The sequence below is a fragment of the Myxocyprinus asiaticus genome, chromosome 14, assembly GCF_019703515.2.
Source record: "Myxocyprinus asiaticus isolate MX2 ecotype Aquarium Trade chromosome 14, UBuf_Myxa_2, whole genome shotgun sequence".
NCBI lineage: Eukaryota > Metazoa > Chordata > Actinopteri > Cypriniformes > Catostomidae > Myxocyprinus > Myxocyprinus asiaticus.
Window position 1 is genome coordinate 47,695,413 of NC_059357.1, and position 249,746 is coordinate 47,945,158.

Consider the following 249,746-nt stretch of genomic DNA (forward strand, 5'->3'; position numbering starts at 1 on the left):
TTTTTTTAAACCAAGAAAATGATGTATATATAACAAAGGTGCCATCTATGTAGTTTATTGTCCATGATTTTGACCATAGTAATAATACAGGTGAAGGAAAACTATGGTAATACAAAATCATCATTTACCATGACATTTGTAGTAAAAACCATAGTAACCAAAGATTAACCATGGTTAGTCTGTAGTAAAATAAGTTTATGGATACAATACACTGCATTAAAACCATGGTTTCGACCAAAAAAATACAAACAAAAAAAACATGTATAGCCTAACAGTCATAGTACCGTCTCGGTTACATACGTAACCTCGGTTCCCTGAGACAAAGGGAACGAAACATTGCATGCTAACGCATATGAGGAGTTGTCCTTTCACACGACCTAGTTGAAACCTCTCTACAATAACACCAATATTCTAATATTGGCTATGGTGTTTGAGCCCCGCCCTTTTAGGCGCAAAGCCGTCTGCTATAAAAGCAGGTGCACAAACACCGTTCCTCAGACTGAGGGACAAGGAACGCATCGCTCGAACCTCAGAAGAACTCTGAGTCTAGTAGTGCGGTCAGCGTTCGCAGCGTCTCGTTCCTTTCGTCTCAGGGAACCGAGGTTACGTACGTAACCGAGAAGTTCCCTTACGACTCAGTACACTTGACATTGCATGCTAACTCATATGGGGAACAGAATCCCATCACACCGCACTACACGACACAACCTTCTAGAGAGGAAACATGACGCCGCAATCCTGCGGGACAGCGACCGACATGAGTATACTGCAAGTGAGTGACCCTCATGATGGGCCAGGAGGAGAGCACTCAGAATGAATATATGAACTATAGTCATATAGTATACACTACCATTCAAAAGTTTGTGGTCACTTGCCTGAAATGTTTCTCATGATCATAAAAATCTTTTGATCTGAAGGTGTATGCTTAAATGTTTGAAATTAGTTTTGTAGACAAAAATATAACTGTGCCACCATATTAATTTATTTCATTATAAAACTAAAATTTAATTTAAAAAAAAAGTTTTTGAAATGGATGACTTGGACCAAATAATAAAGAAAAGCAGCCAATAAGTGCCCAACATAGATGGGAACTCCTTCAATACTGTTTAAAAAGCATCCCAGGGTGATACCTCAAGAAGTTGGTTGAGAAAATGTCAAGAGTACATGTCTGCAAATTCTAGGCAAAGGGCAAAATCTAGGCATCTACTTTGAAGACGCTAAAATATAACATAGTTTTGATTTATTTTGGATTTTTTAGTCACAGCATAATTCCCATATTTCCATTTCTATTATTCCGTAGTTGTGATGACTTTACTATTATTCTAAAATGTGAAAAAAAACAAAAAAACAAAAAACAAAGAAAGAATGAGTAAGTGACCCTAAACTTTTGAACGGTAGTGTATATTAACTACTTCACGAACCCAGTCGGGAAAGGAGTTTATTTTTATTTATAATGAAAGTGCTTGTGACTTTATAGTAAATTACAATGCCCTGAATGCAGGCATTTGTGTAAATGATGGAGAGCTCATACTTAAGGGGAGGGGCATAAGTATATGTCTGGCAAATGAAATAGCAAGCGTTCTAAACTAGGGATGCACCGATATCACCTTTTCTCTTCCGATTCGATTCCGATACCTGAAATCTCAGTATCGGCCGATACCCATCCCAGTCCGATACCAGTGTTGTTTTTTTGCATAATCAGTTTAGAATATCTTTACTTTATTGTGTGGAACTAATTGGGAGTACGCTTTAATATGTAAAGAAACACAAACCTCTAACTACACATTATTTCAATATAAATGTATAGCTTATTAAGAAACACTTTATTATTAACTAGTATACTGGATAATGTAGCAGCAAAATTAACAGTAATTCCAGTCTTCAAGTCTTCAGTAGAAAAGAAACCAGAGTTTTATTTTTGCCCTTTTTTTTTCTTCTTCTTCTTTTTTTTTTTTTTAAATGTTTCAACTTGCATCTGGACTTCAGACAAGGATTCAGATCTCTTTTTTGTTCAATTTAGTTGTAAGACATCAGTCCACTTTTCATTCACAGTTATTTTTTGAACCCATTCAACTTAAATATTGTTATAAATTGCAAACAAATACTAATGATGACAATAATAATAATAATACATTTTGATTAATATTATTATTATTGACTTCAAATTTTAAATACAACAATAATATATTTAAATCGTGCTCTTTTAAACCCTCACGCTTATATTTTGACATTCTAAACTCTCCTGGAAGTATTGAGCATCTACAATACTTGCTGTTCTTGAGTAGCGCTCAAATATTGCACACCGCTGTGAAGGCTAAAAATAGCCGCGAGTGCATCACCAGCCTGTGCGTGAGTTTGTGTCAACAGAGCAGCACCATTCACTAACGTGCTGGCGCTGCGCATACTATATATTTACTTATTAAACACAGCCTTTTGTGATTCACAGAGCTATCGTATGCCTTCAAGTGGCTTTGAATAAAATGCACAAGTCATATGAACTGCTTTAATGATGTTTTTATGGTTCTTTTATGTCATTTTTGGAGCTTGACAGTAATGAACATGACTAACACACAGTATCGGATTTGGATCGGGCTCGTTGGACCAATACCCGATCCATCTAAAAGCTTCAGTATCGGAGCGGATCGGTGCATCCCTACTCTAAACAGAGAGGACTTGTGAAGAAAGAGACGTTACATCTAGGTTGTAAAATCTTGCGGATGTGTTTTGAGAAGACCATCCTGCTGCAAAACATACACTATATTGCCAAAAGTATTCGCTCACCCATCCAAATAATTGAATTCAGGTGTTCCAATCACTTCCATGGCCACAGGTGTATAAAATGAAGCACCTAGGCATGCAGACTGCTTCTACAAACATTTGTGAAAGAATGGGCCGCTCTCAGGAGCTCAATGAATTCCAGCGTGGTGCTGTGATAGGATGCCACCTGTGCAACAAGTCCAGTCGTGAAATTTCCTCGCTACTAAATATTCCACAATCAACTGTCAGTGGTATTATAACAAAGTGGAAGCGATTGGGAATGACAGCAACTCAGCCACGAAGTGGTAGGCCACGTAAAATGACAGAGCGGGGGGTCAGCGGATGCTGAGGTGCATAGTGCACAGAGGTCGCCAACTTTCTGCAGAGTCAATCGCTACAGACCTCCAAAGTTCATGTGGCCTTCAGATTAGCTCAAGAACAGTGCGTAGAGAGCTTCATGGAATGGGTTTCCATGGCCGAGCAGCTGCATCCAAGCCATACATCACCAAGTGCAATGCAAAGCGTCAGATGCAGTGGTGTAAAGCATGCCACCACTGGACTCTAGAGCAGTGGAGACATGTTCTCTGGAGTGACAAATCACTCTTCTCCATCTGGCAATCTGATGGACGAGTCTGGGTTTGGCGGTTGCCAGGAGAACGGTACTTGTCTGACTGCACTGTGCCAACTGTGAAGTTTGGTGGAGGGGGATTATGGTGTGGGGTTGTTTTTCAGGAGCTGGGCTTGGCCCCTTAGTTCCAGTGAAAGGAACTCTGAATGCTTCAGCATACCAAGAGATTTTGGACAATTCCATGCTCCCAACTTTGTGGGAGCAGTTTGGGGATGGCCCCTTCCTGTTCCAACATGACTGCGCACCAGTGCACAAAGCAAGGTCCATAAAGACATGGATGAGCAAGTTTGGGTGTGGAAGAACTTGACTGGCCTGCACAGAGTCCTGACCTCAACCCGATAGAGCACCTTTGGGATGAATTAGAGTGAAGACTGTGAGCCAGGCCTTCTCGTCCAACATCAGTGTCTGACCTCACAAATGCGCTTCTGGAAGAATGGTCAAAAATTCCCATAAACACACTCCTAAACCTTGTGGAAAGCCTTCCCAGAAGAGTTGAAGCTGTTACAGCTGCAAAGGGTGGGCCGACGTCATATTAAACCCTATGGATTAAGAATGGGATGTCACTTAAATTCATATGCGTCTAAAGGCAGATGAGCGAATACTTTTGGCAATATAGTGTATGTCTTGTAAAGACACACCATTCGTCCATGCCCATGAGGAGGCCATGCCTCTAGTTGAGTGTGCTTTAATACCAATTGATTAGATTTTACCCTGCGACTCATAAGCCAGGGCAATCGCATCAACGATCCAGTGAGGAAATCTTTTCTTGGAGACGGACATTGCTTTTGTGGATCCTCCATAGCACACAAAGAGCTGATCAGACAGTCTGAACTGGCGGGTGCACTCAAAGTATGCGTATAGCGTCCGCACAGGGCATAACAAATGCAAGGATTGTTCCTCATCTGAATTAAATGGAGGGAAGAAAGCTTGAAGGTGAACCACCTGCGCTCTGAAGGGCGTGGTTAGAACCTTAGGCACATAGCATTTTTTGGATTTGACAGTGGCTTTTGAAAGACCGGGGCCAAACTCCAGACATGAATTGTCAATTGATAGTGCATGCAAGTCACCGATCTGTTTTACTGAGGCCAGAGCCTTGGTAATGCGGACTTAATGGAGAGCATGATCAAATCAACTCGAGTCCAAAGACTCGAAGGGGGCCCTTGCGAGCGCTTTTAGGACCAAAGTTAGGTCGGACACGTAGCCGGCCGTGGTGAATTTAATCGTCTTGCTCCTCTAAGGAACTTTATGATTAAATCATGCTCGCCTATAATGGTGCCGGCTTCAGGTGTGTGATATGCAGGTATAGTTGCCACATAAACTTTGAGTGTTGACGGAGTGAGTCCTGCATCCAATCGCTCTTGAAGAAATACGAGAATTTCATGTATGGGGCCGTTTACTGGGTCTTTGCCAAGTGAAAGACACCAATCAATGAACACATGCCATTTTAGCGCATAGAGCCGTCTCGTGGACGGCGCTCTGGCCTGTAAAATGGTATTCATGACTGAATGCATCAGTTCTGGCGCGTTTAACGTGCTCCGTTCAGGGGCCACAAATGCAGGTTCCACAGCTTGGGCTGGGGATGCCAGATTGTGCCTTGCGCCTGAGAGAGGAGATCCCTCCTCAGCGGTATTTCCCATGGCGGTCTGTATAACATCTCTATCATTTCCGGAAACCATGGCTGATTGGGCCATTTCGGCGCAACCAATAGAATCGTTTACTTGTGAATTAGGCACACCGGGGGATACGCATATTTGCATTTTGCTGGCCATTTGTGGGCCATTGCGTCCGCTCCCAGTGGTGCTTGGGACATTGAGGACCAGAGGGGACTGTGGCCGTTCTCCACTGAGGCAAATAGATCGATCTCTGCTTTGCCGAATATTTCCCAAATCCTCAGGACAGTTTGAGGATGAAGTCTCCATTTACCCGGTATCACCCCTTGGCGTGACAATAGGTCCGAACCGTAATTCAGATGGCCTGGGACATATGTTGCTCTCAGGGAAAGGAGATGACGCTCACTCCACAGGAGGAGGTGGCGCATCAGTCTCATCAATGGCAGTGAATTAATTCCACCTTGGCAGTTTATATACGCCACCACTGTCATGTTTTCTGTGCAAATCAGAACATGATAGTTCCTTATTTGTGACTGAAAAGCCTTCAAGGCTAGGAATACAGCCGATAGCTCTAGGCGGTTGATGTGCCATGCCCTCCTCGCACCTGTCCTGGTGCCAGAAGCCGGGTGTCCATCGAACACCGCTCGCCAACCTGTGTTGGAAGTATCCGTAGTCACCAAGATCTAATCGACGCAAACCAATCGTGTGGGTGGACGTGCGATAAGATCCTTTTTCTGAGTAATCATTTTGAATGGGCGCTTTGCAAGTGCGTGATTCAAATGTCTCAGATCTAGGATTGACCGAAGCCTGCCGTCTTTTTTTGGGACAAGAAAATAGCAGCTGTAAAACCCTTTTTGGGTTTGACAATTTGGAACAACCTCTATCACGTTTTTTGTGAGGAGATTGTGTATTTCTGCTTGTAACAATGGCACGTCGACTGGACGAAACCGTGGAAGATGGAACGAGTTTGAAACGGGGTTGCCGGCTTGCAAATTGGATCATAGACCCATATTCAATCATTTTTAGCACCCAATCTGAAATACCCATAAGGGTTCGCCACGCGTCCATGTAACGGGACGGGGGCAATTTGGTTTGTTCATTTTATGATATAATATAATGGGTTTTGAAGAGGAAAAGAGCTCTTTATTGAGAATGTGTGAGCATCTCACGCGAGCGCTGTATTCTTTTTTGCATTTATTGCATTTTTTATTGCATTTATACAAATTTGAGACACTGAAACAACATTTTGAACAATACTGTGAACAGCTATATTCCTTTCCCGACAACCAACAGTGGGGAACAGTGTGTGTCTCTAATTGAGGCTTCTTCGGAGCAGACCTGGAGGGAAGAGCGAGCTCTACATTCTGCTTCAAGGGGTTTTCCCGTCAGGAGCGGTTTTGCTGTACAGGGGGATTTGTTCCACCGGCGCGATGCAGGCCCTGATATGGCTGCTTCTGTTCTCTCCGGTGGCTCGGCGGTGGCAGGTGGCGGTGCTGAGGCAGCGGGCATGGGGCTTTTGGCCAGGCGCTGATTCGAAACAGAGCGGGAGCGAGCCGGCTGTGAAACGTTACTCCGTTTCGGCATAAAATGTCTCAGCCTGTGATTGTTGCTGAGGCACAACGTAACGCTCAGCAAACTGATCCACAGAGCTGCCGAAGAGGCTGGCTGGAGACACTGGAGCATCCAACAGAGCGGCTTTTTCCTTGTCACGCATATCTGTGAGGGTCAGCCAGATGTGACGACCCAGAACTACCAGGTTGCCCATTGACTCGTCAATGGCCTGTGCAGTGAAATTCGTGGCACGCAGTGCTAAATCCGTAGTGTTGCGGAGCTCTTTGAATGTCCCTGGATCGTAGCCTTTCTCGTCCTTTTGCTTGAGGAACTTGGCTTGAAAGACCTGGAGCACCACCATCGCATGGTGTGCTGAACTAGCTTTGCCAGCCAGTGCGGACGTTAGTCGACAGAGCTTGGAAAGATGAATGGGCCATGATTTCCACACCCTGCTACTCGCTGGGCAGGGGTGTGCCGCTACCGCCTCCTCCACAGGGGGTAGATGGGCATAACCGTTTTCTTCCCTGTGATCTACATTAGAGAGGATGTAATCGCTGCGCGGGCGAGCTGAATAGGGATTTTAAGCCAGGATTATGATAGTTCGTTATGAACTTCAGGGAAGATCGGGGCAGATATACAAGACGCGGTCGCTTGATAGTGTCCGGCTGCAGGAACCATTCATCAAGGCGAGATTGTGTAGGTTCCTCTGGAGGAGACCACACAATATCGAGCTCTTCGACCGCCCTTGAAAGGACGCGAAGCATCTCCTTATCAGTGACACGTACATGCTCCTCGCCCTCGCTGGGGGAGGGGCGGTAGCATCATCCACTGACCACTCGCCTGATGCAGCGAGAGATATGACATCGTCATCATCCCCAGTGCTCGTCAACCACCGAACAAGACGACGCCGTGGTTGTTTATATAATAATTATTATATTAGTAGATAGCGTGTACCCCCTTTGTTTTTCCTTGATATTTTTAAAGCATTAGAAAGTGAATCTGGACTTTATATGCGTCAAACAATCATGTCTTGTGCATGCACCCTTTATTTGTACAGCAGTGGATTTAACAAATAAAACAATATTTGTCCAATCATTTATAGATTTTTTTCTTTGTGCATGAATGTAGCAAGCAATGTCGAAGATGTTATCTGCAACCACTAATCTAGAATAATTTTGTATAGGTTTCACTTCTCGTTAAGGTGTGGATTTGGCTTTGGGAAACTGACCAGCAGATATGTGCCACTTTATCCCGAAGCAGAAATCGAAAGCAACAGGCGGTCGATTAAGTGAGATAATTCTGCTATGAAATTATCTATGAGAGAGCGGAAATTTTTATTAATTAAATGCTCAATTGTACAATAAATGCATGAAAGCAGAATGCTGCGCCTGCAAATTAGGACACACTGATCTGCAAGATCATACATGTTTATTGATTTTGATGCAGGGATTTTTTGTTTGTGTTCGCCAGGATTGAAGGAAAAATGCTTTACCAATATACAGTATTATTAATCTTACATATTCAAGTGAGGGTGCTCTAACGTTCGCAACCCTGCAGAACTGGGCTCGCATCTAGCTGGCAGCTGCACTGACATAAGATACATTACTTATCTATTAATTTATTATCGAACAGTAGTGTAGCCTACTAGCTCACCTTTTGCAGCACTTACCATCGCGTAGCACATTCTCGTGCTTTCTGGCAATGTGGCGCGTACGATTCCAAAAGGAATATTTGCTAATTCTCACGGTCTGTCCACACTCCCTTTTGATTTCCTCGTTCTTAGCTTTGATTTATACTTTGCATTTATTTAGGTTATAAGGTTTGCAACTTCACTAAAACAATGTTAGAGCTCCATAACCTCAGGCCTATTGCTTATTTCACAGATTCCCATACCAGCATATCACGAAGCACATTCTGGGTTGAGCGAGCGACACTGAGCGGCCTGAGAGAGCGGAGCGGAATCTTCAAAAAGGTGCTCTCCGCTCAGGTGGAATTATCACTGCTCCGCTCACATGCTCTGGTCTTTCGCACAAGGAACACTTACAGAATGTATTTATTTTATATCTATTTTTATTTTCTTCGATTCTTAGACAGTTTTTCAAGATTACTTTGAAGATAATAATTTTATCTCAGGTGAGGCACTGTCAAAAAACGGTCATCTCGACTCTTATCGGCACTTTAAAGCCACATGTTTTAGAAAATGTTTACAAATGTAATGCTTTAAATATCACATTACCGGCTAAGAATGTACGCCGATGAAGGTGAATCACTGGAGACTGGAAATTGAAAACAGGCGAATCGTGGAATACTTCCGTGTTCAGGAAAAGCTCACTTCAACAAAAGTCCTGTTTCCGGTGTAACAATATATTCAGTTCCTGAGATATTTGGTTCCAGTGGGCGGAGCATACATGAATATTCATGAATTATCCTGACATGGGTGTTGAACCTTTTTTTTTTGGCATGCGTATTGAAGTGGAACTGAAAATGTTAGCGCACCACCATCATACCTTAAGTTCAACTTGTCTCAAGGATTATTTTGAAAAGGTATTTAAGTTTCAGCGTTGAACGATGTAATAACTACAATATTCAGATTTTCGTAACAGTTTGCCATTTATAAGTGCAATATGTGTTTTGATTAGTTTTATGTTCCTGAATACAGCATTTACTTAAGTAGGTATTAGGCAAAACTTTAGCAAATACAAATACAGTAGTCTACATTTATCATGCGTTTTTTTTTTTTCATTAATTTAATATTTCTGTTAGTTGTTATCATTAACAACAATGACTAAAATAAACCTGCAGAAGTATCTGTGATTTAATACAATTTCCGTAACCTACCTTAGTGTGATTATTCTGTCACTCTTTATTTCTTGCTCATTTTGTAAACAGGCTATGACTATAGGACTAATAGATTAGTACCACATGCGAACATGAAGTAGACCCTATTGTCTGTTCTTTGACCATGTATTGCACTGTGGACAATACACACAACCTCTTTCAGTCATTTCATTTAAAAAGGTCTTCATCAGTGTATATATATACTGTTGTGTAATGTAATGTTTTGGAATGTTGTTTGATGATAGCTTCCAACTTTGATGATCCATGGTGATGAGGTACTTTACCCTGTTCTGAATTGTGTTTAACATAGTGATTCTGTCCTCACTTTGCAGTCCTTTTCCTCAGTTAGATAAATAGGTATACTCCTTCACACATAGGCTTGTGGGTGAATGTTCCTTTTATTGAACATCACAATGAATATGTTGAAAGAGAGTGAAACTGTAGTAAAAGGATGAAAATATAATACATCTACTTGAATCTCTAACAACACCATTCCAATATGAGTTTTTGTTTTGTTCTTTAGACGGTTTTAATATTTCATTACAAATAGCTATATAAACAATAAATACAGCAATTATCTGAAACACTTCTAGACAATGCTTTCTACAAGTGATCACAGAAAGAATGGCTTCAGTAGTCTAGCTGTGATAGTAATTTAAGCACTGCACTTTACTGAATAAAACTGTATCAGAATGTTTGCTGGCAACCATTTAAAAGACTGCATGACTAGGTAAAGAACTGATAGCGACTAGAAAGCAATAAAGCATTAAATAAATGATTAAATACATGAACCAGAACAATACTCAAGCCTCATTCACATGTGTTCTTCTTATTTCTTATTTTCAAGTTTAGCCTACTCTATGTACAATGACAAAATCATCTGCTGCACACACTAAAGGCATATTGCACCAATTCCAGCCTTCTGTATTATAAGTTATGTAAATATTAGTCACATCAATCAATGTTACCAAAGCCTAATAATTTGAGAAAGCTGTCACAATGAGTGTGGCTCTTCTTGGTAAGATAATGAAAACTTCAGAAACATTATATGAAATCAAACACAAGATTAGTGAGTGCCCCAGAAAATAATTTGTCCTTGGCACACTGGACAAATGAAACAACCTCCATATTTGCTTGGATAACATAATGCCAGTGGTACCAACCACTGCAGCTCTCACATTCAATCTGAAAGAGACAACGACACTGACATCACATGAGTATGAATGTATTCTTACAAGATCATGTCAGGTTAATACACATTTGAATTTTGTAAAGCAAACTGTAATTCCAAATTAGTTTTCATATTAACACTAAAATGTCAACTTACAGTATCTTCTGTGAAATTATAATTGTACCAAAATACTAAACACATATCTGTTATAGAAACAAGTGCGTCACAAATGCAAAACTAAAACTTAACGTTCATAACACATTTATGATTTCCTTTCATCCCAATTAAAAATATATATTCTTGTGGCAGCTGCTGGCCTGGTTCTCATTCCCATGAGAACTGGTGCCTCTGCACACTACAATAATTATAATAATAATAATAATAATAATAAACGTGCCACAAGAACAAAACATAAATCAACATTTTATGTTGCAACATTATATTATGGCATATATTGATAAGTGACCTAGATGAACTGCCATCAGGATGTTAACTGTGATAAAGGCAGAAACATATATATTTTTTTCCAGTAGAAATATGTAAACATCCTTTGTAAAGCAAATTTGTCATAAAGTGTTAAGACTCATTGAAAGTATATCTTGTTTTATTTGTATTTCTTGTTTTCTGACAGCCAATTACAGTAGCATTGAAATTGTAATTGTTAATAAAACACCTCTGTGGAAAAATATTACACAACCTATGAATTGTTGCAAAAAAACATATTTCATAATATACAACAGAAGAACACAAATAAGAATTGAAAAAGCTATAGGGTGGTTTAGTGCCTTAAGCTTTAAGTAGCTGAAGAATGCAAAGCGCACAGACTAATCAAAAGCACTTTTGACAAATTATAAAATGTTACAGAAATGTGAACTGTTGTAGTTTAGTCTAACTTTGGCAACGCTTAATTACTTTTTCAAAATAATCCTTCAGCCAAGTTGCGCTCGGTGGTGCGCTAACATTTTCAGTTCCACTTGAACACGCATGTCAGGATAATTCATGAATATTCATGTTTGCTCCGCCCACTGGAACCAAATATCTCAGGAACTGAATATATTGGCTGTGTCTCGTTTGGAAGGCAGGCCTCCTCATCCAGAGGTCGCATTTCTCGGCCGCATACGTCATCAAGGCTGTCTCGTTTCGGAAAAGCGAGTTGGACACTTCGAATGCGACCTTCTTTCGCGGGAATTCGGAGGATGCATGAGGTGTATCGTTCGTGGGCACTCACAACCCACAATTCTTTGCTTCAACAGAAATGTCTAAAAAAAATCCAGTAAATATGATGTTCAAACACAAGGAATATTCATTCCCAAACTGACGTACCTCAGTAGATGGTGCAGAGTATATAATATGTGTAATTATATTAATATATAATTAAAAAAGTATTAGACTAAAAATACACCTGTAAAATCTATTTTCTTTTTCTCTTTACATCTTTATAACTCTCCTAAAATGTACCTCATACATTCCCTTCTAAACAGGCTTTTGTTCCCTTCTCAGTCAAAGCGCTCACACTTGTTAAAGAGTGGTGTGCTGTCATAGCAGCCATGTTACATTCTGTTTCCGTTTGTCCTACGAAGGCCGTCTCGTTTAAACGAGGCTTGTTAAAAGGAGGACGCTCAGTATATTGCAGCCTTCAAAGGACGCGTCCTACCTAGCATGCAGCCTTCGAAACGAGACACAAACACCGGTCCAAGCGTGACGCCGTTTCACAGCTCCGCCTCCAGTGTGTTGTGCGCATGTGCAGGAGCAGTAAGAGGAAGAGCGCTGATAAACGCTTTGAGCCCGAATGATGATCGGCAGCAGCACAATGAGACAGTAAACTACCGCTAAAGCACCCACATCTGACGCATATTCTCCTGGATCATATCGTGTGTATATATATGTGTGTGTGAATGATGGCGTGGGGCGTGTGCAGCAGAGCTCTGGTGTGGATTATAACGGCGTTTTTATGCTGGAGTCACAGCATGATGGTGAGTGAAAACTGATCAGTGATCGATTACCCTCCTCCTGATCTCACATTACTAGAACATATGTGTTTATTAGTCTGCTTCATTTATACTGTGATATACTAGAGTAACAACAGCCAATCTCTGGTCAATCATATTGATTACACTCCTGATGTCTGATCGCTTTGACTTGTGGCCCTATAGCATGTTTACGTTTGAAGTCTATAGTTACTGTGTCATTGAACTGATGTCTGATGTGATTGGAATCTAAGAACAGTAAAGACATCAGATTATCAAAGATTGAAACATGCGGTGCTGTGTTGCACATGATAGCTAAAGCTCTCATCTGATCAGAAAAGCACATCAAATGCCCTTAAATGAGATGGCACGTTAAAAACTTGACGAATGACAAAAAGTGTTTGTTATAGTGTACTATACTGTCATATCCCATACCGTAATATCCTATCACATCCTGTACCTGACCTGTATTATTTATATCCTGTCCTATATTATTCAATATCCTATCCTGTATATTTCTCATCTCTGTTAATGAGCACCTCTCTGTCTATTGTGTCAGAATCAGGTTAAGTCAGGACTAGATCTAGTTTATTCCTTTCAATCTATCTCAAAGTGTCATGGTACTCAATCTTCTAGCATGCACTAAGATAATGAAAGGTTGTAGGTTCAAAGCCCTCAGATGTTGATTCATGAACCATCACCATTGTGGCCTTGATCAAGACACCGAACCTTGGGTTACTCCAGGAGGACTGAATCTGTAATAAGGGAACTATAAAACACTTTGGATAAAAGCATTACGTAAATATCTAGTTAGTTTGTAGGGCTGGGTAATTGATACAGATTTCCCGATTTGATTCCAGTTTCTAAGAACTTCTCTGACAGCTAATGCTGTTAGTTATACAGGGGACCTTTTAACTTGGTACATTGTGAAAATCTAAATTTTACCCCAAAAAAATCATTCATTTTTCAGCATTTTGGTTACATTTTAGCTTTTAAAAAATTTACAGAGTTTATGTATTCCATGAATAAATACACTGCCTGGCCAAAAAAAAAAAAAAAGTTGTATACTCTAATATTTTGTTGGGTCGCCTTTAGCTTTGATAACAGTGCACATTCATCGTGGCATTGTTTCGACAACCTTATGCAACGTCACAACATTTATTTCCGTCCAGAGTTAAATTAATTTTTGGCCGAGATCTTGTATTGACAATGGGAAAGTCGAACCACTTCGTAAAGTCTTCTCCAGCACATCCCAAAGACTTTCAATGAGGTTAAGTTTAGGACTCTGTGGTGGCCAATTCATGTGTGAAAATTATTCTTCATGCTCCATGAACCACTCTTTCACAATTTGAGCCTAATGAATTTTAGCATTGTCATCCTGGAATATGCCCGTGCAGTCAGGGAATAAAAATCCATTGATGGGATAACCTGGTCATTCAGAACATTCAGCTGACTTCATTTTATTCCCACATAATGTTGCTGAGCATAGACCTGACCAATAGATGCAACCCCAGATCATAACACTGCCTCCAGAGGCTTGTACAGTGGGCACTATGCATGATGGGTGCATCACTTCATGCTCTTCCCTTCTTACCCTGATGCGCCCATCGCTTTGGAATATGGTAAATCTGGACTCATCAGACCACATTACCTTTTTCCATTGCTCCACAGTCCAATCTTTAAACTCCCTAGCAAATTTAAATGTTTTTTTCCGATTTGCCTCACAAACAAGTGGCTTTCTTGTGGCCACACAGCTGTTTTGTCCCAATCCTCTAAGTTCTCGTCGCATTGTGCATGTGGAAATGCTCTTACTGTCACTATTAAACATAGCCGTGAGTTCTACTGTCGATTTTTTTACGATGTGACTTCAAGCGTTTTAGTGAAGTCAGATCACAATCATTCAAGATTTTTTTCTGACCACATTTCTTCCTCGAAGCTGATGGTTCACCACTATCCTTCCAGGTTTTAATAATGCATTGGACAGTTCTTAACCAAATTCCAGTGATTTCAGCAATCTCCTTAGTTGTTTTCTGTGCTTGATGCAGGCCAATAATTTACCACTTCTGAAACTCCGTAACATCTTTTCAATGACCATGAGATACGTCTTCAGACATGGTTGTTTAAGAATTTAGAAAGTTTAAGAAGCTACACACTGCAGTAGTTAGGGTTAAAAGAATTGTTGCCAGCTGAAACATATTAATCACTGCAGTAATGATCCAATCATAGACTCTAAAGTATCTGCTTATTTAAATCCAAATGGCTACTTTTTTTTGGCCAGGTGGTGTATGATGTCTTGAAATTGCGTAGGCCTATAGTATATTGAATTTATATATTTTTACATGTTTTGTTTACTTGCGTAATTGTTACTATTTACAAGTATTTCAATTAAAATGTAGAAAAAGTACAATAACATACTGTCTCTAAGAATAGCAACAGTTCAGCGAGCGTCTTACAGAAGTGTTTTGGTTGAGCACATATTAACAAGTGGACTCACACAACTTCTTTACCTCATCTGTGCTATGTGTGATTAGAATTAAAATCTTCTGTTTTTTTTATTTTTATTTTTGATCAACAACTGACTGTAAAGAAAAAGAAAAGATATTATGACAAATGGATTGTGTGGATTTCATCTTTGGTCTTTTCATCTTCGGATCTTACTCTCAACATGCAGTTAAAGGATCTTGCTACTGAACTTTTTCCCCCTTATATAATTCAAACACTGTCAAGTAAAATATGAAAATTTACCAGCCAGTGGTTAATCAGACATTTTTAGTTGCATAATGTTAAGTTTGGTCGCATATGTGAGTGACTCACTTGCAGTATAGAGGGTTACTCATAGAGTAAAAGATCGATCTTTCGACTGAAAAAATTGACATTGGATTGGTCAAATGGCGATTGATCAGTCTATGTTTTTACCCAACCCTATTAGTTTAATTAGTATATTTCCTTGTTATTTGACATTTTGTTTTTACTGTATGTTGTGTTAGGACAATTATTTGTCATATTTATTTACATAACCTATGATAAATGAAAAATTTTAAAATTTCGTAACATGTTTTATTTCATATTGATCCATTCATACTGCACATTACTCCATTCATATGTGTCTGGACTTGTGGCACAGAGGAAGTGAGTGAGCACATGGCAGCTGACAGTAAATGGAGTGTGTGTGTGTGTGTGTGTGTGTGTGTGTGTGTGTGTTTGTGTTGAGGTCCATGTTCATCTCTTATCTCAGGTGTGTGTGTCAGCGACGTGTGCGGTGAGAGTAGTGTTGACACGTGAGGGGTAGTAGGCCAGAGCCGGAGGGTACCTTGCTCTGGGTTATTGACTTGACACTGGGCACAAATTCATAACGTGTGTTTGACTTTCTTTTATTCTTTGAAATCTAGAATGAAAAGCCAGTGTCTATGTAAAGCTTGTGATAATCAGTTTTTCTGTTGATTATTTCCTTGATGAAGAAAGAAAAACACATTTTTATTTCCAGCATTTTACTGAAAAGCAATATGACTTTATGGCACAGACCTTAAAAAACCAACAATGGGTAAGGTAATGTAAATGCCAAATTCAGAGGCTGAGGTATTTGATGAAACTGTGGGGGATATGGGATCACAACATTGACTGAATGTCTGTGGTTGTGCACATCTGCGTTAGAGTGCCACCTGCATTTCAGAGCCATATATTGTAATGGAAAGGGACAGAGAGAAATATTTTCTAGTAATCGAAAATCTGCCATCTATGGAATGAACACTTATAGGGACAGAGAGCAAACAGAGCCTGAATCACAGGCTTTCAAAGACATAAGTTAAATATGTTCATCGTAAGACTATAAATGTATACAATATTATGCATGAATTATTGGAATTTATATATATATATATTTGGGTGGTTTCTGAAAAATAAGACCAATATTAGTCCATTGTGTGTTAGGTGACCTTTTAAATTTGTGTGTAAAATGCTTTCAAGAGTTAAACGGTTTTCCTTAACTGGGGTAAGGTCATAAACAGCTTAAGAATAAACTGATTGGCACATGTGGACTTGTGCATGTAAATACATTTACCTCTCATGCACATTGCACGTGGCGCAAATTTCATCGTAAAATTAATGTTTTAATCATTAATGTTACATGCTGACTTTACGTGTGCAGCGTAGTTTTTCTAGTCAAGTGCACAGTCCACATCTTTGCTCGTCATCTGCTTATACGGCTGATGTTGGCTATGGTTAAAGAGTATCACAAGGTATAGTCTACGCATACACACTACGCGTGTGCGTCGAACACGTCCATATAATTAAGCGCTCAACTGTGCGTAAGACGGAACGTCAAGTGTGTGTTGTGTTTACGTTTTGATGTCAAAAGGAGAGATTAACTCAAATTCCAAATCTCATGAAAGCACGGTTTTCTTGTGTTGTCTGATGTTTTTGAATAGTGTTTATTGGTAGTTATCAGCGTATTGGTATTTTCAATTAAAAAATGTATTGATGAATTGTTGCAGTCCTACTGTATTTAAATATGCTGTGTCTGGTATGTTACCAAAAGGTTTGAATGTGCATGTTTATTATGGAGATTTGTTTTGCCATTTCCAGTTGGTTTATGTTGAGATTCTGGTCTTCTGAGCTCAGAAAGTATTGTGTTAAGCTCAAACGCAAGTTAACACGGTAGAGATATGGGCATTATTACTGCCACTTTGGCTTTGTAATGTGGGTTAATTTTGTTTTGGTTTTTATGGCTGTGCATTTTACAACCAGTCCTGGTTGAAGTATTGTTGTTTCTTTAGCAGAACGAGAGCAGTTTACATTTCATTAATTTATTTGAAATCGTGAAGTAACATCTGCGGAGAGCCATATCTTTTGCCTACTTAATTTGTCATTGAGTAAATTATTATGAGAATAGCAGGATGTCAGTAATAAGGGGGTGGGGAGAAGTAGGTGCTAACCATAATAGAGGTGCTAGTAGGTGCTAGTTCACCACTTGTGAACTGCAGACAAGTTACCAACATCTGCCTTTCAGCAAACAAGTTAGGTCTACTTGATAAACGCCACGTCATGTAATTACTATTCATGAGCAAAGCTGATACGTTCTGTAAACGGTTGTTTAACAGCCATTAGGCACAGGCTTCTACTTGGTCTTAAAGTTGTCCAATTTACAACTTTGCACAAGGGCAAAACAAAACTGTTCAAATAGAATGATTTCTCACAAAAACAATGGGCAGATATACAGATATAAATGTCCCCCCTCAGTTATAATCTTTGCAACAGCCCTGCTCATGTCACATTTGTTTTAAAATAGTTTTTTGTATTTCCCTTTTCTGCCCTGCATCAGAAGAATGAGGATGTGGAAGTCTATGGTAGATTGGGTGGGTCTGATAATCACATGTTTGATAAAGCCTGCAGTGTAGTTTACACACAGTACATCTGTGAATGCATGGCATGAGTAGAGATGAGCTTAATGTAGTAAAAGATGCCAGATTGCTGCCAAAAATATTTTGTAAAAAAAATACTATCTGAACTGTCTGGAGGTCAGGTTTTATGTCAAAATTTGAAATTCGAAAATTAGCAAATTTAAGATAAAATGCACATTCGAATGCTAAATTTGTGCATTTGAATTTTGTGTGCGAAGCACTGACGATGACTGTCCGATTTCATTTTTTGCGCTTAAAAAGACTAGATGGAGCACAACAAATACAGTTTAACAGAACACGGGTGACTCGAGATGCATTTTAAAAGGTTCTTTTTTTAACTTGACATGGCATTTAAAAAAACAGCTCTTGCACGAGACGCTGAATAAACAACAAAATGCGGTAAAACGATCAAAGATGTTTGTCTAGCCTAGCGCATGTTTACATAGGAAAAACAAATGGTAAACTGCATGGTTGCAAAAGCCCCTTAGGTGGAGGTGCTTGGCAATTGCGTCTTGTTCTCTTATCAGCATTTCTCAGATTAAGCAATGGGTTTTAAAATGCTTTGTCAGGGACGGATTTAAATTGGGAAATGTTTGTCTTGAGATCCTCGTGTTCTGTTTGAACAGCCCCGGCCTGGGCTCATAGTCACTAGCCAAATTCAAACAACTCTATTTTGGCAGGGGGTGTCACATTTACTGACTGTTTTGCAGAGATTTCGCACTCTTCAGTCAGAGATGTGACGCACACGCCGATTCAGAATGATGGAGAGTTGACAGACATAACGACTTTCTCTCTGATTCCCTGTCACGTGGAGCTCGCCAAAATAACAATAGGAGTACCGCGTGAACGTGAACAAATCACTCAATTTTAACAGAGTGATTTTCAAAGCGATTTCTTGGAGTTACTTTACACTTTGGGTATTTATGATTACAAATTTATTGCCGTAGAAGGTGTATGTCCAAATGCAGCTTTCAGTGGGTAAAGGATTTATGTTCAACAAAACAGACTGTTCTTCCTCTGCTTTCTGATTTTATTAGATACTGTAGTGTAGAAGAACCTCAGAAATACACTTGGTGACAGAATCACTAAAGGATTACAATCACTTTCCTTGATGATATGCAGCCAAGTGTGGTTGCTGATGAAAGCTTCAGATCAGAGCATGATGTCTTGTCTGTTCTTTAAAGAAGCTCATTGGTCACTTGACGAGACTTCAAAAGTCCGCCCCGGAAACTAAATGATATTTTCTATCATGTTTGATCTGTAAAATGTTAATAGCGGTGAGAAATTTCAGTGAAAATTCACATTTAGTGTGCAAAGGGTTTAGCATGCTAAAGCACCATGAGAGAAATAAAAGGAGGAGCTGAGAGAGAGAGAGAGAGAGAGAGACGCGCACACAGCAGTGTTTTGTGTGTGCGCTTTTGTTATGTTTCAGTTCAGTGTTTAAAGTCTTTTTGATTGTTAATCCGGTTCCTGCTTCCTCCTTTTCCTGATGAACGAGAGGCAGACCACATCAGTAAATACTGATCCATGGCATTTCATATTTTGGCTTTCATCATCATTTATGTTTATTTTCTTACTTCAGAAAAAGTATTAACCTAGGGACATTTCTAAAATTTAGTTGATTTGACATGGAATAACCCTATTATCCATTGACAAAGACGTCTTTAGATTTTGGAACTGATACAAGGAGGGACTATGTACACATATGTGAAGCAACCAAGCTGGTACAGTTGCCAAAATTGATTAAATTGCCCATGCCAACTTCTGGCATAAAGTCTGCTCCTCATGATGCATTATTTTGCCCAAGAACTGCCCAATTTTGTGTGGTTTTGGAATGTGGAAATAACTCAACTTCAAATAATAGTGCAGCAGTCTATGTGAATGATTTTACAAGCAATACTAAATCAATTTTGTGGATAGAATTTCCTATTTCTGTCGATTCACAGAATACAGTTTTGCTGGCAGGTATCTCGTTTACTTGCTATTAAGTGTCTTAAATTGAAGTAAACTCAAGTTCTGTTGTAAAGCTGTGTTGTGTGTGTTTGCAGGGTTTCTGCAGCAGCAGTACGATGTCTGTATCAGAGAGTCTGCTCTTTGTGTCCACACTAGATGGAAACCTGCATGCCGTCAGCAAGAGATCTGGAACCATCAAATGGACCCTGAAAGAAGGTACACAAGATGTTTTTCTACAAGACTGCTCCAAGGTGTATCATCAGTTCAGATTACACATTGCACAGTGGTAAACTGCAGTGACGCCTAGTGCACTTGTGAAAGTCAACACCAGTTCACTATTGTCTGCAGGAGTCTAGTATTATTATCTAATATACTATAGTAGACTTCAGTCCCCTACACTTAGGCAACATTTCATTTTGACATTGTTTTTTCTGAGTGTAATAAAAATGAGAGAAAAGTAATGAGAGTTTATTAAATTTAAGTATAAGAATGTATTAAAGCAATATGTCATAAGAGGTTGTACTTTACAGTGAATTTACCAGAGTAAAGGGTGTTTTTATACACAACACACAAAGATTGAACTGTGGTAACGCACAGCAACTTGAATATGGGTAGTTGAAAAGAAATATTTTTGGGTATTCCATCTAAAAATATTTTAAACTGCATTTTGCTCATTCTTGTATAATTGTTATTAAATATGCAGGGCTCAATGCTAAGAATTTTTTCTACTGGCCCGGTTGGGCCACTGCTTCAGATTTTTACTGGCCCCAACACAAAAATGACAAATAGCTGTTTTTACCATCATGGCTTTAAAAAATATGTCCGAAGATAAATATTTTTTACATATATTATGTTTTTAATACAATGTCCCCCAGGGGCCTGGGTAGCTCAGCGAGTAAAGACGCTGACTACCACCCCTGGAGTCATGAGTTAGAATCCAGGGTGTGCTGAGTGACTCCAGCCAGGTCTCCTAAGCAACCAAATTGGCCCGGTTGCTAGGGAGGGGAGAGTCGCATGGGGTAACCTCCTTGTGGTCGCTATAATGTGGTTCTTGCTCTCGGTGGGGCGTGTGGTGAGTTGTGTGTGGATGCCATGGAGAATAGCGTGGGTCTCCGCAGTAACGCGCTCAACAAGCCAAATGATAAGATGTGGTCTAAAATTGATGGTCTCAGACGCGGAGGCAACTGAGATTCGTCCTCCGCCAACCAGATTGAGGCAAGTCACTAAACCACCACGAGGACTTAGAGCACATTGGGAATTGGGCATTCCAAATTGGGGAGAAAAAAAATAAATCATACAATGTCCCCCAAAATTGAATCACATTTATAATTTGCAAGATATGATTTATGCCTTTTGTAATCCCATATATGTGCTTTACAGATATAAATTCATAAATGCATCATATTAACCTCAGCCGTCCTGTCATTTACACATGTGCTTTTAAGCCAAGAGTTCTGTGGAGGAGATGATGGGTTTTCGGTCACCCGTTTAGTCATGCTGTCATGCAACTTTTGCCCATGTGTAGTGTTTTCACAAGAAGGATCAAAGATTATTCACCGAGTTAAAGATCTGATTATTGGCTGAGAGAACAGACTTGCTACTAAATCGGTTGTGATGCCTAATATACAGTAGGTAGATATTAGGACTAATCTGTGAATTAACAATGTGTATATAACATGAAATCAGACAAACCAAACAAGACCAACACTGACTGATACACAAAGAATAAAAATACCTGTATGGTCCAGAAATGAGACATGTAACAGGTGTTTTATGAGGATGATATGAAGTAGACCATTTCAAATATTCATCTTCACCCTGCAGCTGAACAGCTCTGATAATAATACTCTAATAGCCATAGTGATCTGGCTTTTTTTCATATCAAACAGCATTGTCATGTCAAATTAATGTTTAAGTTTTGAAAAATTACCTAATTAAATCTAAAATGTACATTTTGGATACTGAGCAGCTCGTGATTTCCAGACAGGTATTTAACAAAGTTTATTACGTCTCATTCGGTGCTTCATCTCTAAAGGCGAATTAATGAGAGAAAATGTGTTTGTTTTTTTTTACAGTGGGAATAAAACTAGCGCTCTTTCCCTTTACGAGAGCACATGCATGTTAAACAGACTACGCTGCACACAGAGAGAGATGATGATGAGACATGTGCACGGAGAGACAAGGATTTTCAGTCCTGTAGAAAGAAACTGTTGATTTCTTGTGTTCCAATGTGTGGATTACTAATTTTCACCAACATGTAAAAAAAAAAAAAAACAAATGTGGGGATTTCGCGCACTGTGAACATGGAATGTACGGGGATACTTAAAATGTTGCACAAGACGTTAAATCCCGCTACGAAATTCATTAAGTGTTTTTTTTTTTTCTGCTGTTTTCTACACATTGGTAATAGCTGCTGCTAAGTCACTTTTAAAAGAGCGAGGACAGTGCTAGGAGGGTGCGCTCGGTGTCTGCACGATCTTGTGCGTGCACGTGACTGTGCCTTGGCACATCCAGTATATTATGCATTTGCGCGTCTTTGCGAGATAAATATACTCGCGCTCACTCCTCGGATGGAAAACTTTGTTCGCTCCGTGTAATTTTTGTGCTCCCGCTTGTTGTTTGCTTGCACTAATGTTATAAATGCAGCACGGGCCCGATCAGGCAACTGACCGTTCTAGCAACTGGCCTGAATCTTTCCCACACTGGCCCCTGGTCATCGGGCAGGCCTTATTGTCGAGCCCTGATATGGAGAAAAACTTGTATTAATCAATGGTGAAATGGTGACCAGTTACAGCGCCAAAATACACACTTTCCCTTTCTTATACACTCGTAAAAAGATTGACCAAAATCTTGATGTTGATTTAAAAAAAAAACAAAAAAAAAAGCCAAAGGACATATGCATCAACTATTCATTTATAAATGTTGGCAACATGATAAAAGTGTCAATGAGCGGTATAATGGTCAATGACATGACGCAACTCTGCTACAACGAACATTTTTTTTAATTTCTTAGATTAAATACATTTTGACACATACATCTGAAGCTTAATGTAAAAAATATCTAAGTGGTGTACTGTCCGAATGCAGAAAAATTAAAGTCTTGAAAAAATAAAGGCTGGCATAAGTAGTTTGGAACAAAAATTGTTTGTTTAAAATAAATAAATATATACACATGCATGCACGCACGCATGTACTGTATATATAAACTGACATTTATTCAAGTTGCAAGGAAAGTACTTTAATGCCTTTTACTTGATGGTTACACCACTTGAAATGTTTAAAGTCTAGATTTTTTTAATTGATTTTTTTTTTGAAAATGTTATAGATTTTTTTAAATATATATATAAAACTAACATGGACACAGATTACATTTCTACGGACCCGAAGCATGCATTTTAAACTAGATTTTTAAAAGACTTCTCATCTCTGACAAACTTATTTGTCAACAACCCATAAACGACTGATTTATTCAGATGCGTTAATATAAAATTCAACTGATGCATGTTCACAGGTGTTTATACATCAGAATTTAGAGCTAGAATCGGTTTTATAAAAATTAGGGATGTCCTGATACCTATAGTTGTTTCAGAATCGGTGAACGTACTCGTGCATGTAAAAAATGCTCCAATACCAAAAACCAATACCATCTGATTTACAGCACACAAATTAAAATAACATTGTGTCATAGCGTGATTATTAAACTGCAAAGGCTGCGATTTAATGAGATAAATATATAGTTTGCATGTGCTGCATGCTTAAAAGTAAATCAGTGTTGTTTTTAAGAATGTATGAATGTAAATGTGAAGCCGGCTGGTCAAACCAAGGAGCTTTAAAACACCATCATGAGCACTGCCTGCTCTATTTGTAGCAGATGACGGTGAGCAGAGCGCTATGCAGCACATACAGACTACATATTTATTCAATTAAATGGCAGCCTTTTGCAGTTTAATAATCATATTAGGTCACGTAGCGACCGGCTTTTCAGGAGGTTAGAAGCTAACGTCAAAAACACACAGAAGCAGAAAGGGCTTCACTCTAAAACAAAAGCTTCAGCCAATATATAAGCTCCATTTAAATGGAAAAAAGGACGACAGAAATATATCACTAATTATAGGGATGTAATATTCACTGTAGTACTACTACTACAAATAATAATACAAATAAGTCAATAATTATCTTATGTTTAAGCAATATCTAACACCTGTGATGCTCTGTTATGCAGCACATTATTTGACAAAACTAACTCCAATGTTGTATTTTGGATTGTGCTGTGAGGATCTGTGTAAAAGTTCTTCACTTGATAAAAATAATAAAATATGACATTATTTGAATACAGTTTTAATGACTAATTTATGAAGAAACCAATTTGATGATAATATTGAAATAAACTGTTGAATTCAGAAAAATATCAAACTAAAATAAACAGGTACTGTATCAGCGAGTACAGAAAAGGAAGTACTTGTTCTCCAAAAAATGTTATCGGGACATCCCTAATAAAAATGGGTGTGGGCTTATTAACCTGCTATAACAGTTTTCTCTTTGGTACATTATTTGACATACCATCTGTCACACCTGCTGTGGAAGAATCATGGTTGAAAATATTAACTCATTTGTGCTGCATTTATGGCATGAGGTGACAGTGTTTTTCCCAGCATGCAGCTGCACCATACGTGTAAGCGCAGTCTTTTCTTTACACATTGTCTCAGTAATCATTAACCCAGCAACAGCAATGCACATCAGTTTACCTCATTTCTACTTGAGCTTTATCTCAAAACAAGAAACAAATGAAGTAAGATTCAATGAATATGAATGCACTCTTGCACTTCTGTAGTTAACAACATGCATTGAATGGAATCTGCCATCATTGGCACATTAGCCACTCTGTTCTCAATATTAACACGGCTGCAGCGGCTTGCATTTCATCCACCAACTGTGTTTCTCAGAAACCTGATGCACAGGTTGAGCGAGTCTCAAAGCTTGGAGCTACAGTTACTGCCCTTTTCACTACCAAACAGATAGTTCTGAATCTAAAATGTGATTGGATGAGTTACATTTGAAGTGTTTGTGAAACAGCAGATAGACACACACCTGTGACCACACATCAGTTGAATTTAGATATTATGTACAAGTCACAAGATATATAAATGGAATTAGAAGGAATTAGGGCCCATCATGCTATATTGTGCTGTTAGAAAAGACACACAGGATCAAATTCATTAAACAGTTGCAGCACTTTTGCATCTGGTATTTCAGTGCAAAAACATGCCTCTTATTTTACTAACCACTGAAGTAGTCTCCAATTTAAATTAAGTCATTGTCATTCCTTTCCACACACAAATGCCTCCTTTCTATGTAAATTACGCTCATTATAGATTGTGCCTTTTTTCACAAATCTCTGTGCTTTTTGCCCGGTGCAATTGTACAACCCCAATTCGAAAAAGTTGGGACAGTATGAAAATTTGCTAATAAAAACAAAAAGGATTGATTTGTAAATTATATTCACCTTTTGCTATATTAAAATAACCACAACCACACATAATGATGTTTTACCTTGTGAATTTTATTTTGTATTTTTTTTTTTTAAATGTACAGTATTTTCAAACCAGATGATTGCAACACGCTCCAAAAAAAGTTGGGACAGTCAAGTGTTTACCACTGTGAAACATCACCATTTCTTCTAATAAAACCTATTAAGCATTTGGGCACTGAAGACACAAGTTTGTTAAGTTTAAAAAGTGGAATTTTCCACCAATCATCCATTATCTAGGTCTTTAGCTGCACAATTGTACGGGGTCTTCGTTTCTGGATGGTGTGCTTAATAATTAGTGCCCGACCGATGTATCGGTCGGCCGATATTATATTTTACTGATATGCGCAGATATGAAAAGTTTTTTTCAGAACATATAATGCAGAAAACAATGCTTTAGAATTGGTGACATTACGTAGTTTGTCCAGCAGAGTGCGCTCTGATTCCATTGTTTACAGAGCTGACTCTGAACTGACGGTGGGTCTGCAGACAGGGCGAGTTCAGCGGTGCGGAGTTGAGTGGTGTCTTCGCGGTAAGTTGCTAACTAGTTTGTGAAATACATATTGGAAAGTTAATAAAAAATGACCCCATCATTTTCCCTTTTCAATATAACTAATATAACATTAACCCTGTCCCTGACAACCATGTCACTCATGTCTGTTTGCTGTTAGCCAGCTATAGTTTCAGTGTAGTAAGTAATGTAGCAGATTGAAAGGTAAACATCAGAGCATCTTTTTGCAGCTCATCAGACAACAGTGCGGTGGTGGATTGTGTCTGTTGAGTATTGATTTCACGCTACGCTGTTACCTAGTTGGTGAGATGCAATGCTGGTCCATCTTTTACTTTACGTGACAACGAGCTTATAGCTAACTAGCTAACCACGTTGCTACTTTTATTGCTTGTCAGCAGAGTGGAAGCTAATGTGTAAACATGTATTCACCAAACTGTTTTGTTCAGGATTCACAGTTTGGTACCCCCTTCAACCGAACAATTCCAGTCATTGCATTTATAAAATGTAATATTTAGAAGTCTGGTTTTCCACCGTTGAAAGTTTCCCCTGAACTTGTATAGCAGAATACGGTGTAACACCGCTGCCGCTGTTCTATCTCTTGTCTCGCCATGTGTAAATGCTTCTTGTTTTTCAACCTGCCAATAATTGACTTGCGGTATTAAAATAGTCAGCATATGACTGATACTAAACAGTAATACTGATGTTTATTTGGCTATTTATTTTATTTTTATTTATTCTTTATTTTAATGGTCAGCATTTGACTGATACTAAACAGTACTGATGTTTATTTAGCTATTTATTTTTATTTATTCTTTATTTAAATGGTCAGCAGCTGACTGATACTGAACATACATTACTGATGTTTTTTAAGCTATTTATTGTATTTTTATTTATTCTTTATTTTCTCAGTGTTCATTTCTAGAATTTGTTGACAATGTATAATAATAATGTCAAATGTTCTTTGATAAAAATATTTGTTTAAGAAAGCAGCCTTCTGAGAACCTTTTGCATAGTCATATCGGTGAACAATCCACATAGAAAAGGTCTGTTTTCATTCCAGCTCAAAAATTAACTGTATCGGCCACCATATCGGTGAGACCAAGCCCAGAGAACTCGGCAGCGCTTCTGAACAGTGTTGATGTAGGGCTTCAGCTTTGCATAGTAAAGTCTGTGGATGCAGCGGCAAGTGGTGTTGACTAACAAAGGTTTACTAAAGTTATCCCAAGCCCATGTTCATGATATCCATTACAGATCAATGATATTTTTTAAGACAGTGACATCAGTGCGTGATCAGAGATCACGCACATTCAGAAATGGTTTTTCGTCTTGCCCTTTACGCTCTGAGATTTGACCAGATTGCTTAAATCTTAACTATATTGTGCACTGTAGAGGGTGAAATGCCCAAAATCCTTCCAATTTGTCTTTGGGGAACATTGTTCTCAAAGTGCTGGATTATTTGCTGAAGCATCTGTTGGCAAATTGACAAGTCTTGAATGATCCTTGCTCTTGAAGACTAGACTGTTTTTGTAGGCTCCTTATATACTATGACACAATTGCCTCACCTGTTTAACATCTCCTGTTTCACATCGCCTTGTTATTTCAACTCATCAAATTGTTATTAGTCTTAAATTGCCCCTGTCTCAATTTTTCTGGAGCATGTTGCAATCATCTGATTTGAAATTACTGTACATTTAAAACAAAAAACAATACAATTCACAAGGTAAAACATCATATTATGTGTAGTTGTGGTGCTTTCTATAAAGCAAAGGGTGAATATAATTTACAAATCACTCCTTTTTGTTTTTATTAGCGTTTTTCATACTGTTCCAACTTTTTCGGAATTGGGGTTGTACATCACCCTATTACCGCTAATGGAAAGCAGGTGGTAAACAGAATTTTAATTAAGAAAAATGTTTGTGTACATTTTCTATCGATCATGGCTGCAGTAATTCATCAAATAATGATCAAATAATGTTAAAGAGTGTTATAACCTGACATATACTGATCAGCCAAAACATTATGACCACCTCCTCTGCATGACGCCAAAACAGCTCCGACCCACCGAGGCATCGACTCAACAAGACCTCTGAAGGTGTCCTGTGGTATCTGGTAGTGTTGGGTTCGAGTCCACCTTAGTCAAGTCTGAGTCAAGTCCGAGTCTTTAAACAATCGAGTCAGAGTCCAAAAGGGGCCGAGTCGGACTCAAGACCAAGTCCATAACAGGTCGAGTCCGAATGAATCTGTCCATGAATCTGAATTCAAATTGTAACTGTAAACTCAACATCAAAATTAAACTTATTTGAACTTTCACAACTAAGAAAAAACAAATGACAATATAAATGTAACAAACTCCTGTTTTATGATTAGTTTCCAGCTGAACAGACTTCAAATTGGTTTCAGAATGAAAGCATATGCTTTAAGTGCATGAAGACAAAACTGTCCTTCAACACAATTCTTACTGCGTTCTGTTGACATTTCAGTTATTTGTTGCTTTTAAAGTGAAAGCTGCATTAGTCAATAAAACCAGAGTTGTTATTGTTTCGAATTTTAATTTTGTTTTTTATTTCTACTTCATTTTTAATTTGTCCTTTCAATTTAGTTTAGTTTTATCTAAAATGATCCCTAGCTAAAGAAATAATTTATACTGAGATTTCTTTTTTGTCTATATCTGCCGACTGGTTTGGGAAAATGATGATTCAACACAGTAGTAATTAGCACTCGCTGAGAAGTTACATCTCACGACTTGACTGCAAATGCTACATCCAAAAACACTGGTAAAGCCCACTGATAATATTAGGGCCATTTAACACGGACATGATTTTTTTTTTTTTTTTTTTTTTTTTTTTTGGGGGGATTGTTTTTTCTGATTTAACAGTTTTTATTGATTTACACAATTGACAAAGAAAAGCAAAACATATATTCACAGAAACAACATTTAACCCCCATTATTCCCTTTCCCCCTCCCAATCCCCAACCCCACCCTGACCATCAACAAATATCCCTGTGGTCACACTTAAATATACACACAAAAAAGAGAGAAAAATCTATATAATAAATAAAAATAATCACACACATTTAAAACTACACTTCTCTCTGCACTGCCCCTCCCCGAGTGCCCTCCAAGAAGGCCAGGTAGCTGCCACATTTTTTTATTAAATGGATCTAAATTGCCTAGTCTTCTACATGACATTTCCTCAAATGCCGCCACCCTCCCCATCTCTGTGCAGTAATCCACTCCCAGAGTATCTGCTGCTTTAGGGGGGTGTATGCTACTCCCAAAAACAGTACAGAGCAGGTGGCGCAGCTGTAAATACCTAAAGAACTGAGACCTGGGAATCCTAAAATATTGAACCATATTTTCAAAGGATCTCAACACTCCACTCTCATATAGGTCACCGAGCATATTAACCTCCCTCACAATCCACTCTGACCAGCAGAAAGGGGACTTATTAATACGTAATTTTGGGATCAGCCATGTGCTCGAGGCAACATTTAAATAAATGTCAGAATTAAACACTCTGGACACTTTTGTCCATACCGATTGCAAATGTGAGACAATGGGGTGTAACTTAACTTCTCCAGTTAGTTTGATAGAAAGTCTTTGCAATGGCAAAATAAGGGCAAGAACTTCCTGTTCAATACAAAACCAGGGAGGGGCTCTCTCAGGTGGAAGAGACCAATGAGCCAAATGTCTGAGACTGAATGCATAATAATAAAACAAAATCTTGGGTAGGCCTAGTCCACCTTTGTCAATCGGCCTATGTAACTTACTGAAATGTAATCTGGGATGTTTACCATTCCAAATGAAGGACTTCGCTATGCTATCAAATTGTTTGAAATAAGAGAGGTGGGCATCTACAGGGAGAGATTGTATCAGGTAGTTGAATTTTGGAATACAATTCATTTTAATATCATTAACCTTCCCAATCATCGATAAATGTAATGAAGCCCACTTGCCCACATTGCTCAAACCTTTTTATTAAGGGGTCAAATTGAACTCAAAATAACACAAATTTGCTGGGAAGAAAATACACAAATACTTAATGCCCTGTTTGGGCCACTGGAAGGCACCCTGGCTGAAAAGCAGTTACTGGGCAGTATGCTGTCAGATCCAGAGCTTTGGATTTAGACCAATTAAATCTGCATCCTGAGACTTAAGAATGAGAATTAATAATTCTGTGGAGGCAAGGCATAGATCTATTGGGGTCGGAGATGAATAATAAAATATAATCTGCGTAAAGCAAAAGCATATGCGCTACACCTCCCACCACCACCCCTGGAAAATTATCCTCCTTTCTTATCGCGGCTGCTAATGGTTCCAGGGCAAGACAGAACAATAATGGGGAAAGAGGGCAACCCTGCCGGGTGCCCCTATCCAGAGTAAAATAATCTGAAATTAATCCATTCATTTGTACCGCCACTACCGGGTGTCTATAAAGTAACTTAATCCATCCATTAAAAATATTCCCGTACATTTCCAAAATCTTAAAGATAATCCCATGGGGGGCCTGCGTAGCTCAGCGAGTAAAGACTCTGACTACCACCCCTGAAGTTGCAAGTTCGAATCCAATAAAATAACATATTTTAAGCAGCTCGTCAATGCTTTTAAAATAGAAAAACAATAAATAGGTGCTGTTTATTTGTTTTTCAGAGTTGCAGTCTGCTTTAGCAAAAGGGCCAGTTTAAGCTGACAACACTGCGTGGACCACAAGAGACTACAGATGCCTACATTTATAGATACATTATGCCTAAAAAGCCTTTTTAGCCCAATATTAACACAATTTTACTGAATTTTTATTTTGATATGTAGTTTTTAGTAAACTGTAAGAGACATGATGGGGGTGACTTGACTTAATGAAGTTTTTAACCACGATGCGAGCACCGTCTTGCCTGCACAAACACCACATGCGATTTTACCAGTTGTCAGGTCCCGTGCCATCAAAACTGCCTTGAAGTTTCTAGTACATTGGCTACATGCCTGTCTATGTGTTCGTCATGCCAGCCACCTCGGTATCGATGTTATACAGCAGTCTCCGTAGTAACATTTAAGCATATTGGTTGACTGAGTGTGCTGCTCTGCAGGTGTGCTGTTCCACAGCCTTCATCCTGTGGGTCCTCTTTCTATATTTTTTTTAATCATTTTGGGTAACACTCCTCATGTTTTCTGTCACAACCATTATATGTCAACTCTAAATTATAATTTTTTTCCGATAATTTCCCTGCATTTTAAGTAGGTCCTACTAGGAACACCAGAAAAACAAATAACTAGTGCAATGTAGAGAAAAAGAGAAAATCTCTTACTGCTCTTATTTCATTGTTATTCATTTTATTAATGACTGTTTCTACAATAAGGCTACAGCACATTGTTTTATATATTGATATTAATATTGATGTTTTAAATAATGATATTAATGATTTAATGTATTTCTGTTGTTGTTGGGATAAGAGATTAAAGATTTTGTTGACGAATCATTTTTATATTGGCAAAACTATGGTGTTCCTGAATGCTGGGATTTAATAATAATGACATGACACTCATTTTGGACTCATTAGATATTTTGTATGTGTACACTGGTGGCCAAAAGTTTGGAATAATGTACAGATTTTGGTGTTTCGGAAGGAAATTGGTACTTGAATTCACCAAAGTGGCATTCAACTGATCACAAAGTATAGTCAGGACATTACTGATGTAAAAAACAGCACCATCACTATTTGAAAAAAGTCATTTTTGATCAAATCTACACAGGCCCCATTTCCAGCAGCCATCACTCCAACACCTTATCCTTGAGTAATCATGCATAAATTGCTAATTTGGTACTAGAAAATCACTTGCCATTATATCAAACACAGCTGAAAGCTATTTGGTTCATTTAATGAAGCTTAACATTGTGTTTGTGTTTGTTTTTGAGTTGCCACAGAGGATTTTTTGATGAGAACTCTTTGAAGTAGTTTAAGCAGTTCTGAACATTTTTTTCAAATTGTAATAGTAATTTTTCACGTTATTATAATGTCCTGACTATACATTGTGATCAGTTGAATGCCACTTTGGTGAAAAAAAGTACCAATTTCTTTCCATAAGAGCAAAATCTACATTATTTCAAACTTTTGGCTGCCAGTGTATATACATTTTTTTTTTTTATTATTATTTGTTGAAAAATAAGCAGTGAATTTTTTTTTTATATTAATACCAAATCAGAGTCATGTGGTGTAACCAACATATAGGTAGCCATTTTGCTGTCATGTGACAAAAAAAAACAAAACAGAGAGGACCCCTTTTGACTCAAGTTGTTTTGTTTTTTTTTGTAAATCTTTTATCATATTATTACATATCAATATTTTGCCATTATGTAAAGGCACATTTTGTTCGGGTCATATGGAGTAATCCTGAGAAAACTTCTTGATATTCTTGACTTAAAAATTCATGAAATTTGTTAAAAATATTTTTAGGTGTAAGGTGTCCATTTTCAGTAGCAATTGGGTTAATAATAACAGTTAGAGATGGAGAGGATAAAGATACTGCAAAAAATAACAACAAATTTGAGAGATTATGGGGGGCCTGTGTTGCTCAGTGGTAAAGACGCTGGCTACCACCCCTGGAACTCGCTAGTTCAAATCCCAGGGTGTGCTGAGTGACTCCAGCCAGGTCTCCTAAGCAACCAAATTGGCCCGGTTGCTAGGGAGGATAGAGTCACACGGGGTAACCTCCTCATGATCGCTATAATGTGGTTCTCGCTCACAGTGGGGTGCGTGGTGAGTTGTGCGTGGATGGCGTGAAGCCTCCACATGCGCTATATCTCCGCGGTAACGCACTCAACAAGCCATGTGATGAGATGTGTGGAGGTTTGAGACGCGGAGGCAACTGAGATTCGTCCTCAGCCTCCCGGATTGAGTCACTACGCCACCACGAGTACCTAGAGCACATTGGGAATTGGGCATTCCAAATTGGGAGAAAAAGGGAGAAAATCCAAAAAAAAATAAAAAATACAAATTGAGAGATTATGCACATACTGTAAGTATAGCCATAAGACTTAATATGTGTGTTAACGTGATTTTAGTGTGAAAAAAAACAAAAAATGCTTAATGACCCTTTCCAATTTTTTTACTTTGTTGCCATGATGGCGTAACACTGTAAAACGTAAAACAACCATAAAAAAAACATTAAAACAACTTTACAGCTCAAATAATGCACAAGTTTTAACTGAAGACTTAATGTAAGTGCTTTTATAAAATTATAAGCTTCACATATCTGCCTTTAAACTCTCAAAAAATTGGCCTCATTCACTTCCATTGTAAGTGCCTCAGTGTAACCTAGATTTTATTTATTTATTTTATTTTTATCAACATTAAGCCATAACTGCTGTCAACTGAGTTGACTTGTATTGAACCCATAATATTGCTTATAATCCTTGTGTCCATTAGCTCCCGGTTTGATGGCCAGCTCATCTTCTTTGTCTTGTCTTTATGTTTGCTCAAGCCTTCATTTGCCTGTGATAGTGTTCTTAACTCTTAACGGAAACACTTTGTCATTCCTGACACAGATCCTGTTTTGCAAGTCCCGACACACGTGTCTGAGTGAGTATTTTACTGTTTACACGAGTGTTTGTGTACGTTTTGTACCTGTAGAAAGTCAAACAACAGGAACTGTGCAAATTGCTGAGTGAGCACGATTCTTCCTGTTCATATCACTCGCTGAATAGTTGACTCAAAAATGAAATTGTCATCATTTTATTCACATTCCATACCCATAAGACTTTCTTTCTTCTGTGCAACACTAAAGGAGATGTTTTGAAGAATATCCTGGCTGCAAAATGACCAAAAAGAGCACTATAAAAGTAGTCCATACAACTAGTGTGCTATATTTCAAGTGTTCTCAAGTAACACAATAGCTTTGCGTAAGGAACATACCAAAATTTAATTTGTTATTCATTGATTATCGCCTGCACTTTGTATATTATGCTTACACAATGCTTATATGACTTCAGAAGACTTGGAATATAGCGCACAGCTCATTTAGACTATCATACTTTATGGTGCTTTTTTTTCTTTTTGGACCCTGATCAATGTGGTTGCTATGAACGTGTTTCTTTTTGTTTTTTTTGGAAAAGAGTTGCGTAAAGATTCTTCAAAATTTCTCCTTTTGTGTTCCACGATGACATCAAATAAGATTGGAAGGACATGAGGGGAGTAAATGACAATTGTTGTTTTTTTTGGGGGTGAACACTTCATTAATAAAGCTAAAAACTGTATTAATGTCTGGCTTTTATTTTGACAGGCCAGCGTTTCTCCCGGACCCTCATGACGGAAGTCTGTACACTCTTGGAGGGAAAAACAATGAGGGGCTGACGGTGAGATCAAGAGCATGGTCGTTTTTAATTCTCATGATCTGCTTCCTCTTTCTCTGCAAGCTAGCAGTGATATTTTTAGTAACAATGGTGTTAGATATCAGGTTGTAGTGAAACATTGACCTCATGTGAGGTCATTGGAAGTACATGTCCACATTTTACTGTGGTCTAAATTAGAATGGCAAGCAGTAGCAGAGAAAACACTGGATGATTTGGCTGTTTTCACTAAAAGAAAACATTTTGATGATGTAGTAACATGATTTGGGGTTTTTACAGAAACTGCCGTTCACTATACCTGAGCTGGTGCAAGCTTCACCTTGTCGCAGTTCTGATGGCATCTTATACATGGGTAAGAGACTCAATTTAGAGACCTGTTTTTTTTGTTTTTGTTTTTTTATCAATTGTTATTTAACAGCCCAAAAGAAATGTGAAGCTTGTACACACAATTGAAATAAATAAAATCCCATTTAACCCCAAGACTCTTTAAATTTAAAGTGTCTACTCATTAACCTCATCATAATTTTTTTTTTTTCTGTCTAGGAGCTTGAGCATATCAAAACATTGTTTTTTAAATCTTATCTCACAATGTTTATCATCGTACAGCTGACCCTCACACTCCTGTTCAATTCTGTTTAAAGTCAGCGTCATTCTTGAAGTACCTTTTATAACACACATGGGTTATTCCATTTCATATCAACCAAATTTCTGAAACTTCACCAAAATTATTGATGCAATATGTTTGGACATCACTGATTATGATTTTAAGAAAAGCGGTCAACATATCAAAATAGACCTTTGTCTCAGACTGTGATGATGCATTTCCACCTTATTTAGCAGCGTAAATCTCGCAATTTTTTTAAATATTTTTTTTTTAATATTGAGCGTACATTTATAACATTATGCTTATTGTTATATTACCCTGGAATTATAGTTTAAAAAAACTAATTACCACAGCTGTGAGTGTTTTTTGATTACAGCTGCTTAGAGAGTGACAGTAAATTTGGCATCTTCTCCCATCTGACTGTCTTAATCTACCGCTCTCTATTTTTTTTTTTTCTCTTCTGGAAAGTCATTCAAACGTAATAGTGGATTTTTTTTTTTGGTCTTGGAGCAAATGGGTAAGTTAAAATAATATTTGCTGTGATCTCCCATTCACTCCCATTCACCACTGTCGAAGTTTACCCTGCAATCATTTACTTCTGCGTTCCAAAACCCTGAGTGTGAAAAAGGTCTTTTGGGTATCATTTGAATCCGTATGCCCCAAGTAATCTAAAGACACCAGTATCATAATTTTAAGCCAAACTATTCAGAAAGTATAAGTAAAAATAGCAGTTTTTCATATCTCTCAACCTCTAGGTGGCGCTGTGCAAAAACTGCTCAGATACCCTCAGGACATGATGGCTATGACATATACCAAGTTTCGTGTCAATACGCTGAAGCATTACCAAGATTACCAGAGCTTTACAACCTCTATGGCGAGCGCGCCGTTGAATTCGTTAAAGCGTTATATGCGCACGGTTGGGTCTTTCCAAAACATTTTTATACATTTTTGCCTGGAGTGTCCCTAGATGATACATGCCAAATTTCGTGCAAATCGGACATACGGCCTAGGAGGAGCTTTGAAAAAGTGGGCTTTTTAGGAAAATTCAAAATGAAGGAAAATCTACTGTGTTACCGTTTGAACCGCCATGTACCGCTGTATGATTCAGAAGTTATGAGCAAAAGACATGAGTGCAAATTTGAACAGTTGGTGGCACTAGAGGGTTTGAGATAGAGGCTCTAAATTTGCCACGAGGAATGTTCAAACTCTCCCCTACTAGTGTGCCAAATTTCACAACTTTTTACCATACGGATCTATGGGCTACCATAGACACCAGGTCAGAGGAAGAAGAACACTAACAGATACAAAAGGGGCTATTGATGATCAAAGCCAAAATATTAAATACCATGAATTAATATTTACTGAATACTGAGTTTACTGAAAATGTAAATTTTCCCCTATGATTTTGGAAAATAACCATAGAAAGGTGTCAGCATTATTTTATTTTTACACCGAGATCTGTAGGTCTGCTACTAAAATTAGTAGACTTCAACACCTCTTGTTGCATTATATGCCAATGGTTTGAGTCCAAAAATTGGAAAACACTTTTTTTTGTGTTGTTGGAGTGCCCATAACTCCAGAAGTATTAAAAAATCTTAATATCCTTTTAGATTCTGGTTCAGAACAAACTTTCCTTTTTGCATATTAATTTTTAAGGCCCTATATGGTTACATCCCAGAGATATGGGGTTCTCAGTGTGGCTCAATGCAAAAATGGTTAAAGTTTTAGCCATTTTCAATGGTCGAAAACCAAATGTGGGTCACATGGTATGAAGGTAGTTTTTCTAAAGCAGTGGTTCCCAACCCTGTTCCTGGAGGCCCCCCAACACTACACATTTTGGATATCTCCCCAATTAAACACACCTGATTCATCTCATCAGCTCGTTAGTGGAGACTCCAAGACCTGAATTGGGTGTGTCAGAAAAGGGAGATATACAAAATATGCAATGTTGGGGGGCCTCCAGGAACAGGGTAGGGAGCTGCTGGTCTAAATGATACTTCTGGAGTTATAGGCACTCAAACATAAAAATAAATAAAAGTGTATAAAAGTTTTTGTATTCAACCCCCTCACACTCCCTGTCAGACACACAGTCATGATGTCTAGTCTGTGGTGACTGTACTGACACGCTCCTAACGGCAGCTGTGTGGGTGGGCATTGTGGGGTTGTTTTGTAATTTCAATGCAAACACTAAAAGAAGATGCCCATACCACTCCTAGTCTTTAACCATCAGGGGGGCATAATCACAAGGCATAGCTACATCTATAATGACACCCGCCCTGCCCAGGGAAGTAGGCTAATTAGTGATTAAATCAATCTACAGACCTGAGTTAATAATGAATTAATCCCATTACACGTTAATCCCTCTTAACGAGACTTCTCAACGGTTAAGCATTAGCATTTAAATTGTTCTTTGCACTAAATCATACTGTGTTGAATATGATGATGTAAGCCACAGGAAATGACCTGTTTGATTGAAAACCACACTCGTTTCCCAGTGTAAACATGTAGTGTGTTTGTAGTGATATGCGGGTGTCTTTTTACACACACGAGAGCACATTTTCCCATTCGACATCAGTTGTCTTTGGAATTTACGGGTATAAAGAGCAAAATGCATCGTTGGGAGTCCACATGGGTAAACAACAAGCACAAGGGTTAAAAAGACATTTCACTGATACATTGTGTTCCTGCAAAGAACATTTCATTAATTTTAAATCATTCTTTTTTTGGTGACATTACAATTGTACAAAGAATGTTTTCTACCAATTCTCACTACAATAGTTCAAAAAAGTCTCATTCTCGGGTAACACTTTACAATAAGATTCCATTTGTTAAAATTAGTTAACAACATTAGTTAACATGAACTAACAATGAACAATACTTATTAACCATTTATTAATCTTAGTTAATATTAAGTTCAACATATAGTAATACTTTTTTAAAGTGCACCTATTATCATTTTTAAACGTGCCTAATTTTGTTTTAAAGGTCTCATACTATAGATTTACATGCATCCAAGGTCAAAAAACACTTTAATTTGCTCATAATTTAAATTGCAGCATTACCTTTTTTCCCAGTGTCAAAAACGTCTCCTTCAATGATCCGTTCTAAAGGATTCATTCTAAACTCCTCCTTTCAGAGAGCCTACTCTGCTCTGATTGGTCAGATGTCCCAGTCTGTTGTGATTGGTCTACCGCTTACAGCGCGTGTTGGAAAGGAAACATGTACATTTATGCATTTGGCAGACGCTTTTATCCAAAGCGACTTACAGTGAACTTATTACAGGGACAATCCCCCTGGAGCAACCTGGAGTTAAGTGCCTTACTCAAGGACACAATGGTGGTGGCTTTGGGGATCGAACCAGCAACCTTCTAATTTCCAGTTGTGTGCTTTCGCCCACTATGCCACCACCACTCACTGCGGTGGAAACGCCCACTACCATATCCGAGTTTCAGCACCGTCTGAAAAAACAATTTTTAACGCTCAAATTTAAAAGCTCTCCACTCACACATACTATGGACTAATTTCAAAAAATGTGTCCCAAATAAAAAAATGTAATAAAAAAAAAAAACTCTAATTATTCATAAATAATATTGTATGTTTATGATTTTTTGTTTTTGTTTTTTTTGTCCTAACTTTGTAAACATGTAATTCTGGTTCTGTTCACTCTACCTCACTTTGAAAAGTCTCATTCCACTAGGTGGTGGAAAGCACTAGAAAAAAAAAAAATTCTCTCACATTCCATCATAATATACAGATCTGAAATGTAGGTGGCGCTTTAATGCATTATTCAGTCTAATTTTCAGTTCAAGCACCGCCTCAATCAGGTGTCATTATGATGATATAAAACATTTTATCATCAGTAGTCGAAAACATATTTTCTGATTATTTGATTAGCATGCTTTTCCTGCTGGATGGCATATTTTGTTCTTGACATCTAAGATATAACATTGGATTATTCAGCCAAGCAACCTTACAGACAAATTAAAAATGACTCAAGTTTTAGAGAACTTCCTAAGGTAAAAGCAGATATAATGTTTTTAGCTATTTGGGGCTTATAGCTGCAGTTATCGGAGTATAAAAGAGAAGTTTGTATTTGATAACTCATATTTCACTTTGTGATTCTTCTGAAAAACCTTTCAAAATGTGGTGTTAGGGCAACAAAATATCCATTTGGGTGCTATGTGAATGACTTTTATTTTCATATAAATATTTCTACCCCATCACCTCGAGGGTGCTAATTTTCAACGTGAATGTTTTGAGGCCTTATTTTGTTATTTTAAGTAACATAAATGCAGAACTGATTGTTGTGCTGCCTTTAAATTATGCTGATTTTTAAAAAGAAACATTATATTACTGTTTTACAGTAATGATAATCATATTAGAATCACCATTGAGAATAATGGAAATTACAAAACACGAAGCAATGTTAACTTAATTGAAAAACATTCGAAGGCAACATGGTTTTTATGACGTTTTTATTTTTTTTTGTAGCAAAATATTGAAATGCTGCTGTTTTTGATTTTAATTTCAATTGGGGTGTTTCTAGTTTTGTTAGTTATATAAACAGTGTTCAATTTAAATGCCATCAACTAGGGGTGGACGATATGACCTAAATCTTATATCATGATATGAGTTATTTTTGATAGCGTTAACGATATATATTACAATATAGGTAATATTTTGTACAAAAATCAAACTGGTTTATTTATTAAATAACAATATTATTATGCCTATTTTTGAGTAATCCAGTCAGTGAATACGAAGAAATACGTAATGAATGAAAACTACTAACTCTTAACTCATTTTTATTTTGAAATTGACAAACATCGTCAAAGAAAAAACTCAGTTTGGTTTTGAATCAACCTTACCATAACACAAAATTATGCCACATTTCAGTCTAATGTTTCTGACTAGTATTATTATTATTATTATTATAAACTTTCCTCAAGAAACTCAACATCATCTCAAACAATGCAACAAAGGAAATAATACATAAGAATAAAAATATACAATGGAAATAAACTCGTCATTAGCTTCTTAATGTTTTAAGTAATCTCTATAGAGAATATGAATATCTGAAGGCAAACATGGGCGGTTTGTTTCCTAATAGCTAACATTATTCAAACAGATTTTTTTATTAAGGGTGAAGATGTGTAGTTTAAAAAAACCACCAGACACATAATTGTTGGTGCATGGCACATTGTTCTTCCTCCATAGTGCTTTAAGTAAAAAAAAACAAAAAAAAAAACTCTTTAGAATTACAATGGGTCACGTAAGTTTTGTGGTTTGTGCCGCAATATCGAATGAAACCAGATTGAATAGCGTTAGTGATCCTGCTCTGCACTCTTGTCTCTGGAGCACAATTATCGGGAAGTCTGCTGGACTCGCCCACACCTTCATCCTCCAGAGAGAGCACGCACAACATTCATGTAAATCAAAGCTGCGCATGTCAAATGAGAAGCATATTTAGAATGTAAGATGACTTGTTTTTTCTCCACAATCTCCTCCTCATCTTTTCATTCACAGAGATTTGAGGAACCAGCAGCCGCTCCGCCTTCCTCTTCCATTTCTTCGACAGAATGTGTACCGCATATGTGTTACATGAATAGAATGCTGTGCACATTCTGTAACCGCAAAAGAGGCTATTTTCCAAAATGTATACCGGTTGTCAAATTTCTACCAATTTATCGTGTCTACCAGTATATCGCCCACCCTTACTGTCACCCTAATTGAGATCCTGTTGTTTGTGTGCTACATAAATACAGCTCTTGACTGCAAAATATATTAAAATGTCTAAGACTTTGACAGTCTGAAGTAGCTTAGTTCAGAGTAGCTTCCCCAACACTGATACCGAGTCATCATCTATGTTTGTTTGTAGGTAAGAAACAGGATGTGTGGTATGTGGTGGATCTGTTGACTGGAGAGAAGCAGCAAACATTGACCTCCTCCTACGCTGAGATGCTCTGCCCATCATCCTCTCTACTCTACTTCGGCCGCACAGGTAACACCAACACCTGTACCTAGAGTTCTGACCTTAGATCTGAAATGCCCTCTGAATTAAGAATGACAGTACTGTAACTGAAGACGCTGGGGCTCATGGAAATTAGCTTAAAGCTCTTGGATGGAAATTTATTGCAAAAAGTTTGGCACTATTACGACCAAGACATTTCCGGGGTTATTTTTTGAACCTGTGCCATTTGTGCTACAAATACAAATTATACCTCAAACCCAACACCAGCATCATGATAGCAAATTTTGCACGGGAAAGCACAACTTACATTTTATACAAAGTTTAAAAGTCTTATAAAAGTGAATATCATCAAAACTTGTGGTTGATGTCATGAAGTTTTATCAGTTGTGTATTTCATCTATTGGTCTTGATGTTTCTCAGAGTACACAATCACCATGTACGACACCAAGAGCCGAGAGCTGCGCTGGAATGCCACTTACTCTGATTACGCCTTCACCCTGCCTGACGATGACACCAAATACAGTGAGGCGTCATCCACATTTTCCATTTTCAACATGCATCTTCCATCCTTTTCAAAAGCACTTATATATAACATTATTTTGTGTGTTTGGCAGATATGGCTCATTTTGTTTCAAACAGTGATGGTCTGGTGGTGACGGTGGACAGTGAGTCTGGTGACGTGCAGTGGGTGCAGAACTACGACTCTCCTGTGGTTGCCATCTATATCTGGCAGCGCGAGGGACTGCGCAAGGTCCCGCACACTAATGTCGCCGTGGAAACATTGCGTTATCTCACCTTCATGTCAGGAGAGGTGGGCCGCATAACACAATGGAAGTATCCGTTTCCCAGAGAGAAGAAAACCAAAGATAAGCTGATGTAAGCACTACCGCACACAAGACGCCCAGTACCTAATAATGTTTATTTATTAATTTTATTTATATATTTATTTTAACTTTTTCATCCAATTTGGAAAGCCCAATTCCCAGTGCGCTTTTAAGTCCTCGTGGTCGCGTAGTGATTTGCCTAAATCTGGGTAGCGGAGGATGAATCCCAGTTGCCTCCGCGTCTGAGACCATCAACCTGCGCATCTTATCACGTGGCTTGTTGGGCGCATTGCCACAGAGACATAGCACGTGTGGAGGCTTCACACCATCCACCGCGGCATCCGCGCCCAACTCACCACGCGCCCCACCGAGAACGAACCACATTATAGCGACCACGAGGAAGTTACCCCATGTGACTCTACCCTCCCTAGCAACCGGGCCAATTTGGTCGCTTAGGAGACCTGGCTGGAGTCACTCAGCACGCCCTGGGTTTCAAACTAGCGAACTAGCGAACTCCAGGGGTGGTAGCCAACGTCTTTTACCACTGAGCTACCCTTTATTACTTTATAATAGGTGTCTCTAACTACTTATACTTGAGCATTTGATACAATGTACTTATTTGTTGCATTGTACTTACATTTAGAGTACCTGCATTTAATTACTTCTGTAGTTACACTGTTAAAATAACCCATAACCTTAACACTAACCCTAACCCTACCACTTCCCCTAAACCTACCCGTACCTAGGGTGACCAGATTCCAGCTTGTGGAAAACGGGACAGCCCCCTCCGAGCAAAAATGAAATAGACGTATCCTTACCTAGGCGCAGATCAATGCGAAGTATAGAATGCATCCATATCTGTAACTGTTGTCACCTTGTACTTTTCGCTGGCAGCACTTTTTTTCAGTGTGCACTTGTCTTTCAAGAGTTTATCGTAAAATGCAGAGCAGTCCAGTCCAAAATTAAGATGAAAAGCTTTGCCTTCATGACTGTTACACTGAGTCGAGATTTATCTGGTGTCCATGCTGCATTCATTAATGAGAACACATGCTCCACAGATGCAGATGTCACAGGCAGGCATAAAACAAACTCCACGACCTTGGCTAAGACTCCAAAGTTGATTGTCTTGCTCTCCAGCTCATGAAAACGTCTGTCCATCTATCAGACATGACCGTATTGTTCATGTTCCACTCAGTGATGCGACGAGTGACAATGTTTTTCGCCCAAGCCCACTCATCAAAGAGCATGGTTTCATCAATCAAACTGAGAGCAGGGATTCTGGAGTAGAAGTGTTCGAGGCTGCTCTGAATGTCTTTCCACTCTGGGATGTCTCTCAGAAGGGCCCACTCAAGTTTTTCTGTGTTCTCCATTGAGCGGCTCCAATTTTGGAGGTAATCCACAGATGCTAAATAAAAGTTTCTCACTACACAAAAGAAATCATCCGCTCGAGGTTATGAATGATTCCTCCAGCCTGGCCTGCAAGACTTTTCTCAGGTCATGAATGTGCAAAGCTATGGCCGTGCACAATAGAATGATAAGCAAAAAGTCCTTCACTTGCGTGCACCTTGTCAGATTTGGAACTTTGCTTCACAGAAAAAAATCGCTAACACTTGGTGTGGCATACTTACTTTAAGCAGCATCCACATGCTTTTTTTTGTATGAACGTGCTGCTCGATGTCGGTGCAGCCTCCATGGGCGATGGAAAAGTGGGCTCCACAAATCTCACACCTCACATTACTAGGCTCTGTCTGTGACTCCTTTTTTAGAAATTTTAACTCTTTTTTTTTTTTTTTTTTTTTTTGAAGATCCTCATTGAATGTACATGCACGCTTCCTTGACATTTTTCCAGCCGCAATTTCATCTGTGCTCTTTCAAACTGACTCTTCAATCAGTTCACTAACTGGATGTCTATTGATAGGGGATTGTGATTGGATAGTTTAACCAGTCATGTGCTTCAAATAACATGGTTTTATTGGTTTTACATACATGGCTACCTTTGATTATTATTAGGGATGGACCGATACCACTTTTTCTCTACCGATCCGATTTCGATACCGGAAATCTCAGTATCGGCCGATACCCATCCCAGTCCGATACCAGTGTTGTTTTTTTGCATAATCAGTTTAGAATATCTTTACTTTATTGTGTGGAACTAATTTGGAGTACGCTTTAATATGTAAAGAAACATAAACCTCTAACTACACATTATTTCAATATAAATGTATAGCTTATTAAGAAACACTTTATTATTAACTAGTATACTGGATAATGTAGCAGCAAAATTAACAGTAATTCCAGTCTTCAAGTCTTCAGTAGAAAAGAAACCAGAGTTTTATTTATTTTTTTTTTTTTTTTTTTTTTTAAATATCTTTCAACTTGCATCTGGACAATTCAGATCTCTTTTTTTGTTCAATTTAGTTGTAAGACATCAGTCCAATTTTCATTCACACAGTTATTTTTTGGATCCCATTCAACTTAAATATTGTTATAAATTGTAAACTAATACTAATGATGACAATAATAATAATTATAATAATAATAAATTGTTATTAATATTATTGAAATTTTAAATACAGCAGTAATATATTTAAATCGTGCACTTTTTAAACCCTCACGCTTTTTTGACATTCTAAACTCTCCTGGAAGTCCTGTATGTGTCTGTTTGTAGGCAAGTTCACAGTAGTTTAATTTGCTTCTTATTCAAATTCTGGTAAAATGCTAAATTTATATTATAAGTGAACGGAACTATTGAGCATCTACATCTGAGATGCTGTTCTTGAGTAGTGCTCCAATATTGCGCACCGCAGTGAAGGCTAAAAATAGCCGCGAGTGCATCACCATTGCGAGAGCATTCACTAACACGCTGGTGCTGCGCATACTATATATTTACTTACTAAACACAGCCTTTTGTGATTCACAGAGCTATCGCACATCTTCAAGTGGCTTTGAAATAAATGCACGAGTCATATGAACTGCTTTAATGGTGTTTTTATGGTTCTTTTGCTTGACAGTAACGAACATGACTAACACACAGTATCGGATTTGGATCGGGCTCGTCGGACCGATACCTGATCCGTCTAAAAGCTTCAGTGTCGGAGCCGATACCGATCCAGGTATCAGATAGGTGCATCCCTAATTAGTACACTCACGTGACTGAGAAAGCCGCATAGGTGATAGAGAAATTTTAGGAGAGGCGGAATACAGGACAAAACACGATTTTCGGGAATAAGTCGGGACACTAGAAAAAGTGCTTAAATACGGGACTGTGCTGGGAAAAACTGGACGTCTGGCCACCCTACCCGTACCTCAACCTCAGGAGCAGCTTATGTGAATCTTGTGAGAATTTTGCAGAACAACATGTAGCTACACAGTAAGTACATTGTATTGTATTTATTTTAATGTTAGTACATAGTAGTTGAAGACATCAAATATAAAGTGGAACCGAAAAAAAAATAGCAAATTATTTGCATAAAGAAATTGAACCCTTTTTTTAGGACCATTTGAAGGGTTGTCCAAATGTTTAACCCTTTAAGCTCAGATGGTCCTGTGAGAAAAAAAAATAATCATCAAAATATCAATATCTACAGTCTTGACCAACACAAAATAGGTATCGTTTCAGGCTTAGAAGGTCTACTTTCCAATGCATGTAGGCGTTATGACCAAAACTGAACAAGTTCTTTGAAATTTGCTGACAGATCAGAAGTGTTCCATTTTGATAATTTATTTTTTTAAAAATTGCACGATACATACAGTTGAAGTCAGAAGTTTACATACACCTTAGCCAAATACATTTAAACTCAGTTTTTCACAATTCCTGACATTTAATCATAGAAAACATTCCCTGTCTTAGGTGAGTTAGGATCACTACTTTATTTTAAGAATGTGAAATGTCAGAATAATAGTAGAGAGAATTATTTATTTCAGATTGTATTTCTTTCATCACATTCCTAGTGGGTCAGAAGTTTACATGCACTTTGTTAGTATTTGGTAGCATTGCCTTTAAATTATTTAACTTGGTCAAACGTTTTTGGAAGCTTTCCACAAGTTACGCGCAATAAGTTGCTGGAATTTTGGCCCATTCCTCCAGACAGAACTGGTATAACTGAGTCAGGTTTGTAGGCCTCCTTGCTCGCACACGCTTTCTATCAGATTGAGGCAGGGCTTTGTGATGGCCACTCCCATACCTTGACTTTGTTGTCCTTAAGCCATTTTGCCACAACTTTGGAGGTATGCTTGGGGTCATTTTCCATTTTGAAGACCCATTTGCGACCGAGCTTTAACTTCCTGGCTGATGTCTTATGATGTTGCCTCAATACATCCACATCATTTTCCTTCCTCGTGATGCCATCTATTTTGTGAAGTGCACCAGTCCCTCCTGCAGCAAAGAAGCTTTTCCTCGATCCTGACTAGTCTCCCAGTTCCTGCCGCTGAAAAACATCCCCACAGCATGATGCTGCCACCCCCTTGCTTCACGGTTGGGATGGTGTTCTTTGGCTTGCAAGCCTCACCCTTTTTCCTCTAAATATAACAATGGTCATTATAGCCAAACAGTTCAATTTTTGTTTCATCAGACCTGAGGGCATTTCTCCAAAAAGTAAGATCTTTGTCCCATCCCCATGTGCACTTGCAAACTGTAGTCTGGCTTTTTATGGCGGTTTTGGAGCAGTGGCTTCTTCCTTGCTGAGCAGCCTTTCGGGTTATGTTGATATAGGACTTGTTTTACTGTGGATATAGATACTTGTCTACATGTTTCCTCCAGCATATTCACAAGGTCCTTTGCTGTTGTTCTGGGATTGATTTGCACTTTTCGCACCAAACTACGTTCATCTCTAGGAGCAGAATGCATTTCCTTCCTGAGCAGTATGATGGCTGCGTGTACATGACACAAACACAATGATGCAGACTCATTGAGTCAAAAGGCACTCATTCTGTGAAATCTTATTACTAAAATCATGTCTTCATGCTGTGCAAACCTTTAGTCATTGTTTTGTTTGCATGGATAATTAGTTCTTATTTACAATTATTATGTTGTAATGCTATAACTTTGATTGCTTTGTCGAATCAACATAAAATTGTTCTCATATACAGTTAACATGACTGGGAACAAAACAACAGCAGTTTTCTGGATCCACCTTATTTACACCCAGAGATATATAATGTCAAATAAGAAAAAAAAATAATACTAATTTTTTTCAGCAATTTCTTAGGCTGACAGTCTCAGAATGTATCATTATCTATATCATTAAACAATTTTTAAGGTTCTCTTTACAATGATACCAAACACTTGACCATTCTTATTTTTTTATTTCTTTGTATTTTTTTATTTATTTATTTATTTATTTATTTTTTGTCGAGTTATAAGCCTTTCATTTTGTGTATGCCACTGAAACAGGAAGTCTTTAAAAACACCTTCAGAACTTAAAGGGTTAACTTTCAAGGTTGTTTGTGATTCCTAGTTTTTTTTCAACGGTGACTAATTAGATTCTCATTACTGTAATATAGTCATATTTTACTATATTTTATTTACTCTGTTAAAAATACTGTAATGTAATGTTTTTTTAATTGGCATAAATTTAAAGGCAGCACAACAAATACTACCATGAATAATACTAAAGAATTATATTTAAAAAAAAATCACATTACAAAGAATTGAGAGAATGAGAATTGAAATAGCTTTGTAACATGCTTTGTAAAATTGTAATAATAATGTCACAATGCAAAAAATCTTAGTTCAACAAAAATGAAAATTGTGTTGTCATTAACTTCGGGTTTAAAACACCATGACAGTGGGTAAATGAATTTAAAACAATTTGGTGACCCATACCTTGAACACATTTTTGGTTTCATTATAGTTGTACAAAGCATATTTTCTACCATTTCTCATTACTATAGTCTAAAAAAGATGGATTTTCATTACTGTAATGCTGGGGGGGAAAAAACTATATATATATATATATATAGTACAATTGTTCATTGTTAGTTCACTTTGGTTCATAGTTCATTAAATAATGTTAACATCTACAACTTTTAAATGTATCATTGTATTAACTGTAATTGTTTTGCTGCCATTAAATTGTGCTGATTAAAAAAAAAAAAAAAAAAAAAAATGATACTAGTACATTTTGAGTAAACTATTACTATATTACAGTAATGACAATCTAATTAGAATCACCATTGAGAATAATAATGGGAATTACAAAAACTGAATTGCTTTCAATGCCTAATTGTCATGAAAATAATGTCACAAAAAACAAACAAACAAAAAAATTCAGTGGACTTAAATATAGGCTTTGTTTGCTTTATGTAAAATATCATTTCTTATTCTTTTGATTTTGAGGTGAAATATGACATGGACATGTTTTCATGAAATTCACCTTTATATGCATATGATTTATCTTGACATCTGAGCACTGCATGTTTCATCTCCAGTGTGAAAGCCACATCCTGTTTGGTTTTCCTTTAAGTGTGGGGAAGAAATAATTCTACAGAGATGCATTTTCTGTTCAGATTCACTCCCTAACGCTTACCAGCTTTGAGCTGAAATTCTCTGTTGTGTCATGATGTTTAAGCCGATCACTTTATTTACTAAACTAACTGCAGTAAGATCAAACTCCACATATAACTGTAGATATCTCAACACTCGTGTCGTTATCTTCATCCAAAAGACTTTTAGAGTGCAAATCACTTTTATTATTATCTGAATATATAATGATCAGCCATCAAATGCAACATATACCTGGATCTGTTTATATGCTGGAATATTAACAATTCCTTGGCAAGCTAAAGTACGTAACTTTAAAAACAAAATGTGCGTAATGTGCTGTTTGTGGCTGTTATTCCTGCAGGTCCACTCTGTATGTTGGGAAACACTCCTCTGGCCTGTACGCTTCTCCCTCACTGGTGCATGATGGAGTTACTGTTGTGGTAAGTGATATTTCACCTTTAAAACATGATTTCTCATACTTCTCCAAGACCTCTAAAGTCATTTTAGCTTTGGAAGGTCTGAAGTCCCATTTATCAAGTCAAGTCAACCTTTACTTATAGAGCACATTTAAAAACAACAGAAGTTGACCCAAAGTGCTTTACAGATCAAACAAATAAATAAATAATGACAGTGATATAAAAACAGATTGATATAAAGTTAAATATAAAATATAATAAAATAAATAAAAACCTTTAAATTCAGCATCATGTATTTATCCATTTCAAACTATTCAAGGATCTATGAAAAAGCTACAGAATAAATGTATGTTTTCAAAGAAGATTTAAAAATGGCTAATGATGAAGCTGACCTCACATGGAAAGAGAGACAATTCCATAGATTAGGACCTATCACAGAAAAGGCACGGTCACCCTTAGATCTATAGCGGCAACGAGGAACCCTCAATAGAAGTTGATCAGAAGACCTGAGCGCTCTGGTGGGGGAGTAAGGCAGGAGAAGGTCACTGATATATTGGGGCGTGAGACCAGATAGTGCCTTGTAGACAAAAATCAGAATTTAAAATCGACCCTGAATTTCACAGGAAGTCAGGGTAGAGATGCTAAAATGGGAAATGTGATCCTGACGCTGTTAAAAGCCTAGCTGCTGCGTTTTGGGGGATACCGCAGTTTGGGGGAGACCAATGTACAATGAGTTACAGTAGTCTAACTTTGATGTAATAAGTGAGTGGATCACAATTTCCAGGTCTTTATGTGAGAGAAAATGTTTTATTTTAGCAATAGATCTCAGGTGGAAAAAACTACTCTTGACAACAGCACTGATCTGCTTATTGAAAAGTAATGAGGAGTCTAAAATTACTCCATGACTCCTTACATGACTTTGTACATTTGACGAAAGAGGACCTAACTGGGCAACCAGGCCAGGTAAGGAGGACATGGATGAACCTAAAATCAGAAATTTTATTGTAAAAAAATGTTTGCCAGCCAATGTTTAATATCTGCAATTTAGGGTGTTCTCAAATGGACAATTCTTGTCTACACTCACTGGGAAATAAAATTGTGAATCGTCAGCATAACAGTGATAAAATGTGCTGTACTTCTGAAAAATAGAGCTCAGAGGAAGCATATACAGGGAAAATAACAAGGGTCCTAAAATCGACCCTTGAGGGACACCACACTGTAATTTGAGCCGACGTAGAAGAAAAATTACCTAAATTTACAGAGAACGTCCTTTCTTTTAGATAGGAGGAAAACCACTGGAGGGCCATACCCTGGATGCCAATCATACACTCAAGACGATTGAGAAGAATATTTATGGTCTCAGGTAGACTATAGTTTCGCATAGTCATTTGACTATCAGCCTAAAGTAAAGAACTGCCCACTTAGACAGCAAGAGACTATCTGGCAGACCTATTAAGCAAACAGCCATAGATTTTTTTGTTGTTGTTGTTTGTTTTCTTTTTTGTTTTTTCATTTTTTTTTCATTTTATGTGTTGATGAGCTGTAGGTTTATTTGAAATCATATGTATAAACCTGAGGCCATGTCCACTCTTAATTCTTTTTAGTTTGAAAATGCATTAATTTTGCTACGTTTTGTCCTTCCGTCCACACTGAGAGAGCGTTTTTGTCCAGTGAAAACAGCTTTTCGAAAACACTCTCCCAAGTGCATAAATTTGAAAACTATTTCTTCGTCTTGTAGTGTGGACAGGGAAAATGGAGATATTCGAAAACGATAACTTATTAGTTGTCGCGATCATTCAACCCAAAAAAATCAAGATGGCGGCCCATGTTGTAGAGGTGTTTTTGTGTCTGATATCCACTTTGACAGCATTGTTAAAGGTAAATGTTACTTTGTACAACATTCACATTGCCTTCCTTCAAAGGTGACGGGAAGTTTATTCGATATTGCTTTCCGACAGCAGAACATGAGGACAATTGCGTTTCAGGCTATACATGGAAATGACGCAGGGCCATGGTTCTTAAATTTTTTCGCATGCGCTGTAACGGGATTTAAGCATTTTCAGATGTTTCAGTGTGGACGAGCACATTTTGGAAAACGTTTTATCTGGATGAAACTAGTTTACATGCTACTAAGTGTTTCAAACAAAACTCTTGAGCTGTGTTCCCACACTTCTGATGTTGCTCCCGCACAAACAGAAAAAAGACCTAGAGATTTATACAGTCAGTGTTTCAGTCATGATCAGATGTTTTAGCTAGAGTCCATACAAATGTATATTTATTTATTTAATTTTTAGTATGGAGCTTTAATAAATCTTGGAAACAGGTGGAAATACTCACTGGCTAATTTGTGAAAGGAAGCATTACTGTATTTCCCACGAGGTGCGTGCGCTCTTGGTAAATGCAGCTGTGCGGGTGAGCGGTCAAATGAGGTCTAAACTCCTGAAAATTAATAGTACAGTCTATCATAGCAGAGGTAGTACTGTCAACCTCCTCTGTATGCACGCATGGTCAAATTAAGTATACTTTGACTAAGCGTTTGCATCAAAACCGAAGTATACTTTGGGCTTCAATGATGCCTAATATGCCTACCGCTCTCTATTATTTCATCATATTAACCAAACATCATTAATTATTAGTGCTCTTAGTTTACACTTAGCTCTTTTATTATTATGACTGTTTTCTTAAATAATAATAAAAAATTAAAAAAACATGAAGCAATGTTAACTTAATCGAGAAACATTTGAAGGCAACATATATTTGCATGCCATTACGCAATTAAGGAATTCTAAAAATTCAGTTGTGCATGCACGCTCATGATGACTTGTATGTGTCTCAGCCTCGGGGCAGGACGTTTCCAATGCTGGAAGGGCCCAGTAACCAGGAGTGGAGTATGAAGGAGGATCAGGAGTGTGTGATCACTCCCAGCACCACAGTGAAGTTCAGTGGCGCTTTGAAGGAGAGGAACCGCATCAACATCATGAGGAATTCGCTGCTGCTCATCGGTACTGCAGCACGCCACTCTCAGTCACAAATGAGCCAATGCTGCCCCCTAGTGCAGACACATTTATAGCAGTAGTGTTACAGCATCCAACGTCTTATATAGTTTCACTCTGTCACTCTAACCAAGTTGTATTTTTCTTTACATTCTTCAAAAATGCCATTTTTACATTTATTTAAAAGTTTCATTTTCACTCAGCATCAGTGTTTCTCTTGTGTAGGTCACCATGAGACGCCGCCTGATGCTCATAAGACAATTCTGGAGAAGTTTCCAGAGAGCTTCCCCCGCCAGCCCAGCAACGTCATTCCCCCCACCACAGAGAAGACAATTGAAGAGGTGAGAGTACCGATCCTTGCTTGTTTGTCATTTCCAATGTAGTCTGATGATGACCATCTTCTCCTTTATTTATGAATCTTTAGATGGCTGTACAGTACAATCCTTGATGTACAGATTTGGATGCATGCAGGGCATATGAATGTATGGTGGTTCAGATTTAGCTTTGTGCCTAGAGTCGATAGAGCATCATGGCTTTGATGGTCACCCAAGCAAAATTTCAGGCCACCAAAGCAAATTGATTTATATTCTCACGATCAGAGCTAAAAATTGTGCTTGGTAACTATAGGCCTATTTCCAAATTGCCTTTCATTTCAAAGCTCTTCGAGAGAGTTTGAATTTTGAATTCATTTGAATTCTTTTAATATTTTACAAAGTATGTTACCCTCTTTTATTGTATTTTTTTTATTTATTTTTTTATTAGAAATTCAATTTGAAGTGATCTCTCAGCATGGCTATCATGTTTGTTCTCTCTTCAAAGTGCCCTTTGGAGGCTGATTTATTGGTACACTGGTACATTTATCAGAACCCTTCTACATAGTGGAGCCTACAAGCTTAGCATAAAATAGCAAAACAGAGACATACTCCCTGCGTCCGAAAGCTGTTTAGTTTTGCAAGAGGCAGTATAAATAGAATTCAGACATACTAACATCCGGGAACGTACGCATGGTCCCGTGTCCAGAATATATGACGTGACGGCAACAACCGTGAAAATAATCCATTAAAGTTCGGTTAAACAAGCGCCATTTAAGCACAATGAGCAATGTTCTTTCTGTATACAGCACTAACTGTTGAAAACAGCCTTCCGCTCATGGTTCTCCTCCATTTGTTTTAAATCCAACATTTGAGCTTGACGTCTCCTCAGCTCCCTGTGCATTGTGGGATAGGAAAGTGTTTAACCTAGCCACAATTCGGATTCCCGCTGGAAGTAGTGGGTCATCCGGGCATTTCTCGCTTACTGTCTTATGAATACTATGGATTTGGACATACTACTCCACTGGCATACTGTTTTTGGCATACTATATAGTAGGGAAGTATGGATATTTGGACGCAAGGTATGTCTATACACGGTCCTGTAGACATTCTATGAGTAGTACACTGGCGAGGAATCGAGGCTGTTTTTTTTAATGGATGTCTATGGAGGAGATGCTTCAGTTTGCTAAATAAACTGCTTTTGTGAGGAAACGGCTCATCACTTAATACATTTACCACCTGTCCGCTAGTCTACAGCATGTTTTACTTGAAACAATACTTTTGGAATGAACTACAATAAAATAGTTCTTTTGTAAGAGAAGTCACGGACAATTTTGCGACAGGTAAGTGACAGTTTACGGTTCTCTCTATTTGTTTGTATGGTATCTGCAAACGGTGACTTACTGTAGTAACACGCTAGTTGACCGTTACGCTCTCTCCTTTGGTAAAAGCACGGAGGTTGTTATCTCTGTATAGAAGGTTTGTGCATTTATGTTCTTGTTGCTCTTCTCTGCTTTGTGTTGTGTTCGAATTCCAGATTAAATACAAGTCACACAGTGCATGCGCGTAACACAGAGGCCAGTTGTGTTCCAATGAATATGTATTCATGCTGGATGAAGCCGAGCTACAATTGTATTAGCTAGGTCTGTTAGTTCGATTTTGCCAAAACTGGACTGGTTCGATTTCATTTGGACTAAAGCGTTTACATGACATTTTAAAAAGATTAATTATTGCTTTAGTCCGACCGAAATCGAACTTTTAAAGTGCATGTAAATGCACTCAGAGTGTGTGTGTTGTGCTGTGTTACAGAAGGTGAATGAGAGTGGAATGGAGGACAGCAGTGCACTGCCTCCACCCGTCTCCTCTCTGCAGGAGAAACCCGGCCGCCCTCCTCGTGTAGAGACTCCTGTGGACTCTATGCTGAAGGACATGGCCACTATCATCTTCTGCACCTTCCTGCTGACCGGATGGTTGGCATTCATCATCACCTACCCAAAGGTAAACTGGCTTTGACGAGATCTGAGGTCACCATCTCTACTAGAGTACGGCTGTGACTGGAACAGAATACTGTCATGTTCAAATGGTTGAGTATTGTGTTGTTATGTTTGTGTTCAGAGTGTTCATAAGCAACAGCAGCTGCAGCACCAGCGGTTTCAGCAGCAGATGGAGGAGAAACTGCAGCTCCTGCAGCAGCAGCAGCTCATCTTTCACCCACCTGCAGACCTGCCGCCTGATGCTGACTTCCTGGAGGTGGCCCACACACGGTCGGAAAGCTCCGCACACAGCAGCCCTAACGTCACCCCACGGGCGTCAAACCACTCCAACATGTCCCTGTCTGAGATGGCAAATTCAGCCAATGAGCACGAGGACACAGGTGAGACCAGCAGGAGCTTTATTCTCCTACTAATTTACTATAACTTTGGCTGTACAGTTAGTGTTTCTTCAACTATGGGCACTTTTGGCCCTGTGGATTTAAATAGACTCCCAAAAAAACACACTTTTCACACTCTCGCTAGTTTTACATTTGTATACAAAGGATGTCCAAAAGTGAATATATAGGAGAATTGCCTTTTTTTTTTACAAATGCAAATTCCACCACATCTCAAATCATCATTCATTTATTACGGCCTAAATTCTTGGTTGTTGTGGAAATTAAGTCATAACTAAAATTTGACAAATCTTTGTCGCACAATAAATATTGAAATGATTGAAAAGACAAGTGCTGGAAGTTGAAGAAACACCAAATTGCTATCAGTAAAGTCAGTCTTTCTGGACTGTCCTTCTGTTGTTCGACTGTTTTTGTACTTTGTTTCCAGAAGAAGAGTTCAACATTGTCCGAGTTGGAAACATTACATTCAACCCCAGAGATGTTCTGGGTCATGGTGCGGAGGGAACGATCGTCTACAGGCAAGAGACAAAGAGTGAAATTTGCCATCTCAGGCATTATTTGTAGTGTGATTATTTGTGCAGATCCAGTCTATAATCTTTGTTCATTTATTTTCAGGGGTCAGTTTGATAACCGTTCAGTGGCTGTGAAGAGAATTCTCCCGGAATGCTTTAGTTTTGCGGACCGAGAGGTTCAGTTGCTGCGTGAGTCGGATGAGCATCCCAACGTGATTCGTTACTTCTGTACGGAGAGAGATCGGCAGTTTCAGTACATCGCCATAGAGCTCTGCAGCGCCACGCTACAGGAGGTATGACAGACAACACAACCTGATGTTTGATAACGGTCTCATCATTTTAACCCAATATTCACAAATTAAAAATTACAATAAAAATCTATTTCAATCTTAGCACTGGATTTTTATTTAAAAAATGGAAAAAAATCTATCTTATATCCCCAAATCACCCAAAAATGAAAATTCTGTCATCATTTACTAGGGATGTGTGGCGATACAAAAAAAAAAAAAAAAAAAAGTCTGTACCGGCCCTTTTACATTGCTGCGACCGAATTGGAAGAGAGGAACAATTAAAATGGAAATGGAGGAAAAGGGATATAATGTGGAGGAGTTGTAGAGTGAGGAGAGAGAGATAGAAGTGCACATTAGCAGAAAGTGGGATACGCTGCTGGAACGCCAGATGCTGCCTCATTTGCTAGATTCACGCTGTGCTCTGACTGGTGCGATCGCCAAAGTGAGTGATGTACTGCGTGCCGCACTTTCGGCCTGCCGGCTGCAATGCGTTTCAAGTGAAAAAAGTATCGCCTGTTCCTGGTATTTGCCTCAAGTCTGCCACCCTCTATCCACAAGCTGAAGCTCTCAAAATCCTTCACCCGGTCATTAACGATCCGCGGCTCACACACATTCAGCCACATACACTCATCCATGCACGCACATGTCCCTGAGCGAACAAAACACTTTGAACCTTTTTGTTTTCAATGACATTTGAGACTTTAATGACAGTTTAAGGACCTCAGTTAACCATTTCTTTTTATTTATTTATTTATTTTATTTTTTTGTGACAACTTGAAACTCTTGAATCTGCTGATTTGAACCCATGTGCATGAACTGAACAAAGTCAGCATTCACATTTGATTTTGTTTTATTTAATTTTTTATTGTTGATTTTTAAAAGACAGTACAAACTGTGTGACTTAATGGCAGCAAACACAAACTGAAACTTATTTTATTTACTAACTGTTTTTTTATTTTCTATTAGTATTTATTTTATTTATAGCTATTTGGGGAAAATGAATTCATTTTTTGACAGGCCTAATCCTGTCTGGTGCCCGAATAAAAAAATAAAATAAAATAAATAAATTAAAAAAAACATTGTTTAAAAATTATTTTGGGGCCGCCACCGTTGCAGATGGGACGATATGGTTATCTCAGGATTCGGTTCGATATACGATATGAGGTTCACAATTCAATATAGTCGAATCAATATAATAACACTTAAATGACAATATATTACAGAAATTGTTTTATTTTCTGAAAAAATGTATGAGCAGAAATACACAATTTATCATCAAAATAAAGCTTTTTAATACGCCATATAAATGCTCAAAGTTTAAATAATAAGAGTTTCTCATATACCTTTCGGTAAAAGAAAACATCATAAACAAATAAGCTTTCAAAAATAGTGGGGTACATTCAGGCTGATCATGTGCAGAACAAGCAATGGAATTGAACAGAACCTGTATTGAAAAAAGTGAAATGTGTGAAAGTGTATATTTATATTTGAATCATTTTCCATCTTTTTTCTAATCACATTCTATTGATTAATATTATATCATGAAATGTTATATATAATAATGATATGAGCTATCACTGTTTGAAATAACGTGTACAATTTACAGGTAATAACACTGAGTTTACATTCATTTGAATAAGAAACGCTAAAAAGGTTACTGTAACTTTAAGAGTTTCAACGTGCATTTCGCAGTGTTCCAGTTCAGCAAACCTCAACGAGAATCTTTCTGTTTCTTTAGTGCATCCTATGTGAGATTAAAATTAATATTTCTTTTTACTTTTTTATCTGACTGTAAAGAACAGAAAGGATATTAAGACACATTATTCAATGAAAGTGGAGTCACCTAATCTTTGATGGACACACATTACACGGAGGAAACGATCCGCTTTAATCTCAAGCACTTTTCATCAAAACAAGGCGATTTTCCAGGTATTCCAGTACATTTCTAAAAGCTAAATTCAAGAACTTCAAGGACCTGGTGTGAACCCTGTAAACAGTGCAGAAAAAAGTGCAGTAGTGGTAAAATCAAGCGATAGAGAGATTATGATGTTTGATGGGTCATTTAATTTATGATCACATGGACAGGAAACAAAGTTCCAAATTTCGAAATATCGAGTTATGCCACAATATGGTTCATAATTTTTTTGGTTTGTGATATATCGAAATTCATTATATCGTCCCATCCGTATCATTTACTCATCCTTAAATTGTTACAAACTGGGTGTGCGATGCCGATGGTATAAAATTTTCACATCACAATAATTGCTGATGCTTTCATCACAGTATATGGTATTATCACGGTATTGATAGCTAGGCGCTAGCTACAAGTTCGCACACTGGCTACTTTCACATAGTCAGCATTTGAGCTTGACAACCACATTTACTTACAGGTGTGAGAAAATGTCCTGTTGAATACTGTCTGTATGAACGAGCAACCGAAGTCAAGCCTGTATTCTGACAGCTGTAACCAGAGTGACTAAAGTAAATATTTAAAGGTGGTCCATAACACCGGCATGTCTTATCACAATTGACAATTGGTTTGCCGAATATGCGCATGTGAGTACTGAAGATGTCAGTTCTGTTATAGAACGCAGTTGTCACTAGGGGTGTGTCGATACTAGGAATGGGCTCGAGTACTCGGATGTGGCAGTAATGATCGATCATGAAAAAGATGATCGATGGTGATCATACTTGATGTGACTTCTCACTTAATCGAAATTCAGTGACAGTTACCTGACAACTAAACACAAAAGTGTCAAAGAGGGAACTTGTTTGTAATTTTGAGATTGATTACGTTGTGACTTTGACGGGTACTTTGATTGTCAGATACGTCTAATAGAAACCAAACTGACAATGCAATGCTATCATTCCGATCATCAAACGAGAGTGTAATTAATCGTGTTTTGAACACCTGTCTCTGCAAAATGTTTGCTAAACATGTTTTATTATCATTTAATGTAAGAACTTTGACTCGTTAATTGATATTATTTAATAAAAGTGAATGTTTGTCACTGACTAAACCTCCCTGCCCTGGGTGCCGAAATGTTTGTGTGACGTAACACACACCTTCATGTCAGCAAAATGGGAGTTGAGGATTTCCACACGAATTTCCAAGTTAGAAGTCTGACATTAAGTGTCATTCCGTTGCACTTTCCCCAGTTGAAAGCTGGAAATTCCGACTCTCTGATTTGAATGGAACGCTTCATGAATCATCACAGCAACAATAATACGGAGCATCGTGGCTTTCCCCACAGGAGCAAACACTTGGGGAGACAAACACGCACCAGGCATGTGGCAGTGGACTCAATGCACTGAAGCAGTGTATACAGCAGACGAGTGTTTCAAACAGCTAGACAGAGCGCAGTTAAATGGAACAGAATGCAGCATCTTCAAAACTGAACTTCAACTTAACACGCATATTAAAAGCGCGATGGTTATGGCGTCTCCTGTTAAGCCAACCGCGATTTAAAAATAGACGGTCACTAAAAAAACTGGTGCGCACATACTAAGGTTACTACGGTAACCTGAAGGAAGAACAGACAGATGCACTTTGTGCACATTCTTTCAGAGTTGGGCAGCGAATCTTCACATAATGACAAAATATGATGCATTACATTTTCATATTGCAATCTTTTGTACATTTTGTAACAGATTATTTTATAATAGACGATAATAGTATCGTCTATTCTAATAATGCATAGACAATACACTGTAACAACAAGACGCAATGCAGCAGCCAAAGATGTTTGTCAGGTATATTATGTACATGTCATTGCCCCTCGAGTACTCAACGAGTAATTAATCAGAGTACTCGAGTAGACAAAATGACCACAATGCCCATCCCTAGTCGATACAATAAAATATTGATTCTCACGATATGGTATCGATACTTAGATCCATGTATTGTGATATCGTGATATTTTCAGTGCAGTCAGAGACGCTTCTATGAGGCACGAAAGAGAAGGATTCACGGTTTCTCTCACGGACATGCTGGACCTCTCTCACACATTTTGGACTATATAATATTGATTTTCTACTTAATCTTAATTTGTACAATCCCAATGTCGATACTTAAAATGCCAAGATTGCTCATTCTTTCTATCTGCAATCCCCAACAATTAGATGTGTGTAAATACTGTACTTCCCAATTGCTACAAAAAATGTCTGTGATTAGCCACTGGCTGTTTTTTTTTTTCAGATTTCAGTCATCTTTTCACTGCGTGCTGAGTAAACGTTTTGACACTTTCTGTGTAATGTGAGTCCAAAGACTAGATCCAAGCAAACCATTTGTTGTTGAATAATGTCTTTTAATATCCTTTCTGTTCTCTACAGTCAGTTATTTATCAAAAACAAGAAAATAAACATTTAATTCTAATCACACATAGCATGGATGCTGTTAAGAGGCCATTTGACCAAACAAACACTACTGTCAAAGCCTTAAAGAGGCAGTATCATTTTAGCACTCTACATATCAAAGTAAATACTTGTAAATAGTACAAATTTGGCATGTAAACAACAAACATGTAACATACCGTATTCAAGCAAAACGGACATTATAACTGAACTATACCAAAATTAATTGAAATTAAAAGTGAAATCTAACCGTAATATTGTGACGCTTTTCCACTGACTTGAAATCCGAACGGTGACGTCACAGATTACGTGGCTACCTCAAACATAAACAAACATACCATGTCACAGTGTTTGTGTACAGCTTTTACTTCTGTTTTTGAGGACATATTTAAACATAAAGATTAATGCAACCTAACATTATAACATTGCTCAACAACATTGCCAGAGATGACATCTACGCTCAACACGACAGGTAACGAAATTACATTATGTTGTATGAACTTTTTAATATGGCTTAACTTACTAAGTACTTTAAACTGTAACAGTGGAATCATTATTAAAATTGGTGTAGCATATGGGTATATTTTGATTTTTGCCATAGCATATAATATTATGTTTACGTCTTGATTGAGAATCCCACCGGTTTACTTAATAGATAGCTGCAGTCTTTTTTTTCCTTTGCAATCTCTCTAATTATCTCGGATCTCAGTAGAAGACGACTTTGCGAGTAGAGTGCTCATATCGTCCATGTTTCCCCAAAGCTTTTGATGTCTTGTTTTTTTATTTTTTTATTGTTGTTATAGTGTAATGAAGTACTCCTTGCTGCAAACGGTAGCTACTGTCGTTGTTTTAGAAAACTTTACTTGGTGTCAACATTATCTGCGGTGGAAACATGTGGAACGGTTCGAGAATTCGCACTGGCCCAGGAACCTGCACTCGAACCATGTCGGTGGAAAAGGGCTAAGAGTGTGCATGTGTAATTTATGCCGTGTACACACAGTGTTGTGAATCTTGATTTGATGATGGAAAAAAACTACAGTGCGATTTAAAAAAAAATTAAAAAAAAAAAAAAAAAAAAAAAGGGCCTACGATAACAATATCTTGTATGTTAATTACTGTGATATACCGTATTACCGAATACCGTTACATTACTATTCCAGACCCATTCTTTCATTGCATCTTTTTTACATATGATGACAGTGAATGGTGACTGAGGCTAACATCTCAATTCGTATTCCTGTGACAAGGAGGAGGGCGTGGCCAGGCCATGAGGGTGCACGCCTGGTGCTAAGTTGCCCCTATCAGCAGGAGAGAGAGATAAGGAGGAGCTGGGGACACCAGAGAGAGAGAGACACACGGAGCTGTGTGTCTGCGTGTCTGCGTGTCAGTGTTCTGCTGAAAAGCAAAGTTTTATGTTGTGTTTAAGTTGAACATTAAAGTCTACGTGTATTGTTCAAGTCTGTCCCAGCTTCCTTCTTATCTCTCTCTCCCGCTGATTGGGGCAACTCAGCATCAGGCGTGCACCCTCATGGCCCAGCTACGCACTCCTCCTCGTCACAGTTCCACACAGAAAGTCATACAGGTTTGGAACAACATGAGAGTGTGTAAATGATGAGAGAACTATCCATTGAACCCCTCATAATTTAGCACATATTGAGAGTTTTTCCCAACGATTCATGTTTAATTTATTAATTCTGTGTTTTCTATTTAGTATGTTGAACGAAAGGATTTTAACCGCCACGGTTTGGAGCCGGTGACACTGCTAGAACAAACCATGTCTGGATTGGCCCATTTACATTCTCTTAATATAGGTAAACATCAGTAAAGCACATTTCTTCCTTTTATTAATGTTTTGCTCTTTTTATTGCCAGAGAAAATATAAGGGGAAGGAGACAGACAATGATATGCAGCACTCGATGTGGTGGCTGAAAACAATTTTAGCATGATTTCAGTGTTGTCTGCTTTTATTAGTAATTTGAAAAATGTAATTGAAACAAAAGCTTGACAAAGTTTTGAAGATGTTGGTCTTACCCCATTCAAGTAGAAAGGAGCTGTGTTTGTTTGACTAGAAATAGCTGTCGGGGTGTTACCAAGATGGTTGCCGAGTGAACTGACTTCATGACTGAATTGATGAAGTATTATAGTTTTCTTCATCGATGTGTTTGATGTCATTGACACTCACTAGATGTATTTTTATGCACATTTGAGATATTCCGATTATGTACATAAATTAATTGTTACTTGGAAGGAATCATGATAATGGACACTCACTGTCTCGTGTGTTCCAGTATAGGTCTCTACAGAACAGTAATGGATGTTTTCAAATCTGTGGGCATTTTCAAACTGGAGTGGGTGTTTCTAAACTAACCAATGAAAGTAGGGAATCTCAATGGTTTGAAAATGCCCACTGATTGGGAAAAGCCCATTTTTGTTCTGCAGAGATATAAGTCTCCATGTGTTTGTAGTTCATAGAGATTTGAAACCACACAACATCCTGGTATCGATGCCGAACACACATGGGCGAGTTAAGGCGATGATCTCAGATTTCGGTCTGTGTAAGAAGCTGGCAGTGGGCAAACACAGCTTCAGCCGGAGGTCAGGGGTCCCCGGCACAGAGGGCTGGATCGCACCGGAGGTGCTCAGTGAAGACGCAAAGCACAACCCTGTAAGAGCTCAAATACAGACTTGTAGAGATTTTTATTTTATACCACTTTTTCTAACTTTCACAAAAAAATCAGTGGTGACAAAGATCTGTGGTATAGCAATACTCTTGTCACAACATTGAATTGATGAGGTGATGCTAAATATTTGTATTTATTTTATTTCAAGGTCTTTATTATATATAAAAACACAACAAATGTTTCTTCTAACACCTAAAACGTACTGTATGTAAGTGAATACCGGCGTTTCTAGCTACACAAGCTCAATTTTGTGCATCGTTTCATTCCAGAATGTGTTAAAAATCTATTCATAATGCAAGTATGCATCCCATTAAAGTATCTGTAAACATAAGTCAGGCATATGAGGTATCATTTGAAAGCTTAGAATCTGAACTTTACAGAGATAATCACTTCTGCATTTATGTTACGTAAAATAACAAAATAAGGCCACAGAAAATTTGCGTCGCAAATTAACACCCCTAGAGGTAATGGGGTAGAAATTTTTATATGAAAATAAAAGTCTTTCACATAGCACCTAAATGGACAAGTCACATATCAAATGAAAGCTCTCATTCTCAGGAATGTGGTTGCCCTAAGAAAGATTTCCAAAAGAATCACAAAGTGAAATATGATTTCTGTAAGTCGTCAAATACGAACGTCTCATTTATGCACCGATCACTGCTGCTGTAAGCCCTAAATAGCTAAAAAGTTTATATCTGCTTTTACCTTAGTTTTCAAAACAAATTGTCTGTAAGGTTGCTTGGCTGAATAATCCAATGTTATATCTTAGATGTCAAGAACAAAATATGCCATCCAGCAGGAAAAGCATGCTAAACAAATAATCAGAAAATATGCTTTTGACTACTGATGATAAAATGTTTTATATCATCACAAAGTGGAGGAGCTCAGCTTTCTAATGACACCTGATTGAGCTTCTAGTCCACTCAGAGGCCGAGATATTTGATGAAATAATGACAGCGGTGCTTGAACTGAAAATTAGACTGAATGTCTATGGACGAGCACATCTGTGAGGGCTAAAATACATTAGAGTGCCACCTACGTTTCAGATCTGTATATTGTGATAGTGGAATTTTTTTTTTTTTTTTTTTTTTTTTTTTGCCATCTAGTGATATGAAATAAGACTTTTCAAAGTGAGGTAGACTGAACAGAAGCAGAATTACATGTTTACAAAGTTACGACAACAACAAAAACATATATATCTTTAAAAAACAAATCTGTTTATCATAAGATTATAAACACAATATTATTTATGAATAATTGGAGTCTTTTTATTTGGGGGGTTCAAATATGAGTGTAAAATTTGATTGAAAATGTTCAGGTGGCAGCCCAAAAATGCACCAGAGTATAAGGGGTTAAAAACTCACCTTACACACATACAGTGGACTAATTGCAAAATAGTGGTCTCATTTTACAGAAAACCAAAAGATTCCAATAATTCATAAATGGTATATGTTTACAATATTATGATAAACTTTTAGTTAGTTATTATCCCTTTGAAAGCCTGTAATCCAGACTGTCTGTTCTGTACCCCTTAAAAAAGTGTTATTTCATTCCACTAGATGGACTAGATATCGCCTTCCATCACAAATTACAGATCTGAAGTGCAGGTGGCGCTGATCCAACAGGACCATGCGTCTGCAATGTGTTGACTTAAGCATTTGTATCTGGGTTTGCAAACTTGAATAGAGTGTGTTTCTGACCTACTGTTATATATACACTCACCGGCCACTTTATTAGGTACACCTGTACATCTACCTAATCATGCGATTATCTAATGAGCCAATCATGTGGCAGCAGTGTAATGTATAAAATCACGCAGATTTGGGTCAGGAGCTTCAGTAAATGTTCAAATCATTGGGGCAGTGGTGGCTCAGCGGTTAAGGCTCTGGGTTACTGATCAGAAGGTTGGGGGTTCAAGCCCCAGCACCGCCAAGATGCTACTGTTGGGCCCTTGAGCAAGGCCCTTGACCCTATCTGCTCCAGGGGCGCTGTATCATGGCTGACCCTGCACTCTGACCCCAGCTTAGCTGGGATATGTGAAAAAAAGAATTTCACTGTACATGTGCAAATGTATAATGTGTGATAAATAAATATAATTAATTAAATTAAATCAATCATCAGAATGTGATCTCAGTCATTTGGACCGTGGAATGATTGTTGGTGCCAGATGGGCTGGTTTGAGTATTTCTGTAACTGCTGATCTCCTGGGATTTTCACGCGCAACAGTCTCTAGAGTGTAAAGAACTAAAATGTGCGAAAAACTAAAAACATCCAGCTAGTAGCAGTTCTGCAGATGAAAATGCCTTGTTGATGAGATAGGTCAACGGAGAATGGCCAGACTGGTTTGAGTTGACAGAAAGGCTACGGTAACTCAGACAACCCTCTGTACAATTGTAGTGAGCAGAATAGCATCTCAGAATGCACAACATGTTGAACCTTGAGGCGGATGGGCTACAACAGCAGAAGACCACATTGGGTTCCACTTCTGTCAGCCAAGAACAGGAAACTGAGGCTGCATTGGGTCTAACATCTGTGTACCACAGCAGAAATCCAGATTTGTCAGACCAGGCAATGTTTTTCCAATCATCTACTGTCCAGTTTTGCTGAGGCTGTGCCCACTGCAGCCTCAGTTTCCTGTTCTAAGCTGACGGTAGTGGTACCCGGAGGGGTCTTCTGCTGCTGTAGCCCATCCGCTTAACTGTTCGAAGTGTTGTATGTTCAGAAATGCTTTTCTTGCATAGAACTGTTGTAACGTGTGGTTATTTGGGTTACTTTCACCTTCCTGTCAGCTTGGACCAGTCTGGCCATTCTCCTCTGACCACCATTTTCGCCCACAGAACTGGATGTTTTTTGTTTTTTTCACCATTCTCTTTACACTCTAGAGACTGTTGTGTGTGAAAATCCCAGGAGATCAGCAGTTACAGAAATACTCAAACCAGCCCATCTGGCACCAATAATTATGCCACAGTCAAAATCACTGAGATTATATTTTTTCCCCATTCTGATGGTTGATGTGAACATTAACTGAAGCTCCTGACCTGTATCTGAATTATTTTATACATTACACTGCTGCCAAACAGTTGGCTGATTAGATAATCGCATGAATAAGTAGATGTACAGGTGTACCTAATACAGTGGCCGGTGAGTGTATATTGTTTTTATATATCTTATATGCATTATATGTACATTTAATACTTGCTAAAACAGTATAACATGTTGAATACTTGCATCACTACACACAACTGTCTTATTGTTATGTTGCATGTTGGGATCCCAGATAATTCCTAATAGTCAACCCACAGTCTTGCATCATATTAACTGGAATGCTGACTTAAGAGGCCACAAAAGTACTGGGCTTTATGTAACTGAAAATAAAAAGCACAATCATGGCCTGTTTTATATACCAGATACCATTCCTGCCTCTCTCTCCCACCACTTTCCTGACTGTGTATATTGTCCTGACAATTAGAGACATGTATCCCATACATAGACATATCAAAAAGCTAATTGTGTGTAACTAGCACAGATTATTCTGTGGCAAGACGGTCACAATTGCACTTCTTTCTGATATTTCAGACCTGCATGGTAGACATCTTCTCTGCAGGCTGTGTGTTTTACTACGTGGTATCTGAAGGTCATCATCCCTTTGGAAAGTCCTTGCAGCGACAGGCAAACATCTTACTGGGCGCATACTCACTGGACCACCTACAGCCCGACAGACATGGTAAGACAGCACACGTCCACATCAGAACTCATTCTGGGACAAAGTGTTTGTGATTGCATTGTTTGATTGTATGAATGTTCATGCCGTTTCATGCAGAGGATATTGTTGCTCGAAGCCTGATTGAGCAGATGTTGAGTATGGAGCCAGAGAAGAGACCCTCAGCAGACAGAGTGCTCAAACATCCATTCTTCTGGAGCCTGGAAAAACAGCTGCAGTTCTTCCAGGTTAGTTGGTTAGATAGTAGTGCTGGGAAGTGATTCAAAAATAATCCCATCAGATAATCTAAAAGATTTTTCAAATCACATACACCTACACTGCTGTCTTATCACCTACCCTTATCTTTTGATTGCCAGACTATTTTTATGTCTGGCTTGGCAGGAACAAGTTGTTTAATGGCCAATTTGTCTTGAATTTGCTATAGAAACAACACTCTGTTACCCACACGTTCATCGGCAAATGTTCACTATACATTGTACAATAAAGACATACTGTAAGTACAATAGTAGTGCACAGATCTAATTAATTGATAATGACAGTTGTTGTTGACTATAGTCATTATGACATTTTATTGATTTTCTTGATTAGTTGTTGCAGCCCTAATTTTAAGTTTTTCAGTTTTTTCCACCAGTTCTGTTCAAACACAGGAAGCAATCAAATGTACAGTGTTGTTTTAACAACAGAACAGTCGTTCAGAGACATTCAGCTAAAATGCATCTAAGAAACATCACAACATTCAGAATGCTCAGTGGCAGCTGTGAGGTGATGTTTTTGTGTTTTTGTTGTCTCATAGGATGTGAGTGATAGAATTGAGAAGGAGCCGTTAGATGGACCAATCGTGAGGCAGCTGGAGAGAGGGGGGTGGGTCGTGGTGAAAGGTGATTGGAGGGATCATATCACAGTGCCTCTACAGACCGGTGAGCACTCTGACATTTCAGTTATTCTTCACTGACTGATTTTCTGTTGGTGTAATTCACAGTATAAAATGTTGTACATGGAAAACTGTTCCTTCATGATTGTCTGCAAACTGCAACATTTGCTCTGCAAACTATGTGATTCAAATACCAAATATTTTTCTTTCAGATCTACGCAAATTTAGATCATACAAAGGCAGATCGGTCAGGGATCTTTTACGTGCCATGAGAAATAAGGTGAGCTAACTAAATAGCAGCAGTTTTTTGACATTCACCACAAACATCTAGTGATTATAGCAACACGATCAGAATGCAGTGGCATGAAAGGCTTATTTGAGTCATTCTTTATGTGTTGCCTAATCGACCTCATGACAATAAAAGTTTTTTTTTTTTTTTTTTTTTTTTTTTATACATCATATCAGAAGGAAATGTCTTTTGTTCAGAAAACACTGGTCTGTTTGAGCTTCAGGAGCAGAGTTTTGGATTTTATCAGCTAAAATGTATAAAATGAATGTTGATGAAATGTGGCATAACAGGGTGGAAAACATCAGAAATTCTTTGAAAGTACATTATATGTAGCTATTTTGTTAGTATATGTTATCTGCTTACAAATGGATGACAGAAAAAATGCATCGTAATAGTGTATTACCCTTTGTTAAATCTACCCATCTAATTATACAGTATATGTTGTCTAACAGGATAAAACAGGGTGGGAATCTAAAGGCAAAAATAGCTGCATATCTTTGATCTATTTTGTCATACATTTTAAAATAATTTAAATGTCATCAATTTCCCAATAATTTTTGCCTTAACAGGTTTGAATTTGTATGAGAGAGACAAGTAGGATATGATGATAAAACATCAAAAATATCACACATTAAAGGTATTGAGATTTGTTAGGTTTTCCAAGTTTCATTTTTTACTTTTTTTTTTAAGTTCATTTGTTAAGGCTAGATTCAAATTTGAGTGCATACTGTACAAGCATTAGTAGCCTACATACAGTTGAAGTCAGAAGTTTACGTGCACTTAGGTTGAAGTCATTAAAACTCATTTTTTAACCACTCCACAGATTAAATATTGGCAAACTTTAGTTTTGGCAAGTTATTTAGGACATCTACTTTGTGCATGACACAAGTCATTTTTCCAACAAATGTTTACAGACAGATTGTTTCACTTTTAATTGACTATATCACAATTCCAGTGGGTCAGACGTTTACATACACTAAGTTAACTGTGCCTTTAAGCAGCTTGGAAAATTCCAGAAAATTATGTCAAGTCTTTAGGCAATTAGACAATTAGCTTCTGATAGGCTAATTGGAGTCAATTGGAGGTGTATCTGTGGATGTACAGTACTGTGCAAAAGTTTTAGGCACTTGTGAAAAATGTTGCGTAGTGAGGATGTCTTCAAAAATAATGACATAAATAGTTTTCATTTAAAGCTAAATCAGTATTCGGTGTGACCACCTTTACATTTAAAACAGCACCAATTCTCCTAGGTACACCTGGACACAGTTTTTCTTGGTTGTTGGCAGATAGGATTTTCCAAGGTTCTTGGAGAATTCGCCACAGTTCTTCTATCTATTTAGGCTGTCTCAGTTGCTTCTGTCCCTTTATGTAATCTCAGACTGACACAATGTTCAGTGGGGGGCTCTGTGGGGGTCATGATATCTGTTGCAGGGCTCCCTGTTCTTCTATTCTAATCTTTTCTATTTGCAAAAGTAATGTTTGGGATTCTAACATTTATATTTCCTACTGACACACTAAAGCTGAAGATATAAAAATAACCATCTTAAGACAAATGCTTTTGTGAAACATCTTATGTGCCTAAGACTTTTGCACAGTACTGTATTTTAAGGCCTACCTTTCACAATCAGTGCCTCTTTGCTTGACATCATGGGAAAATCAAAAGAAATCAGCCAAGACCTCAGAGAAAAAAACAATTGTGGACCTCCACAAGAGGTTTTCATCCTTGGGAGCAATTTCCAATGTACCACATTCATCTGTACAAACAATAATATGCAAGTATAAACACCATGGGACCATGCAGCCATCATACCGCTCAGGAAAGAGGCACATTCTGTCTCCTAGAGATGAACGTAGTTTGGTGCGAAAAGTGCAAATCAATCCCAGAACAACAGCAAAGGAACTTGTGAAGATGCTGAAGAAAACAGGTAGACAAGTATCTACAGTGGTGTGAAAAAGTGTTTGCCCCCTTCCTGATTTCTTATTTTTTTGCATGTTTGTCACACTTAAATGTTTCAGATCATCAAACAAGTTTAAATATTAGTCAAAGATAACACAAGTAAACACAAAATGCAGTTTTTAAATGAAGGTTGTTATTATTAAGGGAAAACAAAATCCAAACCTACATGGCCCTCTGTGAAAAAGTGATTGCCCCCTAAACCTAATAACTGGTTGGGCCACTCTTAGCAGCAACAACTGCAATCAAGCGTTTGTGATAACTTGCTATGAGTCTTTTACAGCGCTGTGGAGGAATTTTGGCCCACTCATCTTTGCAGAATTGTTGTAATTCAGCCACATTGGAGGGTTTTCGAGCATGAACTGCCTTTTTAAGGTCATGCCACAGCATCTCAATAGGATTCATATCAGGACTTTGACTAGGCCACTCCAAAGTCTTCATTTTGTTTTTCTTCAGCCATTCAGAGGTGGACTTGCGGGTGTGTTTTGGATCATTGTCCTGCTGCAGAACCCAAGTTCGCTTCAGCTTGAGGTCACGAACAGATGGCCGGACATTCTCCTTCAGGATTTTTTGGTAGACAGCAGAATTCATGGTTCCATTTATCACAGCAAGTCTTTCAGGTCCTGAAGCAGCAAAACAGCCCCAGACCATCACACTTCCACCACCATATTTTACTGTTGGTATGATGTTCTTCTTCTGAAATGCGGTGTTAGTTTTACGCCAGATGTAATGGGACACACACCTTCCAAAAAGTTCAACTTTTGTCTCGTCAGTCCACAGAGTATTTTCCCAAAAGTCTTGGGGATCATCAAGATATTTTCTGGCAAAAATGAGACGAGCCTTAATGTTCTTTTTGCTCAGCAGTGGTTTTCGTCTTGGAACTCTGCCATGCAGGCCATTTTTGCCCAGTCTCTTTCTTATGGTGGAGTCATGAACACTGACCTTAACTGAGGCAAGTGAGGCCTGCAGTTCTTTGGATGTTGTTGTGGGGTCTTTTGTGACCTCTTGGATGAGTCATCGCTGCGCTCTTGGGGTAATTTTGGTCAGCCGGCCACTCCTGGGAAGGTTCACTACTGTTCCATGTTTTCGCCATTTGTGGATAATGGCTCTCACTGTGGTTCTCTGGAGTCCCAAAGCTTTAGAAATGGCTTTATAACCTTTTCCAGACTGATAGATCTCAATTACTTTGTTTCTCATTTGTTCCTGAATTTCTTTGAATCTCGTCATGATGTCTAGCTTTTGAAGATCTTTTGGTCTACTTCACTTTGTCAGGCAGGTCCTATTTAAGTGATTCCTTGATTGAGAACAGGTGTGGCAGTAATCAGGCCTGGGTGTGGCTAGAGAAATTGAACTCAGGTGTGATAAACCACAGTTATGTTTTAACAGGTGGGGCAAACACTTTTTCACACAGGGCCATGTAGGTTTGGATTTTGTTTTCCCTTAATAATAACAACCTTCATTTAAAAACTGCATTTTGTGTTTACTTGTGTTATCTTTGACTAATATTTAAACTTGTTTGATGATCTGAAACATTTAAGTGTGACAAACATGCAAAAAAATAAGAAATCAGGAAGGGGGCAAACACTTTTTCACACCACTGTATATCCACAATAAAGCGAGTCCTATATTGTTGTAACCTGAAAGGCTGCTCAGCAAGGAAGAAGCCACTGCTCCAAAACCGCCATAAAAAAGCCAGACTACAGTTTGCAAGTGCACATGGGGACAAAGATCTGACTTTATGGAGAAATGACCTCTGGTCTGATGAAACGAAAATGTAACTGTTTGGCCATAATGACCATTGTTATGTTTGGAGGAAAAAGGTTGAGGCTTGCAAGCCGAAGAACACCATCCCAACCGTGAAGCATGGGGTTGGCAGTATCATGTTGTGGGGGTGCTTTGCTGCAGGAGGGACTGGTGCACTTCACAAAATAGATGGCATCATGAGGAAGGAAAATGATGTAGATATATTGAAGCAACATCTCAAGACATCAGCCAGGAAGTTAAAGCTCGGTCGCAAATGGGTCTTCCAAATGGACAATGACCGCAAGCATACCTCCAAAGTTGTGGCAAAATGGCTTAAGGACAACAAAGTCAATGTGTTGGAGTGGCCATCACAAAGCCCTGACTTCAATCCGATTGAAAATTTGTGGGCAGAACTGAAAAAGTGTGTGCGAGCAAGGATGCTTACAAATCTGACTCAGTTCTGTCTGTTGGAATGGGCAAAAATTCTAGCAACTTATTGAGAAGCTTGTGGAAGGCTACCCAAAATGTTTGACCCAAGTTAAACTATTTAAAGAGCCCATATTATGCTAATATACAGGTTCATGATTTTATTTTGGGGGTCTACTAGAATAGGTTTACATGCTTTTAATGTTCAAAAAACACATTATTTTTCTCATACATTTCTGCTAAACCTATTTTCATCCTCTCAAACACTCTGATTTAGGTCCTGTCTCTTTAAAGCCCCCCTCTTTCGAAAAGCCCAGTCTGCCCTGATTTCAAATGAGTTACATAGTGACGTAGATACTTTACGGAAGAAATGGCTGGACTACAATCCAGCAGCTTCTTGAAGTTCTTGAGCAGTGTTGTCTGTGGGAGGGAATAAATCCCTTTTGCGTGGACTTTGTGCTTTGTAACTTTGCAGACCTTTTACATGCACAAACAGCTATATTACTAAAGGAAAGGTAAAATCCCAAAAGGCATAATAGAGCCTCTTTAAAGGTAATGCTACCAAATACTAACTAAGCCTATGTAAACTTCTGACCCACTGGGAATGTGATGAAAGAAGTAAAAGCTGAAATAAATAATTCTCTCTACTAATATTCTGACATTTCATATTCTTAAAATAAAGTAGTGATCCTAACTGACCTAAGACAGGGAATGTTTTCTATGATTAAATGTCAGGACTTGTGAAAAACTGAGTTTAAATGAATTTGGCGTATGTAAAAAAAAAAAAAAGGTGTATGTAAACTTCTGACTTCAGCTGTACTAACAGGGTAGAAAGCAATACTGAGTACAGGCAGAAATATGTACTACTGTTGAGGAAAATCAACAATTGAAGATAAAATAGATTTTTTTTTAAACGGATTTAAATGTGATTTTGGATTACCATTTTTTGAGATTTGCTTTCTGACAAAATTTCATGAAGGTAACAATGAAGAAAACACATCTCTAATATAAAAGTGATTAAAATACCAAATATTTCAGGCATGTCCCTGGGGTCGACTTTTTTCTTTGTGTAACCTGAATGGCTCATTAAAACATTAATTTTAGATACTTTTTAAATGCCTTAGATTTTACTGTTTTATCAAGCGCTAAAACTTTGCTTGGTGCAGAACAATCTGGAATAATGTTAAACAATGTAACAGTCACCTCTTTGCAGCCTAAACTCGTTCAGAACGTTGAATCTTTATGACACCTGTGCTAAAAACATTCTAGACGCAGTGCAACTAATGAAACAGAGCGCAGGTGCCTCGACATGCATTTTTTAGTTATTTTTAATTTGACACCGTGTCTAAAAACGTGCTCGTCCTGCACGAGATGTTGAAGAAACGGTGAGACGCAATGCAACAGTCAAAGAAATTCATCCAGGGGGACCTGGGTAGTTCAGTGGTAAAGACGCTGGCTACCACCCCTGGAGTTCGCTAGTTCGAATCCCAGAGCATGCTGAGTGACTCCAGCCAGGTCTCCTAAGCAACCAAATTGGCCCGGTTGCTAGGGAGGGTAGAGTCACATGAGGTAACCTCCTCGTGGTCGCTATAATGTGGTTCATTCTCAGTGGGGCGTGTGGTGAGTTGAGCGTGGATGCCGCGGTGGATGGCGTGAAGCCTCCAGGCATGCTATGTCTCCGTGGAAACACGCTCAACGAGCCACGTGATAAGATGTGCGGGTTGACGGTCTCAGACACGGAGGCAACTGAGATTCGTCCTCTGCGACCAGGAGGACTTAAAAGCGCATTGGGAATTGGGCATTCCAAACTGGGTGAAAAAGCATGTGTTTACATAGGAAAACAATGATGAGATGATGAACGGAGCAGATACACACAAAAACACGTTTGGTGTGAACAGCCCCTAACTCATTCTTTTGCGCGTGTCTGAGTGAGAGCCCGGGCGCAAAACAAGTTTGGTAGGCCTGAACCTGAAGTCCTACTTGGACAAACTGACCCGAACCCAGCCCGAAACATGAGGGGTTCTCGGGTCCCATCGGGCCTGGGTTGGTTGCAGACCTCTACTTAGCGATAAACGATGGTTTACCGTTTATTACAAACACAATTATAAATTAAAGATTAGAAATATATGGTTTACTTACCGACATTGCTGCAGGGTGAAATAAAGTTAGCACTGCCGCATCTTTCAATGAAAGAAACATCTCACCTTAATTATTTAGCACTTGTTATACAAATGAATGTAAATTCAATGTAAATACGTGTAAATTGTGTAAATATTTTTCAATCAGTGTTCAACTCATAATAGTATTTGATAGAATGTAGATACTGGCCAAAAAAAAGATTTGCATACTCTAAATATTTCGTTGGACTGCCTTTAGCTTTGATTACGGCACTCATTCGTCATGGCACTGTTTCGAAAACCTTATGCATCGTCATAACATTTATTTCCATCCAGAGTTGCATAAATGTTTGGCCAAGATCTTGTTTTGATGACGGGAGAGCCGAACCACTCCGTAAAGTCTTCTCCAGCACATCCCAAAGACTTTCAATGAGGTTAAGTTCAGGACTCTGTGGTGGCCAATTCATGTGTGTAAATTATTCTTCATGCTCCCTAAACCACTCTTTCACAATTTGAGCTAGATGAATCTTGGCATTGTCGTCCTGGAATAAACCTGTGCCATCAGGGAAGAAAAAATCCATTGATGGGATGACCTGGTCATTCAGAACATTCAGGTAGTCAGCTGACGTTGCTGAGCCTAGACCAATTTTTCCATTGCTCCACAGTCCAATCTTTAAACTCCCTAGCAAATTGAAGTCATTTTTTCTGATTAGCCTCACAAACAAGTGGCTTTCTTGTGGCCACACAGCTGTTTAGTCCCAATCCTGTAAATTATCACATTGTGCATGTGGAAATGCTCTTACTGTCACTATTAAACATAGCCGTGAGTTCTACTGTCGATTTCACCAAGCGTTTAGTGATCTCCGATCACGATCGTGTTGGAAAGTTCTCAACCCAATTCTAGTGATTTCAGCAATCTCTTTAGTTTTCTTTGCTTGATGCAGGCCAATAATTCTGAAACACAGTAACATCTTTTCTATGACCATGAGATACGTCTTCTGACATGGTTGTTTAAGAAATGAGAAGCTACACACTGCAGCAGTTAGGGTTAAAAGAATTGTTGCCAGCTGAACATATTAATTACTGTAATCATAGAAATCTTTTAAGTATCTGCTTATTTAAATCCAAAGGTTGATTTTTTTTTTTTTTTTTTTTGGCCAGGCAATGTATGTATATATTATATACATACAATATACATATAGTGTATTACTTTTCCTGGCTGGTTACCTCTTTTATATAATTGGTAATGTTCAGTTACTTTAATTAGGAGTTTTTTAAAATACCGTCATAATGTACAAGTTGGAAACTCAAAATTATTTGAAAGTGCCAAGTTCTCTCACTTGTATGAATTCCATGAAAACTTTATTTGGTGTTGGAAAAAGTACTTGATTTTCTGAATTTTCATGACTTGATTCTCCTGTGGTACATGTACATACTGTACACTGTTGGACATTGTTAGCAGACAAATACAAAAAAAATAGTGTGAAAAACATTTCATAAGAGAGAAACACTAAGATAAACGGCAATGGATTCATTGCCAGTTAGTAATATGCATCAGCTCTTACAAACTATTTTGCAATGTTTTATTTGGAGAATGTAAACGGAATCAACTCATATTCATCTACTTCACAAATTTGCTCATTTGTATTTCTCCTGAATCTCTTGCAGAAGCATCATTACAGGGAGTTGCCTGAGGAGGTGCAGGAGACTCTGGGCTCCATTCCAGATGACTTTGTGTTCTTCTTCACTTCCCGCTTCCCTCTTCTCCTGCAACACACACACCTGGCCATGCGCTCATGTGCAGTGGAGCGCCCCTTTCTGCCTTACTACCACATCTCTGAACTGATCGTACACAGCACACCAACACAGACTCCGTCCACACGGCACACCAGCCAGTTAGTGCCCTTAGACTTATCACCGTCCAATCATATTGCAGCACCACCTCCAAATGCCTTGCCAAAAACACAGTCTGAAGCACCAGTTTCAGCTGAGCTCAGCACAGAGCCCATCTAAATTGACATGTTCCAGGGATGATCCACCTCGCTGCGTGGATGCCGTCTGGGCCTGCAGTGCCCCGGCTGTGTCACTGGAGTGGTCGACATCCCACCTGAAGTGCCTTTTATACTTATTTCAGACAGCAGCGCTTGTGTTAGCGACCTGCAGGTTCTTTGTGAAGATAATGTGGAGGACGCTGGAGACTTTGAGTGGTCTGTCTTGTGATCACTGAACGCTGATGTAGTCATTCCATTTTTTTGTTTTATGTTTTACATTTTAATAAGACTTTTGTAAAGTATGGACACTGTAATGCACACGTTTGGAAGGCCAGTAATATCTTTCTCGAACACTTGAAGTGAACACAAGAAATTCTGCTGTGCAATGTTGGTGGAAAAATGTCACAACCTCACAAAAAAAAATGTCCGGCTTATATTTCACCCTAAAATCAAAAGGAAAAAAAATTAAGCCTATTTTAGGAATATGTTTGCTGTAACATTTTCATAAAAATGCCCCAACAAATTCGTATTACCGTAATAAATTTTTTTATTTTTTTTTTTTTTTTTTACAGTAATGAGAATTCGGAGGGGAAATGTGAACTCTCATGAAAATAATGTCACAGTGCAAAAATATTAATGGTCCTAAGAATAAGCTTGTCATTTTATTTGTGTGTGAAATGTGACCTGGACATGATCTTGACAGGTTTTGTGAAAAATAACCTTGGCTTTTCACCCGAGTGTACTATTGAATATATATTTTTGTACATATTTTGATCATTGATAATTGAAGTGGCCAATGTGCCTTTAAAAATGACACTGTGCTCTGTTTCTTGGTCCTGAGGTGAGGCTCATGTTTAGTTTTGCCCTTTGCTGCTGTTAATATCAGAATCAACTGTATCCCATTACATGCTCTGGATGTACTATAATGACTAAATTAATTATCCTTTATAATGCTTATAACTTTAGTTATGCACTTTATATGTTGGCTTACTTTATTTCAACAAAACATAGCAAACGAGATGAATTCATGTCCTTGGATGCTGAATAGTGCTATTTTGTTTTAGCTTTCTGGTGATTCTCTGAAATGGTTATAAGGATACATAGAAATAATTACCTTCAGGAGGGATTCTAATGGATAATGAACTCAGAAACTATGAACTGTTGTCAGAAAATACAAGAGAGGTTTTATATCAAAGTGCCATCAAGATAAAGTCGTAGGCACAGTGCATGCTGTAAACAGCTTTGTAACAAAACAAAAAACATGCAGTTTTGAATTGAAAAATTTCAAACAGAGCTTTTTAGAATGTTACATGTTTTTATAATGTTCAGTATATATTATAAATAGCACGTTTGGAGAAAATTGATGTAAATACAATAATTACTTTTTTTTTTTTTTTTTTTTTTTACATGTAGTGTTAATAAATAAAAGCTGCTATTGTGCAATGCCAACCATATGTACATACACCCGACCCAGGCCCTAGTACACACTTATGAGCCAAAATTATGACCACCTGCCTAATATGTTGTTGGTCCTCAGCATGCCGCCAGAACAGTGCCGACCTGCCGAGGCATGGATTCTAGAAGACCCCTGAAGTTGTCCGTGGTATCTGGCACCAAATCTTTCAAGTCCTGTAAGCACCATGGATCGGACTTGTTGGTCCAGCACATCCTACAGACACTCAATTGGATTGAGATCTGGGGAATCTGGAAGCAAGGGCAACACCTTGAATTCATTCAAACTTCATTATGTTCCTCAAACCATTCCTCAACAATGTGTGCTGTGTGGCAGTGCGCATTATCCTGCTAAAAGATGCCATTGCCATGAAGGGGTGTACCAAGGTTAAGTAGGTGGCAAGTGTCAAATTGATGTCCACATGAATGGCTGGACCCAGGGTTTCCCAGCAGAACACTGACCAGAGCATCACACTTCCTCCACCGGCTTCCCACAGTGCATCATGGTGCTATCACTTCTCCAGGTAAACGGCACATATGTACAGTATGTACATGGCTGTCCATGTGATGTAAAAGAAAACGGGACTCATCGGAACAGGTGACCTTCTCCCACTGCTCCAAGTTCCAGCACTCGCGTGCCCATTGTCACTTTTGACGGTGGACAGGGGTCATCATGGGCACTCTGACCGGTCAGCGGCTACGCAGCAGAGTGTGATGCACTGTGTGTTGTGACACATTCCTCCCGTAACCATCATTAATTTTGTCACTTGTTCTTCTGTCGGTTCGGATCAGACGGGATAGCCTTCATTGCCCTCATGCGTCGATGAGGCTTGGGTGCCCAACACTCTTTCGCCGGTTTGTCCCTCCTCAGACCACTGTTGGTGCATACTCACCACAAGCCTTGCCGTTTCAGAGATGCTCTGACCCAGTCATCTGGCCATAACAATTTGGCCCTTGTCAAAGTCACTTAGGTCTTTACTCCTTCCCATTTCTCCTGCATTCAACACGTTGACTACGAGAACTTGTTCACTTGCCATCTAATCTACCCAGACCTTGACATGTGGCCTTGTTATGAGATGATCAACATTATTCACTTCATCTGCGAGCATCATTCCAGCCTGAAGTACATAAAAACAGAATAGGGTCTTTTTTTTTTGCATCTCTCTCTCCTCCGGCGGTCTGGATTGCCTTTTTATCCCTCTCCAGCTCTCATTGCAACACAACAGCTGTTAGACATAATTTTCCACAGGTGTCCATCCTTACCACTCTTCCTCTCCTGGCCTCGCTCTACAGACGTCACTTGGCCACGCCCCCATCACCACAGGGGCATTTGAAATTTTGAAGGGGGCACAGATTGGTCACTTTACCCCAAGATGTAACACTGCTGAAAATGAAGTTTTTTCCCCCCACTAATACCTTCGTTGTCATCTGAAAGGCAGCATGAGTCATGTCTTTGATGGATATGCAGATGCATAAGCTCACCGGAAACATCACCCAGCATTTGAAATAAAATCTATTAAAAAGAAAATGCTTTGACAGTTACAATTTCTTGTATGCTCATTTTCTATCATTTACCAAAATTACTGAGAGAACTAAAACATTCCATCGAAATAAACTGGATTTAGGCTTGCAAACCACATGAACCTAAACACCTCCTAAAGTAGAGAACATGATGCAGTATATGTTCACATCCTGGTAACTGTTGTGAAGCAGAGGCTGCAGCCAGAAGAAGCTTCTTTATCCCTTGCCTGTGTACATGTGTCTGAAATTGTGGCATGTCAGCATTTTAAAATATGCCAAAAATTATACAAAATAAAAAGTGAAATCTAAAATCTTTGTCTAATAAATGTCTAATCACATGATCCTCTGGAGTGCACACTCCCAAAAATTGCCTATATTTATGATTTACGCATTTCGATTTCATAACAAAATGTCATGAAATTTAACTGCGTGATCTTTAAATTAATAAAACCTCAATGTTTACATTTTATTACATTTTTATACATCTTAATTCAATTTGATTCACTTATATTCATAAAACAACAAAAAATAGTAAACCGCTGTACACACAATTAGAACAACTGAATGCAGAGTGCTGGTGTTAAACCTCTTACCTTGGAGGACCGCATCTCTCCACTTATGCTTGCACTTTTTAGTTTCATCATTTAGTTAAATCCTTACCCTAGGTAAATTCCTTTTCTTAAACCCATTTCCTTCTTTTAGCCTCTGAGCTAGGATTGAATAATATGGCAGACAACGATTTTCTTTCTTTTCGAATAGCATTTTCTTTTCAATTAATCTGTAAAATTAGGTCTGTGGTTTACATTGAAGACTTTACAAGAAGTGAACTGATGTTCTGTATGTACTGGCCACACACATGCAGGACCAACATAACATCTGAGCATCTTGCGTGAGTAGTATGTTTGTGGGCAGTAGAAATTCAGGACTATCAATTTCATATGTAAATTTAGAACAATGAATTACTGAAATACATACCGTTTGTGCGCGCTTTTGGGTACTTTATGGTTGCTGTAGCCTAAAAAATATGGGTTGTTGACATGACACTTTAATTTTGTGTTCAAAGTCAAAAATATGCATATAACTTGTCCATATGTTAAATATTTAAATTAGGCTTAATAAATGGTTCATTATTAAAGAATAATCCTTTAAAAAAAAAATTCTAAACTGATAAAGTTCAAGGAGCGATATGAAAGTTTGAGGGACTTTTTCCATTTGTAAAAAAACTAAAATCTCTTATGTAGAAAAAAATGTACATTTTGCTCATGTGTCTGCCCACCTCACATATGCCTAAATCCGCCACTGTTCAAGTAAAATGACTTACCTGCATGCTATCAGCAGTGTTCTATAAACTGAATGACTGATGAGCTTTCGTGTTGTCATGGTATTTGTTGCGACAGTCTCAACCTGAGTTCACGTGCATGCTCCCCGTTTAGAGAAGAAAATTCAGTCTAAAGAGCAAGGAGAGAGTGAAAGAGAATGGATATGAACCCCTGATCTATAATAAAGAATATAGAGAAGTGATATGAACAGATGAGGTGTCTGTCAAATATCATCGTGACGGCAACACTGGCACAAGTAATACACACTGATGGCTCATCACCACACACCAGATATGTTCAAAAATAAGATATTGCATATTATTCTCTCTAAAAGAGCTTTATGGAAGGCATTGTTAGCTATGTTTTGAAATTATAATAATAAAAAAATACATCCAACACTACACCGCTGCCTACCCCTGGTTGCTATTGCTAGGATAATTATAGCCTTGTTGTTGTTGTTGTTGTTCAGTAATGCAGTTCAATTATAAAACATAATAAAAACAGAAATATTGCCCTGCTTGCTATATAGTTTGATAGGCTAATTTTGGCCAGCTTGTTCATGAATGTTCATTAAAATAGTTTTATTACAAAACACACGCACACACTCATCTATTTAACAGCCCACCACAACTTGCTGAATATTTGACAAGTTCAGTTAGTGACAGCGAAATGATTAGTTGTTAAATACTACTTGATAAATTAGTTCAATTAAAAAAAAAAAAATTATAATAATGACGGTTCTTCAACACTACACCTTTAAGAAATTGCCGTAGCTCTTTACGCCAATTCATTTACATATGTACATTTGACGTCTTACGTAGTAAGTGACGTCATCGCGTGAGTTAGCTACTTTTAGCTTACAATTCAGCGAGCCTTTGGGGACTTCCCACAAGAAATAGATGGCAACACTGAAGCGCATACAGCACCAGTAAGACTCGAGAACTTTGATTCTCTAAAATGACTGAAATATCTTCGTTTATTAGGTACGAGAAGTGAGTTGCTCATAATCTTACAATTTACCACGTTATATTGACAATGATATTTAGACATTACTCAAATGTTGGTTGCAGTTTGGAATATTTTCAGTTTCTGTCGTAGATGTGAGGGCGGTTTCTTTAGAAAGTTCGAAACCCGAGACGGCAACGGAGTCCAGAGTGAGTAGGGTTATTTTTTTTTATTTTTTTTTAAACCGCAAAAGAATTATTGACCAAACTTTATATTTTGCCACTGCAAAATAGGGGGACTTTTTATCTTTAACGTAGCTGTTGGACACGATTGATTGGTGGGCTATTCTAAAACGCCACACCATTTCGAAGAATGTAAAGGAGTCGCACTACTGCGCGTGACTGTCCCGGGAGCGCTTCCGGTGGCGCCATTTTTAAAACTCAGACCTGTCAAAACAAAATGACAAGCACATACTTAAGTCTAACCAAAGCAGAACAATTACGATACTTACAAAAACTGAAAATAAGTCATTAAAAAGTATTACCAGACCCTTTAAGACTTTGAGGCACCAACTTTTCACAAACAACATCGTTTACCTGAAGTGACTTATTACCATTATCTTGTTGATACAGTGTGCATCTACACGAGAGAGGCGGTGAAAGTGTAACGTAGTCTTGACGCTTATAATTATTACCTTCAGGAAGGTCAGGAATGTAAGCTCGTTTAGTGAAGTTGGAGCAAGTCAAACAGTGTCAAAAACGTACTCCGCATGTTTCGTTCCTAAGAAGACGGGGAGGTTATTAGTAGACATTGCACTTGTATGGCAGGGTTAGTCGGTGTTTCACATCTATGCAAATAATAAATTACTTAGTAAACAAGTGATACAACGTGCATGTCTGTTTTTTAATGTTTGTGGTTACAAGGTTAGGTGAAGATTGTAGCCATGTTGCTGCGATCCTTGTTGCTGTGGAAGTGTGTGAGAGAATGACTGAATGCCCCGTCTGTTACATCTGAGCCCTGTGTGGTCCCAAATAAACAAAAGGTACATGCAGTTGAGTACTAACTAATGTGTCTTATTTATATTAATGGACATACCTCTGTTGCTGATTGTAGAAAAAGATATCGGTAGATTAGTAACTCTATAACCTCGCATTGTAATAGATTGCTCCAACACCAGTGGCAGACATTGACTTTTTCCAAGTCAGGCAGAATGAGAGCAGCTCAGAACAGGGAGCCCAGTCTGTCCATCACCTCGACTGTAGTCACAACAGTCTCTCAGTCTCTAGGGCCTTGAAGGTAGGAATAACATTTGTTAGGCATTTAAAAGTCCTCCCATACAGAAACCCAAAATATGACAATGTCCAAATCTCTACAAATACATATGAGAGAGAAAGAGACCACATTCTAACAGAAATTTGCACACACAAACAAAGGAAACGATTCTTGATCACAGAAAGCACGTGCTTGTGTAAAGTATGTCTAAAAAAAATGTCACACAGTGCTCTGTTTGTCACAAGGCATTTCATCTGAAATGAGTAGGTTTAAAGTGTGTTCCCAGTAATCCAAATAGCGTGAAAGGTTGTAAGTAATCTGTTAAAAGTTAATGTTGTACATTTAATCAATTGCAGGACAGCAAATGTTCTCATTAATCAGACCCAAAACAGACATAAAACATGAATTCTAGATAAATAATAAAAGAAAAAAAAAAGTGAGAAGCCTTGGTTGCAACAGAGGCTACATTGATTGTGTTTATGTACAAAAAAAAAAAAAAAGGGTTGTAACTGCTTGTCTTTCCGCAATATACATTTCTTAATGAATTGTCCAAGTTAGATAATAATGCGCAGCATACCAGTAATATTTTATCAACAGTTGCCATTGTTTCGTTGGATCTTTGCTTCAAGTTGATCATGAGTGTTTGTCATAAAATATGATAGTTTTTTTTTTACATCTACGTGACACTGACACTTCCTGTCCTGAAAGCTGTGTCTTTCCACAGGTTGAAGCTAGTATCAGTAGTCTTATTGTGCTTTACATCAGATTTCAGCTTCTTTGTCTCACAGGTAAGCATTTCCACCTGAGAGAGAGAGATCGATCCAACACACATATCAGTGACTTGACAGCTGCTACTACTTCTGCTGTTTCTTCCACTTCCATATCCTCTACTACTTCCTCTGAAGGCTGAACTAATGATGCTCTTAAAGATCCCTGATATCTGTACATTTTGCAGAGGGGGCAGATCTGCAAGGAAGATTTAAGGGAATGTAGTCTGGACTGAGATGGTCATCAGATGGCTTGCCTAAATACAGAAGTATAAAACATTATTGGGATAGGCTACAGCTCTCACAAATCACTGGCTGTTGGCCATTTCATGCTAGTATTTCAGTGGATTTGTAGTCATGCTGAAGCCATAAGCTGCTTCTACACAGAACTAACTAGCTAGAGACTAGTAGGACCACTGCATATAATTTTACAAAATGGTTCTTTGCATTAAACATTTTAAATTCCAAGGTACTATGAACTAACAAATTATATATTATATATATATATATATATATATATATATATATACACACACTATATTGCCAAAAGTATTCGCTCACCCATCCAAATAATTGAATTCAGGTGTTCCAATCACTTCCATGGCCACAGGTGTATAAAATGAAGCACCTAGGCATGCAGACTGCTTCTACAAACATTTGTGAAAGAATGGGCCGCTCTCAGGAGCTCAGTGAATTCCAGCGTGGTACTGTGATAGGATGCCACCTGTGCAACAAGTCCAGTCGTGAAATTTCCTCGCTACTAAATATTCCACAGTCAACTGTCAGTGGTATTATAACAAAGTGGAAGCGACTGGGAATGACAGCAACTCAGCCACGAAGTGGTAGGCCACGTAAAATGACAGAGCGGGGTCAGCGGATGCTGAGGCGCATAGTGCGCAGAGGTCGCCAACTTTCTGCAGAGTCAATCGCTACAGACCTCCAAAGTTCATGTGGCCTTCAGATTAGCTCAAGAACAGTGCGTAGAGAGCTTCATGGAATGGGTTTCCATGGCCGAGCAGCTGCATCCAAGCCATACATCACCAAGTGCAATGCAAAGCGTCGGATGCAGTGGTGTAAAGCACGCCACCACTGGACTCTAGAGCAGTGGAGACACGTTCTCTGGAGTGACGAATCACGCTTCTCCATCTGGCAATCTGATGGACGAGTCTGGGTTTGGCGGTTTCCAGGAGAACGGTACTTGTCTGACTGCATTGTGCCAACTGTGAAGTTTGGTGGAGGGGGGATTATGGTGTGGGGTTGTTTTTCAGGAGCTGGGCTTGGCCCCTTAGTTCCAGTGAAAGGAACTCTGAATGCTTCAGCATACCAAGAGATTTTGGACAATTCCATGCTCCCAACTTTGTGGGAACAGTTTGGGGATGGCCCCTTCCTGTTCCAACATGACTGCGCACCAGTGCACAAAGCAAGGTCCATAAAGACATGGATGAGCGAGTTTGGTGTGGAAGAACTTGACTGGCCTGCACAGAGTCCTGACCTCAACCCGATAGAGCACCTTTGGGATGAATTAGAGCGAAGACTGCAAGCCAGGCCTTCTCGTCCAACATCAGTGTCTGACCTCACAAATGCACTTCTGGAAGAATGGTCAAAAATTCCCATAAACACACTCCTAAACCTTGTGGAAAGCCTTCCCAGAAGAGTTGAAGCTGTTATAGCTGCAAAGGGTGGGCCGATGTCATATTAAACCCTATGGATTAAGAATGGGATGTCACTTAAGTTCATATGCGTCTAAAGGCAGATGAGCGAATACTTTTGGCAATATAGTGTGTATATATATATATATATATATATATATACACACACACACACACACACACATTAGATATATATTTTATAAACAGCCTATATTAATGTTGGCTAATGTCATTTTATAAATGTACTTATGTTTGTATTGAACTTTATAATGCTAACACATGCTACTTTTAATGTATTAGTGCAAGGTGGAATTAACTACATTAAATAAGCTTAGCTATCTTATTTCTTAGTTAATTCCAACATACACTAATACATTAATATTAAGTGTTAACATTATGCTTTAACTTCAAAACTGATATATAAATATTATATATCTATATATATATTAAATAACGTTAATAAATGCGGTTAAAAAAATTAATTGTTAGTTCATAATACCTTGAAGCATTTGCAGTTGTGTTGTTTATTGTTAGCGTTTGTACACTAACGCAGATAATTCCAACAAATACAACATTACTGAAAAGTGTTCCCGCATCGGTCAACTGACTAGAAAGCTTGATAACTTATGTGCGTTGATATTTTCATAATTATAGCCCACTGAACATTTAGAAAGAAAACGGAATTACAAACCTGACATCTCGACTGCATTTAATGCTTATTGTTGATGCGCAGCAAACTTATTAAAACGCGTCAGCTGGCTACATTTGAAAACGATGACGGGGCTATTTAATGCTGCCTGATATTGTGAAGCATGCAAGCATCATACTGTAAAGGAAAAACTCTGATTTAACTGGTCAGATATACAATAACTTGTTAACTTGGAGTTAGTTGGCAAATAATTGTTCACTTACTAGAGATAAAATGTGTGCTACATTTACTAGTTGGTATCCAGCCGTCTCGCTTCACTGAAGCAATCCTGAGGTCTGTACCATGAATGTTACTGAACGAACTCAGGGTTTCAGGATTGGTTTCAAGTTGACAAATTCAATCCAATCAGGCTTAATTGGTACCATGATGCAGCTCATCAACTTTATCTGTCAACTCAGGCTTCGATCCTGATTTAAAGATTAGATTACGTGCTCGTGCACATGAATGAGTGACGTTTGCAGCGCACAACCAATCGTGTGAGAGAATGCGATTCACTTGATAGACTCAGCGGGATTTACCTCTGCTGAAAGCTGATGATTATGAAATTTAGAATTTAAATTAATTTAAACTGTGCACAAGACAAATAAAAAAGCATTTACACTGCTCAAGAGTTCAGCATGAAATCATGAAGACTTAAAACACATGATTTACACAGCACAAGGGATAACTGTAAAATTATGAAGCAATTAAAGACATTTACACAACAAGAAATAACAGCGGCGGGAGCTCAAGAGGACTGCTGCAAACACATTCTTAATGTGATAAAAAAATATATATATATATAAAACAGCTGGCATATCAATGTGTGAATAAACAAAGTGAATTAATACAGGCCCACAACAAGAACACACAGGCTTATTCATTTTAAAAGCTTAAATTTATTTCAAATATAAAAGCTTTTATATTTCTTTGAATTGAAAACTTTATATATTCAAAACTATTACAAATAAATATCGGCTACTACCGATTTCAAAACAAACAGAGAGTATAAAGATGAATATTCTCCCTAAGTTTATTTTCCTTTTTCAAAATCTACCAGTTAGTATATCAAAAAAGTGTTTTAGACAATGGAATAAGCTACTTTGTAAATATATATGGGATAATAGGAAACCTTAAAAAGTCTTAAAATTCTTAAGTTGTCTAAAAGGCTTGGAGGACTAGAATTCCCAAATCTAATAAATTATTATAAAGCTGCCCAAATTCAACCTATATTGATTTGGATGAATGAAGAATTTAAAGTGAAATGGAGGAAGTTGGAAATGTATCAAATAGGGGAACCTATTAGTATATCCCTGCTCATACCCAAACAACGCAACACATTTAAATCAATAGATAATATTTGTATTAATAGTACTTTTAGAAGTTGGATAGAAAAAAGAAAAATAGTAAAATTAAGAAAGATATTGTTAATTTACAAGAAATTGTTAAAGATCCTGATTTCATGCCAAATAGATTAGATAATACATTGAAGTTTTGGGCAGATATCACCAACTGTTAACTGATAAAGGAATGGATATCTTTTCAAATGTATGAGCTTCCAAATTCACAATCTTTTAATTATTTACAGGTAAGAAGATATTTATTAACAGAAGTTAAAGTAAAAGAAATACAAAAGGAAATGCAATTAATCCATCTTACTGGCTGTTTTATAGATTGCCTAATATATTGTTTATATTTTCAAAGATATTTTTTGCTATGGCTGAAGAGGGTAAATGAAAAGCAATTACATTTGAAATAAAATACAACACTCTATCTGCTGAAAATTTACATTTAGATTCTCAAATAAATAATTTATCACGAAGAGTCGATTTTGTGGATTTCTAAGATTTTATTTGTAAAGTGTGCTTTAAGAGACACGTTTCAGAGATGTCATTTTACTGGCAGCTGATTGGTTCAGCATCTGTTAACGTTCTGTAATCCAGAACGAAACCTGCTATGGAGCAGTGTATAATTATAATAATTATATTTATTTATCACACATTATACACATATACAGTGAAATTCTTTTTTTCACATTTCCCATCTAAGCTGGGGTCAGAGTGCAGGGTCAGCCATGATACAGTGCCCCTGGAGCAGATAGGGTCAAGGGCCTTGCTCAAGGGCCCAACAGTAGAATCTTGGCAGTGCTGGGGCTTGAACCCCCAACCTTCTGATGAGTAATCCAGAGCCTTAACTGCTGAGCCACTGGAGATGGCTCAGCATAGTGTAAGTTACTAAATTACTGGAGATGAACACCGCTGAAAGCCGATCAACTTTCATGGTACCTAAAACCTGGGGTTGAGGTAAACTAATCGAAAACTACGCGGATCTCACAGTCACAAATATATGCCAGTATTGGTCATTAAAACAGTAATTGACTAAATACTAATTAGATGGCCACTCAATCTTGCCCTTTTATCTAAAAGTATTTTGTTTAGTCCCCTTAGATAGTAAACACTTAATTAGAGTAACATTATTTCTACCCAGAGGTCATGACCACTAAATTTACAAAGATAGACCAACAATACCTAAGTTAAAATAGCTTTATATAATCATGCCATAGTTTCCTATGTACACTTAGCTAGAAAATATTACAATAAACAGAGGTTTAGACTTCACCCTGTTTAGGCTTGGTCGACAAATTTATGCTGTCCTAAACGGAAATTCCATATCGAGCTTTTACACTCTAATTACACTTTAACTAATGCCAATTTGTTAGTCGGAACTCTAAAGTCTCCGTAGGTATGCCCCATGCTCCACTCAGAACTGAGCTTTAGTCCACTACTAACCTGGTCGTAGATTTGATGTAATCTACTAAAGACAATAATTTCAGAGTAAATCAGAATAAACTCAAATGTAACAATTTATTTATCAGGTAAAATAATACATTCATCAATTCCAATCAGACAATAATATGTCAAATTTAAACATTTATCAAAACATAAGGAATAAGAATTGCATACCTGGTAGAGAAACTACACACAGAAATTGTGCGGGAGATCTGACTACAGATTCCCCGAGCTCCTTTGCCATCTCTCCTTAAGTACCAAACGACTCTATTGTTATTTCAGATGTGGGTGTTTGATGTTATTCAGGATTTGATTTACAATTTAGGGGTTTGAAGGTAGACCTTTGAAACTTGTGATTGAGTAGGTTGTTTGATGTTTACAAAAAATGCACCTAATCTGCATACAGCATCTGGTCCCTGTGAAAGTCTTGGGAGGAGCATGCCCCTGATAGAATACAGTATTTTACTAAGTTCTTAAATCTTACTTGTGATTTGACTTTGCTGAAAGGGAATGAGACCGTTTTACCAGTTGCACTGAGACCTCTTGAATGATACCTAACATGTATGATCAGAAAACCTTTTACATTACAGAACAGGATAAGCCATAACTTAGTTTTTGGTGACCCAAAAGTGACCTGAGGTGAGAGAGGGGGCAGATGTGAGTGAGATTTGTGTTTTATGGTCCTTGCTCAGTAGGGTGTGTTGTCTCAGGTGGAGATGTTCTTCTGTGAGAGTTTTATGATGTTGGCTCTCACAGAGACTTTTGGGTGTAGACATCCTGGTGCCAGCCTTACAATAGTCTATTGGAGAAAAAAAAAAAAAAAAAACTAGCAGGGAGAGCCAAATTTGTCTTACATTTGCCTCGCCATAAAAAACATCTAGCATACTGCCAACACAATGACACCGTAGTCCAAAAAGGAAAGACAATCTGCTACAAGCTACGTCTTACAGTTACAGTATACATTAAAGTTACATCTTATGAACCAGAGCAACTAGCATGCAGCCATCTTGAAAATGTTGACTTTGAACTTCCAGTCTAGCGTTTTCTATATCCACCTTTATCCTGATCGTGTTCCACGATTCGCCTGTTTTCAATTTCCGGTCTCCAGTGTTTTTGCATGCATTGCCATATTTTCTTAGTGGGTAATGTGATGTTTGAAGTATTACATTTGTAAACAGTTTCAAAAACAAGTGGCTTTAAAGTGCCGATACTCAACAGAGTCGAGATGACAGTTTTTTTGACAGTGCCTCACCTGAGTACGTAAACTCAAAAAAAGAAACGTCCTCTCAATTTCAACTGCTTTTATTTTCAGCAAACTTAACATGTGTAAATATTTGTATGAACATAAAAAGATTCAACAACTAAGACAAGTTCACAGACATGTGACTAACAGAAATGGAATAATGTGTCCCTGAACAAAAGGGGGGGGGGTCAAAATCAAAAGTAACAGTCAGTATCTGGTGTGGCCACCAGCTGCATTAAGTACTGTAGTGCATGTCCTCCTCATGGACTGCACCAGATTTGCCAGATCTTGCTGTGAGATGTTACCCCACTCTTCCACCAAGGCACTTACATGTTCTTGGACATTTCTGGGGGAATGGCCCTAGCCCTCACCCTCTGATCCAACAGGTCCTAGATGTGCTCAATGGGATTGAGATCCGGGCTCTTCGCTGGCCATGGCAGAACACTGACATTCCTGTCTTGCAGGAAATCACGCACAGAACGAACCGTATGGCTGGTGGCATTGTCACGCTGGAGGGTCATGTCAGGATGAGCCTGCAGGAAGGGTACCACATGAGGGAGGAGGATGTCTTCCCTGTAACACACAGCACTGAGATTGCCTGCAATGACAACAAGCTCAGTCCGATGATGCTGTGACACACCGCCCCAGACCATGATGGACCCTCCACATCCAAATCGATCCCGCTCCAGAGTAGGGATGTGCGAGACTGGTCGACTAAACGGTTCTGATGCTGCTAGTCGACACTGGAATTACTAGTTGGTTAATATTTACCCCCATCAAACTGATCACAATTTTTACACATTTACGTTTGGCTTTATATTTTTTACAGAGGCTGCACATATATTACTGTCATATTAATGTTACATATTTTAAATAGAATTAATAATACAAGTATTATTTAAAAAAGAGGATTTCTGGAGCAGATACAGAGTTTAATTTCACCTCAGGCTGCGTGTGCTTCTCTCTCTCACTCGCGGCGCGCGCAGGAAAATGTCCTCTCGCTAGACAAGCAAACTCAGCAAAGTAATGAAATCACTTCAGTGGTGCGGGAATCGGCTTTCCAAACGTTTGAAAGTCCCTATGGATGTTTTCACATTTGAGTCTTCTTTAAAACTGCATGCTTGTACGTTATTTTTCCACTGAGCGGGCTTTTTCAAGCGTAGGACAGGCGCCTCAGGTGAGTCAAGTCCCATCTTTCACCGGACCATGTCGACGGGTTAATTTTGCTCATCCAAAAATTATGCTTTTGAGTAAGTAGCTTAGAAAATAACTGTTTTAGGCTAGATATGCCATTTTTTAATCTGCTGATTAAAAAGGCTATTTTCAACAAGGTGCCGACTGCTGAATGGGTTAAACTATCTTTTATTCTGTGTTCAAGTCATGTTAAGAATACATTAGCATTATTGTAGGCGACATTACAGGCCTATTTTTTTCTTATCCTATAGCTACTTTATTTTTTTTACATCGTAACTGTTATTGTTTAACGTTCTTTACCGAACAGCTGTCATATTAGATCAATGGTTAATGCACCACTGCACGTCGTGATTTTCAGAGCATTTTTTTCTCTCTCATAGATTTGGCTTACCTGTTAATTATTTTCAACAATGTCCTGACTGTTTTATTAAGTTAAGTAACTTTTACTTGGTGATTTCCGTTTAGAACAGGCTTTTAATGGTTGTTCCATTGGTCCTGCACTATTCATTCAATTGTTTTCAATAAATATGTTAAATATTTGCTAACGTTGATTCAGTGAATGCGTGTCATGTTCTATATTTAAAGTACAATGATCATAATTCAAAGCGAGGATGTCGCAGATAAGTACCCCTTTTCAGCATCGGATTTGGAATAGATTAAGTATTTTAAATGGGTCGCATAAACACAATTTTGTTTTTTTTATACTGTTTTTTGAAGGTTGGTTTTTAGACTACTCAACTAGTCGGTTACAAAACTTCCGTTTAAATGACAGTCAAATAAGTCGGAGCGCACATCCCTACTCCAGAGTACAGGCCTCGGTGTAACGCTTATTCCTTCAACGATAAATGCGAGTCTGACCATCACCCCTGGTGAGACAAAACTGCGACTTGTCAGTGAAGAGCACTTTTTGCCAGTCCTGTCTGGTCCAGCGAAGGTGGGTTTGTGCCCAAAGGCGACGTTGTTGCTGGTGATGTCTGGTAAGGACCTGCCTTACAACAGGCCTACAAGCCCTCAGTCCAGCCTCTCTCAGCCTATTGCGGACAGTCTGAGTACTGATGGAGGGACTGTGCGTTCCTGGTGTAACTTGGGCAGTTGTTGTTGCCATCCTGTACCTGTCCCACAGGTGTGATATTCGGATGTGCCGATCCTGTGCAGGTGTTGTTACACGTGGTCTGCAACTGCAAGGATGATCAGCTGTCCTTCCTGTCTCCCTGTAGTGCTGTCTTAGGCATTTCACAGTATGGACATTGCAATTTATTGCCCTGGCCACATCCGCAGTCCTCATGCTTCCATGCAGCATGCCTAATGCACACGCATTATGCACACGCAGATGAGCAGGGACCCTGGGCATCTTTCTTTTGGTGTTTTTCAGAGTCAGTAGAAAGGTCTTTTTAGTGTCCTAAGTTTTTATAACTGTGACCTTAATTGTCTACTGTCTGTAAGCTGTTAGTGTCGTAACGACCGTTCCACAGGTGCATGTTCATTAATTGTTTATGGTTCATTGAACAAGCATGGAAAACATTGTTTAAACCCTTTACAATAAAGATCTGTAAAGTTATTTGGATTTTTACAAAAGTATCTTTAAAATGCAGTGTCCTGAAAAAGGGACGTTTCTTTTTTTTTTTTTTTGCTAAGTTTAGATGTCATGATGATGTGATGTCGTGATGGTCCGAGGTTTGTTATGTTGATGTCATTAACTACATTGAGTTGTTATAATGACAGCCAACAACTGCACAAGTTGAGGCTGAAATTAATTTTTACTCCAAATAACACTTAAATGGTTGCTGTTTTCTGTCTGAATCGCTCGTTTCGGTAGTTTTTATATTGTGTCTCGAGACTTCGTTTTTTTGTCGTATTCACTTAAAAATTTATAAACGATACATTAATTACTTAGAGGAAGATAAACAACACTTTTAATTCTATTTTAATATGATTGTTAAAGCATTTTATCTACTACACAATACACATTAATGTTCATGAAATGGCTGATATGAGTCCAATTGAAGACACTCTATTTTTATATTACATTCTACAGCCTCAATGGACAAGTGGAACCATTGTACTACAAAAGCAGGTCTATGCACTGCAAACAATAAAAGACTGTAATATAAAAACACAAAACAAGGATTTATGATTAAATACTTTATTGAACATGAAAATAATATGTAGAAATATGCAATGTAACAATTACAATAATACATTTTTAATTGTTTATTTGGACATAAAGTAACAACAGAGATTGTTATACACTAAACAAATGAATAAACATTACTGTGCTATGAAATCGGTACATTTCACAACTTGAGATGAGCATAAATTCATGGGGAGCCACCTTTTACCTATAGTTGCTTTTTGGATCTGTTTAAAAGAAAACACATTGGCTGCGTCCGAAACCAGGAAAATGCTGCCTCTGGAGGCTGTATACATAGGTAGGAAGGGATCAGGGCACGTCCGAATCCAGTGTTCATGTCACATCCTGTCTAATGAGATACCTTCATCTAATCGATTTTTGAGGGCAGCATAGATGTATCCTTCACTGCCTATGAAATCCTACAATCCTGTGCGCACGGATCCACAGCGGTTGAGCTGAAGAAAACAAATGGTGGCCGAAGAGGCAGTTGATAGCCAATTTGTGTATAATGTACGTTTTTATTCACTTTCTCCAACTTTTAATTCCATTTCTAGCGAGAAAGTAGTATTGTAGTTATTAAATATACACTTAGTTATCGCCAAAACTCTCTTGATTTTGTTCTAGTCCATTCAGTCCAACCGAACCACAACAAAGCAGACGCGTTACATTTTAGTAGATAATCAGTTGCTGGTATCCTAGCAACAATGTAACGTTATGCTGCCTCATTAGCCTGTCCAAAACCAGTTTCTGGAGGTGCATTCGTACACGAACGCTGTCTGTTGAGTCATTGACTGATTGGGCAGCAAGGCAACAAGACAGCTACCTATGGTCTCGGACGCAGCCATTTCTCTACACACAATTTAGGAATCTCGAAACTGCAGCAGTTTTATAAAATACTCAGAAGTCATGAAATTTAATAAACATGAAAGAGTAACTTCACTGAAAAAAATGAAACTTATAAATGCATTGCAATCAGTACACGAGTAGGCCTAATGTTCGATTTATTATAGCATGACAAACAATATAAGCTTCAACAGACCTACCAGAAACATATCCAAGCAGTATAGCAGGTAAACAATTTCGCCAAACAGTAAAAAACAGTAAAATCCACACTGTAAAAAATGTCTGTAATTTTAACAGTAAAAGACTGTAAAAATGCTACAGAAATAAAACGTTAATTGATTAACGAATATTAACTGTAAAATATACAGTAAAAAGGTCCTTAGAGGACAAAAATGTCCATGTCAAAAAACTGCCATAAAAATACATTAATATTATTTTCCACTTTCACTGACTTAGATATTTTAACCAACATCAGTCCTGATCATAACTACCAAATATTCATTCATTTTAACCCTTTAAATGCCAGTTTGTTTACGTAATGCCACTGTTGTTTTTTACACACACACACACACACACGTTGGTGCAGCTATCATTATGAGGACTCTCCATAGACATAATGATTTTTATTCTGTACAAACTATAGATTCTATCCCCTAACCCTACCTCTAAACCTAACCCTCACAAAAAACGTTCTGCATTTTTACATTTTCAGTAAAACATCGTTTAGTATGTTTTTGTTTTTTTAAGCGATTTAAGTTATGGGGACACAAAAATGTCCTTATAAACCACATTTATAGCATGATACCCTTGTAATTACCAGTTTGTAAACCTAAAAAAAAAGTCCTCGTAAACCACTTAAACCTGCCCACACACACACACACACACACACTCTGACATCCATACCAACACACCCACACATTTTCGTTCTTCAAAAAGAGCTGCATCATTTATTCCATTGGCCTGCAGTGCTCTATAATACAGCAAACAGAAAATAGGAAAAAAGCATGTATTTGCTCCATAGGCTAAACATGAGAAAAATGGCGCCATCTGGTGGAAAATATAAAAAATTTAAATTTTGAAGCCAGGGCTCTGGAATGAAAGCATAATATCATACAAGTTTTAATGGGTTTCAATGGGGACATATTTGTCCTGAAGGTCCTGAGTGTAACTATTTTGTGCATACAGTGTATTATAGATATATTATAGGAACTGAGGTTGAAATATCAAAGTTCCCCCAAAAATACACACCTTTGGCAAGATTTATGCTGTTGGCATTAACACGGCCAAAATGATCGAAAAAACAAGAATGAAAAAGACAAAAATGTCCAGAAGGTCGCACAAGTGTTAAAAATGTATTAAACATATAACTATACATAGCCTACTGTCCTTGTGAAAAAAACTGAGCTCCTAAAATGAGTAGACTGAAGTATTAGCTACTTTTTAGAAGTTAGCCTACTGCACTCTGAAATCTTCATGCTTACAGTTATGTACATGTCATTGCCCCTCGAGTACTCAACAAGTACTCAAGTAATTAGTCTTGAGTACTCGAGTAGACAAAATGCCCATCCCTAGGTCGCACGAGGATACAGTAGATGGGGTATATTCTTGCTCTGAGTGCTGTAGGTTATGTATGACCACAAGGAAGTTTAACATTATCACGTTATCATGTTAATTATTTGAACAAATTAACACACTGCCTGAAAGTACGTGTTGTTTCCTTGTAGGTCTGAGCGATTTTGACCAAAATCTAAAGTCGCCTTTTCATTGTCTCCGACATTCGCATGTGACTGTCGTATTTCTCCCCCTAGTGGCAGTTGTCATGAACTGTTATTTTGCTCGCAATGGATTTTGTTCATTGAAGAAGCTACAAACATTTTACCTCAGAATGACATTACTGTGTACTACTGTGCAGATGAATGAATTCAATAAAATTCAGGATTAATATTCACTCTATTTATTTTTAACAATTATTTATCATTATTACTGTTTTTATAGTTAATATTATGATAATTAACAGCAACAACAACTCTAATTCAGAAATTAATATATTTGATTTTAAATATGTAGGTTTTGTGTGTGCAAAAAGCTTTTTGTGATATTTGCAACGTATACAATCATTTCTGACTTCTAAATTATTAAAACCTGTTGATGCTCATTGACCCCACCTATGGGCCTGACTTGACTTTGCTTAAATGAGTTCACATTTACTATATAGTGTGTTGTTCAAAATTGCTCACAATGTTGACAAATTATTCATCTTTTTTGACTAGACTCTATAGTAAATGTGAACTCATTTAAGCAAAGTGACATCAGTTCTTGGGGTGGGGGCGTCGATGCAAATCAACAGGTTTGTCAAAAAAATAAAAAAATAAAATAGTAGCAGGCGTTTAGAAAAAAAATCTCACTTCGCGCTGATAGTTTTGTATGAATACATCACTTCGATCAGGTGATCGCATATGGTGTAGTTGCATAAATTGAAATATTTTAATTCAGCCGAGGCTCAAATCGGATCTGAAAATGTTGCACCCAGTGACGGTCGGAACCTAACGCAGCCTCCATGCAACTCTACATTGGAAATGAATGACTTCCAGTCTGTCGTTTGTCTGATGCAGTGAAAAGGCAGCTTAATTGTGTTTGATTTAAAAAATATTTCCATTTGAACTGCTATATGATAAACATTAACTTCAAAGTGATTCATTTTTATCAAAAAGAATCATGTTTTGCCCATGCTCTAATAAATACTGATGAAAATACAGGTGCATCTCAATAAATTAGAATGTCGTGGAAAAGTTCATTTATTTCAGTAATTCAACTCAAATTGTGAAACTCGTGTATTAAATAAATTCAATGCACACAGACTGAAGTAGTTTAAGTCTTTGGTTCTTTTAATTGTGATGATTTTGGCTCACATTTAACAAAAACCCACCAATTCACTATCTCAAAAAATTAGAATATGGTGACATGCCAATCAGCTAATCAACTCAAAACACCTGCAAAGGTGACAGTCAAAAGTAACAGTCAGTATCTGGTGTGGCCACCAGCTGCATTAAGTACTGTAGTGCATGTCCTCCTCATGGACTGCACCAGATTTGCCAGATCTTGCTGTGAGATGTTACCCCACTCTTCCACCAAGGCACTTACATGTTCTTGGACATTTCTGGGGGAATGGCCCTAGCCCTCACCCTCTGATCCAACAGGTCCTAGATGTGCTCAATGGGATTGAGATCCGGGCTCTTCGCTGGCCATGGCAGAACACTGACATTCCTGTCTTGCAGGAAATCACGCACAGAACGAACCGTATGGCTGGTGGCATTGTCACGCTGGAGGGTCATGTCAGGATGAGCCTGCAGGAAGGGTACCACATGAGGGAGGAGGATGTCTTCCCTGTAACACACAGCACTGAGATTGCCTGCAATGACAACAAGCTCAGTCCGATGATGCTGTGACACACCGCCCCAGACCATGATGGACCCTCCACATCCAAATCGATCCCGCTCCAGAGTAGGGATGTGCGAGACTGGTCGACTAAACGGTTCTGATGCTGCTAGTCGACACTGGAATTACTAGTTGGTTAATATTTACCCCCATCAAACTGATCACAATTTTTACACATTTACGTTTGGCTTTATATTTTTTACAGAGGCTGCACATATATTACTGTCATATTAATGTTACATATTTTAAATAGAATTAATAATACAAGTATTATTTAAAAAAGAGGATTTCTGGAGCAGATACAGAGTTTAATTTCACCTCAGGCTGCGTGTGCTTCTCTCTCTCACTCGCGGCGCGCGCAGGAAAATGTCCTCTCGCTAGACAAGCAAACTCAGCAAAGTAATGAAATCACTTCAGTGGTGCGGGAATCGGCTTTCCAAACGTTTGAAAGTCCCTATGGATGTTTTCACATTTGAGTCTTCTTTAAAACTGCATGCTTGTACGTTATTTTTCCACTGAGCGGGCTTTTTCAAGCGTAGGACAGGCGCCTCAGGTGAGTCAAGTCCCATCTTTCACCGGACCATGTCGACGGGTTAATTTTGCTCATCCAAAAATTATGCTTTTGAGTAAGTAGCTTAGAAAATAACTGTTTTAGGCTAGATATGCCATTTTTTAATCTGCTGATTAAAAAGGCTATTTTCAACAAGGTGCCGACTGCTGAATGGGTTAAACTATCTTTTATTCTGTGTTCAAGTCATGTTAAGAATACATTAGCATTATTGTAGGCGACATTACAGGCCTATTTTTTTCTTATCCTATAGCTACTTTATTTTTTTTACATCGTAACTGTTATTGTTTAACGTTCTTTACCGAACAGCTGTCATATTAGATCAATGGTTAATGCACCACTGCACGTCGTGATTTTCAGAGCATTTTTTTCTCTCTCATAGATTTGGCTTACCTGTTAATTATTTTCAACAATGTCCTGACTGTTTTATTAAGTTAAGTAACTTTTACTTGGTGATTTCCGTTTAGAACAGGCTTTTAATGGTTGTTTCATTGGTCCTGCACTATTCATTCAATTGTTTTCAATAAATATGTTAAATATTTGCTAACGTTGATTCAGTGAATGCGTGTCATGTTCTATATTTAAAGTACAATGATCATAATTCAAAGCGAGGATGTCGCAGATAAGTACCCCTTTTCAGCATCGGATTTGGAATAGATTAAGTATTTTAAATGGGTCGCATAAACACAATTTTGTTTTTTTTATACTGTTTTTTGAAGGTTGGTTTTTAGACTACTCAACTAGTCGGTTACAAAACTTCCGTTTAAATGACAGTCAAATAAGTCGGAGCGCACATCCCTACTCCAGAGTACAGGCCTCGGTGTAACGCTTATTCCTTCAACGATAAATGCGAGTCTGACCATCACCCCTGGTGAGACAAAACTGCGACTTGTCAGTGAAGAGCACTTTTTGCCAGTCCTGTCTGGTCCAGCGAAGGTGGGTTTGTGCCCAAAGGCGACGTTGTTGCTGGTGATGTCTGGTAAGGACCTGCCTTACAACAGGCCTACAAGCCCTCAGTCCAGCCTCTCTCAGCCTATTGCGGACAGTCTGAGTACTGATGGAGGGACTGTGCGTTCCTGGTGTAACTTGGGCAGTTGTTGTTGCCATCCTGTACCTGTCCCACAGGTGTGATATTCGGATGTGCCGATCCTGTGCAGGTGTTGTTACACGTGGTCTGCAACTGCAAGGATGATCAGCTGTCCTTCCTGTCTCCCTGTAGTGCTGTCTTAGGCATTTCACAGTATGGACATTGCAATTTATTGCCCTGGCCACATCCGCAGTCCTCATGCTTCCATGCAGCATGCCTAATGCACACGCATTATGCACACGCAGATGAGCAGGGACCCTGGGCATCTTTCTTTTGGTGTTTTTCAGAGTCAGTAGAAAGGTCTTTTTAGTGTCCTAAGTTTTTATAACTGTGACCTTAATTGTCTACTGTCTGTAAGCTGTTAGTGTCGTAACGACCGTTCCACAGGTGCATGTTCATTAATTGTTTATGGTTCATTGAACAAGCATGGAAAACATTGTTTAAACCCTTTACAATAAAGATCTGTAAAGTTATTTGGATTTTTACAAAAGTATCTTTAAAATGCAGTGTCCTGAAAAAGGGACGTTTCTTTTTTTTTTTTTTGCTAAGTTTAGATGTCATGATGATGTGATGTCGTGATGGTCCGAGGTTTGTTATGTTGATGTCATTAACTACATTGAGTTGTTATAATGACAGCCAACAACTGCACAAGTTGAGGCTGAAATTAATTTTTACTCCAAATAACACTTAAATGGTTGCTGTTTTCTGTCTGAATCGCTCGTTTCGGTAGTTTTTATATTGTGTCTCGAGACTTCGTTTTTTTGTCGTATTCACTTAAAAATTTATAAACGATACATTAATTACTTAGAGGAAGATAAACAACACTTTTAATTCTATTTTAATATGATTGTTAAAGCATTTTATCTACTACACAATACACATTAATGTTCATGAAATGGCTGATATGAGTCCAATTGAAGACACTCTATTTTTATATTACATTCTACAGCCTCAATGGACAAGTGGAACCATTGTACTACAAAAGCAGGTCTATGCACTGCAAACAATAAAAGACTGTAATATAAAAACACAAAACAAGGATTTATGATTAAATACTTTATTGAACATGAAAATAATATGTAGAAATATGCAATGTAACAATTACAATAATACATTTTTAATTGTTTATTTGGACATAAAGTAACAACAGAGATTGTTATACACTAAACAAATGAATAAACATTACTGTGCTATGAAATCGGTACATTTCACAACTTGAGATGAGCATAAATTCATGGGGAGCCACCTTTTACCTATAGTTGCTTTTTGGATCTGTTTAAAAGAAAACACATTGGCTGCGTCCGAAACCAGGAAAATGCTGCCTCTGGAGGCTGTATACATAGGTAGGAAGGGATCAGGGCACGTCCGAATCCAGTGTTCATGTCACATCCTGTCTAATGAGATACCTTCATCTAATCGATTTTTGAGGGCAGCATAGATGTATCCTTCACTGCCTATGAAATCCTACAATCCTGTGCGCACGGATCCACAGCGGTTGAGCTGAAGAAAACAAATGGTGGCCGAAGAGGCAGTTGATAGCCAATTTGTGTATAATGTACGTTTTTATTCACTTTCTCCAACTTTTAATTCCATTTCTAGCGAGAAAGTAGTATTGTAGTTATTAAATATACACTTAGTTATCGCCAAAACTCTCTTGATTTTGTTCTAGTCCATTCAGTCCAACCGAACCACAACAAAGCAGACGCGTTACATTTTAGTAGATAATCAGTTGCTGGTATCCTAGCAACAATGTAACGTTATGCTGCCTCATTAGCCTGTCCAAAACCAGTTTCTGGAGGTGCATTCGTACACGAACGCTGTCTGTTGAGTCATTGACTGATTGGGCAGCAAGGCAACAAGACAGCTACCTATGGTCTCGGACGCAGCCATTTCTCTACACACAATTTAGGAATCTCGAAACTGCAGCAGTTTTATAAAATACTCAGAAGTCATGAAATTTAATAAACATGAAAGAGTAACTTCACTGAAAAAAATGAAACTTATAAATGCATTGCAATCAGTACACGAGTAGGCCTAATGTTCGATTTATTATAGCATGACAAACAATATAAGCTTCAACAGACCTACCAGAAACATATCCAAGCAGTATAGCAGGTAAACAATTTCGCCAAACAGTAAAAAACAGTAAAATCCACACTGTAAAAAATGTCTGTAATTTTAACAGTAAAAGACTGTAAAAATGCTACAGAAATAAAACGTTAATTGATTAACGAATATTAACTGTAAAATATACAGTAAAAAGGTCCTTAGAGGACAAAAATGTCCATGTCAAAAAACTGCCATAAAAATACATTAATATTATTTTCCACTTTCACTGACTTAGATATTTTAACCAACATCAGTCCTGATCATAACTACCAAATATTCATTCATTTTAACCCTTTAAATGCCAGTTTGTTTACGTAATGCCACTGTTGTTTTTTACACACACACACACACACACGTTGGTGCAGCTATCATTATGAGGACTCTCCATAGACATAATGATTTTTATTCTGTACAAACTATAGATTCTATCCCCTAACCCTACCTCTAAACCTAACCCTCACAAAAAACGTTCTGCATTTTTACATTTTCAGTAAAACATCGTTTAGTATGTTTTTGTTTTTTTAAGCGATTTAAGTTATGGGGACACAAAAATGTCCTTATAAACCACATTTATAGCATGATACCCTTGTAATTACCAGTTTGTAAACCTAAAAAAAAAGTCCTCGTAAACCACTTAAACCTGCCCACACACACACACACACACACACTCTGACATCCATACCAACACACCCACACATTTTCGTTCTTCAAAAAGAGCTGCATCATTTATTCCATTGGCCTGCAGTGCTCTATAATACAGCAAACAGAAAATAGGAAAAAAGCATGTATTTGCTCCATAGGCTAAACATGAGAAAAATGGCGCCATCTGGTGGAAAATATAAAAAATTTAAATTTTGAAGCCAGGGCTCTGGAATGAAAGCATAATATCATACAAGTTTTAATGGGTTTCAATGGGGACATATTTGTCCTGAAGGTCCTGAGTGTAACTATTTTGTGCATACAGTGTATTATAGATATATTATAGGAACTGAGGTTGAAATATCAAAGTTCCCCCAAAAATACACACCTTTGGCAAGATTTATGCTGTTGGCATTAACACGGCCAAAATGATCGAAAAAACAAGAATGAAAAAGACAAAAATGTCCAGAAGGTCGCACAAGTGTTAAAAATGTATTAAACATATAACTATACATAGCCTACTGTCCTTGTGAAAAAAACTGAGCTCCTAAAATGAGTAGACTGAAGTATTAGCTACTTTTTAGAAGTTAGCCTACTGCACTCTGAAATCTTCATGCTTACAGTTATGTACATGTCATTGCCCCTCGAGTACTCAACAAGTACTCAAGTAATTAGTCTTGAGTACTCGAGTAGACAAAATGCCCATCCCTAGGTCGCACGAGGATACAGTAGATGGGGTATATTCTTGCTCTGAGTGCTGTAGGTTATGTATGACCACAAGGAAGTTTAACATTATCACGTTATCATGTTAATTATTTGAACAAATTAACACACTGCCTGAAAGTACGTGTTGTTTCCTTGTAGGTCTGAGCGATTTTGACCAAAATCTAAAGTCGCCTTTTCATTGTCTCCGACATTCGCATGTGACTGTCGTATTTCTCCCCCTAGTGGCAGTTGTCATGAACTGTTATTTTGCTCGCAATGGATTTTGTTCATTGAAGAAGCTACAAACATTTTACCTCAGAATGACATTACTGTGTACTACTGTGCAGATGAATGAATTCAATAAAATTCAGGATTAATATTCACTCTATTTATTTTTAACAATTATTTATCATTATTACTGTTTTTATAGTTAATATTATGATAATTAACAGCAACAACAACTCTAATTCAGAAATTAATATATTTGATTTTAAATATGTAGGTTTTGTGTGTGCAAAAAGCTTTTTGTGATATTTGCAACGTATACAATCATTTCTGACTTCTAAATTATTAAAACCTGTTGATGCTCATTGACCCCACCTATGGGCCTGACTTGACTTTGCTTAAATGAGTTCACATTTACTATATAGTGTGTTGTTCAAAATTGCTCACAATGTTGACAAATTATTCATCTTTTTTGACTAGACTCTATAGTAAATGTGAACTCATTTAAGCAAAGTGACATCAGTTCTTGGGGTGGGGGCGTCGATGCAAATCAACAGGTTTGTCAAAAAAAATAAAAAAATAAAATAGTAGCAGGCGTTTAGAAAAAAAATCTCACTTCGCGCTGATAGTTTTGTATGAATACATCACTTCGATCAGGTGATCGCATATGGTGTAGTTGCATAAATTGAAATATTTTAATTCAGCCGAGGCTCAAATCGGATCTGAAAATGTTGCACCCAGTGACGGTCGGAACCTAACGCAGCCTCCATGCAACTCTACATTGGAAATGAATGACTTCCAGTCTGTCGTTTGTCTGATGCAGTGAAAAGGCAGCTTAATTGTGTTTGATTTAAAAAATATTTCCATTTGAACTGCTATATGATAAACATTAACTTCAAAGTGATTCATTTTTATCAAAAAGAATCATGTTTTGCCCATGCTCTAATAAATACTGATGAAAATACAGGTGCATCTCAATAAATTAGAATGTCGTGGAAAAGTTCATTTATTTCAGTAATTCAACTCAAATTGTGAAACTCGTGTATTAAATAAATTCAATGCACACAGACTGAAGTAGTTTAAGTCTTTGGTTCTTTTAATTGTGATGATTTTGGCTCACATTTAACAAAAACCCACCAATTCACTATCTCAAAAAATTAGAATATGGTGACATGCCAATCAGCTAATCAACTCAAAACACCTGCAAAGGTTTCCTGAGCCTTCAAAATGGTCTCTCAGTTTGGTTCACTAGGCTACACAATCATGGGGAAGACTGCTGATCTGACAGTTGTCCAGAAGACAATCACTGATACCCTTCACAAGGAGGGTAAGCCACAAACATTAATTGCCAAAGAAGCTGGCTGTTCACAGAGTGCTGTATCCAAGCATGTTAACAGAAAGTTGAGTGGAAGGAAAAAGTGTGGAAGAAAAAGATGCACAACCAACCGAGAGAACCGCAGCGTTATGAGGATTGTCAAGCAAAATCGATTCAAGAATTTGGGTGAACTTCACAAGGAATGGACTGAGGCTGGGGTCAAGGCATCAAGAGCCACCACACACAGACGTGTCAAGGAATTTGGCTACAGTTGTCGTATTTCTCTTGTTAAGCCACTCCTGAACCACAGACAACGTCAGAGTCGTCTTACCTGGGCTAAGGAGAAGAAGAACTGGACTGTTGCCAGGTGTTCCAAAGTCCTCTTTTCAGATGAGAGCAAGTTTTGTATTTCATTTGGAAACCAAGGTCCTAGAGTCTGGAGGAAGGGTGGAGAAGCTCATAGCCCAAGTTGCTTGAAGTCCAGTGTTAAGTTTCCACAGTCTGTGATGATTTGGGGTGCAATGTCATCTGCTGGTGTTGGTCCATTGTGTTTTTTGAAAACCAAAGTCACTGCACCCGTTTACCAAGAAATTTTGGAGCACTTCATGCTTCCTTCTGCTGACCAGCTTTTTAAAGATGCTGATTTCATTTTCCAGCAGGATTTGGCACCTGCCCACACTGCCAAAAGCACCAAAAGTTGGTTAAATGACCATGGTGTTAGTGTGCTTGACTGGCCAGCAAACTCACCAGACCTGAACCCCATAGAGAATCTATGGGGTATTGTCAAGAGGAAAATGAGAAACAAGAGACCAAAAAATGCAGATGAGCTGAAGGCCACTGTCAAAGAAACCTGGGCTTCCATACCACCTCAGCAGTGCCACAAACTGATCACCTCCATGCCACGCCGAATTGAGGCAGTAATTAAAGCAAAAGGAGCCCCTACCAAGTATTGATTACATATACATTAAATGAACATACTTTCCAGAAGACCAACAATTCACTAAAAATGTTTTTTTTTTATTGGTCTTATGATGTATTCTAATTTTTTGAGATAGTGTATTGGTGGGTTTTTGTTAAATGTGAGCCAAAATCATCACAATTAAAAGAACCAAAGACTTAAACTACTTCAGTCTGTGTGCACTGAATTTATTTAATACACGAGTTTCACAATTTGAGTTGAATTACTGAAATAAATGAACTTTTCCACGACATTCTAATTTATTGAGATGCACCTGTACTCTTCTAGAAAGTGTGTTCACACATGAGTCCTCATGAAAAGAACCAAAACTAAATAAATACATAAAACAGTGAAACACAGATGGAGAAAATATCATCTTTGCATTAACATTGCACCTGTCTGCGGTGTACCTTTTTTGTGAAAGGCCCACTTTTCATCATTGACCTTTGTAGTTTAATTGACAACAGCATTTTAATGCTGTGAAATGCTCTCATCTCCCGTTCTGTCCACAGAAATGCAGTGTCATGGGGTTATTTTAGATTAGTAACTTGCAGCTGCCCAACATTTGTTAAATGTATGCAAATGTGCAATTAAAGTGAATCTGGAGCACTTTTATTATAGGCCCCATTTCCACCTGGTATTAAGATGCGCTGCAGGTGATCCGATCACATGTTGTCAGGTGAGACACATCAGTGTTTACACCTGGTTGCTGAAATGTATCTCCGGTGACTACTTGTGTTCAGATTTGGAGGGGAAGGTCTCTTGTTTCATGACGACATACATCAGTCACTATGTCAGTGTGTTACTGCATGATATTAAAGCGCAACAAAGTCAGAAAAGAAAGCGAGAAAAAAGTGGCACTCTGTTTCTCCCAGATGCGGTTGAAATTTAATCTAAGCATAAACAACATGTCAAGCAGAATTATCTGATATTTTAGTGTATTACCTGTATTAAGGGAATACACTCGTACTTCTCATCTGTGTTGATATCAGACACACTAAAGAAGATACATGAAGCTCTTGTGATTGTGTTTATATCGACTTTTTAAAATGTTTAAAATTTCCTTTTTAAAGATGCTCGTAAACTGCAAACTTGAAAAACTTGTTTTAGCGCAGTAGTTGATTAACAGGTGAGGGGTGGCACTTCACTGCTGCCAGTACGCATACAGGATGGATTAGCATTTACATCTCAAATGTGATGTGGTCACATGCGTTTTTGACCATATGGGGTGTCTGTGATCCGATCACAAAATGTTTTAGACCCTCTTTAGACCTGTATTTAGGGATGACCACATGTGATCGGATTACCCGAAACGCATCTTAATACCAGGTGGAAACAGGGTTAAGATGTGGCCAGAATTCAGAGCACATCTGTCACTCAGAACACAAGATAGAATTGTGTGTTGAGCACAGAACCGCTCTGAAACCACTGAAAATCAGCAGAGCGAAACTTACGCACAGTGTGACTTGGTAGTCCAATTCCTGAACTAATGACTTTAATGAGCAGGTTATTTTGAATCCACTGCATACAGCACCACCATTGTAGTCCGATTCCAAAACAATTGACTATGAGCCAGTTCTTCGTTAAATAAAATAAAACAAAACAAAATATTACAACCAGTGCAGTGCGATTCCCAAAAGGATGATGAAAAGAAATGAAATGAAGAAAATGTTATCAAAAACATGTATATATCAGTCAGAGCGATTACTGAATTAATCTTAGTGACGCACAAGTTATGACTTTTGTCATGTCCAACTGGAAATGAAATTAGAACGGTTACAGTTGTCATCATGTAATTAAGGCTTGTGCGACTTCAGTCAGGCAGTGCAGTTACTGCTTGTTTATATGACCGTGTGTAGTTCAAGATACTTATGAGTTTTGTTGCATCAGTGGAATTTCATCAAATAATTTGGATTCATTAAATGTTATTGCAGTTTTGTTTGTTTAGAATGTTTATTTAATATATAGTTAGGATCAATTATTGAATTAAATTTATGCCTCTAAAATGTATTTCTGATTTGTGATATCTGCTCTGATGAAATACGAAATCAACTCATAATTTGTCAACAGGCGGCAGTAAATTTAATTAGAATTGCATTTCTTATTTCTGAAAAATTCTTCCTCAAATGTATTAAAAGAATCATGGAACTGTTAAGGAACTGGAATCGTTAAATTCCTTATGATTCCCAGCCCGATTCGCATTCATAAGCACAACTGCATTATGGCAAGACATGATCACCCTTCACATAGCATGAGCACATATACCCTGATCAGCCACAACATTAAAACCACTGACAGGTGAAGTGAATAACATTTATTATCTCATTACAATGGCACCTGTCAAGGGGTGGGATATATTAGGCAGCAAGTGAACAGTCAGTTCTTGAATTTCATGTGTTGGAAGCAGGAAAAATGGGCAAGCGTAAGGATCTGAAGGACTTTGACAAGGGCCAAATTGTGATGGCTAGACGACTGGGTCAGAGCATCTCCAAAACGGCTTGTGGGGTGTTCCTGGTATGCAGGGGTTAGTACCTACCAAAAGTAGTTGAAGGAAAGACAACCGGTGAACCGGCGACAGGGTCATGGGCGCCCAAGGCTCATTGATGTGCGTGGGGAGCAAAGGCTAGCCCATCTGGTCCGATCCCACAGAAGAGCTACTGTAGCACAAATTGCTGAAAAACTTCATGTTGGCCATGATAGAAAGGTGTCAGAACACACAGTGCATCGCAGCTTGCTGCGTATGGTGCTGCATAGCCACAGACCGGTCAGAGTGCCCATGCTGACCCATGTCCACCGCCGAAAGCGCCTACAATGGGCACGTGAGCGTCAGAACTGGACCATGGAGCAATGGAAGAAGGTGGCCTGGTCTGACGAATCACGTTTTCTTTTAGATCATGTGTACGGCCGGATGCATGTGCGGCATTTACCTGGGGAAAAGATGGCAGCATGATGCACCATGGGCAAAAATTGTTCAGGAATAATTTGAGGAACATGACAAAAAGTTCAAGGTGTTGACTTGGCCTCCAAATTCCCCAGATCTCAATCCGATTGAGCATCAGTGAGATGTGCTGGACCAACAAGTGTGGTCCACGGAGGCTCCACCTCGCCACTCACAGGACTTAAAGGATCTGCTACTAACGTCTTGGTGCCAGATACCACAGGACACCTTCAGAGGTCTAGCAGAGTCCACGCCTCGACAAGTTGGAGCTGTTTTGGTGGCACAAGTGGAACCTACAAGATATTAGGCTGGTGGTTTTAATGTTGTGGCTGATCGGTGTACATGAGCCTTTAACTGTCTGTCAGTCAATTGGGAGTACTAAATAGTCTGTTTCAGGGTTGGACAAAAGATCAGAATTTCTTAATTTGTTACCTCTCAATTCATGAGTTGGATTTTGAACTGAATTGGCTATGCCCCACAGGATGTTGAATTTGAATGATAGTGGATTTAAAAAAATAAAAACACAGTCGCACAACACAATTTCATTAGTCCAACACAACAAGACACATTTTGTGGCATAAATAATTATGTTATCATTCTTGACTAATTAAGCCTTAGTTAGCCTAAGTTTATTTCCTGATAAGTAGATTTGTTTTTACTTTTTTTATTCCTCTTAACTAAATATAACTGCCATCAAAACAGAATTAAATTTTGCAATACAACACCAGAAATGCTCCATCACATTGTTTTCAGATAACTTGAAAATAAATAGATCAAAATTTGAATCTATAAATTGCATTCTGGGAAATAAAGTGTTCTTTCACCATGGTTCATGAAATGGAAATGTATTAGTATAGTGAAATGTAATAAAAAAAAAAAAATTATAGGTTGTATTTCAAGCATGATTTATTATATTTAATATTATTTATAATTGATTATTAATACTGTACAAAGTGATGTGTAAACAGCATGCATGACATTTTTTTGTTTTTGAATTTATTTACTGAATATCAAGCCACCATGACTTAAAATCTGCCATCATTGTAAAAACCTATTTCGATTAAGAGGATTTCTTTAATTCTGTCAACTTAAAGGAATAGTTCACCCAAAAATGAAATTTTGCTGATAATTTACTCACCCTCGGGCCATCCAAGATGTATCTGAGTTTCTTTCTTCATCAAAACAGAATTTAAGACTTTTAGGATTTCATTTCAGGCCTCCTCCTCTAAACAATGCAAGTGAATGTACTCCATTTTTTGACGGTCCAAAATGCATATTTAGGGTGCATCAAAATAATCCACACGCCTCCAATCAACAAATAAAGTTCTTCTGAACGCAAACGATTGATTATTTTGAGAAACAAAACAATACTTATATAACATTTAACTAAAAATGTTCGCTGCCGTACATCTCTGTGACGGATGACGTAAGCTCGTTGGTAAGGGCACGCGTCACGTGGAGGAGGAGGCAGGAAGCGCATCATTGTTTACATTGTTTTTTTTATTTTTATTATTAATATTTGGACATTTTATTTTATTGTTTTGAAATTGTTTTGGACTGTTTTGGTTTGTGAACGGCACAAGTTTCTCTTGTAAACAATGACGTGCCTCCTCCTCCACGTGACGCGTGACCTTATCAATGAGCTTACGTCATCCCTCTCATGAGTGCACGTCACAGAGATGTACAGAAGCGAACATTTGTAGTTAAAAAGTATATAAGTATTGTTTTGTTTCTAAAAATAATCAATCGTTTGCATTCAGAAAAACTTTATTTTTCAACTGGATTCTTGTGGATTATTTTGATGCACCCAAAGTAAGCATTTTTTACCGTCAAAAAATGGAGTATATTCACTTGCATTTTTTAAAGGAGGAGGCCTGAAATGAAATCCTAAATTCTGTTTTGATGAAGAAAGAAACTCAGATACATCTTGGATGGCCTGAGGGTGAGTAAATTATCAGCAAATTTTCATTTTTGGGTGAACTATTCCTTTTTAAGTCCTGTGACAATTGCTTCCTTTACTAAAAGGGTTTTTATCTGTTTAGTATTCGAGCATCGCATGTAAAAATTTTTTTAGAAGAAATGCATGTCATGGAGAGCAGTGTGCTTGCTGTCTTTACATCACTAATTACATCACATTATTACTCACAACATAAACACCTATGAGAAAAAAACGTGTAACATTAAATACTTTAAAAAGGCACAAACAGCCCTTAAAAATTTTTTTTCTTTTCCCCTTTCCTTCCCAATTTTGCATGCCCTATTCCCAGTGCTCACTAGGTCCTCATGGTGCCACAGTTACTCATCACAATCCGTGTGGTGTAGGACAAATCTCAGTTGCCTCCGCTTTTGAGACGGTCAGCCTTATCATGAAACACGTGGCTTGCTGGGCAGGTCACCATGGAGACTTAGTGTGTGTGGAGGCTCATGATATAGAGCGCAACAGTGCCCGCCCACTTGTTTCAGCTGTCTGGTTTCTGGAAGTATTTTCCCCATTCATTTCCTCCATTTAACTTTTTATAAAATCCTTCATAAAAGAGTTGTAAGCCATGAACCAAACCAAACAGCTCCGAGGTGAATCACAACATCATGAAAATCAGACATAAAAGACAAAAGGTACAAGGCTGTGTACTTACCGTCTTTCATGAGGGCACAAACTACAATCCCATGAAGCATTGCAAATGATGTAACTGAATAAAAAATTATGGGAATACATAAAACTATTGATTTTAGGTTGTTGATTATAAGTATATAAAACAATATATTTTGCGATTATTGCTAAATATTCTGATATGTTAAAATATATAAGTACTTTAAGGGTGAAGGGAGACCGACTCAATTACGTCATTCAGAGTGCATTATGGGAGCACGCGGTCGCTCCGAGGCATATTTTTGCAGGTTTCGTTGGCCGATTGGTGGATCTTTCTCTGCTGTACCATGGGTAATGTATTTGTTTACCATGAATTAAACTCAAACACGATTTTTAAACAATGAAGTTGAAATAACGTGGACGAATGGCTTCAACTGAAGCATACACCATTGATGAACAACCTCATTGTTCACGGTAGGTGTGTCTTGAAAAATGTATAAGTTATCGTTGAAAATCAATTAGTCTATACTATGGGATAAATGAATGGGATTTTTACTTCCGGAACCAGAATGTCGCGCTCTATTCCCCACTATATTTGCGCACAACTTACCACACACCCCATCAAGAGCGAGAACCATTATATCATGACCACGAGGAGGATAACCCATGTGACTCTACCCTCCCTAACAACGGGCCAATTTGGTTGCTTAGGAGGCCTGGCTGGAGTAACAACAGACCTTAAATCTTGTTATATGAAATACAACATGGCTAACAATCAATTAATGGATACTTTTAATAGAGGAGCAAACTCATTCTGACATCACAAGACAAGAAGTTACTAGACGTGACAACAAACTCAACAACAACACTGTAAATAATACCATATTTTATTTATCTCTGACTCCCCTACCAAGGAGGAAGTGGGAACCGGTTGGACAGTTCACAGAAGACTTTTAATTACAAACAGTTCACTCGGACACAACATACAAAGTGCTATCTAGCACACACGCACTGGCAGACACACACACAGCTCCATGTGATGCTCACACTGTTGACCTTCCTGGCCCAATACAGAATGAACACATTTGCGAGCTGTGTGCAGCTCTCTCTCTCTCTCCCTCACTGGCGTATCCGGCTATTCTTTATCCCGCTCCCGGCTGATTGGGGAAACTCAGCACCAGGCGTCCATACTTACAGCCCAGCTACACCCTCCTTGTCACACCATATAAACGGTCAAACAATGTAACTATATTATTCATGCCCCTGTGCATGGTGGGAAGAGGATGAATGGGACTGAACCACATAAACATTTTGTGTAGGGATGTCAATTTTCGGGCATTTTCATAATCAGTTGTCATTTAGAATTTGTGAATTGTGTAATTACTGTTAATAAATAACTGTTAATAATAACTTGTATACATGATGCATATTCAAGTTCATTCAAACTTCACGTTGTGGATCGTGGGATATTTTGGACCTGAACTTATCTGAAATTAAGTCAAATCATAACCTGCTTCGTAGACACAGTAAACTAAATAACATACCATTTCTCTGGTGCTGGTGAGATGTCAGCTGAATGTGCCTTTGTGCTTTCCTGGCGATCACTGACAAAATTGTATGTTGGGATGAAACAAGGAGACCAGAAGATCAACAGTGCTTGCTGTCATGTTTAACACACTTACGATATATCCAGAAGACATACCCTGCGTTCGAATCCACGTACTGTCAGAGGATGTGTACTGTATTTGATGCACTTCTTGGCCGGTAAAACAGTACGTTCTTTTAGGTATGTATGCGATTAAATTTCAGACATGCTGTACTTCATCCGGGGATGTGGGTATTGACCCGTGACCCGAATATATGACGAAAGAACAACCGCATAAATAATCAGCTCTGGTTTTGTCAAACAAGCACCATTTAAGCACAATTAACAACTTTCTGGATAAATATAGCATTTACAGTTGAAAAGAGCCGTCCAATGTTTCAGCTCCCGAGAGATTATGGGCTCGTTAAGTGTCCAGTCGATCCGCACTTAAATCTCGCCAGAAATGATAGGTCATCCGGGTATTTCTCTTACTACTTTATGAATACTGAGGATTCGAACATACTACTCCATTGGCATACTGTTTTTGGCATACTATATAGTAGAGAAGTATGGATATTCGGCTGCAGCGATAATGTTAATTTATAGAGAAATGCTCCAACACTTTGTGGCTCTTCTTCTGTGATGCGCCTAAGACATGACATGCAGCGTGCAAGCAACCTCTAGCGGTGGATGACTGTATAGACAACATTATCAACGTCTACTGGCATGATTACTGAATGCATTTGTCCTGAAATTAGTAATAGATGATCGATAAGCTTAATCAATAAAATTATTAACAGCAATTAATCGATTAATCATTAACATCCCTAATTTTGTGTAGGCCAATTTCAACTCAGTGAAATGAATTAATTCAACTCCCTGCTATGCTTGTTGCTTTGATACAAAAAAAAGTATATTGTAAGCTTTGTAGAAAATCATGCTGTAACAGAAAAAGGAAGCTGTGATGTCTGTAATGTCTTTGGATTTCATTCCAGTTTTATTCTACTTTCTTAAATTCAAATTCAAATAGCAATTCTACATCATGTTTGCTACCTCAATTCAAATTCAGTAATTGCCATTCTGTATTCAATTCTAAATGGTGCACAACCATGGTCAGTACTTCATACTATTGATCATGTAGAAATACCCAGCCTGAAGTATCAACAGAACAAAGTGTTAGAAAATTATCTAATTTATTATAACTAATCAGATTAGTATAACATGATGGTGCAAATATATTACAAACTTTGATGTTCTACCTCCATGTTGTAAAATCTTATTGTTTGGTGAGTAGTATGAAATGCACTCTTCAAAAAGGATCTACTCTAACAATGTAATTTCTGTTTTTCAGGGGAAGCTGTCTACATTTGTAAAAGATTCTTAGAAGCCAGTAAATAATGGGCAAGTACAACATCGTTTTTCAGTACTAAAATAAAAAATAAAAAAAAAAGTCTTTTATTTAAGGATAGTGATCGTATGAAGCCATTTATCATCACATAGTTGTTTGGCTCTTTTTTAAATCATAATGATAACAGAAATCACCCAAATGGCCCTGATCAAAAGTTTACATACCCTTGAATGTTTGGCCTTGTTACAGACACACAAGGTGACACACACAGATTTAAATGGCAATTAAAGGTTAATTTCCCACATATCTGTGTATAAATAGTCAATGAGTTTGTTAGCTCTCATGTGGATGCACTGAGCAGGCTAGATACTGAGCCATGGGGAGCAGAAAAGAACTGTCAATGCTTAACAAGGTTATGGAACTTTATAAAGATGGAAAAGGATATAAAAAGATATCCAAAGCCTTGAAAATGCCAGTCAGTACTGTTCAATCACTTATTAAGAAGTGGAACATTCGGGGATCTCTTAATACCAAGCCAAGGTCAGGTAGACCAAGATTTCAGCCACAACTGCCAGAAGAATTGTTCGGGATACAAAGAAAAACCCACAGGTAACCTCAGGAGAAATACAGGCTGCTCTGGAAAAAGACGGTGTGGTTGTTTCAAGGAGCATAATACGACGATACTTGAACAAAAATGAGCTGCATGGTCGAGTTGCCAGAAAGAAGCCTTTACTGTGCCAATGCCACAAAAAAGCCCTGATACAATATGCCCGACAACACCTTGATACGCCTCACAGCTTCTGGCACACTGTAATTTGGAGTGACGAGACCAGAATAGAGCTTTATGGTCACAATCATAAGCGCTATGTTTGGAGAGGGGTCAACAAGGCCTATAGTGAAAAGAATACTATCCCCACTGTGAAGCATGGTGGTGTCTTACTGATGCTTTGGGGGTGTGTGAGCTCTAAAGGCACTGGGAATCTTGTGAAAATTGATGGCAAGATGAATGCAGCATGTTATCAGAAAATACTGGCAGACAATTTGCTTTCTTCTGCACGAAAGCTGCGCATGGGACGCTTTTGGACATTCCAGCACGACAGTGACCCTAAGCACAAGGCCAAGTTGATCCTCCAGTGGTTACAGCAGAAAAAGGTGAAGGTTTTGGAGTGGCCATCACAGTCTCCTGACCTTAATATCATCGAGCCACTCTGGGGAAATCTCAAACGTGCGGTTCATGCAAAATGACCAAAGACTTTGCATGACCTGGAGGCATTTTGCCAAGACGAATGGGCAGCTATACCACCTGCAAGAATTTGGGGCCTCATAGACAACTATTACAAAAGACTGCACGCTGTCATTGATGCTAAAGGGGGCAATACACAGTATTAAGAACTAAGGGTATGCAGACTTTTGAACAGGGGTCATTTCATTTTTTTCTTTGTTGCCATGTTTTGTTTTATGATTGTACCATTCTGTTATAACCTACAGTTGAATATGAATCCCATAAGGAATAAAAGAAATGTGTTTTGCCTGCTCACTCATGTTTTCTTTAAAAATGGTACATATATTACCAATTCTCTAAGGGTATGCAAACTTTTGAGCACAACTGTGTATATATATACAGGGTTGGGAGGATTACTTTTGAAATGTATTCCGCTACAGATTACAGAATACATGCTGTAAAATTTAATTTGTAACATATTCCATTAGATTACTCAAGGTCAGTAACGTATTCTAAATACTTTGGATTACTTCTTCAATTGTTTTGACTATAAAAACTCTGCCAGTACACGAAGACAAAATACACATGTTAAAAATACATTCTCTGAAAAATCTAAATATCTTATGCAGTGTTGTTTCTAAAACAAGATAATTCAAACTAATTTTTTAGATATTTTTACAGGAAAACAATAAAAAAAAAGTATTATCAAGAATATGATTTTTGCCCTAATATCAAAGGTCTTACTAGAAAAAAAGAAATTATGATCCAATGTGAATTTTCTTGATAAAAAAATATGATCGTGCCTGGTAACCTGTAAAATGGCTAGAAATAGCATTTTAGCTTAGTGTAAAGATGACAGTTTACACAAGGTTTATTTCTATTTCTTCTGCTCCAAACTTACTTCAAACTTACTTCTCTGTCTGCTCGTATGAATGTAACACATCATAAGAAAGTGTTTCACATCTGTTCAAATGCACTTTGGATCACATCATTTATATGTATAAATGTTTTCCATCTGAAAGGACTAAATATTAAATGAAACAAATGACAATAAAATGCAAAGTAATCTCTTCAGTAATCAAAATACTTTTTGAATGTAACTATTCTAAATACCAATGATTTAAATTGTAACTGTAGTGGAATACAGTTACTTATATTTTGTATTTCAAATACGTAATTCCGTTACATGTATTTCGTTATTCCCCAGCCCTGTGTGTGTGTGTGTTCTCACACACACACACAGTTGAAGTCAGAAGTTTACATACACCTTAGCCAAATACATTTAAACCCAGTTTTTCACAATTCCTGACATTTAGTCGTTGAAAACATTCCCTGTCTTAGGTCAGTTAGGATCACTATTTTAAGAATGTGAAATGTCAGAATAATAGTATAGAGAATAATTTATTTCAGTTTTTATTGCTTTCATCACATTCCCAGTGGGTCAGAAGTTTACATACACTTTGTTAGTATTTGGTAGCATTGCCTTTAAATTGTTTAACTTGGGTCAAACGTTTCGGGTAGCTTTCCACAAGCTTCTCACAATAAGTTGCTGGAATTTTGTCTCATTCCTCCAGACAGAACCGGTGTAACTGAGTCTGGTTTGTAGGACTCGTTGCTCGCACACGCTTTTTCAGTTCTGCCAACAAATTTTCTTTCGGATTGAGGTCAGGGCTTCGTGATGGCCACTCCAATACCTTGATTTTGTTGTCCTTAAGCCATTTTGCCACAACTTTGGAGGTATGCTTGGGGTCATTGTCCATTTGGAAGACCCATTTGCAACCAAGCTTTAACTTCCTGGCTGATGTCTAGAGATGTTGCTTCAATATATCCACATAATTTTCCCGCTGCCACCCCCATGCTTTACAGTTGGGATGGTGTTCTTTGGCTTGCAAGCCTCACCCTTTTTCCTCCAAACATAACAATGGTCATTATGGCCAAACAGTTAAATTTTTGTTTCATCAGACCAGAGGACATTTCTCCAACAAGTAAGATCTTTGTCCCATCCCCATGTGCACTTGCAAACTGTAGTCTGGCTTTTTTATGGCAGTTTTGGAGCAGCGGCTTCTTCCTTGCTGAGCAGCCTTTGTTTATTTTGATATAGGACTCGTTTCACTGTGGATATAGATACTTGTCTACCTGTTTCCTCCAGCATCTTCACAAGGTCCTTTGCTGTTGTTCTGGGATTGATTTGCACTTTTCGCTCCAAACTACGTTCATCTTTAGGAGACAGAATGTGTCTCCTTCCTGAGCGGTATGATGGCTGCGTGGTCTCATGGTGTTTATACTTGTGTACTATAGTTTGTACAGATGAACGTGGTACCTTAAGGCATTTGGAAATTGCTCCCAAGGATGAACCAGACTTGTGGAGGTCCACAAATTGTTTTTTTTTTTTTTCCTGAGGTCTTGGCTGATTTTTATTTTATTTTATTTTTTTCTTGATGTCAAGCAAAGAGGCACTGAGTTTGAAGGTAGGCCTTAAAATACATCCACAGGTACACCTCCAATTCAGTACACCTACTATCAGAAGCTAACTGGCTAATTGACATCATTTTCTGGAATTATCCAAGCTGCTTAAAGGCACAGTTAACTTACTGTATGTAAACTTCTGACCCAATGGAATTGTGATAGTAAATAAAAGTGAAACAATCTGTCTGTAAACAATTGTTGGGAAAAATTACTTGCATCATGCACAAAGTAGATGTCCTAAACGACTTGCCAAAACTTTAGTTTGCTAATATAAAATCTATGTAGTGGTTAATGATTTCAACATAAGTGTATGTGTACTTCTGACTTCAACTGTATATAAGTAGTTTTGATGAATATATTTAGCCTTTACCTCTTCTTGAGCTACAGTATTTTCTGGTTTACAGAAAAGCCTGAGGATTCTTCAATTGAAACATGGACTGAGTCTGTGGTGAGCAACTGGTTGAGGTCAATAGGAATTAAAGAAGCATACATTGAAAAACTTCACAAAGAGGAAGTAGATGGTAAAATCCTTCTTGAACTCTCAGAAGAATTTTTGAAAAGAGAGACTGGAATGAAATCTGGGCCTGCACTTTTGATAATCAAAAAAAGAGATGATCTAGTTCATTCACAAAAAGCTCAGAAAAACAAGAAACCTGTTCATTCACACAAACAGACTACTGAAAAAAATGACCACGGAGCAACTGCAGGTGATGATGACACAATAACTGATATCAAGGAAGATATTAAAGATTATTTGGCTGTAAGAAAAACAAAGAGAGATTCAAAACCACGACATTTCGGTAAGGAAGGTGTTGATTTTATATATGTCAAAAACGATGTACTCTTACCAGAATCAGGGGTCATTGATCTCATTAATCCATGTCATGAGTACAAGTCATTTGCCATTGCTGCAGTATTGGACCGCCAAAAACTACAGGCCAAGTTTATGAAGGAAGTGTTGAAATTTGCTACGGGGTGTATGAACATTCGTACAAATGGCACAATACATTTTGGTATCATGGACAGTAGAGAAGATAGAGATGGCACTAAATATGCACATGGTGAAATCATCGGTGTTCCAGTTGAGGAAAAGGACATGTATACTGATGCATTAGATTACATTGAAAAGAGTTTCAAATCAGATAAAGAACTTGTACGACAATGTATTCATCCACCTCAGTTCATTCAAGTAGTTTCTTCAAACAGCAACGTGGTGCACTATGTGGTGGAGGTTGACGTTGAGCCCTCAGTGAGCATAGTGAGGAATAAGGTGTTCTCTGTTCGCCTACCAAACTTCAATGTGGAGTCAAACAAAGTTCAACTTGAAAAGGAAACAATTTATCGCAGAGTGGGATCTAAAACAGAACCGGTGGATGACCTGAATGAGTTCTACCAACAGGTCAGGTTCAGGGATACTCGTAGAGAAGAGGCAGAAAGAAGTCATACTTTTACAGTGCCAAAACTGTGCCAGGACCTGGGAAAAAAGCTCATCATGCTAATGACAAGTGGAAAGAAAATAATGGACAAGGACAAATGGCACATACTTGTTACAAACAGATTTCAGGTGAAGGATCTACAGTGCATTGATTTTTTGCTGAACATGAACATTTTCTGTGTGTTTGACTTTGATCCAGATTCCATGGTGTCTGGGTTATGCCACAAATACAAAAAGCACCATGCAGTAAACCTCCACTTCCTGCAGAATTACAAAATTCCCAGTAGTATGAGTATAAGAGATTTTGAAAGTCACTTGCATTTGTTTGATCAAACCGGCTGGATATTTTGCAATGGACGAAGTGATTTCAAAGGCAATGAGCCTTCCTGTGATGAGAAGACTTGGGTTAAAACAAAAAGAACCCTCCTAAAAGATTGTGTATCAATGATCTGCAAAGATATCTTACCCAAAGGAACCTTTCAAGTGATCTTCCTTCTCACCTCCCCTGTTGACACACCTTTCCTAAACACTTTCTACGAATTTGTCACTGACATGCAAGGACATGAAGACATCATCTGCCTTGCAGAATCAGAAGCAAACTTTATGAAATGGCAGGCCTTTGCTCTACAATCCTGTGACATGGAAACAGTGAACAATTACAGTGTTGTTGGTATGACAATAAGTCATATAAATGCAACCCTTCAAAGTGTCCAGCCTGTCAGTACTCGGGCCACTAAAAGATTACCAATCTATGTTAAAGGGGAGTGCTGCCTTGACCCATGTGAGGAGGAAATGAGACGTTCACTGGAGATTTTGAGTGTCAACCACTGTGAAGAAACTAGTCCTGAATTTGCTGACTCTGAACAAGACAAGATCGAACAGCAGTTTTACCATGGAGGCAAAATAACCTGGCTAAACCTGTGGCTTGCAGACCAAAAATATGTTGGGGAGGTTATTCAGAGAGATGCCTTTCATGACGTCAGCAAATTTGTGAAAGATTCTCCCAAATGGGGTTTGGACCAGGCACCCATCAGCTGCATCAACATATACCATCATCCTGGCAGTGGTGGTAGTACAGTGGCCAGGCAGGTACTGTGGAACAACAGAAAGGACTTTAGGTCTGCAGTTGTGAATCCTTCGTACCCAGCACCTGTTATTGCGGATGATGCCATTTGGCTTCGTGAATATGAAGAAAAAGATCCCCAAAAATGCCTCCCGGTGCTCCTGCTATTTGAGGACTGTGATCAAGAGTACTTATACGATGTAAAGAATGAACTGGAAGTGGCTGTCAATACCAAGAAAATTGCACGTGGAACCCTGTGCTTCATTATGCTGTGCTGTCAACGATGCCACAATCCTGAGAAAATGTGCAAGGAAGCACCTCTACAGAATGTTGCTGTAACTCATAAACTTTCAAAGCAAGAGAAAATGAAATTTTCAGCAAAACGTCAAAAGCTTGAGAAACAATTCCAGCCAGAATTTATTCTGACATTTGTCCTGATGAGTGAGGAATTTGAGGGCAACAAAATTGCTGCATACGTGAAAAAGTTTGTCACGCATTTACTGCAAGGAATTGATCACGCATCTGTTGTTACTCAGCTTGTGCGGTACGTGGCATTACTCAACACTTACGTGCATAACTCTTTTATCTCTCGTTCACATTGCGAAGAGGTGTTGGCACTGTCCATCTATGTGGATAGGTTTCGACAACATGCCTTTGAAACATCTCTTAGTGATCAGGCTAAACTGGTACTGATACACTTGAGAGATGAAAAGACCCATATTGAGTGTATAAGAATCATTCACCCACTGGTTGCCAAGGAAATCCTTCAACAACTTTTGGATGACAAACAGCAACAAAGTGATCTTGCTTTGGAACTTCTTAACAATGAGGCACTTTTTGAGCACAGATTTGGGAAATACGATTACATGAAGTTCTTGCGAGATCTGTTCATGAGACGCTGCAAAATCATCAAAGGTGATAAGCATGACAGCTTATTCTCCCCCCTCATTGAGCATGTGGCTGACAAAGAGTGTCCAGACAAAGCTATTGAACTTCTTAAAGAGGCCTACAAAAGATTCGACAAGGATGCATTTTTTGCTCAACAACTAGCTCGTCTCAATTACAGGCATGAAAGGTTTGAGGAAGCAGAGCATTGGGCAGAAATTGCAGCAACAAAAATGCCAAAGAATTCCTACATCCTTGATACCAGAGGCCAGGTGTACAGATGGTGGTTCACAGCAAAATGCAAAGCCATGGATGGTGTTAAGAAAACTCCTGAAAACACAGTAGATGCGGTCAAAACTGCTCTAAAAGCTATTGAATGCTTCAAGGCATGTGAGGAGGCTGCAATTGCAGACAATGAGACCATGAACAACGCAGGTTTTTTTGGAGTTGTCGAAGTGGGATGCAGCTTGCTGAAGCTGATTTCCTCTCTTCATGTGTTCTCAAACAGAAACGATTCCAAATGTGTAAGATACCTGCAAACGGATTTTGTTCCTGATGAGATTGAAAAACCATGGGAACAGTTTCATATTGAGATAAAAAACCTTCGAAGCATAATGCGTAAGGCATTGGAATGGATTTCTGAAGACTTGAGCTACTTTCAGACTGACCTAGTCCCAGATGATGAGAAGACCTTTGAGAGGACCATACTGAATCCTAGGCACTGGCTGGTTAGTAAGTCTTCTGTTTATGGACAATACTTCTGCAATGCTTCTCGTTGCGATGTCCAAAGCCATGCTAGCTTGACTCCTCTCATGAAACAGATGATGATTTATCATCATGGTGGTGGAAACATTACAACCATTTTTTCCCATCTAACAGACCAGAAAGACAGCGAGCCTGTTAGTCACCGCCTGGAGCGCATTATTTCATTTTACCCAAGCAATCCTAAGAGTGCAAATATGCCACAAGGTGACATTGTCAATTACATAGCATCACACTTTGCCTTAAGTTGTGTCTCATCTCAATCTTCTAAGTTAGCTGCATTCCAGGAGTTACAGAAGCTGAGTCTCCATTTTCCTAAAGACAGACAGAGATGCTTGTCAAATGCTCTTTTCTTACATGTCTTACTTTGGTGGCCAGAAGAGCATGACACTGAAGAGGAGAAAGAACACAAGTATGAAACTGTTCTTTCTGCTGTTGAACAACTCCAGAGAAACTATGACAAAAAATTGAAGGACATCCCACCAAGGAAAAAAAGAATATACACTCATTTTTTCCTGAGCAATGGGGTTGGATTTCAAAAATTTGTCCACAAGAGCAAGGTTGAACAGATCACAAAGCACCCCTCTGTTTCAGAGAAACGTCTGAAGTGGTTAAGTGGAGAAGTGTGGAAAATGCCAGAAATGTCTAAACTGCTTAGACGTGTCACAGGCTGGACAGAGGATGAAAGGGTATATCTAGAGGGTCCCAAAACAGGGTTTCGTATCCAAGCTCTTAATACATCCTCAGTACCCCACAGCAATGAGAATGTCACCTTTTACCTGGGCTTCACTCTGAGAGGACCTGTTGCATACAACATTACAGTAAGAACATAGTCAAAGCTACGAGTACACTGTAATGAGAATGAACATAATTACAATTGTCAGGTGACCAAAAAAAAAAAAAAAAAAAAAATCATGCTTTGACTTTAATAGCCCAGTATCTTTCTTTGGGGATTAGTGCTTGTACAAATCACTTCAGATCCAAGACAAAGACAAAGACATTTAAGATTGAACTGAAGATTAAAAAGTACAGTCATGTATGGCTGAAGAGAAGTCATTATCATTATTGATATAAAATCAAATTTGTGAAATGTTTTATGTTGCTCTATGTAGTGTAATTGGTAACATGCTATATTTTGGTGTTTTTTCATTTACAGTTGTTTTTTTTTTTGTTTTTTTATCTATCACAGCTAGAGATTATTTATTAATTTTGTCAAAATAAGTAGCGAAAATAGTTGCTTTCAAATAATATGTAGACTATAAATGTGAAAATATGGGATTACAAATTTTCAAGAAATTGTTGCTTATTAGGTGCATGCATACATATCTACTAAATTGAGATTGTCTTTCTCTGTAAAATTAGAAAAGATGTTTTCTGGAAACTGATTGTGGAGAAAATACAACCTACTAAGGTGGAATGCATATCAGTTTCCATTTTTATATTGTTTAATGAGGTACCTTTTTTCCACATTTAATTTACAAGGAATCGAAGCTGGTTGCATGTTTATGCTTTGTATAAGAATAAAGGCATTTATCATTTATAATTCAAACATTTTTCGGGAAGTGATTATTTACATGCCTGCAAGAATGTGAAGAACTTTCAAAGTAGTCTGTAGGAATCTTTGAATCTTCCACAGCAGACTTGAATTAAAACTGTAACAATGATATTTGGAGAATAAATACTTAAACATTTAAGTTCAGTATTTTTTAAATTTGTGCCTTAAGATTAGATTTTAATTTTACAGATGTGTAAAAAATAATAATAATAATAATTAAAAAAAAATCTAATAAGAGATCTCCGCGCTTTTACCATAGAAGCGTCATGTGTTACGACAGTAAGTTACCGTTTGTGTTTACCATGCAAAAGAATGGGGAGAGCCGTAAACTGACATCTACCTGTCGCAAAATCGTTCTTGACTTCCCTTACAAAACAGCTATTATATCGTAGTAAACTCCACACATAATTCATTCCAAAAAGATTGTTTAGTGTAAAACATGTTAAAGATCAGTGGACATGTGGTCAATTCGTTAAGTGATGAACAAGTTTCCTCACAAAAGCAGTTTATTTGGTGTCGTGAGGCATCTCCTCCATAGGCATCCATTTAAAAAAACGGCCTCTTGTCTCCTCAATAGTGTACCGCCCATAGAATGTCTTTCGGATCGCTGCGTTTTGCTATTCCATGCTAACGGTATTTTAGAGCTCCATGATGCTAACCTTGTATGCTCACCATCTGACGGGCTCTGCTCAGGTGATGATGTGAATCCAGCAGCAAACCATCAGCGCCGATGATGGTTAATGTTAATTTAAGAGTCTTTGGGCAACAACTGCTTGATCTTGAGATATCAGTTTTTTTTTTCTTCCGAATACTATTGTACAAGCTAAATTATACTGTATATCACAATATCCTTAAAACATGTCTGAATTTAAACTAAAAGAGAAAACAAAGAAGATACTTTTGCTCCCACTTGCTTTAAAAGGAACATATTGAGATATCTCGGGAGAGCTTTGAAGTGATTTTTTTTTAGTAAACACTGCTTGTAAATCAGACTTCGTCACATCGGCGTGACACTTCACAATTCTTAGCATATACGTAGATTGAACCGACTTGCTTATTTTGCTCGAAGCTAACAATACAGTTGTGGTATTTCTGAATTTTTTAAGTAGAAACTTGCATTTTGCTAGTTACTATTTGTATAAATCTAACTGAAAACCGACCTACTGCGAAAAATTTGCAATAACACAGATTGTAGACATTTTGTCCTAAATGTCATTGTTTGGCCAGGCGTCTGAAATACGGTTGAAAACTGTAAAATGTGTTTACCATGTAACATTTTCCTGTATATTTTGCTGTTAAAACTTCTGTTATACGCATTATATTATTTTATGAACAACGGCGTCGTAGATCCTCCATGAATGAAGCCACATGATCAAACATCATATGACGTCGGCTGATTTCAAAGTCTTTTTGTCCACAGTCGGCCATCTTCGGAACGCTCCCGACAGGCTATTTCCAGTCATGATAGTGGAGCTCTAATCTACTTTAATGGGGAAACTCCGAAATGTTAAAAAAGGTTGGTCAAGATTATGGTCAAAGGACATATTTCAAATCAGCAGTAAAATCCGACAACACTGTTATCATAATTTTTTGCTTCTTTACTTCGGATTATGCTAACAAACGCAATTTTCCCCGCTTGTATAGCTAATGCGCATGGGCGTTCTCGAGTTGATTGACAGGCGATATCTGTATCTAAAAAGTGATTGGCTGTTTTATCTGTAAGGTGGAACTTCATTTCAACATTCGTTGACCGTTGGGTGCTCAGAACCTCTTGGTTGAACGTTCCACTTTCTCCCATTCATTTTAATAAAAGTGGCCCGTCTCTGCTAAATAGTCTTTGTTTCAGTACAAGAGAAAGAGCATCCGAAAAACAATAACACCTTCACACACGTTTCATTTCACTCAAACACACTTCGGATTCTCTACTCACAAATACACACACAAACAGAAGCGCATCTGTTATACTGGTGAGCGAACTGCATTTGTGTTGTTTCCTGCCTATTTGTGTGTTGTTGTGCTGAGTGTGCATGCACGCCTCCACTCACTCATTAAATGTATTATGTCACCAGAAGGAGAAGAGCTCTATATAATCACACCTGCAGATATTATGATTCATATCTATGCACAAGCTGCTATGTATAACTCATATACACGGAATATAGATTGGAATGACAGCAGCACAATGTATGGATGGGGAATCCCTGTGTGAATTACAAGCATTATATAGTGACAGCTAGGGGGATGCGCGCGCGCGCGCACGCACGCACGCACACACACACACACACAGAGAGAGAGAGAGAGAGGCAGCAGCACAAAGCTGCTGTTTCATCACAAGGGCGCTGCGCGCTTCAGGTAGGACGCCAGTGTTTGTCCATTGCAATGTGGCTTAATTAATATATTCGTATCTGACTCGAGGAAATCTATTCTTTTATTGACGAATCGTTCAATCGCTGATCAGACAGGCAAATATCGCGGTTTAATTGATCGACAGTTATTGGTTGGAGGGATAGAAGCTTTGTGATCAAGCGGGTCGCTTTGTTGCGTTTGAATCGGATCACAGATGCTGATTCATCACAACGATGCACGGTTCGTCTCCGTCTCAATGGCCGTTTACATGCCCATGATGATAATCAATGTGTTTATATAGTATGGCTTTCTAAAGCAGATGCATTTCATTGTGACTTCATTTGTATGTTGCGATTTATTAACGTGCATTTACCGCGTGTGCAAAAGACCTGTTTGAATGCTTGTGTTTTTGGAGGTCAGTGGAGCTTTTCATTGCCATTTTGAACCATAAACCCTTAGCTTAAGAATTATCTGAAGGGTTATTTTCTGTGGTTTGAATTTGCTTAAGTAGGAGCAGGTTTCTTGTATCATGTATCTGTGGACCACAACTATTAACATCGACAGCACTCTAGATTGGCATGATCTACATTGAGCTAATGGTTAAAGTGACATTGTAAAAGCTTCAAATATTGTGCCTTGTCCTGCATGTGCTAAAGAAAAGATGTATGTTTGATATTTTCAGTATATGTCTTAAATATTGGACACAACTCTAACTTGCCATTTGTACAAATGGTGTGTTTGATTTAAACAAAAATGTGTGTGTATCGTGGTAATACCATGGTATTCTTTGATGTACCTTAGATGATCATGATATCACAGTACCATGGAATTACATTTGATATCATCACTGTACAATGGAACCGTTACAGTGCTTTTTGTAAGAGTGTAATTGTTTATTAAGTAGAGGAAAGATGCACTGCTCCATATTTGTGAATAATTATGAATGATCTTAACAGTGTAGGACTTACATTCTGTGCACAGATTTAACCTAGCACTGCACGAATGGTATTACTTTAGCATTTTTGGGCATGGGATTATGGTAATGGCATGTTTTTGGACATGTATCATGGTTTTACAATGGTATTCTTTGTAATAACAGGGTATAAATTTAAGTAACAGATACAGTACCTTTTGTAAGAGTATTGTGTATTGCAGCACAGTAACATGCATTGTTACATGTTTGATTTAATATAGTATTGGGCTCACATCACACTCTGTGGCATTGCCCATATTGTCCACCAGATGTTCTGACAGGTAGATTGAAACTGTAATAATCAACAATGGCTTCAAGCAAACCTAAATCTGGCTAGCATTTATAAGGATGCCCTTTTGTGTCATAGACCCCATCTTGCTTTTTGTAATTGCACCTGCCAGAGCAGGTAACAAGAACAGATGATGTTTCATAAAGTAGATTGTGGCATTCTCTTGAATTATGTAAGCCTCTTCACATGCCCAGTACCAGAAATTAACTTTTTTATTAGGGGACAATATTTGCAACCCCAATATTGATTATACAGATTATTTAAAAACATTTTCTACCATTTGTGGGGGCGTTTTTTCCCCTAACCGTATAAAAATACATGTCTTCCATTTATGTCAAGTACTTTTAAATTGAATCAATTAGCCTAATAAATCAATTGAATAGATGAATTTGCAATCTAAACAGTTATGGCCATTACCTATAAAATCAAATCAACATCAAATACAAAAGTGTAACACATAACACATTAACACAATAAACACTTTGGAATACATTTTCAAAAAAATTGTGTTAGATTATACAGCTCTCTCCTGTACAGATATCTGACACTTAGGCCTACAGGTCTCTTCAGAGGCACTAAACCATCACTACATAAAACAACATATTATCAAATATATATAATGTTAGGTAACAGATAATATAAAAGAAATCAACACCATTTTTGTCTTTCCATTTTAACACATTTTTTTTTTGTCATTTTCCGTAGCACTTGCCCTGAGCCCTAGTTAATTTCTAATCCTGTTCCAGCCTCACTTTTGCCTATGATACCGACTATATGTGGGATTTCTGTTATGTTTGCGCTGGCACTCATTGGCTGCCTGAACAGGAGTTGATGCAACCTGAAGAAAGTGTTTAATGAGTGGAGGAGGTGCTCTTTATCATATCTTACATTACTAATGCCGTCTCTGCAGAAATTACAGTCCCTGAAAGAGTGTGCACTGTCGTTTATAAGTATTGCGTTATCTGTATGGAGGACTGCGAGTGCCAGCAGCAGCGCACGACTCCAGAAGAGATCAATACGGTTTTGGGGGTTGTTGGGAGGGGGTTGATGATGAAACTCTGTGTAAGTGAGGGTGTCCTTTTTTTTACTTAAGTTGTCTTTTGCTTGCTGTTGCTATGCATTTTTCATTCTTTCTTTCTTTATTTCTTTGAGAAGTATTGGTAAGTATGCTTGCTTACTCCGATGTTTGTGGTTTTTATAGTGTTTTTTAATTTTCAAAGTTTCATCTACTTTTAACTTGACATAGCGTTCGAAAAATGTGCCGTTTATGATGCTGAAAACCAGTAAGATACTCCAAAAATGTCAAAAAACAGACGGAACGCAAGAACATGTCCTGTGACAAATTGTATTTAGAATAAGCCTATTATGTATTATTTATAGGGATGGGCATTCATCAGTAATTTGGTATTTGAATATTTAAGCTCATAAAAAATGAATGCTTGAATATCCTATTATTTAAATGAAGGTAATTAATGAGAAAGAGTACAATTATTTTTTAGTCATAAAGGTTGCATCACCATTTAAAAAACAAGCTTCTAATTACATCCAAAACAAGCTTATATTATGTCCTTTGTGGTTTTTTTTTATTTTATTTTTTATTTTTTTTAAACATTTAAACAAGCAAACATGAAAACAAAAAAGTACAGAATGAAAGCATTTAAGCTCACGCAAAGCGAAGAAAAAGAAACCGCTAATAATGTAGACTGACTCAATTAACGAACAGGACGACTATAAACACTCGGAATATAATAGTTATGTTTATATTGTATCTCATGTCATGTTTTTGTTGAGAAAAACAAGCATATCCACATTCTCAGTAAACTATACTCATTTATACACACCAGTTTAATTGATGGAATGTCCCTCCGCTAGCAAAGTATTTCTCGGATGCCATGTTTGTTGTTTACAGAAGCGTCGCAGGGATTACATTTCTGAGAAGTTGCACATGTACGGGAGTAAAGAGTACACCGCTTATACAGTACATTTAAACAGAAGCCTGGCTTTCTCGCAGTAAGCCACATTCTCGCAATAACCTGCTTTTTGGTGTCCATCTAAATGTACTGACAGAACGGTTTGCACACCAAATGTGATCAACTAACAGCGCTACCCAGTGCATTCTGTTATAACTGTGAGTTTTAGTTTATGTGTTCAGGATTTAACATGCATCTCACTTTATATATGCCCAGCAAAGCAGAATTTTCGAAATCCGAATAGTATTTTTACTTTTCAAATACTTATTGCAAAACTAATACTCAAGTATTCAACTACTCATGCACGTCCCTAATTATTTATATTCAAATATTTTCTCAGCTAATATCGTTATATGTCATTCATTGAAATTCATTTGATTAATTAATCAGCATGTTAAAAATTTCAATCGATGACCCTACTTTCAACAGAACAAACAATTGGGTTTGAAGTTATACAGTTGTGCCCAAAAGTTTGCATACCCTGGCAGAAATTGTGAAATTTTGGCATTGATTTTGAAAATATGACTGATCATGCAAAAACACTGTCTTTTATTTAAGGATAGTGATCATATGAAACCATTTATTATCATCACATAGTTGTTTGGCTCCTTTTTAAATCATAATGATAACAGAAATCACCCAAATGGCCTTGATCAAAAGTTTACATACCCTTGAATGTTTGGCCTTGTTACAGACACACAAGGTGACACACACAGGTTTAAATGGCAATTAAAGGTTAATTTCCCACATATCTGTGTATAAATAGTCAATGAGTTTGTTAGCTCATGTGGATGCACTGAGCAGGCTAGATAGTGAGCCATTGGGAGCAGAAAAGAACTGTCAATGCGTAACAAGGTAATGGAACTTTATAAAGATGGAAAAGGATATCAAAATATATCCAAAGCCTTGAAAATGCCAGTCAGTACTGTTCAGTCACTTATTATGAAGTGGAAAATTCGGGGATCTCTTGATACCAAGCCAATGTCAGATAGACCAAGAAAGATTTCAGCCACAACTGCCAGAAGAATTGTTCAGGATACAAAGAAAAACCCACAGTTAACCTCAGGAGAAATACAGGCTGCTCTGGAAAAAGATGGTGTGGTTGTTTCAAGGAGCACAATACTTGTTGACCCCTCTCCAAACATAGCAGCTTATGGTTGTGACCATAAAGCTCTATTTTGGTCTCGTCACTCCAAATGACAGTATGCCAGAAGCTGTGAGGTGTGTCAAGGTGTTGTCGGGCATATTGTAAAAGGGCTTTTTTGTGGCATTGGCTTCTTCTGGCAACTCAATCATGCAGCTCATTTTTGTTCAGGTATCGTCGTAATGTGCTCCTTGAGCTAACAAACTCATTGACTATTTATACACAGACACTAATTGCAATTTAAAAAGCCACAGGTGTGGGACATTAATCTTTAATTGCCATTTAAACCTGTGTGTGTCATCTTGTATGTCTGTGACAAGGCCAACATTCAAGGGTATGTAAACTTTTGATCAGGGCCATTTGGGTGATTTCTGTTATTATTATTATTATTTAAAAGGAGCCAAACAACTATGTGATAATTAATGGCTTCATATGATCACTATGCTTAAATAAAAGACAGTGTTTTTTTTTGCATGATCAATCATATTTTCAAAATCAATGCCATTTCACAATTTCTGCCAGGGTGTGCAAACTTTTGAGTACAACTTTAAATACCGCTTATTGAGGTCAATAAATTTAACCGTCCAGTAGAATGATGTTTTAATACTTTTATTAAGATTAAAAAGCAACACTAGTTAAAATTAGAATATCCTATGAAATTATTATTAATCTACAGTCCATCCTTAGGACTTTTAGTTTTATTTGTTAAAGGGGTCATGAAGTGCAATTGTTTTCCCTGAAGTCCCATGATAATGTTATGAAACCAAACAGTCACAATTTAGTAATATATGATCATTTCCCACTCTGTTTTTGGCCCTCTGTCTGAAACACTCAGTTTTGGCCTAAGCTCCTTCTTAAAACTTCAAAGCCCAATGTTCTGATTGGCTAACATAATGCAGTTCCTCAAAATCAGCAAACTCAATCAGACGAACATTATAAAACAAAATTGCAGGGTGTACACAATGCACAACCAACACATTGCATCTGAATATATTAAACTGTTCATCTCAAGCACAACTGTTAACACTCAGCACCATAAAATATCAAACAGTCATGACATTTGAAATATTCCTGAATGAAATGATTTTCTTACATTTTTGAAGTGTTTTTAACTGCCCCATCCTGCAAAAACAGTTCCTTTGCAAAGTTTGAATCGTATTATGACGGTTCACAAACAATCACTGCATGAGCCGAAAAAAATGGACACATCATAGTCCAAAGAATGGTGAAATTACGCACACACATACTGAAGGTGCACTGAGGTGCACATCGCCAGAAACTCATCGAAACAGTCAAAGACGTCCATCGTCAAAGACTTCTATGTTTACATACACCAACAATTAAAAATAGCACATATGGGCAAAAGAACATGTCCATGAAGTGTTTGTGCTCAAAGCAACACAGGCTTGGGCTGAAACAATTAGTTAACATTATCCTGGTGTTACATCTTAAATGCAGCTGTATTTAATGTGTTATAGCTTTATTAAAGTTCAAATAATAAGTAAATAACCAAAAACTCCGAAACTGGCATTTCTCTGTGCGTTCAACGGCTCTTCTATGAGTTGCGTGAATGTCCCGATCTAAGGTGGAGTGATTGAAACTGCACCCGGCTGATGCACACTCTGGCGTGGGGACACTCGTCCCTCGAGCGCACGAGCTTGCTGCAGCTTGCGACTTATTGTATCATAATACAGTTTATGTGTCACTGTGCATTTCTTAACATGAATAAAATTGGTAATATAAGAGAGAGTTTTTTTTTTGTTTTTTTTTGTGAGTTAAAGATGGATTGAAGTGAACAAAAAGGTGAGAGAGGGTAGTCTTCGCCCCATTACATTCTGCAACAAAATATGTTTTTGATTGTTTTTGTTTTGGCTTGTTTTCCAATATAAATATCTAAAACTCCTTTAAAACAACATACATTTACTTTAGCAGCTATACTGCAGAAGAAAAAATTGTTATCTGAGAATGTTGAAAATAGTATAAAAAAATGCAAATATTTTTAAATATCTAAAAATCCTTTAAAAAAAGATATCTTATATGAGTGAAAATATCTTATATGTTGCTTCTCAAGTAAATTTTAGACTATTTTAAATGGAATAATAAAGATGCAAACAATGCATGATGGACACAGCAGCAGCTCAAAATTAATGTAAACTTGAACCCTAAACATACAATGTGTAATAGATATATGCCACCATTCCAGTTTGATTACAACTTCATGTAATTTAATCCGTTGCCATGACAATACTATTAAAGCTATCAAGCATCCCTTCAAAATTTTCCATCAGTAGTGTCTAAACAATTTTGAAGCGATTGCGTAAATGTAAGAGGACTATTTCAAAGTCTGTTGTAAGTGCCACACTTCCTGCTGCCAGTTGGTGGTGCTATGACCGTGACCCACAATAGCAACACCTATGTGATTTAAATCACACAATGCATGCAGAAGATATGTGACACTTCCTGTTTCCCTATTTTTGCCATTAATTTGGTGCATCACCATGGCAACACTATTCGATATTTAAAAATCTGTTTGCAATTTAGCATCTTCGATGCCTTGGCATAATGTTGTCTAAATGTGGTAACCATCTCATGAATCGCCTAGGAGGAGTATTTAAAAGTTCAGAGAATCTATCTATCTATCAATCAATTTTTAATTGTTATTTTTTATTTTTATTTTATTTTTTATTTTTTTTGCTAACTGTTTAATTTGACATTTTTGCTTTAATTTATTTATTGGGAAAAAATATATATATATATCTAAAGATTATATTGTAATGAAGTCATTTACCATTTTTATTTATCCTTAAAATGGCTTTAAATTAAATTAACAAATGTAAGTCAAAGCATTAGGTGTTAAGATTTTAATATGAGCACAGAAGTCATTTAGGCTTGTAATTTCCTTGCAGTTCTGTGGCATTAGGTTTCAATTTCTTTTATTGTTGCATTTTTTCTCTGTTCACTGTCAAAATAAATGAAGTACATTTAACTGAGTAAATAGCCTCTAAATTAATGTTGGGCAAATGAGGACATAAATTAGGTTAGAATACTGCATGTCTGCCCATAGAATACTTATTAAAAGTAATAATGACCAACTGGTTACCAGCAAACAACTATTGATCCACGACGTTGCCACAACATCGTCATGATGGAATTGCACCGTTCCAAAGTTACGTTGTGGCAACGAATGAAGGAATTTCACTTTTCCGGTTGTCACAACATAATCAGTTACATTGCCACAGCTAAAGTTTGGTCATCAAATTATGTTGCAGTTAGTAAATGGCCACATAATTTGGCTGGGATTACAAAGTGGCTGAATTTGCTGCAGCTTTTCTCAAATTTTGCAATGCAACTTGCTGCATTTTTTGGGGTTATTTTGAAGTGAAAAATCATTATATACCTCTGTAATTGTGTTAATTATATTGTAAATGCAATTACATGTAAATAGTGCATAATAACTGAATATGGAGTTAGCAACCCCCCCCCCCCCCCCACACACACACACACACACACACACACAAAAGTACCATAAATTTATGTGAAATCTGTGGGTATTGGAAGACCCTTAATTATTTTTGTATTATAATTTCTGCCTCAGCGAATGCAAGAAAACTTATCTAAGGTTAAAATAGATGTACAATAAATCTGTATTCTAAAAACACAAATGAGGATTCAATAATTAGGCCTGTTGCCATTGTTACAATGTCTGATATTTAAATCTGGTATATGGCCATATACGAACAAATACAATTAAGTTCATATATTTGAGCATTTATGTACTCATTTAAATTCCACAAATGTTTAAACAAACATGATACATATATGAAAATTGTCATTTTTGTCATATTGTCATATCTGTATATTGCATATATCTATATAATTGACATTTTTATATCAGTAAAAACATTTATGAACACTTACTTTCAGCATACAAGTGTTCAGCATATATTGCCATTTTCAGATTCATAGCCTACTGTATTAATAGCACTTCAAATTCTACTCACATTTTATTACACAACTAGTGGGGATTTTAAGTGGATGTTAGGGATTCTTTGTATAAACGTGGGTTTTTGTGTCTCATTCGCAGCACGCAGGGTGAAGATTAAACGCTAGCTGTGATGTATGTGTGCTGTCTGCGGTCCCGCGAAAGTTTAGAAGGATTTTGATAGTGAACACACAACGTGGAGGAGACGCTTACCAGGGCGGATCTAGAATTTTTTCATGGGGTGGCATGCAGACTATGAGGGGTGGCAACACCAAAGCAAGCGCCCATGTGTAGATCTTATGGATTAAGGTACCAAGCTTCATTGCAACAAGTACTAGTTCATTAATTGGAGTCACTATCAAATTATAAATGTCCATGAATTTGTGATACAACTGCATTTCCACAGGAACCACATAGTTACCATTTTGCTACTGATTTGCCAACATAAAAAAAAAAAAAAATCTCCAGAGTACCAATACATTGTCTAGTAAACACATCAACAAATCCTAAATGTTCCTTAGCTTGACATAAAACTGGCAATCTGGAATAAACTTCACATAATGCAGGACAAATTATTTTATTTTGTTAAGGGTGGGGATTGCATACCCAATGTTATTCTGCTAATAAAATCCTGTAGGCCTATCAACTTTGTAGCAGCTGGAATAAGCCATCTGAAAAGGAACATTAACACAAAGTTCGTTCTAAATATAAATAAACTCTAAGAAAACTGTTCTTTGTGTGGCAGTGCTACAAAACTCAATATTAATTATTTTATGCACAATAAGAGATTCTTTTAAATCACCTATTTTGATAAACATTCATTTCTTAATGACCAATTCAAGCACTCAAATAGATATTTCACATTATATGGTAATTTCATCTGTACATCTGCCACTATCAGTTTTGGGATTTTGTTAGTCAGTAGATGAATAAATAGATCAGCAATTTAATCAAGAACATGACTGATTGGTCTAGTGGTTACTTTTTGCATCTAGTTTTTAGAGGTTCTGGTTTCTAATTAACCCAAATATACCTTTTTATTGTAATAAACCAAGATTGAATCTGTATATCAGTGGATTGGCATTACACTGTAAAAATAAAATGCAATAAAAGATGCGGAGAGACGAGAGTAGCGGAAACACACATTTATTGACTGTTCTGTATTTGAAAAAAAACAGCAAACTCTGAAGTTCAGACAGCGACAACCACAAACTCTCCACTCCAGCAGCGGGAATCTGCACGAGAGCATTGGTGACCAAGATGGCACAGCTCATGGACACCCGTCTCCCATAGAACAACCTAGCCAAGAAACACTCTTTCTTTTATATAGGAAGGAAACACACTGCATGCTGGTGCTCCACATTAACAATCAGCTCACCTGGTTACCCCACACCTGAGAGCGATTAAGAGAGAGGGATCCCTCTTTCGTCAAATTTGTGGAAATTATAAAAAATTACAAGCTTCCGCAAATAATGCGGAGATTAGTTGAATTTGCAAGATCACAAAATAGGTCGTGTCTAGAAGGGATCTCTCTTTCATCAACTTCTCACACATGCGCAGTCTGTTATGTATGTCTAAGTATGTGTATGTATTCATCAGTTAACTGTGTTTATCGAAAGAACAACATATAAAGTTAAAGATCCGTTTAAGATGGTTAGCAAAATAACAATGAAATGCTCATGAAACAGCGTTTAAAGTCGCACAGCAACGATGAGCGCTAGCAAAATGTTATTTTAAATGGTCTGCTTTGATAAAGTAATTCTTGATGATCAATTCAATCACTAAAATAAATATATAACATAATAAATTTGATAACTTCATCTCTATGTGTGCTATTGTCGGTCATGAGATATTGTAAGTTAGTGAAGAAGTACATCAATCAGCGCTGGTAAAAGGAGTCTGACTGGGTGTCTAGTGGTCATTAATTCGCCCATTGCAAAAGAGGTTTAGGGTCCTAATCCACCCATGTGAAACTTTATATTTATTTAACAAAGATTCCATCTGCACTTCAGTGGATGTATATCTTGAGTGGGGACACATTTGTTTGCATTCATCTACAGGATTCAACTGGAAAAGTGCGCAAACTGCAGAACTCGCAGCAACGAGGAGCGTTCGCCACCCATTCTCGATTCCTCAAGTACATCACTGCATCATCTTCTTAATACTGTATAATTAACTCTTAAAATTAAAAGCAGTTCATGAGCATGCCCTTGTTATTTTGCTAGCCATCTTAAATGGATCTTTATCTTTATATGTCGTTCTTTTGATAAACACACACTGGCGGCCAAAAGTTTAGAATAATGTACAGATTTAGCTGTTTCAGAAGGAAATTGGTACTTTAATTCACCAAAGTGGCATTCAACTGATCACAAAATATAGTCAGGACATTACTGATGTAAAAAACAGCACCATCACTATTTGAAAAAAGTAATTTTTGATCAAATATAGACAGGCCCCATTTCCAGTAGCCATCACTCCAACACCTTATCCTTGAGTAATCATGCTAAATTCCTAATTTGTTACTAGAAGATCACTTGCCATTATATCAAACACAGCTGAAAGCTATTTAGTTTGTTAAATGAAGCTTAACATTGTCTTTGTGTTTGTTTTTGAGTTTCCACAGTATGCAATAGACTGGCATGTCTTAAGGTCAATATTAGGTCAAAAATGGCAAAAAAGAAACAGCTTTCTCTAGAAACTCATCAGTCAATCATTGTTTTGAGGAATGAAGGCTACACAATGCTTGAAATTGCCAAAAAACTTAAGATTTCATACAAAGATGTACACTACAGTCTTCATAGACAAAGGACAACTGACTCTAACAAGGACAGAAAGAGATGTGGAAGGCCAGATGTACAACTAAACAAGAGGATAAGTACATCAGAGTCTCTAGTTTGAGAAATAGACACCTCACATGTCCTCAGCTGACAGCTTCATTGAATTCTACCCGCTCAACACCAGTTTCATGTTCAACAGTAAAGAGAAGACTCAGGGGTGCAGGACTTATGGGAAAAATTGCAAAGAAAAAGCCACTTTTGAAACAGAAAAACAAAAAGAAAAGGTTAGAGTGGACAAAGAAACACAGTCATTGGACAACAGATAATTGGAAAAGAGTAGGGCCGGAAAGACGCGTCGACGTAATCGATGACATTGATTACGTAAATACGGCGATTTGCATGGAATGCGTCGATGCGTCGCACTGTTTACGTTCATTCCCAATGATGGCGGCTCTGGCTCCGGCTCCCGGGCATGCTAAAATGAGACTTTATCCCAAAAAGCTCAAACCCGATCGTCAAAAGTGTGGGAGTTCTTTAAACAGAGACCTAATAAAATGGTGCTCTGTATGCTTTGCAAAATACCACAGCAGCACAAGTGCTATGCACGAGCATCTCAAAAGAAAACATCCTGGGGCTCTCAGACCTCAAAACGACCATACAGCAGCGTAAGTATTTGGACTATTACAGTGAGTTTTGTCAGATTTGGTTGTTAGACAATGCCTGGGAGTCGTTGATTCCTCCTTATCTGTCATGTTTCACACAAAAACTCAACGAAGACTCCCTAGAGCAGATGCTAATGGCTAGTATGGCAACATCGCTTTCCAGTACATTTGCAAGTTGTAAGCTGTTTATGCGCATATAGACCTATGAAACAAAAATGTTGCAAATAAATAATACATATGCATTTCTGATTACAATTGGCACTAGCCATTGAAGTAAATCATACTCAACACTATTCACGGTAACTAATGACAGAATATAGTAAACAACACCTTTCCTAATTATGCCTACACTGCATAAATCTTATGTTTTGTGATGAATAGTATCATTAGATAAAAGTTCATTCATAGATTTCATGTAAAAAAATATCACAAATTTAATTTTGTGTCTCAGGAAGAGGAAAAGTTGTGTGCAAGATTTTTTCCATAAGGAAATTTTTTTTTTTTTTTTTGCACTATATGTTGGGCTGAATTTATGTTGAACTCATGGATATTTGTATTACTGATAGATGCCTTTTAATTCTTGGCACTTCATTTTTTTATGTTGGGGATTTTTATTTGTAAAGTAAGTATTTTTATGAGCAAATGTTTGAATAAAACATTGTAAGATTAATGGCAGAAGTTACAGTTATTATTTATTAGTAAGTTAACCAAAGGATTAATAAAATAATCAGAAAATAATCATTAGATTAATCAGCTTATCAAAAAAAAATAATAGATAATCGATTGAAAAAATAATTGTTAGTTGCAGCCTTAGAAAAGAGTGTTATGGATCTTAACCCCATTGAGCTTTTGTGGGATCAGCTCGACTGTAAGGTGCGTGAGAAGTGCCCGACAAGACAGCCACATCTATGGCAAGTGCTACAGGAAGTGTGGGGTGAAATATGACACAAGTGTATCTAGACAAACTGACAGCTAGAATGCCAAGGATCTGCAAAGCTGTCATTGCTGCACGTGGAGGATTTTTTGATGTGGGCTCTTTGAAGTATTTTAAGAAGTTCTGAACATTTTTTTTTTCAAATTGTTATTAATGTCCTGACTATACATTGTGATCAGTTGAATGCCACTTTGGTGAATAAAAGTACCAATTTCTTTCCATAAGAGCAAAATCTGTACATTATTCCAAACTTTTGGCCGCCAGTGTAGTTAACTGATGAACATAGTTACATATACTTAGACTATACATAACGTACAAAAGAGGGATCCCTTCTAGACATGACCCGCAAAATCCTAGAGGGACTGAGAAATGGTATTTTGGGAATCATTCAACAATGGAGCTTGGCTGCCCTCTATTGGACATTTCTTGTACTGTGTCTGACAAAGTTAATTGCCACTCAGAACTAGGTTAGACATATGGCTTTGATTTTCTTGTATTTTTACATTTCAGTTAATATATTTATTATTTTATTTATATAAAAAATAAAAAGTTTGTGCAGTACATTTTCTTTACAGTAAACTTCTATAGCTTTTTTATTTCACCTTAAATACTGCTTTCACTTGCACAATAAATTGCCATGGCAACAGTATTTAAGATATCCCTTTACAATTTTACATCAGCAGTGTCTTGACATTATTCTAAAGAATTGAAGCAATTCATGTAAACACAAGAGGGCTATTTCAAAGCCTGACAAAATTGCCTTACTTCCTGATGCCAGTTGGTGGCGGTATGACCGTGACCTATATAAATGTGATCAGCACCCATTACCAAACATACAGCTGAATTTTCATTAAAATCATACAGTGGACACAGAAGATATTAGGAAATTCCTGTTTCACATTTGTGCCCTTAATTTATTGCATCACCATGGCAACACCGTTCAGTAAATCAAAAATCCGTTCGCAATTTAGCATCTTCAGTGTCTTTGCATAATATTGACTAAGTTTGGTGCCAGTCACATGAATCCCCTAGGAGGAGTATTCAAAAGTTCAGGGCCTGCAATTTTCAAAAAATGCACATTCAATCAAAATGGCCGACTTCCTGTTGGGGGAGCTAATGACTCATTTTGAAAGTTGTCCGGCTTGATGAGAACAATATATGTAGCAAGTTTGGTGAAACTGACCCCACCACTTTTGTCAAAAGGTGGCGCTACAGAGCTCCCCAGGCATGCTCATGTGTTAACTTTTGCCCAGGCCTAATGCCGACAACTCTGATGTGTGTGCAAAATATCATGAAAATTCAAGCATGCCAAGTACCTCAAAAACATGTGAATATACATAAAAAGGAATAATGACATTGGCAACACTTTTAGATGTCAAGAATCCCTTCAGAATTTTAAATCTGCACTGTTTTGACATTATTCTAAAAAAATGGAAGCAATTCAGGTAAACATAAGAGGGATATTTTAAAATTTGTTAAACGTGCCACACTTCCTTCCGCCAGTTGGTGGCACTACGAACGTGACCCACAATAGCCACATCAATGTGATCAGCCCGCAAGGCCAAACATGCGGCTCAATTTTGATGTAAATCACACGATGCATGCAGAAGATATGAGACACTTCCTTTTTCCCATTTTTTTTACGTTACTTTATCACGTTGCCATGGCAACACCCTTCGATTTATCAAAAATTCGTTAACAATTTAGCCCCCCCCCCTGCAACTTTGCCTAGCCCTAATGGCAGAGGACTCTGATGTGTGTGTAAACTTTCAAGAGTTTTCATGCATGTTAAGTACCCCAAAAGTACCGAAAACCTTGAAAAGAAGAAGAAGAATCCTTAGAAGTACAATAGGGTCTCCGCACTTTCAGTGATTGGGCCCTAACAAGACAAAAACACTTGATAACAATAGGATTTTTTGCTGAGAATATTTTACTGAATCAAACTTAATAAAAAGTATTTTTTTTCTTTAATTCAGTGAATGTCATTAAGAAGTATTTTTAAAAGATGATTTTGTCCTCTGTATTGTAAGCAAGCACATTTAATACAACCTTTTAAGTTGGGGCACAAGCTGAATAATCAGTTAAGAGCTAATGATTAATCGTTGCAATAATAGTCAAATTCTAATAATCATTAGATTAATCGATTACCAAAATAATCGTTATTTGCAGCCCTACCACAGGCAGCAGCTGAATGAAAGAGAACTGCTTCTCCTAAGATGTGAGTTCTAAAATGTACAGTATGTTTTTATAGTACAGTTACCTCTTATATGTCTAAATATCAAGGAAAATTTTATTCTCCATTTTATGTCCCCTCAAAGCTGAAATATTTAATTCCTGCAACACTAGCCCCACCGAATGGAATTGCAAAAATAAACAATGTTTTCAAAACAGCTTTATGCATACACCCCTTGTCTGCTGTTCTTCAAACAGTCAGTCCGCCCCCAACTCTCGCCATTAGTTGAGTAACATTGTTGGGGGGGTCTAAGTGGGTCACTCAAAACAAACATTAATTTTTATAGTGCCACGCAGACACAGTGTTTACAGTTTTTGAGAAAATGAATCTTTGAATGGCTTACTTATAGTTGTCTCTATATGTTAAGCTGGGATAGGAGAAAGTATTTTAACACTAAAAAAGTTACATACTTCAGCTTTAAAGGTGCACTCAGTAATTTTTTCCTCATTAAAAAGTTTTACTCCAAAAGAAATTAATTGTAATTTTGAAACGTGTATAAAATCTAGGGCTGCCCCCAACCAAAGATTTTCCTAGTCGACTGGTAGGCATTAATTTAAGCCATTAGTCGACTAGTCGCATGTTTATGATATTAATTTAATTACTTATATATATATATTTTGGGGGGGCAACAGAAAATGGTTTGAGTTCCAGGGCTGAGAAAGAATGTTATAAGTAACATTGCTAACACTGTTCTACATTACAGATAATTACTAAACCATAATAAGGAGACATAATAACCAGCAAGGAGACTGTCTGAACATTTTGTTTATTTATAGAGAGAAATGCACATTAGTGTTGTGCTGACAGACGATGATCTCAGGGATCGACGATGGTCAGAGTGATCGCCAATAGCTAATGCCTTTGACGATGTCAAGATGATATTTGGCTCGTTTTCCCATAAATGTATTAAATTATTATTATTATTAGGCTATTATTATTATCAAATTAATATTACAAATAATTTGCCCGTAGACACACAGACACACTCTTGAAGAAACACACTTTATTATATTATTAAGAACAGATGACAGAAAAGCCGTCTATGCGCATGTATGACGCGCTGTTTGTACGGAGGCGTATGTAAAATGTTCTCACTCTTTCTTTGTTTCTGTCTTCTGAATTTTTTTTTTTTTCTTTTTTGCAAGAACAGTATCATCTATGAATGCTGCAAATGACCTCAGACATCTCAGCTCAGGAGGTGCTTTGAGTTCAGTTCACTTTATTTGCACAGAGCAGTTCATTGTGACCACAACTCTGCAACCTATACATCTGTCATTAAAACATAAAATAATACAAAAACATGTTCACCTCGAACCATGATTTATATTTCAGTGATTATCATCATTATAATTATTATTTTTACATTTATAATTGTTTTTATGTCTTCATTTGTGTAAGTAATTTTCCGCCTGCACATTTAGATGGATACTTGCCTGACGGTAAATGGAAAGGTGGTTACTTATATATACATTTTTTTTGATCACTGCATTATTTTATTTGCTTTTTTGTTTCGTTTGGAGTTAAATTTGAATTTAGAAATGTATTTGATTTAAGTTTTTAATTTAATAAATTAATTTCATTTTCAATGCAAAATCACAAAGCAAGAATATTCACCGATCCCTCAGCCCGGGGGTTGCCGATGTAATTGGATATTGTGATTATATATCACGAAGGAGGGAACAAAACAAATTTATTCACACACATGATGTATTTTCCTGGATAACAAAATACCCATCCGGTAGAGAATGCATAAAGGAAGTAGGTTCTTTGCCAGAGAGATGTTGACAACTGTTGTAAAGCCATCTTTCAAAAAGTTGAACAACACACATTTTAATTGCACTGATTTTTTTTTCCAGATTCATTTGAATTTTTAGTTAAAATAAATAAAAAATAAAGTCCAAAGTTTGAAATCAAGGTGTCTTGCTTTAATGTGTAGGCTTAACCCTAACCCTGCCTAATGAAAATTACCCCATAGTACCACCTAGCGTCCAACCAGTGGTAATACTGGTGTTCGTCGTTTTCCTGTGGAGGTTTTTTTTTTTCTGCGACCAACTGACCAATCAAAACTTGGTCGACCAAGACTCTTCTCATTGACTAACGTTTGGACTATCAGGGGGCAGCCCTAATAAAATTATGACTGTTCACACAAGATGAGGAATGTAATCATATCAGTAACCTTATAAAAGCTGTTTAAATCTACATGGAGAAGATCCCCTCATGGGGGCTGCCATGGTATGATCACATGACCAGCCGAACACTACTCGCTTAATCTCAGTAACCACCTTGTTATTGGACACTTTCACTCATGGATTAAATTAACCATGGCTGACTGTGAAAAGTGAATTTCTACAATGGGATCTGTAACTGAAAACTATTGATTTTGAATGATACTGCATTAGGTGTCAGAAAGTGAGTGCAGCTTAAAGGCAGGCATCACTATTACTAACACTAATTTTTATTAATTAATACTTCGTTTTTCAATGCTACATCTTGCGCACAGTGCAAGTGACGAAAATCTTGTCGTCAGCACAGTACGCACAAACTGTTTCTAGATATGTGGACAGTCCACACCTGCAGTTGACTGTGCTAAAAGAGTATCATAAAGCAGTCATAGCGGGCATGTGCTGGACACGTCTGTACAGGCTCGTGGTCAAAAGAGTATACTTTGAAAGGCTGAACATTCGGCTGTGCATGACACAGAATTGCAAGCGGGAAAATGAAGTATATCATAGCCTTAACTGATATCTCAAATCATGCGTGTTAATAAGAGTAATCTATTACATTTATTAAGGTACACTATAATCTAAGCAATCAGACTTTCAATTTTTAACTGGTGGACAATAAAACACTTTAAAAAAAATCCCATAGACTTTCATTGAAGGGACCGAGTCATATCTAGAGACAAGAACATAATAAGGCATTTTTCCACACAACTGTGGAACTAGTACCTGAAGAAAAAATTATTTTGTTGTGGAACTATAGCCGTTCCGATTAAAATCCAAGCGTCCTTTTTAGTGGTCGACTGGTATATTGGCACAGCCGATATTGGATAGTTTTAAATCATCGACATCAGGTGATTACTTTAACAAGCTGCTGAGCCGAGAATCACTCTTTTGCATGTGAAGGAGCCGTCTGAGGCATGTAAACGACCAATCACAGGTTTTTTATTTTATTTTATTTCTTCGTGCCATCATGTTACAACAATAACACAGTCTCATTTAAACAGTACTGCCGGCTCAGGAGATGCGAACAAGCTAGTGATGTTTTTTCCCACTGGGTGATGAGAACATCTTCATAAGGTTAAATTCTGGTTATAAAGTTAACAGGTCAGCAGAGCTTGTGATATGCTTAAATAGATCTACTGTCCTTTTACATGTTGTTGGGGTGGATGTTTAGCTTCATATGTCAGTGCTCTGCTACATCCAGGTCTATCCCCTCTCAATCTTGTGCTTCAAGCAGTTGAGTGTGTTTCAAAGGTCTATGAAACTTCCTCTTGTGTCCCTCTGCACTCTTCATTCTAACGATGCTCTAGTGCATTTAGTTTGTTTGGGCTCTAGCCATTTTATTTTGTATAGCTTTACTCAAAACCTATGTATTATACTGTATTTGACTCTGGACCAAAATGTTTGTGAGTTTATAGAAAGCTTGGTTTTCTCATTCCAGTTTTGCATTTGAAGCTTTACCCATGTGTTTTACCCACTGCAAAAAATCAATATGGCACTAGAAAGAGACTCTAATTCATTTTTACAATGTTGGAAGTTGACTCTAAATGTCAATATCAAATTTACCTTGAGTTGGGGCTTTCATTTAGCAAAAAAATTCAGTCTCTCCCCTGTAGTTAAACTCCATAGTAATCACCATTGACTGCTTATAGTTTATTCCTGAAGTGTAAGTGAGTTTAACTTAGTCTTGCATTGCCAGACCTTTGACTACAAGCTTAAAGTCCACAGCGCAGCTGCTTCTGGCTAAGAATCTCCACTTAACCAATAGGTGTAAATTGCAAGTTTTGTCACAATATGATCTTAGAGGCTATCGATTCTCTTATCCAGCGATCTGATATCTCAGAGTCTGCCATGATTCAATTTTTTTCAGGGGCCTGCGATCGATATTACGATATTATGTGCCTATTTTACACAATTTCATTTAGTATCTCACAAATGCAACCATTTGTGGGGGGGGGGTTACAGCTGTGAGTAGATGGCTCGCACAAACCCAGCACTTACAGTTGTAACAGACTCAGGAGAACCAGAAGTTAGATCCATTTGCAGCTTTACTTGTAAAATCACAGAGAATATACAACAGGCAGAGGTCAGTATTCAAAATATACAGCAACGTAGGCAAATCCAATAATCGTGGTAAAAAACAGAGGCAGCAGAGAATCAGAATAACGATAACAGGCAGAAGTTCAAACACAGGCAGACTAATATGGAAAAATGCTCAGAAATGTTAGCCGGGGCAAAAACAAGACTTCACACTGAACCCAGTGTTTGCAGTGCTTAACCCTTGTGTTGTCTTAAGGGTCAAAAATGACCCGCCACTATGTTTACCAGCAGAGAAAACCAGCTAAATGATTTTTTTTTCAACTTGAAATTTGATGACTTTTCCTAGAGTGACCCCAACATGAGAAAAAGTGAAACATTGCCTTTGTTCATATTTCCATGAAAGCTGTACACCACCAGGGTACAAAGATTGTCTTAGGGTCATTTTAGACACAGCAGATATAAAATAATTTACACACCACAAAAACCACAAAGAGACACACACACACACACACACACAATGAGAAATTGAGATTATATGTGGTACTGATTGAACTCAGACAAAACTAAAACATTCTTGTGCATGTGCAGCATCTCCCTTCCACGAACCCACACATGACTCAAGTTCACAGACAAAATAAACATTTCTTGAAAGCATTGTTTACTAATTGGGAATGCAGTCAGAGGCTATAAAGGTGCTGCAAACGACAGTACCCCCAGTTCTCTCTTTGCTGAAGCCATGAGTGCACATTTCAGTGCCCAACAGGTCGTAGATCTGATTTTTTCAGACGTCCAGGAGGAACAAGAGAACAATGATTTAGAAGAGGAGGAGGTATCTGAAGAAGAAGATGGGGAAGAATACAACCCAGAGCATGATGCATCATCTTCAGATGAAGAAGAAATCCCCCAAGCTGAAAGACATTTTTGTCAAAGAACAGCAAAATAACATGGTCCTTGTCACCATATGACAACCAGGGCAGGATGGCAGCACAAAATGAATTAAGGATGACCCCAGGGCCCACAAGACATGCAGTTGCTCATGCCCAGGATATTGCCTCAACATTCTACATGTTCATCACACCAGCCATTGAAAAAATAATCCTAGAGATGACAAATTTGGAGGGTTTCCGTAAATATGGAGACAACTGGAAAAGGATGGATGAGATTGACCTGCATGCCTACATAGGGCTGCTAATCTTAGCGGGTGTGTATAGGTCTCGAGGCGAGGCTACAAGTAGTCTCTGGGATGCAAAGAGTGGAAGGGCGATTTTCCGTGCCACGATGCCACTGAAAGTCTTTCACACTTTCTCAAGAATGCTACGATTTGATAACCGTGAGACAAGACCTGCAAGACGTGTGAGAGACAAACTGGCGGCCATAAGAGAGGTCTGGGAGAAGAGGGTGGAGCGTCTGCCATACCTCTACAACCCTGGGCCTGAAGTAACTGTGGGTGAGCAACTGGTTCCATTCAGAGGTACATTTTTATTTTCATATCTGTAATGTAAGTGATTTTCACTGTTAATTTTATTATGTATTGCTGTAATATCATTGATTTATGTGATTGTTTTCTGTGACACTGATACTAATTACTGATAGTAATCTCTTTTGTCAAAAGGTCGCTGACCTTTCCGGCAGTATATGCCCAGCAAGCCAGCAAAGTATGGCATCAAGATATGGGTGGCCTGTGATGCACAATCCAGCTACGCTTGGAAGATGCAAGTCTACACAGGGAAGCCGACCAGTGGAGGCCCGGAGAAAAACCAGGGGATGCGGGTTGTGCTTGATGTGACAGATGGACTGAGGGGGCACACTGTCACGTGTGACAATCTCTTCACCTCTTATGAACTCAGCCAGCAGCTCCTGAAGAGGAAGATCACCATGGTTGGCACAGTTAGAAAGAACAAACTCGTGACAAGGGGGAGAGAGGCCTTCTCATCAAAGTTTGCCTTCACCTCTACCACCACTCTAGTTTCTTACCTTCCATAGAGGAACAAGAATGTGGTCCTCCTGAGCACACTGCACAAAACGGCTGAGATCAGTGATCGTGAGGACAGGAAGCCAGCCAGCCATCATCCTGGACTACAACCACAACAAAGGAGGCGTGGACAACCTGGACAAGGTGATTGGAACTTACAGCTGTAGGAGGACGACTGCCTGCTGGCCCCTGGTCATCTTCCATAACATCATTGATGTGTCCTCATACAATGCCTTCATGATATGGAACAAGGTGCTACCTGGATGCCTGATAAGCGGAACAAGAGGAGGGTGTTCCTGGAGCAGCTGGGAAAGGCACTTGTAACCCCACACATTCAAAGAAGGGAGCGCCTCCCCCACACAGCAGCCTCTGCAGCGCTTGTGAAAGCTGTTCAGGGGGCTGAATCTTGTCCTGATCCACCTGAGGCTGCAGCTGGGGCAGGCAAGAGGAGGAGATGCTAATTCTGCCCCTCAAAGAAAGACTGTAAAACAAATACTATGTGCTGCACATGTGAGAAATACATCTGCAAAGTCCATGTGCACACACTTGCATACTGTCCTACATGTGCTAATTAGAGTTGATTGATTTATGTTCTTCACATTTTTGTTTTGTATCTATTATCTTATTTTATTCTTATTTATTGTTGTTGTTTATACACCTTGTGGGTGGGAGCAATGGTTCAAAAAATGGGAGAAGACTAGTATTTTGTTGTTGAATTCCTCATTGTACAGTATATAAGAATATATCACAATGTTGCCAAAAAAGTTAAAGACTGTTATTGTTTCCCTTCAATAAATTGCATTCAAAACTACTTTCTGCACATTTCTGCTACTTTCTTAGGATATACAAGTGCTATCTCTTGCTAAACAATTAATGTTTTCACCTATGCAGTACCTTCAGCAATAATAATAATAATAATAATAATAATAAACCTCTACTTTAGTAAAGAAAACAATTATGATAGGTGTGTTGTAATAAAAACGAGTGGTGTCCACTGAGTCTTTCTGCACTGTGAAGAGGTAAAACCCACATATTCACAAAGTTTGTGATGAATGACAGGTTGTTTCTTCATGCAAAATAGATTTGGGGTTTAAAATTCAATTAAGCAGCTTTATTTTAGGGGTTTGGTGAAGGTGGGTCATTTTTTACCCTTAGGACAAGGGTAGTGTACAGAATGTTAAGACTACACAAGGGTTAAATAGTCCATACAATAAGGTACAGGTGTGTAGTAATCAGTCCTGCTGAGGATGATGGAAATCGTAGTTCGTGAGAAACCGTTAATACTTGGGTGACTGCGCTCTCTGGTGGTTATCGAGGCCGGGGTCTTCCACGGGGTCTGGGGGCAGGTCTTTGCAGATGAGTCTTGTGGAATTCTGTTATGAGGTTGGGGTCAAGAATGTCCTCAGCATTGACCCAGGAACACTCCTCCGGACCATATCCCTCCCAGTCTACCAGATATTGAATACCACGACCCCGCCATCTGGAGTCCATGAGTTCTTGAACCTGGTAAGCTTCCTCGCCGTCCACGATTTTCCTGGTGTATATTGGGGACTAAGACGACAATGCTGATCGGCCTGCTCTTTCTGTCTCCTTACGGCTCGCTGTAGATGGACATACGCCTGGTTCCACACTTCCTCGCTCTGCCGGAGCCAGTCGTTGATGGCCGGTAGTTCCGTGGGCTCTCCTGACCAGGGGAACAAGGGTGGTTGAAATCCCAGCACACATTGGAATGGAGTCATGCCCATGGATGGTTTTTGTAGTGAGTTTTTGGTGTATTCTGCCCTGGCTCCAGTCGCTTTGGTTTTGATGGCAATACATCCTGAGTGATCTCTTGATTCAGACGTTCGGTCTGCCCATTGGATTGAGGGTGGTACCCAGAGGTGAGGCTGATGTTGACATTTAATTGACGGAAGAAGGCCATCCAGACCCGAGCAGTGAATTGTGGACCTCGTTCGGATATGATGTCATCAGGTAAGCCATAGAACCTAAATACTTGATGTAATAGATGTTCCGCTGTCTCGAAGGCTGTGGGGATCTTGGAAAGTGGGATTAATCGACATGCCTTGGAGAAACGATCGATTACAGTTAAGATTGTGGTGTTACCTTGAGAGACTGGAAGATCGGTGATAAAGTCAATGGTGATGTGAGACCATGGGCGCTGCGGAATGGGAAGTGGTTGAAGCAGGCCTGCCGGGAGTAGTCTGGAAGATTTGGTTACTGCACAAGTGGGGCATTGGTTGACATAAGAAATGGTGTCTGCCTGCATGGTTCTCCACCAAAATTGGTTCCGGAGCAGATGGAGTGTAGTCGTGATGCCTGGGTGCCCAGATCTGGTGGCGGTATGGACCCTCCGTAAAGCCCTCTCCTGTAATGACTGTGGTACATAGGTTTTGCCTTCAGGGCAATCGTGAGGAACCGGATCTTGAGACTGGGCCTGGTTAATCTTTGTCATTATGTCCCATTGGACTGGTGCAATGATTAGAGATGTGGGGATTATGGGTTCTGATTCTGAGCTTCAGATTGATGCAAGAGGGCATCAGCTTTAACATTCTTAGCGCCAGGGCGATATGTGATTTTGAAGTCAAAACATAGAGCAAAAAAAATAGTGCCCACCTGGCCTGCCGTGGATTCATTCTCTTTGCTGAGCGCAGATATTCAAGGTTCCAATGATCTTTCAGCACGAGAAATGGATGCTTTGCCCCCTCCAACCAATGCCGCCATTCCTCCAGGGCTGCTTTCATGGTGAGTAATTCTCGGTTCCCCACATCGTAGTTTTGTTCTGCCATGGAGAGTTTTCGGGAATAGACAGCACAGGGGTAGAGTTTTGGAGGTGACCCATGGCGTTGTGAAAGAATGGTTCTGATCCCGGTGTTCGAGGCGTCCACCTCGACTACGAATGGACAGTCTGGATTAGGATGATGCCGAATGGGAGCGGAGGTAAAGCAGGCTTTGAGATCCTTAAAGGCTTGTAATGCTGATGCAGACCAACATAGTTTGGTGCCCCCTCCTCTCTGCATGGATGTAAAGGGTGCAGCAATCGTACTGAAATTCCTGATGAACCATTGGTAGAAGTTAGCAAACCCCAGAAAACATTGTAGTTCCTTCAGACACGATGGTTGAGGCCAGTTTAAGACCGCCCGTACCTTGTTGTCATCCATGGCGACCCCCTCAGAGCTAATTATGTAGCCCAGGAACGATACAGATGTTTGGTGAAACTCACATTTCTCGGCCTTGGTGTAGAGCTGGTGTGAGATTACACGTTGGAGAACGGCTCTGACATGTCTGTGTTGCTCCAGGGTATTAGAATAAATTAGAATGTACTCGATGTACACAATCACCCATCAGTTTAACATATCTCTGAAGACATCGTTGATGAAGGACTGGAACACTAAAGGACTGTTAGCAAGGCCGAAGGGCATAACCAAGTATTCATAGTGTCCACTGCTGGTGGAGAATGCTGTCTTCCACTCGTCCCCCTCTTTGATGCAAATGAGGTTGTAAGTGCTGCGCAGATCCAGTTTGGTGAAATACTTGGTGGTTCGTAGTTGTTTCAGTGCTGCCGGGACTAATGGTAAAGGGTAACGAAATTTCACAGTGATATTATTGAGAGTACGATAATCGATGCAAGGTCAGAGACTACTGTCCTTCTTATCCACAAAGAAGAATCCAGCCGTAGCAGGGGAAGAGGATGGTCATATGAAACCCTTGGCCAGCACCCCCTCAATGTAACTTTTCATGGCCTGGGCTTCAGGCTCAGATAAAGGAAAAATCCTGCCTCGTGGTGGTGTCGTGCCCGGTAATAGCTCAATAGCACAGTCGCTGGAACGATGAGGGGGAAGTTGTGATGCTTTGGTCTTACTGAAGGCCTCCACCAGATCTGTGTATTCCTTTGGTAATTTGGGTACCTCAGTGATCTTCTCTGTGACTGATGCAGCTCCAACAGATAAAGGAACTACTGACCTCAGGCAGTTGGAAAAGCATGTAGAGCCCCATTGTGATATCTGTCTCTCACTCCAAGAGATTTGTGGGTTATGTTGCTGAAGCCAGGGTAGTCAGAGAACGACAGGATGGTGTGGTGAGCGAATGACATAGAGGCTTGTGATTTCAGTGTGTATGATGCCCACTTGAAAGGTGATGTCTGCGGTGGTGAGAAGAACATGGCCGGTCCCCAGAGGACGTCCATCTAGCGCTGCCACTGCCAAGGGAGATTCACAGGGAAGTAGTGGTATCTTAAATTCCCTGACTAACTCATCAATAAAGTTGCCAGCCACACCTGAGTCGAGTATGGCGTGAGTGGGAAATGATTTGTTTGTGAAGGAAATTGTTATCGGAACATCAATGCATGAGGTTACATGGAGAGGTAGAGAGACATTACTCACCGCCGATTGAGATGATCGTGCTGGTCGTAAGGGACAGGCTGCTCTTAAATGTCCGGGTTGACCGCAGTATAAGCATAGGTGTTGTCAGACGCGGCATTCTCTCTCCTCCGAAGTCAAATGAGCGTGCCCTATTTGCTTAGGCACCGATTCCTCAGTGGTGCATGCCGGCTGATAATTCTGCAGGGGAGGTTTAATTGGTCTCCGTGAGTGAATGAGATGGATAGCAAGATCAATGAATTGGTCCAAGGTCCTCCCTTCATCACGACATGCCAACTCTGATTGCAATTCGATGTTTAATCCTCTTCAAAACTGCACCTTGAGCATGTCATCAACCCATACAGTCTGTGCAGCGAGAGTGCGGAAGGACAGTGCATATTCGCGGCTGTGCTTCTTCCTTGTTGGAGAGAGAGTAACTGATCGCCCGTACTTCTTCCTCCCTCGGGATGTTGGTGAATGAGGTGAATCTCGAACCCTCATTAGACCACAGGGCAGTAGCCCAATCCAATGCCCTCCCAGTGAGCAGTGAACATACAAAGCAAATGCGACTCTCCTCAGTGGGATAAAGTGTAGGCTGTTGGCCCACAAACATCAAGCATTGCATCAAAAATCCCTTACATTTAGAAGGTGTACCGTCAAACTTATCTGGGAAGGCGAGTCGTGGATTGGTAGTGATGGGATTCGGTTTTGTTGGATTCTCCGTGGGAATTGGTTGAGGTGTTGGCGGAGTTGGGTTTACCATGGGCAGGTGAAGGTTCTGCAGTGTCTTCACCATCTCCTCTGTTAACGAGGTAAGCCATTGTAATTGTTGCTGATGAACTGCCAATACACCAGCCTGAGCGGAGAGCTCGTTGAAGAGCTGAAAAATAGCTGCTGGATCAGTAGGCGGTGAAGTCTTCTGTAACATAGACTCAGGTGAACTGGAAGTTAGATCCATTTGCAGCTTTACTTGTAAAGTCACAGAGAATATACAACAGGCAGAGTTCAGTATTCAAAATATACAGCAATGTAGGCAAATCCAATAATCGTGGTCAAAAAACAGGCAGAGGGTCGAGGCAGGCAGAAAACAATCACAAAGAGTATATCCAGGAACAGATCAAAGTCAAAAGGCAATTAGAATCAAGAATAACGATAATAGAGTTTGAATAGAACCCAGTGTTTGCAGTGCTTAAAAAGTCCATGAAATAAGGTACAGGTGTGTAGTAATCAGTCTCACTGATGATGATGGGAATCGTAGTTCGTGAGGAACCGTTAATACTCGGGTGACGGCGCTCTCTGGTGGTTATCGAGGGGAGTGTTTGTAACAACAGTGCAGTATTAATATTTTACAGTATATATTAATAGTATTATATTAATATATAAGTTTTATATTGTAGTATTTTAAAAATTCAAGTATGTTGCAAAAATAAAGGGCTTGTGGAGAATTTGCTTCTGTTTCACACAACAATAAAAGACTGAGCACATGCTCTAAATTATTAGAGACGTGAAAACACGTTGTGCATGAGAGCTCCCAGTTTTGTTCATTGGTTGATAATTCTTTGGGTAAATATAAAATTTTTACACAAAATGCTTTTAAATTACATTAAATATGTGTTCACAAGAGTCATATGTTAAAATTGAGTGTTTGTTGTAGATAATTTTTGAAGGATGCATATGGATTGCATGTGTGTAGTTTGACCACGTTGTGCACATGCAAGGACTTATTTAATGATTTATAGCCCAGACTGTTTTCCAGTTTAGTGAATAAGTGTAATACATGTTATATGTGAAGATATGTAATGAGACTTTTATTGTTTAAAATGTTATACATGTCCTTAAAGCCTGGTTAGAAATGCATAAAATGCTTTGAGTGATTTAAGCATGTGTTAAATGGATAAAATGCTTTGGGTGATTTAGTATGTGTTAATGCATAAAATACTGTGAGTGATGCTTTGAGTGGTTTGAGCAAGTACTTAAGTGCATAGAGTGCTGTGAATCATATATGCATGTATTAAGATGATTTTTGCTGAAGCATATGGGTAAGCTAATGCCATTTGTATTTTCTTTTGACATTAGTCTCTACCGTATTTCATTTGTTGTATTTCGTTGTACCATATTTAAATTTTTTTTTATCTCATTTTTGTATTTAATTTTTTGTAATTAATTTCCTTTTTTTATATATATTTGGCCCCATCAACTGCTTTTTTTTTTTCTTCTTCTTCTTTTTTAAAAGCAGCCATCAGAATAAAACACCAGAAGTCATTTTTGTGTCCATGGTGATTATTTACAACCCACCGGCTACACATATTTAACACAGATCTAGTAATCTGCTTAAACTAGCAAAAAGAACCAATCAAACTTTTACCTCACAAGCATAATGTAAAAAGAATAACTTAATAAAGACATAGGCTCTGACATAAACTCCTCTTAAAATGTGTGCTTAAAAGAAGGATTGTCCTTTTTTCTGCAGTGCATTTCACGTAATGCTGCCAATCAAGAACGATATGCCGATATGCACATTTGTGTGTTCCTCATCTCTACATTATTCATTTAGATCAACATCAACAAAAAAACCATGGATAATCGAGCATTGTTGAAAGCAACTTAAATTAATGGAGCCACGTTGATTAGACTGTCTGACTGACAACTTATTACGTAAGGGATGTTTAGGCTCATGAAATTCACCTGTGATTGGAAGGATGGTTGCTCAATCAGCCCAAAGTAATACTGTATACAAATCCACTGTTTGGACTCAGTATGGGTTTAGCTTAAAAAAGTATGGGTGACCAAATCACCTTTTTAAAGAGTGCGGGGGACGTGGGGGACACGCAGCTGCTACGCCCTTTTGGCAGGCTGTGGTGCTCCATCCAAACATGGTGAAATGGTCTTATCTCCTCCTCGACCCACAAAACCCTGGCTCCATGGGTTTACTTTAGATTTTTTAGACACTTGTAATGGCCAAGCATACCTGAAATTCCACAAATGTGCAATGAGGTAAATCTGGAGCGGTTTTTATTGCGGTAACAGACACAGCTGTTCTGTGTTTAATATATAATGAGAGCATGAGATTAATTCATGCCTATTGAGCACCGATAAGGTAAACACTACAGTGACAATTTGTCATCTCTACAACGGTCAAGCATGTCTTTCAATTCAAAATACTTACATACCCATGACATGTTTCTGACAGGAGAGTATGTGTTAACCGTGTTTTTTCTTGGCTACAACTTGCACAGTTGAATTGAAAAATTCTGTTACAGTTTACTGTGATAAATGTTAGTAAGGGTGTTGATGTGAAGATGTGAAAAGTCTTGTAATTGATGTTGGTGAAGTGCAGTTTTGTTCAGAATGTCGGAGCTGTCTAGCCATTTGACATGGTTGAATTGCTCCATAGTGCTTTAAAAATTCTCATTTTGAATTAAAATCTGCCATAATATCTAGGGCAGCCTGATTTAATCGTGCATGTTAGCTGCTCTGTGCTATCCTGTCACCGTAGCTCGCATTTCAAGGAGCCGAGCACAACTTCAGGCTTCAATCTCTCCGTGGACATCCTTGTCCCACATGAGATATAATATCATCATATATCACATAATATCAAGGTTGCTGCATCGCCTGACGGAAATGCGTACAGACCTGGCTGGCATTAGTGTCAAAATAAAGGTGCATCTTAAAAATATATACATTGATGTTTACATGTTGCATCGATGAAATCGCATCGTTGGTTATTTGATCGATGCATTGATCCAGATCAATGGATTGTTACACCCCATGTGACCCCCATTTGGACCATTGAAAATGGGTTAAATTTACCAATTTACGCATGGAACCACACTATGAGCCCCATATCTCTGGCAATTAAAAATATAGAGCCTTAAATATGAAGATACAAAAAGGAAAGTTTTATATTTTATTAAGATTTTTCAATACTTCTAGAGTTATGGACACTCCAACTTTGGAAACACAACACAACTATCTCTGTGTTGTGTATGTATAAAACAAATTTAGCTGGGGAAGTTTCTGAAATTTGGTTGATTTGACATGGAATTACCCTATAAGAAATACAGAATGTCACTGAAATAATTTTGAAAACAAAGCAGAATATACAGTTTTGCTCATACTGTAGATATAGAGTGTAGTATACTTGCTACAAAGCATCTAAAAAAAACTGAATATCTTCAAAAGATGAACTGGCCAAACTTTTGCGAGGTTTTTCTCACAAGTGCTCTTTGTATCAACTCATTTCAGGGCAGACTGATACAAACTAGTGCATTCTGAGCTTATGAATTTCACAAGTGCTTTCCAGTTTTGTGTGCAGTATGCATCAAATGGTCAGTGAGCAGTCTGTGGGATGTCCATGGGTGTAAGAATAGTGCTGACTTATTCTGATCTTTGACTAGTGTCAAAAGTACTTCTAGACCAGTCCAACCCATCCACCACCATGGTTTGTCCCGTCAAGAGTGTTAGCATTGGGTTATTCACTGGTGATTGCATGTCATCTCTTCTTCACAACTGCTGATAGTTTTCGAATAATTTGCTGCTCATTTTTTCACGCTCTGAATAGCAGCTAGTTTATGTTGTCTCTGCCCGCTGTGCATAAATTGACGCCGGTCTCGCAGAAACACAACCCCAGTCGTCGGTGCAGTCTGCTTTTAATTTGCAGTTAAACGGTGCTCGATACATACAGCATGCTTGATAATTGACTTGACTCTGTTGACGGGTGGGATGATTAGATCTGTATACTCGTGTTCTCTTTTCTCGTTGTGCTTGATGAGGCTGATACAGAAGGGTTAAGCGTCATTTTAATATCAGGTGCTGCTCATGCATGAAATGAACTGCAGAGTTTCAGAGACAGTCGCAGTTCGTCTGCCTTCATTAAGGGGCTTCAGAACTTCTAAGACATCTGCAGGTTGTAAAATAACTCGCCTGGTGGCTTTCACCAAAATACACAAGACTGCTTTCTCCCATAATGATCACTCACTGCTAACTGAAATACACACTAGTTTCTATATTGAAATTATATAATTAAAAAATTATATATTTCTGGATTGGAATTTTAAAGTGTAAAGTTTTACACATGTTTAATAAGGCTGTCAAATGAAAATATGAAAATAACTGTGCATTTGAAATAGATGTGTGACTTTGTTAGTTGCGTCTTGCTCTCTTATCAATGTTTCGCAGCACAACGGGGTGTTCACACAGAATCATTGTGTCTGTCTGTGCTTATTTCCCATTGTTTTTCTGTGTAAACATGCTAGATGGATCTCTTTGACCATTGCGCCTCTTCCAGCAGTGTTTTCAGCCACTTGCGCAGGAGCGCCAAGTTTTTAGATACATTGCTGCAGTGGGCACATATATAATACATGCCGTTACCGTGGTGAGGCAGAGTCTGAGTCGCAAATGCCGCTTCACAACATATTTCAAATGAATACCTCTACTACCTGGGAATATTACTACCGTACGCACAACTGTAATTAATGAAAAATACTGTGCTATCGCTGAGACTCGAGCATGAATGATGTATTTATTTTCCATTTCCCTTTTTGATTTGTAGCTAGTAGCTTCTTATCAACAAGCAAAGAAAAAAGTTTCTAGAGGAAATAGTTTTCATAAAAATTGATGTCCACATTTGTGGACAGCAGGACTAAATTGTGAAATTTTAAATAATACCAAGATATAGAAAGTCAGTTTTTTTTCATCAAACTGTTTATTATTTTTCCAGGTGTGTTGGTTATTCATGTTTTTAAGACATTACAGACGTTATATCAGAAATTAGCATAATTCTGATTCAAAGTATTGGCCAGCATCATCCAATCACTGCCAACCATGTTCAAATAAAATTATTTCTGAATCTGTATACTGATTACCATTGTCCCATGTTTGCCAAAAAAAAAACAAAGTGTTTTAAATAGTATTCAGTAGGTTGAAATTTATTTTAAATTGTGCGTTGCGTATAGTAAAGCCAAAATAAAACGTCCACGAGGTAAAGTAGTACTATGGTAGTGCCGTGGCACCTGTATAACGTCCAACACTAAGTTACCACAGAACTGTCTGTTGAAGCATTTCTTTTCTCATTTAACTTTCACTTAACATCTTTTGATTTCATAATTTTATGCACTTTAGTTTTAAATGGAATGCATTTTTTAAGTATGTTCTTTGTAACACAGTGCCTTTTGGGTTAAATTTATTCACCCTCTTGTGGACTTGAATTGTGTTCTGAGTTTTTGTTTTGTGCCATGTTACTAAGCGGTTGCGAGTGGGTGGTTATATACTTGCCAAGTCAAATGAGTCCACCCTCAAGTCTCTGTGATACTCTGATCTCTAGATATTGCACGGGTCCCTCCTTTTAACATGGCTCTTTGGGATTTTTTTTCACCCATTTTGTCACCTATTGTTTTCATTTAGCTAATAACTGAAAAGTTAATGTTAGCAAAGTAGGTGACAGCATGAACTTAGCATTTGATGATGCCCCAGACTCATGCCATTTGTCGAGCCAGAAGTTGACAGGTCGGACTGCTCAGTCAAAAGCATTAATGTTTTGAAAGCACCACAGAGCCACAATGTTTACACTCTTGAGGAAATAAACCTTTAAATGGCTTACTTAGAGTCAGGCCCACATGGAATTAGTGAGCGCAGAGAGCTGTGCAGATTTCCACAGAATCAGAAAGCTAATAATGCAAGTGCTACACATGGTGCTCACCCGGGAAACACAGGTTTAAGTTCAGCCTGCTCTTCACTATGTTTATACAACATAAAGGCAAAATCCCCAAAATAAAAAGAATATTATTATGAACAGGCTGATAAATATCTGAGAAAGTATATTTCTGATGTTTATAAGTGAGCACATAATTGACTCATCATGAAGAATAGTCTAGTTTTTAAGCCTGACCTTTGTACCAAAATCAACTCTGTCAGTGTCTGCATGCACAGAGTTAGTAGAATTATCAACTCTACACCGACTTCTCAGCAAAGATAATGAACTTTGCTTTTCAATGCCTTGATGTTTAGTAAGCAGGGAACAAGTGCAGCTGTGATTTGGAATCTAGAAGTTGATGGGTTGCTTTTGTTTGCTGTTATTGCCTTTTCATCTTATTACTGAGCTGCTCGATGGAGAATTGAAGCCCTTGTCAGCGTTTAAAAGGACAAAACTGCATTTTTGCTTTATTTAGCCTATTTATTTTTGCTGTGGCCACGTTTTTTTTTTTTCTTAACCTGTGTCTTATTGCAGCTTTGTATGTAACATGAAGTTCCTATTGAAATGTAAATAGCTTGTTAAAAATTGTCTATTTTAATAAGATTAAAACACACCTCTCCTCAAACGATTAGTCCCTGAGGCCTTGAAAAATAGAAGACGATCATCAACCTATGACACTGGGACATAAGGCCACTGCACTTTTATTGGCTCAGCATTTATCATACACTGCCGTTCAAAAGTTTGTGGTCACTTGCCTGAAATGTTTCTCATGATCTTAAAAACCTTTTGATCTGAAGGTGTATGCTTAAATGTGTGAAATTAGTTTTGTAGAGAAAAATATAATTGTGCCACCATATTAATTTATTTCATTATAAAACTAACATTTTATTTAAAAAAAAAAGTTTTTGAAATGTATGACTTGGACCGAATAATAATAAAAAAAGCAGCTAATAAGTGCCCAACATAGATGGGAACTCCTTCAATACTGTTTAAAAAGCATCCCAGGAAGTTGGTTGAGAAAATGTCAAGAGTACATGTCTGCAAATTCAAGGCAAAGGGTGACTACTTTGAAGGTGACAAAATATAACACAGTTTTGATTTATTTTGGATTTTTTTAGTCACAACACAATTCCCATATTTCCATTTCTGTTCTTCCATAGTTGTGATGACTTTACTATTAGAAAAATAATAATAATAAAGAATGACCCTAAGTGACCCTAATGTTTTGACCAGTAAAAAAAAAATCAAATCAAATCACTTTATTGTCACACAGCCATATACACAAGTGCAATGGTGTGTGAAATTCTTGGGTGCAGTTCCGATCAACATAGCAATCGTGACAGTGATGAGACATATACCAATTTACAATAAACATCAGATTTACACAACACAATTTAAACATCTGTTATACACATAATTACACTCAACAATATACAAATAATAACATACACTGTACAGTATACAGTACGCACTATATAGATACACATTATTCAATAAAAATACAAATATATAAAAAAGTATATATAGTATATATAGAATGTACAGTATTGTACTGTATTGACATTCAGGCTGTCGGTTGATAGTCAGTTGTTAAGAGAGAATATAATATAATTCATGACAGTCCGGTGTGAGATAGAGTAATAAAGTGCAGGGCTGATGTATTTTGATCGTGGGAGATCAAGAGTTCAAAAGTCTGATTGCTTGGGGGAAGAAGCTATCATGGAGTCGGCTGGTGCGGGTCCTGATGCTGCGATACCGCCTACCTGATGGTAGCAGTGAGAACAGCCCATGGCTCGGGTGGCTGGAGTCTCTGATGATTCTCCGAGCTTTTTTCACACACCGCCTTGTATATATTTCCTGGAGGGAGGGAAGCTCACCTCCGATGATGTGTCTGGCAGTTCGCACCACCCTTTGCAGTGCTTTGCGGTTGTGGGCGGTACTATTGCCATACCAGGCGGAGATGCAGCCAGTCAGGATGCTCTCTACAGTGCAGGTTTAGAACCGTGTGAAGATGTGGCGGTTCATTCCAAACTTCCTCAGCCATCTCAGGAAGAAGAGGCGCTGATGAGCCTTCTTCACAACGACTTCAGTGTGGATGGACCATGTGAGTTCCTCAGTGATGTGGACACCCAGGAACTTGAAGCTGCTGACTCTCTCCACTGGTGCTCCATTGATGGTGATAGGACTGTGTTCTCTGTCTTTCCTTCTGAAGTCCACCACAAGCTCCTTTGTCTTACTGACGTTGAGGGAGAGGTTGTGCTCCTGACACCAGTGTGTCAGAGTGTGCACCTCCTCTCTGTAGGCTGTTTCATCATTGTCAGTGATCAGACCTACCACCGTCGTATCATCAGCAAACTTAATGATGGCATTGGAGCTATGTGTTGCCACACAGTCATGTGTGTACAAGGAATACAGTAGTGGGCTGAGAACACAGCCCTGTGGGGCTCCAGTGTTGAGGGTTAGTGATGAGGAGATGTTGCTGCCTATGCTGCTTGACAGGAAGTCCAGGATCCAGCTGCACAGCGAGCTGTTTAAGCCCAGAGCCCTGAGTTTCTCATCTAGCTTGGAGGGCACTATGGTGTTGAATGCTGAACTGTAGTCTACAAACAGCATTCTCACATAAGTGTTCTTTTTTTCCAGGTGGGAGAGAGCAGTGTGTATTGTAGATGCAATAGCATCATCAGTGGAGCGGTTGTTGCGGTATGCAAACTGCAATGGGTCAAGAGAGAGAGGCAGCACAGAGCAGATGTAATCTCTGATTAGTCTCTCAAAGCATTTGCTGATGATGGGGGTCAGAGCAACAGGACGCCAGTCATTTAAGCAAGTTATTTTTGATTGCTTTGGAACAGGCACAATGGTGGATGTTTTAAAGCATGTGGGGACTACAGACAAAGAGAGGGAAAGGTTGAAAATGTCCGTAAAAACACCAGCCAGCTGGTTCGCACACGCTCTGATGACGCGGCCCGGAATGCCGCCTGGGCCCGTGGCTTTGCGGATATTCACCCGTCGGAAGGATCGGGTTACATCCGCTACAGAGACGGAGAGTGAACTAACCTCTGTAGCTTCGGCCACGAGAGCTCTCTCCATGAGGGCGGTGTTATTTCCCTCAAAACGAGCATAAAAAGTATTTAGCTTATCCGGGAGAGAGGCAGCAGTGTTCATGGTGGAGTTTTTATTCCCTTTAAAGTCCGTGATGATGTTAATTCCCTGCCACATGCTTCTAGAGTTGGTGGTGTTAAACTGTCCTTCAATCTTGCTCCTGTACTGGCTTTTTGCGGTTCTGTTTTTCGGAGGGCATAACTGGCTTGTTTATGCTCCTCCGTGTTCCCGGAATTAAAAGCGGAGGTCCGCACATTAAGTGCCACGCGAACATCGTTATTTATCCATGGTTTCTGGTTCGGATAGATCCATATTGTTCTGGTTGGAACCACGTCCTCCACGCACTTTTTGATGAAACACATTACGCTATCAGTGTAAAGCTCGATGTCGTCATCAGAGGCGGACCGGAACATCTCCCAGTCCGTGTGATCAAAACAGTCTTGTAGCGTAGAGTCTGATTGGTCCGACCAGCACTGGATCGTTCTGAGGGTGGGTGCTTCCTGTTTCAGTTTCTGCCTGTAAGCGGGCAGAAGCAGAATGGAAGAGTGGTCCGATTTGCCAAATGGTGGGCAGGGGAGGGATTTGTAGCCATCCCGGAAGGGAGAGTAGAAATGGTCCAAAACCCGGTCCCCTCGTGTGTTGAAACTAATGTGCTGGTAGTATTTTGGTGCGACTGATTTTAAACTGGCTTTATTAAAGTCCCCGGTCACAATGAATGCGGCCTCAGGGTGCGCGGTTTCCTGCTCACTTATAATCCCATACAGATCCTTGAGTGCCCGGTCTGTGTCGGCTTGTGGCGGGATGTACACGGCTGTGATAATGACCGCTGTGAATTCCCTCGGTAGCCAGGATGGTCAACACAGAAGCATGAGAAATTCCAGATCAGGAGAGCAGAAAGACTTGATAAAATGTACGTTCCTCTGATCACACCAGGATTTGTTGATCATAAAACATACTCCACCACCTCTGCTTTTACCTGAGAGGTCTTTCGCTCTGTCCGCTCGGTGCATGGAGAACCCCGCGGGTTCAATGGCTGAGTCTGGAATCTCCGCAGACATCCAAGTTTCCGTAAGGCAGATAATGCAGCAGTTCCTCGTCTCTCGTTGGAAAGAGATCCGCGCTTTTGTTATCCAGAGACTGAACATTTGCCAGTAGAATACTGGGTAGCGGGGGTCGATTTGCGCGGCGTCTTACTCTGACGAGAACACCGGCTCTGTTTCCCCTTTTCCTTTTGCGTTTCCGCGGCCGGGCAGCCCAGACAAAGGGCTCCGCTTGCATGTTTGAAAACAGCGGGTCGGCATTGAGGAATTTGAAATCCGGTTTACGGTGTGAAATTGCTGAACCAATGTCCAAAAGTGTTTGTCTGTCGTAGACAATAAGGCAGACAACATCCAAGACAAAAAACATAAGAATTGTGAACAAAACAAACAAAACACTACTATGTTGTGTCGGAGCTCGCAATGCAGCAGCCATACTCGGCGCCAGTGTATGTATATCTAATTTATTTATCATAGCATGTATCTCTAGACCTTGCAGGTCCTAAACGCCCTTTAGATTTATGAATTCTGGCAGGGTTTGAAGGTTGGAAATGATTGCCGTAGTCATTTAAGTTGAGCTTCACAACTCTCTAATTGGTGTCTTGGTAGGGGGCCTTGCTGAGATCAGGCTTTTTACACCCTTTGCTTTGCAAGCTTGCCCAAATGTGTTGAGAGTGCATTTTTTCTCAAGGCTGTTTCCTCCAGCACCCCCCACGCCCCCTCACTCTACTCGTTCGCTCTGTCTCTGTCTCTCTTACTGTTTCTTCGCTTTCTCTCTCATAGAGGCCTCACTCAGCGTTTTCTGTTCTCCTGTGAGTCTGATGTCGTTCCTCTACAGATAATCAGCTCTGATTTGTCAGAGTATTTTCAGTGGTTCAGCAGTTTGCTGCTTTAAAGCATGATCCCCATCACTTCACTGCTGCCTCTTGCAAAAACTAGGCCTATTTGTTTGTGGCAAACTTACACCAGTAATGGTTAACTTGCAGTAAACCTTTAGCAAAAATTTACAATTTGCCATCACAGCAAACAGTTCTGTGGCAAACATGTGGCAAATATCTTCCACTAATTATAACAGTTATAATAAACTTTATTTGTTTAGCACCTTTCATACATCAAGTGCCGCTCTTGTGTAGGGGCTTTATGTTTGGTCCCACTTTAAGATAAACTCATTTCTGTTGTTATTTGAGCTTTTACTTTCTATATGCTGTCAAGTAACAAAATAAATAAGTTCACCTTAAATAAAGCAGAGCCATGCCTGTAAAATAGTCCATGTGACTGCAGCAAATTGCTTCAAAAATAAAAATAAAGTTATGCTCCTAAAAAAAAATATTAATCAGGTGCATTGATTCAGAATTAATAGAGGAGGTTGCAGTCCAATTCCAAGTATTACATTGAAATTCATTGTCAACCAAGCTACTACATGTTAACTATTAATAAGCAGAAGAATTGTTTGTGTACAGTTTTTCTGAATTGCTAAAACAATAAATCCCATTCTCTGAACCAAATGCTCTGTGGCCTAAACTCATTTGTCGAATCATTCACTCTTTTGGCAAAACCTTAAACAAGTTCAGGTAATTAGACACCATTTGCAAATCTCATCCACTCTTTTTACAATACTCTAAACACATTCTCACTCACTAAAACACATTTGGCACTGTGATGCACTTGTGTTGCAAAACGGTAAACATGGGCGGCAAAAGATAAACACAACTACAACACAGTTGTCATCGTTTGACAACTAAAAATTGACTCAAAATTGTTCACACTTGCAAGGCCTGAAATTCGGCGCGGGTATTGCGCACAATTATAATCATTCCCGCAAGTCCCACGTCCATAGCACAGTGAAATTCCCGCACACTTTTATTCACTTTACAGTGCAGCTGCGAATTATTAAACCAATAGATACAGATGAACAAGTCAAATTAATAAATTTGTTTTTGTATCAAACTGTAATTCCAGAAGATGTGCAAGTAAATCCGCTCTATCTCTCCCTCTGGGACATATAGGACCCCATATATAATTTGATTTTATGCACAGAGGCGCTGCTGTTTCTCGCAGAAGAGACGCAGCCAATGTGAACGTCCAATGCCACCGCCCCGCTGACGGAGGATGTGTGAACCCGTCGTAACACTCCTGTTCATAATCAAAAGCTGGTAACATTGCAAATTGTGACGTTGGAGCGATCAATAGTTTTTATGCCTTTGATATTTTGGCACTCCATTACTAGTCATAATGAAGCACATTTGACAAGAAAGGCAGATATAGCAAAAAAGGCATTGTGTACCAGCTGCATGGTGAAGAGAGACTCTTAATCACCTCCTGTTACATCTCTCATCTCCATCCCTAGTGTTCCATCCAGGGTTGGAAATTAACGGGGGCAATTCAAAATATGATGGCAAAAAATGCACCTGCAAAGAGTTGCTGTTCCTGTTGTTTTATTAATAACATCTGATATAGGCCTAGTCCAAATACACATCGCGATGTACATTTGAATTGTCGCTAAACATTATTTGTTTTGTGCCATCTGTTGTGCAGATGTTGCAGAGTCAATGGCGGATGCTTGCGCCATAAACGCGCACAGAAGGGCACTTGCTTCTCACGCTCCACTTCAGTTCAGTGTTGTGCTCATGCACTAAATTATGTGCCTGTTCGGACCATTTATTCAAAATATACTGTCCTAGTGAGTAACACTGTTACTCCTTGTGCTACTTCCCTGCCATTGGCTCATCACACGTATCTGTCTGTTTGAAAAGCTTCCTCACCAGCTAGAAGCCAAAAGTGCGGGAGGGATGGATGCAGTGGCGTAGCCACTGACCGAGGCCCACCCAAAATATTACAGATTTTTTTTTCTTCAAATAAATACTTATAAAATAGTTAGAAAATGCATGCATACATATGCCGCCTTTCTGTTGCTAAGGAAATTTGGAGAAAAGACATTTGTGTGAACATTTGGCCCATCAATTTTTACTGAGGCCCACCCAAAAGTAATTCCCTGGCTACACCCTTGGATGGATGTTATATATTTATTAAGTTAATCAGGTCTGAGGGAACACAAAATATAATGTAACCAAATGCTACAATATAGCTTATAATAATATTAACAAAAATGATATCTGGATAAATAGCTTTGATGTGAAATAAAACATACAATAATAATTTTACATTAACCACTTTTAGTGTATGAATCAAACACTATATTGCCAAAAGTATTCGCTCATCTGCCTTTAGACACATATGAACTCAAGTGACATCCCATTCTTAATCCATAGGGTTTAATATGACGTCGGCCCACCCTTTGCAGCTATAACAGCTTCAACTCTTCTGGGAAGGCTTTCCACAAGGTTTAGGAGTGTGTTTATGGGAATTTTTGACCATTCTTCCAGAAGCGCATTTGTGAGGTCAGACACTGTTGTTGGACGAGAAGGCCTGGCTCGCAGTCTTCGCTCTAATTCATCCCAATGGTGCTCTATCGGGTTGAGGTCAGGACTCTGTGCAGGCCAGTCAAGTTCTTCCACACCAAACTCGCTCATCCATGTCTTTATGGACCTTGCTTTGTGCACTGGTGCGCAGTCATGTTGGAACAGGAAGGGGCCATCCCCAAACTGTTCCCACAAAGTTGGGAGCATGGAATTGTCCAAAATCTCTTGGTATGCTGAAGCATTCAGTGTTACTTTCACTGGAACTAAGGGGCCAAGCCCAGCTCCTGAAAAACAACCCCACACCATAATCCTCCCTCCACCAAACTTCACAGTTGGCACAATGCAGTCAGACAAGTACCGTTCTTCTGGCAACCGCCAAACCCAGACTCGTCCATCAGATTGCCAGATGGAGAAGCGTGATTCGTCACTCCAGAGAACGCGTCTCCACTGCTCTAGAGTCCAGTGGCGGTGTGCTTTACACCACTGCATCCGACGCTTTGCATTGCACTTGGTGATGTATGGCTTGGATGCAGCTGCTCGGCCATGGAAACCCATTCCATGAAGCTCTCTACGCACTGTTCTTGAGCTAATCTGAAGGCCACATGAACTTTGGAGGTCTGTAGCGATTGACTCTGCAGAAAGTTGGCGACCTCTGCGCACTATGCGCGTCAGCATCCGCTGACCCCGCTCTGTCATTTTACATGGCCTACCACTTCGTGGCTGAGTTGCTGTCATTCCCAATCGCTTCCACTTTGTTATAATACCACTGACAGTTGACTGTGGAATATTTAGTAGCGAGGAAATTTCATGACTGGACTTGTTGCACAGGTGGCATCCTATCACAGTACCACGCTGGAATTCACTGAGCTCCTGAGAGCGGTCCATTCTTTCACAAATGTTTGTAGAAGCAGTCTGCATGCCAAGGTGCTTCATTTTATACACATGTGGCCATGGAAGTGATTGGAACACCTGAATTCAATTATTTGGATGGGTGAGCGAATACTTTTGGCAGTATAGTGTATCTCTGACTAGTTTTCATTGTGAAATGTTTATTTTTGCATCGGTTTATTCAATTGGCATGGAGTTGCTACGTTTTTTTTTTTTTTTGAAAATTTACTCACCCTCCTGGCATCACAGATGACTTTCTTTCTTCTGCAGAACACAAAAGAACATGTGGGGCAGTGGTGGCTCAGCGGTTAAGGCTCTGGGTTACTGATCAAAAGGTTGGGGGTTCAAGCCCCAGCACCGCCACTGTTGGGCCCTTGAGCAAGGCCCTTGACCCTACCTGCTCCAGGGGCGCCGTATCATGGCTGACCCTGCACTCTGACCCCAGCTTAGCTGGGATATGTGAAAAAAAGAATTTCACTGTATATGTGCAAATGTATAATGTGTGATAAATAAATATAATTAAAATTAAAAAATTAAATTAAAGAAGATTTTTAGAGGAATATCTCAGCTCTGTAGGTCCTTACAATACAAGTGAATGGTGGCCAGAACTTTGTAGCTTCAAAAATCACATAAAGGAAATGTAAAAGTAATCCGTAAAACTCCAGTGTTTAAATCCATATCTTCAGAAACAATATGATAGGTGTGTGAGAAACAGAACATTATTTATGTCATTTTTTTACTTTAAATGTCAACTTTCACTTCCAGATGTGAAAGTGAAACTTAACAGGCACCACATGTGACTTTCAGATGTAAAAGTGAAATTGGAGATTTGGAGTAAAAAAAAAAAAAACCCAGCCTGATCTCACAGTGAAATCAGAAACAGTAGATCAACATTTCTTTTGTCAAAATCGGTATATGTTGACTGAAATTTCAAAACACTGCCCCCAGTGGCCAAAGCAGTAAGTGTTGTAGGGCATATGGGCACGTGTGAGCTCCATTTATGTCCAGGAGAGGTCGCCAAAAGCTAGTAGTGAAGCAAGTTGTTTTCAGCTTTACAGGACATTATACAATGAAGAGAAAAGCATATATTTATAGATTCTATCCCCCAACCCAAATCTTACCTTAACCATTAGTGGAGTAAAAAAGTAATGTTAGAAGGAAAAGTGAAACTTTCGAATCATGCTCATCATTGATTATTCAAACGTGGTTACTGCCTGGCTTTGAACCCTAGTCTCCCACACATCTGATGCAATCCGCTATCAATCGTGCTAGGTGGAAAGATAAACATTGAAACCACTGCAAACATGTCTGATAAGAATGCTGCATGTCAGCGCATCGGCATACAGTCGCCGATCCTAGGGTACTGAAACTATCGGGAACATCATGCCGACTTCACGTGTGATCATGTTGCCCCCACACCTATTATATTACTTCCGAAGATATAAATTTAAGTCATATGGATTACTTTTATGTTTCCTTTATTTGATTTTTGGAGCTACAAATGTCTGATCACTACAGAGCTGAGATATTCTTCTAAAAATCTTAATTTGTGTTCTGCAGAAGAAAGAAAGTCATACACATCAGGGATGGCATGAGGGTGAGTAAATGATGAGAGAATTGCATTTTTGAGTGAAATATTCCGTTAAGCTATTCCAAATCTGGAGAAATGCTGTCAATTCCTCCTCCATGTCGATGCATTAATTCTGTAGGCTTAGTTAATTTAATAGCTAAAATATTTTTTTCAGTAACAATGTACATATGCAATGTACAGATCATGCCATTTTTTCAAATTGAATTAATTGCTTAAATTATAACATAAAAGGATGACACAGTCATTTTATAAGGGTAGAATAGAAAAAAATTGCCCCTGTAAAGGTATAAAATGCCCCTGGAAATCAAATATTTCCCTAAAATAGAAAAGTTTATTTCTGCAGGTTCCATCTTACCTATACAGGAATTGAGAAAAGTAGCCCCCAGTGAGATTTAGGTGAGTTTGTTGCCCCTTCATATGAGCCGTGTAAGCCGTGAATTTCAGGACCTGACTTGTTTCTAATAATTTGATTAAACCAACTGTACAAAATATATGAAGCACGAAGACGTGATGCTGAGGCAGAATGAATCGATCATTGACTTTGATTTTGCAGTTGCACAACATTTCTTGAGTGTACTGTAATGTGCTTTTCATTTAGAGTGTTCTTTGTTTTTTGGGCATTTGCAGTTGGACTACTGTATTTTTACAGTATACAAGTGCTGAATATACAGATATCCAATACTGTACTACTTACAGTATACTATATATTCACTGTACTAAGTTGTGATTTCTAAAATGTGTTTACAATATATAAGAAACATTTATTTTATTTTTTTCTGTAACTACATGCCCTGGACGCTGTGTTCTTCATTTTCTGATGTAGTGTCTAATAAATGCTCTGTAGTGTTTATATGTTGACTGGTGTGTATGATCTGCCAGTATTGTATGATTTTCAGAATCAGAATCAGAATCGGCTTTATTGCCAAGTATGCTTACACATACAAGGAATTTGTCTTGGTGACAGGAGCTTCCAGTGTACAACAATACAAAAACAATACAAAAACAGCAGCAAGACATAGATAATAATAAAAAATAAAATATAAATCTAATTATACACATACGTACAGACACACACACACATACATACACACATACACATGGGTAGTCAAATCTAATACAATCTGTTATGTACAGTGCAAATGTTTTTTTTTTGTTGTTTTTTTTTTTTCAGAGGAATGAAATGGCAGAAGAGGTTGGATGTGTTGGATAAATATAAAAAAGACTAAACTGTGTATTGCATGTAGTTATTGCTCAGTGGGGTAATTTAACTGTTCATGAAATGGATAGCCTGAGGGAAAACATTGTTCCTGTGCCTGACGGTTCTGGTGCTCAGAGCTCTGAAGCGTCAGCCAGAAGGCAACAGTTCAAAAAGGTAGTGGGCAGGGTGAGTGGGGTCCAGAGTGATTTTTCCAGCCTTTTTCCTCACTCTGGAAGTGTATAGTTCTTGAAGGGGGGGCAGGGGGCAACCAATAATCCTCTCAGCAGTCCGAACTGTCCTTTGTAGTCTTCTGATGTCTGATTTCGTAACTGAACCAAACCAGACAGTTATTGAAGTACAGAGGACAGACTCAATGACTGCTGAGTAAAACTGTATCAGCAGCGCCTGTGGCAGGTTGAATTTCCTCAGCTGGCGAAGGAAGTACAACCTCTGCTGGGCCTTTTTCACAATGGAGTCAATGTGGGTCTCCCACTTCAGGTCCTGTGAGATGGTAGTGCCCAGGAACCTGAATGACTCCACTGCTGCCACAGTGCTGTTTAGAATGGTGAGGGGGGTCAGTTTTGGGGTGTTTCTCCTAAAGTCCACAATGATCTCCACCGTTTTGAGCGTGTTCAGCTCAAGGTTGTTTTGACTGCACCAGACAGCCAGCTGTTCAACCTCCCTTCTGTATGCAGACTCATCGTCATTTCAGATGAGGCCGATGACAGTGGTGTCGTCTGCAAACTTCAGGAGCTTGACAGAGGGGTCCTTGGCAATGCAGTCATTGGTGTAGAGGGAGAAGAGTAGTGGGGAGAGCACACATCCCTGGGGGGCACCAGTGCTGACTGTACAGGTGTTAGAAGTGAGTTTCCCCTGTCTCACAATCTGCTGCCTGTCCGTAAGAAAGCTGGTAATCCACTGACAGATAGACATGGGAACAGAGAGTTGGTGTAATTTATTCTGGAGTATAGCTGGGATGATGGTGTTGAAAGCTGAACTGAAGTCCACAAAAAGGATCCTTGCATATGTCCCTGGTCTGTCCAGATGTTGCAAGATATGATGCAATCCTATGTTGACTGCATCATCCACAGACCTGTTTGCTCGATAAGCAAACTGAAGGGGATCTAGAAAGTGTCCAGTGATGTTCTTCAGGTGGGCCAACACCAGTCTCATTTCATGACCACAGACGTCAGAGCGACAGGTCTGTGTCATTAAGTCCTGTGATTTTTGGTTTCTTTGGGACAGGAATAATGATTGAGCATTTGAAGCAGCATGGGACTTCACACTGCTCCAGTGATCTATTGAAGATCTGTGTGAAGATGGGGGCCAGCTGGTTAGCACAGGATCGAAGACACGCTGGTGAGACGCCATCTGGGCCTGAAGCCTTCCTCGTCTTTTGTTTCCGAAAGACACGGCTCACATCATCTTCACAGATCTTAAGTGTAGGTTGAGTAGCAGGAGGTGTTTGTGTGAAGTGAAGGTCAGTGTGGGTATGGGGTGTGAGATTGGGCCTTTCAAATCTGCAGTAGAACACATTCAGGTTGTCAGCCAGTTCTTGGTTCCCTAAAGGGTTGGGGGTAGGAGTCCTGTAATTTGTGAGTTGTTTCATGCCACTCCACATTGATGCAGGGTCGTTAGCTGCAAAAACTTGTTTTTCAGCTTCTCAGAGTATCTCCTTTTAGCCACTCTGATTTCCCTGTTCAGTGTGTTCTTGGCCTGATTGTACAATACTTTATCCCCACCCCTGTAAGCATCCTCTTTAGCCTGACGAAGCTGCCTGAGCTCTGCTGTAAACCACGGTTTGTTGTTGTTGAACTTTAAATAAGTCCTAGTAGGAATGCACATATCCTCACAGAAACTGATATATGATGTAACAGTATCTGTGTGCTCGTCCAGGTCTGTGGCTGCAGCCTCAAAAACACTCCAATCCGTGCAATCGAAGCAGGCTTGTAGTTCCCGCTCTGCTTCATTGGTCCATCTCTTTGCAGTCCTTACTACTGGCTTGGTTGATTTTAATTTCTGCCTGTAGGTTGGAAGAAGATGAATCAGACAGTGATCAGAGAGTCCCAAAGCTGCTCTAGGGACAGAGCAATATGCATCCTTTATTGTTGTGTAACAATGATCCAGTATGTTCCTGTCTCTGGTGGGGCATGTAATGTGCTGTTTGTATTTGGGCAGTTCACGTGTGAGATTTGCTTTGTTAAAATCCCCAAGAATAATAATAACTGAGTCCGGGTATTGTTGTTCCATGTCTGTGATTTGATCAGCCAGCTGTTGCAGTGCTGTGTTCAAACACACGTTTGGCGCGATATACACACTCACCAGAATAAACTAGGAAAGCTCCCACGGCGAGTAGAAAGGCTTACAGTTAATAAAGAGCGCTTCCAAATTAGGACAGCACATCCTCTTTAACGTTGTTACATCTGTACACCAACTTTCATTGATATAAAAGCATGTTCCACCACCTCTTGTTTTCCCTGTTAACTCTGTGATGCAATCCGCTCTGAACAGCTGGAAGCCCGGCAGATGTAACGCGCTGTCCAGAATGGCTTCACTTAGCCAGGTTTCTGTGAAGCACAAGGCAGCAGAGGTTGAAAAGTCCTTGTTTGTGGGGGTGAGGAGATGTAGTTCGTCCGTTTTGTTAGGAAGAGAGCGGAGATTCGCTAAGTGAATACTCGGCAGCGCTGTTCGAAATCTGCACCGACGGAGTTTGACCAGCGCACCGGTTCGTCTCCCTCGCCTGTGTCTCTTGAACAACAAAGCCGCGCCTCCAACTAAAATGTCTAGCAAAACGTCTGAATATTCAAAAACCGGGAAAAGATTGTCTGGTACATGCTGTCGAATGTTCAGGAGTTCGTCTCTGTTAAAACTGACTGGAAAAAGATTACTAAACACAGGGCAAACAAACAAAAACAACAAAAGAACTGAGGAGCTCCACACTGAGGCAGCCATCAGCGGCGCCATCATGATGATGATTTTGAGCACAGATGAAATGGTTTTGAGGCAGTTTTGATTTTACCAGAAGAGTCAGGGGTTTTGTGAATGTAGTTTGAAGATTTGGTTTTGTGTTTAAAGTTGTGAGAAAATGGGTGAAGTTTTCAAGAAATGTCTTAGCAATTGTGAAAAACTGTATTATTAATAACAAATCTGCTTATTTAATGATCATTGGAGAATTTTATCATATAACTGTTACTGTAGCCAATACTTTGTGCCATCCCAAAGAACATCCTATACAATATAACTCTCTCTGTCCTTCATTTTAATACAGTAGTAAATGTATCTGGTTTTGAACCAGTAGGCATCAATAGAGGATTGTGAAGAGACACCCACAGGCAGGTGATTTCAACAGTGTGTGTCGGTGTGATTGGCAGCTGGTGTGGTGGCAGCAAAGTATGTGAGTGGAGTGGAACGGCAACAATTTTACCTCCGCACTGAAAGCATTCTATAATCACTCCACTCCAGCTCCACTCCAGGTTGTCCAATAACCTCTCACTGATAAGAGAAACCCAGCTCTGTGTTCGCTCCATGGAAAAATTTGTGCTTAACTCCACTGTAAAGTTATTTCAGTATGCTTTTAAATGTAATAAACCTCTGTGCAGAAGATGAATTAAATGAAAAATAACCCAAGCCATGCATTAGGTGTGTAATTATTGCTTTATCTACCTATTTTATCATTCTTGTGTGACCACATATAATGTTGGGAAATGTAGTTTTGTTGCAAATGCTTATCGCTGTATAAACCAGCTAAATGAGTCTTACTTTCTGTTTTACTTTAGTTTTATCGCTTACTTTAGTTTAACTTTAGTTTTATCGCTATTCTTCATTAAAGCTACACTATGTGGCAGAAGACTGCTCATCTGCGTGGACGAATCTAATGGTTTGAGGAGTAAGCATGGTTACAGGTGATCATCTTATCAGAGCGAATGTCACTACTGACAACAAAACTCGCCCCCTCCCCTCAAAAAATAAATAAATATCAAAAGGAAGAGAAAGACGGATATCTGAATATGTCTTATGAGCATGTAAGTTGTCATGTGTATTTTGTTGATTTATGTCTTTTTTTTTAAATGTTTAGTTCCTGTTCCCTGGTCATGTGATTTCATGTTTTCCCTCCATGTTCATGTGTCATGTTTTCATTGGTTTATTGTTTAATTATCTTGTTAGAGTTCTGTTTTTCATTGGTTAACTTGTTCTCCCATGTCTTGTATTTAAGCCCTCATGTTTGCGTGCATAGTAACATTGTTTATAGTCAATTCATGTTTATAGTCAAGTCATGTTATAGTCAAGTTCATGTTTATGTTTTATGTTTCACGTTTGTAGTTAGGGTTACTGGTTATCACGTTTGTAAATAAACTGCACTTGGGTTCTCTCTACTTCATCGTCTTCTTCATCATCATTACCAACAGCAGTGTTACAGAATACTTGACCGAATAATGAACCCAGCAGTTCGGCTTCTGCGCCTATGTCAGGGGAATTGTCCTCTGGAGGACTATGTGGAGGAATTTTGCGATCTGGCCAGCCAGGTGGACTTTAATGAGGTTGCACTCAAAGACTGTTTCTGGTTTGGACTAAGTGAGCCAATCTTCATACTGATGCCAGGCGGTAAGAGTACTCTTACCCTTGCTCAGTATATCGACCTCGCCCTGCAGATTATTGGTTCCACGTTCACTGTGGGGGAGGCGGATGCCGAGCCAGAGGTCCACGACATGGCCGCCACCGAGCCAGAGGTCCACGACATGGCCGCCACCGAGCCAGAGTTTCACGTCATGTCCGCTGAGCTAGCGACATCTTTTTCCCCAAATCATCAGCCTGCTCCATGCCATGTTACAGCAGCGCCTCAGCCTGCTCCATGCCACGTCACAGCAACGCCTCAGCCTGCTCCATGCCACGTCACAGCAACGCCTCAGCCTGCTCCATGCCACATCACAACAATGCCTCAGCCTGCTCCATGCCACGTCACAGCCACACCTGAGCAGTTGGAGCTGGAGATGGTTCCCACCCTTATACCCACCCTTAGTTCTCCTGAGCAGGCAAGGGGAACTTTCGGCCCTCCGGCCTCGCCTGGACCCTCCGAGCCCTGGATTCGCCTTGGCCTGTCGGTCCCTCAGACATTGCCTCATTCCGTCGGCTCCAATGCTGTCCTTCAACCTGTCGGCTTTGCCGGGGTCCCTCGTCCCTCCGGCTCCTCCTTGGTCTGTCGGTCACCTGGCTCCACTTTGGCCCTCCGATCCTCTGGATACGCCTCGTCCCTCCGATCTGTCAGCTCCACCGGGGACCTCCTTTCCTACGGCTCCACCTTGGTCCCTCAGTCCCACCGGCTCCACCTCAGTCTTCCGATCCTCCAGCTCTGCCTTGCTCCTCCGAGCCTCCAGCACCACCTTGGTCCTCCCTGCCATCGGCTCCACCCTGGCCCTTCGAGTCTTCGGCTACTCTCCGGGCACCAAGTTCCATGGCTCCGCCCCTCAAGCCTCTCACGGCTTCGCCTTCCATGGCTCCGCCTCCTGAGCCTCTCATGGACACTGCCCCGGTCCCATACCCCTCGCCCTTTCTTGCCATGCCATGCCCCACGCCTCAAGACTCCCCCCCCCAGCTCCCTACAAAACTTTGGAACTTTGTAATGTTTTTTTTTGTGTTTGTTCTTGTGTTGGGGCGTCGGGAGCCGCCCCTTAGTGGGGGGGATATGTCTTGTGTATTTTGTTGATTCATGTCTTTTATTTTGAAATGTTTAGTTCCTGTTCCCTGGTCATGTGATTTCATGTTTTCCCTCCATGTTCATGTGTCATGTTTTCATTGGTTTATTGTTTAATTATCTTGTTAGAGTTCTGTTTTTCATTGGTTAACTTGTTTGTCTTGTTCTCCCATGTCTTGTATTTAAGCCCTCGTGTTTGCCATTGTCAAGTATTGAATGTGTATGTGCATAGTAACGTTATTTATAGTCAAGTCATGTTTATAGTCAAGTTCATGTTTATGTTTTATGTTTCACGTTTGTAGTTAGGGTTACTGGTTATCACGTTTGTAAATAAACTGTACTTAGGTTCTCTCTACTTCGTTGTCTTCATCATCATTACCAACAGCAGCGTTACATAAGTAACAAATCTTCCGCTGTTGTTTTGACTTATTGAAACAGTTGTTTTAAAAATAAATAGCTTTACAAATGTTAGGCAATGCTGATATTAGACATAACAATTGTTAGTCATATCAGATAAAGTCAAATGGTGGAAACTATTATAACTTAGACCAAGTCAAAGGCAAATAGACCAAGGTAGTAACTGGTTTAGAGATTGCTATTGTTACCAGCATAAAAGTTCAATTTTTTTCCATTGTCCGTCCTTCCTTAAAAATGAAATTGAAAGCACTGCAGTATCACAATCCATACTAAAATGTCTCATTAGAGTGGCTAACGCTATCTAACGAACTACCGCACTAAGAGAGCTACCTGGTTCACTGTCGGTCCAGTAAAGTATCTTACCTGTCCAGCAAGAAAAACTCGGTTTCAAATCCTTTAAGATCTTGGAGCTGTCGCCACCTCTGAAAAGACAATCCGATGTTGTTTTCGTGTTTTATTATGGGCTCTGTCGCTTTCCCTTTTTGCAGACTCTTCTCGGTTCGAGGTTACTTTATTTTGAAAACGGGTAATTCCCCAGAGGGTTGTCTTTTTGAATGATCCATGGTCAATGTTGCTCATTTTTTGTGGCTACAAGCTTTCAGCTTCAAACTACTACCACACATATCACCACACATATACATGCGCTGCAGTAGCTGGACCTTATTTTCTTTATTTACAAATATGACATAAAAACGCACGGACGAATGTTGGAAGTATGCAATTTCCTGCCAAAATCATCCCGACAGCTCTAAAATATAAATCATTATTATAGGCTTAACATAGTGATACGGGGTAAGGCAAAAACATGGTTTGAAGACAGATTGTTGGTGTACTTGATCATTAATGAAATTTTGTTAATTTCTGAAAACAAAAGCTAGTGTAGCTTTAACAGTACAAAAAATGCATACAAACTAAACTGCACAGTCAAAATCCTTAATTAAAACTGAATTATTACCACAATTTGTTTCTGCCATGATTCTTAAATCGACATGCCCCCAACTCGGAAAGTTGGGGCTTGAAGACAATCCAGAGTTTCCCACTTTGTAATTATGACTTTGTGGTGGTGTTCATGTGTGCTAAACTTAAATGGAGCATTAGTGGAGCACTCTTGGAGTGAGAGAAAACAACGACACTTTAAAAAAAAAATGTTCCACACTTCAGGCAAAATCATGCCGCTCAGCTTCCACTCCGCTCACATAATCTGGGTGGCAGGAAACTGCTGACCCAGTAGGTGTGTGTGAGTGTGTGTGTGTGATTACACAGCTGCTTCAATTCCATCACCTCTCACACACACACACATATCTAAACGAGGACATATCGTAGACTTCTATTGTTTTTTAATGAAGCTTATTGTAATGACTGGACATACAGACTAACCTAAGCCAACCCCTTTATTATAACCAGGGGTGTAAAGTAACAAATTACAAATACTCACGTTACTGTAATTAAGTAGTTTTTAATTTTAAGTAATTAAGTAATTGTACTTTTTTAAGTAGTTTAAAAATGGTATACTTTTACTTGAGTACATTTTAAGTGCTGTAACTGTACTTTTAATGCGCTATTTTCCCACCTTCTGTGTTCGCTACTTCCCTGTCCTGATTGTATTTTTATCTATCAACATGATTGGCTAGGGAGAGTCTCGTGAGTCCCGTCAAATCAAATCACACGTAAAAAAACTTGAATGGCAGCTGTAGATCGGGCGCCAACTGTTATGGATGTGGAGGATGCCTCAAACACATTTTCAACACCTGAACATCACGGCCGCACCTGAAAGGGCTTTTCGCAGTGAAAAAGGCCAATTGCTTGATTGTGTCATGTGAGTTTAACTTGCTCAAGCCAGACATCAGCATTAATCCTGCCTCTAATTTGAAGAAACATATCGAGGTAAATTTTATATTTCTGCTAACTGGATTCTGTGTCTATAATGTAGCCTGTAAATTAGCTATCACTGAGATTATTGGGTTGATGTGAGAGATTAAGGCAATGTTATCAATAGGGCTGGGTGATAAAACAATCTTGATGTTTATCTGAAAAAAAAAGAAAGATCGATATCGATGATAAAATTTGAGTAATTTTCTATACTTAGCCTATGTTCTACATCTAGACCAGGGGTGTTCATTACATTGATCGCGATAGCAAGAGCACCACTGGTTGGTTGATCTAGATAAAATATAAAAGATTGACTTTTTATTTCCTGACGTCTGTAGCTGCGTGCTGTTTGATTGACAGACGGCTTATGTTTGTGCGCTGTGCTTTACATGCACGTGTGCTCGGAGAGCGCTAATGCGGGTACCTGCCTAAATGGTCAAATATAATTTATAATTCCGCCAATGCCCGTCTTGGTGAGGCATTCATGTAAACGCAGTCGGTTTGGTCTAAAGTGAATGTAAACAGTGGGACAAAAAGCGTATTTGTATCAAAACGTCAGACTTGAAGTGTGCACGTAACCGAATTGAGCACTGTCTGGCCTATGTCATAAAAAGGCTATAAATCAAACAACAATAACAAGGAAACGAGAAAACAACTCACTACTTTTGGCTGAATAACTTGAGTAGCTTTAAAAGTATTAATGTAATAGAATAAAACAGTGATATTTTTTAATAATATTGTTAGTTTTTTTTAAATAATACTGACTCCTGATGTAGAGATTGTGTTAATTTGTATAATAAATTACCAGGAAATAGAGATGATAAAATATTTTATAAATATGCCTGATAGAAAAGTATCAACCTTTGTAGAGCAATACTTAAGGCAGAATATTCCACCAGTCACAAACTTCAGAATATTGTGCATCATGCATTAGAATGAGAACACAACTATTACTGGGCTTAAAAGAAACTTAGTACTCAATACTCACTACTCATGAGTACTTTTAAATTAGCTACTCTTTTACTTGAGTAGTTTTTAGGACAAGTACTTTTACTCTACTCAAACTACATTTTTAAAGAAGTAACAGTACTTTTACTTGAGTATTATTTTCCAGTACTCTTTCCACCCCTGATTATAACATTATTAATACTATTTCTGAATAAAATGTCCAATTGAGGATGTCCTTTAGGGAGGTTTTATCAGATTTAACTCCTTTCTGGGGACAATTTCAATTTCAAATCCCAAAATTATAGCTAAGTAGATATACTCAGATACAAACACACACTCCTCTCGGGGGATCATCTCTACTGTGCTGTTGTCATGATTGGATGGTCTGCAGGAAGGTAGAGCTATATTTCCTTTACTGACCTATTTTTTGTGTTACATGTGCTCAATAACAGTATATAAAGTTAATGTTCATGTTCTGTTGAAATTTGATTTACTTTCTTTATGTTTGGGACCCCAGAGACCCCAAATGATTAAAACAAAAATTAAACTATTATTTTCTCAATTTACATTCTTGTCATTTGTTCCTTTAGATCTTTAATCGAAGCAGAAAGATAAACTTATAAATGGATAGTTGCGGTCCTGTTCTCAGAGACTGTTTAATATTAATTAATATAAATATACATTTAAGTATGACACATAAATGTACATTTTTAATGAAAATGTGTCCTTAATTAAAAACTCGAGGATGTGATATTTTGTGAATATAGTCGCTCTGCTGCATGTCAGATTTAAATACTTCCTTCAGCCGTACCTGTATTCATAATATATCACAGCCTCTCCTTCATCCAATTACAAGGTGTAGACATAATAAAGTGACAAATATTCAGCTGATCATATGATCTCAAAATGGTGGTGTTCATGAATGTGTGCCCAACATCATCTGTAGATTAAAGCAGCTTTTTCTCCAAAACTGATATGACTAGGGTTTTCGTCTCATGCAAGTGTACATCACTTTAAAAATATTTTCAAAAAGACTTAACAAAGTCAACATAAATACACTTTTCAGAAATGTGACTGTTAACTATTGTAGTAACATTGCTTCTGTTCGGGGTCAATATGACCCAGTTAAAACACATTTTAGAACAATTAAATAAAACGAATCAACATAAACATCTCTCAGACCCCAAAACGTGAGGGTTAGCCTAATAAATCCATTTCTAAAGACCATTGTGGTTATTGTTACAGCATGTTACATCTTTTGTGACTATAGTAAATACTTTTTATTGTTATGCTGAAGTTGATGGTGCTTTGTTTGTGGCTGTTTTCATGTTTCCACACAAAATCACAAATGAACAGCCAGGAAAAGCAGAAGTTCAGGAATAAAGTGCCCCTGAAAATGAACTGTTTGTATTGCTTCTCATTAGTGATGCTTTCTAAGGCAAGCATCACTATTACTATTGCTCATATAGTGTAAGTGATTTTAACAAACCACTAACCATACTGTAAGTATTAATCTGAAGTGAGAAATACATCTTGTAACTCATTGCAAAAACTTTACTCTGCAATCTATTAGGGATGGACATTTTCGAATAATTTTGTAGTCGAGTACTCTAACCCACAAAAAACATGTAATCGATAACTCATAAATTAAGATGTCAGTTAAAAATATCAAGTATGACACGTAAGTTAAATTATATTTTGTTTCATTCACAAACCTTACTAAGAACTTGTTGAAAACTGCTTTTCTTTTGGGGAAAAAATTAAATATACAGTATGCATAAATAATATTAATAAAAAGTATATAAGTAAAACAAAAAATTGCACTCACCTCTAGCTTATAGATAACCAGTACTGATGGCATTAAGGTAATGCACATATATAAACTCTGAGTCTACATAAAAAGCCTATAATATTTTTATCATTTCACAAGTTTTTATTTAGAAAAACAAGTGGTAAAAGTTGACTTTTTATAAAATGCGCCCTGCCCTTGTTCAGATATTTAAAGCACACACTGGTCTGAAGCTTCCAAGTTTCTCGTACCGCTTTGCATTTCCTTTCCACCATAAAAACTGATCCTTGTCCATTGGTTTGCATGACTCCAGTGTTCCATCAGTGTTCGCTGATGATACGACGGTGGTAGGTCTGATCACTGACAATGATGAAACAGCCTACAGAGAGGAGGTGCACAACCTCTCCCTCAACGTCAGCAAGACAAAGGAGCTTGTGGTGGACTTCAGTTGAAAAGACAGAGAACACAGTCCCATCACCATCAATGGAGCACCAGTGGAGAGAGTCAGCAGCTTCAAGTTCCTCGGTGTCCACATCACTGAGGAACTCACATGGTCCGTCCACACTGAGGCTCTTGTAAAGAAGGCTCACCAGTGCCTCTTCTTCCTGAGACAGCTGAGGAAGTTTGGAATGAACCGCCACATCCTCACACGGTTCTACACCAGCACTGTAGAGAGCATCCTGACTGGCTGTATCTCCGCCTGGTACGGCAACATCACCGCCCTCAAACGCAAAACCCTGCAAAGGGTGGTGCGAACAGCCAGGCACATCATCGGAGATGAGCATCCCTCACTCCAGGAGATCTACACCAGGTGGTGTATGAGAAAAGCTTGGAGAATCATCAGAGACTCCAGACACCCTAGCCATGGGCTGTTCTCACTGCTACCATCAGGTAGGCATTATCGCAGCATCAGGACCCACACCAGCCGACTTCATGACAGCTTCTTCCCCCAAGTAATCAGACTTTTGAACTCCTGATCGCTCACAATACATATATCAGCACTGCATTTTATTAGCCTCAGACTGGACTCACATTTTATAATTCTCTTAATAACACACTGGCAACTGACTATCAATAAATTGTGTTGTGTAAATCAGATGTTTATTGTAAGTGTCATACTGCTATGTTGCTTGGAACTGCACCCAAGTCTTTCACCCACTGTTGCACTTGTGTATATGGTTGAGTGACAATAAAGGGATTTGATTTAAGAACCGAATTATAATAGAGTAGAATTAAATAAGAATCCAAATATTACAAGTATTTCCACACTTGGCTTTCCTTGCAAGCACACAAAGATGGCATCATGTCTCCTCTCATTCAACACCTCGACGACACACATCCACAGCAATCCCCCCCCCCAGTGGACTCAACTGTAACTGCGAGATTTGGTGAGAGATCCAAAGGGAAGAACAGGATAATTCAGCTTTGCCCACGGCAAGCAAATGCGCAAAGGAAAATCAATTTACAATATTCAAGTAGTGTTTTTAATAGTTGACAAGCTGGTGCAGAATGATTACTCAATCAATTACTGGTGCACATTCCAACAATCTACCAGTTTAAAAGGTCAAATTTCCCCCTGGATGTAATAGTGCAATAAATGATTGATGATCAAATCCGAAAGCTTCTGTCTGATTGTTGTAAAATTGTGGGAAAAAACATTTAAAACAGAGCTGGTGTGACAGGGATCTGTTGTGTTGTCTTCTGTACCCACAGACCCATTGAGCAGGCCAGTGGAGAGCGGCTCTCGTGGTATGACTACTATAAACAAGGGAAACAAAGCATTGAAGGTAAGGTCACATGATATCTGCACATAAAACCTTTTTTTTGTAGTAGGGGAGACAGGTACATCTTCCCTTATAATTTACAGACTACTACAAATCTACCTGCCATCTGTTAGTATGTGAAACATATATGTGTGGCAACAGTAAAAGTACCATTCAAATATTCACATTGTGAAAGACTTCATTATTTTGTATTTAATCCAAAAAGTTAGAATGTTATAATTACCATCAGTTGTTGTGGACAATTGTAACACTTGGAGAGAAAAAAACAAAAAACATAGAATATAGAAGTCCCTGGATACATACAGTCATACACTGATCAGCCACAACATTAAAACCACCTGCCTGCGGCCTGGGTAGCTCAGCATGTATTGACGCTGACTACCACCCCTGGAGTCGCGAGTTCGAATCCAGGGCATGCTGAGTGACTCCAGCCAGGTCTCCTAAGCAACCAAATTGGCCCAGTTGCTTAGGAGGGTAGAGTCACATGGGGTAACCTCCTCGTGGTCACTATAATGTGTAGTTCTCGCTCTCAGTGGGGCACGTGGTGAGAATAGCGTGGGCCTCCACACGCGCTATGTCTCCGCGGTAATGCGTGATAAGATGCGCGGATTGACGGTCTCAGACGCGGAGGCAACTGAGATTCGTCCTCCGCCACCCAGATTGAGGTGAGTTACTACGCCACCACGAGGTCTTAGAGTGCATTGGGAATTGGGCATTCCAAATTGGGGAGAAAAAAACCTCACCTGCCTAATATTGTGTAGGTCCCCCTCTTGCTGCCAAAACAGCGCCAACCCGTATCTCAGAATAGCATTCTGTAAGCATTCTGTAGCATTTGTAAGCTTTGAATGTTTTCATAGAACAATCTCCATCACTGTTGTATTTATGTTACATAAAATAACAAGATAAGACAGGAAAACCTCACAAATGAGCACCACCCTGTCATAATGATGTAGAAATATGAATAAGAATATAAACTAGGGCTTTCAATTATTAAAATTTGTAATCAAATTAATTACATGGTATGGCGATTAATTAATCGAATTAATCGCAGTAATCGCATACATAAATATTTGCTGAGAAAGCCGCTCAAATAACAATAATTCAATATATAATGATGATATAATTATAAATAGTTATATTTAAATAATTATAAATAATATATATATATTATAAAAAATAATACAGATAATTAAAATGCATTTTATTATTTTCGCACACAAGTTAAGCATAAAAAAATACAATACAAAAAGTGGCTTTAGAATGCAATATATTGTTTATTTCCATATTATTGATGTCACATCCTCCAGATCTGTCTACATGAGATCTCCTTCTCCTGAGTATTAACTCGACCTTGGACCACAATTCCCAGAATCCCTTTTCTCCCGCCATTCTCACACACACCTGTTTCCCATTCCCTCATCAGCTCCCTGTGTATTTAGTCTTTGCTCTGGCTTCACTTCACTGCGAAGTCTTGCCAATTCACCTAGTTGTTTAGCGTTTCTGAGCGTTTTCTATCTTGTTGGCCTGAGTGTTTTGACCATTGCCTGTTCCTTGGATTACCCTTGTTGTCTCTCGATTTGGATTTATTTGCATCATGTGGATTTGCTTATCTGGTTTGACCTCTGCCTGTTTGACCACTCTCTCTAATATACTCTGCTCATGGATCTTCCCTCTGTGTCCGATTCTGATTCATCACAATTGAACATAAGTCTATTGGCCTACAGTTCATAGTAATCCATTTTGCAACAGAATTCAACAATCAGTCCGAAATTTATTATAAAGGTTTGTTTAAGGACGCATCAATGTACAACAGACGGATGCTTTTGGAATGTCTCGGTTGAGTCACGTCATAAACGTACCATTTTTAGGTCGCTGTGTCAAGTTAAATAAAGTTTAAAACTTAGAAAAACAGGCCCCTGGAGAAAACAGGTGGTACTACAAGCTTGAATTGCTCTGATATAAGGAATATTCCTTATTATTGTCCGGGGACATGATTAATTGCGTACATTTTTTGAACACGTTATTTTTTGTATAATTAATCGCACAGAATTAACGCGTTAAATTGACAGCCCTGATATAAACATAAACACCAAAGTAGTCAGGTCATATATCAAATGAAAGCTCCCGTTCTTAGGGTTGCGACTAAATAGTAATTTTGTTGCTCTAACACCACAGTTCCAATAAATATCAAAAGAATCATGTGAAATATGATCTCTGTGAGACAACAAAGACAAACGTCTCCTTTCTGCCCTGATCACTGCTTCTGTAAGCCCCAAGTATCCACAAATTATAGAAGCTCTTACCTTAGGCTGTTTTCTTCGAATTGAGCCATTTTCTACTTGTCCATGAGCTTGCTTGGGTAAATAATCCAATGCTATATCTCAGATGTCAGAACAAAATATAAATTTCAGCAGAAAAAGCATGATAAACAAATCATTGGAAAAATATGTTCTTGACTATTGATAATGAATAATTATACATCATTACAAGGCTGAGGATCTCAGCTTTCTTACGACAACTATATTAAGCTTCTAGTCCACTTAGAGGATGAGATATTAAACAAAATTGTGGGGAAGGTGCGTGGGATCACAAAATAGACTGAATGTCTATGGACATTTCCAGTGCTCCGCTGTGTTAGAGCACCACCTTTATTTCAGATCTGTAAATTGTGATGAAAATTTATTTTTTCCTAGTATTTGCTGCCATCTAGTGGAATGAAATAACACTTTTTTACAGGAAAATAGAGCAAACAGAACCTAAATAACAGGCTTTCAAAAACAGGATTATAAAAACATTTGTATGTTCATCATTAGATAAACATATATGTATGTAAACATATGCAATATTATTTATAAATTATTGGAATCACAGCCATGATAAACAACTTGTATGGTATAGTAAGAATCTGCCATTCATTAATGTTAACTTTTAATCAGCAACTTAGATATAAAACAGATATTAGTTTACTTTGGACAACAGGCATTCTAAAACTTACTTTTATACCTCAAAATCAGTATTTTGTTGACCGTTTCTCACAAAGTAAAATGCTCACTCTTCTTTTTCTCAGACAGAGAGAGAGAATTCTACTCAATAAATGTCATCAATCTAGCTTGATTATGAGAAGAAATTTAGAGCTGCAGAGTTGCCCCTTGGTGCAGTCTCCTCTGGTCTCCTCTCTCTTGATCTTGTCTTCTGCTCTTCTGTCCAGGTGAAGCGAGAGCCGGGTGAGAATGGCACGAGTCTTACAGACGATGAGCTGGTGTCCATGTCCGTGCGGGAGTTGAACCAGCACCTGCGCGGTCTAACCAAAGATGAAATCCTGCTGCTTAAGCAGCGGAGGCGCACGCTTAAGAACCGTGGCTACGCTGCCAGCTGTCGTGTCAAACGCGTCACGCAGAAGGAGGAGCTGGAGAAGCAGAAGGCGGAGCTTCAGCAGGAAGTGGAAAAGCTCGCCTCAGAAAATGCCAGCATGAAGGTAGAGCTGGACGTGCTGCGCTCCAAATATGAGGCCCTCCAGAGCTTTGCCAGGACTGTGGCCCGCAGCCCAGCGGCCGCTGCCAGGGGCCCCATCACATCTGTTTTAGGGCCTCTAATACCAGGCAAGGTCGCCACCACCAGTGTCATCACCATCGTCAAATCCAAAACAGAAGCACGCTCGTAATGCACAACTGGGGGACATTGTTAGTATGTTTGTCAGTGGATACATCAAGCACATGGTAACTTTGATCATAAAGGGCACAATGTAGCAAAAAATCATTTTCATACTGAGAATTTTTGTCTTGTTTTCCAGTAAAAATATCTAAACATTCTTAAAACAAGATAAATTTACTTGAAGCAGAATGTCTTGTTTTCAGAGAAATCTAACAGTTTCAAAATATAAATAATTACCAGAAAGAAAAATCAGATTTGGTGCAAAACGTGGGACTTTTAACTATAACCAAGCCCAAAACCTCCAAGGAACTCTTATTTTGAAATGACAGAGACTTGGCTCTGTTGACGGGGCACGCTTTCATATATTCACATTTTTCTTTGCATGTCCTTGCTTTAATTTGTAACACTTGATTATCTGATCAAAATAACAAAATATGCATTTAAGTGAGTAAAAAATGGATGAATAGAATATTGTCAGTAATGAAAGATTTAGATACAGCAAATCCCCATGTGATTGTTTTTATTTCACTTTTAGAGGCCGCTGTTACCATAGAATCAAGCTGTTCTAACTGTGGAATTCTCCAGCGCTGGCCTCAGAAGAACATGGAGGAATAAAAAAAAAAAAAATATCTGCAACTGTTGGCCTAGGTTTTTGCCAATAACCGATTTTTCTAAAAAACAACTATCAGTACCGATTAATCGGTAAAACTGATATATCGTTCTAGCTCTAATAACTTAGAAAACCTTAAACCTCCAGCACCGGCCACAGAAGAACATGGAGGAATAAAAAAATATATATATCTGCAACTATCGGCCAAGGTATTTGCTGATAACCGATAGTTCCAAAAAGCAACTGTCGGCACAGTTTAATCGGTAAAACCGATATATAGGTCTACCTCTAATATTTACATCTGTTTGTGTTTCTGTGACAGCTGATGGTTGTGCACCCCCTAACAAGTCAATGAACAAGGAGAATATATAGACATTACTTTGAATTTGAGCAGAAAAGTGTTTTAGAAAGTAACTTAAAAATGAGGCAATTAGTAATGTGATTACTTATGAAGTAATTGACAAAAGATAATGATTACAATTTTAGAGGAGTAATTAGTAATTTGTAGTCAATTACTTTAAGTAATTTACCCAACACTGGTCATAAGGGTGTGGAATAATTGGAGGTAAATAAATAATGACATAATTTGAAATATTCCTTTAATTCCTAATGAAAAGTGTTTTTCAAAGACCTGTGCTTGATTATTATCAACTGACTAATTTACTGATGGGTGAAACTAAAGGTATTCTCTGTTAATGGCACTCCTCTAGAAATCTGAATTGTGTGATTCACAAAGCAAAGTTCTTAAACTTTTAACAAGTTTTCCATTTTCTTTCCTATTTTGTTCAATTCCATTAGTGGAATGCTGTTTACAAGTTATATTCAGAGGAATATGACCAGGAGAGGCAATAAACTACTGTCTTTATGCATGGGAAAACAGATGAGCTATCTGTACAGGTGATGTTCATCTTTTGCAGACATGAGTTATGAGGAAGCCTTTTCTTAAATATCGCAAACTGTTCTGTTATCGAGAAGAGAGGCATTGACGTGTTTTTAGAAAATGGTAAGACGTGGGTAAAACTGATCATTATCACTTTGTTCAGAGTCGTAGAACTGTAGTTTCGCTGTTTTGTGATTTGTGGATGGGCTGGTCACAATTAATTTCCAAAATCAACCTGACACAAGCTTTGTTTTATTGTTAGCAAATGGTTGCTGTCTGACAAAAAAAACTTTTCTGAATATGAAAACAGAAAAAAAAAAACCTTTGTTATGTATATGGAAAAAACAACACTGTTTGATATACATTTTGCAATTGTACCAAAAGTGGCTTATTATTGAAGTCTGATTGCTTTTCTAGTAAGTAGGCGCGTGCAGTGGGGTAGCGCGTGACGTAATGTGTACTGTATGTGGTCAGGTGACAGTGTAGTTCACTGTATAAGTGTCCTGCTGTATTCTTTAATTGAATATTAAGAAATAATATAGACCGTGTACAGAAGCCAGAATCCATATTGGCTCCTTCCATATCTCTGTATCTAATGAAGATGTCTTGCACTTGGAACATCTGGGATTTGTTGAATAATACAAACATGAAATACCCATTGTGATTCCTTCCAGGACCAAACCAACTGTGATACTTCACAACAGTGAATAAACAGTCTGTGGTTCTCTTCCAGTGGGGGTACATGGCCAAAACTTCTGTAAAGTGCAATTTATCTGTAATGTTTGGCAGGTGACATGTTTATATGGGCTCAACATTTCAGCACTATCACAAAAATGGCCAGACTTGAATTTAAAGCGATAGCATTATTGATCTTTTCCAAAACCTAGTGAGTTGCCTAAATAGGCAGAATTTTAAGGCATCATAGGCAAACATCCTACATCACGTCTATTTCAAATGGCAGGCAGCATGATTGTAGCTTCTTTCGTCCAAATTCTAACATAGCATTTAATTTATCCATTACGGAGAATGCACTGCGACAAGCTCAGTAAATCGATCAAAAATGGCAGATGAATCAAGAGAAATGTCAATTATATTTTCACAGCTACAATTCACAAAGAAAAGTATCCATACAAATAGTTTAAAATAATTAAAAATGAACTATTTTGAACTCAATATGTGTGTGCTATGTCTTTTTATGCTTTTTAAGAATCAGTAGAGTGCAACAGTGCCTGCCCAATTTTTCAGCCATCTTGGTTCCGGAAGTATTTTTATATATTTTTTGATATATTTGATATATATATTTAAGTATGTGAAAATCTTTGTAGTTCATACCGTCTTTAATGAGGGAATGAACTACAATCCCATAAAGCATTGCAAATGACATAATTGAAAAACTATGGAAAAATTATTGATTTAAAGTTGTTGATTATAAGAAACAATATATTTTAATTTCATTGCAAAATAGTAAGACATATATATTTATATACTCAGTCTGAGAGTGTAGGGAGAGCGACTCGATTGTGTCATTCACAGTGCGTCATGGGAGTGGACAGTTGCTTCAGGGCTCTTTTGGCACATTTTGTTTGCCGTGATTCTCTGATTGGTGGAGCGTTTCTCTTCAGAAACGTGGGTAGTGTAGTTCTTCACCAGGAATTCCCTTATGAGGGTCCATTTGAGTTGCCTTAGAAGCAGATAGCAAGGCAGCTCAGTAGGTTTTGGAACGGAGCCATAATATTTAAGACCTTGTCAATTATATGTTGTGTGTCTAATGGACACAGGTCGTTGATGGATTCCAAGCAGAACACCCATATGAAACACTTTATGAGAGCTCTTTGAGAGATGATCAGAGTATTTTCAAGACAGCAAGTAAATGGACTAATGAAGTGTGCTTATTTTGATACGGCATGCTTTTCCCTGTCATTTACTCAGGACAGTGTAATAAAAGCACCAAAATTACTTCATGTTGTAGCCCTGATGTGTGTTAAAGCCGTGAGAATCAGCTGAAGGGTTGAGTGAGGGAAAATGGATTGTACTATGTCATGGCAAACTTCGCAAAGTATTGAGTATTAATGACACTGAAAATTCTCAAGTCATTGACTGCAGTGGATTTACAGGAATTATTCACTCAAAATGAAAACCGCAATCATTTACTTACCCTCATGTTGATCCAAACCTGTTTGTAGCTTGACAAAAAGAAATTAGCAGATTGAAGTTTTGTGTTCAACAAAAAAAGTCAATGAGTAAATGCGAGTAATATGTTGATAGAACTTTCATTGTTGGGTGAACTATTCATTTAAGAAGAAAATGAATGCATTGAAATGTGCTGGCATTGAAACTTTGATGCTGTGAAATGAATGCATTGCCCTCTCACCTCATCTGATTCAAGGCCACAACAATCAGTATTTCAGTATTCTGAAAAATTTGCAAAAAGAGATTTTGCTACAGTAGAAATATGCAGTGTAAGGTTTCAGCAGTTTTGGGTGCAGGCTTTCAGAAATTTGATGACTTGTTAGTTTTTTGAGCTGATTGCTCAGATAAATCACTCACCACATCCTAACAGTCTCCTTTCTTTCTTTCTATCTACACCCTCTGTTTGAAAGCTTCTTTAGCAGCCTCTTTTCTCTGTGGTTCTCAGCACAGTTAATCCACACAGCACTCCTCTGTGATGTTCAGTGTAGTTCGTGGATAAGTGCCACACTGTACTTTTTATGTGCACATCAGTTATTGATTCTCTTGACTAATGATGTTTGTGGTAGCTTGTATTATAGCACTATTGTAAAAAGGATCGCTAAGGAGAGAGATGTTTCAGTGAGGTAGAGTCACTACTTTGATGTTAAATGGTCTTTACGTGCATAAATTAGCTTCTGTTCCAAAACCTAGTGAGCTACTGTACCTCTAAGCAGCACATTATGCTGCATTCTAAGATACCTCGTTTTGGCCAGATTCTAAGGCTGCATGTATCTTTTGTTGAGAAAATTTTGCAAATATGTATTATGTCAAGCTTGGTTAAAGACATCAGCCAAGATATGATGGATAAAGCAAAAAAAATTATATTCTATAAAAATTCTATTTCATTCAATAGCAAAAATTATTGATAGAAATAGTTTCACCTAATTAAAATAGACTACTTTAATCAATTTGTGTGTGCTACTGTAGGTATTTTTATGCTTGGAGCCTAAATCGCTCTGTCAGTTTAGCAATATGATAGTGCCAAACTCTACTGGAATCAATTGTTATTTGAGTCTCTCATGTGTGGCATGATGCTACCAATGTAGAGCGTTCCAAATCAATCACTTAAAGCCTAAAGTATACTTCAGTCAGACACAAACGCTGAGCGTACAGGACGCATGACACAAATCTCATCATCAGCAGTGTGCGCGAGTACTGAACGCGTGCAGCCCGATTTTTCAAACTGTGTGTCTTTGAATGCACTGAATGCACATGCGCCTGGAGTTATTTGCACTAATCAGTTGGTCCACAAGGTGGCAACACTTACATTTTAAACTGTTGCTGTCACGAAGTAGCGCTAGAAGATGTAATCGCCGCTAAACATTATGAGATGAAAGTAAAAACAACAACATTGGATGTGCAAGTCAAGAGCGTTTGTGTGAGGAGGTCTGAAGATAACTAGAGTCTGAAAGAATATAAAGACATCTTTATGGGTCTAAGTTTCTGAAGAGAAAGACCGGTGTCTCATAGCAGATGTAGCGTGCATGCGCCAAATGGAGTATATTTTGACAGGCTTGTGTTCGACGGTACGCAGACGCTGTGCATTCGCGTCAAAATGGAATTATACCCAGGGCTTTAGGCTCCATTGCAGTTAGGGTGCTGCCTTAAGCCCTAGGTATAGTGCTTCCATTTTGACACAAACACTCAGCGTCTGCGTACAGTCAAATGCGAGCCTGTCAAAGTATACTCCATATAACTGTGCATGCATATACGCAGACGGTTGGCACATGCACGCTATGACTGCATGAGACACCAGACTTTCTCTTCAGGAGTTTAGACCCATAAAGATGTCTTTATAGTCCTTCAGACCCGAGGAAAACAAATGCAGGTGTCTCCAGACCTCCTCACACACGAGCTCTTGGCTTGCACATCCACTGGTATTGTTTTTACTTTCATCTCCTGATGTTTAGTGGCGATTACATCATCTTCTAGCGCTCTTTAGTGACAGCAACAGCTCAAATGTGAGTGTTGCCACCTTGTAGACCCACTAATTAGTGCAAATAACTCCAGAATCATGCAAACTTTGCGCATTCAAAGAAAGAATTGGGCTGTGCGCTTTCAGTGATTTGCGTCACGCGTCTGAATGAAGTATACTTTGCGCTTAAGGTTACAGTACATCCACACTAATCCATCCGTTTTCAGTTTCCTAACATCACTTTCCAATGCGTGGCCTTCAGGCGATGTTCACACTAATACATTTTCGTTTAAAAAACTTAGCTTTCAATTTCCTAACATCATAATTTTCCAAAGTATTCACTAATGGAGAGTGTTTATGAAACACTCCGTTTTCAATGGAGGACAATGTCGTTCTAGTGTGGATGAGAGGCGTAAACATAGCAAAATCAACGCATTTTTAAAGAGTGGCCTTAAGGGGCGGTCACATTACACTTCGCGCTCCATTCACTCCCATTCAGATGCATCCGAATGCAGCAGACCTAAACGCAAAGAAAATGTTTACTATGCTGCGTACCAAAGTTTAAGCTTGGTGAACTCTGAACCGTGAATTCATACAAAGAAAACATATTTTAAAGCAGCGTGTTTTGTTGTAGGAGAGTGAGTAGAAAAAATATTTTAATATTTTTAATATAATACTATTTGCTATTTTTGATGTATTATTGACTTACACCAGAAGTCCTCGTGACATCATATTGCGTTGCGTTGCACCAGAAAAAATACATGCTTAAAGCCTAGTCAGTGTGACCACACCTTTAGGCTAAGTTTACACTAGGGGATGTAAGGGTTTCACGATATACCTCGGTTTTAAAACAGACCGTTTCATACCATTGACATCACATTCATGGTATTTCATGAACATAAAGTCAGGTTTTTTCTGAACTTTTCTAAAATCCAAATCAGTTCAATTAAGACAGAATCGGATACATTTACACAACATCATATAAACCTGACGTGATAAAATAAATCTCTAAATTGCCACCTCTTTATTTTACATTCAACCGTCACTCCATTTTAAGCGCAGCACACTTTGAAACACAATTACGTTACAAAATGTATTAGTGTGGATGTGGCCTTGGCAAGTAACTGCCTATGTAGACAGAAGACAGTGAGGTTCCTCGATAGGTTTTGGAACAGAGCTACACTATTACACAATATTATCACAATCTTGTGAGTAAAATCTTGTGTAATTTATCATTAGGCCATTTTACAGGCCTGGTCATGGGTCTAAATTAATCTTTCGTGAGTGAATAATCAAAAGCAAAAAACAAAACAAAAATTCATGAAAGATAGAGCAATTTCATGCACATAGCACATGAAAAACAATATTATGAAGAATTAGGCTAATAGTTCGTTGTATTCAGTGTTTTGTGTGACTGTGCAGGTTTTTTATATTTGACACCAGAGTAGATCTTTGTCTCAGAATTGTGGGTCGGAAAATAAAGCTATGAAATGTCAATTTATGATTGATAGAATGTGTTTTGGTTATTTTTATCAGTGAGTTGTAATAAGAAATATTGCAGGACTTTGTATGAAACAGTAAAATGGGTGAATTGTATCTTATTTATTGATTAAATTATTGTACTTTTGCAATCTACTGTAGATACACCAGTGATCTGATGTCTTCATATTTAACAACTGTGGATTTGAACCATGCAGTTAACCATTTCTCAAATGTGGCTAAGTTATTGATGTACTGTTGTATATAATGTATGTTTGTTAAAATACAGCTTCTTTTATTTTGTATATGACCAATAAAAATGTTTTATTGGCTACTTTTGAAAAATATATGAATGCTATTCGGTTAGTTGTCAGACAAGTTTTTCAAGGTTTTTAGTCAAAAAGTCCAATTGCACAAATGTGTTTTCTCTAGCAGTCGTTTTGTTTGTTGGTTTCAAACACCTAGTTCAGATGTAACTATTTTTGTATCTATCATTAACTAATATCCCAATATAATTTTTTCATAATGTAACCTAGTAGACACACTACAGCCACACTAGCATGCATTTAGACAAGAGTAAGTTAATGAAAATGAAAAGGTTGAACCATGTTCTCAGGTTAAGCACATTTGGCATGTTGTCACATGTTTTAAATGTTATACATTTATTAATTACAAAATTTGTTGGCCAAAACAATGGTTTGATTATTTGTTATGTTACCTTTTACATTTTTGCTGTTTCATGAATTGTTTTGTTTCATAATTGTTTACTGTTTACATTTTGCTGAAAGCATATGATAGGATGTATAATGACTGATTCCATTGTGACAACTTACCCCATATACGTAGTATCAACAAAAGGCCAACGTGTGTTCAGTGAACTTTTTTCTTTCTTTCTGGGCAATAATAGTAAAAATATTCAATAGCTTTTTTCTAGCCAAGACTTAAAGATCACCACCCTTTGAAATAACCGCTTGAGTTAAAAGTGTGACAGCTAGCCCCAGTCTCCCCTATATTTTTGGTAACGTTCCCTGGCATTGTCATTGACCCAGTTCGATAGATGTAAAAATAAACGGGCGGGGAAGGCTTATTGCTGTTCATCTTGGTTTTAAGAGACTGCTATCATTTAGATGGCACAATTTCTCTCTCTGTGATCCAGAAAAATCTGTCAGTCGACCTAGTTCAAGCAGCCTCTGAGGACGTATTTTTGGCCTGACGTGAGTAAAACATTGGAGTCAGGAGTGATGTTGAGGTGTGCCTGTCCTAAATTTGGGTCGGAAGCAGACAAGGCATTTTTGAATCTATCTTTAGGAGTATTATTCACTGGCCCAAATGTTTCTTTCAAAAAAAGATAAAATGCAATGTCTTTTACATCAGAAGCCTCTTCAATTTTCATCATCTTTAGAACACTGAATCTTATCACTTAGGTTCATGTACTTTGATATGGTTTGACAACCAGCATAACATGGCAACTAAGTACAACACTTGTAATCAAAAACAGTAGGTTGACTTTTCTCTAGCGAAAACTAATCTGTGCTTATCGAAATTCCATACACGGCCTCCAGTGGCTAAAGAGGTAAGTGTTGTTGGGCGAATGGGCAGCTGTTAGCTCTATTTTCTGGGTGTAATGTCCATGGAGGGATGCCAAATGGGAGTTATTTTCTGCTGTACAGGATGTAATACAGTGAAGAGGAATGCATATTTTATAAACTGATCCCTCCAACCCAAATCCCAAACCTAAAGTAAAAATGTTACGGGGAAAGAAGCAACTTTCGGATCACACTCGTCATGCTAATGCGATTACTTACTGGTTTCAATGCTGGATTTGACCCCAGGTCTCACATGCCGCAGACGCAATGCGCTTCTGGTCATACTACAAGGAAAGGAAAACAAACTTGAGATGATGTAAAAATGTCTGATGGGAGATGGCGCTAGTCAGTGAGTCGGCATAATCGCTGCGTCCGAATATCCATACTTCCCTACTATATAGTATGTCAAAACCAGTATGCAAATGGAGTAGTCTGAATCCTCAGTATTCATAAAACAGTAAGCAAGAAATGCCTGGATGACCTACTATTGCCGGCGACAGTGGGGAACATCTGGCTTCAGGGCTGTAGAAGGCCCGCGAGATCAATTTAACTAAGAATAAAAATGGCCTTGATTCCATTAATTGTAAAAAATTAAATAAAATTAAAATAATGATTTCAAATTATTTTAAATGATAATGTAAAATACCGTATAATGGAAAGTCCCTTTTAATAATGTTTTATTTTGGTGCATGAGCAAGTACACAATGCATGTTAATTTCAACCCACAATAAAAAATTACAAGCAACTGTATGGCCCCTGAATAATTTTGTAAATAATCGAATGGCCCTTGGTCGGAAAAAGGTTCCCCACCCCTGCTTTACAATCCCATAATCCCTCGGGAGCAGAGGAGGCATCACGTTTAAAACGCTGGATTTAAAAGAACAGTGGTAAACCGCGAGCTGGATGGCTCTTCTCAACTGTAAGTAAAAGTTGTTCCTTGTGCTTAAATGGTGCTTGTTTTACAAAACCAGAGTAGATTATTTTCGCGAGTTGCTGTTATTACTGTACGCAGTATGTTTCACCCGTTTCACTTGAAACGGGCCTCGCAACAGAAAGGGCCTCAGCTTGCACTCAAAAAAGAGCCCCGCCCCCCACAATGAAGCGGATGCGCGCACAAACACACAGAAAGGAGTTTCTCACGCCTGAAGGCTGTTACACAGGGGACGCAGAATGTGGCTGCCACTTTCTCTTGTAGTGGAAGCGTTTAGTGCAGTCAAGGCGGTGCTCGCATCGCAGTTTCAGGAGCGGCCGTTGACATAGTTACAATCAACTCCATTGCACACAAACAGCAGTAGCAGACTTGCAATTTATGTGAGATAAATATTTTGCACCTATTTTATCTCACCTCATTGAGAAGTGCCCTGGCAACACTCTGTTGTATAATTAAGATGCACTTGGACCAAACAGTTTTTAAACTGGGCTCACAGTGTTTCTTTAAATGTCCAACTGTTTTTTGAAATGGGCCTCCAAAATGCAAATGCTCTGACTGTACGTCATATATTCAATACATGGGTTTAATACCCACCTCCCCGAATGAAGCTATGTCCTTAATCTTTTCATACTACTCACATGCATACTTAAATAATGTACTGTTTTGGTTTTACTGGCCAAGGAGTGCTTCATCAAATACAGTAGTGATATCCGATTCTTGAATGAATCGTTCTTTTGAGCCGATTCTCAGCAAGTAACCAGCCGAGCTGGTTCACAACATCGAATTGAATCGAACTTTAGTTCCAGGTTGATGACTCAAGACACACAGCTGAAGTAAATGTACTGGCTACGCAGTATGTCCAACTGTCCGACTCAAAAAGAACCGAATGTGCTGGTCCAACTGACTTTCAAAGTTTGCTGAGAATTACTTGCTATGTGTTGATATGTGAATGGCAGTAGCTGAATAAAACATTTAAAAACACAGTGTTATTTTTGAATTATTTACAAATATTTGCAAATCAAGAGAGACTTGAGACTTAAGTAGCCTAGGCATTTTTACTTGATGATGTTACTAATACAGACAGGCAGGTGGCTCTTATGAGTTACTAGTGTTACTTATTGAACTAAAGAACCTGTTCAAAATGAAGTAATCAAACCTACAGGCTGAATCAAAAGTCAGCTCTTCAGTCGTGTCAAACTCAAAAAGAACCAAAAGAGCCAGTCCACGAACTGTCGAAGTTTGCAGAGGATTACTGAGGAGTCTGATGAGTGAGCTGCTGATACTATGAGCATGCATGTACCAAGTACATGAATGAGCTGGTGGCGAACTTTAATGACCCAAACATACTTCACGCAAGTACGCAGAGTGCTTCAGCAACGCGTGGCCAACGCGTGGTCCCGTTGTACATCATTACGTGCGCTCTTGCGTTGCTCTGGCAGTTACAAACCTTGGACCACAAGGTGGCGAAAGTTTTTCAGGCGCCACGAAACCGGGTGTGGTGGAATCAACATGTTAGCAGTTGAGAAGTGTGCTTTTGTATTTACTAAAAAGACAACAGAAGAATATGTTTGTATAATCTAACTTATTCTACAAGACTCTCCTCTAATTGCTGCTCTGCCATAACAGTTGTTGGTTGAAAAAAGAAAATCTGCTGTAGCGCCCCTTGTGGCAACGCTGATAATACACTGCGTACTTGCGTTAGGTTATGAATTGCACTCTGACACATTTCACAACACGACGACGCATAGCAAGATGCGTCTGCGTTCATGTACTTACGTAAAGTATGTTTGGACCTTATATTTCTTTAATGACAACCAAAATGTTCTGGAAATATTCATAATAAAATTTAAGACATGTAGAACATATCCACGTTTATGCACAGTGTCTGTACTGGGTGCTTTAGGTGCAAATCTTTAATGTAGGAAACGTATCCAAGATAAAAATCAATATCAGTCGTACTTGACATGCAGGATCACAGAATGAAACATTGATGACAATAAACTCCATTATTATTATAACAATTTACTAAAAGGTAATAATCAGCAATGTGCATTCACATATGGCTTTATTTAAATGTGAAAACCATGGCTCCGAGATGTTAGAATAATGTGCTTGAGACATCATTACGTGATGATGTAAAGAACCGCTGAATCGGGTTTTGAACCGGTTCATGGAAACAAACTGTCCGAAAGAACCGATTAGTGGAAATGAATCAGACATCCCATAACTAAAATACAGTACATACTGTGACAGTACGCGATTTCAGACGCGGGGAGAGTGTCATTTCCTAGGGTCCTTGAACTCTCGGAAACAACATGGTGACGTCTGATCATGTTGGAGGCATCATATACTTTTTAATATATTGGATAAATTTAAATTTTTAATTTAAAGATAAAAATATATATTTGGCCATTTTCTTTTAACACAATATCACAATACGTGAACAAGGGGTGAACATTACTTTCACGGTTTAAATTGATGTTGCAATTATTGCCATGTTCCTGTGTGCAATGTACTGTTTTAAAATGGAAAAAGATGGCATTTTATTAAATGATTAGTTCACCCAAAATTCAGTCACTGTTTACTCACCTGTGTTTTTATAACCCTATATGACTCTCTTAACACAAAGGGAGAAATTTTGAAAAAAATGTTGTGCTCAGAGATGTCATACAATGGCAGTTTATGGTGACCACCTCTTCAAGCTTCAAAAGAACACAAAAGTATAATTCAGAAGTCTAATAAATTATTCCATTAGACTCATGATTGTTATGAAGCATATACGATAAGGTCTGATGAGAAACGAACCAAAATCTAATGTATTATTTAGTGAAAATGTTCACTGACAGTTGATCTCCTGTGCGCATTCATGAGAGGGCACGATAGCAACAGTTCAAGTGAAAATTCATTTTGTTTATCTAAAAACAGGTCCGCCACAGCGTACACAGCTGCTCACAAAACAGAGAACAGAACTTACTAAACATGTCTGAAGAGTTTTTAGTCTAAGAATTTATGCATTTCTATGCCCAGCCTTATTTTTTGGATTGTAACGGAGTATTCGGAAATCAAACAGAAACATAGAGGAGGCTACAGGCAGCAACAGTCACACTGTGTCCTAACCTGATGGCAAACGACATGCAATAAAAGGTATATTTTCTCTGGTAATCAGAGTTTTTGTCCTAACCAGCAGTGACGAGCGATGGTACATTCTATCGATCGCTTGTTTTCTATTTTCGGCATTGTGCGGGTAACTACATCCGCTGTGAACTGGTCCAAAAACTTTCAAAAAATATGGCTGGGCATAGAAATGCAGAAATTCTTCGACTAGAAATTCTTCAGATATGTTTAGTAATGTTTAGTCTCTGTTTTGTGTGCAGCTGTGTTGTGTTCTGAGGTCGCTATTGCTTTGGCGGACCTGTTTTTAGATAAACAAAACGAGTTTTCACTTGAACACCCCAATGTTGCGAGGGGGCTGCGTGAACTGTAGCTCTCATGCCCTATCATGAATGCGTACAGGAGATCAAAGGTCAGTGAACATTTTCACTAAATAATACATTAGATTTCGATTTGTTTCTCACCAAACCTTACCGTATGCTTCATAACAATCATGAGTCTCATGGAATAATTTATTAGACTTCTGAATTATACTTTTGTGTAGAGCCCGACCGATATGGAATTTTTGAGACCGATACCGATTACCGATATGGTGGCCGATATAGTTAATTTTTGAGCTGGAATGAAAACAGACCTTTTCTATGTGGATTATTCACCGATATGACTATGCAAAGGTACTTAGCAGGCTGCTTTCTTAAACAAATATTTTTATCAAAGAACATTTTACATTATTATTATACATTGTCAACAAATTCTAGAAATGTACACTGAGAAAATAAAGAATAAATAAAAATACAATAAATAGTTTAAAAAACATCAGTTATGTATGTTCAGTATCAGTCAGTTGCTGACCATTTAAATAAAGAATAAATAAAAATAAATAGCTAAATAAACATCAGTACTGTTTAGTATCAGTCAAATGCTGACCATTAAAATAAAGAATAAATAAAAATAAAATAAATAGCTAAATAAACATCAGTATTACTTTTTAGTATCAGTCATATGCTGACTATTTTAATACTGGCAGGTTGAAAAAAAAGAAGCATTTACACATGGCGAGACAAGAGATAGAACAGCGGCAGCGGTGTTACACCGTATTCTGCTATACAAGTTCAGGGGAAACTTTCAACGGTGGAAAACCAGACTTCTAAATATTACATTTTATAAATGCAATGACTGGAATTGTTCGGTTGAAGGGGGTACCAAACTGTGAATCCTTAACAGAACAGTTTGGTGAATACATGTTTACACATTAGCTTCCACTCAGCTGACAAGCAATGAAAGTAGCAACGTGGTTAGCTAGTTAGCTATAAGCTCGTTGTCACGTAAAGTAAAAGATGGACCAGCATTGCGTCTCACCAATTAGGTAACAGCGTAGCATGAAATCAGCACTCAATAGACACAATCCACCACCGCACCGCTGTCTGATGAGCTGCAAAAAGATGCTCTGATGTTTACCTTTCAATATGCTACATTATTTAATGCACTGACAAACTATAGCTGGCTAACAGCAAACAGACATGAGTGACATGGTTGTCAGGGACAGGGTTAACATTATATTAGTTAGATTGAAAAGGGAAAATGATGGGGTCATTGTTTATTAACTTTCCAGTATGTATTTCACATTCTAGTTAGCAATTTACCGCAAAGACACCACTCAATTCCGCACCACTTAACTCCGCCCTGTCTGCAGACTCACCGTCAGTTCAGAGTCAGCTCTGTAAACAATGGTGTCGGAGCGTGCTCTGCTGGAAAAACTACGTAATGACACCAATTCTATGCATTATATGTTCTGAAAAAAAGTTCTGATATCTGCGCATATACGCAGATACCGATATATCGGTCGGGCACTACTTTTGTGTTCTTTTAAAGCTTGAAGAGGTAGTCACCATAAACTGCCATTTTATGACATCACTGAGGACAACATTTTTTTCACAGTTTCTCCATTTGTGTTAAGAAAAAGAAAGAAAGTCATATGTGGTCATAACAACACAGGGGTGAGTAAACAATGACGGAATTTTCTTTTTTGGGTGATCTAATCCTTTAAGAAATATTTCATGGTTTTCTTCATTTTGTTCCCTTTTCTAGAGGAAATGTTTCAAACAAAACATGTTTTCTTGATTGTATTAATTTAATTGGTAATCAGTTTAGAGTTTTTTCCTAACACAGACTGCCCTGTCCATCCAGTTAGGCTGTCCAGAGCATATTTCTTAAAGTCTGCTCTACTGTTTTATAGACACACTTCCTTAAAATACAACAAATGCATATTGATTTAAGTTAGAGTTTAAAAGAAACTGGATAACAGGAATTACCCATGACATTAGGCTACCATCTGTATCCATAACGCTATTGTGCATGCCACCGCCACATTACTTTTAGTAAGGAACATGATAGTAATATGCTGCTCATAATCCAGACAACAATTTATAACAGAAATTAGACTAAAGAGTTAAGTCTCTTTCTTCATCATATTGTCAATTTTTTCTTTATCCATCTGTGCATTTACCCTACATCTCTTAACACATACACACACGCACACAAAGTGCCTGAACTGGCTGCAGAACATCAGGACGTCCTCTGAGATAAGCTCTGCTCCAGACTGCTCTCTGTGCCCTCAGGATGCGAGTAATTTGGATCATGGAGGGGCGAGGTGAGAGGATGAGTGATGTAGGACAGCATTCGTCATTCTCACCCACTTCTGCAGCAGGTGCTCGCCCTAGGTCACTCAGCCTGGAGCCAGCCGCACAATTAATGGGGATCATGAACAATCATCAATTAAACGTTTACTCTTCACACATCTCTCATATCTAACAACATAGTGTATTAGCTTAACCGCGAGGGGAGGAATATAGTGTACCGTGTTCAGAATATAATAAAGCTTACTATTTAGTGAATAGGCCTACTGCACACTTTAGGGGAGACTGGGGCTAGTTGTCACATAGAGAACTTGTCACAAGAGATACAGTGTAGAACCATGAGATTTTGAGTCAAAAGTCCAGTTACACCGAATGTGTAACTAAAATTTCATCATTTTTTTTTAATAGATGTTGGGTACACAATAAAACCACACCACTACGATATATTCAGACAAGGGTCAACTATAATGTTCTCAAGACAAGGTCATTGTTCATATATGTTAGGTCGGGGCAAGTTGTCACATGCGTTTAAAATGTAATAAATGTTTACAATGTATTAATTACAATATTTGTTGACCAAAAGAAAGGTTTGATTTTTTGTACATTACCTTTTACACTCATGTTCTGCTTCATAATTGTTTTAAAATTTGGCTGAAAGCTTATAGCAGGTTGTTTAACGAGGCTTAAGGCATAAATTGAAAAAGAGGCATAGATTTTGTTTTGATGGTGAATTTTGTGGGGTGATGTGGAGACTCTGTTGGGGCAATGAACTGTATCTTTTTTTTTCTGGGCAATAACAGTAGAAATGTAAAACAAAGAAAAATCATATATATATATTTTTTTTCAATCCAATTTTCCTGCCGTGTGATCAAAGCAGTGTAATCTGGGCTAAGCATGGTGCTTGCACGAACAATTGCACGCAACAAATGCCCATTAACTATAAATATTTTATCCTAAACAATAGGAAGGAATATAAGGTTGTGCTGCTCAGTGTTAGTATAGATTAGTATAGATAGCATGATTCATATAGCGCTGTTGGTTCCCTTGTACATCTGAATTTTGCCAGCAAACAAGGGTATGAAATGAGAGAAACAGATAACGTGCTCTCCATATAGAACAGTGGTTCTCAATCAGGGGGTCGGGGACTCAGCACACTTCCAGGGGGGCCTCAATATTATTTAAAATATGATAGGATATTATAATTTCTATATAATTATTATAACTCAACTTACTGAAAATGCTAAAAATGTAATAACTCACTTCAACAGCTTGCTTTTTATGAAGAATATACAGTTCTAGACATTTCTGGAATCACAAGTTTTATGGAAATATTTTATAATAGATATATCTTATAATATAAATATCTAATAGCCTACATGGGGGGCCTTCGAATATTTTCTCTGACAATGGGGGGCCTTGTAGTCAAAAAGGTCGAGAACCACTGATATAGAGTAGTGTGGCGCCCTCTGCTGGAAAGTGGGTAGCATCTCCAGAAGGCGGCGCCAAAAATTGATAAACAAGACTGCTGACAAGGTGAGGAACATTCATTCACTCGTCGTGAATATCCATTAATGGCCACCGTTGTATAAATGTTGCTGGATTCATTCTGGAAAAAAAAGTTAAACTTGAAAAAGGTAGCAATAAAGAGCCCCTGACTGCCATTAAAGATATTCACATTTCAAAGAAGCAAATCAATAATCTGTTTTGTTGCAGGTTTATCTGTCTTTCTGAGCTTGTGTCTGTTTTTCTTCACGATTTACAGGTTGGCAGCATTTCATCATCAGTGCCGGTTCTGTGTGCCCTGGCATTCAAACATCCTTCTCCCCACAATTACTCCTTTTGTTCAAGTTATTAATGCAGCCGGTGCCAGCCAGACATCACTTCAGTCTATTACGATGGACTTCAGGGGATGAACTGATGCCAACTCGAACCATAAGTCATGGGATCCTTCATATGCCACTGCCTGAACCTTGGACTTAGGATAGACCTCACCGAAATGACCTGCTGGTTGAACTGCAATGCACCTCACTGACCTCTGCCTGCATCACCTTGGTCTAATGATGGACTACACTCTTAAAATGGAATACAGAGACTATCAATTAATTGCCAACAAATGCCTTCATCAGCCAACTAACAAGGACAATGCATCAATGTGAACTTCTGCAGTTAATCCAGGATGAACTTCAAAGACATTAGACATTAATCTAACAGTTCATACAAAATATTTTTGTTTAAACACTGACCCTTAACACTTAATTAGTTTACTAATTTTAACCATGACTTGCACTGTATATAAATAACTAATATTGGCATTATATTCATGCTGTTTAGCCAGAGGGGAACTGGCCCCCACAGTGAGTCTGGTTTCTCCCAAGGTTATTTTTCTCCAATAACCAACATCTTTTTTGTAATAATTTTATTTTTTTTAAATCTTATAATAACAGAAAGCACACACACACACACACACACACACACATATATATATATATATATATATATATATACACACACACACACACAACAATTAAACCCCACAACCCCACCCCCCCTCCCCAACCCCCAACCCCGCCTCCCCAAAAAATAATCCTGTGGTCACACATAAGTAAATATATACATACACATACACACACATACATATATATATATATATATATACATACATACACATACCTATACACACATAATCATACTCACTTAAAAACTATACTACAATACTCTCTCCACACCCCACCCGAGAGCCCCCCAAAAATTCCAAATACCTACCCCATTTTCGGACAAACAAATCTAAATCACCCCGTCTTCCCAATGACACCTCCTCATAAGGCAAGGCATAGATCTAGTAGGTTCAGAGACAAATAATAAAATATAATCTGCGTAAAGCAAAAGCTTATGCGCCACACCTCCCGCAACCACCCCTGGAAAATCATCCTCCTTTCTTATTGCGGCTGCTAATGGTTCCAGGGCAAGACAGAACAATAAAGGGGAAAGAGGGCAACCCTGCCGAGTCGATCAACGTATTACAGCGAGATCCTCCAAGTCACCCGAACAAAACAAACAGAAAAAAGAAAAACGTGCGCATTAACCCAGCGCACGAAAGCGCCAACCGGCGACAATCCCTCCAAACTCAAAATGTCCATACGAGCCCCCATGACAACTTTGCCATTGGATTGCTCAATTTTGCCTCACAAATTTGTGAGGCAAAATTACATAACAGAAAATACTTTGTAAAATAAACCCCAGCCAATAGGAAGAATGAACACAAAGAACGTGTAGATTCATTCACAGAACTGTCTCAAAGGTGTGATCTTCCATAAAACAAATTCCAGCTGATATGAAACCGTTCAGATATGTTCAGTGAGCTGGCTGTTATGAGTTCAACGGATGACGTAATCATTCCAATGTCCCGTAAAAATACTCAAAACAAAACAATCTCCAGCCAGCAGGAGGAATAAGCAAGAAGAACGAACAGATTAATCCACAGCTGTTCCAAAGGAGTGTTATTCAATAGAACAAGCTCCAGCCGCTAGGCGGAACAATACAAAAAGAAACAAAACCGGCATCCCGCTTCCCCGGATGGTCGAGTCAATTCACTCGGAGGCCGCATAAAAGTATATACCATGACTTACACAATCCGTCAACTTTATAAAAAACATCCTTTGTGTGAGCATGTAGATATTTTGCGGTCATCCGTAGTGTCCACTCTCAAACTGGCCGGGAAATTCAATGCAAAAGTTTCTTTAAGGAAAAGTGTTATTCACAAAACAAGCTCCAGCCGCTCGGCAGAGCCAATGCAAAAAGCAAAAAGAAAACAAAATGACGCCCAGCTTCCTCAAAAGCCAGAGTAAATACAGCGAGTCGACCCACTCACATGAGAAACACCCAATGGTTTACTCACCCATTGATTCAATAAAAGACTTTGCCTGATTGGGGCATGTAAATACTTTGCAACCGTCCTCGTTTCTATTCTCAATTTGGCCGGAAACAACAGAGCAAAAGTGATCTTTCGCTGATGTAAGAGTTTCTTACATTCCTTGAACCGATTGCGTTTCTCTCTTGTCGAACTTGCAAAGTCCGGGAACAAGAAAATATTATGGTTCTTCCAAGAAAGCTTCCCTTTGCTCCTCGCCTGGCGCAACACAAGATCTTTATTGGATGATCTCAGAAATCTGGCCAGAATCAATCGGAGCCTGTCTCCCTCAGCAAATCTGTGAACTGGGACTCTGTGAGCTCGCTCGATTTCCAGTTTATGGCCTGTTATGTCGAGCAGACTCGGGAAAAGCTCATCTAGGAATTTCATCATATCTCTGCCCTCCTCATGCTCAGGAATTCCAACAATTCGAATGTTATTCCTGCGGTTTCTATTCTCAAGATCTTCAAGCTTTTCAAGGAGATGTTCCAAATCAACTTTGATCGCGGGCGGATTAGCAGTTAATTCCCTCTCCGAAGATTCCAGAAAATCGATTCGTCTCTCAACATCAGTCACTCTTGTAACTATCTCAGAGAATTTTATTTCCATCGCCGTAATCGATCGACGTATTACAGCGAGATCCTCCAAGTCAGCAAGAACCTTCGTCAACATCACCGACATGTTGGACAACTGACGCTGGATCTCCTCTTTAAGGAGACTTTAATCTTCACAGCCTTGATGTAATCACTGTTAATTATATTAATAACATAATCAAATCGGATACAATTAAACTGGAAACACCTCATAAGATTATGAAGCACAGACCTTATTCATGCCACCAGATTAAAATGTAAACAGCAAATTGACATGGAAAATACTGTATATTTTTAAATGAACATAACTAAATTAACTTTTAAATTAACTACACTCCAAAAGAGACAGTCTGCAACCAGAATCGTTTACTGTCAGATTATGTACTGTATTTGATGAAGGACACACTTCTCGGATGGTAAAACAGTGCGTTCTTTAGGTATGCATGCGAGTAGTATAAATAGATTCCAGACATACTTCATCCTGGGCAGAAGTGGAAAGTAATGAATTACATCTACTCTCGTTGCAGTACTTGAGTACATTTTTCAACTTTTTTAAGTATACATAAATAATAGTACTTTTACTTGAGTTGATTAAAAATGAAGTATTCAAATTTGCTACAATTATTTTTCACCACAATTACAAACCGTGTTGGGTAACGTTACTTTTAAAAGTAACTCATTAGAATATTGCATTACTCCTTAAAAAAGTAACTTAATTAAAAATGTCTTTTTATGGAAAGTAAAGTGTTACTATACTTTTGTGTTACTTTTGCGTTACTTTTTGTCACAGCCACTTCCTCTTCTGCTATGCTATGCATTCCATACAAATAAGCCATGCATTGCATTCAAGAGATATTACAGGTCATGCTAGCCTGTACAACACTCTTGTCAAAACAACATAGTAAACAAACAGATATTTAGAAAATAGGTCTTCAGGTCATATTTATAATAATGATTTGTTTTTCTATCAACATGGCAGCCAATATGAATAATGAAGAATAACCACTCTTTTACCTAAAGCAGCAAAGTCCAACACTTGAACCTGCATCATACCTGTCATCATGTCCTGTGCCCATCGGCAATGCCAGAGTCAATTTAAGATGATTTTAAGAAAATTCAGTGGGGAATGCCAGCCTAACATGTTCAAGGAATAAGTCTGATGAATAAATTAATATTTTTCACTTGTCATCTCAATGCTCGCTTGTTTTGAGTTGATCCACGGTGCGTACAGACACCACAACTTCAAAAGGCGCATGTTGATACAACTTGAGTGGAATCGTTTTTAATGCTACCAAAATGTCATAAAAATGGTTTGTTTCATGAATCAAACTACTTGTTTATTATAAAACAAAAATGTAGAATCTTTTTAGAAATTAAGACGTTTTCTCTGCGTACACAATCGATGTAGAACGTTGCTCGGAGCCACTGATCCTGAGTCTTTTCTCATCCCATTCTCCCAGTTAAGGGGAGCTGTAGCACGGAGCAGTTCGGCTGCATAAGTCTGTGAATTGAACGAGTATTTCATCCTGTGAATCATGTTGTGTCCAGTGGAAGACTAGTTTTATAATCCCTAAGCATAAATGCCTTTACTGATTTTTTTAATACTGTGTGTATTAATGTAACGATGCTGGCTGCTGGCTGCTGGCTGCTGGCAATGATGAAAACGATGACGTGAAGATGAAGAACCCAAGTGAGTTTATTTACAAACGTGATTACCAGTAACCCTAACTACAAACGTGAAACATAAAACAAACATGAACTTGACTATGACTTGACTATAAACAACGTTACTATGCACATACACATTCACATTCAATACTTGACAAAAGACAATGGTGAACAAGAGGGCTTAAATACAAGACATGGGAGAACATAAACCAATGAACAAACAGAACTTTAACAAGATAATTAAACAATAAACCAATGAAAACATGACACATGAACATGGAGGGAAAACATGAAATCACATGACAAGGGAACAGGAACTAAACTTTTCGAAATAAAAGACATGAATCAACAAAATACACATGAATCAATCGCGTTTCACTCAACTGAATGTTGACCGCATAGCACGCTAAAAACACAAAATGCGCATGCACGTTAACAAGCTGATTGACAGACAATGTCTGTATCTAAAAGGTGACTGGTTCTTTTACCTGCAAGGCAGGACTTCCGTTCTACATCCATTGACTGTTGGGTGCTAGAGCTTCTTGGTTGGGCGTTCCAGTTTCTCCCATTCATTTAAATAGAAGTGACTCGTCGCTATCTGCTAAATAGTCTCTGGCCTCACACGTTATAGAAATGCAATGCCCATCATGCACTACGTCTCCTCCCCGAAATTTGCACAATTTTACTCCTGATTTCTCACAATACAGGGACAGTAGGGGTGTACAAAAGCAACGCATTACTTTATTTAAAAAAAAAGTAAGTCAGATATTATGGTCTAAAAGAAAAATATTGCGTTACTTTACTCGTTACTCTGAAAAACGTATTCTATTACGTAACATGCGTTACTTTTAACACGTTACCCCAACACTGATTACAAAGTAAAAAAGAAAATAAAAAAAACATAATATTTCTGAATTTTTGGGAAGAAGAAAGTTATAAGCGCTAAATCTGTTTATAAACGCGACACGACGGAAGCCCGCAGGGCACAGCAGCTCATAGGTGTCCTCTCTTCTCTAGCTTTTCCAAGACTTTCTGCCCTGTCACTATGCAAGAACTGCAATACAGTGATTTTCTGTATATTTCATTTTATTCTGGAAAGGAGCCGTTCATTCAGGTATGAGGGAACCGTCTGAACACGTTTAACCACTGATCAAACTTCACTTGTTTTTAAGGTTGGCAATATTTTATCTGTCTAACATTAACACAATGAGGTTGACATATGTGTGGGGATATCTTGTTTACTTGCTAATATATGTCTAAAACAAACTTTTTAAATACCTTAGAAAGATACAATGCCAGTAGTGTCAGAAATTAACGGGGACTCTGAGCAAAAATGCCACCAAAATTGACAAAAATATCCCCAAAATTCAAAATATGGAGGCAAAAAAATGCCCACACAACTAGTTCCCGTGTTTTATTAATGATATCTGATATAGTTGCAATTACAAACATTGCGATTTTCTTTTGACTTTTCACTGAACATTACTTTTTTCCCACCGTCCAGTTTATCGCACCATTGCGCGTACAGACGGGGCCGCTTCTATTAATCCGCATCAGTTCGGTATTGTACTCCCGTGTTAAATTACATAACCGTTAACCCTTCTTGTTCAAAATAAACTGTCATAGTGGTTAACACTCTCGCTCATGGTGCTGTACTTTAATTTCCTGCCCTGTCTCACCCGCTATAGTGCGCAAGGGATGGATGTTATATAAAGAAGGTATGAGAAATCACAAAACATAATGTAACCAAATGCTACCATTTAATTAATAATAATATCTCAATATGTTAAATAACCATAATGTTAATTAAGACTTATTATAACTGTAATACAATAATACATATACAGAACAACCACTTTTGTGTTGAATCAATCATATCTCTCACTAAACACTGTATGAAATTTTTATTTTTGCCTTATTTTATTCAGTTGGCATGTAGGAGTTGATAACAGTTTACTTGATAATCTCATTCCATATCTGGATAATTGCTGCAATATCATAGATGATAAATTTCCTCTTCTATGATATTGCATTATATTAGTTTTGTACAGTATGTTAATTTAATAGCCAAAATACTTGGAGATACGTGAATGAGAATAAACCTGAAATAGGAATGTGTTTCAGATGTTTAGAGATGATTTAGAGATATTTAGAATGTTACAAATTGCTATTTCTATTTAAATAAATGTTGTATTCTTAAAATGTTCTGTTTGTCCAAGAATCCTCTTGCAGCAATGCAGGTCTTTGGCATTTAGAATCTGCTAGTTTAGGACCTGTAAGGGGTCTGTTTCTCAAACTCGAGACTGTGATTTACTTCTCTTTTTGTTGTGCATCTGGCCATCCACTTCCCTCTCTATCCTGGTTAGAGAATCTTTTTTCAAAACAGTAATGCATGAAATAGCCTTCATCTCTTTAAAACAATAGACTTTTGGAGAAAATAGAATTTCAGGAGCAATGTGTTTCTTTTTGCTTATTTTTAAAACCAAAATTTGACTTGCAAGTGTAAAGCAACTCGTAAGAACTCAATACCTCAGCAAATGGGGAAAAAACCCACTGTATTGTGATTTCTGCATATTAGCGCAAACATTTTCAATTGTTCCAAATTAGCACTTTAGAATGCTTTTGTAAGGAATAGGTGACACAGTATATGTTTGCCATCACGGGTAAAGACAAAATGGAATAAATATCACTTAAAACAATTATTTCAAATGTTGGGCCTCATGTATTCAGATAGAAGACAAAGGCAGTCCTAATACAGTCGTAAAAACCTAACTCAAGCCCCCACCTTCCAAGTCGTAAATCTTACTGATAAAAATCACGCCAAAATCAAACAAAGGGAGTCCAAAACAGACTACAAATCCATGAAGCCTTGCTCACTAAAGGATCGAACTCTCAACTCCTATTGGATGAGGCACACAACAGAACATCCCTCAAACATGACATCATCAGGAGTTGAAATACCTCTGAAATGTTTCGTGAGTGGCTTCCAGCGACTTTGTTCACCGAATATAGACGTAGCTCTTTGCTGCTCTCAGGTGCAACCTCGTGGCACAAGGAAGTAACGTCCGACTTGAAACTGTAGCCATACAATCTCCATTTCGCTGGACGAGTTGAGATTACTCTGTATTCAACTGAACACTCTAACGGATCCGAAGGAGACCGCCGAGCAATTCACATCTTCATCCGTTTGCCCACAGAAGTGAAGAGATTAAAGATTTCTCTTCCATCTTCAATCAAGTCGACATTTCTGAGTTCTCCCCCAGCCCGCCGAGAATCAACAGCCGTACCGCCCGCCGACAGAGCGAGGAAACGGCCTCCCGTCATCACCCGAGTCTCAAGGAACCGGGTCAGAGTTAAAGGACGGAGGAAAACACATTCTACCTGTGTCCTCATGCGATTCAAGTAAGAGGTTTACGTCTGGGCAGAGATAGAATATTATAGTGTGTTATTCTTGTGTTTCAAGGTTTTTGCTTGTACAGTTTACGGACCGCCATGTCCGCTCATTATTAATACTCAGGGTATTAATTATCACGAATTTGTTTTGTTGTATTGTGGTCCAACCAAATTGGACTGTTGTGCAATTTCGCCATCGCGGGTGAGACAGAGTTCATCCATTAAAGAGTCAAATAACGCGGGACTTTTACGAGCCGTCCACCGCGTCTCTGAGTGATAAACACAGCTGCTTTCTCTCCCACTATCGCGAAATTGGCTTTAGGGCTGTCATTTAATCATCTCTCTCTCTCTCTCTCTCTCTTACTAATCACACACACACACCTTATGTGTTATAGGATTATTTTATTTCCATATCTAATCATATCACTGTTTAGTTTGTAGTTGTAAGTCAGAAGTTTACTGACTGCATTGTATTAATTATTAATTGATATTACTGCATAAATAAACTTTGTTTATATTACAAAGAGAAGTGTTCTGGTTTGTTTTGCATACACCTGTGTCAAGCTGACGGGATGTCAGTGCTCGGATTCAAACCTTCATTCATTGTTTTTTACCCCCGAAAATCGATATTCTTCGGATGTCGATTTTCCTAAGAAAACAATCTATTATTGAGGCTGTTTTACTATTTGGTTATTAGTCCCTAATTCCAGGGTGGTGCCCCGTCAATGTTAATCCTTATTAATATTCTATTGATTTTTGATAATTGATAATTATCTTTGATGATTGAATTTGAATGATCAATAAGCTAGTGTTAATTTTAATTAATGTTTCATCGATGTTAACAATTAATGATTATCTTTGATAATTGTTGATTTAAAGGATTTTAAAAAGCTAACATTGATTCTCATCAATGTTCTATTGATTTTAATAATTAATAATTATCTTTGATAATTATTAATTATTGCTAATAACCAAACTTGCTCCTAAACATAGCACACTACATTTACTGGAGCCCCATATGAGGTTTTAATGAGTTAGATCCAATTAATTAATTTAAATATTAATTAATAACTACAGAAATAATTATTAATTATTTCTGATAGTAACACTGATCTAAACAACCAGTAAAGCCCTACACAAACCATAATAATATTGGCAATTAATTATTTTGACAGTATTTTTGATCAATTTAATGCATTCTTGGTGAAAGGAAGCATACGTTTCTTTCAAGAGCAAAAATGTCTTTGTGTTTTAAAAATGGAAGCGTATATACTATATATAATATCATTTTCATAAAGTAACTTGTAATGTAATTACTTGAATAGTTTTTTGGCAAACTACTTATTTACTCTTATACTTGAGTCATAATATTTCTTAGTACTTCTACTTGTACTCAAGTGAATTATTTCTTCAGTAGCAGTACTTTTACTTAAGTAAAAAAATCAATACTCTTTCCACCACTGATCCCGGGATGTGGGTATTGACCAGTGATGCAAATTTACTGTATGACATAATAACAACTGCGAACATAATCTGCTCTGGTTATATTAAACAAGCACAATTTAAACACATGGAACAACTTTCTTGGCAAGGCCGTAGCAAGGAATTCTGGGCCCCCTGACTGTATATTGGTCTTGGGCCCCTTTCATGTGTTAAAAATGTGTTGTGGGCCCCCATGGAGCTGTGGGCCCATAGAATCGTTATCATCTTTCACCCCATTAGCTGCATTTTTCACTTTTGAAAAGAGCTGTCCGACTCACAGTTCACCACTGTTCTTTTAGATCCAGCATTTGATGTGACGTCTCCTCAGCTCCCGAGGTATTATGGGATATTAAAATGTCCAGTCAATCCGCACTTCAGAATCTCACTGTAAATACACTCACTTAACACTTTATTAGGAACACTATGGTCCTAATAAAGTGCCGGACATGGTCTTCTGCTGTTGTAGCCCATCCGCCTTAAGGTTTGAAGTGTTGTACATTCTGAGATTGCTCACTACAATTGTACAGAGTGGTTATCTGAGTTACCGTAGCCTTTCTGTCAGCTCAAACCAGTCTGGCCATTTTCCGTTGACCTCTCTCATCAACAAGGCGTTTCCATCTGCAGAACTGCCGCTCACTGGATGTTTTTTGTTTTTGGCACTATTCTGAGTAAACCAGACTGTAGTGCGAGAAAGTCCCAGGTGATCCACAGTTACAGAAATACTCAAACCACCCGTCTGGCACCAACAATCATGCCATGGTTGAAATAACTGAGATCATATTTTTCCCCATTTTGATGATTGATGTGAATATTAACTGAGGCCCCTGACCTGTATCTGCATGATTTTATCCATTGAACTTCTGCCACACGATTGGCTGATTAGATAATTGCATGAATAAGTAGGTGTACAGGTGTTCCTAATAAAGTGCTCAGTGAGTATAGTAGGTCATCCGGGTATTTCTCGATTGCTCTTTTATAAATACTGAGAATTCGGACATACTACTCCAAAGACATACTGTTTTTAATGCATGACAACATATGTAAAAAACAGTAGTAGATAAACTCCAGGTATACTTGCATAGGCTAAAGCTCTGATTCATGCAGATGGGATCATCACAGATGTTTTTAAATATTGTGACCAAATAAGACCAGAAAACAATACAAAAACATATGTAACTTCTGAATGAGAGATATTTACAATGATGTACCGGTAGGCGTGCATACTCGCCGGATCAGTCTCACCAGCGTACTACTGAGCCCCTTGGAGGACAGGGCGGGAATTGTTTTTCTGAAATAGTTTTGTGTGCCATCACAATAAGTGTTCTGTTCCCTTGCATCCGTTTGCATTCGCCGCAATAACTTTTGTGTTCCCTTGCAATACTTTGCATTCCCTTTGCAATAACTTTGCGTTCCCTCAAAATACATTTTGCATTCCATTGCAATACATTTTCCATGGTTTTACTATAGTAATATTGTAGTAAACATGTTTTTGGCGGAAACCATGGCTTTACTATAGTAGTAAACATGACAGTTCCATCTTTGTTTTTGGTTAAAAAATGGTTTTGCAATAGTAATATTGTAGGCTGTAGTAACCATAGTTAAACTGTGGTATTTGTAGTAAAATCATAGTAACCACAAAATTATGTTTTTTATTACCATAATTTTCGTTTTCCTGTATTATTATTACTATAGTCTCACTACGAATATCATGGTTAAAATAGGGTTACTGTAGTAAAACCATGGTAAATTTATTGCGAGGTAATGCAAAACTTAGCTTGAACCATAAAAAAAAGAATGAACAGTGTTCATGGTGAATGGCAACGTGCTGGCGCCCTCTCAAGTTTCGCCGCCAGTGCCATTCTTTTCAGAGCTTATGCCTTAAAAAAAAAGAAGAAAAAAAAGAATGGATGATATTCATGGTGAATGGCACCATGTAAGTGCATGGGCAGCTTACTGTATAATGATTTGACCAAAACTGCCCTGGCTAAATTTGTCTGGAATTCGCTTCTTGTTTTCCTTGCCATTGTGAGCCGGGAATGAGAGTGTCATGTCACCTAGCAGCCATCTTGCTTTCGCCGCTTTCGTGAGCCGGGAACGAGTTTGTGGCATGACAGAGGTCATTTCAATGCGTGTTTTTACTGTTGTTGAAGTCAGAAGACTGCCATGTCGTGACACAGTGTTTTTAGGCATCTACATGTCGCTTAGTAGCCCTCTCGCTTTCCCCGATTGGGTCATTCGACCATGGCTACGTGCTGCAGTTTGCGAGGCGGCTGCTTCGTTTCAACGACATTATATCCTTCACTGTGATGGTGTGGGACATGCTGGTCTTATGCTCAGAGGTACTAAGTCTCCTCGCCAAAGATGCGATTGAGGTGGTGCCAGTGTGCCATGCTCAGAGCAGGTTTAACTGCCGCTATTTCCTAGTCATCAAAAGGAATGACAGGGTGCATCCTATTCTGGACTTGAGGCAGTTGAACCGGACACTCGCAAAGCCTCCGTTCTAGATGGTCCCTCAGAGGCAGATTTTGTATCATGTGTGTCCTCTGGACTGGTTTGTGTCATTCGACCTGAAAGATGCGTACTTTCATGTCACACAGACCCTCGCCACAGGCCATTCTTGAGATTGGCCTTCAAAGGGACTGCTTCCTAGTTCAAAGTCCTGCCCTTCCGGTTTGTTCCTGGCTGAAATGTGTCGATGCGGCGCTCGCTCTGCCGAGTCGTCAGGTTTCCTTCTTAGGAATGAAATTCGACTCGCCGACCAAGTCTGTGTGCTGACCGACAATCGCACTCAGTCTATCCTCTGGTGCTTGATGAATTTCAAGCTGGGGAGAGCTTTTCCGTTGAAACAGTTTCAGTTGGCCTTGGGGCTGTTCGCCGCTGCAATGACCATTAGCCCCCTGGACTTGAAACAAATGAGGCCTCTTCAGTGCTAGGTCAACTAGAGAGTACCTCATTACTCATGGCGAATTTCTTGTGGTCTTCCTAGCTCTGAGAGTTTTTTGGTCAGTCATACAAGGCTTTCATGTTCTGATCCAATCAGACAGCACTGCAGTCGTGATGTACATAAACCGCCAAGGTGGAGTTTGGTCATGCCCAATGATGAACTTGGCGAGCCAGCTTCGTCTCTGGTGCGAGAGGTATCTCCTGTTTATATGTGTGATGCACATCCCTGGTCACCTGATCTGTGATGCAGATCTGCTCTCACGCAGGGTGTGAGACAAGGGAAATGGAGACTATTCCTCAGATGGTTCTGATGATTTGGGACCTGTTCATGGAAGCCAAGGTGTACCTGTTGGCCTCCACAGAGGAAACACATTATCACCTCTGTTACTGCATGACTCAGGCTTTGCTGGGGATGTCCTAGCTCAGAATTGGCCAAGTGGTTGAGAAGGAGCTGCCCAACAGCTCTTGGTTTCTGAAGCTGTTGGATGCCCCCCATGGAGGATTCCACTGAGGAAGTACCTGCACTCGCAAGTGAGAGGAACAATCTGGTGTCCATGTACAGAATTTTGGAATGTCTGGCCTGAGAATGGGTCTCGTCTTACATAATTTGGCTGTAGCAGCCAGTTCTTGACACCATACTACAGACCAGAGCCCCTCCACATGGCAGCTGTATGCCTTGAAGTGGCAAGTTTTTGCAAAATGGTGTTCCTCTCAGGGTGAGGAACCAGCACATTGCCCTTTGCAGCCAATACTTCAATTCCTACAAGAGCGTTTGGATGCAGGACTGACTCCATCTATGCTCAAAGTATATGTCGTTGCTATAGCAACTGGACATGACCCTCTAGGCGGTTTGTCAGTTGCAAAAACCCCTTGGTTGTTAAGCTTTTGCGAAGTGCAAGATGGCTGAGGGCCTCTCGCCCCGCTACCATCCCAGTGTGGGACTTCACACTTGTTCTAAATTCGTGTTCTAAAAAACATGTTCCCTGTTCGAGACAATTGACACAGTAAGCTGATGCGTACTCTCTTTAAAGACTGTGCTGCTTCTCACTTTGGCTTCAGTTGCATGCATTAGGGACCTTTAGGCCTTATCGTCAATGAGGAGTTTGGACAGAGATTGTCAAAAGCCTTTCTTAAGCCTAGAGAAGGTTATGTGCCCAAGATCTTGGCTACTCTTTTCAGGGCTCAGGTGGTTACATTGCGAGCTTTCTCTTCTCCTCTGTTCACATCAGATGAGGCACAGAAGTTACACACACTCTGCCTCGTGAGAGCACTTCATTTCACATGTACGTTGACCATACAAGTCAAATGAGGCTATTCTTTCAATGTTCTCTACCTTGCTAGCTCGTGCATTGTCATTTGGCTATTAGCCTCTATACTATGTTAGTCTTATGGCTTTCAACTGGTCTAGTGTTAATGTCCTACTACCCTGTTGGCTAGTGGCATTATTTCAGCTCGATAGTCATGGACCATTCCGTCGAGCTGATATAAAGCCACAGTGTGAAAAGACGAAGCCAAGCTACCTGGCTAGTGTCACTACCACTTCTCTACCTTAAATGGTTGTTTTTACCCTTCTCCTTCCTATTTAACAATACGAAGGGGAGGTTCTGTTGATGCCTTTACAGTAACTCCTACTGGCTAGCAGGCATTGTTAGTGCGTGCGCATCAGTAGCTCAGCGTGATGGTATACGATTCCCATAGCATCAGCAACTGACGCAACGTCAAAGTGACCTACTTCAAAAGGGAACTTTACGGTTACAATTGTACCCCATGTTCCCTGAAAGGAGGGAACGAGATGCTGCGTATGCTGGCCGCGCTATTGATTCTCGCTGATAAGGGTTTGAGAAATATGTTCTCTTCCCTTTAGTCAAAAATTCCGATGAAATCATGTTTTGCTCCACCTTATATGCTCGCGATGATGCACGCATTGGAGGCGGAGCCAAGTGCTATCTGCCAATACATTGGCATGATTGTAAAAGGCTTCTAAGTTCATCACTCCTGAGCAGAGCTTCATCTCCTTCCCTCCTTTCAGGGAACCAGGGATACAGTCACAACCGTAACAATTTCTACTGTACAGTGCATCTGGAAAGTATTCACAGCGCTTCATTTTTTCCACATTTTTTTATGTTACAGCCTTATTCCAAAATGGATTAAATTCATTATTTTCCTCAAAATTCTACTATCAATACCCCATAATGACAACGTGAAAGAAGTTTGTTTGAAATCTTTGCAAATTTATTAAAAATAAAAATATAACATGTACATAAGTATTCACAGCCTTTGCCATGACACTCAAAATTGAGCTCAGGTGCATCCTGTTTTCACTGATCATCCTTGAGATGTTTCTACAACTTGATTGGAGTCCACCTGTGATAAATTCAGTTGATTGGACATTAATTGGAAAGGCACACACCTGTCTATATAAGGTCCCACAGTTAACAGTGCATGTCAGAGCACAAACCAAGCCATGAAGTCCAAGGAATTGTCTGTAGACCTCCGAGACAGGATTGTATCGAGGCACAGATCTGGGGAAGGGTACAGAAAAATGTCTGCAGCATTGAAGGTCCCAATGAGCACAGTGGCCTCCATCAGCCATAAATGGAAGAAGTTTGGAACTACCAGGACCCTAGAGCTGGCCGCCCGGCCAAACTGAGCAATCGGGGGAGAAGGGCCTTAGACAGGGAGGTGACCAAAAACCCGATGGTCACTCTGACAGAGCTCCAGCACTTCTCTGTGGAGAGAGGAGAACCTTCCAGAAGAACAACCATCTCTGCAGCACTCCACCAATCAGGCCTGTATGGTAGAGTGGCCAGACAGAAGCCACTCCTCCGTAAAAGACCCATGACAGCCCGCCTGGAGGACTCTCAGACCATGAGAAACAAAATTCTCTGGTCTGATGAAACAAAGATTGAACACTTTGGCCTGAATGGCAAGCGTCATGTCTGGAGGAAACCAGGCACCGCTCATCACCTGGCCAATACCATCCCTACAGTGAAGCATGGTGGTGGCAGCATCATGGTGTGGGGATGTTTATCAGCAGCAGGAAATGGGGAGACTAGTCAGCATCGAGGGAAAGATGAATGCAGCAATGTACAGAGACATCCTTGATGAAAACCTGCTCCAGAGCGCTCTGGACCTCAGACTGGGGCAAAGGTTCATCTTCCAACAGGACAACGACCCTAAGCACACAGCCAAGATAACAAAGGAGTGGCTACGGGACAACTCTGTAAATGTCCTTAGTGAACCAATAGTGAATTATGTTTCCGGGTTCAACTACAAATTGACGTCACCAGTAAAAAAACCTCAATAGCCAATCCTAACACATGAGACAGGAGTTGTCAGAATTGTTTTTTATTTTTTTATTGAACATTCATAACATTACAGCACAATTCTACATTAAATCCACATATATTCAACACAAACATTATTAAAAGAAACATCATGGTTACTGGTGTAACCTCCGTTCCCTGATGGAGGGAACGAGACGTTGGTGTCGATGTAGTGACACTAGGGGTCACTCTTGGGAGCCCGAGACACCTCTGGTTTTTGATAAAAGGCCAATGAAAATTGGCGAGTGGTATGCCACTCCCCCGAACATACGGGTATAAAAGGAGCTGGTATGCAACCACTCATTCAGATTTTACGCTGAGGAGCCGATATAAGGTCCGGCCATTTCAGCGGGTAGTTCAGCGTTGTGGCAGGAGGGACCAACGTCTCGTTCCCTCCATCAGGGAATGGAGGTTACACCAGTAACCATGACGTTCCCTATCTGTCACTCACTCGATATTGGTATCGTTGTAGTGACACTAGGGGTCCCTATACAAAATGCCACAACTGGCTGAACTGTGTTACGTGAACTGGCGGTGTGTGGTGGGCAGACTTGCTGTGTGCCTCATAGCCAGTGCACCAGGTCGACACGTAACCTCCCCCAACACAGTTATGAGTGTCGAACGGCCCTTTTTGGGCCCTTAATGCAGTCGTGGCCTCTTTCCCCTTCTCTTTTTCCACTCCCTAAAAAAGAAGGGGGATTATCTGACTGGGCCGCCAGGTCTAGTCGGGGGGTGTCCCTCCCAAGGGGAGGACACCACGGAGACCACACCTCGCCCCAAGAAAGGGGGGGATATTTAAGTGGAAGAATACATCACATGGTCTTTCCAACTATGTGGAGAGCCTTCAAGGTAGATCCTGCCCAATGGGGGAGGAGTTACTATAACATGGAGAGTGAGGGGCTCTGCCCAAGGAAGACGCAGTTTGCCAGTAGGGGAACGAACTAGCGGAAGATATAGATCGCATGAGGTTAGCCTTACAGGGAACCGCCACATGCAGAGCACCTACCCCAGAACCGGGTTCTTAGTTAGCGCGTGTACTGGGCCAGCAGCGAGTCTCTCCGAAAACTCGACTGCCACAGGGCTCGGAGGAAGTCAACCAGGGAACAACTTTTGTGAACACTACTGGGAATTAACAGCGCACATCTTCAGCTCAAAAGGAGGTGGAAGGCACTATGTGCAAGCGATACACCCGGCCGGCTATCCCGGGCTTATCCGCTTGTGTTGCGTGCCACTACCTGGGATGAAACCGGTTCCACCCGGAGGTTGTAGAACCTTGCAAAGGTGTTGGGTGTTGCCCAGCCCGCTGCTCTGCAAATGTCTGTTAGAGAGGCACCTCTGGCCAGGGCCCAAGAAGCCGCTACACCACAGGTAGAATGGGCTTGTAGCCCTACCGGGGGCGGCATGTTTTGGGCGAGATATGCCATAGTTATTGCGTCAATGAGCCAGTGGGTGATCCTCTGCTTGGAGACAGCGCTTCCTTTCCGCTGTGCACCAAAGCAGACAAAGAGCTGTTCAGAGATTCTAAAGCTCTGCGTGCGATCCAAATAGATGCGTAAAGCGCGCACCGGACACAGCAACAACAGGGCTGGGTCTGCCTTCTCCTGGGGCAGTGCTTGCAGGTTCACCACCTGGTCCCTAAAAGGAGTGGTGGGAACCTTGGGCACATAGCCCGGTCGGGGGTCTCAGGATCACGTGAGAATAGCCCGGACCGAATTCCAGGCATGTTTCGCTGACAGAGAACGCTTGCAGGTCACCTACCCTCTTGATGGAAGTGAGCGCAGTCAGGAGGGCAGTCTTCAAGGAAAGTGCCTTAAGCCCGGCTGACTGCAAGGCTCAAAGGGAGCTCTCTGTAGACCCTGAAAAACTACAGAGGTCCGATGAGGGAACAAGGTGCGGCCTGGAGGGATTCAGCCTCCTGGTGCCTCTTAGGAACCTGATGATCAGATCACGCTTCCCTAAGGACTTACCGTCGACTGCGTCGTGGTGTGCTGCTATGGCAGCAACGTACACCTTCAAGGTGGAAGGGGACAGCCTCCCTTCCAACCTCTCTTGCAGGAAGGAAAGCACTGATCTGACTGTGCACCTCTGGGGGTCTTCCTGACGGGAAGAACACCACTTAGCGAACAGACGCCACTTAAAAGGCATACAGGCGCCTCGTAGAGGGAGCCCTAGCCTGAGTGAACGTGGGAGACAGCTTAGGTCTTCCGCGTCCCGTCCAGGGGCCAGACCTGGAGATTCCAGAGGTCTGGGCGTGGGTGCCGGATGGTGCCCCTTCCCTGAGAAAGAAGGTCCTTCCTCAGGGGAATTTGCCCGGGGGGAGCTGTCACGAGGAGCGTGAGGTCCGAGCACCACATCTGGGCGGGCCAGTAGGGTGCTTACCAGGTCGACCTTCTCCTCGTCCTCCCTGACCTTGCACAGGGTCTGTGCGAGCAGGCTCACTGGGGGAAAACGCATATTTGCGAATGCCAGGGGACCAGCTGTGTGCCAGCGCGTCTATGCCGAGGAAGGCCTCGGTGAGGGCGTACCAGAGCGGGCAGTGGGAGGATTCTTGGGAGGTGAACAGGTGCACCTGTGCCTGACCGAATCGACTCCAAATCAGCTGGACCACATGAAGGTGGAGTCTCCACTCTCCCTTGAGGGTAACCTGCTGTTACGGCGCGTCCGCTGAAGTGTTGAGGTTGCCCGGGACATGAGTGGCTTGCAGCGACTTAGTGCTGCTTACGCCGTTGGAGGAGACGGCGGGCGAGTTGTGACATACAGCGGGAGCGCAGACCGCCTTGGCGGTTGACATATGCTACTGCTGCTGTGCTGTCTGTCCGAACTAGCACGTACTTGCCCTGGATCAACGGCCAGAACCTCCGCAGGGCGAGCAGAATTGTCAGTAACTTGAGGCAGTTGATGTGTCAACGCAGCCGCGGACCCGTCTAGATGCCGGCGTCTGCGTGCCCGTTGCCAACAGCGCCCCAGCCCGTTTTGGAGGCGTCTGTCATGACCACGACGCGCCTGGAGACCAGTTCTAGGGGAACACCTGCTCGTAGAAACGAGAGGTCGGTCCAAGGGCTGAAAAGACGGTGACAGACCGACGTAATGGCCACGCGGTGTGTCCCGTGGTGCCATGCCCATCTCGGGACTCGAGTCTGGAGCCAGTGCTGTAGCGGCCTCATATCCATCAACCCGAGCGGGGTGGCCACCGCCGAGGATGCCATATGCCCCAGGAGCCTCTGAAAAAGTTTCAGTGGAACCGCTGTTTTCTGTTTGAACGCCTTCAAACAGGCCAGCACCGACTGGACGCGCTCATTCGTAAGGTGCGCCATCAAGGAGACTGAATCCAACTCCAAACCGAGAAAAGAGATGCTCTGAACCGGGAGGAGCTTGCTCTTTTCCCAGTTGACCCGAAGCCCTAGTCGGCTGAGGTGTGAGAGCACCAGGTCCCTGTGTACGCATAACACGTCTCGAGAGTGAGCTAAGATTAGCCAGTCATCAAGATAGTTAAGAATGCGAATGCCCACTTCCCTTAACGGGGCAAGGGCAGCCTCTGCGATCTTCGTAAAGATGCGAGGAGACAGGGACAGGCCGAAAGGGAGGACTTTGTACTGATACGCCTGACCCTCGAACGCGAACCGCAGGAAGGGTCTGTGTCGAGGAAGGATCGAGACGTGGAAGTACGCATCCTACGGTTCTACCGCCGCGAACCAATCTTGATGCCGGACGCTCGCTGGAATGCGTCTTTGCGTCAGCATCTTGAACGGGAGTCTGTGTAAAGCCCGGTTCAGTACTCGCAGGTCCAAGATTGGTCGCAACCTACCACCTTTTTTCGGTACAATGAAGTAGGGGCTGTAAAACCCCTTCTTCATCTCGGCTGGAGGGACAGGTTCTATCGCGTCCTTCCGTAGGAGGGTAGCAATCTCTGCGCAAAGTAGCAGCGTTTCCGTCTTTCACCAAGGTGAAGTGGACACTGCTGGGCGGATGCCCGGTGAAGTGAATCGCGCAGCCGAGTCGGACGGTCCGGACCAGCCCTCGTGATGGACTGGAAAGCGCAAGCCATGCGTCCAAGTTCTGCGCAAGGGGGACCAAAGGGACAATGTCATCGGATGTACCGGCAAGTGGGGCCTCGCGGCGGGGCGGAGCTCGAGGTGCCACACCACATCGTGGCCGTGCTGAGTCCGAGGACATCGAAGCACTTACCTGGCTCCTTGTGACCACCCCCGGAACAGCCTGGGATGGGGGAGGAAGAGGCCTGTCCTCGTGACCCATCGTCACATCGGGGGCAGATTTGTGCCACAGCTGGGCGCTCAGGGCGGGTGACCACCGCTGGAGCGACAACCTGCCAAATGGAGTGGTGGACGGTGGTCGTGATGCCAGCTGTACACACCGGGTATGTGACCCAGGGAACAAGGAAACCACTCTTGCTGAGCTCTTGAGTACTGCAGCCACTTGGGCATGCAGCGCAATTAAATGCAAAAGGTAACAAAAAGACGAAGATCTGCTTACCAGCTCCAGAGCAGCGGGTTTCGTTGTCCCTGGGTCGCCCGTCTCAGGGGTGCTTCGAAGACCTCCGTGGGTTCTTCAGTGCCGGCTGTGAGATGGGTGGCGTCGGCTTCCTGCGGTGGGCTCCATGCCGGGGCCGGGCCGGAGGGGCGGGCTGCGGCGGAGCCGGTGCAGTCACCACAGGGGGACGCCCTCGGCGATGAGTAGATGGGGTGCGGGATCTTGAGCCGCGCCGGGGCAGGATAAGCCGGCTAGCATCCATGTACTGCTCTACCATCGAGAACTGCTGGGCAAAGTCCTCGACGGTGTCGCCGAATAGGCCCGCCTGGGAAATGGGGGCAGCAAGGAATCATGTCCTGTCGGCCTCACCCATCTCGACCAGGTTGAGCCAAAGGTGGCGCTCCTGGACCACTAGTGTGGCCATCGTCCGCCCGAGAGACCGCGCCGTGACCTCCGTCGCTCGGAGAGCGAGGTCGGTCGCCGAGCGCAGTTCCTGCATCAATCCCGGGGCGGAACTACCCTCATGCAGTTCCTTTAGCGCCTTGGCGGACTTGCAGGAGAGCCATGGCGTGCAGGGCGGAGACGGCTTGTCCAGCGGCACTGTAGGCTTTGACCGTCAGAGACGACGTAAACCTACAGGCCTTGGATGGGGGCTTTGGGCACCCGCGCCAGGTGGCGGCGCTCTGCGGGCATAGGTGCACCGCGAGCGCCTTTATCCACCGGGGGATTGCCGAATAACCCTTGGCCACCCCACCATCGAGGGTAGTGAGAGCGGGGAAGCTGAAAAGATCGGGACCGGGCAGTAAAAAGTGCCTCCCGCGACCTTGTCAGCTCTTCATGCACTTCCGGGAAGAAAGGAACGGGGCGGGGCGTGGCTTTGAGCGGCGCTGCGAGCCCAGGAACCAATTACCGAGCCGCGAGGGTTCAGGGAAGAGCAGTGAAATCCACTCTAACCGACGCTCGCGGCTGTCCGGGAAAGCATGTCGTCATCTCCGCGTCAGCCTGTGACTGGGCGATCGACCCCGAAGGGAGGAGCCCAGCTGAGGCTTCCGACTGGACGAGCCCACTCTCCGATGCTGCGCTCGAGAGCTCATCACTTTCGCGGGCTCCGAATAAGAGGTCGAACTTGCCGTGAGACGAGCCGGCGGACTCACCTGGAAGCCCGATCGGGGCAGACGAGCGTGCTGGGGAATGGGAGGTCCGCGGGGGGATACCCGGCGGAGGCGGTCCCATTGGGGTCCCCAAATCGCCCCCAGTGCTAGCCGCGCTGGCCTCAAACCCGTGGGTAAAAGGACCGAGGCAGGAGCCTCTGGGGTGGCTCACTTTCTTACGAAGGCGAGCCACGACCGCAACGTTGCCATGGACATATTCTCGCAATGAGAACGTGACCATCCACGAATGCTGTCTCCGCGTGAGCAGTGCCCAGACACGAAAGACAGTGATCGTGACCGTTAGAAGGCGAGAGATAACGAGCACAACCAGGAATAACACACAATCAGAAAAGCATCTTTAAAAAGACGTTCCGTGTGTGCGCTCTTTTAGAGAAATATATACTCTTTTAGAGGGGAAAAATGCTCTTTCAGAAAATATACTCTCTAGTTTTTCTGCCCAAGCGCCCAGGGGCATTCTCTGCAGTGCACCAGTGCAGAGGAGGGAGAAGCCACTGAAATGTGCCGTCAGATCCAGCAGGTGAATGAACAGTAGTATTCAGCTCAGCGAGCATGACCGTTCGGCTCCAAAGAGAAAATCTGAATGAGTGGTTGCATACCAGCTCCTTTTATACCCGTATGCTCGGGGGAGTGGCATGCAAATACCACTCGCCAATTTTCATTGGCCTTTTATCAAAGGCCAGAGGTGTCTCGGGCTCCCAAGAGTGACCCCTAGTGTCACTACATCGACACCAATGTCGAGTGAGTGACAGATAGGGAACTAAAAGTAAAAATAAAGAAATAATAAAGGGCATCACAAAGAAATATAAAAAATTAATTGAGCAATGAGATTCTTGTTTTTTGACAATTTTATAGACTCTAAATAAATAACAAGAGCTGTTTGGAAAAGGGTTAAATCACTCCACTTAGTCTGATAAAAATATATAAAAATAATTCTTAGTAATAAAAAAAGATCAATAATGTACATTTTTATTTTTTAAATATAATAAGCATAACAATATAGTAAAACCATTAAGACATTAAGACTCCATTTATTTTATTTTTTTTAATTATTTGCAACAGTTACAAATATCTTCCCATACAATGGAAAGAAACATATTTACCCACACACATTTTGAAGGAGGGGTTGAAATAGTAACAAAAAGAGTTCTAATCATCTGATTACTACACTTTTCATTAATCACATCAATATTATCCTAAAACAAATGCATAGAAATCTATTTTATAAATAATGTAAAATATTACACCATGTGCTTTGATTTCTGAGTAGAGTTTTTATAAAAAATTATTTCAGAACAGCACAGAATTCTTGAACTAAAATCTGACACTTAAACACTATTCATAAATCCTGAAAAACTGACAACCAGAATTAAAAAAAATTGACCAATCAACAGTACAGTATGTCAGACTCAGGCCAGTGTCCAAAAAACTATACAGCTCTGGAAAAAATTGAGAGACCACTCCAAATTTTTCTTAAATCAGCATCTCAACATGTATGGCAGCCATTCCATTCCAGTGTCTGTTGTATTCCAACACAAGCACACCTCATTCTACTTAATGAGGTACTAATTAGGTGATCACTTCAACAAAATTGTACCTTATTTAAACCTTATTTAATGAGGAAAAATATAAAAACCACTGCTGTGGTCATCACTATCCTCTTGCAATAGGACCAGCTGGATGGCGAAAACAGTGCTAGTAGTACCTCAAAAGTAATTGGAATCAAAAATAACTATTGACCAAGCCAAAAGAGTTGAAAAGAAAAGTTTTCAGTGAGGAAAAGTAAGGTTCAATTCTGGCTTTACTGGCAGAGGGACATAGTGAGCGTCAGGTTGCTTCCATCCATAAAATTTCAAATACGGCAGTTCATAAGAACAATGTCAAGCAGCAGACATTGGAGACAACAAAGCTACAGACCAGCAGAGGGCGAAAACGACTCTCCACTGACCGGGATGACCGTCAACTCATTAGAATGTCACTCAACAACCATAGGATGACATCAAGTGACCTACAAAAAGAATGGCAAACGAAGTGCATGGGGAGGACGGTTCGGAACAGGCTCCTAGGGGCAGGGCTGAAGTCGTGCAAAGCTAGAAAAAAGCCCTCCATCAATGAGAGGCAAAGAAGAGCCAGGCTGAGGTTTGCAAAAGACCATAAGGATTGGACCGTAGAGGACTGGAGTAAGGTCATATTCTCTGATGAGTCCAATTTTCAGCTTTGCCCAACACCTGGTCGTCTAATGTTTAGACAGATGCCTGGAAAGGCCTACAAGCCACAGTGTCTCACACCCACTGTGAAATCTGGTGGAAGATTGGTGATGATCTGGGGGTGCTTCAGCAGGGATTCGTCTTTGTGAAGGACGTATGAATCAAGCCACGTACAAGGTTATCCTGTACGAACACTTGCTTCCTTCTGCTCTGACAATGTTCCCCAACTCTGAGGATTGGTTTTTCCAGCAGGACAATGCTCCATGCCACACAGCCAGGTCGATCAAGGTGTGGATGGAGGAGCACCAGATCAAGACCCTGTCATGGCCAGCCCAATCTCCAGACCTGAACCCCATTGAAAACCACTGGAATGTGATCAAGAGGAAGATGGATGGCCACAAGCCATCAAATAATCAAAATATCATATTGGAATATTGGTTTATTTGCATGATCTTATTTGATTTTTAGAATAAAAAAAGATGGCAGGGCAGGAGCTGTAGGTGTGGACACTGCTGATTTTAAATTAAAAAACTGAGAGATTCGAATTTAAATTCGACCTTAAAACCAGAGTCAAACAAAGACAATATACTGCTGACCGGACACAGAAAATCATTGTTACTGGTTACATTGTCATCCTCCTGAGTCTTTCATTACGTTGCTGCTGGGCAACAAACATACAACAGCGGTGACAAAACAAACAAGTTGCTGTTACTACTTTTGACTCATGCAGCCAGTTTACCTCCTTCTCCATGATATTAAATGACAGAAAAGTGGTTCTCCTGACAAAGCAACTGCGATCAATTGAGAAAAGAACCATCTCAACTGTTGCCTTCACTTTCCTGCTTGTGAGCGATGTCCACCAAAATCCAGGACCTAATTCCAACTGCAATGGCCTACAGTCTCCTGAAGCTTGCAGAAGACAAGGTACTGTACATCCTAAGGAAATTTCCATGATTGAAACACTTCAACTATGTGAAATTAATCTGATGTCCCCTGTGTTAATTACTAAACAAATAAATGCAGTTTCAACGCTTTCAGTCAATTCCAAACTATGTGCTCATAATGAGACTAAGGAATGCAAATTTCAGCTGTTTAAAACAACAAATCATGCGAAAGTTTTGTGGGATCCACGCTCTAAACCCAAAGGATTACTTGTGGGACATTTAAATATCAGAAGAGTTGCCTGAAAAACTGAACAACTGGAACAATTGCTTATGGACTCGAACCTTGATTTTCTTTGTTTGTCGGAAATGTGGCTGACAGAATCATCACCAGACACTGCATACCTGGTCCCGGGATATAAAGTCTTTAGAAAAGACCAAAAACTTGGAAAAGGTGGTGGACTACTTATGTATGTGAAGGACTGCATAAAATGTAAGGAAATCGAATTTAGTAATTCAATGGGTATAGAATGTATTGCTGTAACAATTACTTTATCCCCATGCATGTCATTCACTGTAGTTGGTATATATAGACCTCCTTCATCAAATAGTATGTTTTATGAACATCTAAGAAACCTTTTGAAAGATCTTGATAGAAATAAAGAGTTAATCCTAGTTGGGGACTTTAATATAAATTGGACTGTGAAGTCAAATAGGAAAAAGCTTAAGGACATAGCAAGTCAGTTTGACCTCATGCAGTTAATTCAAGGCTCCACTAGAGTTACCTCATCATCTCAAACTCAGATTGATCTAATATTTAGTAACAAACCAGAAAGAATAACTAAATCAATAAACTTAATAACTGGGTTATCAGATCATAATCTTACATTAGTGGTAAGAAAATTAACAAAACGTAGGTTTTTATACCAACAAGAGAATGGAAATGTGTTAAACATTATACCAAAGAGATTTATAAATGAATTTGAAAAGAAACTTAAACAACTAGACTGGAATGAGATTTTGTCCATAGATAATCTAGAAGCTGCCTCTGAGTGTCTAATAGCCACAATCAATAAGGTTAAAAGTGAATTCAATACAAATGTTACATATTCTAGAAAGAAGCAGAACTTGCCTTGGTTAAATGAACAATTATGGAAGTTAATGAAACAGAGGGACCATACCTTGAAAACGGCACTTAAATCAGGGTTACCTCATGATAGGAGGACATTTCAATGTTTACGTAATAAAGTTGTGAAGGAACTGAGAAAAGCAAAAGCTAAATTTTGTTTTGATCTTATAAATGATGCTAAGGTGAATAGTAGACAAATCTGGGAGAATATCAATAGAGCCCGAATGAAAGAGAGTAATAAAGGAGGTAAAGGGTTTAAATCAGTTCAAGATCTGACAAGAGTGTAAGAAGTAAGATCATTACCAAACTGTAATCTTCTGTTTTTAATATTTCTGAAGTATCTGAGTCCTCTTTAATCAAAATTGTGAGTCAGTTTAAGAGCTCTATGGCCAAAGATGTCTTTGACTGTGATATTGCATTTGTAAAAAAGTTTACAAGTGTTCTCAGTACACCCATCACTCACTTGGTAAATTTGTCAATAAAACAGTTATTTTCCAAATGCCTGGAAGTCAGCAGTAATAACGCCTATATTTAAGACTGGTGATTCCACTAATGTAACTAATTACAGACCTATTAGTATTCTTCCAGATATTTCCAAAGTAATTGAAAAAGTAATTTGCAATCAACTAAAAGAGCATTTAAATCTTGGCCATTTTGCATTACATCCTATGCAGTTTGGATTTAGGGCACATCATTCTACAGAGACAGCAAACTGTTATTTTGTCGAACAAATTAAATCCAGTCTTGATAGGGGAGGTGTTGTTGGTGCTGTCTTCCTTGATTTTAAAAAGGCCTTTGATACATTAATCATAATGTTCTTTTATCTAAATTGTCAAAGTTGAATTTTTCTACTACTACATTAACATGGATGGAATCATATTTAAACCTAAGAAAATAATGTACAAGAATCAATGATACATGCTCATCCTTTCTTGATTGTACCATTGGAGTCCCATAGGGATTGATCCTTGGACCAATTCTGTTTAGTTTATATATTAATGATCTACCCTTGGTTTGTCCAGAGGTTCAGGTTCAGATGTATGCAGATGATACAGTTATTTATACTCATGCCAAGACAAAAGAACAAGCTGCTATCAAACTTACTGTAGCATTGAACAAAGTATTAGATTGGTTAACTTACACTCACCCTTAATGTGAGCAAAACTGTGAGAATGTACTTGTCTATTATGAAAATTGATACACGCCAACCAGATATCCTAGTTAAAGGAGAGGCAATAAATATTGTTGAGCACTTTAAATATTTGGGTATATTCATAGATTCTAATTTAAACTTTAAGAACCATGTAAAAAGGTCTCTAGAAGTGTTAGAGTAAGCTTAATGACTTTCAGGCATATTAGGCATCAGTTACCTTTAGCTGCTGCAAAACTTTTTATGCACACAATGATTCTCCCGCATTTATCTTACTGTGTTATAAGTTGGTCTCAGACAGGTGTAACTACGTTAAAACCATTGTACACTCTCTACAAACAAGTAAAAAAGTACAGATTATTGACGTTTGATAGTTTTATATATTTTGCAGATATGTGTTTGATGTATAAATTAATTAATGATTTTGCACCACCACCTCTTAAACAATGTGTGACTTTCTGCAGGGACAACACTAGGGAGACTAGGTTATCAGTTAGAGGTGATTGTTCGGCTAAATTTAAGAAAACTGCCTTTGGACAATCAGCTTTTACAGTCAGAGCAGCAGAAATGGAATTAAGTACCTGCTCATATTAGAGAATGTACAACATTTAGTATTTTTAAAACTACACTTAAAATATGGCTTAAGACAAATCAATAATGTGAACATTGATATGGATTTTTTTATATGGAATATAATATATAATATAGTGTATGTACTTTTTTTTTTTTTTTAAATATATTGTATTCTTTTTTTTTTTTTTTTTTTTTTTTTTTTTTTTTACATCATCCTGCCCAGGGACTGCAGATGCAAATTAGTTTTTATAGCTAACTCTTGCACAACAATTGTGTTGTGCATGGTCCCTGTTAAATAAACTAAATAAACTAAACTAAACTATGAATCCTATTGGACATGGTGAATTTTTAATGGAATCTTACTTGTACTGTATTGGAATAATGTCACGCTAATGGACATTTATAGGAAATTGCAAAGGATGCTATGGAAGTTTTAAAATCCTAAAGGATTTTCTTTAAATTATTATTGAGTGCTATAGGGGCATTTATCCTGTTGGTAATCATTCAAAAGTCCAATTGGGAACTACAGTATGTGATCTATAAGATTTAGGTTGGAATCACTGATCTATAATTGTCGTATGATATAAATTATTTATAATTTGTACAAAATTTTGTTTATTACAAAGCCAATTATTTATCCTTGTGGCACACAGAGTTGAGTGATATCCTCCAATGTTACTATGTAGGCCATTTTGGGTGTCAGTCTTTTGAATTTGAAAGAAGCCAAAAGGGACCTGTATTTACATAAAACTTTGTCATTGCAACACTTTCATGACAATACCACATCAATTTGCTAACAGCACTACCTATTGGCCAAAAGTTATAAGCCACTGAATTGTTACAAGAACTTTTTTCTAAATTAATCTCAAAGGATGGATCATGGTATGTGCAATTAAATGTATATGCAAAGATCTTACATGCTTATTATTATTACTATTATTTATTAGTACAGTTGTGCTCAAAAGTTTGCATACCCTGGCAGAAATTGTGAAATTTTGGCATTGATTTTGAAAATAGGACTGATCATGCAAAAAAACTGTCTTTTATTTAAGCATAGTGATCATATGAAGCCATTTATCATCACATAGTTGTTTGGCTCCTTTTAAATCATAATGATAACAGAAATCACCCAAATGGCCCTGATCAAAAGTTTACATACTCTTGAATGTTTGGCCTTGTTACAGACACACAAGGTGACACACACAGGTTTACATGGCAATTAAAGGTTAAATTCCCACACTTGTGGCTTTTTTAAATTGCAGTTAGTGTCTGTGTATAAATAGTCAGTGAGTTTGTTAGCTCTCATGTGGATGCACAGAGCAGGCTAGATACTAAGCCATGGGGAGCAGAAAAGAACTGTCAAAAGACCTGCGTAACAAGGTAATGGAACTTTATAAAGATGGAAAAGGATTTAAAAAGATATCCAAAGCCTTGAAAATGCCAGTCAGTACTGTTCAGTCACTTATTAAGAAGTGGAAAATTCGGGGATCTTTTGTTAAAAAGCCAAGGTCAGGTAGACCAAGAAAGATTTCAGCCACAACTGCCAGAAGAATTGTTCGGGATACAAAGAAAAACCCACAGGTAACCTCAGGAGAAATACAGGCTGCTCTGGAAAAAGACGGTGTGGTTGTTTCAAGGAGCACAATATGACGATACTTGAACAAAAATGAGCTGCATGGTCGAGTTGCCAGAAAGAAGCCTTTACTGTGCCAATGCCACAAATGACAACACCTTGACATGTCTCATAGCTTCTGGCACACTGTAATTTGGAGTGACAAGACCAAAATAGAGCTTTATGGTCACAACCGTAAGCGCTATGTTTGGAGAGGGGTCAACAAGGCCTATAGTGAAAAGAATGCCACCCCCACTGTGAAGCATGGTGGTGGCTCACTGATGTTTTGGGGGTGTGTGAGCTCTAAAGGCACGGGATATCTTGTGAAAATTGATGGCAAGATGAATGCAGCATGTTATCAGAAAATACTGGCAGACAATTTGCATTCTTCTGCACGAAAGCTGCGCATGGGACACTCTTGGACTTTCCAGCATGACAATGACCCTAAGCACAAGGCCAAGTTGACCCTCCAGTGGTTACAGCAGAAAAATATGAAGGTTCTGTAGTGGCCATCACAGTCTCCTAACCTTAATATCATCAAGCCACTCTGGGGAGATCTCAAACGTGTGGTTCATGCAAGACAACCAAAGACTTTGCATGACCTGGAGGCATTTTGCCAAGACAAATGGCCAAGAATTTGGGGCTTCATAGACAACTATTACAAAAGACTGCACGCTGTCATTGATGCTAAAGTGGGCAATACACTTTTGACTTTTGAACAGGGGTCATTTCATTTTTTTCATTGTTGCCATGTTTTGTTTTATGATTGTGCCATTCTGTTATAACCTACAGTTGAATATGAATCCCATAAGAAATAAAAGAAATGTGTTTTGCCTTCTCACTCATGTTTTCTTTAAAAATGGTTCATATATTACCAATTCTCCAAGGGTTTGCAAACATTTGAGCACAACTGTATTACCACAACAACAAACTATAAAATTAAATATAGCTGCAGGCAGCGATGACAGGCCCAAGCACCATGGGTCCATTTCAGAAAACAATGCAAAGAAGACACATGCATTTGGCATTTTACATTATTCTAAATAATTCTGAAGCAATTTGGGTGAATATAAGAGGACTATTATAAAGTATTTTGTAAGAGCCACACTTTCTGCTGCCAGGTGGTGGTGCTATGACCGTGACCCAAAATAGTCAAATCCATGTGATTAGCCCCCAAGGCTAAACATACATCTAAAATTTTAACCTAAATCACACATTGCACACAGAAGATATAAGACACTTCCTGTTTCCCATTTTTTGCCATTAATTTAATGCCATGCCATGGCAACACCGTTTGACATATCAAAATCTGTTAGCAATTTAGCATCTTCAATGTCTTGGCATAATGTTGTCTAAATGTGGAGACAGTCTAATGAATCACCAAGGAGGAGTATTAAAAGTTTAGAGACTGCAATATTCCAAAAATCCAAAATGGTGACTTCCTGTTGGGCAGACCTAATGACTATAATTATGAAAGTTGTCTTGCTTGATGAGAACTATACTATATGTACCAATTTTGGAGACTAGGTGAAAATGGGGGTGCTACAGAGGCCGTCTTACCCATTTTAAAGGGGGCGCTACATCTGGGAATATACGCATGGTCCCGTGACCAGAATATATGAAGTGACAACAAACGTGAAAATAATCCACTCAAGTTTGGTTAAACAAGCACCATTTAAGCACAATGAGCAATGTTCTTTGTGTATACAGCACTTACTGTTGAAAACAGCTTTCCGCCCCACAGTTCTCTGCCATTTGCTTTAAATCCAGCATTCGAGCGTGACGTCTCCTCAGCTCCCGATGCATTGTGGGAAAGGAAAATGTTCAACTGATCCACACTTCGGATTCCTGCCGGAAGTAGTTCTCACTTACTGTCTTATGAATACTATGGATTTGGACATACTACACTGGCATACTGGTTTTGGCATACTATATATTAGGGAAATATGGATATTCGAACGCAGGGTGTGAGTATGAAAGTTATTCGGCTTTATGAGAACTATATATGTACCAATTTTGGAGACTGCTTGCTTTTTTTTATATAAATCCTATTTAGAAAACAAAGTTAATGTTGATCCAGTGAATTTAGTATCCCTCAACATGAGTATATGCGATGTGTCTTACAAAGAGGAATGCAGGGTGAGTCACGTGACACCATGCGAGGTTCAGACGTGTGAATGGCGAGCTCTACGCACTTTGCTAGTTTTAACACTTTTAATGATATAAACCGGTGAGATTCGATACACTCTGTTCCATAACTGTTCTAGGAGGACAATATGCCAAAGAATTCAAAGACCTCGGGCTCTGGAAACATTAAAAGACACTTACTTGCTCAAGCTGATACCCCTGGGAAGGCCGCAAGCCCGGGAGCTGATTTGGCCAGAGAAATGTGGGAAATTTAGTGAGAAATGTTGAACATGTCGGAAATGCTGACAAAGGTCATTGCTGGCTTGGAAGATCTTGCTGTAATATGTCGATCGATCACTGCCATGGAGACAAAATTCACTGAGATGGTCACAAGAGTAGGGGATGTCGAGAAACGGATTGATTATCTGGAGTCATTGAAGAGGGAATTAGCTGCTAATCCGCTAGCGACCAAGGTGGATTTGGAGCATGTCTGGGAGAAATTGGTGGACATGGAGAACCGTAACTGGTGGAATAACGTCCGATTCGTCAGAAATCCTGAAGCTGAAGAGGGTCAGGATATGGTGAAATTCCTGGACGGGCTCTTTCCGAATCTGATTGACATAATAGGCCATAAGCTGAAAATCGAGCAAGCTCACAGGGTTCCGGATCGGCGATCCACTAAGGGAGAGAGGCCCCATTCAATTTTGGCCAAATTTCTGAGATCATTCGATAAAGATCTTGTGTTGGCGAGGCGAGGAGTAAAGGAAGGCTTTTTTGGAAGAATGACAGCATTTTCCTGTTCCCAGACTTTGCAAATTCGACAAGAGAGAAACGTGATCGATTCAAGGAATGCAAGAAACTCTTACATCAACGGAAGGTCGCTTTTGCACTGATGTTCCTGGCCAAATTGAGAATAGATGCTAAGGATGGCCGTAAAACATTTATATGTCCCCAGCAAGCGATGTAAAGTCAATGGAGTGAGTAAGATATTTTGTGGCACTCACATTGTAGCTGAATGGACAGACTCACTGAACATTCACTTAACTGTTCGAGGAACTGAGTGCCTTATTTGCTTCTTTTTGTGCTGGTTCCGCCTAGCGACTGGAGTTTGTTTTGTGGAGTAACACTCCTTCGGGAATGTTTAGTGGATGAATCTGCACATTCTTTGTTCTTATGCATCCTGTTGGCTGGAGTTTGTTTTGTGGAGTATTTCTTGCAAGACATTGGAGTGATTAGGTCATTTGTTGCACTCATGTAGCAGCTGAATGGGCCGGCTCACTGAACATTCGTTTGACTGTCCAAGGAAAGTGAGCGCCCCCTTTTTTGCTTCTTTTTGTGCTGGTTCCACCTAGCGGCTGGAGTTTGTTTTGTGGAATAACACACCTTCGGGACAGTTATGTGGATGAATCTACTCGTTCTTTGTGTTTATTCCGCCTATTGGCTGGTGTCTGTGTTATAGATTATCTGTTGTTGTGTAACTCAGTCTCACAAAATTTGTATAGAAATACTGGACTTGAGCAATCCGATGACAAAGTTTTCACGGGGGCTCTTGTAGGCATGCATGGACTGTTTGAGTTTAGAGGGATGGACTTTTTTCCGTTTGTTTGGTTCGGGGGGAATATCGGGGTTTGATTGTTGCACTAATGTTGGAATGTGGTCTTTTTATTTTTGTTTTTGACACACAATCTATTTTTTCTCATATGTCAAAATGTCAAATGTTAATATGAGCGGATTGTCTCTCTCCATGTGGAATGTGAATGGGTTGGGGCACCCCATAAAAATAAGGAAGGTTATTTCTCTTCTTAAACATAAGAAATATGATATAGTGTTTCTTCAAGAAACGCATCTTTCCCCGCAGGAAGCTGAAACATTTGGGTTGATATGGGGTGGACATATTTTCTTTAGTGCTGGCTCGAGTAAAAGCAGGGGTGTCATTACACTGATAAGTAAGCATCTTCAATTCAAATGTCTCAAACAGATTAAAAATTCAGGGGCAAAGTCTTATTTTGGCTAATATTTATGCACCTAACATTGATGATCAAGGCTTTTTTATAGATCATGAAGAGATGTTGCAAGCCGCTGGCACCCCTCATGATATAATATTGGGAGGGGACTTTAATCTTTTGATGGACTCAGTCCTCGATCATAGTGAAGCAAAAGTGTGCAAGCTTCCTAGAGCAACATATACGCTTCAAAGGATGTGTAAATATCTTGGTCTTACAGATATTTGGAGATTTTGAACCCATCTGGTAGGGACTTAAAAATTTTTTCATCAGTCCATAAGATTTATTCTAGAATAGTTTTTTTTTTTTTTTTTTTTTTTACATCTAAGTCCCTCATTTCGTGGCGTGGCTTGGGAGGCACTTAAGACGGTTCTTAGGGGCCGGATCATACAGTATGCCTCGTTCACCAAAAAGTACAAAGCACTTGAATTCGTGGAGTTGGAGGGGAATATTAAAAATGCCAAGGCAGAGCTGAAGTGCCGAATGTCATCTGATGGCCTCAGAAAATTGACCCAATTGAAATACAGATATAATACTATTTTGTCACAGAAGGTGGAGTTTTGGCTATTCAGGGCAAGACAGTCATACTTTGAGTCAGGGGACAAGGAAGGAAAACATCTGGCTAGGTATATAAAACAGAGAGAGTCTTTTTCTACCATTCCCTCAGTGAAATCTGCTGGTGGTGAAATATTTACCTCAGCCATTGATATTAATAATGCTTTTAAAGAATTCGATCTTAATATCTATAGTTCCACGTCTTCGTCTACTGATGAGGATATTTGAAACTTTGTGGAACCATTACAACTTCCTAAACTGATGGCTGAGCAAAAAAATTATCTTGATTCTGAGATAACCTTGGAGGAGCTTGGCGAGGTAATTATGGCCTTGCCTACAGGCAAGGCTCCGGGGTCAGATAGCTTTGCCGCTGAGTTTTTTAGATCTTATGCTACAGAACTGGCTCCACTTTTGCTAGAAGAATTGGCTGCACTTTTGCACTTTTGCTTCTTAAAAAGGACAAAGATCCAAGTGAGTGTTAGAGTTACCATCCAATTTCCCTGATCCAGCTAGACATTAAAATATTGTCAAAAATTTTGGCTAACCGATTAATTAAAGTTATGACATCTCTTATACATATAGATCAGGTGGGGTTTATTCCGGGCCGTAGCTCTTCTGATAACATTAGACGTTTCATCAATATCATGTGGTCAGTGGCGAATGATCAGAAAGGCATTTGATATGGTAGAATGGGATTATCTTTTTAAGATTTTGGAAATGTACAGGTTCGGGAATACTTTTATTGGTTGGATTAAGTTACTTTATAGACACCCAGTAGTGGCGGTACAAACTAATGCATTAATTTCAGATTATTTTACTTTGGATAGGGGCACCCGGCAGGGTTGCCCTCTTTCCCCATTATTGTTCTGACTTGCCATGGAACCATTAGCAGCCACGATAAGAAAGGAGGATGATTTAATTGGGCTAAATCCGAAGCTTTGGCTCTGACAGCGTACTGCCCGGTTACGTTAAATTTGTGTGATTTAGTTAGAGTTAATTTTGACCCTTTAATAAAAAGTTTTTCGAGCAATGTTGGCAGGTGGGCTTCATTACATTTATCTATGATTGGGAAGGTTAATGTTATTAAAATGAATTGTATTCCAGAATTCAACTACCTGCTACAGTCTCTCCCTATAGATGTCCTCCTCTCTTATTTCAAGCAATTTGATAGCATAGCGAAGTCCTTCATTTGGAATGGTAAACATCCCAGATTACATTTCAGTAAATTCCATAGGCTGATTGACAAAGGTGGGCTAGGCCTACCCAAGATTTTGTTTTATTATTATGCATTCGGCCTCAGACATTTGGCTCATTGGTTGCTTCCACCTGAGAGAGCCCCTCCCTGGTTTTGTATTGAACAGGAAGTTCTTGCCCCTATTTTGCCATTGCAAAGCCTTTCTATCAAACTAATCGGTAAAGTTTAGTTACACCCCATTATCTTGCATTTGCACTCGATATGGACAAAAGTGTCCAGAGTGTTTAATTCAGACATTTATTTAAATGTTACCTCGAGCATATGACTGAACCCAAAATTATGTATTAAAAAGTCCCCTTTCTGCTGGTCGGAGTGGATTGTGAGGGAGGTTAATATACTTGGTGACCTATATGAGAGTGTAGTGTTGAGATCCTTTGAAAATTTGGTTCAACATTTTGAGATTCCCAGATCTCAGTTCTTTAGGTATTTACAGCTGCGCCACCTGCTCTGTTCTATTTTTGGGAGTAGCATACATTTTGGTGGTGTGTTGTGACTGATGGTTCAGAGTTTTATGTGTGGTGTATTAGGCACTCAAATTTCATTTTGCCCCAGACTATTTTAGGAGATGGGGCGGTCATTGATACAGGGGATAAACACAATGTCCCATAAAAAAATTGGGTTCTAACCAGTGTCATGATCGGCAGACACATTTTTTAAGGGGATGGAAGTCTGCTGGAGCGCCCTCATTTCAAGAATGGTGCACGGAGATGGGGAGGGTGGCGGCTTTCGAGGAAGCGTCATGCAGAAGGCTAGGGAGTTGGGATTCATTTGATGGGAAATGGGGCAGCTATTTGCCGTTTTTGGAGGGCTTTCAGGGAGGGGCAATGGAGAGAGAAGTTTAGCTTTAAATGTGTGTGATTATTATTATTATTACTATTATTATTATATATATATACATATATATATATATATATATATATATATATATATATATATTGTTTTTTTATGTTGTTTTTTTTGTTTGTCTATAATCATGTGTGACCACAGGGATGTTGTTGAGGGTCAGGGTGGGGTTGGGGATTGTGAGGGGGAGGGGTAATAGTGGGGGTTAAATGTTGATTCTGTGTATATATATTTTGCTTTGTTATCTATATGAATCAATAAAAAATGTTAATCAGAAAAACAAAGAGGAATGCAGGCTAGCAAATATTGTAAACACTGGTAAGTGTACAATGTAGTGTAGTGTGTATTATGTAGAGTTCAAATTAATTGTGAATTGTATACTGTACTGTATACTGTACCCCCACCGCCTGACTCAGGCTGGGGGAACTGTCCGGACTGCTCACTCCCCCCCTCCCTTTACTGGAGAGGAAGTTCGCTACAGCCATCTGTGCCCCCGGTCTGTGGACCACCTCAAACTTAAATGGCTGGAGTGCCAGATACCAATGTGTGATCCGGGAGTTGGCATCCTTCATGCAGTGGAGCCATTGGAGTGGGGCGTGGTCCGAACAGAGGGTGTATGCTCGTCCCAACAAATAGTAGCAGAGAGCAAGGACCACCTACTTGATGGCCAAACACTCCTCTATGGTGCTGTACTTTGTTTCTCTCATAGAGAGCTTTTGACTAATGTACAGCACCGAGCGCTCCTCCCCCTCCACCACTTGGGACAGTACAGCACTGTAGGGCTTTACTGGTTGTTTAGATCAGTGTTACTATCAGAAATAATTAATAATTATTTCTGTAGTTATTAATTAATATTTAAATTAATTAATTGGATCTAACTCATTAAAACCTCATATAGGACTCCAGTAAATGTAGTGTGCTACGTTTAGGAGCAAGTTTGGTTATTAGCAATAATTAATAATTATCAAAGATAATTATTAATTATTAAAATCAATAGAACATTGATGAGAATCAATGTTAGCTTTTTTTTAATCCTTTAAAATCAACACTTATCAATTGTTAACATCGATGAAACATTAAAATTAACACTAGCTTATTGATCATTCTAATTCAATCAAAGATAATTATCAATTATCAAAAATCAATAGAATATTAATAAGGATTAACATTGACGGGGCACCACCCTGAAATCAGGGACTAATAACCGAATATTAAAACAGTCTCAATATTAGATTGTTTTCTTAGGAAAATCGACATCCGAAGAATATCGATTTTCGAATAAAAAAACAATGAATGAAGGTTTGAATCCGAGCACTGACATCCCGTCAGCACGACACAGGCGTATGCAAAACAAACCAAAACACTTCTCTTTGTAATATAAACAAAGTTTATTTATGCAGTAATATCAATTAATAATTAATACAATGCAGTCAATAAACTTCCGACTTACAACTACAAACTAAACAGTGATACGATTAGATATGGAAATAAAAATAATCCTATAACACATAAGGTGTGTGTGTGACAGTGTGTGTGTGTGTGTCAGTGTGGTTAGTGAGAGAGAGAGAGAGAGAGAGAGAGATGATTAAGTGACAGCCCGAAAGCTGATTTCGCGATAGCTGGAGATGAAGCAGCCGTGTTCATCACTCAGAGACGCGGTTTTACGAGCGGGGCTCATAAAAGTCCCTTGTTATTTGACTCTTTAATGGATGAACTCAGTTGCTGTCTCACCCGCGATGGCGAAAATGCACAACAGTCCAATTTGGTTGGACCACAATACAGCAAAACAAATTCGTGATAATTAATACCCTGAGTATTAATAATTAGCGGACATGGCGGTCCGTAAACTGTACAAGCAAAAACCTTGAAACACAAGAATAACATGCTATAATATTCTATCTCTGCCCAGACGTAAACCTCTTACTTGAATCGCATGAGGACACAGGTAGAATGTGTTTTCCTCCGTCCTTTAACTCTGACCCGGTTTCTTGAGGCTCGTGTGATGACGAGAGCCGTTTCCTCGCGCTGTCGGCGGCCGGTACGGCTGTTGATTCTCAGAGGGCGGTACGGCTGTTGATTCTAGGCGGGCTGGCGGAGAACTCAGAAATGTCGACTTGATTGAAGATGGAAGAGAAATCTTTAATCTCTTCACTTCTGTAGGCCAATGGATGAAGATGCAAATTGCTCGGCGGTCTCCTTCGGATCCGTTAGAGTGTTTGGTTGAACACAGAGTAATCTCAACTCGTCCAGCGAGATGGAGATTGTATGGCTACAGTTTCAAGTCGGACATTACTTCCTTATGCCACGAGGTTACACCGGAGAGCAGCAAAAAGCTACGTCCGTATTCGGTGAACGAAGTCGCCGGAAGCCACTTTGGAAGCATTTCAGAATTATTTGAAGTCCTGATGATGTCATGTTTGAGGGACGTTCTGTTGTGTGCCTCATCCAATAGGAGTTGAGAGCTCGATCCTTTAGAGGGCAAGGCTTCATGGATCTGTAGTCTGTTTTGGACTCCCTTTGTTTGATTTTGGCGCGATTTTTATCAGTAAGATTTATGACTTAGAAGGAGGGGGCTTGAGGAATGTTTTTTATGACTGTTAGGCCTGCCTTTGTCTTCTATCTGAATACATGAGGCCCAACAGCACCCAGACCCTGTCCGATGCATCCGTCTGCAAAACAAAAGGGAGAGAGAAATCAGGGGGATGCAGAAGCAGCCTGCCACAAAGTGCAGCTTTTACCTGTTTGAAAGCCTGTTGGCACGGCTCCATCCACTGGACCAGGTCTGGAACTCCCTTTTTAGTGAGATCATTCAGCGGGCTGGTGATGTCCGAATAATTAGGCACAAACCTTCGATAATAGCCAGCCAGCCCCAAGAAATGTCCCGTCTTTTGGTCTTAGGTCTCGGGCAGGTCGCAATCGCTGTGGTTTTATCAATTTGGGGTCGCACCAGCCCATGCCCCAAGTAGAATCCCAGATACCATACCTCCACCTGTCCAATTGCACACTTCTTCAGGTTTGCTGTGAGCCCCGCTCATCGCAGTGACCTCAGAACATCCCCCAGATGCTGCATGTGCCGCTGACAATCATTACTGTAAATAATGATATTATCCAAATAAGCACTGGCATATGTAGCGTGCGGTCTGAGGACCCTGTCCATCAGACGCTGAAACGTAGCTGGGGCCCCAAACCAAAAAATTGGTGTAATCCAAATGGTGTGGAGAAGGCCATTGGCATTAAAGGGATCTGCCAATAACCCTTTTAGTCCAGTGTTGAGTAAAAGCGAGCCGTGCCCAGCCGATCGAGCAGTTCTTCAATACGAGACATTGGATACGCGTCAAATTTTGACACAGTTTTTATAATTAACATTTTATTGATTCATATGCACATGACGTAATGTGACATGATGTAAAACTCAACACATATATAAAGAATCAACATTTTACATTTAAACCCCACTAATACAATCACACCCTGACCCCTAATGAACACCCCTGTGGTCCCACATAACACACACATACACAATATATATACTATAAATAAATAAATAAATAAAATAATAATAAGCATACATGATTAAACTAAACTACACTCTCCACATCCCCTCCCCGACAGTCCCCCAAAAAAACTAAATATTTGCCCCATTTTTTAACAAATAAGTCCCTAAACCCCAGCCTTCTACTTAACACCTCCTCAAATGCAGCTACCCTCCCCATTTCCACACACCACTCCGAAAAAGAGGGTGCTCCACTTGACTTGAAATTACTTGCCTGCCGATCATGAGACTGGTCAGAACCCAATTTTTAATGTGATTATGCCCTAAATTCATGACTGCCCCATCACCCAAAATACAGAGTCTGGGACAAAGCAAAACCTGAATGTTCAAAACATCACACAAATAACTCCGAACCCTCAACCAAAACTCCTGGATCTTAACACCCCCCCAAAAGACATGGGTAGTGTCTCCAACTTCTGATTGGCATCGCCAGCAGGTGGGTGTGTCTTTAAGACCAAGCCTATATAATCTAGAGGGGGTCCAATAAAATCTATGTAAAATCTTAAATTGCATATGGCGAACCCTTGCATCTCTAGATACAGACTTGACATTTTTCAGAATCTTAGTCCACACTCCATCCTCCAATACCAAATTCAAATCTTTTTCCCATACTCTCTTGAGAGGAGTCAAGGCTCCATCCCCCAGACTCTGAATTAGCAGGGAGTAATACACTGATGCTTCATGACCTTTTCCAAAAGCAGCAATCACCACTCCCAAAGTACCTGCTGCTTTAGGGGGGTGGGTGCTACTCCCAAAAACAGTACAGAGCATGTGGCGCAGCTGTAAATACTTATAGAACTGAGATCTGGGAATCCCAAAATGATGAACCAAATTCTCAAAAGATCTCAGCACTCCACACTCATACAGGTCGCCGAGTGTAGTAACCCCCCTCACAATCCACTCTGATCAGCAGAAAGCGGACTTGTTGATACATAATTTGGGGTTCAGCCATATGCCTGGGGCAACATTTAAATAAATGTCTGAATTAAATACTCTGGCCACTCTTGTCCAAATCACGTGCAAATGTGAAATAACGGGATGTGATTTAACTTCTCCGGTTACTTTGATAGAAAGGCTTTGCAGTGGCAAAATAGAGGCAAGGACTTCCTGTTCAATAGAAAACCAGGGAGGGGATCTTTCAGGTGGAAGTGACCAATGAGCCAAATGCCTGAGGCCAAATGCATAATAATAAAACAAAATCTTGGGTAGGCCTAGTCCACCTTTGTCTATTGGCCTATGTAACTTATTAAAATGCAATCTGGGACATTTACCATTCCAAATGAAGGACTTCACTATGCTATCAAATTGTTTGAAATAAAAGAGGGGACATCTACAGGGAGAGATTGTAGCAGGTAGTTAAATTTTGGAATACAATTCATTTTAATAACATTAACCTTCCCAATCATAGATAAATGTAATGAAGCCCACCTGCCCACATCACTCGAAAAACTTTTTATTAAAGGGTCAAAATTAACACTAACTAAATCAGACAAATTTGCTGGGAATAAAATCCCCAAATACTTAATGCCCTGTTTGGGCCACTGGAAGGTGCCTGGCTGGAAAGCCGTTACTGCACAGTAGGCTGTCAGAGCCAAAGCTTCGGATTTAGACCAATTGACTTTGTATCCTGAGAACTTGGAAAAGGAGTTAATAATTCTGTGGAGGCAAGGCATAGATCTAGTAGGTTCAGAGACAAATAATAAAATATAATCTGCGTAAAGCAAAAGCTTATGCGCTACACCTCCCGCAACCACCCCTGGAAAATCATCCTCCTTTCTTATTGCAGCTGCTAATGGTTCCAGGGCAAGACAGAACAATAAAGGGGATAGAGTGCCCCTATCCAGAGTAAAATAATCGGAAATTAATCCATTTGTTTGTACCGCTGCTACAGGGTGTCTATAAAGTAACTTAATCCAACCAATAAATGTACTCCCGAACCCATACATTTCCAAAATCTTAAAAAGATAATCAAATTCTACCATATCAAATGCCTTTTCAGCGTCAAGTGAGATGGCAGCGACCGGAGACTGATCATTCACTACTGACCACATGATATTGATATATTGATGAGATGCCTGATGTTATCAGAAGAGCTACGGCCCCGAATAAATCCCACCTGATCTATATGTATAAGAGATGTCATAACCTTACTTAATCCTCCAAGTTTATCTCAGAATCAAGAGAGTTTTTTTGCTCAATCGTCAGTTTAGGAAGATCTAATGGTTCCACAAAGTTTCTAATATCTTCATCAGTAGATAAAGACGTGGAACTATAGAGATCAAGGTAGAATTCTTTAAAGGCATTATTAATATCAATGGCTGAGGTAAAAATTTCACCACCAGCAGATTTCACTGAGGGAATGATAGAAAGAGACTCTCTCTGCTTTATATATCTAGCCAAAAGCTTCCCTGCTTTGTCACCCAACTCAAAGTATAACTGTCTTGCCCTGAATAACCAAAACTCCACTTTACGTGACAAAATAGTATTATATCTATATTTCAGTCGTGTCAATTCTCTAAGGCCATCAGCTGACATACGGCGCTTCAGCTCTGCCTGTGCACTTTTAATATTCTCTTCCAACTCCACAAGTTCTCGTGCTTTGGATTTTTTGGTGAATGAGGCATACTGTATGATCCGACCCCTAAGAACTGCCTTAAGTGCCTCCCAAGCCACGCCCAAAGAGGATACTGAGGACCAGTTGCTCTCCATATAAACATTGATTTCAGTCTTTAGCATTTGTTGGAAATCAGGATTTTGCAAAAGGGACACATTAAGGCGCTAACTATATGATTTCTTTTTTCTGTATTTGGCAACACCTCTAAACTCACCAGGGCATGATCTGAGACTAAGATATTTCCAATTGAGCAATCAACAACAGATGAAATGAGGGATTTGGATATATAAAAAAAATCTATTCTAAAATAAATCTTATGGACTGATAAAAAAAATGTATAGTCCCTACCAGATGGGTTCAAAAGTCTCCAAATATCCATAAGACCAAGATTTTTACACATCCTGTGAAGCGTTGATGTTGCTCTAGGGGGTTTACACACATCTGCTTCACTGTGATCAAGGACTGAGTCCATCAAAAGATTAAAGTCTCCTCTCAATATTATATCATGAGGGGTGCCAGCAGTTTGCAGCATCCCTTCAAGATCTATAAAAAAGCCCTGATCTTCAGCGTTAAATGCGTAAATATTAGCCAAAATCAACCTTTGCCCTTGAATTTCAGCTAAAACAATAATGACTCTTCCTAATTTATCTTTAATCTGTTTGAGACATTTGAATTGTAAATGTTTATTAATCAATATAATGACTCCCTTACTCTTACTTGAGCCAGCACTAAAGAAAACATGTCCACCCCATATCTTCCCAAATTTTTCAGCTTCCTGCGGGGAGAGATGTGTTTCTTGAAGAAACACTATATCATATTTCTTATGTTTAAGAAAAGTAATAACCTTCCTTCTTTTTATGGGGTGCCCCAACCCATTTACATTCCATGTGGAGAGAGATAGTACACTCATATTAACATTTGACATTTTGATATAGTAGAAAAAATAAATTGTGTGTCAAAAACAAAATTATACAGACCACATTCCCCATTAGTGAAACAATCAAACCCCAAACTTCCCCCCGGACAAAACAAACAGAAAAAAGAAAAATGTGCACATTAACCCCGCACATGAAAGCGCCAACCGGCGACAATCCCTCTAAACTCAAAAAGTCCATGAACGCCCATGAGCCCCCACGGTATCTTTGCCATCGGATTGCTTAATTTTGCCTCACAAATTTGTGAGGCAAAATTACATAACAGAAAATACTTTGTAAAATAAACCCCAGCCAATAGGAAGAATGAACACAAAGAACGTGTAGATTCATTCACAGAACTGTCTCAAAGGTGTGATCTTCCACAAAACAAATTCCAGCTGATATAAAACCGTTCCGATTCCTCGGACAGACAAACGAATGTTCAGTGAGCCGGCTGTTATGAGTTCAACGGATGACGTAATAATTTCAATGTCCCGTAAAAATACTCAACAAAACAAACTACAGCCAGCAGGAGGAATAAGCACGAAGAACGAACAGATTAATCCACAGCTGTTCCAAAGGAGTGTTATTCAATAGAACAAGCTCCAGCCGCTAGGCGGAACCAATACAAAAAGAAACAAAACTGGCATCCCGGTTTCCCAGATGGGCGAGTCAATTCACTTGGAGGCCGCATAAAAGTATATACCATGACTTACACAATCCGTCAACTTTATAAAAGACATCCTTTGTGTGAGCATGTAGATATTTTGCGGTCATCCGTAGTGTCCACTCTCAAACTGGCCGGGAACTTCAATGCAAAAGTAATCTTTCGTCAATGCAAAAGTTTTTTCACAAAACAAGCTCCAGCCGCTCAGCAGAGCCAACACAAAAAGAAAAAAGAAACCAAAATGATGCCCAGCTTCCTCAAAAGCCAGAGTAAGTACAACGAGTCGACCCACTCACATGAGAAACACCCAATGGTTTACTCACCCATTGATTCAATAAAAGACTTTGCCTGATTGGGACATATAAATACTTTGCGACCGACCTTCGTTTCTATTCTCAGTTTGGCCGGAAACATCAGAGCAAAAGTGATCTTTCGCTGATGAAAGAGTTTCGTACATTCCTTGAACCGATCACGTTTCTCTCTTGTCGAACTCGCAAAGTCCGGGAACAAAAAAATATTATGGTTCTTCCAAGAAAGCTTCCCTTCGCAACACAAGATCTTTATCGGATGATCTCAGAAATCTGGCCAGAATCGATCGGGGCCTATCTCCCTCAGCAAATCTGTGAGCTGGGTCTCTGTGAGCTCGATCGATTTCCAGCTTGTAGCCTGTTATGTCGAGCAGACTCGGGAAAAGCTCGTCTAGGAATTTCACCAAATCTCTGCCCTCCTCATGCCCAGGAATTCCAACAAGTCGAACATTATTCCTGTGGCTTCTATTCTCAAGATCTTCAAGCTTTTCAAGGAGATGTTCCAAATCAACTTTGGTCACGGGCGGATTAGCGGTTAATTCCCTCTCCGAAGATTTCAGAAAATCAATTCGTCTCTCAACATCAGTCACTCTTGTAACTATCTCAGAGAATTTTATTTCCATCGCCGTAATCGATCGACGTATTACAGCGAGATCCTCCAAGTCAGCAAGAATCTTCGTCAACATCACCGACATGTTGGACAACTGATGCTGGATCACCTCTCCCGCCGCGCCATCCAAATCAAGTCCCCGGTCTGTAGGCCTGTCGGGGCTTTCATCCTGAACACGTAAGTGTCTTTTAATGTCTCCAGAGCCCGAGGATTTTGACTTCTTTGCCATGTTTTGCCTCAAAGAGCAAATGTGTAACTGGGTGTATCAAATTTCACCAGATTATAACATAAAAAGAATAAAAAATTTAGCAAAGTGCGCAGAGCTCGTCGCTCACACGTCTGCCTCTTGCATGGCATCACGTGACCCCCAAATTTCGACACAGTTGACTTTTGTATAATCCACCCAGAATCTGACTGAGCCATCACTCTTAGACACCAGAACCACCAGTCTGGCCCAATCACTGTGAGATTCTTCTATTACTCCCATATCGAGCATGGCCTTTAATTCTTCCCGTACTACCTGTTTCTTGTGTTCGGGTAAACATTGCACACCCTGCATCATCCCACTGTATTACAGGACCCATCCATACACAACCCCTTTAACAATTCGGGAAAATCCGGCCAATTAGTACACAAAATTAGTGGATGGGTGAGGCGGGAACTAACCACAGCCTCAATGTTATGCTTTTGACCCTGAAATAGAACAGTGGCGGTCACTGCAGGATAATTGTAAATATCCCCGTGCACACACCTCACCTTCACCCGATTATTTGTATCCAATTCCCCATTCTGAATCAAGCATTGATGAATGGAGGTTTGGTTACAACCTGAATCCACCAAGGCTTGGTATGTACCCCCCAATACTCACGGGTATTTGGTACACCTGTGCATGTGGACCTGTGGAGTGTCGGGGACATTGATCAACTCCCACCTCCATCACCGTGCACTGTTCGCGGATGTGTCCCGGCTCCCGGCTCCCCGCAACTCCAACAGACCGACCCAAACCTCACGCCCACACCAGTGGTGGCAGCTTCCCCCACCCGAGAGGCAGAATGGGTAGAGCTGGGGGAGAGAGAAGCAGGAGTGTTAGAACACCTCAGAGGCCAGGACACTACTCAGCCGGCACCCCCCACCGTCATGGAGCTGTTGAGCGAAGGCAAACGGGCTCTGCAATGCCCGTCGGTCCTCCTCTTGGCCTCGAAGGAGCGCCTCGAAGTGCTGTTGCTGCTCCATCCGCAGATCAATGAGGGCATGGTGTTGAGCTTGGTGGATACTGGCGAGGGATCAGAACGCTTCCTCCAGCGGTGAAGACGACTCCATAGCAGCATACCCTTCCTCCTTAGCCCAGGTTTCGGCACCAGTGTAGCAGATGTTCGTATTTGGATCAAAGGAGGAAGCGGGAGCCGGTTTTCACCATCCATGTCAGTCAGAGTTTTATTAACAAAATAATAGAAAATTGCTTTGCAGCTTCACACTCAAAACCAAAAGTCTGCTTTGCAGCATAAAAGATAAGACAGGTCCGCTTTTCAGCACAACACTCTGTATGAAACATTCTAGTAGCAGACACGTAGTCTCTGGTCTGTATCTCTCTCTCGCTCTCTTTCTGTGGACTGGGCCATCTTTTATCTCCCCCGACTCTCACTGTGAACATAGAAATGGTAATTAGTCACACTTCATCTCAGGTGGATGTCCTTACTGTTTTCTCTCTCCCCAGATGGGCGCTCGACCACGCCCTCACCTCCACCTGAACATATCATGATAATTATTACTTAAAGGAATAATTAACCCAAAAATGATAATTCTCTTATCTTTTACTCACCTTATGCTGTCTCAAACTTGTATGACGTTCTTTCTTCTGCGGAACACAAATTAAGATATTTTAATGGTGACATGATGTCTGTTTGTCCATACAATGCAGTAAATGGTGACCAACAATTTCAAGCTCCACAAGCACATAAAAGCAGTATAAAGGTAATTCATATGACTCCAGTGGTTTAATCCATGTCTTCTGAAGCGATCCAATCGATTTTGTGTGAGAACAGACAAAAAAGTAACTAATTTTTCTCTATAAATCTTGACATCAGCAGTCTCTTGGCGATAATGATTTCAATCTGATGATTACACTTCCTATAGTGCCATCTAGCGCTCTGCACATGCGTCAAGCCCTAGGAAGTGTAATCAAGCTTGAAATCATGATCGCTGAGGAGTTTGGTCACCATTCACTTGTACTGTATGCAGAGCCAGTCCTAGCCTTTTGTGGGCTCTGAGCAAAAACTTCGACGCGACCATTAAAGACAGCCTCAAGCCGTTATGGTGTGTTGTGACCTGATGTAGACAGGTTGTAGTGTCAAATACTTAAACACTGCTACAAAATTTTGTGTTAATATAATTAAAAGTCAGTGTATTGTCATTGCTTTCCTGTGTTGAAATAATTTATTACAATTCTTGCATCTAAATAAGCTGATCCTTTCCTCGTGCATCAGCATGAAATAAGGCATGGCTGGGCACTGCGCACAGACATTCTTCTCTAATTTGTGGGTCTTCTATAAAAATATTTCCTTGAAAAATCTCATTTTTGTGCTAATCCAACAACAGCACATGTTGAACCTGCTCTCATATTTAACTCTATTCAAATGCTTCTGGTTCACGATGTGTGTGCATTGTCTAAAATTATTTCAATGAGACCAGAAAAGGATAACAGGCAAGCGAAAGTAGGCAGCTGTCATGGCCTTAACCATTGGCTGTTCAAGACAGTAGAGAATAGAGCCACAGAAACACTGTCAGTGTGAAAGCAGAATGCAAGCCTGCTGCTGCACTTACGCTACAGTGCCACTTAACATAGTGCTTATGTATGTGGTGAGAAACAGGCCTAAGACTTAAGCAGTTACAAGTTATTTATAGCTAGTTTTATAGGCACAGCATTACAATATATAGGGCTCTGATGTGAACACAGGGATGGCCTATCAGTCCCTCATAATTCTTTATGGGTTGTTTATTAATATAAATGTTTTTTGCTCTTTATTCTTTTGATATACAGGCTACATCAAAAATATATTCAACACTGAAGTGATGCTAATCAAGAAAGCCATCTCCCATACGGATGAATGCAAGCTGTCCAAGAGACACCTGAATTAATGTGCGTCAGAATTTAGCTTTTTAAAATTTGTTCAACATTGTATTATACACTGTTATGCAATATAGTGCATTTCTTTATGCATGTTCTTTATAGATCTCTTTTTGTTGAAAGCCTGTAATGAATAAAGTAGTAAAAATTATAGTATGTAATAAAAGTTAAAAGTAATGAAAATCGAAAGGATAAAGTAATGAAAATAAAGAAACAATTAGAACAATACACATTTTTTTTTCATTTGTCGTTTACACTTCAAGAATCCATGATCAGTCCCTTAGTAATATGCCTCCATTTTTAAGTTTGTCTTAAGTTTGTGTTCATTAACTTCACTTACTCCAATTGCAAGACACTGCAGGTCTTGTGATCTCAAAATGGTAGCCACCATGAGGGGGTTATCTGTTCAGTGTACAATAAAACTGTCTTTTCTAGAACATCGATATGACTGGAGTGTTCATCTCATGTGAGTGTGCATCATTTTAAACATATCTGTTTAAGTATACATTTCTTTAGGGACAAAACTGTTTCACAGTGGAAAAGGGCACCATTAAGATTCTTAAAAGACTTATTGAATTCCCATACATTTTCTGTTTAGGAATCCAATTAAACGGAATTGCATTTAAAAAATCCTTTAAAACAAAGGAAAAAATAAATCCCATAGAACTGGGCCTACAGGATATGAAGTCCTATTAGATTTTTCATTTATAAGAAAAAATCCTTTTAATGTCTTATAGGAATGGTTCCAAATTATGATAGAAATTCCAATTGGAATCCTGTAAATTTTTCTTATTGGAATCCTTTAGGATTTTTTGACAAGCTGAGCTGCTTGAATTTTTGCACCAGCAGTGGCATAAAGTCACCCAACAGCAATGCGAAAGCCAAGATGCATGAAAGCTGTTGCTGGAAATTGGAGTTATTCCACCAAATACTGATTTCTGAACTCTTCCTAAGTTAAAACATTAGTATTGTGTTGTTTAAAAATGAATATGAACTTGTTTTCTTTGCATTATTCGAGGTCTGAAAACGCTGCATCTTTTTTATTTTGGCCAGTTGTAATTTTCTGCCAATAAATGCTCTAAATGACAATATTTTTATTTGGAATTTGGGAGAAATGTTGTCAGTACTTTATAGAATAAAACAAAAATGTTAATTGTACTCAAACACATACAGTACCTATAAATAGTAAATCCAGAGAAACTGATCATTTTGCAGTGGTCTCTTAATTTTTTTTCCAGAGCTGTATATTTCGATATGATACTTATTCCAAATGAAAAAAAAAAAAAAAATGTGGCGAGAAGTTTAAAAAAAATTAAACACTACATCTGAAGGACTTGCTTGTGAAAATTAGGTAATAAACAGGTATTTTGCTGTAATACGGTTGGGAAAAATACTGAAATACGCAAAAAAGCCTGCAA

General features: G+C 39.1%; 3 protein-coding genes across 17 annotated transcripts; all 3 read left to right on the top strand.

The window, feature by feature from the left end:
* Positions 1-12,320: 12,320 nt before the first annotated feature.
* LOC127452147 (serine/threonine-protein kinase/endoribonuclease IRE1-like) lies at positions 12,321-78,626 on the top strand. Its single transcript, XM_051717396.1, has 22 exons — positions 12,321-12,528; positions 19,967-20,087; positions 33,448-33,481; positions 34,182-34,254; positions 34,528-34,600; positions 40,731-40,853; positions 41,244-41,345; positions 41,438-41,699; positions 48,493-48,571; positions 51,384-51,549; positions 51,766-51,881; positions 53,661-53,849; positions 53,967-54,225; positions 54,668-54,758; positions 54,856-55,045; positions 61,107-61,206; positions 61,861-62,060; positions 65,653-65,800; positions 65,897-66,024; positions 66,591-66,714; positions 66,881-66,948; positions 74,866-78,626. Exons 1-22 carry the CDS (start codon positions 12,451-12,453, stop codon positions 75,208-75,210), a joined length of 3,069 nt encoding a protein of 1,022 aa, XP_051573356.1. The 5' UTR covers positions 12,321-12,450; the 3' UTR covers positions 75,211-78,626.
* Positions 78,627-80,311: 1,685 nt separating this feature from the next.
* Positions 80,312-121,882, top strand: LOC127452143 (sterile alpha motif domain-containing protein 9-like). Of its 15 annotated transcripts, none has more exons than XM_051717371.1 (6): positions 80,324-80,463; positions 80,551-80,634; positions 81,349-81,467; positions 81,587-81,721; positions 112,504-112,553; positions 116,593-121,882. In XM_051717371.1, the coding sequence occupies exons 5-6, from the start codon at positions 112,550-112,552 to the stop codon at positions 121,164-121,166; spliced, it is 4,578 nt and encodes a 1,525-aa protein (XP_051573331.1). In that variant the 5' UTR covers positions 80,324-80,463; positions 80,551-80,634; positions 81,349-81,467; positions 81,587-81,721; positions 112,504-112,549; the 3' UTR covers positions 121,167-121,882. The 15 variants fall into 15 exon arrangements, with proteins under 15 accessions (XP_051573336.1, XP_051573340.1, XP_051573331.1 ...); XM_051717372.1 differs by adding an exon at positions 82,422-82,485 and having other exon boundaries at positions 80,357-80,634; XM_051717379.1 differs by having other exon boundaries at positions 80,371-80,463; positions 80,579-80,634; positions 81,354-81,467.
* A 2,339-nt stretch (positions 121,883-124,221) lies between these two features.
* LOC127452182 (transcription factor MafG-like) lies at positions 124,222-188,842 on the top strand. Its single transcript, XM_051717488.1, has 3 exons — positions 124,222-124,240; positions 180,136-180,209; positions 183,415-188,842. Exons 2-3 carry the CDS (start codon positions 180,174-180,176, stop codon positions 183,865-183,867), a joined length of 489 nt encoding a protein of 162 aa, XP_051573448.1. The 5' UTR covers positions 124,222-124,240; positions 180,136-180,173; the 3' UTR covers positions 183,868-188,842.
* Positions 188,843-249,746: the final 60,904 nt, after the last annotated feature.

Excerpts from the sequence above, each read along its gene's own strand:
- LOC127452147 (XM_051717396.1), top strand. The coding sequence starts at position 12,451 with ATGATGGCGTGGGGCGTGTGCAGCAGAGCTCTGGTGTGGATTATAACG. Across the intron at positions 54,759-54,855 it reads GAGGGAACGATCGTCTACAG|GGGTCAGTTTGATAACCGTT; the intron begins GCAAGAGACAAA and ends ATTTATTTTCAG. Across the intron at positions 66,949-74,865 it reads TACGTGCCATGAGAAATAAG|AAGCATCATTACAGGGAGTT; the intron begins GTGAGCTAACTA and ends AATCTCTTGCAG.
- LOC127452182 (XM_051717488.1), top strand. The coding sequence starts at position 180,174 with ATGACTACTATAAACAAGGGAAACAAAGCATTGAAG. Across the intron at positions 180,210-183,414 it reads AGGGAAACAAAGCATTGAAG|GTGAAGCGAGAGCCGGGTGA; the intron begins GTAAGGTCACAT and ends TCTTCTGTCCAG.